Here is a 277,984-nt window from a genome sequence, read left to right as displayed (position 1 = left end):
CAACACAACCTTTTCTTTTCAAAGCCATCTTGGAAGCAAGTGTTACTTGCTGGGCTGGGCAGGGAAGCAGCTGCCGGAGGGAGGCTGGGAAGCAGGGGAGAGGAGAGCTAGCTGGGAAAGGCAGCGTGGAGGGTGTCTGCGAGCAGAGGTGAGAGCCAGAGCAGCCAGCAAAGACCTTGGAGACATGGAGAGAGCGCAGCAATGGGAGCACTGCAACTGTTCCTTGCCCGGTGCTTGCTGAGGGCAATGCAAGCCACCACCGCCTCCTCCCTGAAATCCAGTCCTGCCCAGCAGAGACAAGACCCCTGGGAGCCGTGGGACTGGCAGGAGGGACGGCACAGTGGCGGTGGCTGCGCAGGGTGACTGGGTCCCAGCCTGGCTGTTTGTGAGGACAAGGTGATATTTTGCCGCGGGCAATGAGAACTAAAGGAAACAATTAGAACTAAATAGGCTGGAACTGAGCAATTTTTCAGCTTTCCACTGAGAAGGTGTGTTGGCAAAAGAGCTCCTTTGTGAAATGTGAAATCCTTCTGGCAAGCTGTAGACTCCCACCTGCTGAAGCGAAAGCAGCACAACAATAATGCAGAAGAAGGGACGCAAATTCCCAACCCTCCAGCGGAAAACCCGCGGGGGTGGCAGCCCTTGCTGCCATTTGAAAACAGGCCACGGGCACAAGGGAGCCCGTGCCCTTGGCGGGGAGAGGCCGGTGGTGCTTTGGGGCCCCAACTGGTGCTGTCCTACCAGTTACCAACCCGCTGGGCTGTGCTGAGGTGAATGCCTCTTTCCAAACCAAGCGACAGCATCCGGAGGAGCCAGGTCCACCCCATAGCTTGCAGGGGACACCGGAGCAATGGCACCCTCTGGAGATGCAAAACCTGAGCCCCTCAGAACCTTCCTGTAAGGCTGGTCCCGAAGGGCAGCAAATTGTTCCAGTCCTCACAGCCACAGATGATCTGCGAGCGCTCCCCGGGCAGCAGGGATGGGCTGGACTGAACCTATCCACTTCCCAAGCGATAGAGAACTGCAAAACAGGAGCTCACAAGTAAGCGGAGCAAAGCAAGATGTACCAGGCTGTTGCAAAGCATTGAGCCCAGACAAATCCATCTGTGTCCTGTCCCCCTGCCAAACATTTGGATGAAGAGGGAGCAACAGGCTTGTGCTGCTCCATGCCTGACACCATCTGTGAGAAGAGCATGGACCCAACTCTTCCTGGCTGTCCCAACAGCCTCGTGGTACCCGCAGTACCTCCACCCTTCTTGCTGCCTCAGGCTGAATCACCAGATATTTTACCCTCCTGGGAGCTCGCATCCAGCACTCAGCAGCACGAGCACCTTGCTGCTGCATTCACCTGTGTGCCGGTGTGCTCCACAGCCGAGGGCACCGGGAAGGCGAGTGGGGCGTGAGCTGTAGCTTTTCTTTCCTGGGGTCCTGGCAGCTCTCACGTGTCCTGCTTGTTCTCTGATGCTCTCCTTTTGGCAGGTGAAAATATCTGATGCTGCGACCCCTGTGCAAGGCTGGGAGGAGCGTGGCTGGCATCAGGCACCAAGCCGAAAGCGCTCTGCGGTCCTGCAGCCAGATTCTCCACGTAAGCACGGCACTGGTGTCTTTGCAGGGTCTGAAAGTGCTTGGGAGGGCTCGGGAGAAGACACCCACCGGGGCAATGCAGCACAAGGATGGCCCTGCGGTCAGGCCAGCTCCCTGCAGTGCGAGACTTTGCAAACCATATGCCAAGAGCAGGGTGCCTGGAGCCAGGCTGCTCTCCCAGCCCAGCATCTACTCCTTTTTCCTGAGGTTTAATTACTGCCCCCACCCTGGTACTTCCCAGAGCACAGGCTCTCTCACAGCCTCGGTGCACGGCTGGCACAGCAAGCCCCAGGCCCAGCCAAACACCCGCTGCTGCTTTGCGGGTACCTGAGAGCATCACCTCCTAAAATAACCCCGGGAAGGTGCAGGGGGCAGAAGCTGCCTGCGCTGCAGGGAAGCTGTGGCGGGGTGTGGGGAGATCCTGTCCTGCAGGCAGCAGAGCAGCGGGATGCTTTGCCTCCTAACCTGCACTGCTCTGATTTCTTCCTCAAGCGCACCATGTGCTTGTGTGCACAGCCTTGCTGCAGCAGGCACCGCACCAAGCAGTGGGGAGGGCTTGAGGCTGTCAGGTTATATTTAACTGGGCAGGGCAAAAAGGCTCTCCATTCCCTCCCTTGTCAAACCCATATGCCCTCCCCGTGGGGTGCCATGCATCCTGGTGCCACCCAGTGCAGCCCCATGCACCGTCACCTCAGGCCATATGCAAATAAGTAATTTTTTTTTTCTTTTGTTCAATCTGGGTTAATTTGTTGAGCGGAGGGAGACTGAACATTTGTGCCAATAACTGTTTTCCTCCTGCCTGCCCCAGATTTGCTGCACTTTTTTAGCTCAGGCCAATGCTGCAATAAAAAACAAAGGGCAGGTGTCCAGAGCGCTGTAACGGCAATTGCCGTCCTCCTAAATTCCTCCTGCCCAGGCTCTGTGGCAAAAGTTTGAGTTTCTCATTAACTTAATTCTAACTTTGTATGCCCTGGATTTTTCAGCTGTGTCTGGTTTTTAGGTCTGGCATCCTTGAAGGATAATATCCATTTAAGTTACTGATTCGGGCTTGCTCATTTAATTTCACCTTAATAAAGATTTTATGTGGTTTTGACATGTTCAGTGTCTCAAATGTATTGACACAGCAGCCTGAAGAAGCATTATGACCATAATGGCTCAGGAAGCATTAAAAAGACCCTGGCAAGGTATATTGATTGCCCTCTTTTACAGTTATTTGAAGACAAAGACCAGTCAAAGGGAAGAGCGAATACCATAGTTTGTTTTTATGTGAGCTTCCCTGATGTTACAGCATTTCATGTGCGCAAAAGGCATTTGCAAGCATATCTCTACAAGTTCTTAATCAGGATGTGAAGAAGTGGTGGTCCCGTTGCTGAGATGCTGTCAGGAGGGGGGTTTTGAAGGAAAAACGCTGCAGATCGCAGAAAAGTCACCTCCAAGAAAGGGGCATCAAAGTGTAAATAAATAAATAAGTGAAGAAGATGCCCAGATTCTCCACACTGGTGTATCCTGGAGGAGAAGCCCACAGGTTGACCATGGCTCACTGGGGACTCGCTGTAACACGTTGAGGGAAATGGTAAATCATCTTCCAAAATCTGTCCTTACAGCTGTGAGTTTCCCCATCGAATATTCCCAGCTAACGTACCCTCAATATCAACGCATTAGGGGCATGGTACACTAAGTGCCACAGAGATAAAAATTAGTAGACAGATTGATTGGCAGGGGTTGGAATGTGCTTGAGATGGCAGAGGAGCATAATTAGTGCCTCATGGCCAATATTTGCATACAAAGATACATCCCAGAGGCTGCTGTGCAGCCACCTGCCCAATTACTAATGGAAGGATTTTTTTAAAAGACAATTTACGAATTGCAACCAATTTCCTCCAACCCAAGCAAGGGTGAATTCTGTTCAAACGAGCCATGCACCAAAGAAGAAAACCAGCTGCAGCAAACCAGCAGCATCTCTAACTGTATGGCCACTCATTATTTTGCCGGGCGATGCTGGTGCGGGCTCTGCCCTCTGCACCAGCCCAGTGTGTGGGTGCAGGAGCCAGTGCTGGGCTCCTGCTTGGCTTTTGGGTAGGGCAGAGGGAAGGAGGTTGTCCCAAGAAGCAGGTCAACAAGCTACATGCAATGAGGGGACTGGCCCAGGTTGGGGTCCAAGGAAGGACCTTCCTTCTTCACCCTTAAAGCATAATGTGGCAGAACAGATATTGCTACGACACCAAATCAATGTTTCAGGCCATAAGGCTAGCAGACATGAGGTCTGCAGGGTGCCGTAGCCACAAACCCATTTCCTAGTGCCTTTACATTGCTGTAGCTGAGTGATCACCCTTGCGTTGGCCTCCAGGGCTCCCCTGCTTCTCCAAATCTGCCGTGAAATAATAACCCATCGCTCACGGGAACTCATGAGGCTGAGGGTGCTGAGAAGCAGAGCGTGGTGCCTTGAGCATGCCAGGCACATCCTCCCGCACCCCAGGTGGGCCATGCCGGCAGGCATCTAATAACCCAGCATCTCAGCTCCCAGGGCTTTGCACATGAAGCCTGCTCTGCCCAGCAGAATAAATACCTCGAGCAGAAAAAGGCACTGTTTCCCTTTTTTGCGCTAGTGCCAGCGAGAACTTAGTATTCAAAAACTGTTTTCAGATGTTTCACTTCACAGCTGGTGAATGAACTCGGAGAACTCAATAAACCTCTTTGTAAGAAATTATCTCTCATTAATCTCTCCGGTGAGGCTGGCACCTGGAATAGCATAAATCTTTACCTGCACATACTAGGAGACAGGGGAATGGGCCATAGGCAGTAAGCGTGTTATACTGGGAGAGTCCCAAACGCCAAATAAAGAATAAATCCTCATAAAATTTTCCTTCTGATCTCCTCCTGGGAAGAGGACATCAGCGCTTGGAGGAGATGGATCCTTGCTAGAAGAGCTTATAGCAGGAGATAGGGCAGCACAAGGGCCTCGAGCAGTCTGCAGGCGTTTTGGGGGAAACCTCTCCTCCTTTCCATCAGACGTTTCAGGAAATGTCCAAAAGCTTTAAATGGTGCTGCCCACTCAGGAACAAACTGCTCCACAAGGACTGCCAGCTCCCTGCCTCATCCCGACTAGCTGCTTTGGAGACCGCATAGTTTCTGCCTCGTGCTTATCCGCAGCAATAAGCTGGGCTGGCTGGGCTGGAGCACGCCGTGTACCTCCAGCATGTACAACCAGACTCCTACAAGACTCACAGCTACCAAACCCATCTCCCCGAGGCAGGACATCTCTGAAAAAAGCTATGTTTGGAAGGGAGAAAGATAGTTTGAGCAAGGCTTGAACAGCTTGCCATAGAAATAGCATCCAGAGTTTTCTCCCTCACAGGGGATTTTGAAGTTTATTTCGGTGTCCTTTGCTTTGGTGCAACAGATGGCAGGGAGACGTGGTGGCTCAGAATATTAATGCTTCCCTCCAGCATCTGTGTCCTCAGAGCAACTGGCGTCTCCATGCTCTTGCTGAGCATCATGCAGCCTCGTCTTCTGTCTCAGGGCCGTGCTTTTCCCATGTCAGCTAGGAATTAAAATGTGGGGCCCTGTCCACAGTGGCCCCCTCAGGGACGGGGTATTTTGTATCAGGAAAGCTGCAGGGCAAAGGCTGGGGCTGGGAAGCACGGATGTGGTTATGGCAGAGGTATGAGCCACCTTGCCTGAATGGGAAACAAATGTAAAAATAAAAATGCAGTGAAGCAAATCTGTTCTGCGACCATAACCACCACACTGCACTGGAAAGTGTATTCAGCCCATATTTTAAGAGTCGTCTTTTATTGATGCCTAATGTCCCATGACCAGTGTCCAATGAGGAGCAATTAAGCATTTGGTTAGATAAAATGTATGTCTTCAAGCGATAACTGGGCAAAGGATCTTCCACTATAATGTCAATGTATGATTTTGTACCATGGAAATAAACGTGTCATAAAAATCCTGCTGCTCCCATGTAATGGCTACCCTCTCCCTGTTCCCAGCATGTCACACTGGCTCTCTATATGCCGGGGCTACCGGGGCTGTGAGCATTGCATGGCTCGACTTCTCAGCTTGCTGATAACCAGAGCTGAGCTCAGCCTGCCGTGGTCCTTCAGCCACCTCCGGCTGACAGGCTGTGGCAAAGGACTGTGAGCCATTCAGAAAGGATAAAATTACACAGCTCCAAAGTTTAATAATAAAGCCCCGGCAATCACACAGATAAATTTAATGGTGACCACTTAGAGACCTGCTGGCTGAACCGTAATATTTGACGAGGTTGCTGAATAATATGCCAGTCTTTCTCAGACCCAGAGAGGCCTATAAAAGCCAGCAGGATGGAGACCAGAATTTCTGCCCTCTCCAGCTTGGCGTAGGAAGGAGCTGGCACTACGCTGCCCATGAAGCATGGATGGCCATGAGTCTTACACCTCCCAAGCACAATGCTGTCAACGGGCCAGGCTTTTTCTGCTGGGAATGCGATGCTACCAGCCCAGTGGTACCCTGCAGCCTGTGCCACTCCTGCTTCGGGCTGTTGGGACTTCTGAGCATTGCTTGCCATGGCTGGCTGTGCCCTGCAAGATTTCCTCTCTTCTGCCTCACTCCTCTGCCGGGCACTTTCCAGGGCCTCTGCCTGATGGAGTTCTTCCTTTACTCATTTTTCTTAAAAGTAGACAATTACATCCAAACTATTATGTCCAAAGAACACAAATGCTGCAGGGTTCAGGATTTAAAAGGCGGCGAGTGCTCATAGCAGCTGTGCCTGTGCCATCCTAACACAAGCACTGTAAATGCCCTTTAATTTTAGTTTTAACAAGAGCAATGGCAGGTTCAGGACACACAGACTTGCAAGGGAAGGGATATGCTTTAACAGCTGGTTCTGTTCTTCTTCCATGGGTTCATGTGGGATGCTGGAAAGGTTGCCAATGCCCGCAGTCAGCTAATATCTGGGGGCCTTGTGGAGAGATCAGCGGTGGTGCTGGGAATGCCCTGGCTGCAGCAGGTCCCCTTGCTTACAAACCCAACCTTTCCAAAGCACCCTGGGCATTTGCTTTTGTCAGGATCAAGCTTACAACAGGTTTCTGCTTCTTTCTCTTTTTCCCAAACATCCCTCTGCAAACCACCCAATGGCCCATACCAGATTTCCAGTCTGTCCCTGGAAGAAATCCTGCCCCCGTCCTGCTTAAGCCTTGCCACAGTGCCCGTTTAATCACGGTGCCTCCTTTGCTGGGCTGAGCAGCTTGCTACACTCATGTCCTCCAGCCTGGGCCTTTGCAGGGCATGTTCCCAGCAGCATGCTGGCTCCAGGATGGGTGAGATGCACCTAGCATGGTTCTCAGGAGCACGGCATTTTGTCTGCTGCAGCGCCAAGTGGGATTTAGCAAAGGATCTACCTGTAATCGTCAGTGCCTAAAGGACTTTTAAATATGTCCTTTAACTCACTCCTGAAGGACTCGTACTATTTTAGTAAGCATCTCAGGAAAGAAAACTCTCTGTGGAGCATTAGCTTTAAGAACTGAAAGCAATCTCACCAATACACAATATCAAGTTTGATTGACAAGGCCAATACCCATAAACCATGCTGATTGACATTAATTAGTCTGCCAGCCTTTAATTGCTTCTGATCATGTCCTACATCACTCTGATTAAAAAATTAGTCCCATGCAAAAAAAATCAGTGCAGCAGGGGGTGGTTTGAGAAGATCTAAACTGGGGCCTGGGATTTCACGCTCAATGCCTTTGCTCACAGCGTGTGGACAGATCTTTTCAAAGGGACATCATGGAGCAGGGTCAGGCAGGCAGGGAAGAAGCCTTTCAGCCTAACAATTATAACAAGCCTCTCCCGCTCAAGGTATTTTTTCTTTAGAGGAATGCAAATCCTAGAAGAAGAAGAGAGCGGCTAGCCAGGCAAGGCAAGGCCATGCCAGCAGCCAGAGCTGCAGCGTTGTGGGGATGCAGGCAGGACCCAGCTGAGCAGCCAGTGGGATGCAGGCAAGGCTGCCTCTTGTCCCCCAGGTCACCCATGGCCATGTGTCACGGTCCACTCGGTGGACTCGTGATGGTTCGTTTGCTACGATCTCGAAAGTGCAAAATTAAGGTGACCAACACCAAAGGGGATAGCAATAATCACACAGTAAAACTTTATTGTATTGCCTGTGAAGAGGCACGCGATAGTTAGAGATGGGTGAAAGAAAGGAGAAAAGAGTAAAGTTAAGTTTAGAGAGAGGAGAAAGAGAAGTTATAGCTACCACCGCTGATCTCAAGACGTCCTAATGGTCCCGGGTCCAGCTAATGCTGCGTCGTCGATCGTCATGGTCCTTGGTGGGGAAGCTCCCAATTTCCGTTGTTCAGAAGTCATCTTTTATGCTTAGTAACACACCTTGCTCCACCTCTGCCTCAGGAGTCTCCGCCCTTCTCGAGCGAGGCTATTACGCAGGCACAGGGTCAGTGTCCGAGGCATGGTAAGTCTTGGAGGTGTGTTTTGGTATTATAATGAAGCAAAGTTCGTCTAAAGTTCATGATTTCTTCATCGATGTTATGGTAACAATTGCAATCCATCCTTTTTGGACAGTAGCTGTGCGGTTATCTTTAACAGAGCCTTGTACCGCGCGTTCTGTTGTTGGGATCGGCCACTGCACTCCCAAACAGGCCGTTGTCAGATAACGTACTGTTCATGTTCCTGATGACGATGTTGAGACAATGCTGATTTTCTGTCCGTACTGTTCATGTTCCTGATGACGATGTTGAGACAATGCTGATTTTCTGTCCGTACTGTTCATGTTCCTGATGACGATATTGAGACAATGCTGATTTTCTGACCGACTCCTACACCATGCACCATCACAGCCCCTGCTTGGAGGCTGGATAGGGTCTCTTGCCACAGAAGGACAGCCACACACTTGGCAGAGAAGCTTTCCTTTCGCCCAGGTCCCATCTGATCCCTGCAGGACCCCATGTCCCTGCAGTTGCCCCCCATGCCCAGCCCAGCAGATGCACACCCACCATGCCACGTTCTGACCTTCGGAAGCGCTGATGAGCTGGGGAGAGGCTGAGGAGGCACAGAGGAAGATAATTGCTGCTCCCTGTGGTGCAGAGGGTGCAGGAGGTCGAGCTGGGGGTCAACTCACCTGGGCTCAGTTTAATAGCCAGCTTTTTGAGCTGGAGCCAGCTAGCTGGAGGGACCCAGCCAAGTTGTGCTCTAGCCCAGGACAGCATGGGTGCACCTGGAGCCTGCAACCTCCTGCCAAGCTTGAAACACTTAACGGTAGCCGGGACCAAGTCATCTTTCTCTCTTTCCATCTCTTCTTCCTTTGCATTTGATTGCATTTGCAAATCCATGCTACAGAGCACCCTCTCTGCTGCACACAGGCAGGCTGAGGGAGGTGCAGGCTGCAGCTCCCACTCTTGCCTCCCCTCCCACCACTGCCCGCTTCGCCACCCGGCATTTCAGGAACGTGGTGGCTGCGGGATGCGGGGAATGCCTCCCCCGTCCTACTTCTCTCACTCCCCTTGGATAACTTTCAGGAAGCCTCTGTTTTTCACGTCCCACAGAGGCACATTGCAGCACGGTCGGGGACAGAGGGGGTTTGTTCCCGGGGACAGCCCCAGCGTGGGGCAAACACTGCTCCATTCAGCACTCACACACAGGCTGTGCGGCTCAGCAGGAGAGTCCTCCCTTCTCTCTCTGCTTCCCTTCTCCGTCACTCTTGGTTTCGCCCAGCCCAGCCCCAGCAAGGGGGTTGGCGAGCAGCGGGGCGGGAGGGTGGGAGGCAGCAGCCTGCCAGGAGATGAAGGGCAATGCTGAAGAGCAGCCTTGGCCAAGAAAGAGGGAATGAAAGAGTCCCCATGGATGAGTCTCTGGAAAGAACAACTCATCAGTTCTTTGGAAAGCAAGGACGTTCGGGAGGTTCATCACCTCTTCCCTTCCCTTCTTTTGATGCCTGCGAACCAGATCTGAGGAGCTGTGTGAAATATGCAGTTCCCATGGCAGCCAGCAGCAGCTCCCAGACCAATAAAAGCCAGGATACGATCACACTCTATTAGTTTGATAATATCATTTATAGTTGACTTAGAACTGCGTCCCATCTAATTAAAAGTGAGCTGCTTGTGAAAAGCGCAAGAGCAGAAAAAGGCAGAGAGGATCGTTGCCCTGAGCCCCGTGCTTGTGCAGCTGTCTTGTCAGTGAATGGCTTTTTATTTCCCGTTTCACATTGGAGCTAATTTCATCCATCACCAGAACCAATGTGACTCATGCCCCCAGCAAGAGACCCATGCAATGAGAAAGCACCGAGAGGGAGGAAAAAGCAGCGTTCTCTAGAGCCAGTGTCATCTGGAGCTCCTCTTTTCCTTAATTACTCTGTTCTGTCTCCTGGGTTTTTCAGGGGCTCGTGTTTCTGCAAAGCCAGGGGCAAGCAGGCAGCGGAAACACAGAATCCAGCCCAAATCCTCCTCCTCTTCCTCATTGCAAGCAGGCAAGCGGAGGGAAGCAGGGACGGCACAGGGCTGGCTCAAGAGCACTGGTTAAAAGGGTTCAGGCTGGAGACATAGGAGAGGACAGGGATTCCTCAGAGATACATGTCTTCTTGGCAAACTATCAGTTTTTGTGGAAAACAAAATGCTGAGTTTTCACTTACAGCCAAAATGCCAGAATTCCCCCAAATGCCCCCAAATCAGGAGAGCAAAGGGAGCAGTTGCGTATGCAAAGGAGTAAGAGCTGACCAGATCCTATTTTCCGCCTGGGCGGCTGTGTTCCCGAGGCAGCTCTCAGCCGCTGGAGCAGTCTGGATGCTGCATGTGCTCCCTGAGCCGCGCAGGTGCCGGCCGACAGACTGCGGCAGGCCTATGATGCCCCGATACCGGATCAGCCCATGGGCTGGTAAATAGTCTCCCACTCCCCAGGGTTGCGGTGGGTGTCCTCCCGTGTCCTCCTGGAGGTGGCAAGGAGCTAAAACACACCTGGGAGTTCTCTGGAGCCCACCTTTGTTGGGCAGATGATGATCTCCTGTGTTTCACAGCAGGGCTCTGCAAAGCTTTGCCGGCGTGGAGCAATCCAGCTTCTCTACTAAGAAAGTCATCCTGGGCAGGAGCGTTGCTTCTTTCACAGGCAACTAATTGCCAGAGCTGGAGAGGTGCTGGAAAACATTTGGAGGATGTAGGTCGTGCTGATGAAGAAAATGCAGCCAGACAGGACCCTGGCATCTCAGGGCCCAATGGAGCTGCTGCCGCCACGGTGGCCGCTGCCTTGCCTTCCTCGCGAGGGGAAGGAGGAACAGCAGGCTCTGGAGCCTGCTCGGGTCCCTGGGCCCATCACCGGCACTGTGGGCTGTTTGTACAACTGTGGGCGTCACGAGGACTGCCAAAGGCATGCAGGCTCCTAAGCTATTTAGGTGCTTTTGAAAGATGTGTCCTCTGTCCCTGAGCAAAGGCCCCAAAAGATGTAGCAGCCTGGAGGATTCCAGAGATGCCACAGCAGCACTCACCCCTGGCGATCTCCTGATGCTGTAGCACCCACAAGGAGCTCCTCTCCTTGCTCCCACCAGCCAGCCAACCCGAAAATCCTCCTGGCCCTGCTACAGCCGTCAGCATTTCCAGCACAAGCTGCTTTCCCAACCTGCCCCAGCGGGTTTGCGAAGGCCCTAGTAGCACTAATCGCAGCTCTTCAAGATCAAGGGGGTATGAGCTGTTGCTTTCCTTAAAGACTCGTTAAGTGGAGCACTGTCCAAGGACAAAGCTGTGTGGCATGCTGAGCAGGGAGCATGGGCGGAGGGGCAGCTTTCACAGGGCTCAGGCTCAGGGGTGCACAGGAGAGGGCTGTTCACGCTGCGGGGAGACAGCAGAAGCCTTCATCTAATATCCACCCTGTGCAGGGACCCACACAGGACATGGCCCCTGCGGACTGGGCACAGGCTCTTCCTTGCTCACCCCCAGGCTGCCTCCCAGGGAGGCTTTTCTCTGGGCAGGGCTTTCCCCTGGTAAATTATGGAGTGCAGCAACCTGCTGTCCGTCCTTCCAGGTGATCACCAGCACCTCGTGGCATCACTGCCCGGCTGCTCCTGCTGCACCTACACTTACAGGTGAGATTTTCTGGGCCATCAAAGAGTGTAGGGCTGACCAGCAGTTCTCATTCAGAGAGCGGAGACCTGCTTGCCTTTCAGAGTGTGATAATAGAGCTGTGAAATTTCAGCTGCTTTATTCTGCAGGCAGCCTCCAGAACACTGGTGTTCTCAGAGAGATTGCCAAGTTGTCTGATCGCACACCACATTAGCTGTGCTCGTCGCAGGCTCTCACCTCTCCTTGTGAGCGCCAGCATCTCCCTGATGGATGCGAGGTCTGCTCCTCAGAAGTCCAGCTGCAAGCCCGGGGTGCTCAGCCTCCAAGCTTCACAAAGTGCCTTTTTTCTAGGTGCTAAGTCTTAATCTTGCGTACTTTACATCTTTCTGAAATTCATGGCCCGATGTACATCTCCCTGTCGGAAAGATGCTACCGACAGCCTCTGGCTTGTCCTCCACCAGGGAGCTTGGGCACCAGCTCCCAGCAGCGCTGCACAGCCATGGGGACAGAGGCATGGGGACGCTGCCACGGGAACCTTCCCTGCTACCTGGGCTGGTGCTTCTCCCCTTAAACTGATAACCTCTCTGTTGCATTAAACTTCTTAATTTAACATTCCATCTAATCCACGTATATATTGAGATCCAGGGCCATCTGTCCTTTTCATCTGAGGCCATCACCAGACTTCATCTCACAGCTTCCAAACGCAGCCATTTATTCCCTCTACAAAACACCCCCTCCCTGGGTTTTCAGCATCATGCTGCTGCTCTCCGGCCCAGGAAGCAGAAACATGAACAGAGAGCCACTTCGCCTCCCAAGAAGGAAGGCAGTCTCCGCAGGGCTAGCTGAACTGTCCGTGAGTCGCACCTCAGGCAGGCTGCAATTAACAGGTAGGATGTTTTCTCTAAGCCCGCCACCTTTGCAAACCACCTTTGCTAGCTTCACCGTGACACTTCGAGGGGACACGCTGAGATCCCAAGTCACACCAGGAAGCGGGTTACAAGCCCTGCAAATTATTTCACCTCTGTCCCTGACAATTCCTTTCCCTGGAGCCTGGTGGCAGCTCTGCCGATGGGGCGTGGACCACAAGCGGGGTTTTGCAGCTTGGGGCTGGTCTCTGCTGCCGCATCCTCCCGTTGGGCGCTGACATGAGGAGCACAGTCAATAATCGGAGCTGATGAGCTGTTTAAAGCAAAGACTCTGTCTCCATGTTAACACACACTGCCAGGATGCGGGAAAATTAAGCAAACTCACGAAGCAGAAGCCGAATTATCTCCAAATGGGTTTTCTTTCCAGCGTTGCCTAAGAGATGTCAGTCACTTTTCAAATTATTTTCCCTAGCTGGGGATGATGAAGGAAGACGTCTGGGATAAAGGTGCCTTCTGCTGCTGTCACGCAGAGCAGCTGTGTGACAGCCTCTCCACCTGACAGGCCTGAGGAATCAGATCATTTCTCTGTAAAATCAGTTTTCACAGCGATGTCCCCGGGAGCCGGAGATGACGAGCTGGGAAGGAGTGAGTAGCCGTGGCAGGATGAATGCCAGCAATGGGCAGAGCAGCTTGCAAAGCGTGTGAGAGCACCCCGGCCAGTGGTCTGTACACTTTAATAGAAAATTAATTCCAGTCCGTACACTTTAATGGAAAATGAATCCTGTCAAACTCTGTGTGTTGGGGGTTTTTTCCTATGTAGTTACAAGCTTGATTGATAAAACTAAATGTGTTGACATTACACATAGGCACCTGCCATGGTATCACCCATCAACCTGATTAATACACACGTGAGGTACAGATGTGTGCAGTTTATAGACTGAAAATTGGCTTATAGATCTCAAAGTACCTGGAAATGGAAAGGCATCACCTGATGGTGGTAATTCTGGTGGCACCCCGCAGACACCAGGCTTCTGTTATATTATTTTCTTATTGAGATGCCTCAAAGTGAGCAGGAATGTGATTTTAAATAATACATGGATAAGGCTGGCAGCTGCTCTGTGAAGGTCCATGCTTATTCCCCCCAGAGCCGCTGCTAGCAGCATCCATTGCTTCACAGGATGCTGCAGCAGGACAGAGAGCAGGTCGGGCCGTGCTGCGGGACACTGCTCTTCCCCTAAACCCTGCGTCCCTCCAGCCTGGAGGGCTCTGATACAGTCTCGGCAGTGCAAATCAAAGCAACTGCATCAAAGGAGACAACAGTGGCGGAGAAAGGAGCCTTCAAAGGCAGCTGGGCATGGGGCCAAAGAGAATTTATCTTTTATCACTTTCTCCTGAAAGGGAGAAAATCCTGCCCGTCGCACTGGGCTCTCCCTGCCTAAGGCACAAAGCGAGTGGGGGCAACCTCCGCTGCTGCCGGAGCGAGTGAAGCAGGAGAGCAAGAGATGTCTCCCAGGGCAAAGGACACGTGAGGAGGAGTTCAAACCCAGAAAAATAAGGGACTTTAGAGCTGCCCCCATGCCAGAAAGCGCAGGCATTGGGCAGCTGGGGCACTCCTGCCCGCTTCAGCTGTGCCCAAGGGCAGGAGGCTCCTGCCCGTGGCAGGATGCTCCCTGCAGGAGATACCTAGTGCATCACCTGGCCTTTCCAAAGCAGAGGCCGCAGCAAGATTTCCACCAGTCCCATCAGGAGGCTTTTCTGACCACAGCGTTTCCCCCTGGGGATTACTCCTGACAGCTGGCTTCATTGCTTCTGATGCTACGGACCTGCTGCTGCTCCCTGTCCTCCTGCCCTGGCTCGAGTGCCTGCAGTCTGCACCCGTCCAGCATTTGCCTACATTTATGGGCTGCTTCTGAGATGTCGTCTCCCTCTGCCATGCATATTTAAGTCCTCCAAAAAACTTGCTTGGGACAAAACTCAGATGTGAGACCAAAGACATCCAAGCCAGAAATCAAGATGCTCTCAAGCCGAACTGCCCCGAGGAGCCTTCACCTTCATCAAATGGGGTGAATAAGATGAATACATCTGCAATATTATTGGAAATGAACCCGGCTGCTTTGCCTTTTCAGTATTTATGACGCTTTTTATTTGTGAATGTTCAAGAATATCAGCTTATGCTCACAAAACATTGGTGGAAAGGAAATGCATCACATCTGTCTAAGAGCAGAAAATAGGGAAGGAATTTCCCTGCCATTTGAAATAGCTCCTTTTTTTATCTGTATAATAAATGTACAGACTTCCAGCCTGCAGATAATTTGCAGAGGACAAGGTACTCTCGGTAAGGGTAAAAACTCATTTAAAAAACCCCTCTTTTACCAGAAAAGTATTTAATTTGGATTTGGGTCAGGGTTTCAAGCTCATGCTAAGTGCCTTTGCAAATTGCACCCCATGCATATGGTACCATCTTTCTGATAAGCACAATGAATGGGCTGTGAATGTCTGTATCTTGAGGGTTCAAAGGAATTCACAGTTTTCAACAGCAAAACATTTCCTGATGATTTTTCAGCTGAAATATATGGGTTCTTTGCAAAAGCTTGATCTCTTGGAGCACAAGACCATTCTGATAAGCCCCGTGATTTCTTTCTGAATCTCCACCGTGCAAATTATGCCTGTGCCTCCATGGGCCCATACCTGAAAACACATCTGGGGACAATAATTGGCAGTGCCTTTACCAAGAAGGCAGCTCACAAGCTCCAGGTACTTTAGAAGATGGACACCACGCAGTCTGACCACGTCCACCTTGGCGCAAAGATAGCTGGAAGCTGGTCTGCATGCTAGGAGCTTGCTGGGCCAGCCTGGGCAATCCCACACTAACTGTCCTGCACATGGAGAGCGGTGGAGCATGTGGTCCTCAGTAAGCTTGGGCTGGCGGAAGGTCCCTTGGGTGCAGAGCTGGTGCCTTCTGGCTCAGAGAGACAAGCCAATGGAAATGTCCTCCGCTGCAGCCAGAAACGACCTGCATTACGTCTGCTGTAATGCAGTTGTAACATGCAGGGTCATTTCTTAACTGCTCTCTGTTTCATATATAGAGGTGTTTAAGGAGAACGTAAGCAGGAGTTCAAACAGTATCCTGACACCAGAACTGCTGTGTAAAGCAGGTACCCAGGGCGATCCTGGGCAAGGAGGGCATCCTGCTGCGGGCACGGGCATGCAGGCTGCTCCCCGCATGTGCTGCTCGCCTTGCATCCACCACCGCTCAGCTCCCACCCTCCAAACACCATCCCTGATTCCCCACGGCCCCCACCAGCTGGTGGCTGTTTCATTCCCTCTCCCACTTCCAAATTGGTGTGAAGCAGAAAGCAGTGGGAAAGATTTCCATTTGAACGCTTCGAGGCTGATTACACTGGGAAAGCAACTGGGAATAGGGCAAACATAATCACAGGTGGTGATATTAGCATCACTAAATCAGGCTCTGAAAAAGCAGCCTCTTCCAAAAAACTTCATTTCCTCTAATTCCTGCCTTTCACTGGGCTGCCGAGGTATTTATAGCACCTTGTTCAGCGCGGCATTAAAATCCCTGCTCGGTGCAAGCAGATGCTGTCCACAGAGCAGCACCCGGACTTGGTGCCGGATTGCTCACAGATTAATAGCAACCCGTCACCCACGTAATCTCTCCGGCCCTGACAAACAGGGCTCAGCCCTTGCCGCTCCACAGAGGGGACGGTGTCTAACAACTTCTCCCCAGTGATGTTGTTTTGTTTATGATTTCTCAGTTGTACAATGGGTAAGGGAAATATTGTGGAGGCAATAAGCTTTCAGGAGCACAAAGCAAAGACTTTCTTCATCACAGCACGAAGAAGACTTTACATACTGAAGTTGTCAGAAAGATAGCCTGAATTATTTAGGGGGAAGTCTGCGATGCCTTCACCCAGTGCAGCAAACCGCTGTACCTACAAGCTGTATGGAAAGCAGCTGCACTGGCATCTGACACCTAACGTCACGAGAGGGCCCATCCTGGCAGCATCGTTTTTACAGCATTAATTATGGATGCTGCTCCAAGCATGCCCTGGCAGATACCCTCTGCTTGGAGCTTCACTGCTCCATGAGCTACACTACAGCATCAGCTTGCTCCTGGGAAAGACAAAGCCCCCTGAGCAGGTGGAGGGTTGCAGGGGCAGCACGAGATGTCTTTGGATGAGGCTGGGGGGCTCAGCTGTTACATGCATTTATTTTTCAGCTGCGAGCAGGCTTGCCCTCACGTAGGGCTGCACTAGCACAGCAGGGTAACAGGACCGCCTGCACTCCCAGGTTTTGGTGGGCTTAATTTCCTTGAGTATTTCAGACCATTCTTTTCTTTTTTAAATGTACACTAAGCCCTCAGCAGATAGGATCTCTCCTACTTCAGCATTTTCTTGTAAGCTTAATTCTTGATTTTACTAGAAACTGGTGTTCTCTCCAGAGTTGCCATAGTTACTGATGCATGTGTTTCTGATTTCACACGCTAATGACTGTCCCAACCTCTTGTTTGTGGAATAAACTCTGTAACCCTGAAAGCAACATAAAATGAAATACTAAAGCACTTATGGTTTAGAAAGCAGACATCATGAATCAGCGATCAGAATTAATCGCATTATCAAGCCTGGATGAAAATAGTCCAAACCTCTAGGCCAAGCAAGAGAGCAGGACTGCCCCCAAACCAGATTTGTGGGGGATGCTTCAAATCCAAGGGGCAGCGTGGTGTTTTGGGGAGTATCACACCACTCCTGCACACCAGGACTAGCCAGGCAGCTGCTCCGGCTTTGCTGCTCCATGAAACGATGGTGGGAGAGACCTGCCAACCCAGCACCGGAGGGGCAGGCGCAGAAGCCGTGCTCTGGAGCAGCTCAGCCTGAAGAGCAGCATCCCTACGTGAGATACCACCCCCACTTGCAATGTTTTTTTCCCAAAGCAAAGGAAGAAGTAGATATCTTCTGGATAGCATTCAGAGTGGCACTGGCCCTGGGGAGCGATGCACCGGCAAGGAGAGAGCGCTGATGTTGCAGCAAACCCAAGGCTCTCACCTCCCTCTCCCTGTGTGTTTGCTGGCTTCCCAGGACTGGGCTGTGAAGACACTTCTGGAGCATGCCATTGCCTTGGGACAGCAGCAGCCTGCTCTGAAAGACTGGCTCTGCCCTTGGGATCCCCACGAGGGCCTGTCCAGAGGCTCTCAGTGCCCTCCAGCATTTGACAGGGCACGCGAGAGCCCCGAAGGGCCATCACGACTCTGAAGGCTCTGTTTGGGGTTCGGAGTTTGAAGAGGAGGGCTGCAGACCCCCCAGGCGCATCCCCTGGGCACTGCAGCGTGGCTCTCGAGCATCCTGGCAGCTTCTGTAGCTCTGCTGGTCCCGTTGCTTCCTTCCTGCCTGGAAGGGTGGTTGGTGAGATCCTACCACCCCCAGAGCTCCGGTTGGTGAGATCCTACCACCCCCAGAGCTCCGGTCTCTGCCCGTTCCCACACCATGGCCATCCCCTGGGGACAGCCAGCAGTTCTCATACATCCCTGTGCTAGCCCATCCAGCCCCAGGCCTGATAGCCAATGTCCCTGTCCTTAGAGAGGTCACTGAGCAGCAAGGTGTCCCTGTCAAGGGCAGCCTCGTCAGCAGCCAGTGACAGGCAGGAGCTGCATTTCCTTATGCCCGTGCTGATACAGCTCATTACGCACTTGGCTGGCTGCAGACTAAATTATAATAAATGCATAATGAAATATTTAAATTTCCAGCAACGGGATGGAAGTGCAGCATCATTTGCCCTGCCGACACCGGGCTCTGCTAACAGCCGCCCTTTCTCCCTGGCACCGCAGGGCCCATTGCCTTGTCCTGCAGCACACCCCCGTCCCCCAGCAGCTCACGGGGACCAGACCCCCACCAGGCACAGCAGCTCTCACTGGGAACCGGCTGTGGTGGGTTGACCTTGGCTGGCTGCCAATTAAAATAGATTCGGTTAGTTGAATTTAAAACAAACACGAATTAAAACAGAGGCCAGGCTAGGGGAGCGGAAGCAGTGGCTTGCCCTCGACACTCGCGCTGGGTCTGTTTGCACGTGCCGCCTGGGAAACCAGGTCAGCGCTGCCTGCTCCATCCAACGGATGAGCACCCACGTCCCACGGCAGGAACAGAGCCTGCCAGCCCCGCATCATGGGATGAAATCTTGACCCCAGGGACCAATGATGGCAAATTCAAAAAACCTTTCCAAAACCTTGCCTGGCCTCCAGTGCACACGCTCTCCCGCTCCATCGCTTGGGAGCACAGCCATGTTTTGCCTGGGAGCAGTTTCCAGTCTCGGTCCTGCGGATGCAGGGTTATTTTTAACCCACTCTCTGCTCTGGCAGACGCTGGCTTTGGCAGGAGATTTTTGCAGTGTCACAATGCCAGGCTAAGCTTGGAAACATCCCGTCGGGACTGCTGGAGGGATGGATAAATGGCTGAGAGGCTCTCGCCGGCTGTGCTGTGGCAGGCGTGCGCAGGGCAGCGTCCCTCCGGGCAAGCAGGTCTGAGCCAGGCTGCTCCTCTTTGCTAGCGCAGTCTGGGCAGCGCAAAGGGAAAGCAGCAAGGAGTTTCCTCCCTGAAGCTTTCCTCACCCAGTTACAGGCCAGAGACCAAATGGAGATGACGCTGCACTGCTACAACTCGACCATGGGGGTCCTTGGTGCACCAGGGCGAGGGGAGCATCTCCTCCTCCCCCCACTGCTGTTGGTCCTGCCGGAGCACCTAACCCTGGTCTTGGGCCAAGACAGCAGTGAAATCAAGGGTCCTTCTGGTGGGGCTGAGACCCTCGTGGGTGCAATGGGGAGGAGGTTCATCCCGGAGCCGTGCTCTGCTCACTGCTGCAGACCTGCACAGTGCTGGCCTTGGCCCGGGGAGCTGCCGGGGTAATCTGAGGAGGCTTTATCTTTCTGTCAAGGAGTTCTCCACAGCCAGGGCCAGCAGCCTGTCACGCTCCACGATGTGCTCATCTCAGGCTATTAATTCACGATCGATACCTGCCTCGGCAGGGTGCCCTTGCTTTGTCGGTACTGTGAGAGGCACACAATAAACCCACGGCTAACCACAGTAACTGGGGCACAAAGGACCCCCAGTTACAACTGGGAAGGTTATGACTGGCAGGTCCCGGCACCCAGGAGGTTTCCAGCATGCATTTCCATGGCACTAAGTCCCTCTGACAAACAGGGTTGCAGCAGGTTGAGAAGAAGAGGAGGAGGAGGAGAGAATAGGACGGGACTGACAGACAGACAGACAAGCAATAGGCAAACAGCCCAGGTGCACGAGTGCCATTTTCTTCAGGAAGCCAGGTTAAAAGTCACTTTTGCCAAGCCATGTTCACATTGCTTTGGCTCCTGAGCCTTGCCTCCAAGGTAATTAGCTCTTTAACTGTCTTTACAGCCATGAGTGATTTAAGGAGCGCAGTCTGTTTAGCTTATTAAAGAGCTGGGTAAAGAAGAAACCTGACCACAGTCTTTAAGCACCTGTCCATGAAGTTGATGTATGATATTAACTAGGTCTTTGCAGTAGGTGATGAAGACACCACAATGCCCAGCGCTGAAAATTCAGCAAATTTCAAGCTGAAAATGCAATGAGAACTTTGTTTGTAGGAGCAGTTGGCTGTCTAGGAGATTACCGAGACACGTGGTGGGCTCAGCACCACTCGGAGTCAGGTCACCCACAAATTGTTGGTGTCCTCTGTGGATGAGCAGTGAAATTCCCTTTGTTTGGACTTATGTGGGTGCTCAAATGAGAAAACTTACACAAATCCCTCCAGCCCCCAAATCTGCATGTGAGCACAGCAGTGCACGAGAAGGGCTGTCCTGAGCAGGGAGTGGTGGATGGACAGACCCTCGGAGAAATCAAGCAGTGCATGGAGCAGGAGCGAAACCTGGGAGTGAAGATAAGAGATATAAGGGAACCAAAACTAGAAGAAGAAGTTGAGCAGAAGTCCTTTAAAGAAGGCACAGGAGAAGGTGTGCCCCAGGCAGGCTTTCACGGCGCACTCTGACATAGGTGTATTCCCTGCAAGTACGCAGAACTAATTGCTTTTCCTCATCACCTCTGTGGGCAGAAACGTACGCTTTGTCTTCTCCGATCACTGTTTCTTCGAATTCGTCAGCTTCCCTCTGAATCACAGCTTTACTTTATCTCTGTAAGTACGATAGAGGGAAGAAATTGTACATGGAGGAAAGCAATTAAAAATGTTCACTTTTTGTTAAGTTGTTGAAAAGACAAAGCTGACATAATTTCTTAGCACAGCATGTGCTCAGGAAAGACACAGTTCAGAGCAAGGATGTGGAAATACATGATGGCTACCTCACCTTCAGGAGCAGTAGCATGGAGCTGGCCATGACTTGCAGCTCCTGGCTCCTAGCTTTGTAGAAACCCAGAGGGCCACGACACCGAAGGACCCTGAAGGAGATGTAAAGCAGCTCATGGACAAGATGTGTTTTGTGAGACAGCCCAAGCCATGCCAGGCACTCGGTGCTCCTGCCAGCTCCTGCAGGTCACAGGGAGCTTGCAAGTCTCTGAGCTGGTCTGGCAGGGCCCTGCAGACGGTGGTGAGCACCAAAAGCATCCGGACACATTTTCTGCTCCGTGGCCCGTGAGCCTGCACGCCTGGCTAGCCACCCGGTCGGCGACTCGGTCCAGAGATTTCTCAGTAATTCTTGGAGGTGTTTACTTTACTGTCTCATGCTATGTATTTGCATACATCCAATTTACAGTTCTCGTCATCTAACTGCCTTGGTAATTGGGCAGCTGGTCTCAGAAATGCTGATTTACCGCTCTGCTGATGACATAATGTGTGTTTGCACTTGCAAGAGGCAGCCGTGAAATCCCTCCCTCCTGAACTGAATTCCACTATTGATTTTGCTTTATTGGATTAATATTACCATGACCTGCTGTTTTATTCAGTGCATTTAATACACTGGCAAGAACGTACCCGTGCTGCTCTTTTGCCACAAACTGCATTTCCCGCATGGGGCACGTGCATCTCCCGTGCCTTGGCACTCTTGCAAGGGAATAATAATCCCTGCCTGCTGGGAACGGCAATGAGACTGCAGCCGGGAGCGCAAACAGTAAATGCCACCTCGAAATATTTCTGATTGGGTTGTGTTTTGCTCTGCCAACACCTGCCCAGGCTAGGAGCAACTTTGCTGCTGCCTCCCCACATCTCCCCGTGCCCACTGCCGGCTGCAGGATCCAGCACGGCGGCCACGCGAAGGGCTTTGCATGGTTCAGGTGGCTGCGTGCATCCCTGCTGAGCTCCATGCACCGGCCATCGCCGGCGCTGGCAGCGGCAGAGCTGCCCGAGCTGCACAACTCACATTAGTACAGCTGACTCAAGGAGGACAACGTGCAGGACAAGGGAAAATGGTAATGAAGTGTTCCCGTCGCAGAGCGAGAGCGCTCAGAGCCAGCTTCCCACACGGCCAGCTGTCTCCTGTGCTTTTTACGTTTGGTTTCCGTCCAACCTGAAATAAGAGCAGTCTCCGATGAAGGCATTTGTCACTGCCCAAAAGGACTTGCAAGCAAGGTCAGCCTGGACGGCCGCAGCGCAGCTTGCCGGTGCCTTGTGCTGAAGAAGGGCATGAACATGCTGTCCCCAAACCTCCGTCCACATCCCCCCTCAGCTTCCAGGTGTGCAGCAAAGGAAACAGCTACAGCACAGGCTCGGTACAAATAAAAAGAGCAAGAAAGTAATTTTGCTTATAGGCATCCTTATTCTTGCAGTCCAGCAAACCTGATTATTTTTTTCAGGTAGCTGATAATTCTTGTATTTGTTTATTTCCTAAAGGAAAGCTTTCTCTCTGAAACCAGAAATGACAAATGGCGGTGTTACATTCATACGGTGCTTCAGAGGCTTGCACATCCCTGCGCAGCCTGCCACAGCAGAGAGCTGGTACCTGGGGGACACGGTTTCACTTTGCACCACCGACTGGCTCAGGATGTCCAGCGACAGAGGGCAAGCAGCTTTTAAAATTTCTGTGCAGACTTTATGGACTGGGACTTACAGCGAGACCCTTTTTTTCCAGCACTGCACGACACGATTGACTCATACATCTCCCTTAACATGCAATTTTGGGTAGCAGAAAACAGGCTCCAGAAGCATAATTTCAAGAGACCAAATGATGAGGAGAACGTCACAAAAATGAAAGGCACTGGAAGGAAAAATACTTTCAAAAAGCAAATTGAGGCTGCCTGGAGGGGACTGGGCAGCGGATCTCCAGTTTTGTGATGGATAATATAAACTTCTTTACTAGTTCTGGAGTTGCTTTTATTTCCATGGAGCAGCAGGAACAAGCTTGGACCATGCCCCCTACCTGTGCCCAGCTCCCTTTTCCCCGAGCTCTCTGTTTCCCATGCCGGGAGTCCCGCAGGAGGCAGCGGCAGCCGGGGGCTCAGGGGGGCCGGGAGCAGCCCCGCGCTGATGAGTCCCAATCACAAACTCCATGCAGCAAGTGGGCTTGAGTGTATTAATATGCCAGTCTTCCAGCTTTGCCCATACTAATTTTCTCCTGTCTCTTAGTAACTGGCTGGTACAGGTTATGTTAATATGGATTTAAATTCTCCAAAGAGCAGAAAATTAAAGGAAATTATGAATCAATTTACGTTTCATCTGATTCATAAACCTACACACTCTACAAAATGAGTTGATTTGAAATAATTAAGGTTAAGAATGTCCTCATCACCTCTTCAATAACCCTACTAGATGCGCTGCATTTTCTCTGTCTTTATTCTTGCTCTCTTTAGCATTTCAAATTACACATCCTCCTTTGTTTTTTTTCAAGCTATCACAAATTTACCAGGCAATTAAGAAGTGATATGTAATAATAATAACAGCAATAACAATAATAACAGCAATAGGCTGTGTTTGCAGCAGGAGCAGAATGCCGAAGGAAGGGAGATGAGCGGGAAATTCCTGCTTAGCTATAGCCCTTTGCAGAGCAACCTCAGCTCATGCTATTTGTCAAGTGTTAGGAGTCAGATTATTTATAAGCCCTTTCACATGTGAAAGGGGGGCATGGCAGCAGGACTCCTCCTCTGCAAGCAGGCTCTACCTGCAACTTCAAAACCCTCCCTGGTGCAGCAGCCCTCGACTTCAGCAAACATCTTCCTTTGCCTAGCAGATGCCCATGGTCCCCTACAAGAGTTTCTTCTGCAGAGCTGCGAGGACAATCATTCCAACCCTTCTGAGGATTTCTTATTAAGGTAATTTTTTTACCAGCAGGTTTTATTGTCAGGATGATACATTTAAATCAGCTCAACCACAGCTGACTCACATGTGAATAGCCCCTAATGAGGAGCAGAACCCACTCGTCACGCGGAAATTTTACAGGGAAATAGAGAAGGGATTTTTCCATTGCCTCAGACCTGGCATGACATGCTCCCCAGGCCATTTGGATGGTAAGATGACCCAGCTGGGTCTGAGACCCCACAGTACAAATGCATGGCAATTTTCTTTACCTATTGAAGGTAAAGGAGGGAGAATGGCTGTTTTCATGGATGTATTTCACAACAATGGGAGGCATTGCTCCAGTATGTGGTTGCTTCCATTGCTGCTTTTTCTTGGAGATTATAGATTTGTCAGTGGTTACAGTAATGTTCATCATTGGGAAATAAACATTAGCTATATACAACTACGTGAAGGCAGCGGTATTTTTCTCCACCAGACAACTGCTGTCTGTCCAGATTACTCCAGTGATAAAGCAGAAGGAAAATGTCATGCATGCCCAATACCGCTTCCGAAGGTCTCCAGGGAGCGAGGATGTGTCCTTCCCCACCCGACCTCAGACAAGCATTACAGTGGGGATTTGTGAGCAGGAATTGTCACAGTCCTCTGCTTGGAGTCAGGACACAGCAGGCAGAAAAGTACCCAAGGAGCAGGGCCTGTTGCCACTAGAAGGCAGTGCCTGGTGCCAGCTGAAGGGCTCTGAGACTTTTCCAATGCAGCAGAAGGGCTCTGCAGGCACTGATGTGTGCTGTTAAATAGAAGTAAATCGTGTTGTTCCTCAGCTTGGCTTGCTGAACCCTTCAGTGCTTTGCACAGGAGAGGGTGTTTGATTTGATCGGGGTGACGCAGAAGCTCAGTTTCCTCCTTCACACGTTGATCTGGCTCCATCCACTGCGAGCCCGAGCATTTGCTCCATGGTGGGTGACTCTGTGGTCAGTGGCCAGCTCTCTGTCATCTCAGGGAGGAGATGGATTTGCGTTGTCCTCCTCAGAAACAGGCCCACAGGCATGCCGGTCTGCAGACACACTGCAGGACAAGGCAACCGCATCCTGGGCTACTTTAGAAGGAGCAAGGCCAAGAGATGGAGCGGAGTTATTACCCCCCTCTGCTTGGTGTTGGCAAGGCTGCACCTGAAATAGAGCCCAGTTTGGGTCCCTGCCCCCAGTTCGGGAGAGACAAGGAGAAACCAAAGATGGTCAGGGCCAGATCTAGCACTGGCAATGCTCCTGCCCTGAGCCAGGGGCTGGGCTAGGGACCAAACAGCAAACTTTGGTGTTTCTGGGGTTTGACATGCAAAGCCTTCCCTGCAAGGGAAGACAAGCATGTCACTTCTTGGCACGCTTGCAGAAACAAGCTGAAGATACTGAACCCCCGTGAACCATAGTCTGAATTTCCGCTCTGCCAGACAGACTCAGCCACATTTGAACGCGAGAGAAATGCCCAGGGGCGATGTCAGACCCTGGGAGATGCAGAGCAATTACAGCAACACCCGACTAGGCAAACCTGTGGCTTAGGAGAGTAGCTGCGCTTTTCTCTTCAAGCCTTCCAGTTCGTACTGCGTCTCAGGAGCTATTCCCCCTCTTCTTCCCCACGGTGTGGACCAGCAGCTTGGATCCCACTCGTTGACACAGTTGTAAATCACTCTTGACAAATTTAACAATGACTCAAGGGCAGCAAAGAAACAGCAAAGAATGAATGTCATTCCTGCCAAAAACTGGTGCGTGGCCCGGTGCCTCCTTCCCCCAACCACCTGCGCCTGCCTCCGAGGGGCAGGGAACACGTGCCGACCACAGCCAGAAAGGTCACTCACCCTCTCTTACAGATAAAATGCCAAATCACAGCTGACATTTAACTTAAACTCCCCTCGCCGAGTGTGCTGCAACAGGCACGGGAGCTGCTCCAGGCAGGCTTGTGGCAGCGAAGGCAAGAGAAGACCCCAGCACCTTTGCAGGTGGGCTCACCGCTGCAGCTGATGCTCGAGGCTGGAAGCGCTAAAGACCGCGGGCAGCACAGCTCCCTCTGCAACCTTCCCTGCGTGCTGCATCCCCTGCTTAGGCTTGGATGTTGCTGGTTGGGGCTTTTACCCATGCACAATCCCATGCATCCTGCAGAAGAGCTTATCACCCATTTCATGTTGCCAGAGAAGTGAAGGGCTGGGTTTTCTCCCTAGCAAAGGGGCTGGAATTGGAGTCACAGCTCACAGTGCCGGTAGCTAATTCTCCTGCAGGGCTGCAGGCCAGTACTTTCCTAAATAAAGCCATGGGGCATGGTCAAGAGCCCAACCCCTCAGCCTGGCAGCCAGGATAGCCCATGCCCTTTTTCTCCCTGCTCCAGTCCTCACCAGTGCACACAGAGAGCACAGTGAGCACCCAAGGGTGCATCCCGGAGACCCACAGCCAGGTGGGTCTGTGACATCCCACTCCAGCAGCACCAAAGCTTGGCAGACAAGTGCTGGCTCTAATTGCCCGTGCCCAGTAGCCACCCTTCCCTGCTGGCCCCGGTGCAGGGGTTTTCGGGCAGTGCATGAGGTTGTGGAGGGCTCTTGTCACTGACATGTCTCGCCTTGATTTGTGTCTCAGCTCTTCTGCTCTCCAGACTTCTGGGGCTTGGGTGCTCTGTCTGCTCCCAGCAGGACCGCGTCAGCCAGAGAAGCAGGCAGGGGTGGGAGAAGACTGACATCCTATTTGCATTGATAGCAGGAGATATGATGGGAGTGAATATCAAACTGTCATCTCCGTCATCTTGTGGCCAAGGTAACGGTGGGAAGTGGGTTCGCCTTGTTGAATCCCTCTTCAGATGAAAAATAGCTAGCATCAAGCTGCTCTCGTTCACAGATTCCTCCTGTTCGGTTTCTAATATAACGATCCAATTTGCTCAACACAGCTGCAGTTTTTGGGCTCTTTCCAGCTTCCGTGTCTGATACAGAAATTCTGCCTCCTGCGCAGAAACGAGCTGTCCATCTGTACACAGGATCCGTCCCCTTCCCCCTGCAATGGTCCCCGAACATGCTGTCCCCTATGCCGCAGGGTGCAGGACAGGAATCGGCACACATAGGAGCCTTTCCTGCACTTTTAAGGTTTTATTGCCCATGGCAAAGAGTTTGAAGAGTGCAGACCTGAGAGGGGATGCCCAAGCCCACAGTGTGCAGTCACATCATCCCCTTCCCCTACCCACAGCTCTTTCCCAAAGGTACTGGAGGCTCTGCCTTTAACTGGGCTCTCCCTTTAACACAGGTAGTTTGCTCCCTGAATTCTTTTGTTGCAAGATTAAGGTGTATGGCAAAGAAGCAGAGCTGCCCAAATGGCATGGCTCTTGCTTGCTGGAAGTCTTCTGGGACCTGCTTGCCTGGATGCAGGGGCAGCCAAGAGATCCCTATTTCTCAGCTGAATGTGGGAAGCAAACATTCCCTGGCCTGCTCCGCTTCTCTGAATTACCCTAATCTGGCAGGAGAGGAGAATAACGTGGAAGGGGGTGCCCCCATCATCCCTGCACAGCTCTGTGCAGCTAGGGCAGAGCTTATTATTCTTAATTCTTGCTTATTCTTAACCTGAGCAGCGTGGTTCCCCCCGTGCTGGGGGTCAGCAGACCCCCACCCCCTGCCATACAGCCTGAAGGTAGAACCGCTTTTCTGTCCCCCGTTTAGAGCCATAATCTGACACCTCTCCCGTGGAGAAGCCAGCATGCTTGCAAATCTGACCATCTTCCCTCTGCTTAAACTAAAACCATCCTAAATATAACCTTGCCCTGGGCAATGGCTCGCCAAGCCTCCCACGCGCTGCGGGAGCCGTGCAGCTGTGAATGCAGCGGTGTCTCCGAGGGAGGGCTGCCGGTCCCTCGACCTGCACGCAGGGCTCAGCACCCATGGCCGGGCAGGGACTGCTCTGACAGACAGACCCCTCAAACTTTCCCCATTTTGCAAAGCGGCCCTGGGAGAGGGACCAGACCTCAGCATCCCCCCACAGAAGGACAGTAACCTCTGCATCGTCTCGTCCCCTGTCTGTGCCAGGCACCAGGAGTGATGCACGGGGAGCTCTGACCTTTTAAAAGGGGATATGCAGGTGGCAAAACAAGCCCCACACCTCTGCTGCCAGGGGACAGGCCGGCACAGGGCACTGCCGCTGCTCAGGGGAATGGCTGATGCCATCAAAGGCTCATTTCTGCTTCACTGAAGGTGAGAGGAGAGCCATGCAGCAGGGCAAAAATCAGAGCAGGCAGAGGCACGGCGCAGCTCTGGCCAGGCAGTTTGCTCGTGCAGCTCCAATTCAACTTCTTGAAAATGTTGTCCTACTTATTTAATCTTTCAGAAAGATGCCTGATGGGTTTTATAAAGTGTCTGAGTGCAGTTTATGCTCTTGGGTTGCAGGAAATTAAATGCCTTTTGGTTGTCTCTGAGGGTAGTAAAGAAAGAGTTCAGGAGCCTTATTAGACTTCATTTCCATTTCTCTCCATGTTGAAGGCATACTAAATAACTCCATCTGGGTGGATTTGGAGTATCCGTCATTTGCTTATCTGCAGGACAAGCAACAGTATAGATTATTACAAGTTCAAAATTGAAGAAAAATCTTCCTCATTCTCTCATTTACTTTATTTTTTCACTTTTTTCCATTCCTATCACCTCACAATTGTGAACAGCTCAGGCAGCTGAACTATTGCTTCTCCCCAGTTTCACTGCCCCAATCCCAGACCTTAAGACTTTAAAGGCATGCTGAAATCCAGACAAGAAACTGCTCCCACACGTTCTTAAGCTAGGGTCACGTTTCTGCAACTCTAAGTCTCCAGGAATGAGTGCATCATATTTCTTCTTCATTCTGGGCTCTGAAGAGTTTTTCTCCCGTGTGTTTTGGATCTGTTTCTCTGAATGGAGCAGCCTGAGGAGGGCCAAGCACAACGCAAGTGTAGGATGAGGCTCCCCAGTCATCAAACCTGCCTTTAGTTTGTCCCCTTAAACTCCTCCATTGAGTCGTCACACCCAAGAAGGCTGCAAGCCATCTGGACTCTAGAAACTGGGCACAAAGGGATTAATCGACTTTCAGTGAGGAAAGGCAGCTTTCCTTTAGACCGCTACCTGATGCTACACCCCTGCTTGTACTGTCACTTCTCACCACACACCTGGCTACTGAGCAGGTTGCAAGGTGTAGGGTTAGTGGAGAGGTGGATGTAATTTGGGTCAGGGAATGAGGCTCCTGGGAACCCGGAGAGGGAGAGGGTTTTTTTCTCATTTTCCTAAAAACAGCACTTCCATCATGAAAAGCCACTTGGTTTGTTGCAAGTGGCGGAATTGATGCTCTTTGACATTTCTGTTTCCCTGGGACATTTCTCTTTTACATTCTGTATATTAAAATATATTTTAAATGATTGTTATGTCACAGGGAAATGGCATAGCTATTTTAGTAATTATCTGGTTTATAGATTCATAAGCTTTAGGGCCAGAAGGGACCATTATGAACTGCAGAGCTGCGGCCAGAAAAGCTCGCCTGATGATTCCTCCCTCAAGCCCAGCATTTCTGGCCAAGCGACAATCCATCTTCACACAGAGAGAAACCCAGTCATAACTAGAAAGCATCAAATGCTGGAGAATTTACACCACCTGCGGGTGCCCTGTACCTGTGCGGGGTGCTTGCCAGTTTTCCTTTCCAGCCATCCCAAAAGCATTAAGGGGGCAGCCCACGCTCTGCGGCGGCCAGCTCCCAGCTCCCTCTCGTTAAGACAGAGCTTTGTTTATACCAGAAAAAACCCCCTCTCTGCTTCAACCATTTCCTTCCAAATGTCTGGAGCAATTGCAGAGGAAGGATGAGCTCAGGCTGGGCTGGGGGCACCAATCCAGACGGCTGCTGCCATCTACGGCAGGAGCGCACATCGGTTAGGGTTAGGGTCGTGCCAGCCCCAGAGAGCGCAGCCAGGTGCGGTGCCTGGGTACCCACCTCCTTGCCCCATCCATCGCCTCCCTTCTCCCTACGGGCGCCAGCGTCTGTAACATCCAGGAATTAAGTGGACTCTAATTTTATCGTCAGGGTTCATTAGGTTAATTAAATACTGTGGACACACTCTGTTAATCAGCTTTGCAATGGGAGAGTGGTTTCGGCAGGAGTCAAGGAGCTGCTCAGAAGCCGCTCGGCTAATGGTGCTAAATCCAATTTCATGCAACGGCACAGCGCCGGGGAGATGATTAACGGGTTTCGTGTTTCCCCATCTGCGGGGGCTGTCCCCAGCTCCCCCCAGAGCCGGAGGGATCGGGCACTGGGCCAGCCCGCAGGCAGCTCGCTGCTGGCTCCAGTGCGGCAGAGCACAGCAAAGCTCCTTGCTCCTTGAAACAATCTTGGGATCTGGGCAAGGGAGAGAAGTTTTTCAGGGCTCGTATCAGCATCCCGATGCCAGGCAGGGCCAGCCCAAGCACCCTGGCAGTGCCAGCCTCCCGTGCCCAATGAGGTTTTGGTCGGTGGGGAGATCCCGATTCGGAGCTGTCGCAGCAGAGAGCACTCCAGTGCTGCACTGAGGCAGAGCAATGATTTCAGGGACCGATAATAAATTGGCCATACAAATATATTGCTGGATTCAATGATCTCATGCCATTTGGAATAGATTTGCATTTTCATGTGTCTGAGAGGAAGATTAGAGACACCACCTTCAAAAAAGCTCTCACAGGCTATTCCCTCCTCTTTCCTCAGTACACAAGAAGTGACTTTGAAATATGAAATGGCGTTGACTGCAAATTAGTTGAAATAAAAGTTCTCATTATGTGACCCAAAGGTTTTCCTGGTGGAGAAAATCATCACCTGAACAAGTAGGAAGACGTGACTGGTGGTGGCTTGAGGTCTGGGCTCCACGCAGAGCGGTGACACAGGTGTCCCCATGCCAGCGGGTTGCCCCAGGCTGCTGAGCACAAGCAGGAGAGGGGTGATCAGAAATAAGTATATTTGCCCACATTGCATGAGGGGGAGGAGAGAAGAGGTGGGCATCAGAACGGGCTGCAGCTAGGCATGTTAACTGAAGGACCGTAAAGGAGTTGGTGGAGGGCTGGACTGAACCAGTGCTGGGGACGGCATCCCTCATAACTTCACAGCAGCAAATAAAGAGCAAGTTTACTGGGATTCAGTGATTTTAGAGCGGGCGATAGGAAGAAAATCCATCCCCATCCTCTGGCTTTTAAGGGGACTCTGTGCTCATCAGATAATTCTAATTTTGCTCTTTGATGAGATTATGACTTTGGATGGTAAAGGTAATGGCACAGATGTGACATACTTGGGCTTTGCTGGCATTAGAGTCTGGACAGCGCGACAGCCTGATTTTAAAAGTTATCAGGAAAAGACACATTAGGTGAATTAAAGCGTAGCTGACAAGCTCATTTTAAGAAGTCAGCGTGAGTCAGAAACCCTCAGCCGGTGCGCATCGCTGGGGTCTGTGGGGATCAGCGTTTGGCATTTCTGCCAGTAGCATCGCTGCCGGCAGCGTTTGCCACTTGGCCAGGACAAGCCGAGCGGCCCTGACGGTGAACACCTTTGCAGCCTGTGCCAAATGGGGAGCACAGGGGAGGAGGCTTTTCGGATGGCTCCCCTTCCCTGGGCTGAGCCAACGTAGCTCTCGGCTTCTTCTCGCACAGCCTGTGCTCCGGCCCCGGCCACTGTGGTGGCCTCACCGGACTCGCTCCAGGATGTCACTGTCCTCGCTCTAGGATGTCACCATCCTTGTGTCGGGGACCCCAAGCCAGTCCAAGCTCTGCACCTGCAAACAGGCATTTTTTCCCCATCATCACACAAACTCTGGCGATGCTATTTTAAAAGCATAAATACATCCGTGTGCGCTTTTCTTACGGACAGCAATTTCAGCATCTGTTCGGGCTGCTGAAGCACCTTGTAGCACTGGAATCATGTGCTCCAATATTTGTTAAAGGACAGGATTATTTTCCATTGATTTCAGGCTAATCACACAAAGAAAAGCAACATCTGCTGAGTGAATGGGCTCCCAAGGAGAATTAACCACTCTCACAAAGAAAAGAATGGGAAAGAGTCGAACCAGCAAGATTCTCTTTAGGAAGAACATTTATTTTTAGACCCTCGTGTGGCCCCATCCACCCCTCCCTCTTTTCTGCCAGCACCGTCAGAAGCAGGCAAATACCGCCGGCATTGGCTTTTCTCCTTCCTCCCCATCATCCCCATCCCCACATCTTGACCTCTCACTGACTGAGCCCCTCAGAAAAAAATACAATTTCTAGCGTGCCATCCGTCTACGGTGCACATGAACTTATTTGCCAGCGAAATGAGTGCAACAGAGATTATCTGAATCCATGCCAAGGTTACCCATAAAACACAAGTCAGCTGCACAAAGGTGGAGTGTGGAGCCAGGCAATAAGATGGAAGCAATATAGGAAACTATCCTAACAAGAGTGCGGTAATTAGAATTGGGCTGTTTGTTTCCCATCGTATGAAGAGGCAAGCCATAAATCAGGAAGGCATCTGCCGTGCAGGATCCAAGGGCTCTCAAAGCAGTAGGAGAAAGCCATCCATCACCGTTAGCAGAAGGAGGATTTGAGTTTAAATTACAGATTCTCAAACTATGCATTTGCAATTGTTTGGAAACAAGTCCTCTTTAATTTCTCCCTTGGCGCTGGGAGGGGGCTGAGCCAGCTACAGCAGGGTTCAGCTGATGCCTAATCAGGCCCCAAAAGGAGCAGAAAGGAAAAACTGAGAGGGGACCCAAGGGCTCTGGTGCATAACTGCTGCCCTCTGGCTTGAACCCTCGCACCCACCCTCTTACCCACCTTGCCTTTTTTCCTTTGTGAGCATTTTTCCACTTACAGCGTGTTTCCAAAATAACCCGCTCCTTGAAACAGAGATAAGGCAAGAAAGGGACAATCTCAAGAGCTTTCTTCTTCCTGAACGCTCCCACTGGCAGGTTGCCCTTCCCGCTGACCTCTCTGTGCTTCCACCAGCACCAAAGCCTCCTGCAGGGAAGCAGATCCCGGGTGCCCGGGGGATACAGGATTGCCTGTGGAGCCAGCAGCTTTGCACAGCTTCTAACAGACTCATTAGTTCATGTTTTGTTATTTTTTTAATTTTTAATTCTCATTTTCAAAGTCTTTTCTGTTTCAGAATCTCTGAATTTTAAAATTCTGAATAATGTCAGCATTTCTGCTCACTCAGAATTTAACGTCTGAGTTTTAAATACCCCTCTGTGCAGGATCCCGCATGGGCACTGGGTCTCGGCACGAGCAGCATGGCCCCTTCTCTGTGGACCAGTTCCCTGCAGGTTGTGTCACCACAGCCCTGTTTCTGCAGGAGATTTCCAGGCAGGGCCTGATGCTGGTGCTGATGCTGGCATGTTCCCCTGCATCTGGCTGGGTGAAACCCCAGGCACTCGCTTACAGCCCAGGGCAAACCCCATGCCCCGCATTTTTGGACAGATGACCCTTCCCTGGGTGCCACCTTCAGCTGAGGCTGTGGAAATGTTTCCCTCTGGATCCCAACTCCCAGCTCCTCCTGCGAGGCATGGTCACCCCCCTGTCTCCATCAGGCAGCCTGCAGCCACATCCCCATGTCCCCCTCTGGCCCATTTGCTGTCACCCCGCTGGCCGGGGGGCTCTGAGCATCCCCCACCCCTCTCCCCAGCACCCCACCAAGGAGCCAGCTGGGGCTCAGGGCACGCCGCTCCCCACACCTCCTTCCATCCATCCGTCTGTCTGTCTGTCCTAGCAGCAGCAAGCAGCTGAGCACCCAGGCACCCACCTGAGCTGCTCGTCCCTCCTTTCACCAGTGTCCGGCCACAGTGAAATTATATAAATTCCGTAATGATGGCAGCCTGGGCTATTAACTGTGCTGTTTTAATTCTCCCCCAGCATTTGCAGCCACTGAGATTTGGGGGCTGATACATATTATTTTTTCATATGAATACATCTCCAGGCAAGAAAGTAGAGCAGCAAACACAGAAATGTTCATTGCCCAGATATGAGAGGTCCCTTAGGAGAATATATCAAAGTTACGGCATTAGCATGTGAAATATGCGGGAGAGAGAGTGAAATATGCGGGAGCGAGAGTGAAATATGCGGGAGTGAGAGTGAAATATTGCCTTCGCAGGCCACCGCCTATCGACAGGCTGTGGGAAGATGGCTGTGGGAGAGGGGCAGAGCTGGGGGAGGTTTTCCAGGTGAGGGTAGGGACGGGTACGTGTCCCCAAGGGTGTACTTGAGCACCACGGAAGGTGTTTGCCATGGATTTTGCCCTGGCAGGGCAGGATGCAGGGAGTGTTTCTGGGAACGCCGCACCCATCAGCAGGCACCAGCCCGTGGGCACAGCTACTGCACAGACACAGCTGTGGTCTGGGCACCCGCGGGATTTCCATGTCCCCTTGCAGGGGGAAAGGTGGGCACCCTCTCACGTTTATCAAGGGTGAAGGATCAACCGTTTGCACCTCACGGGAGAGATGATCCCCCAACCTGGTGGGGTGGACGGGGGTGTCCCAGCCCTCGCCTCGCCACCCTTGTAAGTCACCACATGTCAATCCCCAGATAAATGCAGGCTTGTGTCAGAATTAATCATTCTGGCAGTTTACAAGGCAATTAAAGGAAGGGGCCATGTGTCTGATTATACATCAAATAAGCCTTGGCAAATTACAAACATATCAAAGGTAGTTCCAATTAGCTGCAGTGATACGCGGGGGAGAGCACCCAGGATACCAGCTCGTCCTCAGTTTGGTGTCTTGCACTGGGAACCGAGCAATAACACGTCTGAAGATCATAAGCTGCATTCCCAAATGAGGAATGCCAAGTATTGTATTTATTTATCAGCTGCAAGTGAGGGATTGCTACAAGAAGCTTGACAGCTAGATGGGGCAATTAACATATCATTTGAATATGGCTACTTGCTTGTCACACAAATGAAGAAGATGCTCTTCTTCCTTGCTCCTTGGTATAGAAGCTGAGAAAGGCCATATTTCTTCAGATTCCTTCCTGTCTCTGGTGCAACATAAAAGCTATGGCCAAAATCGTGCCCTCTGGACTGGGAGCATACGGACAAGGCTTGTCTGGAGTCCTGGGTGCCCTGGGCTCTACCTGCAGAAAGGGGAGGTCTTGCTGTGTAAATCCCCTCGCATCTGGACAAAACCAGCCTCAAGACCTTTCCTTCTGCAGTGATTCTACCTTGGGAACAGCATCATGATAAACCATGAATGAATCTCAGACCGATGTCTTGCAGAGCCAGTGTGGCACACGCAGAGTGGCTGCTTGCTGCCGCAGCCCTTCCCTGCCACCCCACCGTGGGATCGCCAGCACAGCTCCCTCTCGCTTCGGGTCCTCACCCTCCTTCTCTTGGGCATCTGCCCTCAGCAGTTTCCCATCCCCATTGCTGTGGGCAGCCCAAGCCTCGCGTGAGCAGGGGAACCTGCCAGCCACCCAGGAACAAGGCTGCTTGTTAGCTTCTTCCACTTTAGCATTATTTTTTCCGCCCTCCATGGTCTGGCAGGCAACCTGGGGCAGCTTGTTTCACTCCTTGGGAGCATCTGGAGAAGTGGTGATCTAAGGAGATGTGACTCACCTTGCAGTGAGGTGGGCTGGGTAGGGCAGAGGGGATGGTAGGAGCTTTTGGGTGGGTGAGGGGGAAAAAAAAGGGGGGGGGGCAAGCAAAAAAAAAGCAAGCGCTGTGCTCTGTGTGCAGCCCTTAGCAGCTTGCTGCAGATGTTTTCCAGCTGTGTCTAGATACAGCCTAAAGGTTCCAGGAGCTGGGGAAGGACCTGAGCCCTGGGGCTGTATGCTATGCTTGCTGTGGGGATGGGAAACACTGTATGTTGAGGAGGTAAGTAATGATTTTTATAATGAGCAGCTGTTAATACATTTATTGGTAAGTTTACTGACAACTGTTACAACTGGTCGTGCTGAGGATGGTTAAGAATGATTATGCAATGTGTGTTTCTTACAATACCATTCAGGCATGTTTATCATTAATGGGCCAGTGAGAATTAGAACAAGGTGAATATTGTACGGGATGGCTCCTGCATGGCTGTGAAACGTTCAGTGGATGTGGGCATTGCTTCAGCCAGCTGTGGGAGTACTCCTGGTCCTGGGTAGCTCCCACATGTGGAGCCCTGTGGGAGGCTCTTAGGGATGGGGTCCCACCGCCACCAGCTCCCTGCCATGGCAATGGGACCCTGGGTACCCCAAACCTTCCAGGCTCTCACAGCTTACTTGCAGACTATGGTGAGGCTGGCAGGGAAGAATGTTAATTTTAGCCGGCACCTGCTCCGCTCCAGGGAGTGTATTTATTTCAGAAGCACCATGTGTTTGTCTTTCTGAAACAAAAATGTTTCAAGACTTGGGGTTTGTGGAGAGCTTCCAAAAACCTGGGATAATTGCAAATTGAAAGGAAATTGTGGTGCAAAGAATTAAAATGTCTATGAAGACAAAATCTGAGTTTTCAGGTGGTTCCATTAACAGTCTGTCTGCACCCCAGCGGATATCAGATGCGTCTGTGTTTTTAAAAACAGCACTGAAATTGTTCCCAGTCCCACCTCTAAAATAAATAAATGCATACATAAGCGTGCGCCTGATGAGAATGAGCTCTGCCAGCTCATCAGAATAAAATGTCAGCAAATGCCAGCAAGTTCCTGACCTTAATTCCAGCAGACGTGCCTTCCTCCCCTTTCTGAAGTTTTTTGCTTCCTTCCCAGCCCTTGTTATTTAGATGTTAATCGCCAGGTTTTATTAGGCAGAAAAGGCATTTACTTGCTGTGCTGACCTGTATGCAAGCCTTGCTTAGCGCTTCTTTCACCTGGGACTGTGCAGGTAACTGGAGGGACGAAGTGACTCCCTGCCCAAGCCCACTTGGATTCACAAGTAGCGAGCTTTGGGATGCTCTGCTGTCACATAGGTGTATGCTCTAGTGCACTCTTTAACTGCAGGACCGTGACCCTAAAAGAATTTGCTGCTATAGGATTTTGTGGAAGGACCTTAAAGCAATCTGGAGCACCCAACTATGAGCTGGATCCTACCTTTCCTGTCTGAATGCTTGCCTAAGGGCCAATTTGCTTTATAATTTATTGCTTGGAGCTGCAAAATCTGCCATCTGCTCACTTCCTCTCATAGCCATGCTCTGCGACGTTTCTCATTCCCACCCACATCCAGCACAATAAAAAATATTTGCATACCTGGCCAAAAGCCCTTTTATTATTGCCCTCCGGAGGCAGGGCCTCCCAAGCACAAACAGCGCACAGTGGATTTTCCCCAAAACCACTGTGCTGCACTGTTGCTGTGGAAGCAACATGTGCAATGATGGCTGTGGGTACATTGAATCTCTCATTTTGGGAGCACTAGCAGCAAGAGGAGGGGGGTGCTGGCCTGCTGGGCTGTGGTGTGTGCTCACTGCTGCCTTGTTTGCAGGTGGTTGTCCGCTCCTCCCACAATGGTGTGGCACAAGAGTTGTGGGGAAAGTCACAGCTTTGCCATGCTGGCAGAAACAGCGTTTGGGGTGCAAAGTGCCCTGCAAACATTACATTTCCCCATGTCTCCCAGACTAGATGAAGGATTGCAGGTGGTTTCTGTTATAGGCTGTGGACGTTACAGTAACAAATACATCTTTCTGCTGGAAATACTGCAGTATTTTCATAGTGGTGGCTTTTTAAGGGTGAGACTAGACAATGCATGCTGATGCTGGCAGGCCAGACAGCCTTTATAAAATATTTGCACAATATCAGCTCTTTTCTCGTCTTAAAACCTACCAAAGCTTTGTGATGCTTTGAAAACCACCATGGGCAAACTTGGAACACTCCTGACCAACTCTTTCGGGCCCTTCGCTTTTGGGTACGTTGCTCAGTGCAGACCAATGCACGAGTGTGCTGCCAGCTGGGGTGACAGCCGGCTCACCCCACTGCTCCCCGGGGCACCCCAGCAGCCGCTGCCGGAGGACGTGGCGGAGCTGCGGGGCTCTGCTGCCGGCCCTGTCTGGAGGGGTCTCTGCAGCGGGCACACGGTGACGTGCTTTTTTGTCCGGCTTTCATGTAAGCGTGGCAAGAACATCGTCTCAACTTCACAGGACGTAAAAAGGAAGCCTGTGAATCGCAGGTGGGGCGTGGAGCAGGTTTCCCTGGGGTGCTGGGGCAGGAGCAAGGGCAGAAGCCCCCGAAAGCCCTGGGCTGCAGCACGGGGAACTGGGGCAAGGCTGGAGAAGGCGACGGCCCCCTCCGGTCCGGTCTGGGCTTTCTGTGCTGCATTTCACCGCCTTCCCGGGAGATGGCAGGCCAGCTTTATAAATCCCCAACCCGCGGCTGGCGGCGAGCCGGCAGCCGCAACCTGCGCCGGGGGAAGGCTGGGCGAGAGCCCCGGGCGCCCGGGGAGGAGCGGGGACCCGACCCGCAGCGCTGCTCCCCTCCTCCGGCCGCCTCGGCGGCTGTTCGAAACTCTCCTGTTAGACGGATGAGTCCTTCCCAACGTCCTTGCCGTTGGCTCAAGATTGCACGGCCCGCGTCCCCGACAGGAGGAATCCCTGGCTTCGGGGAGGTCCCCCTCCTGCCCGGGTGGCACACGGGACCTTTGTCCCGGGCCGCTGCGCAAACGCGGGCGAGCCACCCCGGCCTGGCACCGGGTGGAAATGGACGGGACTGCCAAACCAAGCAAACCGGTCGCACGACTTCAACGTGTAATTCCAGAGCTTCTAATTATTGATTTTGAAAGGGAGGAAACGGGTTCTGGACTTGCAGGACGGACACGAGGGTGAGAGTTTAATCCTCTCCCCGTTCTTCTGGGATCTCCTGTACCTCCTGGTTGTGGTGGTGGTGGACTACTCCCGGGATCAAAAGCCCAGAAAGGCTCTCCCAGGTGCAAGGGCAGGGGAGTTGGTCGCTGATCCCAGAGAAAAAAAAAAAAAGGACAGTTAATTTTTGTACCATCACAGGAAGGCGGAATCATGTGAAATGCCGCAGGTATCCTAAACTCCCTGCAGCCCCTTTGTGACTTTGTCTGGAGCGCTGCCCAGTGCTGCAAGTACCACCCAAATTGCACTTGGGGCAACAGGCGGGGGTGGGTTGGGACAAACCAGTTGGAGGAAGAGCTGCTGCCCCTCCAAGCTGCTGTTTCCATGCTGCAGCAGTACTGAGCCGCTGATAGGAGTGCCATGAGCTGAGAGTCCAGAAGCAACTGTAGAGTAAAGCTTGTCTCCAGTATTTGAAGAGCTGTCCCCAGGCTGGCCCTAGGCGCTGCAGCAGTCAGTGAGAACAGCCACTGCGACTGTGGAGGAGGCCAGAGAAGCAGGCTATGGACTGCCCTGGGCATCCATTACCCACCAGGGTCTGCGAGCAGCCCCAGCACTGCCAGGCAAACCCACTGGGACCAGCTGGTTTGTTCACCAGGCTCTGAAGGCTTTCCATCAAACACCCATGTCTGTGCCGGGGGGAAAACCTCCCCGAAGGCACCATTCACTGAGGAGATGCTCGCCAGCCCTCCCACACAGGAATTCAGTTCTTTGCCAAATCCACAGGGCTTTGCTAGTTGTGGAAAGCCAGCAGTCAGCAAGACTGTATGTCTTTAATCAAATTTAGCACAGGAACAGGGCTCCAGAGAAGCTGTGAGATCTCTGTCCCTGGGGTTACTTGCAACCCACCTAGACGCAGCCCTGAGCTGCTGCTCTCGTCTTGAAGCTTGCCCTGCTTGGGTCAGGCATTGGACTGGAGACCTCCAGGGGACTTCTCCACTGGCTGTATCATTCCCAGCACCTGGGACTTCAATGCTGTCTGCTAAACCTTTGCTAGAGGTAAACAGAAACCTTCAGCAAGAACCCAGAGCATCAACCACCACGGAGCAGATCCAGGCCCCAGACTGTCCCACCACTGGCTTCTGCCTGTCCTGGACTTAAGTGAGCTCAAGTGCCTTGTGGGTGTTCAGTTCTCCGCACCCTTTTTGCCCAGGGATCTCTGCAAGTGCAGTCCCCAAGCTGCTGCAACACATGGCACTGATCCTCTGCCCCCTTCCAAAAGGAGGAGTAAAGGTTTTCAAGAGCCCAGGGCTTGCTGGCATCCCATTTCAGTGGGAAATCATCCCTCGATTTGCTTGTCCAAGTGCTGACAGCTCTGTGTGATCCCACTGTGAGCCCGGTGCAGGGAAGCTGGCAGCACAGTGGCTATTCCTATACACCTCTCGTGGGCATGACTGAACACAGGGATTTCTCAGCTGATGTCCTGTAATTGTCTGTGCCCAGCCTGTCATTATTTGAGCCTCTGGGGATGGTGGAAAGCCCATTCCACTTTGAGGAGAAACAATAATTTTTCAGATGCAGCTGAAGCACTGTGGCTGTGGCTGGCTCTGAACTATGTTATAAACTCAAAGGAAGTTTCACCACATCGATTCAGTCTGAAAAAATCAATGACCCTGCATCTGTTATGCCCAGGGAAGGGTCAACAGCTAGCACCGCTGTTTGCATTGCAGTCATTTAGAAACCTGAAGCACGTGAGGGATATATGCTCTGGCGTGTAGAACCATGGAAGCAGAGCAAGGCAAGGGCTTTGGGAATTGTGGGTCTCCTGTGGAGCAGGGGGACATGTCTGCCCTGGGAAAGGCTTGTCCCAAGCAGTGCCTCCGACATGTGTGAAGGCCTGTGTGAGCTCTTCAGCCATGCTGCAGCGAGATGAGCTTCGCAGCTGCTATGCAGCATCTGTGGGTGTTAAAGCACCGAGGGGTGGAGCCCTACCTGAGGGTGCACTATGTGTGTGAGGGTAAGGGGTGAAACAGCCTGGACCTGCAGTCAGAGCTACGTGAGTGGATCCCTGCACATCTGGAAAGCGACTCTGGGGTGCTTTGGGTGGGCGGGGGAGCACAGTCACAGCCTTCAGGGCTTTCGTAAGGTAGGGCACAGCAGGGTCTGGTCTGGTCACAAGGACTGGCCTTTCATTAAGCACAAGATGGAGATTTTTTTCACCTCCAGCTCACTTGATTTGCATCATGCCTGGTGTTGATATAAAGGGTTGGATACAGAGTTCGTTGACCTGAGCGTTTGCAGCAGCCCAGGCTCTCCCACCGAGGAGGGATGCGTTTCTCGGGCCCCACTCCCAGACCCCCGGCGTTCCCCCACCGCTCAGCGCACCCCCGGTTGTAAGCTGCCCCCCCTCACCGCGACCACTTGCAAAGCTTTATTTTCCTTTTTTTTTTTTTTCTTAAACTTCGGCGGGGCTGGGCTGCAGACCCGGCCCGGCGCACTAGATGTCAGCGGTGCCTTCCCCAGCGCCCCTTTCGGGTCCTCCTCATTTATTAACGCTTCCCTGCCCCTCCCCGCTGGATGCAGGCGGGGGGAGCGGTGCGGAGACCCGCGCTCGCAGACAGCCCCCGCCTCTCCCCGCCCTTCCTCCGCGCTCCGCGGCGGCGCGTCCCCGCCCCGGGGCCGGCGGGGGGCGGAGGTTCGGCGGCGGCGGGGTCGGGGCCGGGGCCGGGGCCGGGCGCGCTGCAGGGGCAGCCCGGCCGCCGCGGGGCCGCCATGCCCGCCAAGTCCAAGTATAACCTGGTGGACGACCGGCACGACCTCCGCATCCCCCTGCACAACGAGGACGCCTTCCAGCACGGCATCTGCTTCGAGGCCAAGGTGGGCAGCGGGCGCGGAGGGGGTCCGAGGGGGGGAGCCCTGCGCCGGCGCTCGTACCCCAACGCCCCGGGGTTCCCTGTTTTCCGGCTCTCTTTTCGCCTAGCCGTGGGTTTTCTCCCCTTTCCCCGGGAGTCCTTCCCGTTGGCGTTGCCTGCTCTCCCCCAAACTCAGCTGCAAAGAGTTGGGTGAGGCTTCCCACCCGTCCCGTAAGGATGTCCAACCTGGTGGGATGGGGCCGGCTGGAGTGGGGTCACCCTGCTGCTTCACCCGAGCATCCCTCCTTGGTCCTGCATCCCTCCTTGGTCCTGCGCGGTGTCGCTTGGGGACGTTGGCCCTGGAGAGCCAGGGACTGTGTGCGTTTTCCTGGGAAAGAGAGGAGGGCTTGGGTTTTGCTCCGCGTTTCCAGTGCTGTGGGTAATGCTGGAGTGCCGGTGTGATGGGGGCACGGTTGGTGTCTGCAGGATGCCTTGTACCCTGGTGCTGCTGTAGTGGGATAAATTCAGGGTGTGAGCGGACGGAGGAACTGTGTGCTGTTTGTGGTGCGGTGCAAGAGGTCAGGGCCGCCTGCCTGAAATAAAAGCTTGCTATTTCTCCTTACAGATATAAACCATTCTTAGTAGTGGATTTGGCAGGAAGTGCTCTTTTTTTTTCCGTTGGGACCTCTTAGTCTCTTACTCTGTTTAGGCTGTGGCTTCCCACAGGCTGAGTGCTTGCGATCTTGCAGCAGGCTGGGAAAAAGCCAAGCTACCCATCCGCGTTGCCCAGCCCCGAGCAGGTAGCGCTGGTTGGCAGCGCACTGGGAAGTAGCTGGCCATGAAACTTGAAAAGGGGAAACCTAAAATCCTGCCTCCTTTGCTGTTCCTGAAGATACAGTTACCACGCTGACGAGACGCTCAGGTGAGGTCGACTTGGAAAAAAACCTGGTGTAAAACAGTTCTGAGTGGCAGGGAGGCAGGCATGTGTCGCGCGCCGTTGTCCTCGGAGCGCGTGTGCTGGCAGGGGAAAAAAAAAATCACGGATTTGGCATCTAATTGTGTGCAGTGCCCTGGGGGCAAGGCTGCTGCTCGTTGGAGGGTGTCAAAGTGTTATTTTCCCCCTTTTCTCAGGGCTGGGAGGGTTCCTCTGCAGAGGCCATTGCTGCCCAATGGCAGGCATCGTGCTGCAGAGAGCAAAACAGCAGAGGAGTTGTTTATGGAGCAAACTTAAACCTGCTTTGCAACTGTTTCCTGGGAAAGACTGTTCAAATTCAGCTTTGCAGCCTTTTACTCCTGGATTATTGGAGCCGACTGCTGTTTTACTGCCAGCACCTGCTCACCCCTCACCTGCGGGGAGGCTACAAAGCATCTCCCCTTCTAAATCCCATGTGCCTCTTCCATGCCAGGTTTGGGTGGCCTGGCTTGGGGGGTGAGGAGTGGGATAGGGCTTCAGTTTTCCCTCGGTCTGCTCACGGCTCATCTCTTTTCCATGCTGCTGGTCTGGCTGCATTAATGGGCTGGTCCATATTAGTCTTTTTTAGCTCCTCTTTCTCTTATTTTGTATCCTGTAGGACGTGTTAATGCCAAGCAGAATCTGTACGAAACCCAGCTTCCAAATTTGTGGGTTTCTCCAGCAGCCCCTGATGCCAGATGCAGAATGCAGATGGCTTAGGCAATTACTCCATCCTTTTATTAGATTGCTGGAGATTAATTAAATGCTTACACTCCTTCAGTTCCTTTTATCCCCAAGAATCCCGAGAGCTTAAACCCGCACAGCTCTTGTTTTGGCCAGGCACCCAGTGCGAGTCACAAAAATGAGGAACTCTGATTTAGAGCGGAACTTTGGGGGAAGATTAAAGAAGAAAAATGCTCATCTGGGGCGCCGGGACTCGCGTGCCTGTCTCCTAAAAGCCTCCTGGGATTGCTGATAGCGCACGCGGTGGGGATCCCGGTGTTACAGTCCTCGGCAGCTGGATCAGTGCTCTTTGCTCCAGCAGCCTGGGATTCCTGACGAGCTTGCTTGGGGCTCACTGCAGGGGGGTAATGTGAACCTGGGTCGGTATGTGCTGATGTATTCTTTTAATTTTTAATTTTATTTTTACACTCAGACCTACGCTGTCTGCTGCTGTCTTTAAATGGCACGTGTAGCGGATGTAGCGTGTGTTTTGGTTCATCAGTAGCTGCTGGCATCTGTGCTGTTGTTCCCCTTGTCTCTTTCCCCAGGGAGTCCTGGCATCCCAGGGTGGGTGGCCATGGGCAGTCAGGATTTGCGCCCTTTTCAAGCACAGAGCGATAGACTCGCTCTGAAGCAAGTGGTGCTGTCACATGCGATGCCGTCAGGAGACTTGTGTTGTTCATCCCCGCTGAAGCCACTTGCAGCCATATGCTCTGGCACGGGGGACACCGAGTCTGAGCAAAGTGTCCTCTAAGGATTATGTTAATCCATTTTCTGGAGATAAATCCAATAGTTGGAAAATGCCACTCCATCTTCTTAGGAATAGTAATACATTTCACACTTTTGGATCTGTTTTCATTGGCCACTCTCTTGGCACCAAACCCCTCTGTGTCCCAGAGGCACCTCAGCCAGGCTGCTGGGAATCGGAGGAGCTGGCTCCGAGGGGAGGCAGGGCATTTGTTTTCTTCTGCATCTTGTGGTCTGAATTGTTGAATAAAATCAAAAGCCTGGCCTCTCGGGTTAGCTGAAGCATTCGGATGAAAGAGCTGGGAGCTGCAGCATGGCACAGGGGAGCGGCCAGAAGTTCCCCCTTGTGCAGTGGTTTTCTGATTAAATAAATGGGTATGTAGAGAGTAAAGACGCCTCCTGTCCTCCTCCACCTCTCCATCCAGTGCAGCTCCTCCAGTCGGGATGAGGAGGAGGGGATGCAAGCTTAATCCTTATCTTCCCAAAAGCCTTGGTGCTGCAGGACAAAACCCAAGGGCCACCTTGTGCAACACCAGCAATTCTGCGCAATCAGAAATCATGACTCAGGCTACTCCAACGCCTCCAGAGAGGTCAGCATGTAGAGGGAATTAAACGGGGTGGTGGAGCCTGCATTGGAGTGCCAGACCCCCCATCTGTTCAAGTGCAGGGGTGCTGCTGGGTTCGCACAGGGAAGCCCGTTCTGGGCCCCTGTCGTTAAAGCCTCTCTCGGGAGCTCGCTGACCTGGGCTCTCCTCCTGCCCTGGAGGTCTTGTGGTCCAGAGCAAGGTCCCACCTACCAAATACCCATTATTTGGAAACAGCTGTTAATGCTTCAGTCCCGAGACTCGTTAATCCATTCGCGGTGCCCTAATGTACGTGGTTCCTAATGAAGGGGCAGATGGGTGCAAGGACCCTTTCTGCTGCTCCCCCATCTGCAGGTGAGGGGAGAAGGGGCTGTCCGAGCAAACCTTGGTCCTTAGGCAGACCCACTGCCTGCGGTCCGGGACTGCCGTGGGCTGGGACAAGATGTGCTGAAACCTGGTGTTCCTCATACTGGACCCGTTCGCAGATAAATGTGGGACTGGAGGTTTGGGAGGATTGCTGTTCTTCTGGGCAGCAGGTGGTTTTTTTGGGTTTGGGTGGTGGGTTTGTTTTTTTTTTTCCCTTAAGGGATCTTGGCAAGCAGGCATTTTTTTTCAAGTTTCTCAGTACTTTTCTCTGCTTTTGTGCGTGGGAAACTGAAGTTGAACCGAGCATCTGCTGCTGTCTATGTTTGGAGATGGGACATGAAGGAGACTTTAGTCTGATCCAGTACGTCCTTTCCTGTGAACCCCTCCAGCTCACCTGCCTGCCACCCTTCCAAGGCTGTGAGCACTGGCAGAGCCTGCTGGTTGCTGCAATGATAAATCCTTTATCAGAAAAATGATTATAGCCTCAGGTGAACACTAAGCAGCGAATGCATGTGTGTTTCCACTCTTGTGTATATTTTTATGTATTTAGGGGCCGTACATAAAAGCATTTGAGGTGAGTTGAGTTGCAGGCAGCTCCGATCGAGGTCTTCAGTTTCCCCTCCTCTGCTTCAGGCTCCCTTCCCAGCAAGGTTCCCTTTCCTGGAGGGCTGCAAAGCCAGAGACAGGTTGTGTGAAGCTCTGCACCTCTTTAGCTGGCTGGGAGAGACTTGGCAGCTTTATTTGGGGGCTGTTTGTACTGGCAGCTCTCGAGTACGGTGTGCTTTGTCAGGGCTGCTCAGACCGGAGCAAAGCTGCAGTGTGATGTAGCCCAGGATTGCTTGCTCAAGGCTATAAATAACCTTCCCAAGTGCCACAGAAGTTCTCGTCTGAAACGGTGGCATATTTCTGCCATGCTTGTGAAGTCAGTTCACAGGCTGCCTAGCGAAGCTCTTAGCAAAAAAAACTCTACCGGGATTTGGCAAAGCTGTGTGTGCCCAGACTGTGGGTACCGGGAAGGCAGCTCGCAGGCTCGGCAGATGCCAGAAGGTCCCGAGGAAGAAGCGACAGGGGTGGGATGCTCCCAGCCCTGCTTTCTGCCTGCTGAAACGCTCCGGTCTCGCACGTCCCATACACGAACACCTGTTAAGGCTGTAAGTGCAGGAAGCTCAGCCCCTGCATGGGGGGCAGCTGCAGGCAGCGTGGCTGGGTGGGGTATGGAAACAGGGCGAGTGGACAGCCCTGCTTCATTGGCATGGGAAAATTTCAGCTCTCCTGCTGCACCCGCTTGCTCTGCGTCCCAGTGGCCCCGCTGCAGGATCGTGTCCTGCTGCAAAGGTGTCTCCCCTTATTGCACGAGTCCCATTTTGGCCGGTGAGAGGGGAGGGTAGGTGTGGTGCACGTGGCTCTGGTGGGTGCTGGGGTCTTGTCTTGGGACCCCCAGAGCTGTGTGCTGTAGGCACTCGAGTCCCCACGTAGCTCATAGGCAACGCAAGCATTTCTAGGATCAGCAGGCAGGTAAGCAGTAATATCCTTAGGGCATCAGCTTGACCGGTGCTGCCTGGTGTGAGGTGCCCCTGTATTGATGCCCACTGTCTGGTTATGGAGCTCTGGACAGGTCTGACATGCTGCCTTAAACTACCTGGCTCCCAGGGCTGGATGCACCCTGGTGTCCTCAGGGTGCAGAGCCCCGCTAAGGGAGGACTGGGCAGGGCTGGAGCCCTCCAGCTCAGCAGAGAGCCCGCTGCACCCGCCTGCCGGGCTCAGGCTGGAAAGCCAAGACTTTTTTCCATGGAAGTGAGCTGGCATCTTGACTTTTCCGTCCCTTTTGGCCTCTGAGCCCACACCACCGCAGTCTGAGTAAACTTCCCCCCTTTCCTTCCAGCAAGGCTGGGTGTTCCTGGGGTGCAGGGCAGATCTGGGGCCGTGCCAGCCCAGCCCCGTGGCTCCCTGGGTGAAGGCTGTGCGTGGGAGAGTGGGAGCACTGGGACAGCAAAAGTCCCAGGAATTGGATTTCTCCTTGCTTTCCCTGACCACAGCAGCCCTGGGAGGAGCCCTTATCAGCCAGGCTGCAGAGAGGCTGGGTGTTGCCCCAGGCACTGGGGAAATAAGAGATTTCAAATCTCTGGGCTCAGGGTGCCTGGCTGGGTGCTGGTGCCCAAGCACTTTGGCCCTTGCTTCGTAGCACAGCTGTGTGCCATGGGGCTGATGTCCCAGTACCCGGTGTGGCCTCATGCCACCCTGGACTCTTCAGAAATCTCAGGACCCTCACGCCCCATATCTGATGCCTTCCACACGGCTGCCAGTACCTCCGGTAACCCCTCCCCAGCCTGGGCGCAGGATCCCCTGTTCCAACGAGGCTCTCCTGGCCCCGAGGACGGCTGCGTAGCCCATGGTGCGATGCCCCAGCCTGGGGTTGGTGCCAGCGTGTGTCTTCTCCCTGCGCTGCCCTGCTGCCTGCCTGCCTGTAGCTCCTCTGCAGAAGCAGCGGCTCTTCATCCGTGGCAAGCTCTCTAACTCAGGGCAGCTTTCGAAGCTGGAAACCCGGCAGCCAGCCAATCTAGGCTCCACTGTAAGTTGGGTATGATTCAGCCCTGACCTTTGCACGCAGCATCAGGCTGGCAGAGCAGCAGCGTGCCTCCCTGGGGAAGGCGGCAGCTCCTCTCTGGGAAGGCTTTCGCTGCCCACCGCTGCCCGCCACCCACAAGGGATCTCATCAACACCCCTTGGAAGGTGTCTCCCTGTCAGGGATGCGATCGGCCTTCGGTTTTCTGAAAATATCTGCCACCTGCTGCCACAGAAAAAGCACCTTCTCCAGAAAATTCATTTCTGACAGAGCAGAAAATGAGCAATATTAAACAACCTCAAGGAAAAATGAGAAACGGAGTGACTTGTGCAAACATTGCTTTGGCAAAATGCTCTCCTTTGTTTTCTTGGTTTTTTTTCCTCTGGCCTGGGGAGGACTGGTATTTCCCTGAATTGGACAAGTCTTTCGTAAGCCATGGGCAGAGGGTGCGTGGTGTGGGCTGTGTCTGGAGGCCCCTTCCAGCCATGCCTGGGACGGACAGGGGAGCCTGTTTGCATGGCAGGGGGACAGTAAGCCACCTCCCTTCGGGTGCCAAGAAGCCTGATGGGTGACGGCCACCAAGTCTGTGCCGTGGCAGGGAGAGGGGCTGCCCTTTCCAGGGGCCCGGGATGGACCGATGGAAGACCGGGTCCCACACGTGGGGATGAGGAGCAGCAGGGCGTGCGGGGGACCGAAAGCACCCTGCAAAACAGGTGCTTCGTGCCTGCCTGCCCGTGCTGCCGGGCGACGCAGCCCCAAGCGGCACTGGCCGTTTGCAATGCGAGGGCTGCCTCTGTGGGGCTGCCAGAGTGCCTCATTACAGGAGGGACCCCCTCGGCTGCCCATTCACTGGCGCTCCAAGCGGGTGGCCTTTCTCCTCCTAATTGGGCTGAGGAGGAGGGGGCTGCCTGGGACTGCCCTCCCCACTGAGCCAAGCGTGTTCCCCACCTTCAGAGCGCAGGGATCGGTGACCCCCTAATCCTGCCTGGCTCTTGGGTGCAGGTGGGGGGCTCCCCCTCTGCCCCCCCGTCTGCTTGCAGGGTGGTGGGGCTACGGATCTGGAGGCAATTATTTGGGAAAGCTGCGTCCTGCATATGTGCATATGGTTTCCTCCTCCTCCTCCTCGGTTCCCGGGGGCTTGGAGAGGGTGGGTTCTTTCATGGGTTTATTTTCTTTGTCAGCTCTCTTTCACACAGCTTTATTTTCCTTCCTTTTGTCTCAGGCGCCTTCCTTTCTCCTCCCCGGGCTGAGCCCCGGCCCCACTGCCTCCTTTTCCTGTGGGGTCGACCTGCTGGCACGGATGCTGGCACAGATGCTGGTCCAAGCCCTGGGAGCTGGGACTTCGGCCACTGCGGGGACCAGGGCCACTGCCACACCTGGCACGTCGCTTGGGGCACGTGGATTTTAAAGGAAGGCAAAAGTCTATGCCTGGGCTCTGAGAGCCCCCATGCTCGGGGGTCCCTGGGGCTCCTGCCCTGGGAGGAGGGAGCTGGGTCTCAGCGTTGGGGTGGGATGATGGGGGAGCCCTGCACCCTGCAGGCTCCAGCTGCTTTGCTGATCCTCGCCTCTGCCTTGCCTGCTTTTTCCCCACACCTCTTCCCAAAATGAAAGTTGGTGCTGTGAGTAGGAGGGCTGGAGGAGAGCGGAGAAGGAGTGGCCCTCAGTGCGCTTATTGCCTGCAAATCACTAGTAAATACGGGTGGTTTCTCAGGCCATCCCCACTCCTTGCCTGGGAAATAGTAGTTTAGCTGAAAGGCTGACCTCCAAGTCCACATTTTTGGGGGATGCTAATCACATTGTGAAGGGCTCCTCCTCTGCAGTGCAGTTCCCACATGTGATTTTTGCCCTGAAGACAAAAATAATCTGGGGAGACTTTGTCCATCTGTTGAGTTTTATGAAACGTGCAAAAAATACCTGCCTCCAGAGCAGAGGGAGAGGTGGGTGTTACTGGAGCTGTGAGCACAGTAATTGTGTGAAGTGAGCCCACGTCAGGGCTGGAGGTGCCATGGGCTCTGGTGGGGGTATGCTCCCACGGGATGGGGGATGCCAGCAGGATGCCATGGAGCCTGGGTTTGGGAGCAGAGGTGAATCCTGCATGGTTTGTGACCTGGACCCCTTGGTTCGGGTGCTCACAAGCATGGGCTGGAGGGGAATAGCTGAATAAAGGGGCATAGACAGGGCAGCATCAAGACACTTCCTATTGCTGGTGCAGTTTTCCAGGAGGGCCATCCAAAGAGGTCCAAGGCGGTGCCTGGTTTCTGCTCCATCGCTTGCTTACGGGGCAGCCCAGCCCTGACAGTCTCGCACACGCAATTACAGGCATGACTGAGCATTGCTGCTGGCCGAGGTTGTGGTCATCAGCCAGAAGGTTGGCATTGCTCGGATTCATGTGGCTGTGGGAGCCAGCTGTGGACGGGGCTGTCTCCTGCCCAACTGATAGCTGCCACTGCTTGCCCTGTCCTTGCACGTGGCTGTACTCTGCTCTCGCTTGTGCAAGGAAAATGCAGGGAGAAGGACAGCAATTACCCCTCCGGTGGCAGTGACCTCATGCTGTTGGGAATAACTGGAAGAAGATAGGCATCCTCTGGCTGTCCCCTTTGCTAGCAGAAGTCTGTCCCTCTTACAGTTGAAGCTAAAAAGTCTCCCTTGCAGGTGAGTGGGAAGCAGTGCTGGGGGTCCCCGGCAGAAGAGCAGCGTGGGGAGGCTTGGTGGGAGAGGTGCTGGGCAGCTGAGACGTTTGCCTGGCGGGGGAAGATGGAGAAAGGTTTCTTCCTTATGTGCTGCACGGTGACCATGTGCCCAGGGCTCTGGCTGCCTCAGCCCTCCTCCTTGTCTCCTCCTTTTTACTGATGGTTTCCATACTTTATATAAGAAAAGGGAATCGATTCATGTCAAAGGTGCCTCTATTAATAGGACCTGAACCTTTGAAGGGAGTGGGAAGGCTGTGTTTAGGGGATGCGACTGAAAACTTATCAAGACCTGTGCTTTTACAGTTGGGCATTCAGTGGTTGGGGTCTGGGCAGTTAATGCCGCCTTTGCCGGTGGCATTCATCATGGGCTTTAATTCCCAGTTACATAAAGCTGCCCTGCACCATGGCAGCCTGCTCAGCACGTGACGATCACGCCAGCTGTTTGGTGTTTATTTTTATATCCTCTCTCTTCACATCTACTCTCAGCACCGACTGCCCGGTGCCGGTCGCTGGACGCCTGCCTTCGTCTGCGCCCAGGGCAGGAGCCGTGCCGCTGGGGACGGCCTCGCCGAGCGGGTGGGCTTGTGGAGTTTGGGGTGCGGGCACAGAGGGCTAGCAAGGAGGGCTCTCTGGGACAGCATGCCCACACAGAGCCCAGGTGTGGTCATGCAGCCCCCGTGCTGTGCCCTCGATAGAGGTGGCAGCAGCGTCCCAGCGGAGAGGAGCCGGGAGTCCTGCAGCGGTGCTGGGTGAGAAATAACCCCTCTCCGTGGCCTCTGCCTGTACGGTGACCCTTAGCACATGCTCAGCCGTTCAAGCACCCGTCTCGGTGCTGGTGCTTGAAACCAGTGACCTGGGTTTTCATGTTGTTGGCGAAGGTTATGGCCGAATTCACAGGAACACGTAGCCCTGCCGAGTTCGGTGCCTGCGCTGCGCTGCAGAGGGTTACGTCAGCGCTCATGTTGAGATGAAGCGTGGGAGCACAGGGGGCTAGTAAATAGACTCAAAATGCTTTTCTTCTAACTACATGTTTTTAGTGCTCAGCATTGACTCTTCGTTGCTTGTCTGTTTTCTGATCCTTCTTCTGAATCTGCCCTCTTCCATTTTATTTTTAAAAAGGTTTTTGTTCGGCATCTCTCCGTGCTGGGTCGCAGTGGCGCTGCCTTTGGTCCCCTTTGAATAGCAAAGCGGCTCCTTTATTCTGGAGGCTTGGCCTGGAGGCTCAGCATCACTGCAAAAACAGCCGAGGGTTTGGCAGGGCTGTAATTAAGCAGTGAAGGGCCTGTCACAGGACAGGTTGCCCAAGCTATTTTAGGGATATTCCAATATCTAGGTCTATAATAGATGACTCAGTGCAGCCGAGGGGATATTGGCTTATACCTACGTACTTTGATCATGGCATAGATGAATGAGGCCAGCAAATAAGGGCTGCTGAATCCTTGAAACATTGTGGTGAGGGAACAGCTTCATGGTGGGAGGCGTGCAAGGCTTCAGGTGCAGTGGGCAAAACGCCGCCTGTTCCCCAGAAGTGACCCTGGGTTCCCTCCAGCAATGCCATCGAGGCCGTGGTGGGACCATGAGGTTTCCAGTGCGGTGGAAACTCGACTAATCTGCTCTTTCTTTCCCTCCAGTACATCGGGAGCCTGGATGTGCCACGGCCAAACAGCCGGGTGGAGATCGTGACGGCCATGCGGCGGATCAGGGTGAGCACGGCGAGGATGCTCCTTCTTCTGCATCGGGGTGGTGGGGGCAGCACTCCTCCATCTCCGCTTACAGCCTTCTCTTGCATAAGTCTTGTCCTCCAGGTTATTCATAACTCTGTATTTTTCACCATCCCTCTCTCCACTGAGATCTCCGCGTAACCCAGGCGCGATGCCTGCAAACTTCGTGTGCCACACCGTCACGTTTGCAGCATCCCCAGTGCTGGCTGTCCCCCGTGGTACCCAGGCATCCCGTGTGCGGTGGCTGGGGTTAGCTGCAGCCCGAGTGGTAGCAGGGCTGTCTCTGTGCTCACGGTGCTGCGTCCTGTGCAGGAGCATGGGGTGGAAGGTGGGTGCGGGACATGGGGCTGCCGGTGCTGGATGGAAACTGTAGCATGTCTGCGATTCAGAGGATGTCCTTGTGTGTCAGTTCCGATTCAAAAGTAACAGCAAACTACTTGTGGAAGAGGCATGTTTGTGTTTTACTGCTTGCATAAGCACTACAGCTGTGTGAAAATTTGGGTGCTGCCTGGATATGCCAGCGGATTAGTGCCCGGTAAATGGCAATGTGCAAATTAAAGTGTTGAGTAACGAGCTCTGGGGCCGGCCAGCAGCGAGCTTGTTTAACAGTGAGTAGGTCAGGGAATGTCAGCTGGTAATGAAGTCATCTGGCTTCCCAAACTACTTATAGTCAGGATACGGGGTGCTCTCACCATATAATGCTTGGCCGATAGCCAGGAGAGGAGCTTTTCTTCTGCTCCCTGGCCTCTCGCCTGTGCAACTGGAAGGTGTTCAAGGGCAGGCTGGGACGTGAGCAAACCGCACACCCGGCGAGCTCGCTGCCCCCCGGCTGAAAACAGCAGGAGCCGGACTGCTCTTCAGTGCACACGACAGCCCTTTGGGCAGTGGTTGGACCTTGGTCTGACGTACGTGGCCGGCATGGCCACCGGCGCAGGTAATTTGGTCTGCTCGGTGGGTCACAGCGAGGGGTCTGCCCTGTCTTCCAGGGATGGCGCCCTCCTGGAAATAACACTCTTAACTGGAAGGAGCTGAGGATGCTGGCAGGGACGTTGAGTAATGGATGAGCTGTCATTCTGGTGGCCTCGTGGGATCCCGTAAGCACCGGACCTGCTCGTGTGGCTGAGCAGCCCTGCCTGGGCTTGGCTGTTGCCCTGCTCCTCTCTCAGCCCCTCCTGCGGACTCTTGCTATAATCTCGTTTTCTCTTTTCTCATTGCCAGAGGAGGAGAGGAGTATCATAGCCCAAGGACACAGACTGCAAAGCTCTTCTGTTTCAAACTTTCAGGGTGTAAATAGTTTGTGGGCTTTTCTCAACAGCTTGCCTACCCGCTGCCCTGTCCTCTTGGTGGTGGTTAATGTTGTGGCTGGTGCACAAGTTGAGAAGTCCTTTATGGCATTAGGTTTGCTCACCTTGGTTCCCAACAAAGTTTGGGACAGAACAACTGTTATGCTGTCAAGAGCTCTTATAAACAGCTGTTTCCTCTCCTGCCTTTCAAGATAAGACTTTTGAAAGCAAGCAGCTCCAGCCCCAGAATCACGTAACTCCACATCAGTGTGGGAGGACTGGCACAACTCTGAGGGCTTAAATAAACCCTAGGGAAAAAACAACACTAAAACTTCCTTGTTGACCAATATAAATAAATTTTCTAGACTACACTTAAGTTTACAAAGCTCCGAATGGTGGGGAAAGGACACAAATTAGGGTAAAATAATGATTTCTCATGGTGAATGATGTGCTTGAAACATGTGCTCAGGCTTCCATGATCTAGTGTAAGACAGGAGAGATGCAAGTCATGAAAAGGCTATGATTTTGCAGATCAGATCTGCCAGAGAGACTTTTACTGTCTCTTTATTTGTTGCGGGGTGCTGTTTGTGAAGATGATGCCAGGATGGTTTGTTTGGTTAGTTTACATGTATAGCCCTTCCCTGGTTTCCCATGTTTTGCGCTGGCCTTGCACCCGGCAGCAAGTCATTACCGCGGCATTGCAAGGGCATTTGCTGGCTGGGCTGGGTGCTGGAGGCTGGTTTCAGTTTGGCTGGAGGTCAAGGAATGTGTGACCTTCTTAAAGCAGAGGAGAATTTGTGTTCTTTAAGGAATAAAGTAATCCCAAAATATTGGCGTGGGGAAACCAGAGGAAGAAAAAGCTTATTTGGGCACAGAAAGCAAGCGATGGGAGATCTTCAAGTGCAAGCTGCAGCGGTTCTGCCTGTGGTGTGTGAAGCAGCTGCTGACCCTGAGGTTTGTGTGGTTTTTATTGCAGTCCCTCATTTAGGGGGAAAGTGTTGTGTCCCAGTTTGTTCTGAATTAGTCGCTGCTGGTGAGGGAGGGGGACCCTTGCTGTCCCCTTGCCACTACAACTCCCCTTTCTCAGTGCTGCCTTCGCCCTAGCTGCTCACCGGGCTTTGCCTCTATTTACTAAATGATAAAAAAAATGATCCTGCAAAGAAGTGAGGAAGCACCCTGCCCGACAGTGGGGGTCCCAAGGGGGAGAGCGTCCTGGAAGCCCCCCGTAACTGCCTGCGCTGGGCTGGGAGCGGGGAGGGACAGGGCTATGAGCAGCGGCAGCTCCTGCAGCGCTGTCTCCCCTCTCCTCCCCGGCAGTTGGGGCTTGGAGGGCGAGTGCTGTGGGCCTGGCTGATCCCGGGTTTCTGTTTTGATGGAGACCTGACCTTTTGGGGGCAAAGAAGAGGACACGGCATAGCTGGCATTGCTGGGATTCCTGCCCTGGCTGGGCTCTGCCACCCTGGTGCTGCTCTCCTGAGAGCAAAGCAGAGCAACAGCTGTGGGCAGAACGGCTCCACCAGACCAAGATGTATATATTAAGCCCAAATCTGGTCCCTTTTGTGGATCTAGGTTGAGAGGGACTTTATACAGGGAGTCGGTGTTGCAGGGCAGGGATGCCATCCCCTTCCTCCCGTCCTGCTGAAGGGCTGGCGGTGGCATGGCCATCCTCATGGTGCTGGCCGGAGGGAGGGTTTCTGTCCAAAAGCAGGAGGATGTTGGAGAATTCCCAGGATTCTCACAGCTCAGGGCGAGGAGGGAAGGGGAGGTGCTCAGCCGGCTGCCTCTGCCTTCCTGCTTTTCCTGCCTGTGTCGGCTGGGCTTGCTGGGGACACAGCCCCGTCTTGCTCTGCGTCTTAGTGCAGATCCCTGGCCCTGAAAGGACTTGGTGGAACAGGACATTAGCCATGCCAAGGATGCACTTGGACAGCAATTTTATGAGGTTTGCTGCAGCTTTCCTCCAAAGCCTACGTCTTCTGGCTTTCCTGCAGAGCACCAATGGCCGCATCAGTACTAACAAATGCAATAGGCCAGGGCTTGTTTTCCTGGCAAGTGGCTGGGCTTGCGTTCGTACAACTGAACCCCTTTTCCTCCTCATCCCAAAACAGGGTGACCCAGTCTGTGTTGCTTCGTGCCTTAAACTGCTGGGGTAGGTTAGCCTTCAAAATGTTCCTTGGCTCATCTGGATGCAAGGTGTGAGAAACCAATCCGTAAGTCCAGAGAGTTACCCGTGGGCACCTGAACATCAAAAAGTCCCAAGCTCAACAGTAATTAAATGGTTGTTAAAGCTGCAGCCAGCCTGTCCTGTTGGTGGGAGTGCAGGGGATGTTCCTTGCCCAGGCTCTCCTGGGAAGCAGCAGCCCAGAGGCCACAGTGCTCTTTCTGCTCTGCGCCGGCCATGGGCAAAGCTTGAGAAATTCAGATGGGACCTTGTGAGAGTGGTCCGGGATGGATCATACATCTGTCAGTTACCAAGGAGGGTGTTATGGTACTGGAGAGCAAGAGCCCAACTGATGCATCTTCCCAACCGTAAGGACTATGAGTTGTTGAAGATTTGGGTTTAAAGTGCCTGAGCTAGCTGCAGAGCATCCTTTCTTCTCTTCCCCCCCCCCCCCCGGAATGGCTGAGCACATGGGGCCCTAAATGACAACGATAACTATGTTTTTTATGTTGTCATGATGTAAATATATGCAAATAATTTCCTCTCTGTGCTCCTGGCATATCTCCAGTGCAGCCAGCGCTACCGGGCTGGGGCTTGGTGCGTTCTAGAGAATTTGGAATTATCCTTATTTTGCTACTTGGATTGCTGAGTGCAGCTTTAATCCAGGTTTTCTTTGGTGCCAGAAGGGATGAAATCCTATATAGGCACTTCTTAAAAGCTGCTTCTGTGGAAGTCTTCTGCCAGCCTGTTTCTGGGAAGTGTCCAGCTGAGTTTTGCAGGCTCAAAACAAGGAGGCATTTCAAGCACTTTAAAATCTAGCTCCTCTACACCTCCTACTCTGTCAGGTACATCTGATTTTGTGGGACTTCTGCTGCTTTGCATAGCTGAGCTCTATTTTAGCAAATTGGCAAAATTGCTGAATTTCAACAAGCTAGTTTAAAGCTAGATTTTGCATCCTCTGCAAACCACATGCACAGTTGGACCGGTGTGAAAATTGATGCATTTGGCCAGTTATTTGTGTAGAGTGCCTGGTGTAATTTTGAGCTCATTTAATTAAAATATTTCTGAGATACCCCTGTTCCTGCCATGGCAAGTTTTAAAAAGTGTTAGGCCATTTACAATGATGCCTTTTTTTTTTTTTTTTTTTTTTTTTCCCCTCCATCACACAAGAAGCATCATGGCTGTCTCTGCCATAAAACGGAGCAGGATTTGAAAGCAAGCTGGCTCTGCATGCATAAGCCCTGCCTGGGGGCAGCCCAGCCCCGGCTGCCCACAGGGGACCTGCGTGGCAGGCAGCGGGCTGGCCAGGAGATGCTCAGGCTTTGGCCACCTGAAGAGCGCAGCCTGCTCTTTGCCAAGTCACGGCACTCGGCGCGAGGTGAATTATTGGTGAGCTAATGACTTGACGTGATTATCTGAGATGAACGAGATTACGTTGCATTAGATCTGGGAGGGATATCTGTAATAATTTCAATTGCTCTTTCAGTGCTCTGACAATCGCAGTACAAAGGGTGAAGGCTTCTGGGCAAGTTCATTGTATTTCTCCTGGCACCACCGATGTCATTTAACTTTGTAATAAAAAAACGGCTAGTCCCGTAGTGCTACCAACACACCGCCTACTTGATTGCATGAAATAGGTCAGGATCTCATCCTGTAGTTAGTGTTTAATCAATAAACTGGTTAGATTAGTACCCAGATTCACCGGAGCAGCCTTTTGACCAAGACTGCCTGTAGAGGAGGGATGGTTCCCGGGAGAATTGGCCAAAGCGTGGTGGCCCTGGCTTTGCTGTCTGTTTTAATACCATGGCCAGGATGCAGCGAGTGCTTTCCAGCGAAGCTTTGAAGGTTACTGGCAGCGTTAAGTCGCGTGAGTTGTACATGTACTCTGTCGAATGCACATGTAGTAAAATTACAAGTTTAAGGAGGTAAATAACTCCATGTGGCAGAGGGCAGGCATCTGAACTGGTAAGAAGGTGTAAAGTATGAGCCATTAACGCTGGAAAGCGAGGTCTGAGCCTTGGAGGAAGCAGGGTAGGGATGGGGCTTTGGGCAGCGCTTGCCAGAGGGACTTTGGGAAGGCGCTCCCGGGCAGACGTGAGCAAGTACTGCCTGTGCCAGCTGTCTGCCGGGCTTGCTGGGTCACGCGGTGGCAGGAATGACTGGGCTCAGCCAGACGTGCAACCTGATGGGTCTCGAGGAGACGAGGAACGGGCATGCTCCTCGTCCCTCGGTACCTGGCCTCTTAAATAAGTCATGACAAGCTCGTTGCCTTTCGGCTTCCAGCAATGCCCTAGCTAAGAGTTCTCTGCCAGGCAGAGCTGGGGCAGCAGCATGTCCCTTGTGGCCAGGCTCCAAACCATGGTGGGGCAGAGGGCTTGGTGGGGGGGGGTTCCCAGCTGGACGGAGAGCTTGGTTGTGGAGCCACCGAGGATGAAGGAAACCATAACCCAGATGGGGGGAGCGTGCTTTGGGAAAGCTAATGAGCCAGGAGGTGCATGCCGGTGCATGGTCTTCCCCATACCTCCCTTCTCTCTGAGGAGCTCAGCACTTCTGCTCTGGGCAAGTGTCCCACGGGCAGGCGGTGCTCAGGGCTCTGGCAGGAACACATCAACTGATGCTGGGCATGCCAGCGCGAGCAGCAACGTCCCTGGTGGGTGATGCTGGCCTGTAGCCAGGCAAATGCCTTTGAGAGGGCTGGGAGCCACATAGGCACTGAGCCCGGGGCAGGCCTGGAGCTGCTGGCAAAAGGCTGGGAGGCAGCAGTGCCTCGTGTCCCCTACGTCCCCATCGCGCACCCTCATCCTGTGTTTGCTTGGGTTGGCCTTTCCTTGGTTGGGCTTTCTTCCTTCTCTGGGAGCCGACGGCGTCTCCCCGTGACTCATCTCGCTCCCTGGCTGGGGGCTTTCCCCGCCGGCGCTCGCGGTGAGTCACGTTACCGGCTCGCCGATGCCGTCGTCTGAGCCATCGGCAAATATCTGCTGGGAGCTCAAGGGAGAGGAGGGGGAATAACGTCTGCCAGGCTCCCTGAACTTGGGGGAGAGGGCAGACCTTCAGCATTGCTCCTTCCCACCCCGGGAGTGCTCTGCCGGCTCCCACCCCCTCTCTAAATTCATGGAGAGCCTGTCAAGTCATTTCATAAATGTCTGTCCCCTTTTGTGCCCTTGTGCTTCCCTCCTCTTCCTCCTGCTCTACCTTTGTTCTTCCTCGGCAATGTTTCTTCAAGCAGGCTTTAAGCGTTGCGCTGATGGGTTGCGTTATCCGTTGGGCTCAGCAGAGCGCGTGCAGGGGTGTTGGTGCACGCTGGAGAGGTTTCCCTGCCTTTCCGTGGCTGCTTCCTTTGAGGCTCCCCGTGTTGCACGTGTGGTTTTGGTAGCGCAGCAGGCCAAGTTCGGTGCCAGGGCTCAGCTGCGCTAGAAGCAGGGGAATCCGGCGCTGCAAACCTGGCTTTCCGCAGGAACGTGGCACAGCTGGAGCACTGACACGCGTAACGTCTGCGGTACTGCAAATGCCACGGAAGCTGCCGGTGGTGCTGAGGTGGCTCTCCTGCTCTCCGTGCGCCTGCTCTGGCTTTCCCTCCTGCCCAGAAAGGAGTGATTTGTTGCACGCTCTGGCTCACGGGCATGGATGGATTTAGCCTGGCTGTCGAGGCGAAGGTCTGCACCTTGTTCTGGGATATTTGAGGTCGTGAGAGCACTGGTAATTGCTGTTTGTGAGAATTTGAAGAGTCCTTACAGAAACCATCGTCCTTTGATAGCTCTGTGCTCCTTCTGCAAGGTGATAGAGCTGCCTTTGATTGCCTGACCTTCTAACTTGCATAAACCTCTGCAGAAAGTATTGTTCTTGAGGGAAAGGGCTGTGTTCAGCGTCACCAGCCATAACACACCCAGCTCGGTGCTCTCCAGCCCCACCGCTGTCACAAAGAGCTGACAGTCTCTGCTGCTGCTAGAAACTTGCTAGCAAAGATAACCATCTCCACTTACCTGAATTTTAGAGTAAATTCCTAATGGTGCATAGGAATAAGCTCCTGGCAGAGCTGAGAGGTTGTTGAGAGGAGAAAATGGGTTTGAGAGGGGTATGCTGAGGTGTGGCTGATTTCAGGGTCAGCAACCCATCCTGGCATCTCCCAGCACTTTCCTGGTCAGCACAGTGGAGAGCTGGACCAGTCCCCCTTTTCCAATCCCCTTGAGTTTGTGTCTCCTCACACCCTTGGCATTGTGTTTATTTGGAGGTTTTTTCTTCTGGTTTACTGCAACATGGAGTTTTCTCGTGTTTTTTAATAAATTGGGGCTTTCATCAGTTTGCTGTCATCATGGCAGCATTTTACTCTTGGGATGGAGTGGGCTCCAGCTGCTCCCTTGTGCTGACCGCTGAAGCTGATGTTGCATGGACCTGAGCAGGAGAGACACGGGTGGCTGTGTCCGGGGCAGCTGCCTCTTCCAGCCAGGCACGAGCGTGTCCAGAGATGATACCTGGCTCTTGCTCTGTGATTCAGGGGAGAAATAGCTTAGGAAAAGGAGAGCAAAGAGTAAAAAAACCTCAAAAGCAGGGGGTCAGGGGTCAAGCAATGTTTAATATCTGTTTTATGGATGAGAAACTGAGACACAGGGAAACTAAGTGACTTGTCAGACTCCTCCCGAGGGAGACATCCCTGTGCAGGGAACCAGACCGAATTAAAATCAAACCAAGCTGAAGTCAGCACTTTAAATGCTACCCTTGTGTATGATCTTTTCTGCTCTTGTGCTTCTCCGCTGGTCCTCGAAGGCCAAGGACCCCTTGATTTAATTTCTTGAAGTGTTCTCCTCTGCTGCATCACCTCAGAAAAGAGGCATGGCGCGGAGCTGCAGCCTCGCAAAAAAATGCCACATGCCCTAGTTTCTTCACTGCTAAAATTAATTCTTGGTGGTTTTGGCTTGGTGCAGCAGGAGGATGTTCCAGGGGATGCTGTACACCAAATGGCCAAGGGGGAAGAGCAGCGTCAGAGCCTGCCTCGCAGCCTGTGGCAAGGTGAGCAGGATTTTGGCGCGGGGTTTTGTGGCTGTGAGAGCTGTAAGGGTGGGTGTGTTACGGCGTGTTCCTGCGATGCGCGGGAGCAGAGGAAAGGATCACATCTGTTTAAGAGGAGAGGCTGCAAAAACTATTGTGTGAGCTGGTCTGTGGAATGTGTCTCATTTAATTAGGGAGCTGGAGGAGAGGATGCATCTATTGTAGGACAGCAGAACAACAAGCACAGCCAAGAACAAGATAAAGGAGCCGAGCGCTCTCCCAGTCCCAGCGGAGAAGGGCCATAGCGTGCAGAGCACGATGAAAGCCCTGGAGGTCCCCTGCCTCCTCCTGCCTGTACCTCCTCGCCCCGCGGGCAGGCTGCTGCTTCTCGGCGTGGGCTGCGGCCACAGACGCCGTCCCTGGCTGCTCCAGTGTCCCTGTAGACAATAGTCGGTGCGTGATGTGCTTCAAATGGGATTTTTGGAGGCATTGGACTTTCCCAGGCTGGAGTGAAGTCTACACAGGGCAAGGACTCTAGAGGAAGAATGTAGCCCAATCTGGATGAATTTTCAGAGAAGGAATTGTTTCCTTCTCGGGCCAGGCTTGCCTGATGGAGAGTCCTAGTTTTTCTTAATCTGTCTCTTGGTTTTTACCAGCATGAGTTTAACATGGTGGGAAAAAACCCCCAGCCAAACCAGTTCTCCTTGTCATATGCTTGCCTATGGAAACTGCTGATCCGCTTCAGCGGAAGCTGCAAAAATCGGCCTGAAGTGGGTATTCACCACAGGAAACTTCAGCAAAGATGGTTAAATTTCAGCTTAACTCTTTAACTGAACGCAGCCCCGCCTGTTGATGTTTTACAGTGTTGTTCTTGGATTGCAATAGTGATATGCGTTATAGAGAGCCATCTCTTTCTTTTTCCCTCCAAGGCCTCCAGTTTTGTTTTGGCATTTTGCTCCAATGACATTCTCTTACTCCCTCTTAACATGATGGATGGGACTGGTCTGGACTCCTTCAAACACTCCCTGATCCCCAGGAATTTCAGGGATATGTGTGTATTTCTCCAGTACTGGAAACACAAAGAGCACATTTCTGCTGACCTCTCCATACATGCTAAGAAATCCTTAATATCTAAAAAAGAGAAATCTGGAGTAATTGGCCCAAAGCTGGTGGAGAGTGTGATTTGGGGTGCAGGTCCCATTGAGCTTTCTGTGAAAAAAGACATGTCTTTCCGTGGTTTAAATGGATCCAACTTCAACTCCCAGCTAACTGATCTTCTGCATTTGCCTAAAGTCAAAGAGCCTTCGACGTGAGGAAGCTCTCCCTGAGCTTTATTTGGGGCTCCACTGGTGAGGTGGATTTCAGCCCCTTAATCTGGGCTGTGTCATCACTTTAGGTAACATTTTTGTCAAAATGCATGTAAAGGGGGAAACGGCAATGTATTCTCTAAGTTTCTTAGCCAGCCTAATAGCTTTGTGAAGTACACTTTTAATTTCATTGAGATAGTTTAGGATTTCAGCTTGCATAGAATTAGTGCTGTGCCGAGTTGTACTGCAATCCTTTTGCTTGATATCAAGTCCTATATTGGCTGTTTTCTAACTCCATCTGAAATCTTGGAACTTTATTAGCTTGGAATTTTTTCTGTAATTCTTTCTAAAGCTCTCTAAAGGACATGATTCTGACTTGTTGACTTTAACATGTAGAATTTAGTGATTTTTAATACCTGCATTAGTTATTGCTGAAATAGGAACCATGAAACAAGTGTGATATGAATAATTACCTCTTTTTTCCAGTTACAACCTAGAAACATTGTTGAGCACTGCCAGCATCTAATGAGCCCCACAGGGCTGGCTTGTTTCTGATGCACTAAGCGTTTAATGCTGCTGCTCATTCATTCTTTATTAATTGTCTGAATTTCATAATTGCTGATTTAGTTACAGTATTACCAGCTTGCCTTCCTTCAGTTTGTCACTGCTTTTCTGCCTGGCTATTCTCATCAGCCTTCTCAACTGGTCTTACTCAAGCTTTTTATGCAACTGTGGGAGAGCAGCTCTTTGGTGAGCGGTAAAAAATTACCGAAATAAATCCTGTATTTCACAACTTGGGGCGTAAATCTTGCTGTGTTCTGATTCAGCTCGTTTTGCTGAGCTGACCCCTTTCTGAAGCGCTGCATGGGTATGTTCTTATGGTGCCCCTCTCTTTGTCACCTGCCCTTGGGGTAGGTTTGGGGTGACTCTGCGCTCTTCTGCGGTGTGTCAGCCCTGCCTGCGGCCCCCTCCATGCAGGGGGGGGTGATCTCAGCTGCCTTGAGGCAGGGTCTGTCTTAGAGAGAAAGCATTTGGGGAAGAAAGCTAATCTTGAATACAGAACTTTTGTTTTCCTGCTGGGGCGGAGGAGGGTGGCTGGCTGGGCACTACCTGCACTGCTCAGCACCCGGCACTCCCCGGGTCCCCCAAGGCATCAGGTCTTGCCAGTGCCAGAAAGAAGCAGGAGGTTAGTTAGGGATTAGAGTAAATGGGCATGACTAAACTGCTGCAAATGGCAGTGCTTTTGTTTAAGCCAAGCTCATTCTAGCACATGGGTTCAAACCCACTGTAGCCTGGATGAATAGAGGCCATTTCTAGGCTCTTGTAGCTTTTTACCTTCTTCAAAGGGCGATTGCAAGGAGCCATCACCAAACAGCTTGTGCACTCGCTGCCTTTGCCTGCCTAGGTCGAGCCAATGCATATCTAATTAAAAATACCACAAATTCCAGTCAGATGTGGGGTTTCCAAGGAATGTGCTTCTGCTTATTTTAGCAACAGGTGGTAAGTATTAAAACGTGTACAGTTCATCTCTAGTTTTCTATCTCCAGGGCTGTGAAAAGCAGTGTGAAAGCGGTGCCTGCAGATGCGCGCAGAGCCCGCTCCTTGTTTTCATTAACCGAAGGGAGCAGCTCAAAGCCTGCTTATTTTGCAACCAGTTCGACCAGTATCCCATACGCGCCCACGCACCGATTAATTTGCACGTGCTATGCTTGGTCATCGGAGATGACAGCATGTGAAGGCAGGTGGGAGCTTGCTATCTCCCACACAGGTCCGGTCCGTGCTGTTATCACTTCCTTGGATTTCTGAAAGGGGTTTAGAGATGTTTTTGAGGCTGGGGGCTAGCCTGTGGCACGGTCTGCACTGACCTTCACGCCTGGCTGAGAAGCGCTGCTTTTCCCAGCCCAGGAGCAGTCGCTCCCACTCGGAGCCGTCACTGCGTGTGCCCAAGCTGGGGGAGAAATGATATGGCTGTGCTGGGATGGGGTCCCCAGCTTTCTCTTCTAAGCTCGGTATTAGTTAAGCCCCCATGAAGTAAGTGAACAATGACACGTGCGCAGGGACCTGCTGGTGGCTTTGATGAGCTGCTGGGTGGAGCTGCGGGATGTTGCTGGGAAGTGTGCTCCTGCACCGCCGGCCGCATGGCTGCATCCCTCGTGTGCACCCTGCTGCTGCATCCCCCTGCCCAGCGCCAGGCTTCCACGGCATGCAGAGCACCTGCAAGCTGCCTTGGCAGGGGGAGATACACTGATGTGCCTCAGGTCTCCTTTGAATCTCTGATTTTAAGGGTTTAAAAAAAACCCAAAAAACAAACCTTAAGATTGGGACGGGGAAGTGTGGATCCCCTAAGGGTTTCTTGTAAGGGAGGTAAATAATCTTGTAAATGGAAGTCTGCAAAAGAGAGGGTGAGAATAAGCTGTTACCTAGAGGAACTTTCTCCATTTTAACCCTATGATTGATATTGATTTAATTTTTACCAGTTCTGATTTCTCTGAGATTCCTGTGAAACTGCTTAGACTGAAGACAGCTTGTGTACGTGTCCCAGTTTGCCACCTCAACTCATGAAACTTGGAGGTAGTGAGAGGAGGTTGGAGGAAGTGGATCAAGGCAGCTATCTGATATCTGGTAGGAAATAGCAAACTGAGCAGAAGGAATTTATTGTGAAGTATTCAGTGTTATTGGAAAATATATTTTGCATGATAAACGGGTATGCTCTGATCCAGGGATTGTTTCAAAGCAGCAACCTTAACTCTGCTCTGCTGCTCTCACAACATGGGTATTTTTAGACTGGTTCCCATTTATACCCATCAGTACTCGCGACCATCACAGACGGTTACCAAAATTAAACCTGAAGTTGGATGGGAAAATAGGCACTGACCTTGTCAGTACAAACCAAAATCATATCTTATTTCAGACAAACACATGCACCTCAGAGCCACATTTTCCCATATGTGCAAATGCAAACTCTGAGGAACCGTGGGAGAGTTTTAAAAAGCATCGTTAAGCCCAAGAACGAGCATCCAATACTTCATTACTCCTCCCCTCCTTCCAAATTACTGTGCCCTTTAATCAAAGTCTAGCTACTGGCAAAACCACCAGCACTGGGGTGTAGACAGAGTGAAATTTAAGCCTGAGGCGCAGCTCAAACCTGAGCTGGCAGGATGGCAGAGGTGTCCAGCACGTTTGCCCGTGCCGTGCCGGCGGTTTGCCGATGGAGCCAGTGGGAACCTCAGTCTAGCCCCCAAATGTCTCAGTGACTCCGTGCCCTGCAATGGGAGCCATCCCCACTGCAGTTGCGAGCACTGCAGGCTGGTTTATCCCAGGTTTTGTGACAGGAGAAGGGAGCACAAGCAAAGCGACCACACGGAGGGGATCCCCAAATCTCCTTGCTGTCCTTGCCTCTTTGTCTCCCAGCCCCGGGAGGGAGCAGGGAGGTGCTGCTGGCATCCCATGGGCGAGCGCCCTGCTGGTGCGTGGGGCATGGGCATGGGCAGGTACTTTACAGCTGCACGTGGGAATTGGGGTGGTAAGACATCCTCGCCGAAGCCGCAATGGGACTGCATGCCCATGGCGAAGGGTCGGGGGAGTCTTCAACAGACACAGGCAGCAGCCCAGCACTTTGGTAGGGTGGCTTAAGGTAGTCTTCTAAAAATGGTGTTTACTCCATTTATTGCTGATCGGATTAGTAGGCTAAGCAGGTATTCCAGTGTACTCCCCTCCAGCAAGCTTGAGGAGTCCCCTGTGGGCTTAAAGCACAGCCAGAATAGTGGACTGTCAGGTATTTTGAAGCCTTGTTCAGAAATGCCTCTTGGATGAAGCTGACCACCCTCCTGGGAGGTATTGTGCTTTCCAGACGCTTTATCCCCCGACGTCTGCTGCTGCCCCAGTAGAGCTGGGGCAATGCACGAGGGAGACATGGGCCAGGGCAGGCTGGCAGGTGCCTTTCTGCTTTCGGGGCAGCAACCACAGCGGAAGGGAGTGATGCTCCACGCCTGGGTACCCCGCTGGCAGGACCCCTGGCTCTCTGCTGCCCTAGCCGTCTGACAGCCGGGCTCTCGGGAGAGGCAGTGCTGCCTCTGCTCCCTGCCGTGGGGCAGACCATGCCCAGCTGTCTGCTGGACACCATCCCGCTATTCCCAGACCCATGTGTGGCTGGGATGGTCGGGGACTTTTCTGATCTGCGAGGCTACTCCTGGCCGGGTTGCATCTGTTTGCTACTGTGTCAAAGCCGTATTTTAAATAATTCCCTTTTCCTCTCCAGTGCTCTTTTCTTTCTGCCACTGTGTTTAGAGATCCTGGTCGTGTTCTCTTGTTCAGCAGAAATGGTTAGGGTCCTCCTGGATGGCCAGTGCTCCCTGCTGAAACTCATCGGGAAGCCTTTCACTGTGCCTCTTCCTTGCCCACATAAGTGTGCCTGGGCTTGTGCTGCGTTATTCTAACAAGATCTCCACCTCAACCCGCACAGTGGCGTTGCAGCTTGCTCGTCCTTATCAGGCACGGTTGCATTTGATGCATCCCTTATGCATGCAGCCAGTCCCAGCACACAGCACCTCTGCACCTGGCAAGGTGGGTGCAGTGTGTGCCTTACCGACGCGTGGGCTTTCCCAGCCTTTTGGCCCAAGAAACTGTTGGTTCACAGGACACACGGGCACGTCGCGGTCCTGTGCTCACCATGCTGCCCGCCTTGGTGTGGTGCAGCCCCTCCAACGCTGCACATCATGCTCCTCCTCCAGTTAACAAAGCACCAGAAGGAAAAAAAGAAGAGATGAGATGTTCCTGCCTGCGATCGGTTCCTAGCACTTCAGCAGGACCCTGGTGCTGAGCTCTGGGTGTCATTTACCCCACGAAGGGCTAGCGGGCAGCAGGTGCTGCCTTCCTGCTCCTTCTGCTTTCCGCACCCATCCCCGGAGCAGCTTGGCAGCCCAGCCAGGAAAGGGCCGTGTCCCTCCCAGGTTCCCATTCCCGCACAGCCCACGGGTGGCTGTGAGTCATCCGAGGGCACCGGTGTTGGTGCCATTTCCTTGTGTGGTTCAGTAAAGCGAAATCTTTGTCCCCTGCACGGTGCTGTTGTTTGCCGTTCCTCCCAATTACTGCTATTAGGGTCTCAGCAAGGTTTCTCAGGCTTCCCTCCTGTGGGTTACGCCTGATGTCCTATACATTTCTGAGATTTACTTTCATTCCCTGTGTTTTCAGCAGCAGAAATTGCAAGGTATGTGGTTTTCCCCCCCGAGTTGTTAATTCTTGGAGCTGTGGAGCCTGTGCCGATTGAACTCAAGCTCAGCTGTCATTTTGTAGTAAGTTAATTCTTCATCATGAGAACAGTACTGCTCCTCCCCCCAAAGTGCTGGGAAAGCCTTCGCTAGTCTGCCACGTCTTTCATTAGCGTGAGCTGACCTTGGGTTAAAGTCTAACTCTAAAGGTATTTTATTAGCTGCCGTACCAGCCAGCTGCGAGGAGGAGCTGCCGCGGGGTGCCAAGGGAGGTGGGCACCGGCTTCCAGCCCCCTGCCCCGCTCCCCTGCCAGCTCTGCACTTGCGGTTTCATTCCCGTGATGAAGTGGGCTGCAGGAGCCGTGGGAGAGCTGCCCGGGCATCACCACGGGCAGAGGTCAGAGCTCGGGCTGCTCACGTCGCAGGGTCCTTGCCAGCCAGCCCTTCGCGTTCAGCCAAGGTGGCTCTGTGGGATCCGGCTTTGCTCAGAGTTTCATGTCCTTTCTGTATAAACACAAAGAAATACAGTTTTCTGGCAAAAAATACATCTTCTTCTATGCTTTTTCTTATAGCAGATTTTTTTTTCTCCTGCTTCCCAGGCTAGCAGAGTAGCAATGAGTTTTGTGGAAATTGCTTTTTTCCCTATTAACTGAATTCTCAGACCACTGCTCTTTCCCCAGTACAAGCTTGTAAACCTTTTTTTTTTTTTTTTTTTTTTTTTGAGGAGGGGGATAAAGCATGGAAGGGAACAGGGACAGCTTGATGCATTTAGGGGAACTTTCATTAAAAAATTTTCTGTTTATTTGTATTCTGCTAGCACAATCTGACCATACAGCATTCCTGGTACCTTCCCTTACTGATGGAGAGTGCTAGTGGGCAGACTTAAATCTGTACCTGCTGCAGTTTAGATGGGCTGGAATGAAATGAGGGCACTTTTATTCAGGTTAACCTTTTTCAGATGCTTGTGAATGTGGGGGGATGATGATGAATCTAGAAAGATATCATCTCTCCTCTTTAGTGTCTGATCTGCCTAATCTCACATGCAGTGCGTGGTTGCAAGTTTTCTTACACTTTTACTGTGTAGAAACAGTGCGACAGGGATAGATAACGTGTTTCTAACGACGCTGAGTTTTCCATGCTTTTCACACATACCCATCACACTCGGATTCATACATAATTTTACTCTAAGCTGACAAGGTTACATGCGCTCTCTATTAAGCAACATATGTTACTCCGTTCTCCAGAAAGGGCAATGTTAATACTCTGCCAGTCAGAATGTGTTGCGCAATGGTGCATACACCAGCTGGCATTATTTTCCATCTGAAGTTATTTAGGTAGTGAACCCCGCAGAAAAGACAGATGTTGAAAATAGACTCCCACTAACCTGAGGTCAATGGTAAGGCCCTCGTGCTCTGACAAAATAGATGTTTCTTTTCTAATTGGGATGATGAACATGTTTTTTTGTGGGCAGTGTAAAATTAAGGGAGAACCTTTATTCACTAATTAGCTAGAGTTTACAAGTGATCTAATACTTCTTTTTCATTAGTAAGACCATCTTTACTTTTTTTTTCTTGAATACTTTTAAACTTTGGCATATCTGAAATGTTCATTTTCAATCTTTGCTTAAAATTTTTAATAGAGTGCTTAGAGCTTCAGTTGGAGACCGACTGTGGAGCTGTGCAAGTCCAGGAACAGGCGGGTTTCTCTGTTGCTCTTTCCATTTTCTGTTTCCCTTTCCCTGAAATAATTTCTTATCTATCTTCTGGGATTGCCACATTTCTATAGCCAATAATTAATATAATTAACCCAGACTTGGAGTATTATTACAGATATTTAAATATCCAGAATCATGCCCAAGGTGGGCAGATTATCTGGGTTGAAGGCCAAGAAATCTCTTCTGACCATCACACCATTTAGTTAGTTACAAGTAATACAGTGAAACGCTACGTGGTGTGAAACAAAGGGGATCGTGGGGAAATTGCAGAAATCCTCCTTCCTTCCTTGATCCCAAGCTGGATGATTATTTCTGTATCATTTCTTTATTAAACAGTAGGCTGGGATTCAGCAGTCCAAGCTGGAGCCATCGATAGCTGAGCTTATCATCCTGGTTCCCTCCATGGAAGGAGATGTGTTTTTTCTCCTGAAGTAGTCACCGAATATCAGAGTGTGGCATCTGGAGAGCGTGGGGTGAATTGCCGTCACCCAGCTCCCTGCACCCGGTTACAGAGGCATTCCTATGCTCCTGTTGCAATGCGTAGCAAAGCATCCCCTGAGCATCCCTGTCCCCTCCTGGCAGCAGAGTGGGTCCCACACTGGTGGCTTTGAGAAACCCCACTTTTGCTTTGGTTTTTTGTTTTGCAGTTTTGTATTGGCTCGGTGAGAAGCTTGTTAGCAGCGATGATGTGATTTTTAGTGCACCTTTGGGGATGCAGAATGTATTCCCAGCAAGGGTTATATGGCATTGGTCCAACGTCCGTGGAAACGTGCAGGTTTTCCTCTCCTCTGGGTCAGCTGGTGCCCACGGGCTTCGGATGCAGCGGCAGTTGCTCTGGCTGTGCAGACAGTCTCAGAGTCCCTTTGGTGGCATTTCCCACCCCACCATCACCTCTGCTCTCCTCCCAGCAACAGGGAAAGCTAAAACCCTAATGCTTTGCATCTCTCTTAAGCTTTCTCTCTCCGTTCCACAGCAGAAGGAGGGATGTTGACAAGTGTGGTCAGACCCAGCAGATCTCCATGCCCAGGGCTGACAGAGCTGTGGTCAAGAGTAGCTCCAAGCCAGGGAGGTCCCAGTTGGTCACATGGAGAGAGGGTTCCCATTGCCCAGTTAGTAAACAGGCTTGCAGGGCAGGTATTTGCAAGGGCAGGTCCTGTCGACATGCAGCACATCAGCGAGACCACCTGAGATGTCCAGCAGACTTTGGGAACAAAAAGCCCATACTGGCATCTGTAGTCTGCTAATGGAAAGGATTGGCCATTGCCTGGGAGAGGTCCAAGGAGGCAGTGGAAGGTCAGCTACCCCTCCCAGGCTGGGGAGAGCTAGGGTGGACGCAGGGCACCCAGTCCAGCCCCGAGTACTGCTCCTGGGCTGGTGCCTTGGGCAGACGGCGACCATCAGCCACTGCCTTCCCAGGAGCTGCAGGGACTTGCTGGGGGAGTGCAAGGACTTGTGATGAGACATGCCTTTCTCCTGCCGTAGCCAGTGAGCAGCATCCCGGCACGCAGGGCACTGAGCGTGGCTGGTCATGGCAGCTGCTGTCACTGCTAATGTGAACTGCTGCACCGTGAGCCGGCAGGTCTGAGCACAGATTCTGCCCTGCACGTTTTTGGGTTCATCCCTTACAGTCTCTGTGGGTCAAATCTTACTTAGAGGAACTGCGCAAACCTCATGTTCCTTTTGACCCTAGCCAGACCTGCTGCTTGGGTTGAAATCCCTCTGGTTTGCTGAATTAGCCTTGTGAACAAGGCAGAGCAAATTGCACGCTGTGGCTGTAAGCAGGGGGGTAGCAGCACATGAGTGGTGTGCTGGGCTCTGCAGAGCAGTACGTGCTCCCTCTCGGTTTGGTCTGCTGCCGCCTTCTCCTGGGTGCTTTTCCTCCCTTCTTGCACCTATTTGCCCAAACTCAAATTTGAAAGTCTGGGAAAATCAGCAATGCATCTTCTGGCCTGGGGGACTCGGCATGTCTGCCCCACGTAGCCCAGGGATGCAAGAAGCGGCTCGACTGAATTGCCATTTTATTGAATCCTCTTCCTCGCTAATTTGTTATTAAATTATGGTTAGTGTTTCATTAAAGCCCCAGTGGGCATGAGTTCATTAGCGTTTTATTGGCTAGAGCTGCGCTTTGTTGCACGGGAAATGTATCCCAAAGAGCGTCTGCACTCGTTGGAGTGATTGTGCTAATGAGCTCTGGTTGGGGCAGGGTGTGTAACAGCTCTCTAAGCGCATGGCTCGGACTTGCAAAGGAGCTTGGCTCTCACCTCAGCGTCAGGATAAAGGCCTGGATTTATGCAAGAGCTTAACAAATATGGCTGGTTGGCCTTTCTGAGAATTTGACTTCTTTACTCCCGTTGGCTCCTGCTGGAGTTTTGCCGTGAGCCATCAGCACAAGGGGACTTTGGCTTCAGCGTGGCAGAGGCAAACAGCTTTCCCCATGGCACTCCCCTCTGCCAGTCTCGGGGCGAGCCCGGGCAGAATCCCTTGGCTCCAGCCGGGGACTGCGGAAGCCTCTCCGAGGAGCTCTGCATTGATTCTGTCCCTGAAACATATGCCGGGGCTGGGTAGCATCTTTGCTGAAACAGCCTGGCCTGTCTGCATTACTGTCCTGGGGCTGTTACTCACCCAAAAACCAGGCTAAAAATAGTCTCTCTAACCCTGAGATATTTTTCAGGGTTGCTGTCTCTTCCAAGCCCACATTAATTAGCACTTGGGATGGCCCAGAATAGAAACCCCACGGCTCCAGCAGCTCAGAATTGCAACCTGATGTTTATAATCAATGATTGTTAGGACCAATAAATCAGGCTGCAGCTCCACAAGGTGCCGTGCAGTCGCTCTGGGCGCTGAGAGCATCCAGCTCAGCCCGCAGCTCCTGGAAAAATCGCATGCAGAGCTTCAGAAGGTGCTGCATTAATTACTCCAAGGTAGCCAGGCTGGTGCTCACCTTTTCAGGGCTAAATCAAGATGTTTCTTTAGTGTTAGGTACCAGACACACTGCTGTCATCTCGGTACTGGTCTGGTGTCTTAGCAAGGCACAGAGAAGGGGCTCTCGGATGCAGTTTCACCTCTGCTTGTAATGATGGGGAAGGGGAATATGAGAGATGGGACTTGGAAACCCACACTGGTGGGCTCTTTGGTGAGGGACTCTGGTGAGACCCTTCTCCACAAGGAATAAGCCCTGTAAGCAGCATATGGGTATGTGCTGGGGATTTTGAGGCTGACTGTAGCCATGATGGGAGCCTGAGCTCTGCTTCCTTCAGCCCATCACCATGGCTTCAGCCCTGGAGCAGGTGGGCTTGCACAGCTTGCCTGGTCTGTGTACTGGGGAGGGCAGAGCTATGTTCCACCCCCACTGTTTTCCGAGTCATCTGTATCTCCCATCCCTGTTGGCAACTTTAAAATGGCTTTGAGGAATTTTATTTTCAGGTCTTTTATCATGCGATCACAGGTCAGGGCCAGCAGCTTTTCCTGCCTGCTGGCTCCGGCTGCCAAAGTTAATACATCATGCAGTGCTGGAAATGTCACACCAAGGCTTGGCGCGGACTGGAGGCAGGGATTTGCATCGGGGTGCCTGCCCTGTGTTCCCTCTGCAGAGAGACTGGCGAAATAACGAGAGGATAAATTAAATTCCTCTTCCTCAAGCATGTGAGATGCAGGATGCAGGGTTTTTCTGCCGCTGGGCAGGCGCAGAGGATCTGTCCCCACTGCTGTGTGCAGCACCCTGCGTGTGGGACCAGCACACAGGGTACCTGATGTGGGTGCACCCGTGGTAGACTGGTTATGGGACTCCCCAAAAGTCCCACAGCAGGAGGTTGCTCAGCCTAAATGGCCTGTTCCACTGCCAGCCCCCTCCCCGCTTGTAAGACTTTAGATGCAAAAGTGGCTGGATTTTAGGGGATCTTATTCTTTCCCCGGGCCAGACCAGAGCTTTGTGTTTAGTCACTGATCTTTGGAAGTTCCTGTTGGGTTTTTTTCCTGTCCAGTGACTTCTAATTGAAGTGGGTAATTGCATTATCCCATCCCCCCTGGAGAGGTTCACAGAGTCCTCGGTAATCATCTTCAGTTTTATACTGAGCCCCCCAAAAAACCCACTTGAAATACCATTTTCCTTACCAAAGCTCAGCAATGGCCACAAGCCAGTGGGGCAAACCCGGCTGGGCTGTGGAGCCCTAGGGGCTGGCAGGGCTGGGGAGGTGGTGGTCCTTCTCTGGGGAGGTACAGCCCTTCGGAGGGGCAGAGCAAGTGCCTTTGAAACACAGGTTAACATTTCCAGCAGCATCCTGGGCTGAGCAAAGCATTATCCAGAGCTGGGGGCTGGATTGCTTTGGGGCGTGCTCCTCCAGATGCTGGGCACAGGGACACTGCAGGGTAAAAAGGCCCCCTGTCCTGTCCTAGCATGGATGCGCAGGCTGATGTGGGCATGTGCTCAGGGAGGTACGTGGGGTCGAGGAAACCTTTCCCTGTCCCTCTCGTCCCTTCCCTTTGGAGCCTGTTCAGCCCTCCCTGGGGCTTTCCCCGTGCAGGAAGGCTAATTCAGGTGTTTTCTTCCATCCCCTGCAGTATGAATTTAAAGCCAAGAATATCAAGAAGAAGAAAGTGAGTCTCATCGTGTCAGTGGATGGTGTGAAGGTCATTCTGAAGAAGAAGAAGAAGGTAGGCAGCCCTGGTCCCTGGGGCAGCGGTGCCTCGGCAGCAGGAGCCCTCCCCTTGCGGTGCAGGGACCTGCAGCATCCTTGAATTTCTGGGGAACTCTGGTGGGCTGGGAGAGGGAGGATGGGCTGGGATCAGCTGTGTTCCAGATGAAGCCATGTTCCCACAGGGTGGCTGAGCCAGTCCTGATGCAGGTATAGAAAGGGCCCGGAGGGTCCCGTGGGAGGTGATGTGGGACATCGCTGGTGCCCAGCAGGATCCGGCCCTCAGTGAAGGGTTGCAGGGGAGCAGCAGCAGAGCTGTGACAAGAGCTTCCCAGGTCTGTCCGTGGACTGCCTCTGCCCTGTCCTTGATCTCAAGAGCAGCATCTGACGTACTCATTTTCAGCTTCTTTCGTTGCAGAAAAAAGAATGGGCCTGGGATGAGAACAAAATGCTCGTCATGCACGATCCCATCTACAGGTAAGCCTGCTTGGTGGGGGGATGGAGGCCTGGGTGGCTCTGTCATGCCGTTTACCCCACGCCACACTGGCACCATGCTGGGGACTGGCCATGGAGAGCCGTCACCGTCCTGGTGGAGGGCAGCTCCCCTCCCTTGCTGTGCTCTCCTAAAGTCCCCAGCTCTCTTCCTCTATCTTGTTGGCAAAAGCTAACAGCATGGGCCATCTGTGTCCCAGGGAAGCCGAATGGGAGTGAGGAACAGCCCCAGCCATGCTGGGGAGGGGGCAGCAGGCACCTGAGCGAGGAGGCCAGCTCTCCGAGCAGGCAAGGAGGAAGATTGAGGTTTGCATTCCTTGGTCCCTGGAGGGCTCCTGGACCGCTAGCTCTGTCCCTGGGGGCTGATCAGAGAAAGCGCCGTGCTGCCTTCGCAAAATGCTTGCTGCTGCTGAGTCAGCAGGCTAATTTTCCCAGCCGAGGCAAAACCACTGCCAAAAAAATTTCTGATGGGCTTTAGCAGGGGCGTGCTGCAGAGGCTGGGCATCTGCCAGCACCCCAGGACATGCCCTGGGAAGCACTGGCTGTGGCCTTGCCTGTCTCCTGGGCACCATGGGTAATATGTGTGTTGTAGATGATATCCTCCCCTCCCTTCTGCCTTTGCAGGATATTCTACGTGTCTCATGACTCCCAGGACCTAAAGATATTCAGCTACATTGCCAGGGATGGGTCTAGCAATGTCTTCAGGTGCAATGTCTTCAAATCCAAGAAGAAGGTAAAGATGCTGGGAGGTGCACCCCACTATCACAGGGTCTTAATGGGGCGGCTGGGGCAGGACCCCGTGGCACTGCGCTGCAGCTGGTGGCCCGGAGCATCCTGGTGATCTGAGCTCTGGTGCCTCAGTCCCTGTAGGAGCACACAGAGACACCCAAGAGCTGCACAAGGCTGGGGAGGTCACCAGGCAGAGGCAGCCCAGCTGAGGTTACGGTCCCCCTCTCCCTCTGCAGAGCCAAGCCATGCGCATCGTCCGGACGGTGGGGCAGGCATTTGAGGTCTGCCACAAGCTGAGCCTCCAGCACACCCAGCAAAACGCAGACGGGCAGGAGGACGGAGACAGTGAGAGGAACGGGGACGACCTGGATGTCCCAGGTACTCTGCAAGGGCAGAGGCAGGGGTGGCGTGGGGGTCCTGGAGCCTGGCAGACACCGTCTGCAGAGTCACCGTCTTCCCATACCGCTCCTTGCTGCCTGACACCTGCGGGGAATGGATTTGCACAGCAATCTGGCCTGCCGTGTCTTGGGCTCAAGCTGGGATCTTGCCCAGCAAGGAGCCTTCGCTAGGTGTTAGCCATCATCCTCGCAGACATCCCCCTTGCTGGGAGCCTATTAGCAGCGCCCGGGACTCTGCTGGGCGCCTAAGTACTCTCCGTGCTCTGCTGCACACGCTGCAAACATTTCCTCGCTGCTTCCACAGAAGAGGCCCTAAGCACAGACCTTCTCTGCATCCCAAGGTGCTCGCAGGGCTGGGTTCGGCTCTCTGCCGTGGACCCAGCTTGTGGTCCATCGCCACCTCCGCAATTCCCTGCGTGTGCAAAGCCATGCTCGGGATCTTGCATCGCGCTCCCAGGGCTGCAGGCAGCCTGTGGACCCTCCGCTCCCTTCTCAGCCCCGTGGGCGGAGGGTGCAGGGCTGCATGCTCCTGGCTGAGGGGCTGCTGGTCCAGCCCCATCACCACAGGCTCTGTGGGGCCCCGGGGAGCTGCCGTGCTCCTTGGTGCCAGTGGCTGTGCTGGAGGGGAGACGGATGTTTTGCAGGAGGTTGGTCAAATATCTCCGGTGCCTGTCAGGATGCTGGCAGATCCTGCTGCCCATCTGTGTGTGGGCTGCCTGCCCTGCCCTGCCGCCCCGTGCTGGGCGCTAGGTCCCCCTCATCCCAACAGGAGCAGCCTGGGCTGTGCTGTGGTTTCCTGCCTGCCTCTGCCACCAGCGCTGTCGTGATGACCTAATCATTGGGCTGTCCTGGACCGCACATTGTTTGGTTTTCCTCCGCACAATATCCCGGCCACGATATGCAGTTCCCTGGGGATTTCTGGGCATCCGTTTTTTGGGTTGTTTTTTTTCCCCATAATCTCTTGTTTACCTTTCTTTAGCTTTCCCTGTGTCTTCTGAGGCCCATTTGTCCCATATCAGGGGTTTTGGCCGCTGTTCCCCAGGTTTGATGTGCCGGGGCTGGGTGTGTTTTTGGCTGCAAGCCCCATCCCGAGCAGCAGCAGGAAGCACAGCCCTGTCGCTCCGTACCTGCTTCCCCCCAGAGCTGGAGGGTGGGTGACAAGGGGCAGTGAGAACCAACCGGTGGGCATCACTCGCCATACCATGGGCACACCGTAGCAAGCTCCTGCTCCAACTGGGCTGTGCTCTGCTCTGACGCTGCTCCCTCAGCCTGCCGCCTCACCAGTGCGGAGAGGGCGGCCGCCTCAGCGGAGGAGACGGACATCGATGCCGTGGAGCTGCCGCTGCCCGGAGCTGACATCCTCGACTTCAGCCGCGGCGTGACCGACCTCGATGCCGTGGGCAAGGAGGCGAGCGCCTACACCGATGCCAAGGTGCGTGGGTCCCTGCGCTCCACTCTTGGGGCATGGTGCGGCCCTGGCCCCGCGGCTCTAATGTGCATCCGGGGGGCCCGGGGATCAGGAGGGATTGTGCAGCATTCCCTGGCTCCCGGATCAAAGCCATCTGCCGCTGCAGGGCTGCCCTTTGGCTCGGGGCCCGGGGCGCTCCTGGAGAGCGCTGTGCTGAGGCTCAGCTATGTGCAGCCACACGGAAAGCATCTGGGGCAGAGCTGATAGGGATTTTTTTCCACCAAAAAAAAAAAAACCCCAACTTTGATACAGGGGAAATTCCCATGGGAAGCATCAGCCTTTTCGGGAATTTTCTACAAAAGTATTTGGGCTGTTGTCAAAACTGAAAAAATACTGTCTTCAAAGTTTTCAGCACCCCCAGCAAAGTGTGCATTTGCTTTGAATGCAGTAGCTTCTTTCCTGGGTATTTTGGGGGGCTGCTCTGTGCCGCAGCCTGTGTGTGCCTGGCGGCTCTCCGTGGTGAGGGGCACAAGATCACACTTTCAACATTGGTGTTTTGCAGGGCTGCCTCCACCCTGAAGATATCCTGACAGCGTCGCCCAAGATGCTGCTGCCCTCGTCTGCCCAGCTGCCTGACCTGGGAACACCCCTCTCTGCCCACCACCAAATGCAGCTTCTCCAGCAGCTCCTGCAGCAGCAGCAGCAGCAGACGCAAGTGGCCGTGGCACAGGTTCTCCCCTCTGCTCTTTTCTGGGGGTAGCGGCAGGGCTGGGGCACGCTACCGAGCCCCTCGGTACCACCGGAGTATCCCCTGCCTGGAGGCAGTGTTGAAGGCAGGCAGCAACATGGGGAGGGCATGGTGGTTGTGGGAGAAGCTGGGGCACAGGGGATGAGGATGGACCATCTCCTGGGCTGTGCAGCAAGGGGAGAGGAGTGGCAATTTGCCCTGGTCCCATCACAGAAGATGAGGTGCTTATGTCCACTTGCCACCCAATTTTTTGGTCCTTTGGCCCCTGTCTGCTTGCCAATGCCTGGCCTCAGCGTTAGCCCCGGCTGACTGCTGCCTGGGCTGTGCAGCTGGCACCTCGTTCTCCATGCAGGTATTTCTCATTTAAGCAGCTCTGGCTGTTTTATCCAAGTCATTACCTTAGCTTTACTTGTTCCCTGACCCCTGGCAGAGCTCTCTGCAATTGCTCAACTTTCTTCCTGGCTTAAACGATCAGCTCCAGCAGCCTTTCTGTGCTTTCCCGTGGCTTTGCTCTTCTCACATCAGAAAATCAGCATTGGTCCTTCTGGCTGAGCTGCTGCCCTGAGAGCCCGCATGCCTTGTGGGGTCACGGGTTCAGGAAGTTGCTTTCCCCTCTGGAAGAGGGACCTGCATCCTCAGGAGATGCTTTATGTCTGCCCAAGTATAGTGTTGCTACAGGCAAAACTTACTAGGCAAAGCTGGGTCCTTCTGTGGTAGGGACTGTTCACCTTTGGTAGTTCCCAGTCTTTGTGTACCTGCAGAGCCTTGCAGTGGCAATTTCTTTGTCCTTCTACTTCCAGATAAAAAAATCTAAAATAGTGTAATGCCATTTCTTGGCTGGCTCCTGGGATGGCAGCCAGTAGCCTCATCCTCCTCTCTCCAAAGGGCTGACGCCCTGCTCTGGACCTCTGCCCACCCCAGGGCGGTTCATGTCCCAGGAGCTGTCACTTAGCTGCTCTCTAATGCGTGCCGTGGTGATTTTGTATCGTTGTAATTTATTAATGAAAAAGTTGGGCCCTGTCATGTCAAATGCCTTTCAGATGACTGCATGCATTACATCCATACCTCTATCAATGGCACTTGTTATCTTCTCTCAGAAAGTAGTGAATCAATTTGTCTCTGAACACGTGGTGATGGGCACAGACTTAATTCTTTACTAACAAAGCCGGGAGATCCACTGTGTTGACCAGGATCTGTGCTTGGTCTGTAGCTACGGGGACCATCCTGTAATTATCTCGGCCTCTAATTACTTGGCTGAGGATGAAATGCCATTTAGTTCCCTCGTTGATCAGAGGCTTGCTTTTGCAAGCCGTTTCCCGATACCTGTGAAAGTTCCTTCTCTTGAATTAAGGTCAGGAGTCCTTCCTGGGTCTTGTCCCCAGGGGGCTGGTGGCACGAGCCACTGCCCCTCTGCAAGACGTGACATTTGGGCTCTGCTCGCATCTTCTCGTGGCATCACCTGAGCATCTACCTGGCCCCAGCTGCAAATGCCTGTGATGGAGACAGATGCTGACTGCAAGGAAGGATGAATTCCAGGCTGATGCTGCCAACACTGAGCTTTGGCACCCACTTAGCATTTAAACATGATTCCACCTCTGCCAGCTCAGCTCAGGGTTTCTGCTTCACCCACCAGCACTTGGCAGAGGGTCCCTGTCCCACCGTGCTGCTGTGTCCCACTGTCCCACCGCTGGCAGGAGGAAGAGGTGACTGTGGCTCCTGCAGCTGTGGTGTGGGGTGTCTCACTTGGCTGGGGGCCCGCAGGCAAACCAAAAGGGCTCTGTGCTGCCTGCTCTGAGAATAAGGTATTGCACCCCCTTGCCCTTGGTCTGGCTTAACATGGACAGTTCCAAGTCTCAGCCCCTTGCCTGGCCTCCTGCCACCCCCCGAGCTCCCTGGACTTCAACTCTGCTCTGCCAAGGGCACTGCCCTGCCGCCTTGCTGGCTGCATTTGGGCAGCTCAGGTACCCATCCAGGAGGGCAGGTGGCCCCCAGCTGTGCTGCTTTTGGGGCCCTGCAGCCGCAGCAGCAGCTCACAGCTTTAGCAGGTACAGAGAGCTCCCCCGGCTTCCCCAAGGTCGCTTTCTAGGCCAGGATAAAATTGGGGGGGTTTGTGTGTTTTGGTTTTTTGTTTGTTTGTTTTTAAACCCGTGCTTTCCTGGTTCCACACGAGCCTGGCTGGCTCAGTCCTTGCTGGAGAGAGGAGCGCTTGTAGAGCCCTGGGTGGGTGGCAGGAAGGGGTGCTGAGCCGGTGTGACCCCCGGGTGGCTCTGCACTGCCGTCCCCTTGTCCGGAGTACGCTCCTGGGGCTCTCCTTGCTCGAGCTCAGATCAGAGAGCTGCCCCCACTGCCCCTGGGCAGGGGCTCCTGGCTGATCTCACCCAGCAGCGTCGCACCCTCCCTGGAACGCGGTGCTGGTGGTACAGATGCTTGCATATGGGTAGTTATGCTGAAATCAATGGGCTCCTTGCCCGCGGACTCCCCGCGGTCTAACGTCCAGGCATTGCTTCCCAGGGCCAGAATGAGCAGCCAGCTCGTGTCCCCAGAGCCACCATGTCTCAGCAGCGCTCTGCCATCTGCGTTGCTCCAGGCATGTCGTGCCTGTCACAGCCGGAGCCGCCTGCAGCTCCAGGGCAGCTCTGATGCCAAAGCCCCTGCTAGCGACAGACGCCGCTGGCAGGACCCTGTCTCTGGGAAACCTGCCCAGAAAGACAGCTCTGCCAGGGCCGGCTCGCAGCGCATGGCTGCGCCTTCATGCACCCGCAGCCCCGTCCAGTCGGTTGAGCGTGTCTTCTCTTCCGTATCCATCTGGCTTCCTCCTGAGCTGCCCTTTCGTCATGCATTCGCGATGCGCGCGCGTGACTGATGGTTCAGTCAGTGCCGCCTCCCTTTGCCTCGGGCTTTTCCATCGGAGAGGCCAGGTGACCGTGCGCTGGATTTGCTGAGCGTGGCCTGGTGTGACACTGCCGTCTGCCCCTGCTCTCCCCACCACATCTGCGGGTACCCACAGGGAATGGCTTCTTCATCGAATCATTTGGTGGGATGCTGGTGAGCCCTGGTAGACGAGCAGGGGTGGCTGAAGTCGAAGTTTTCAGTCCTTGAGCAGTACCTCCCGCACGCTCACCCACTCTCTCCTGTCACACAGGTCCACTTGCTGAAGGACCAGCTGGCCGCGGAGGCGGCGGCACGGCTGGAGGCCCAGGCTCGCGTGCACCAGCTCCTGCTCCAGAACAAGGACTTGCTGCAGCACATCTCGCTCCTGGTCAAGCAGGTGCAGGAGCTGGAGCTGAAGCTGGCAGGGAACACCACCAGTAAGCGCTCCTGCCCCTTCCTCTCCCCTCGCAGCTAGCCGGGTCTGTGGAGGACATGAGTGTGGGTGTTTCTCTTGGGGGTTTTGTGCATTTCCAGTGGTTTTGTGTAGGGGAATATTAGCGCCCTTCTGGCCTGGCTTGTGCGTGTGCAGCAGGGTGCTTGCATGCAGTGTGGGAAGGGGCATGGGGAGGGCTGTATAGACAGGTAGTCACATACGTCCATCAGCTAGCTGTATGTCCGCTTTCCCCAGTGGCTGCATGCTCTAGGCCAGCTCCTTACCTGCCCAAGAGCCCTTCCTTGACCTTCCTCTCCAGCAGACGTGGCCATCAGCTCCCTGCAGGAGCTGGGGTAGGAGACAGATAACTTTTTATCCTACAAAACTGGCTCTTTGTTGGCCAGCAGCAGCTCCTGGCACCAGTGACACCAAATGAGCCCCCCCAGACGGTGGCAGTGGGGAGGTTGACACCCGAACGGCCCCAGACTGTCCTCCTCTGGCCAGTCTGCAGCCCGCTGTGGTGGTCGGGGGATGCCCAGGCAAGCCGGGGTGGCACTGCCTGTCTCTCAGCCGTGCCCTTCTCTTGCAGCAGGCTCCCAGGACAGTCTGCTGGAGATCACCTTCCGCTCCAACGTCCTCCCCGTCCTCTGCGACCCAACCACCCCGCAGCCCGAGGACACCCACCCGCCGCCACTGGGCCCCGGCTCGGGCTTCCCCAGCTCCGTGGGCAGCCCCATAGGTAGGAACGACTGTCTGGTGAAGCTGGAGTGCTACCGCTTTCTGCCGGGCTCAGGGCCACCCGCTCCGGAGCCAGCGCTGGGCAGCCTGGAGCTCATCAAGTTCCGCGAGTCGGGCATTGCCTCCGAGTACGAGTCCAACACGGACGAGAGCGAGGAGCGCGACTCCTGGTCCCAGGAGGAACCGCTGCGCCTGCTCCACGTCCAGCCCAGGCAGGACCTGGGCGACAGCCTGGAGGACGAGATTGCGGTATAGGGGTCGTCAGGAGGTGGTGCGGAGCTGCTGGGACCTGCCGGAGCTGGGGCGGACCCTGGCTGTAGCCCCCTGGCCCTGGCAGGGACGGGATGGCCCGGAGGGAGAGGGGGGCGGAGGAGGGAGCGCGAGGCTTCCAGAACATGTCCGGGAGGCGTGCGGAGGTGAGGACGGAGCCGTGCCGAGGGGCTGCGGTGCGCCAGGCGTGCTGTGCTCCAGCGTGCATGGGCTTGTGTGCTGAGCTGGAGCGTCCCCGCTTTGCATCCGGACAGCGAGCTGACAGCTACCCCCTGGTCCCCATCCCCGTGCAAGCTGCGTTTCAAGGTCAGGCAGACGCAAAGGACTCCCTCCCGGATTAGCCACTGCTGGTGGTGGGGAAGCAGTAAAGCAGATGAAGGTTTTTGCTGGGGGAATGAGAGAGCAGGCACAGGGCAGTGCGTGGGGACAAGAGGGAGCAAGGAGGCAGCGCCGGGGCGGTGAGCAGGGACAGAGCCACTGGCAGGGGGTCTGGCCCTCTGCGTGGTGGAGAGGGTCGGAGATAGGTCCAGGGCCGTGCTAGCAGGGTGGTTAGGGTCGGCGATGGTGTACTGTCGGTGTGGGTGTGCGAGTGAGAGGTGAGGCAGAGGGAGACAGTGGGGACGAGCCTGGGAAGGAGCTGAAGGGGTGAGATGAGGTTGTGCAGGGTGGCTGGGTGCAGGCAGCTCCTGGCAGGGTGATGGTGTTTGTGGCACTTCCAGGACAGGGTTTGTCCCTGCCTGAGGCAGGTGGAGGGCGTGCGGGCACTGCCTGCTCCTCTCCTGGGCTGTGGGGCGGAGAGGAAGGCATGGCTCGGCACGGAGCAGGGACCCAGGGCACACAGCGCGGGGCTGTGGAGTGTCCTTCACCTCATTGTCCAGTCCTTGGGCTCCTTGGCATGGCTGCCAGGTTTCAAAGCCTTTCTGGTGCTCTCAAGTCATGTTTTCAAGCACTTCCCCGCACCCCTCATCACCACAAACTCCCTGCTTTGCTTTATAGACAAGCCCTCCCATTTCCACGCAGTCGTTTGCCTCCGGACCAGGGCTGGGGGATGCAGTGCTGGCATCAGCCGTGTGCAGGGATGGGCATGCTTGCTGCCCCTCGATGGGGAGTGAAATGCTGGTGTCTGCAGGGGGGGTCCTTCACATCTCTGGTTTGCACCCTCCAGAAAAGTGAATCCAAGATCTCAGGATCCCCCACCAGACCCCAAGACAGCCATGGCTGAGAGCCGTCTGGGGGCCTCCAAGGGATCCAGAGCTTGTTTCTTTTCTGCAAGCACATTTATCAGCTGCCTGTTGCTGCAGCCTCTAAGAGGCCATGGCTGAAGGGGTATGAACCAGAGTCCTGATGTCCCCCCTGCTCCTTGAGGAAACACTCAGCGAGGTGGGGATTGGCACAGTTGTCTTCCTCCCCATCCACCCTCCTGTCCTGCTTCTGCTTCGCTTTGTTGCTTCCCTGCTGCTCTCGCCTTCGCCAGCTCTGTCTCTGCTAGATCTGCCTGCAACTAACCCCTAGCTGAGCATCTCCCAGACATGAGCTCTTGCCCTCCTCCAGGGCTTAGCTCAGCTTCTGAGGAAGGTCCATCACCTCTTTCTGCCCCAGTCCCTTTGGGACTGAAGGCTGCTGATGAGTGAGGTGTGGGTGAGACCCCTGGGGTCAGTACGAGCTGTGCTATGCACTCTCCACTGCAGGAGGAGGCTCGACACTGTGAGGAGCTAAAGAGTCCTAGTGGGAAGCAAGGACATGTTTCAGTGTCCCCAGCAGTGGCCTGGTGTCCAGGGGAGCCCCTGCACCAGCCACAGAGGGGCCAGAGTGGGAGCCATTTGGGACACGGGTGCTCCTGTCCTCTGGCCACCAATACCTCCGTATGCCCTGTCCCGCACTGCTGTGGGCACAGCTGTGTGCCAGCCCCTCTGCTGGGGACGCCGACATCCCACTGTCAGCTTGAAGCAGTTGGAAGTTAAAGCATGGGGTGGGAGGCTGGTCCTGCCAGGAGGGAGAGGTGGAGATGGCAGCAGGCACAGGACGTGGCGCAGGCAGGGTAGGGATGCGAGGGTGAGCTCAGAGAGGGATTTCCATGTGGGCAGAGAGATCGTGCAGGAGAGGGGACAGCAGGAGCTTGGCCATACACACAGGGAAGATGAAGAGAGAGCCTGGGAGGAGCAGCAGCAGGCAGGAGGTCTCTTCCAGGCTGGGCTGCCTCAGAAAGCAGGCAGGGCTGAGCCATCTCCCCACGCCACCGTTCCTGCCCGTCCCTGCTGCACACGCGCAGCCGAGGCAGTGCCCCATGAGTTGCTCTTGGGACCAGCTGTGGGCTTGGGCTCCTGCCCGGCACTCTGCCTACAGGGGCGGTGGGGGGTGCCCCGTGGGCTGGGGGGTGCTGCTGGAGCTGGGTCAGAACCTGCCAGTGTCCTGCCACACCATGGGTGTACATGTGTAAATGATCCTCCTCTTAACTCAGTGCTGCCTCCAAGACGCCTCTCTAGCCTCTTACTTTTGTTATGGACCTTGACCGGGGATTTATAGCTATATTTTTTGTCCTTTCTTTTCCTACAACTGTCGTGTTACTAACTGTTGATTCAATCTATCTGGGAAACCAATCTGTCAATGTAAGTGCACTTAACCCTTGGGTGTTGTCATTAGTCGACTGGCTTTTGCTAAATAAATCTTTCTATTTCTCAAGGCTTTCTGTAGTCTATTCCTTCTCGCTGACTCTCTCTCTTTCTGTACTTCTCTCCTCCTCCACGCTGGGAGCCAGCACCAGCGGTGGCATCCCTTGGCCTTGCACAGACCCCCCTCAACCTAAGCCTCCTCCCCTGCGGGACCCTTGCTGGTGGTGCCAGCCACAGGCTGCTCATGGGAGCGAGGTGCCCCAAACATTGCTGGGAGTAGAGGGGTTTCAGTCTTCCCCTTCAGCCACCGCACAGCGCAGGCTCGTCTCAGGGCTGACCCAACAGCTCGAGGGTGCCGAGGGGTTCCCGGCATCTGCAGAGCTCCCCACAGAGATGCAAAGCAGCCCTTTCAGGGGCTCGGGAGATTTTTGGCTGCTGGGGAAGGAAAAGTCGGGAAGAGCCTCTCTTAAAGGATGGCAGAAGTGTTGCGTAGGCAAGAGTAGCAGGCAGACGGGGCCGGCTGCTCCTAAACCAATTTATTCTGCCGCTGGCAGGAGCGATGGAGCAGTGCCCTCCCGCGGTGGCTGTCCGGCTGGCGGGGCTACACGGGCACCCTGGGGGCTGCAGCCTCCTGCTCCTTGTGCTCCTTCTGCCACAGGGCCTTGAGCCTGCGGTAGTACACCTTGCAGCTGTAGCCCTCCTGGGAGCTGTGCTGGATGTGGGCCTTGACCGACCACAGCGTGGGGAAGACGCGGCAGCACGACACGCACTGGTAGCCGTGCTGGGGCACCGGCTGCCACTGGGAAGCGGCGAGGATGTCCCGGAATGTGATACTGGCTCTGCTCCTGGCTGGTCTGTCCCTCTCAGTGGGCTGGAGCTCATCTGAGGAGCCAGAGGAGGAGCAGATGATCTCTGAGAGGTCATCAGGCTCCTCATGCTCCTGGGTGCTGGAGGCCAGGCTGGAGGAGAGGCTGCCCAGGTGCTGCTGGGCGGCTCCTTTGGTGCACATGAAGTAGCTGTAGGGTGAGAACCAGGGCCGGTAGATGGTGCAGGTGCGGGCAGGCAGCTCGCTGTCCGGCGGGGCTGCGGGGCCACAAGCTGCAGAAGAAAGAGCCTGCAGTGAGTCAGGCATCCCTGTAAGAGCCCAGCCCGCCATGGGGTTGGGAGCAGTGCTGGGGACCCTTCCTCTCTGTCTCTGTGGGATGCAGAGGTGGCTGGCTCTGTCCCAGTACATCCCCCCGGCATGGAGGGTACCATCCCTCCCCCCACGGGACGCAGGGGTAGAGATGGGCACAGGATGCTGGTGGGCACTGAGGCATCAGCACAGCACAAAGCTCACACAGCAGCCCGCTGGAGCCTTCCCACGGAGAGCTGCACTGGCACAGGGGCAGCGATGGGGGGGGCGAGCTGGTGCTCCTGGGGGCAGCACCCACAGCTTTGAGGATTCCCGCTGGGAAGACTTGGGGGAGAAACTGGTGTAGCTCAGAGGTGGGGTGTGACCGCAGAACCCTGCCAGGTCCCCAGAAAGCGCCTGCTGCCACAGACCTACCCGGTCCCCTTTCCCCACCCATGCAGGAGGACATGCCCTGCCAAATCCCTCCACGAACTGTCTGCCCGCAGGCCCTTGCTGTGCCGTGGGAGGCTGAGTGGTGCCGTGGCCGGGCCCAGGAGGTGCAAGAGGGATCCCTCCCCACAGGCAGTGCCGGCTGCTTGCAGCCCCTGCCTGGCTGCAGCTGGTGGGCACCAGGCTCACCGGGCAGGCTGGCAGGGACACAGGGACACAGGGTCTCTGGGCTTCTTGTCCTGGTGCTGCAGGGCACAGCCCCGATGGAAGCGGTGGGCAGGATGAAGCTCTCCATCACCCTTGTGTAGCCGGTGTCTGGCTCCTGTGCCATGGTACCCATGCTGTCATCAGCTGATGTCACAAAGGGATGATGTCACATGTGTACGGTGCACAGCCGGGATGCTCCTGGGCAGTGGGCTCAGCCCCCGGGATCTCTGGGGAGCTTGGCCAGCACAATGGGACAGCCAGCCTGGGCTGGAGGGGGTGCCTTGGTGGCGTGGGCAGCGCAGAGCCCAGGCTGTGGGTGCCCCCAGAGAACCCCCTGCTGCTTTGCGGGTGCCTGGCTGATAAGGGCCCCACATGAGTCCCATCTTTGCAGGCAGCATGGCAGGTCCGGGCAGGGGGTCAGCAGCACACCTCACCCAGCAACGTGGAAGGGACAGGCCCGCTGTCCCCTTGCTGTTCCCTTGGTAAATCCTCTTTCTCTCTCTTTCTTTCCACAACCTGCTTCCCAAGTCACTCGGTATCAGGTAAGAGATGCTCTCGGTGTGTCGGCAGTGCCAGCATGGAGCCCTGGGCTCACTGCTACCCCATCTCACCCCATGCTGTCCCCAGTGCATGCACTGCCCTGTGCAGTCCTGGCATGGCCCGGCTGCCCACAGCCTCCGCGGGGCTGCAGGAGCAGCCTCCCTGTCCCCCAAATTGTGTTGCCATGCTGCTGGGTTGGGAGCTGACGGGCGGATCTGGGATGTGCCGTCCCTGCCGGGGTCCCCCCTCCAGCCCGGCTCACATCCCCTCTCTGTCCCTTTTCCCCCTCCAGTGGACCAGAGCATGTTTGAGAACGCCAGCGCGGCACCCACCCCGCGGCCGCGGCACGTCCCCACCACGGCAGGCACCCTGCCACAGCCCTCCCGCCCTGCCGGCAGCCAGCACCTCCGCAACCTGGGCAAGGCCGTGGGGGCCAAGGTGAATGACCTCCTGCGCCGCAAGGAGCCGGCCGGCCTCCCCAGCGTGGGAGTGATGGAGGTGAACGCCAGTGCTGGGGCCATGCTGGGCACGGGACAGCCGGCTAGCGAGGACGGGTGAGTGTCCCCACGGTGTGCACCCTGCGGCAGGGCCGTTGGGACAGGCTGGAGAGGCCTGAGCATGGGGCTGTATGTGACTTCTCCTCTGTGCTTCAAGGGCTGTGGGGCTGGATGCCTTTCCCCGGCTGGACCCCCCGCCCCCCGTTACCAAGAAGCGGACGCCACGCGCCCTGAAGACCCCGCAGGACATGCTTATCGCGCCGCAGCCGGCGGGGACCAGCCTGAGGAGCAGCACGGAGGAGCTCCCCGAACCGCCTGCAGCCCACCCTGACCCTGCAGAGGAGCAGCCAGGGATGAGGGACCTGTCCCCTCCAGAATGCCCTGGGGTCCCCAGCATGACCAGCATCCCAGAGCCCAGTGGGGACCAGCCCACCGGTGCCCTCCCTGTGCCTGACCTCATCCATAAGGGCAGCCTAGAGAGCCAGTGGCGAGCGGGCGAGAGGGCTACCGAGACCTCACCCCTCATGGAGAAGCCCCCCCGGAGACCAGGGCTGGAGCACGAGCCACCGGGGATCATGGCGCAGCCAGACCCACGTACGCCCAGCTGGGAGGTGGAGGGGCCCCATCCTGACCTACTGTCCTTTGAGTAGCAACCGGGGAGCAGCGACAGGGGCACCGTGGGGGCTGGCTCTCCCAAACATGTCTCTCACTGCTACTTGCCGGTTTTGGGGTCATTATTTTGGAGATGGAGCCCTGGGGTGGCAGGAGCCATTGCTGTCCCAGCGTGGTATGTGGGGATCCATGACACCCCACTTCTCCCCAAATTCCCAGGGGGAATTAGCCTGTCCTGCCATGGCTTCTGCAGCCCCATCCCGGGCCTATTCACCCTGGTCAGTGCAAAGCTCCCGTCCCACCATGGTGCCACCATTCTGTACACAGCCTGGGGCCATGCTGAGCTGGGGACCAAGGGCGGGCTCGCTCAGCAGCCCAGGTCCTTGTGTGTGGGTGCAGAAGCACCAGCCTGCCCCCAACCCCATCAGCTCTGCCAGGGCAAGGGTCCCACGAGCGTCCCACACTGTTCCCCACATTTGCCCTGGCTGCCCTGGTCCAGAGGATTTCCCAGCTTATGCCATGTGCTTGCTGAGACGCCCCATGCTGGGGTGCCCGCAGCCTCACCCAGCCCTAGTGCCTAGTGCCAAGGAGCTGGGATGGCAGATGTGCCTAGGACCTTCTCCAGGTGCCAACCCCTTGGTGTTAGTCTGCCCAGTGCCATCTCTTTGCAGTGGAGCCCCAGCTACGGGAGACCCGCTCGTGGCACAGGCTCTGGTGGGGAGCAGGGCTGGATGCCTGAGGCCACACAGCTGCTGGCCAGTGGGCTCTGGCAGGGAGCCGAGCTCCCCATCAGACCTCCCTCCAGCTCCCGCTTGTTTCCTGGTCTCGCCCCAGCCACCACGGACCAGACCGACCTGCCCAGGCAGGCAGCCAACTCCGTGTGGGCCAGCATCACCGCTCCTTTATTTCCTGGGACGGTGACGTCTTTGCGAGACTGGGACACAAGAAGCCACGTGGTCCTTTTATACTGCTCTATGATTGTTTCTCCATGAATTACAGGAGAGGTTAGCCAGCCTGTGGACCCCTGGGCCGGTGCAAGGAAGCAGCTGCAAGATGGCACTTTTTGCTTAGAGCTTTTTGCTTAGTGCATCCTCACCACAAAGGTGTTTTTGCGAGGAAGAGCTCCAAAGACCAAATTTGGTCTGGAGGAGGCTAGGGGCTCATGGATGGGGCTGCTCCTGGGCCACACAGGGTGGTTGGGCTGAAGAAATGTCTTCCACCACCCAAAGCCATGTTGTGGTCCTGCTGAAGGAAGGAGGCCGTGAGCGTGGATCCCTTTGCCCTGGGAGCAGCCACCGTGCCTCCTTGCCCGTCGGCGTGGTGGGTGCCATGGCGGCACCGGGGCTCTGCAGCGCTCAGCCCTGGGAAGGCTCCGCTGAAGAGCGAAGGAGATGCCAGAGATGCACAGAGCCTGCGGGCAGCTGGCGGTCGGTGCTGAGGTATAACACACCCTGCGTATAATGTGATTAGGCCGTGCATGGCCAATGCGACCCCACAAACAGAAATCTATATGAGTATGTATATGTGTATGCTGCCTAGACCTACGTTGCGTTGTATATTTTGATGGAAACAAGGGCTTGTAGCCCTGCTTTGAGGAACCAGCATCTTCCAACCCTGTCGATCACAAGGGAACCTCACTGCTGGTCCAGTCCCTCTATTTATGTTGTCTAGGGTGTGTGTGTAGTTTGGGACAAAAGATGCAGATTGCACAATAAATTTTTTTTCTTTTTTACCCACTGACACGTAGCAGTCCTTTGATGGGAAGGGACCGCCTGCACCAGCTCGGTGTAGCCCCGAAGCCCCCCGATGAGGCCGGGGACCTGCCGGATGCTCCTGCATGGGGGCTGCAGAGCAGAGGAGGGAGGCAGCAGTCCCGGCAGCCCCGTGGAGCTGAGGGGTGCCGGGGAAAGCCGCCTTCCAATGCCAGGCTTGCTGGGGTGATGGCATGAGATGATGGGGTCTGCCGTGTTAAAGCCACGGGGTTAAGGGAAATAGCCCCAAAAAGCGCTGCCGGGGGTCCTGACACCTGCAAAGGGCAGTCCCACCCCGGGAGCCAGGCCCAGTGGAGCCGGGGGACGTCGGGGGCGTTTGGCGGTGCCCAGGCTGAGGGGGTGACATGGTTGCCCCGCTGTGCTTGGCGCTGAGGGGATGGGACCCCCGGCTGGTGCCCGGCCTGAGGAGCCGGGACCACCGGGGGTGCTGAGGGGACGGGACCCGGTCGGTGCCTGGGCTGAAGGGATGGGACTCCCCCGGTCGGCGCCCGGGCTGAGGGGACGGGACCCGGGGGGCTGAGGGGACGGGACTCCCCCGGGCTGAGGGGACGGGAGCCGGGGGGCTGAGCGGACGAGACCCGGCGGTGCTGAGGGGACGGGGCCCCGCCCGCCCCGGGGCCGAGGGGACCGCAGCCCCGCGCGACGCCCGCCCCGCTGCCGGCTCCGCCCCGCGCCGCGGGAGGGGAGGGGCCGCCGGGCGGGGCCGCGGCCGCCGCCCCGCCCCGTTTCCGGTGTCATGGCGGCCGGAGCGCCGCGGCGGCCGGCGCCGGGGTCGGTGCCGATCGCTCGGCGGCGGCGGGGCAGCGGGAGCGGCGGGGGGGAGATGTGAGGCGGGACGGCGCCATGTCGGGGTGCGTGTGGGGCGCGGCGCCGCTGCTGGAGGCGCTGGGCCGGCTGTGGGAGGTGCAGGCGCCGCTGGGCAGCGGCTCCTCGGCCTCCGTCTACCGGGTGCGCTGCTGCGGCGACCCGCGGGCCCCCCCCGGCGCCGTCAAGGAGTTCGTGCCGCCCCCGCCGCGGCCTGGCCCCGCGCGCCGCCCCGGCGCCCGCCCGCCCGCCGCCGACTGCGCTGAGTACGGCTTCCGCAAGGAGCGCGCCGCGCTCGAGCAGCTCCGCGGGCACCGCAACATCGGTAACGGCACCCCGGCACCCCCCACCCCGCCTCGTCCTCCAGCCTCGGCACCCCCGTAACCCCCCCCCCCCTGCTCCCCAACCACCCCCCCCTTCTCGGGGGGGCCCCCGCGGACACCCCACGGAGCGGGGCATCCACGGAGGGCCCCACACCCCCCAAGACAGTCTCCCTCGGGGCAAACCGGTGTCTCCAAACCACCCCCCCTCCAAGCAGGGAGGGGAACCCCCAACCCCTTTGGGAATGTGGGTTCCTTCGCCCCCAGACTGACCCCCGCAGGCAGGGCTAGGGACCCCCAGACCAATGTGCCCCTTGGATTGGCACCCCTGGGTGGGCAGGTTTGAGGGCCCCTAGCCTGGACACCCCAAAACAGCGTCCCTGCGGTGGGTGCTTCCTGGTACCCCCTTGGGGCAGGTTCCTGGGTACCCCACCCCTTCCCTGGGCGGGGGGCCTGCAGGTCATCTCTCCCCCCCCCACCCAGGGTGGGCAGGAGCAGGCAGGAGGTGGGCATCGCCCTTTGGGTAGGTAGAGTAGGTTGCCGCAGGCAGGGCACCCCTAAGTCCTCTGTTGGGCAGGGCTGCCCCAGCCGCCCCGGCAAAAGCCCCGCTGCCTACGGGGCAGCAGTGGGGCCGTGTCTGCCTGCCCGGCTCTGGCATGAGCCCCTGGGCTGCCTGCGTGGGTGGGAATGAGCCTGGGAAGGGAGGAAGCCTGCAAATTGGAGGCGGCTGCTGGAAGCCCCTAGGTTCTCCCAACACTAATTTTTTTGTCTGTGTGAAGCACTTTTTAATGCTGTAATATGCCTTGACACACAGGAAAAGATTGGCAGGTGTCCCAAAAAGAGCAGTATTACCTCCATTTTACCCACTGGGACCTGCATATCCGTGTCCCAGAGATTCTCCTCCTGAGCAGTACTGCCCGGCCTGATCACTTTAGCAGATCCTGGTGGGGTCTTGTGAGACCGGCCTGTCCTCCGAAGCCCGCAGGGGTGGCGTGGCTGGTTTTCCCTTGCTGCTTCCCTCTGAAGTCTGGTTCGCCATCTCTCTGAACATCATGCTCTGTAAAACAGAGGAGCTGCCTCCTGCAGCTTTTGTGGTCTTCTGGGCAGTAGTGGAGAGCGGTGGAAGGTGATGACCGTGTAATTGCTCATTACCAATGCCTGTCAATGCGTCTCACCGTAGTGACGCTGTACGGCGTGTTCACCAACCACTACTCTGCGAATGGCCCATCTCGCTGTCTGCTGCTGGAGCTGCTGGACATCAGCGTGTCCGAGCTGCTGCTGCACTCCAGCAACCAGGGCTGCTCCATGTGGATGATCCAGCACTGCGCCCGAGACGTTCTCGAAGCCCTGGCTTTCCTGCACCACAAAGGCTACGTGCACGCAGACCTCAAGCCGCGCAACATCCTGTGGAGCGCAGAGGAGGAGTGCTTTAAGCTCATTGACTTTGGACTTAGCTTCAAAGAGGGGAATCAGGTTTGGAACGTGCTGCTCTTGAAGCAGTTGGCTCTGTGTTGAGTTGTGTGGGTCTGTGATGCTTTTGGCTCATGCGTGTAGAAGTCGACGTGACCTGATCAGAGTAGTAGCTGAGCTGGTGCTGAGGGTTTCCTGGAAAAGGCTGAAATGTTGTCTGGCCCTAGAAACAGAAGCTCCTGTTCCCGTTCTCCTTGCATGTCTCTGGTTTCTGTTGATGTCTTAGCCTTTGTGCTACATATGACCACGAATTCCAAAGTTAATGATGCACTGAAAAAAGTGGTGTCTCAGCTTCCTCGGAAATTTGCTAGTTTTCATGTGGTCAGATGAGTGGGAGCACCCAGATCTGTAGAATTTCCTTTTATCATCCCTTATCGTATGTAGTAGTAATCCAGGCTTCACCATCAGCCTCCCCAGTCAGTCACATTATCTCTGGCAGTGTCCTTGTGCTTGTCTTTACTTTCATCCTATCTTCAGCAGCTTCCCTTTTTCAGGAAGTCCGGATGTTTTTTTCCCGTGTCGTTGTGTTGACAAAAGCCCATAGTCTGGCTGTGGGTAGGCAGTGTCCATTCTTTACTGACACGGACAGATATCTGCCTGTTCTGCTCTGCTTTTCCCATTTGCTGGGCTTTCACTCCCTCTTCATGCTGTCACTTTTTTGTTTTGGTGATGCTGGATTTTGCAAGTTTGTCCTTGCCCTTTTTATTCTCTTCCATGGCCTCTGATGAAAGCAGAGCGCCTCAGGAGGTTCTGCGGTTTTGTTCCATAGAGCTTCCTTTTACCCCTCCCTCTCTCAGTAACTGCCTATGAGGGGTATCAGTAAAGCTTTTTCATCAGATAGCCTCTTAGCAAATTTGCCTTTAATCACTGCGTGATGGGCAGTAATGTAGTAAATGAGGTGTGATTTTTCCGTGCAGACATTGTCCTGGCTTGTCCCTGCTCCATGCGCTCTACTCATTTATAGTTTTTAAATTCATAAACTTTTTTTACTGGTTTACCTGGTATTGACGGTACAGCCCGCTGATCTGTGAATATCAGAGGATTGTGTGGGTGACCTGCCTCTGAATTCTTTGGTACAGGAGCTGTTTTTAATGTTTGTACTTCTTAACTCCTCCATGTTGTTCTTCAGTTCTCCCACGTTCTTGGCTGAACGCTGGTTTATGCTGGTAATCTGTTGCTGTCTATCAGCAAAAAACATTCTCCTGGTGTCCTATGTCCAATGCAGATTTTTTTTTTTTCTTCAGGTCAGTGTTTCGCTGCTTGCTCTGTGAGTTGTCTTGTAATAGTTGATCAGGTGTTTTATTTGCTTCTATGGTTCCTTCCAATCTTTGGGCTGAGTTTCTTTTGCCCATTCTCAGAAATATGCTGGCTGTATGGGTGAACCTTCTGACCCTGCTTTGAATGTGCACCGGGTGTCACCTTCCCCTCACCACCCCTGCTTTGGGCAGCAGCATATGTGCATGATTTCCTTATCTGAGTCAAGAGTACACTACTTTTATTTGTGACAACTCTGCCGAGCTTATCCTTGCATAACTTTCCCTGCTGTTACTGTTTAACAGAGAATGGCTGTACATAGAGCAAGGTCTCAGCGACTTACATCTCTCAAAATGCTTTAGATGGTAGGAGTGAAATTCCATCTTGCAATTTTTGCTGGTGGCATTGACCACGGTGTTTTCTTTATCTCTAAGTGTTGTTTGGTGGGGCTGCTAAGCTTCTGCTTTTGCCATGCTAGAGGTTCTGCTCTTTGCTGATAGGAGGAGGAACGCTGATAAGCAATTTGTGTATCAATTTTTTTTTTTAAGTTCATAAAATGCTTTTGAGCTCTGTTGCCTGAAAATGTCTTCTGTGAACTTTATTTTCAGTCAGGGAACCAGATAATTTTGGTTTGAAAATATTCCCCTGGTAAGAATTCCCAGTCCTGTGCCTTATCCAGGAAGTAGGCTTGCATATTCTTCTGTCATTCCTTGAGTCGCATCAGTGTGTCTAAAACAAGCCCTCCCATGTTAAAAAGATGTAGCATGCAGTTTGTCTTTGGACACTTACGAGACTTGGCTAGACAAAGCCACAGCTGACTGATTGGGTATTGGCTGTGTGCAGGAGGCTGGACTAAAGACCTTCAGAGCAGCCCCTCCAGCCAGCACTTGTGTGATTCTATAATTTCCTGTTTTCTTTTAAGCAGGCAGTGTGTGGGCATTTTATTTTACTCTGCCAGTCATGGCAGCTGGGCAGGTATTGATTGCTGCAGCGCTTCTGGCTGCAAAAGGGAGAAGGAAGAGGTGTGTGGGAAGTGCCTTTGATAATTCCCTTGTCTGAGCATTAGGTGCCTGCTTCGTTCTTTTGATGTTTTGTTCCAGAGGACATCACTACTTGAATAATGGCAGCTGTTACTGATCCTCACTGTTCAGACTGGGCTGTTTGTGCTCTCATGCAGCTGACGTGGGAACATGTTGTGGGTGTTTGACCCTTATCCCGAAACTTATAGTGTCTTCTGCGCTTATGAGGGGTTAATGGGCCAGTCCGCAGTGACATCCAGCCTCTTCCTCCAAGCAATGCTGTCTTTCAGAGAGATCAGATGTTAGTGGGATGCCTGCTGTTTTGCTGGGAGATGTTTTCTCTTCCAGACAGTCTTGGTTTTTTCCTCATCAACACAGCAGTATAGCGAGTAGAACTGCCTGCCTAATGTGACTGGCTGTACAATGCTTTCTGTCAATTTAGCAATAGTATTTCGGTGACCCATTTTGAAGGGCCTCTGTGAACTGATTTAAGGGTAGAGTGGAGAACCTCAATCTGGAAAATTAACTTTTTGTGTGTGTTTGATCTTCCGTAGGATGTGAAATATATTCAAACAGACGGGTATCGGGCTCCAGAGGCAGAACTGCAGAACTGCCTGGCGCAGGCAGGGCTCCAGAGTGAGACGGAGTGTACCTCTGCTGTGGATCTGTGGAGTCTGGGAATCGTTTTACTGGAAATGTTCTCAGGAATGAAACTGAAACATACAGTCCAATCTCAGGAATGGAAGGTGAGTGAGAGCTGCTGCAGGCATTTTTGCTTGCACCAAATGAGTCCTCCTGCTTCTTGTTCATAACCTGGATTTGTGAGGTAGCATCCGGCAATTAGAGAGTGTTTCCAGGATGTTTCTCTAATCCTATTGCCTTGAGAATTAAGGTTCCATAGCCTTACATACCCGCCTGCCCTGTGGGACTGGCATATCTGAATGCTGCCTGTGTTCAGGTTACTGAAGGCTGAGGGTTCCAGGAGTCTGTGCTCGGAGCCTGTGTCTTGCCAAGATTTGAGAGTGAGTTGTGCTGGCTGTAGTGTGGCACAGAAGGAAGAACGAAATGGATGGCTGATGGCTGCCAGCTAGTTCAGCAGCACAATGACAGAGGAATTATTTGCTGGGTTTAGTCTAATGTTAGCTCTAGTTTGGGGATATTCTTGTAAGTCTATGTGCTGAGAAACAAGAGGAAAGCTCTGTGTTGTGAGCCTGGAGCCTCACTCTGTCCTCTGTTCTGTATGAAATAATTTTGGTTTGTGTTCCCCTTCCCGGTAAGAGTATCCTTTCAGCATCATAACATCCACAGTAACAGCAAATTTGCCTGCATGTGGAAATTTCCACCTTTCACACAGGCAAATGAGAAAAACTTCATCTGATGTGGGCCTGCTGGTTTAACGTGTGAGGCTGGAGCATTGGGGATCTTTCACAAAATGCCACAGTACCAGAGCCCTCTGCATCTAGGTCAAGAAATGATGGGATATTGTAAGCTTTGTGCTGGTCTTTTTTTTGCTTCCCTAACCACCGTTTCTTTTTCTTTCCAGACAAACAGTTCTGCCATCATTGATCGCATATTTGCCAGTGAAGGGGTGGTCAATTCAGCCATTCCAGCTTATCACCTCAGAGACCTTATCAAAAGGTATCTTATCATATTTACTAACTGTGGCTTAAAGATGTGCTCTGTAAAGTCTCGTGCCTTGTTCTTGGTAACTTACAGTTGACACCTAAGACTTTTTTTTACAGGTTGGTTTGTTTGTTTGTTTGTTTAAATCTCCCTGCCACTGTGCTGGTAACAAGTGCAAGCATTAGCAGAGATGCTTCAGCTCCTCTGATTTTGGCACAGTTTGGAGTAAGCACATAAAGAATATCAGTCATGATGTTCACCATTTGCTGCTTCAGTGCTTTGCACTTCCTGCCAATGAGGTTATATTTGGGGAAAACTGGAGACTTTGCTGCTTTAGGGGAGTATTGTCAGAAACGAGGGAGGGGGGCAGACAGTGCTGCTTCTCTGCTGCTGTCAAGATTCAAATGCACTTGCACAGTGCTCTACTGAGAGGTCTGCCGAGGGGATTGTTTTTGCTGTCCTGTGATTCTGCGCTGAGGCTACAGAGTGAATGAGGACACAACTTGGCCACTGGTAAAGCTGAGTAGGGGATGTTCTCAGGCAAGCCCTGGGCTATTAGCTGCTTTGAATCCCATTTGTGGAAAGATGTGGGAGCTCCCTGGAGTGTGATCACTTTCATGAGACTGCTTGTGTGCCTGAGAGGTGGGCTGAATGGCCTGGGGAGGTGGAGCTGGAACGTGTTGTGTTCCTTGTGAACTTGTAAGTGAGCAACTTCCATCATTTGGTGCTGAGAGACATCGAGATGTCTGTACCAAGTACCCAAAATGCTTTTAGGGGATCATTCTGGTGTGCTTCAGCTGTGAATTGGAAGATGTGCTTCTCTTCTCTTTGTACCATAAGCACCCCAAAGATAGGGTATTCCTCTGTACTGGCTTCCAGCCTGAGTTGAATTTGTTGATGCAGAATGTTACATGCAATAGCATAAGGGTGTCTTCTCTTCCAGCATGCTTCATTGTGACCAAGGAAAGCGAGCGTCTGCTGAGAAGGCTTTATGCAGCCCATTCTTCAGCATTCCCTTTGGTAAGCTGTGCGCATCAGCCCTGCTTGCGGCTTTCTCGGCAAGTACTGGAAGCAGCACAGAGTGCAGTTAAATTGTGTTGTTTCTGGTTCTGGCCTTGTTGCTGCTCCTTTGCTCTTTGTGGTTCTCGCCAGCCTTCTGTGGTACCACGGCAGGCAGGTCGGAGCGATGCCTGTGCTCTCAGTGCTGCCCTGCCCCTCTAGCCTTGTGGGCTGTTGCTTTTCCCTGGTTGGACTCCCATTAAATTCTGCCCAGATCAAACTGACCAAGAGTGTATTGGCAGCAGCATTCATCTGAGGGGACAGAAGTAACCGAGGTATTTACCCAATATTGTGACTGTTAAGGTGCTTTTGAAGAGTGCAGTGCTATTTATGGTGAGTGGATGGTTTTTCTTATGCCAAGTGTTTCCCAGTTCAGAAGCCAGGAATGTGAGTGACTAGGGCAGTGGCTGGTGGTAGCATCTGCTGCTGCCTCCTCTGCACAGGTCGAATAGTCCCAATGTGTGTTCTCATGGTGCGAGTCTATTTTTGCAGTGACTGGCCTGCCTCTTCTGGTGCCTGTGTGGCAGGTCAGGGACAGATGTTACTGTTGCTTTCATCTGGCACTTTCTCTTCAATTTAATAAAATGGTGGTGTTTCCCCAGGACCCACCCCATGTGGGTTGCAGGCTGTCAGCAAAAGATGGGTTGAGACTGCCCTGTTTAGGCTGGTATCCCTCCCTGTTTTCTGTTCCAAAAGCAACACAGTAGCATTCTCCAGAGCCTGTCTGCTTTCAAGAACACCAGTGAAGAGCTCTGCATGCAGCTTTTCTGCAGCATAAATTAATGCTTCAGGCATCCAGCTTCTGGCTGGGCTAGCATTTTCCCTTGAATCTTAGCCCTGCTTTTCTTAAGCTGCTTGGTGTACCTTGCAGTGAAGGTTGTTAAGTATTGCCTCTTGAGGTCACGTCAAGATACTGGCATTCCTGTGTATTAGGCAAAGGTAACAATCTCGTTCCTGTTTTCAAACTTCTCTTGCATCTCAGAAACTGGGACTGTTGTAATCAAAGCCACCTTCCGTGGCTGAACCTTGCAGCCAGTATTGCTTTAGAGCAGAGGGAGCAGTATATTGGCAGTGCTTTTTGGTCTAGTTTTGAACACACAGGCCTCTAACTGTACCTAGGAAGGTGCTTCTGCGGTTAGTGCTACAAGTTTACATAACAGCTTCAATTTTTCTTAGTTCTCTTTGCTGGTTCTCTTCTTTGCCAAACTTGTACATACGCTTGTCTGCACAAAGAAGCATTTACTGTTGCTTTCCTAGGAAGTCAGAAAATGATCTGTCATTGCCTTTCACTTGGACACGGTTTTTCTGTTTAGAGCAAAGACAGCTGAGAATGGCTTTCCTTGTCATTTACAGCCAAATCTTGACTTTCCAGTTCATCAACTTCTTTCCTGAGCTGCTTGCAGGCTCTGTGTTGTCAGTGTGGTTGGTATCACCTGGCACTTTGAAGAGGAGTGGAGGGACTGGGCAGAATGTACCTCCTAGGGCAGAAGGGTATTGCAAGAAGTGCATTTGTCAGTTGATTACAGGAAGACCAGATGACTCTGAGTCTTAGGGGTTGGTTTGTCTCCCTCTGAAAAAAGGCATGTGAAATGAAGGACAAACTTACTTGAATAAAAGGGGCAGCGTATAAGACCAAGGCAACACTTAAATGTTCTTTCAGTCCCCCTTTCATCTGATGTTGTCTCTTGGTTGCTAACAGTCCTGTGGAAGAATGATCCCAGAGGTTTGCTTGGAGCTGGAACATGCCTGGTTATCTGAATGCAGCACCTTTCTTCGAAGGGCTGTCCCTGAGCACCGTCTGGGCATCATCTAGACTGATAAGGCCTTTTATACTCTAAGCTTTTCATAAGGACTCTTCCATGTCAGGCAGGAGGAGATTTATAGTGTGTGTGCTTGTCTATCATTTCCTCTTGCACTATGAAATCAAGACCTTCTGTCTGCACCTGGTAGAGATGTCAGCTCCCTCATACGTGTTGCGTGCTTAGCTTAGAAAAGTAAGTATTTCCAAGGAAGTAATAGCCCGCTACCCTTGCAAATGTAGTGAGAAGGCTCAGACTGGAGAATTGGAGCCATTTCTTCCCTTTTCTCTCCCCTCTCTCACTGTCAAGTGGGAGAACTGTGAGGTACTGCTATTGTGTTTGGCTCCTGTAGCTACCAATACAAATAAAAACACTAACACTCTCCAAATACTGCAGGTTGGGCTCCCAGATCTTAAATTCATGACTGGCCTGCCAGTCCCTTTCAGGAATGTGAAATCAAGCTTTTGTCCGTGGAGAAGTGACACTGTCCCTGCTGCTTTGAGTTTCTAGAGGACTGGGTGTCCTCTCGGATGTGACTCTCAGTTTGGTGTTAGTCTGTCCACCTTGGCTGTTTCCTTCTTCCACAGTATCTATGGTACACTGTTCCAGGCCATCGTGGAGCTGCCTGTTTTCTAGAGCCAAGAGTCCCATGGCAGTGGGCTTTATTTCTGCTCCTGTAAAGTTGTTCACAGGATCGCTGCTCACCTACCTTTTGGCCACCTTCTTGTGGCCATGCCTTATTCTATAGCACTGCATTGTTCAAGTAACTAAATAGTTTTCCCCATTTCTGTTGCAAGATTGTATGACGGTCTTCAAAACAGTGCATTGCAGTTGGATTTTGAAGGGGGGAAGGTTTACATGGTGTTTAGGGAAGAACTGAAAGATATCTTAGAGAGAGCTGAGGCTGGTACATTAGTATAGCTTAAGAATTGGAGTTACAGAAGCTGACTGGCTTGTTTTCAGCTTGTCTGGTGGCAGTAACAGGAGACGCAGGTTGCAGGGTAGTTCTTTCATCTTCTCACATCTCCATATATATGGGGCAGTTTGCTCAGCTAGCATAGGTCTTGAGGTCACATCAGTTTCTGAATCTGAGCTAAGTAGACAATAATTCTAGTCTTAATTTCTGCTAGCTTTGTAATTTTAAAAGCAATTTCAGGTGCTGGCCTTAGTATAATTGCAGAGTGCACTGAACCCTTTGGAAGAGTGTCTCAGTGCACAGGTGAAGATAAGTTGGAAACAGGGAGAATACAGGCTGTAAATGCAGGTAATAGTGGAGAGAAGCAAAACTGTACTGCAAAGAGCAGTAAGTGCTTGTGTATGATAGTGCATGTTGAGTCAACTTCCTGTTTTCTTGCTCCTTTGGACTTTGATTTCTTTTCTTTTATCTAATTCTGTGGGTATCAAACAGCTCCCCATATCGAAGATTTGGTGATGCTCCCCACGCCTGTGCTGAGGCTGCTAAATGTTCTAAGCGATGCTTCTCTGCAGTGCGAAGAAGAATATGAAGGTTGGTGCAAGCCATGCAATTTCCATATAGCAATGTCATCTTACAGACTCTATTTTGTTTGGCTTTGGGGATGCGAGAGCAAGCAGAAGAGCAATTAATAGGCGCAAGAGCAGCAAACAAAGAGCTGCGCAGCTGAGATTTGGTACCAAGTGGGTCAACTGCACCAGTGGAGGATAGACTAAAAGATTGAGACAGAAAGCAGAGCTTGTAGCGAGTTCTTGAAGGATCCCAGATTTGAAAAAAAAAAGAAAAAGTTTATTTTTATTTTCTTCTTTGGTTAAATGCCCACAGACCTCATAATGTGTTCGTGGCTCTGAGCTTCTGCTGGACATGCGCAGGACTCTCGAGCCCAGTAGGAGAGATCCTTAAAAGTTTGCTAATGAACTTATCCAAGATCTCAGCAGAGAACTGAAATACTTTGTTGGAGTTCTTAAACTGTAGCAAAAACTATACGTGGTAGGTGGCAAGGCATGCTGGTGGAATTTGCATTTCTGCTTGCTCTCAAATCCACGTGAGGGGCAAAAGTTAGAGAGCTCTAGGGATGAGAGTTTAAAAAGCTGGCTTCTGCTCACACAAAGAAGGGTTTGTGGCAGCTACTTTAGTTCCCCTCCTCCAAGTGCCATAACAAAAAAAAAAAAAAAAAAAATAAGGCACTCACAAATCCCAAATGTTTTAGCTGCTGGAAGACCAGGCTTTGTGTGCAAGGAAAGGCACTGTCCATGTGCTCCAAACCCTGCTGTTGGGGATTCACTGCCTGCAGGTCTGTGTTCCTGAGCCTCAGTTCAGACACTTCATCTTGTTATGTGGCCATTAAAGTGTCAGCTTCTGCCATGGCACCTCTCGATTGTTTATTTTAAATTGAGAGGAAAAGGCTATATGTTGACTTAGTGTTCTTGATGTGTTCATCTGGCCTTCATTTGTTTCTTGGCTCATCCTAGTTTGCAAAGTGAAAGACAACCAGCTCTTTCCTTTCTCAGATATCCTGGAAGACATAAGGGAGGAGTGTCAGAAATACGGACCGGTGGTTTCCTTGCTTATTCCAAAGGAGAATCCTGGTAAAGGCCAAGTAAGTGAACGGAGGGAAGAGGCTGTGTATTCCCACATACACTGCCTGTGCTGCAGGACTGCTGCTCAGCTCCTGCCAATCTCCTGGCTGATGACAGTACTATAAATAGCTGGTTATCTTGAAGGACAGCACAGGTTCCTTCCTGGTTATGTAAGGCTGCCTAACCTGGGAGGTGCCCAAACAGCTTTAGCAGGGGAGCTGGGATATGGGAGGGAAGGGGAGAAGCCAATGGGAGAGGAAGCATTGAGGATGTAGAGCATCAGCATACTTTCTCCCACCTTACCAAACACTCTCCCCTTAGAAATGAGGAGCAAGAGTTGAAATTCCAGTTCAGAGGTACAGCCCCTTCCTTTTTAGCTCCACTGCTCTGAGCTCAACCAAGGATAGAGGGGAAAAATTCATTCAGGAACTGTTTCCCTGGTTGCAGGGGTGAGAGGGGGCAAGTGGCATGCTGCACTGGAAGTCCTATTTCTCCTCTGTCTCTTTCAGGTCTTTGTTGAATATGCAAATGCTGGTGATTCCAAAGCTGCCCAAAAAATGCTGACTGGAAAGATTTTTGATGGCAAGTTTGTTGTGGCTACGTTTTACCCACTGAGTGCCTATAAGAGAGGATATCTGTACCAAAACTTGCTGTAGGCAGTAGCAACAATCAGGAGAGTTGTCTTGTTCCTCTTCCTCACATGTTTTACAGTCGAATGTACAAAAGAGCTTCCTAGCCCTGCTTTTGAGTCATCTGTGAAGGAGAGATGCAAAGGACTTAACTGGGCTTTGAAACCTTTACTGCTGCTTTGTGATGTGCAGAGGAGGCCGGGATGGCTTTCAGCGTGTGCTTGTGTGTGTGTTGTGCTTGCTCGTTTACATTGGGTGTGTGGCTTTGCCCCGGCGGACACTTGGGTGGCAGGAGTGATGACTGTGGGAGCCTGGGAGGCTGAGCAGATCTTGGCAAGCACTTTTAAGTCATTTGAAGTGAGACCGTTTAAAGTCTTGGCCTTAGCACTTTGCTCTAGGGAGAGGATTTCTTTGGTGAGCTTTCCTATAACACATGTGCTCTTCTCCAGTGTGGGGGAGGAGGAGGAAGGCTTGCCTGCTTTTTGTTGATACCTGTAACAAATAAAGAAGCAGAAGCACCATCCTCTCTAAACCGGACCAGGAGGAGTTTTGAGTCTTCACGTCATGTAGAGCAGAGGGAGGCAGTGAAATCAGATCTGCTGAGCCTAAGGCGTTACCCTGTCACCGCTTCGCGACCCAAGAAGAGCTGTCCGTCTGGCCTGACACAGACGGCATGCTGGGCTTAGGCAGCGAGGTGTGGGTGATGCTGCCTGCGGTGAGCTGAACTTGCTTGTATACCTGGGGTGGGCAGGGACTGATGGTGGTTACATGTCATCAGAGCAGTACCAGTCTCAGTCCCGACACAACCTGAAAGCACTTTGTAGCCTGAGGTGATGTGAAAACCCTGTTGTGTGGAGTCATCTTTCTAGCATATACCCTGTGCTGGCACTGATGCTCCCTAGCTCTGATGCCAAATCATCTCTAATACGTAAGCGTCTTTAGGTGATATTTTTGGAAAGGAGTGCTACAGCACGCCGTATTCTTTGTGTCTCAGCAGGACTCCTGCCCTGTGAGTCTTATAAGAAAGAACAAATATTTGTCTGTTGTAGGTCCCACGCTTGGCTTTTCTGTGTTGTGCATTTTGGTTTTGCATTAACCCGTTAGACTTGTAGATTAGAAGCACTGACACTTTTGGTCCTTCATAGGTTACACAAAGGGCCTGAGGCTATCTGAGATCCTGTATGGAAAGGGCTCAGTCAGTCATCAGACTTGACTGGCCAAGAGAAGGTCTTTTCCAGTGTCAGGGATAACAGCCACGTGCTTTTGGGGAAAAAAAATACCTGGGCGAGCAGCATCGCTGTTCCCCCAGAGCATGCTCTCTGCTCACTTGGCTTCAGTGCACAGGCAGAAGCTCGCTCATGCAGCTGCTGGCATGGGGTGGGCGCTGGCTGTTTCCCAGGGGTGTGCAAACCCATACAGCCAGCGGAGCCTCTCTCTGCAGGGGTGGGCACTTTGCTCCTGGTGAGCACAGCGTGAAACAGCCCTACTGAGAGGGCGACCAGCGTATTCTGGCTTGTGGCCCTGGTACCAGCTTTAGTGAGGAGGATAACCCTCGTGAATTCTTATTCCAGCTGAAATACTTGTGGGCAGCTGCCTGAACCATCTCTGACCTTCCCTGGAATAATACCTGAATTACCTTGCAGTTTACTTTTTGCATCTTGCTGATGCTGGACTTGCTGGAATCCTGCACTTAAAAGTTCCTCTTGATTATCGCCCTGTGCGTGCGTGTGCGGTGTGTCAGGAGATCAATGTCTGTAGCATTTCACAAGTCTGCGTTCCTCTCTGTGCTGGTGTAGAGTCCTGTCTACTGTGGCCCTTCCCAAACTCCCCCCGAAAGGACCAATCTCTTTGAATTTTTCTGTTGCCTTTGAGGTGGTAGGTTTTCCAGGAGGAAAAAAAAAAAAAAAAATCCCACAATGAGTTTTAAGGTATGATTTGCTGATCAGACTTTTTCTGGGAATGATGCTACTTTGGTGTACATAGCTGTAAAGCAGATTTGCATAGATGGGGTGTGTGATTCATTGCTTTTAATTTAACTGTCTTGCAGTGAAGCACCTTTAGTGTCTGGGAGGAATTGGATGATTAACTGGGTGAGGGGTTTTCCTATGTGAAGACCAGTGCTTAAAGTACTCTTAAGTGTTGGTAGGTGTTGACTGACGTCCTCAGCTCCGAGTTGTTGCTGTCCGTGGTGGACTGAGCCAGGCATGAGAGCACTTTGGCCCAGAAATTCACGTGTTGAATGCCATCATGTCAGCAGCATTAAGCTGGCTCTGTGTGTGTGCTTGTCAGCTGGCACCCGAGAGCCCTTGCCCCGCTGAGTGCCAACCTGCATGGGGACGCAGGGAGCTCCCCGGGGTGTGGGGCGTGAGGTCTGTTACCTATAGCAGTATCGGGACAGGGAGATGCCAGGGTGCAGGTGCAGAGCTTAAATGCATTTAAGTTCTCACATGCATTTTTCTAGGACTGTGAGCTGCTCTGTTATCTTTCAAGCATATCTCTATTTCAGTCAGAATTATGCTTTGGATTTGCAACTGAAGATAAAGAGTGGTGCCAGGATAAATCTTTAGAGAGGAGCTACAACCTGTTCCTGCAGCATAGTAGAGCTGTGCCACCAGAGTTTGGCTGGGGTTTTTTTGTTCAGCTGCTTTAATAGGAGCTAAATAAATCTTCAGGATGCAAACTCCTGCTACCAGATTTTCTCTCCAGATGCTTATTGATGAGGCTTGAGCACTGAGCTGGGCAAAAACCCCAAAGCTGCTGCTTTTTTATTTTCCTCCTGGCAAGAGTTGAAGATGCTGATCTCTGTCCTGTCACTGGATCCAGCCCCTTGCTTCCCTTTGCAGGCTGTGGGGTACAGGGAGGTTTAGAAGCTCCTCGGAGCAGAAGCATTTTATCATTATCCCTCACCCTCTGCCTTCAAAGCCTTTTTCTATCAAGCTGAGCTCACTCTGGTGTCTTGGTGATCTGTTGGTGGCTTGGCATAAGTTTCAGACCTGCTAAAACCTGTGAATTTCTTAACTCTAGATTGTATCTGAAGTGTGCATGGTGATTGAATCCAAGACATCTGTCCTGGTGTGTGCCTGGATGAGCCTGGCTTTCCTCATCTCCAAATTACTGCCTGCTTGAGTTACAGAAGTGTTGAGGTTTCCCACTCAGATGCTCGCTGGGTTTCTTGGTCTGTGCTGCTGACACAGCTCCCTCCCAATAGCCTGCAGTGTAGCACCGACCTACGTAGTCCTAGCTAGGTGACAGCTAGACGTGAAAACCCACAGGCTGTCTTTGAGGGAGAGATCTGCTTTGGGGGGAAAGAGATGAAAGACGAAGCCTCTGGAGACAGCCAGGGAAGGCTGGCACTGCTCCAGCGGGGTGCCAGGGCAGGCACCTGTCCCTTCTCCCCGGGAGGAGGCTGTCCAAGGGGCTGCGTCCCCTTGGAGCGTGTGTGTGAACAGGAAACGCTGACGCTCCGCTGTTCCTTGGTGGTGTTTGGGTTTTGTAGCTGATCTGACACACAATGTCATTGCCAATCGAAGAATAGCTGTCCTTCCTCTGCCACCGATGTCTGTGTGGGACCAATGAGGGAGAGAGGAAGTTCTTTGCACTTCCACCTGTTTATTATATGCAAGGAGGGTAACTGGTTTTGAAATCACTGGCCGAAGCACAAGTCAGCTCCGATCTTAGAGGTATTCCTAATTTTATTCCCACTGGTCTCCAGCCTCCTAACAACATAGCCTGAGCTCTGTGTTGCACCCGGGTTGTCTTTCCAGAGCGTTCAGTACGCTTCCTCCCGCTGCGCCGGATCCTGTAACCACGTGCCTCCTGTCGGGTTAGATGTCAAACGTTGTATCCCGTCATGCACCGTTGCTGAGCAGATGTGTGCTTGATACAGATGATTAATAAATGATGCTTCAAGTACGAAGCAGTTGTCCAGCATGATTTTCTTGTGAGACCGCTGGTAAAATGCCACGTAGCTGAGCAACTTCTCTGTCACCCTGTGCCGGGGTGTCCGCCTGGGGGGGGGGACAGGGCTGTGACCCAGCCACAGCAGCGCTGGCGTCTTGTGCTTGGCACCCACAGCCGTGGGGGCTCAGTCGCCCCGCACACCAGCACGGCTGAAAATCCCAGTGGGAGCACTGGGATGACCTTCGCCCAGCCAGAGCCTGCCGTGTCCCCTCCTGCAGCAGCACCCCTTACTCATGCCACGCATGGGCGTTTTCCACGCTCCCTCTGATGTAACGGTTTCCGAAGTGATGTCATCCGGAGGGAAAATCTCCTCGGCTGACGCGGGCCGCTCCCTCGGGAGATGCTGCGAGTTGCACAACGTTCTGCAGGCATCGGCGGTGCGCGGCTCCGCAGCCAGGAGGGGATGCGCGGGCTGAGGACCAGGTTTTTGGCTGCAGCCCGCGCGGGTGTTACCACACGCTCCCCTAATGACGAGGCCAGGGGGTTCTGCAGCGGGCTCCCGGGGCACGGCCGGCTGAGAGGGCTGATCTCTGGGGGGGTCCTCCTCCGCAGGGAGCTCGCCTGCCCTTTTTGGGGTGGGTTTCGGCTGGGTTTGGCTTTGGTTTTTTTTTTCCCTGCACGCCTCTCCCCTCTTGCTGCAGGAGGGGGACCGCTGCCCCACGCCCCTGCCCGGGGGCTCCCCGGAGGGCCCACCCTTCCCCTGCCCGGTTCACGCGTGGGCCGGGCGCAGGGAGGAACAGCTGGAAGGGGTGGGGGTCTTACAGGAGAACCCGCTCCCCGCCCTGCCCGGAGGGGACCGGGACCGGGACTGGGGCGGAGGCCGCCCCGCCGCCGCTGAGGGACGGGGACCGGTTCCCGCCTCTCCCGCTGGCGGGGTCGCGCGCTGACGTGGCGGGCGTTGCCATGGGAGTCGCCGGCGCGCGCGCCTCCGCCGCCGCAGCGGCCGCTCCCATTGGCGGCGCCGCGGGTGGGGAGGGCGGAAGGGGGGGGGGGGTTTTGGGGATGGGCTGCCACGCGCCCCCTCAGCGCCCATTGGGCGGGCGGCGGGCCCCACGTGGCGCGGGGCGCAGCCGCCGCGATGACGCCGCGCCTCGCAGCCAGTGAGGGCGCGGGACGTGCCGCCGCCGCCTGCCATTGGCGGCTCCGCGGCGGCGGGGGGCTATAAAGGGGCTGGCGGGGGGGGCGGGGGGAGGCGCGGCGGCGGGCGGGATGGAGGCGGCGGAGGGGGAGCCGGCGCCGGCGGCGCTGGGGCAGCGGCTGGCGGCGGGCGGGCAGGGCCACGTGCTGCGCTTCTGGCCCGAGCTGGGCGGCGCGGCCCGCCGGGCGCTGGCGGCGGAGCTGCGCGACATGGACGTGGCCGAGATCAACCGCTTCTTCCGCCGCGCCCGCGGGGACGGCGGCGGTGGGGCGGCGGCGGGTCTGGACGCGCGGATGGAGCCGGTGCCGCGGGACGTGCTGGGCAGCGCCTCCCGCGACCGCGGGCTGCTGCCGCGCTGGGAGAGCCGCGGTAGGTGCGGGGGGGGCGGCGGGGCCCGGCCCGGCGCGGCGCGGTGCCGTGCCGGCGCGGCGGGCCCCACGCCTGTGTGCTCTCCCCGGGCGCAGGGCTGGCGGAGATCGCGGGGAGCCGCGTGGCCGCGCTGCTGCTGGCCGGCGGGCAGGGCACCCGCCTCGGCGTCCCCTACCCCAAGGGCATGTGCGACGTGGGGCTGCCCTCCCGCAAGACCCTCTTCCACCTCCAGGCCGAGCGCCTGCGGCGGCTGCAGCAGCTGGCGGAGGAGCAGCACGGCACCCCCTGCCACATCCCCTGGTGAGCCCCGGGCCTCGGTGGGTCAGTGTGTCCGTCCGTCCCCCGGGGGTAGACTTGGCGGGACAAGGCTCGTGGGGTGCTGTCGGCATCGCCCCAACTGCCGGTGGAGGGCTGAGGGCCCGTGGGTTGGTGTCGTTCCATCGGCGTCGGCTGGGTCAAAGCCCCGTTGCGCGGCCTTGGTGGGTCAAGGTCTCGCGGGTCGGTGCGGGCCCCGTTGGCGTCAGCAGGCCGAGGATCTGTGGGTTGGTGTGGACCCCCTTGGCAGCCCCAGGGCCCACGGCTTGGTGCAGACCCTCTTGACGCCAGCGCTATTGCTATGGGTGTACGTAGCCTGTTGGAGTCAGTCGGTCGAGGCCCAGAGGGTGGTACTGGCAGGTTCCACGTTGTCAAGCTCAACCCCACGGCCCTTGGGAACATGTGTCACGTCACCTGTGGCCAGCTCGCTGCGTGGGACAGCAGCCACGCAAGGCAGTGGTCTGGGAGGCGAGGGGCTGCGGTGAGCAGGAGGTTGGTGTCGTGGCGGGAGCTGGCTGCTGCAGCTGGGTGTACCCCCCCGCTGCACGGGGTGTGGTAGGGTTTTGGAGATGTGTGTCTCGAGGAGGGGTGAAGCTCTTCATTGGCTTGCCAAAGAGGTGGGACCGCAGAGGGTCAGATCCTTCCAAATGTTTGTGGGGCGGAAGAAGCCTGTCCTGGATGTTACAGGCTGAAGCGGTTCCCCACGTTTGGGATGAGGGGTCTGAGACCCTGCCTCTCCTCCCTGCTCATCGGGTCTCTTCTGCACTGCGACAGGTACATCATGACAAGTGGCCGGACTATGGAGTCCACCAAGGAGTTCTTCCTGAAGCATCACTATTTTGGTTTGAAGAAGGAAGATGTCATCTTCTTCCAGCAGGGCATGCTGCCCGCCCTGGGCTTTGATGGGAAGATCCTGCTGGAGGAGAAGGGCAAGATTGCTATGGCCCCAGGTTGGTGGCCAGGAGCTGGCGGGAGGGCTGCGCGGGGGCGAGACGCGGTGCTGAGGACAAGCTTTTGGAGCTGGAGCCTGCGCAGGGCAGTCTCGCAGCGTGACGTGGCCTGTGGGTGACGCAGGCTGGGAGGTGTCTGTCTTGGCGAGGAGGACGAGGGTGGGGTATGGCCAGGCTGGTGACCCTCCAGCCTCGCTCTGTGGGGAGGGAGGATGAGTGTGGGTGGCTGACAGGACGGCCAGGTGTTGCTGCGGCCCCAATGGTTTGTTCCCTCCGCAGATGGCAACGGGGGCCTGTACCGGGCCCTGGGGGTGCACGGCATCGTGGACGACATGGAGCGGAGGGGCGTGCAGAGTGTCCACGTCTACTGCGTGGACAACATCCTGGTGAAGGTGGCCGACCCAAGGTTCATCGGCTTCTGCTTGGAGAAGGGAGCGGACTGCGGGGCCAAGGTATGGTTTCAGGGCCAGACAGGCACTGCTTTCCTGCAGCAGGGTGGGGTCTGTCCTGCTCCTTGCCTGCTTCCCTGACTCCTCGCCCTTCCTTCGCCGGCTTGCTGCAGCCGGGAGGGATAGCTAAGCACCGGGAACTTGCTGGCGGAGTCACACGTGCTGCCAGAGTCCCACCTGTCCCTCGGATCTGGCATCCTGGAGTATGCGGCGTGTCACTGACCCCTGCCTGGTGCTGCTCTCTTCCTGCCTTGCATGGGGACATGGCACTGACAGCCCCAGGGCTCTCAGGTCTCCTAGTCCCTGGGGCCAAGAGCTGCCGGGGAGTCCTGTGGGGCTGCCCGGTCCCCACCCAGATGCTGAGCGGCTGTTGTCCAGGCAGCTGCAGGGAGCACAGGCAGCCAGGATCCCTGCTGCAGCCTGCCAGCTGTCCCCGGCCGTGACATCCTGGGTACCAAACCAGGACATGGTGGGTGCAGCTGACTGCTGACGCTGAGCCCAGCCCCGTGTCTCACGGGTAGGATGTTGCACACCAAAAGGTTTACTTAAAGGCTGGATTAACAGCCAAAGGGGCTGTGTGATTGTGTTTGCATTGGACTTGGCTCTGGCAAACAGGTGAGAGGGCTTGCTGGCCTTGAAGCTTTCAGAGAGTGAGCTGGGAAAGGGAAAGCAGTTCCGCCTTCTGGCCGGAGCAAGAGGAGGAAGTAAACCCTAGCATGCAGAAAGGAGAAAGCCCTGTGTACGTGCACACTGCCCTGCGTATATGCACACTGCCCTGCTGTGGTGGCAGTGATGGGTGGGGATTTGCTGGGGGGTCCCATGCCCAGAGGGAGGTGTGTGGGGTGTGAGGAAGAGGAGGGAGGTCAGGTGTAGGGGGATGGCTCTGCTGAGCCAGCAGCCTCCTGCTTGTGTGTGGCAAGCTGGCTGTTCATGTGTGGGCTGGGTGCTAAAAATATTTGTGCCCTCTGCCAGCCACACACGGGGTTGGTGCCAGATCCTGCCCTTGCCCTCTGGGTGTGCCTGTCACCCAGCCCTGCCATCTTGCCCTCTTCCAGTCACCGTCACTAGAAGCTCCTGGCAGGGGAGGGCTCCAGCATCCCTGTCCCTGCACTATCCCTGCTGTCCTGCACAGGAAGATGCCTACATGAGGGCTGCTAGATACAAGGGAGTATATTTGAAGCGCAGAGCTTTGGGGGTCTTTCCCTGACAGTGCTTCCCTTGGGCAGGTGGTGGAGAAGACTAACCCCACGGAGCCGGTCGGCGTGGTGTGCCGAGTGGATGGTGTCTATCAGGTGGTAGAGTACAGCGAGATCTCCCTGGCCACTGCCCAGAAACGGGGCCCGGACGGGCGGCTGCTCTTCAATGCGGGCAACATCGCCAATCACTACTTCACCACCGCCTTCCTGAAAGATGTAGTCAAGTAAGGGCCTGCTGGGGTGCTGCCGGTGTGCTGGAGGAGGAGCACCGGCACCGAGCGGAGCCGGCTGCCCGACCGCCTGTGCATTGTTTTCTGCTGGTTGAGCTCCAGCTGTTTGCAGGCGTGCTGGGATGAGGCCGGCGGGGTCTGGTCCCTGGCCCCTGCACACGTGGCCTGACCCCTGCCTCTCTGCACGGTCCCTTTCTGGAGATAAGGTTTCCTCCGGCCATCGCTGGCTGGTGATGCCAGAGCGCAGATGTGCAGGGCCGTCCTCTCCTGGCTGTTGTGGGAATGAGCAGCCCGTGCCTCAGGGCGGCTGGGGGTCAGGGCAGAGCGGCCGTCCTGCCGCAGCAGTGTCTGAGCTGGGGGGCTGGAGACGTGCCTTGCTCAGGCGAGTGACAGCTCTTTCTTGGCCTGTTGCAGCACTTATGAACCACGGCTGCAGCACCATGTAGCTGAGAAGAAGATCCCGCACGTGGACATCGCTACAGGGCAGCTGATCCAACCCGAGAAGCCTAACGGTATCAAGATGGAAAAGTTCGTCTTTGACATCTTCCAGTTTTCCAAGTATGCCTTTTTCTCTCTGTGGGGACTATGCTGCTGGCTCTCCCTCGGGTAGCTCTGAGAGCCTCTGGGGGGGTGCCAGGGCTGTGCCCACTGGTGATGCCCCAGGGTCAGGACAGGATGCCAGCTCCTGCGCTGTTCAGCAGCAGTGGGCGATTGTGCCCTGAGATGAGCAGGGATGTGAGCAGCAGGAGGGACAGGTGCTGCTTGCCTCTTGCTTGGCTGAGCCCTGCTCCTGGGCCAGAGGAGCATCTGCTGACCCTACAGCCGAGGTCCTCCCCTCCCTCCTTTGTGGCTGTGAGTACAGCCCGTGGGTGTGGGCTGCGGGGGGGCCGTGGCCCCAGCTCAGCCACCCTGGCAGGAGAGAAGCCAAAGCAACAGGGAGCAGCTACGTTTCCCAAACCTGACCCTCCTGCACCCTGTTTGCCTCCAGGAAATTCGTGGTGTACGAGGTGCTGCGTGAGGACGAGTTTTCTCCCCTGAAGAATGCGGACAGCCAGAACGGCAAGGACAACCCCACCACTGCCCGACACGCCTTGATGTCCCTGCACCACTGCTGGGTTCTCAATGCGGGAGGGCACTTTGTGGACGAAAACGGCACGCGCATCCCCGCCATCCCTCGGTGAGTTGCTGCTCCCGGTGCTCCCGTGTCCTTTTTGGGCTGGGTATAAAGCACCGGGCAGTCCCCAGCCTTTCTCCATTTCAGCGCTCCTGAAAGCAGTGTTGCTGGAGTGACCAGCCGTGGGTCCCTTCTCCCGGGTGGTCCGTAGGGCAGAGCTGGGTGCGGGCAGGGTGGTGGCTGCAGGAGGGTCACTCGCTCGGTCAGCAGGAACTTCCTCCTTGATTCAACGCCTGTGAACCAAATCCTGCCGGTCTCCATTGCACAGCCAAGGCTGCCCGTGCAGGGCTGGGGTCGCGGCTTCCCTCGACCGAGAGACCTCCCGCCACCCGTTTGGAGAACAGCAAACCCCAGACTCGTTCTGCTCTGTTTTTTCCCCACCCTTGCTAACCCTTGTTTATTCCCACGTAGTGTCACAAACGGAAGGTCAGATGCCACCCCAGCAGATGTCAATGACAAGTAACTATACCGTGCAGCGTGCATGGTGGCGGGGCTGTGCTTAGGTACTAACGGGCTGTAGGCAAAGCAGTGTGCCAGGCTGCGGTCGGCGCGATGGGTGCGTGCTGGTGAGCCGGTACCTGTAGTGACTAACGGGGGCTGGGGGGCTTGGTGCTGCATGCTGGGAGCGGGGCATGTCTCACTACAGGACCCCACAGACACTGCTTCTCAGGGTGGCGGGCGGTAGGCAGCGTCTGCTCCCTCCTGGGCTCCTTTCCGCAGAGGCAGGGATAACTGGAAGGGGCTTGTGCCGTTGGTACGGGTGCGGGGCAGCAGGCAGCCTGCCGCTGACTGCACGCAGCCCCCACAGGTCACCCTGCAGGTGGGATGCTGTTGGGAAACACGCTGGTGTGTCCTTTCGATGACACTCCCCTCTTTGTCACGCCACGGCGTAGCACAGCCTGGACTGATCCCGGCTGGTCCCGTAGCTGGAGACGGCTGCTGTCTCCTGGTGTCCGCCAGGCATGCAGGCGGATTGAAATGGGATTAAAAACATTAAGTAAACATCAAGCAGGCTTTGATGTAGCATGTGCAAATCTCAGCGTAGGCGGCCAGCTGTGCTTTGTGTGACTTCAGCTCTTGAGTTTTGAAGATGCAGACTGTGACACCAGGGAAAGCCACTGGCTCAGTGCTTAAAAGTTTACAGAAGTAAACAGGGAAGTTGACAGAAATGTTAAAGCAACTTCTGTAATAGCAGCGTGTTCTTCTGTAGGCACTGGGCACATCTGTACAGCTGGGACTTAGAGCTGGTGTGTGTAGATGACTTGAAGACTAAGCAAGCTTGTTACATTTCCTCCCCTTCAGGAGAAGTTATATCTTCTGGTACTTTCCGGTGGGATGCGCCTACGGTCTCTGTTTTTAATTCAAGACTCCTTCAGGCTTTTAACTAGGCCACCACAGTAGTTATAATGTAGGCTAAAGGATAAGGATGCACTTTATCCTACGTATATCCTTCATTGCCAGTTAATGGCAATTCTTTTTTTTTTTTTTTTTTTAAACTATTATCTTGAAATGAATCTGACTCTAAGGCAAACACAGGTGCAGGGGCTGGGTAAGTTTTATTTGCTCACAGCTGGGACAGGAGGGGGCTGAGCAAGTGCACGGCAGCAGGGACAAGTTTCGACCTGAGCAAAGGGAATGTTGTCACGGATGACGTCCTGCCATGTCTGTCTGGCTGCGGTGGCGAGCGGGTGTGGAGGGGCACCCTGGGGTGCTGCCATGGTTCCTCATTGGCTCTGCATGGCTGCCCCCTCCCTGGCCAGGCTTACACGCCGGCGGGATCCAGGGAGCATCTGGGGGGTCCTACAAAGGCTGGTGGCAGCAGAAGCAGGGTCAGGGACCCCATGCGGACCCCTGCTCAGCAGTGCTGCTGCGGCTGTTCTCGGGGCCAGGCTGTGGCTGAGCTGGCCTCACCAGCTCAGGCGCGTGTCCAGAACAGAGAAGCCGAGGTAGTTGATTTAAGAGGCAAAGGCAGGAGGAGCAGGCAGTGCTGCAGGGAGTATTTCTGAGCGAGCAGACAAGCTTACCCTGCGTCCTCTGGTTGCACTTTAAACAAGGAATGTGTTTAAAAAAAAAAAGACCTGTTGTGACCAGCCAAACAGAAAGGTGTTGTGAGCACATCTCTCATCACCCCAAGGATGCAGGAGGAGGAGGAGGAAGGAGTGACTAGCTTGCATGCAGCATCAAATATAGCGAGGCTGTGATCCAGGCCGGGGGCATACGCACTGCTGTAGTTGCACACGTGGAAAGGCACGTAGATCCTCGTTAAAGCTGCATCTGAAGCTCTCTTCCCTTTCAGTAGCTGCTGGTATCTAAACTTTAGCTCGCACCTCTGTGGAGAGCACGCAAGGCTTGACTAACCGAGGGCAGCTCTGTGGTGGCAGGGTCTGCGTGGGCCGGCAGCCACCGGTGCCCTGGACAGCTGCTGACCCCCCACGCTGGCATCTGCAAGATCTCTGGATCCCATCTGCATCCCCTGGCACGATGTAGCTAACCCTCCTGACTTTTTTTTTTTTCTGCAGCTTGAAGGATGCAAACGACCTTCCAATCCAGTGTGAAATTTCTCCCCTCATCTCCTACGGAGGAGAAGTGAGTACTGGCTCTCCAGAGCTCGGGTGCCCTTGCAGATTAACTAGGTGGGCGGGGAGGCTGGCAGGGCATGTGTGTGAGCCCTGGCCAGGGAGGGGGTAAGCCACAAAAGCATGACTTGAGTTCACAGCAGAGCTTTTCGAGGCAGCGTCCCTCAAGCCGCTAGCACAGGAGGGGACCAGAGCCATCTGTGAGCAGCTCAGCAGGTCAACAGAGCAGATGACACGTGGTGCGTTCCTAATGAGCTGCTTCGTCCTCCCTTAGGGTCTGGAAAAGTACGTGAAGGACCGAGAGTTTCGCACACCTTTGATTATCGACGAGGATGGGATCCACGAGCTGGTGAAGAACGGGATGTAGCGGCGGCACGGTGCCCAAGCCGGGCTGCCTATCCCACCTGGCGGGCTGGGAATTCGGACACATGAAGGTTTATAGCTGTAACTGGTAGGGGCTGATCCTGCTCGCTCTGGCCCTGTGCAGAGGAGGATGTAACCCACTCAGTTCTTGGCATGTTGTACGCTTCTATTTATATTTTAATTTAAAAACCAAACACTTTATGGATTCCCTTGCCACGAAGCACAGCTATGGCGCTGCTCTTTGCACTCCAGGCTGTGGGCATTTATTTTTAAACATGTATATAGTAATAGTCATTGTACATGCAGAGGATTTTTATGGTACGGGGCTGGGGTTAATCTTGAATTTTTATTTTTCTCAAATCTACATGACTATTTTTTTTAATAAGGTCCTTGTCATTGCCCATGTCCTCCCTATTGGTCATCCTTTACGTTGCACAACTGGAAGCATCCGATTAAACTCTGAGTCCCTCCTGTCTGTCCTTTGGTGGTGTTTTAGTGACGGTGGCTTTCCACAGATGCTCTGCTCATAGAGCAGAGGTCCGACTGCATCGCACCAAGTGCCCTGCTCTGCCCAGCGCAGCAGGGGTTGCTCTTGGGGGGGCGGGGGGCGCAGACAGATCCTCTGGCCTGCGACGCTCATTTGGGGTGTTTCTGGAGGAAGCAGAGGGCTGCACTTTCCTCTTGAATTTCTGCAAACAGTGGCAAGCCTTGAGCAGGTAGGAACAGGCAGGTGTGCTGCGCTGCTGGAGTGCTCAGGGTGAAACCAGTGCAGCACAGTGCCTTCCAGCAGCCCTCCCTTTTCTGGGGTGGGCTCTTTGACTCCTGCCAGAACCCACCGCCCTGGAGTATGGTGTCCTGATGCCCTTGGGCAGAGCGGCTCTGCTGCTTCCCCTCCTGTTTGGAAGGGGAGATGGTGCTTGGCCAGCTGCTCTCCTGCTCCCAAGTCCCCCCACAGCCCCTGCTGTGGGGGGGCACAGCTGCCCACTGCCCCACAGCTGCCTGGGGAGGCATTTTTCCCTTGCAGAGCTGGGCATGGGGTCCAAACTGCTCCCCCCAGAGGAAGTCGTCAGGTCCCGAGTGCCAAGGTGGCTGTTGGGCACCCTGGGCTCAGCTGAGCACTCGGCTCCCTAGGCTGCATGCCTGGGGAGCCGGGGCTGTGCGGGGGGTCCCAGCCGGTGCTGTGGCTGCCGGTGGCTCGCCGCTGGCCAGCCGAGCTGCGTGTGGCCAAGGCAGGCTGGCGGCCGCGGGTCCCGGGGGAGACAGCCTGGGATGGGGGCCAGAGCGGGTGCGAGGAGCTGGTGCGGAGTGCTGCGGGTGGTCTGCACCACCACCTCCCCCTGCCTGCCGGCTCCGCCGGGCCCTGGGAACAGCTGCCCCGAGGAAGGGACATCTCTGCTCCGCAGGGAGCAGGCGGGCACCCCTGAAGCTGCTCCTCCTTGGCATGGGGTGGGCAGCAGCCAGAGCATAGTGTGGCCCATCTCGGGGACACACGTGGCCCCAGGACCAGTGCCCAGCAGGAGCGAGAGGCTGCATGGTGAGCCAGGGGGGACCGCTGCTCCAGCTGGCTCCCCGGGCGCTGGGAGGGGTGGAGGGGAGGTGTTTGCTTTGGCTTTTTGGCTCTGTTTGCACACCAACACCTTTGCGTTAGGTCCTGGGACAGAGCGACGCGGCGCTGGCTGCTGCCAAGTTATTTGAGTGCCAGTTCCAGGTAGCAGGAGGGCAGCGGGGCGGAGTGGAACCGGCCGGCATTTGTGCCGACGTGCACGTAGGGCAGCCTGTGCTCCGGCGAGGGCTTTCCCGCTGCCATCTGATCTGGGGTGGCACGCCGGGGCATGGTGCAGAGCCCTGCAGCAGGCACAGCACTAACCTGCTCCCTGCCTGCTCCTGCCAGCCCAGAGGTAGCTGTGGCACTCTGCCTTGCCTGCATCACCTCTTGCTGCACCCCTGGCTGGGCTGGCACCGCAGCCCCTGCCCGCTGCCAGCGGGCGAGGGTCCCCGGCATGTCACCGGCATCCTGCCAGGTGGTGGACGGTTTTCCCTGCGTGGGACTCGGTTTGTTTGTCTGGAGAGCAGCCGGGCTGGGAGTCTGATGAGGAGGGTGATTTGGGGGTTTGGGAGCACGGCTGCATCCCTGGGGCAGGTGCCTTCTCCGGCGCGGGGTGCCCCGTGGGGTAGGAGTGCTTTTTGGGAGCTGCTGGCCTGCTTCCAGGGGTGCTGCTTCCCTCCTGTGGCAGTGTGGGTGCTGGCATAAAATACAACCAAAACTCTAGTCTGAAAGAATATTGGGGTTTGGGGTTTTTTTAATTGCATTTGTAGCTTTTGCACAAAAATTAATGAGAGACGATTATTATTATTTTCTCCCTGTCGTGTTGCATAGTTGGTGGCCGCGGTGCCAAGCTAGTGCCTGGAAATGATGTAAAACCACGAGCTCAGCGTGCAGCCTGGGGAGCCGGAGCACTGCTTCCACACCACGTGCCAGGGCAGGTTGGCTCTCCAGCCGGTGTCCCGGCCGTGCATGCCCGCGCAGGAGCCCAGCACCCTTCCCACCAGGGGCCTCGAGTGGGGCAGACCTCGTGGGACCCTCCGGGCCAGCGATGGGGCCTCGTGGAGCACCTCCATCACCTGCATTTTGGGGGTGTCCTGCCTGGCCCCTGCACCCCATGTTGCAGGAGGAGGGTCCCAGACACACGTGCCATCCCACAGCTGTGGGGGCGAGCGCCGGAAAGCAAAATGCTGCCTATTGCTTTAAGTTCCCTCACCGGCCACAGGGATTTTTTTTTTTTTTTTTTCTCGCGCGCTATGAATGGGTTTTGCTGTAAATTATAGCTTTGCACACATTCCCTCGGGCCGAGGAAAATAACCTCTGCCGAAAAGCCAGCCTGGATTGGTGACTGGCTCCCCCTCTCCGCTCCCTAATTGAAACCAAATGTGCAAGATGTAGGATTGTGGGATTTCTGGCCGGCTCCCAGGAATCCGCAGAATGCGAACGCGCTCCCAGAGGCATCTTGCATCAGCCCAGGGAAGTTCGCTCCTCGCCTGGCTCCCCTGGCCCAGGCGAGGGGCGAGGAGCCCGCCCGCCTGCCGCCACATCCCCGCTCCGGTGAGTCGCTCTTGGGTGCGTGGGGAGGCGTTTGCCCCCCCAAGGTTTGTGATTTTGGGGGGGACGTGGGGTCAGCCGTGCTCTGCGGCAGAGCCTGGGCAGAGGGGCTGGGGTGAGGGTCTGCCTGGGAAGGGGCTGGGGCAGCAGCGGGGCAGCAGCAGGGCAGCGTCCCCACCTGGGGAGGTGACATTTGGCCCCTTCTCTCTAGTTTTCCCTCCACTGCCAGCGTTTCCCCTCATGCCAGGCCAGCGTTTCCTGGTGTCCCCCCTCGGCTCCTGCCTGTGTGTCTGTTGGCAGAGCCGGTGGCAGTGCTGGCCAGCTCGAGAAGCTCCGCTGTCCCCAGGGTCCTCCAGCCAGGCACCAAGTCACACTGGGGAGGGGACACGGGGGCCACCAGCCTGGTGCTCCTGAGCATCCTGCCCCCCATCCTGGTGCTGGGGACCCACTCGTGGCTTCCCAGCCCTGCGCCGTGGCGGAGCGATGCCATGCAGCCCTGCGCCGTGGCAGGGTGACGCCGTGCGCCGTGGCACGGAGCAGGGAGCAGGGCTGCAAGTTTTCAGCTGGCGGAGAGCGCTTGCCGGGTGCAGCACCCACAGGACCGTGTCCCCAGGCCCCACGGCCGTGGGCTGTGCTGCTGACAGGTCTCTCCAGGGCAGCCGGCAGCCGCGGTGAGGTGCTGGCTGCCCTTCGCACCCTGTACGGCTGCGATGCCCCTGGCTGAGCTGGCCAGCCCGCGGCTGGGGAGGCACTTGCCGCTGCAGAAAATGGGGCTGCATCCAGCCCAGAGAAGGTCTAAAATGGCATTTTTGGAGGGGAGAAGGACTACGGGTCCCGGCATGCTGCACTGCGCTCCCGCCGAGGCTGCGCCGATGGCACAGCATGCTGGGGGCTGTAGTGCCAGCTCGACCGGGGGTCCCGCACCCCCTTACTAAACTACCACATGCCTTGGGTCATGGTCCAAGGTCACAGGGAGCCTCTCGCCACTCGGGGACGTTCCCTCCAGCGTGGCCTCGGCATGTCCCGCCTGCCCGCTATCCCAGCAGGAGGGGAGCCCCTGGCCCTGTGCGAGGACGGGGGCTCTGCAATGGGACCCCTGCGAGACCCGCGTCCAGGACCTGGCATGCACAGGGGGTGCGGGCTGCTGCCATCCAGCCCCCTCCCCACAAATGATGCTCCTCCGGTGCCGGTGAGGACAGCAGCACCCACCTGGGAAGCGAGCTAGGGACTTCACCAGCCAGCACGGGCTGGGGGCGAGAGGGATTGTGGCTTGGGTGGGTTTGTCTCTAAACAAATGTGGATTTCATTTTTCTTCCCTGCTAATTTTCCCTGGCGATTTCAGTAGAATAAGAAGGGGGGAGAATAAAAAGGAAAAAAAAAAAAAAAAAAGCAGCGGCCGAGGGAAGCTCCCAAGCCCAAGTGACGCCAGGGAGGAGCTCCAAAAACTCTCAGCACTAAAACTTTCCAGTGATTGAAAATTTTCAGCAAACATTTTCAGACAAAACGTTGCAAAGCCATCCCTTTTGCAGGGCTGGTGGAACAAAAATGATTTCCAGCTGGGTTGCCAATACTGCTCGGCCGCTTTGACCGCGTGTCCCTTAGCCCCCAGCCTCGGCGCCTGAGTCACTGTCTCCCCACTGTCCCCCAGCCCCGCTCCCCTGAGGAGCGACGAGCACTTCACAAGGGCTGTGTGGGGATAATTTCCCTGTATTAGACTAAATGTAAATGCATTCCCTGTGGGAGATTACGGCATCTGGTATCCTGATGCTTAAAGAGTTTACTCAGCCTGAAAGAATAGTGGGAAAAAATATCCCTGGATGTTTTTTGGAATGCAGAAGGAAATTGAGATATTAATGTTGGGGGAACCGGCCGTCATCAAACACAGGGGCTTCGTGCGTGCCTCTCAGCAAAGCAGTTGAAATTCCCAGTTGCAGCTAAGTTAGTTGCAACTAACTAAACTTTCCCAGCTGGGAATAGAAAAAAAAAGGCAACCCCATAGGTGATTTTCCAAAAAAAAAAAATTAGAAAAAAAAGGGGGAAAAAAATCACTCTAAGTCCAGGTGTTTATTTGTACCTCCTGCAGAGCTCGTGGTGTTTACCAGAGACCCCCGGGGAATCCAGCAGCGCACTGCTGGGTGCAGAGAGCCTCTAGCAGGGTGCGGGTGGCAGCTCCCAGGGCTTTGCGCTCCCCTTGGGTGCTGGCATGTTCGCCGCAAGCCTGCCTCGCTCCTGCCGTGCCAAGCCCTGGCTTTGCTAGCAAGCAGGGCCGTATCCAGCACCTCCCAGCCGGGCTCCGCGGGATGGGGGCATCTGCTGTGTGGCACCTGGTTCAGGGTGGGGTGGGTGCAGGGACACAACCAGGCACCCACCTGCGGGGTCACTGGTGTTGGGCCAGCTGGGGGACCTGCCAGCCCAGCCTAGACATCCCTGGTAAGGTGGGTCTTGGCTGGGATTTACCCCAGCGCTCGTGTGCAGCCAGGTCCCATTTGGCCAGGAGCTATGGTCTCTTTAACCCCCAGGTTAGTAAATCGTTCTGCAAAGGTTAATGTGCATGTAAACTAGATTAAAATAGCCTTTTTTAATAAAAAGAGGACTAATCTGCATCCAGTGCTTGTGTGAAGGGTTGTCCCAGGAGGACAATTGTCCCCTTGGCAAATACGGGGATGGGAAGCCCAGGGAGCCTGGAGCTGGTGACACTTCGGGGTGTCCCTGGTGCACCTCCCGGCATGGTGCCGTGCCCCGCGGTGGTTCCCCAGAGGTGCGTGGGTGCAGCAGGAGCTGCTCGGGCTCTGGGGGTTGCCGGCAGCCGAGGGTTAGCCCGAGCCAGGGTGACGGCCGCTGCCCTGCAAAGTGGCTGTGGCAGCAGCGCTGATCAGAGGGCAGGCACATCCCGGGGCTGGGGGGGGAATCCCCTTGTGCCACAGGCTGCACCCTGCTCCAAGGAGCCCCGCCAGCACTGGCCCTTTTTCTCCCCTTACTGCAGCCCAAGCCCTGTTGCCAGGACCTCCAGGTCCCCTCCAGCCCCATCCCACACTCCCCAGGAGGCAGTGGGTGCAAGCTGGCCCCCATGCCCTCTGTCACACCTTTCTGTGTCACCCACGTCCCTGAGATCCGTTCCACCATAGAGAACTGTCACAATAAATACGCTGTAAATCTCGGGCGATTATCTGCTATTATCTCTCCCCAGCCAGAAGGCAGGGAAACCACGTGTTGCAACGTGCTATTATTTTGTTATATGACGGGGTTGTGCAACGCCTTGCTTTCAACGCCATCCAAGGGCGGGCGGCCCAGCCGGAGCCTTTCTGCCCGTCGGTGGAGCCGGACGGCGCCGGCCCCGAGCGCAGCCCTGGGAGTTTTGTGTGGGTCCCGTGGCCATTTCACACGGCTGGCTCCAGGGTCACGGCAGGGCCACATTACTTGCCCGTGCCAGGGCTGTGTCGGCGTGGCTCCATGATGCCGTGGCTCCCGGGGGGGTGGTGGTGGAGGGGATGGGACACCGGGACCTCTTTGACCACCATCACAGATGTGAGGCTTGGGGCTCTGCTCCTCCTCCGAGGCTGAGCTGGGGACACAGGGTCTCGTGCAGGGGAAGCCCTCCTGTCCTTGGCTGGCCGACCCAAGCAGGACCGGCATTTCCATGCCTCAGCATGACGAGCCCTGGCTCTGTCTCCGCAGGTCTGCCGACATGCCGGCCGCCCCCAGACCAGCCCTGCTGCTGCTGCTGCTGCTTCTGCCGCTGCTGCTGCGCATCCCGCGGGCTGTGAGAGCCCAGGTGAACCCGGGTAAGTGAGACGGGGACCAGGCGGCGGCAAGAGCCGTGAGGTGTGTTTCCCTGGGCTGCGCTCCTGCCAGGGTGCCTGAGTTTGGGCTCACGTCATCTTCGCCATCTCCGGGACTTTCCCAGCTCTGGGAGCAGTGTGTAATGGCCGCCCAAGCCGGCGCCTGCCTGGGCACTCTGCTGTCCTGTGTGCGGCTCAGCCACCGCCAGCGACCCAGAAAACATCCTGCGTGTGCCATGGGCGCCCGTCCTGGCACCGACAGGCTGGCGGGGCATTGGGGTACAGGCAAAGTGCTGCAGCCGGAGCGCCGGGCTCTGAGTGGGGGCTCTTCTCCGTCGGGGGCTCATCGAGCCTGCTCAGTTTTGAAGCTGTGGCATGCAGAAGGCAAGGTGCCGGGGTATTGTTTGCTGCCGCTGGGACGTGCTTTCTTTGGCGGTTTTGCAGCAAACCAAGGTTGGCTTTAGTAAAGTGGCTTGACTAGGTGCCTGGCTTCTGCTCAGAAACCACAACACTGCGCTGGACATCAGTGAGGGAAGTGTGTTTAAATGGTTGTTTCTGCAGGGCACAGCCCCCTCCCGTACTCCGGGATGTCCAGGCTCCTTCAGCACGTCAGGGTTTCCCCAGGGCATCCCTGTAATGAGTCCCTTCAAAGGCTTCTTCCATCCGTGGGAAGAGTTTGCTGTGTCTTCCCCGGAGGTCGCATGGTGCTTAGGGAAGCAATCCTGTTTCTTCTGCAGCCACCCAGGGCTGGAAGTGCCAGCTTTGCCTGGCCAGGCTGGTTACTACCCAGGGCAAAGGAGCTGGGCTGGCTCTAGGTTCGGCAAGAATTAAATGGGAATTCAGTGGGAGCTGTGCTCTGCAGAGCATCACAAGTGGAAGAGCTGGAGACAAGAAGAGATGCTCCCCATTGTACCAATGCTCATGCTGAAGATGCGCCCATCCCTCTGTCAGATGCAGGAGATGGTCCCTGTGGTGTGGGGACCGGAGGACAGGAGCTGGCTGCCGGGCTGCACCACGCACTGGGACGCGGGCTCCTCGCCGGCACAGTACCGGGCGAGCCGGAGGCCGTGGGGGCAGGAGGTGGCACCGGCACCGGCACCTCATCCTCGCTGGGGCCCTGCCGCCTCGGTGCGGGTGTTTGCTCGGGGCGGCGTGCGGAGGGAGCGCTGTGGGCTGGAGCCGGAGGCCAGACAGTAAACACGGCCAAACAAGCCAGCCTTTGAGCAGCTCTCTTGGCAGCCAGGCGTGAAAAAAATAACTCCTGGGAAGCGGCATGGATGCGGTGCCGGGGGAGCCGGCTGCCACTCGGGGACACAGCCCGCCTGCCACCCCGGGTACTTTTCCACTCGCAGCCGGGGCGGGAGCGGGGCTGGCGATGGGAGCCGTGGGGTCAGCGGGGAGGGCGAGCGCCCGCCTTTCTCACTTGTTCCCCCAGGCAGGTGGGGGGAGCGGCGGGGCGGCACGGCCGAGAACAGGTTGCTGTGGGTGGGTTTTTTGGGCGAGCGGCCTCTGGAACGAGCCCTCTGAGTGCCCCCAGAATGAGGAGCATGGGGACAGCAGTGCCAGCGTGGGGACAGCAGTGCCAGTCCCCAGGCTCTCCCTCCACCGCAGCTGAAATGCTTGCCAGCAAGACGGAGGGGATCTCTGGGGACGGGGACCGGGTACATCCAGCAGCATTTGGAGTGCTGCCTCCCCTTGCTCCCGGCTTTGCTTCAAGCTGGGCTGGCATCTGCTTCTGGCCAGTGGCTCTGTTTGCCCGGGGAAGGTGTCTGCCTGTGCAGGACCGTCCCATCGTGCTTCATCCCCGCTCTGTAAGCCAGAGGGATGGAGAGTGCTGCGCCGGAGCTGCCCGGGCTGCAGTCCCTGCGGCGCTGTGGATATACCCCAGCCCTGGCAGTGCCATGCCGTATTTCAGCACATAGCTTGGCCGGGGAGGTGAGGAGGGATGCCCGCTCAGCGCCCTGCCGGTCTCGTTGCAGCGGTGTGCCGGTACCCCTTGGGAATGTCGGGCGGGCACATCCCCGACGAGGACATCTCGGCCTCCAGCCAGTGGTCCGAGTCCACAGCCGCCAAGTACGGACGGTGAGTGCGGGGACCCTCCTGTGACAGCCACGGCAGGGTCTGGGCTGCCACGGAGGGGTGGAAGGCGGGGGGCACGGGGCCAGCTTTGGCCGCCTGCGAACGGCTCCTCCGCTCTGGGTTCGCAGGCTGGACTCGGAGGACGGCGATGGCGCCTGGTGCCCCGAGATCCCGGTGGAGCCCGACGACCTGAAGGAGTTCCTGCAGATCGACCTGCGCGCCCTCCACTTCATCACGCTGGTGGGCACCCAGGGGCGACACGCCGGGGGCCACGGCAACGAGTTTGCCCCCATGTATAAGATCAACTACAGCCGGGACGGCACCCGTTGGATCTCCTGGAGGAACCGGCACGGGAAGCAGGTGAGGAGGCGGGTGGGGGGCTGCACCGGGTGGCGGGTGGGGGGCTGCGCCTGCCCGTCCCCACCGCGCTTCTCTCTCCCCAGGTGCTGGATGGAAACACCAACCCCTACGACATCGTCCTCAAGGACCTGGAGCCGCCCCTCATCGCCCGCTTCGTCCGCTTCATCCCCGTCACTGACCACTCCATGAACGTCTGCCTGCGCGTGGAGCTGTACGGCTGCGTCTGGCTGGGTGGGTGGTGCGGTCCTGTGCCCTTCCCCGTGTCCCCAGAGCCCGGTTGGGGGGCTGTCCATCCCGCGGGGGGCTGGCAGCACCCCGGGGCTGGCCGGGGCTCACCAGCAGCGGGGTGTCTGGCGTGGGTGGCCGCTCACCCTTCCCTCCCCGCAGACGGGCTGGTGTCCTACAATGCGCCGGCTGGGCAGCAGCTTGTCCTTCCTGGGGGCACCGTCATCTACCTGAACGACTCGGTGTACGACGGGGCGTTTGGGTACAGGTGAGGACCAGGCAGGCTCACGCACGTCGTGGGCACCGCACCGGGCAGGAGGGGATGGGGATGTTTCTTCCCTGCGTCTGCAGGCTGATGTGCTGAACCTCAGCAGAGCAAATACGTGGGGTCTCCCTGAAGTGGGGGACATGGCCAGTTCTGGGAGGCTGCACATCGTGATGGGGACAGCATGATGGGGAAAGCACCCCCAGCCCTTCTCTTGGATTTACGCTAACTGCACTGCATCTTCAGCATCCCACAGCCTTTTCTAAAGAGAACATCAAGAACAAAAACCCCTCCTGAATTTCCCAGGAGCTGCTGGCGGGTGGGTGCTGGGTGGTGGCAGGTTTGCGGGGTTGGCAAGAGTCACGGTCCCTTTTCCCCCCTCGCACACGCCAGCATGACGGAGGGTCTGGGCCAGCTGACGGACGGGGTGTCGGGGCTGGATGACTTCACGCAGACCCACGAGTACCACGTCTGGCCGGGCTACGACTACGTCGGCTGGCGCAACGAGAGCACTGCCGGCGGCTACGTGGAGATCACCTTCGAGTTCGACCGCATCAGGAACTTCACCGCCATGAAGGTCCGCGCGCCCCCCGCCCTGTCCCCCGTCCCCGTCCCCCGCCGTGGCCGCGCTGACGGGCTGCCCCACAGGTCCACTGCAACAACATGTTCGCCAAAGGGGTGAAGATCTTCAAGGAGGTGCAGTGCTACTTCCGCGCCGACGCCAGCGAGTGGGAGCCCAGCGCCGTCTCCTCGGTGCTGGTGCTGGACGACGTGAACCCCAGCGCCCGCTTCGTCACCGTGCCCCTGCTCCACCGCATGGCCAGTGCCATCAAGTGCCAGTACTACTTCGCCGATGCCTGGATGATGTTCAGCGAGATCACCTTCCAGTCGGGTACCCGCTGCCACGAGCCCCGTGGGGACTGGACGCTGCTGGGGGGGTGGTTCAAGGAGGGAGTGGGGCTGTGGGGCACCCACGCCCCCCACCTTCATGCTCTCCTCTTCTCCCTTGCCAGACGCAGCCATGTACAACAACTCAGTGGCCCCTCCCGAGGTACCGGTGGTCCCCACCACTTATGGTAAGGCATCGAGAAGCACATCACCCTGAGCTGCGTGGGGAGATGCTCTGGGGGGGCTCTGCCCCATCTGATGGCAGGGGCTCTCCCCACGTCCCAGTGTGACCGGCTCTTGCTGTCCCCTTCTCCTGCCAGACCCCACGCTCAAGGTAGACGACAGCAACACGCGTATCCTGATCGGGTGCCTGGTGGCGATCATCTTCATCCTGGTGGCCATCATTGTCATCATACTGTGGCGGCAGTTCTGGCAGAAGATGCTGGAGAAGGTAGGCAAGCGTGGGGTGGCTGGCGAGGTGCCCTGGGGCGGTGGGCTCATCCTGGGCAGGTTCTTCTGGAAGGTCAGCACGGGGAAAGCAGACTCCATGCGGGGGCTGATGCTCCCTTCCCCTCCTCAGGAAGGTTGTGATTTGCACCCATCTCCCAAGCAAGGGAATTTAGCTGAGCAGGGCGGTGACTTTGGGACCTGCCTGCCTGTCTATCCCTCTGTCCTGAAAAGGGGCTGGGGAAGAGGAGCCTGAGGGTGTCTCACTGCAACCCCCGGCTAACCAAGGGTAGTCACAGAGGTGATGGAGCCAAACTCTTCTCCATGGAGGCAGACAAGAGAAGCAGGGGGGGTACCTGAGGAAAAACATCTTCCCCAGGTGGGACAGGGCACGAGAGAAGGGGGGCTCAGGGCTGGGCATGGCCACGGTGCCATGGAGCATAGGACACCCTGTCCCACCAGTGCTGCGGGGACCCCCTGTCCCAGCTCTCTCCTCCCTTGCCCCCCTCTCACAGGCATCGCGGAGGATGCTGGATGACGAAATGACTGTCAGCCTCTCCCTGCCCAGCGAATCCAGCATGTTCAACCACAACCGCTCCTCCTCCTCCAGCGAGCAGGAGTCCAGCTCCACCTACGACCGCATATTCCCCCTGGGACCTGACTACCAGGAGCCCTCCCGCCTGATCCGCAAGCTGCCCGAGTTCACCCCGGGGGAGGAGGACACAGGTGAGATTCGGGACACCCTGCGTGCTTAGAGCCAGCTACCACGCATGGAGCCTGCTGCAGCCCCCTCTCCCCAGCCCCAGCTTTTGGCCAATCTCCAAACATTTTGGCATGGGGTGGGGGGAGGTCGCACAAGCTCCCACGCATCCCGCTCGGAGGTCACACAAAGCCTGTGGCCCAGAGCCGTCACTGGTGTCCACCGCCAGGCTGAGCTGTGTCCCCACCACTGACCTTGGGATGCTCTGGCATCTCTTCCTTGGTGATCCGGAGGTTGGGCACTGATCCCTGCTCATCTGGTGCTTGGGGCTGGGTTGGTGCGTTTGTCGGTGATGGGGAAGGAGCGGAGCAGCCTGCGATGTCTGCAGGAGCGCAGCCATGCCAGGGGCTCTGGGGAGGACGGGGACGGAGGAGCCGGTGGCCAGAGTGTGAGCGGGTGCCGGGAGCAGAGGGTGCAGGGCAGAACACCCACAGCAGGGCTGTCCCCGCTGTCCCCCCCCAGGTTGCGGCGGTGCCGTGAAGCCATCCCAGGCCAGCGTCCCCGAGGGCGTCCCCCACTACGCTGAGGCCGACATCGTGAACCTGCAGGGCGTGACGGGCGGCAACACCTACTCAGTGCCAGCCCTCACCATGGACCTGCTCTCCGGCAAGGACGTGGCCGTCGAGGAGTTCCCCAGGAAGCTGCTGACCTTCAAGGAGAAGCTGGGGGAAGGCCAGTTTGGGGAGGTGAGTGGGAGCTGGATCTGCTCTGAGCCGGGCTCGGGCAAGGCTCTTCCCAGGTTGCGGGGGCCAGGGGAGGCTGTCAGTAGCCGGAGGTAATGGCTGCCCCTTGCCCTCCTCCAGGTTCATCTCTGCGAAGTGGAGGGGATGGAGAAGTTCACAGGCAAGGACTTTGCCCTGGAGGGCTTGGACGCCAGCTCCAACAGCCCCGTGCTGGTGGCTGTGAAGATGCTGCGAGCGGATGCCAACAAGAATGCCAGGTACGGGGCCGGGGGGTGCATAACGCCCTGGCATTGCCCCCCATGTATTGTCCCCCCAGGAGAGCCGGGACGCTCGGAAAGCATCCCCTGCCTCCAGTGGCCAGGTGCTTGGCGCACCTGCGAGGACTATACGTCTGAGCTGTCTGGGGACGCTGGGCTGCCAGGATTCAGGACTTTTGGTCCTTGCTGGTCCTAACCAGCTCCCCATCTACCCACCGAGTCCACTCCACAGCTGTGTACGGATCAGCCCTAAGCTCCCTCTCATGGCCCCCAGTCCCAGGGGATGGGACCCGCGGGTCCCCCACAATGCTTGGGCGGGTGGGTGGCACGCTCAGCCAGTCCGTGTGCACCTCTGTGCCCCTCTGGGTCTGTCTATCCGATCCGTGTGGTTTCTGTTCCGGAAAGGAATGATTTTCTGAAGGAAATCAAGATCATGTCGCGGCTGAAAGACCCCAACATCATCCGGCTGCTGGCGGTGTGCATCACGGATGACCCGCTGTGCATGATCACCGAGTACATGGAGAACGGAGACCTCAACCAGTTCCTGTCCCGCCAGCAGGCAGGCAGCCCCCCCGCCGGCCACACGCCCACCGTCAGGTAGAGCCACCCAGGACAGGCAGGGACGGGCAGGGCTGCCTGCTCTAGGCACCCTGACCGGCTGTGGGGCACCCCGCTCGGGGCCGTGTACCCCCCGGCTGCCATCCTTTCTGGCACCTCAGTCCTCCCTTGTCCCCACTCCGGCAGCTACAGCGACCTGCGGTTCATGGCCACCCAGATCGCCTCCGGCATGAAGTACCTCTCCTCCCTCAACTTCGTGCACCGAGACCTGGCCACGCGCAACTGCCTGGTGGGGAAGCAGTACACCATCAAGATAGCCGACTTCGGCATGAGCAGGAATCTCTACAGCGGGGACTACTACCGCATCCAGGGGCGGGCAGTGCTCCCCATCCGCTGGATGTCCTGGGAGAGCATCCTGCTGGTACGCGGGGGCTGGGGTCCTCTGATGGACACTGACACGGCCCTGGGGCTGCTCACAGCCTCTTTGCCTTGGGCTGGGGGGTGCAGAAGGGACGGGGAAGTCTGTCCTCCCTGGAGCCCAGCTTTGGGGTGAAGCATGCAGAAAGCAGGAGTGATAGCAGCTTTTCAAGGCAGGATAGGGGGACTGTGGTGATCTTTGGTGGCCCGGTGTCCAGCCTTTGAGCGGGATGCTTGACATTTTCTCCTGGCCGTGGTCAGCCCTGGAAGAGGGAGCAGGGTTACTTTTTATCTTTGCAGGGAGCTGGGTCCTTACCAAGCCCCAGCTCTCGGAGCAGTTGCTGCAAGCTGAACCCGGAGCTCACCAGGCTCTGGCCCTGGGCAGAGAGCAGGTCTGTGGGTCCAAGCCCCACTCTGGGCCCAGATCTGGAAGCTGAAGCATCCAGGAAGAGGTTTTGAACCCTGGCACATAGGGCTTATGGAGCAGGATGGGGTAATGCCCATGCCCGACCCTGCTCTGCTCCCTCCGGCCAGGGCAAGTTCACAACGGCCAGTGACGTGTGGGCGTTCGGCGTGACACTGTGGGAGACCTTCACACTCTGCCGGGAGCAGCCCTACTCCCAGCTGTCTGATGAGCAGGTCATCGAAAACACCGGCGAGTTTTTCCGGGACCAGGGCCGGCAGGTAGGGATGGGATGGGATGGGATGGGATGGGATGGGATGGGATGGGATGGGATGGGATGGGATGGGGCGGGACAGGCAGTAGTGCACCTGGGACACTGTGGACCCGGGTAAAGACTTTAAGGTGGCCAGATAGGGAGCTTGGCTATGGGGGAGCTGTGGGACAGGAACTCCTCTGGGAAGGAGTCCTGGTGAAGGGCCCGGCATGGCAAACCCTGCACTTTACACAGCCTGAGGCACCGCTTGCCTCCTAACCCCGCTCTGGCGTTTAGCCAGGCTGGGAGACATGAGCAGGTGGCCCCAGCCCCCCCACTGTACCATCCGGGGGTCCCCTTGTCCCCCTCCCCCCTGGTGCACAGAGAAATGGGGGTCCCCAGGAGCATTTTGCTTTTTGGTTTCCGTGGCAGTAACTCTCTCCCTTTCTCATCTTTGCCTTTTGTTTCGAAGACCTACCTTCCCCAGCCTGCACTTTGCCCTGACTCAGTCTATAAGCTAATGCTCAGCTGCTGGAGACGGGACACTAAAGATCGTCCCTCCTTCCAGGACATCCATCGCCTTCTCCAAGAGTCAGCCAATGAAGAATGACCCTTTGCTCCCCCCAGCCCGGTCCCCATCCCTCCCCGTCCCCAGAGGAGCCCCATACGCAAACCGAAGCCACTTCACTCGGACTTAGCAATAAAACCCGGGCAGCTGGTCTTGTTCTCATTGTACAGTGAAGCCTCAGAGGAAAACCCCAAGGGTAGCAAGGAGAGCCACGGTGTGGGACGACTCGGATCTCCCGCTCGCTTGCTGACCCGAGCCCAGGAGCGACGCGGGCTGAGACGAGGGTTATTTATTGACGCAGCGTGTTCTTGGTGACGATGACCGGAACAGAGCGGCTTCTCTCCCCGGGTCAGAGGGGAGGAACGTCAGCTGGACTTTCTCCACGAGGAAGCTCCCGGCCCGTGCGTGGGGCAGGCGCCTGGGGAAGGGATGTGCGTGGGTACATGCCCGCTGGAGCAGGGACCATCCGGCAGCCACTACCTGCTCGAGGAGGAGCTGGGAGTTGCCACTAGCTCACAGCGGGCTGTGCAATTACGGGGCGAAAACAAAAACTCTCCGGACATTTTGGGCTTTGGACATGCCTCATGGAGGAGCAGGAAGCCCCGTCCCTGCCGGCCAGACCCCAGCTGCACAGGGAGAAGCCTGATGGCACTCCTGGCTCCTCGCCCCGCTGCTGGAGTGGGCAGCGTGCTCAGCCATGGCTCCTCTATGTCAGCCGGGGAGGAGCGGGCATGCCAGCCCCGGTGAGAGGCATGCCGAGGGGACCTCCTCTCACCGACCACAGCCACTCCAGAGCTGCTCAACTGCCCACAAAATGCATTTTGGATGCCCCGCAGGTGCTGCATGGCAGCCGGCGGCGGGATGTTAGCACCTTTTACCTCCACGGGGAAACCTCCAGGTCCTCCTCTCCAAGGGTTAACCCACATCTTCACCTGCCATGAGAGGAATGCACATAGAGCTTTCGCTGGCTGCTGCCCAATGCCCAAGCCTGCAGCAGCCCGTGGGCATGGAGCAGTGGGCACCCCGGCTCTCCCTGGCTCTCGGCCTGGGTCTCGCAGCTCGGCTGAAGCACCTGGGCTGGACTCTGCTGCCCCAAGCATCCCATGGCAGTCTGGCACCAGTCCGTCCTCCCGGATCCGGCAGTTCTGTGAGCAAACTGGGCGGGTGCCAAAGCCACGTGCCCCCCAGGAGCCCTGGCAGGTTGCCCGTCGTGCCCCAAAATCGGATCCTCCTGTGGCTGGACAGGAGGAACTTTGTACTTAGAGGGTACATGGACCCCTCCATACTTTTGTATGCATTAGTTCAGCACCATCAAGTCACGCGTGGCACAGTTTCCAGTATACTATTGCTAAGACATATATATATTCAGTAGATGCACCTATATGTAGGGGCAAACCCGCTGAAGAGACACTTGCTACGTGAATCTGGTTGCATGGTTTTCTTGCGGCACTTCAGAAGGCATCTCCCCTCCTCCATGGGCACCCTTGGGATCCTGGCCGGTACCTGCCTGCTGGGGGCTCTGGGGCTGCACTGTGTGCCCCAAGATGCTGTGTGGGGAGATCTCGGGGGGGTGCACACAGGTAACAACATAAGAGATGGGGGAAGGATGATCAAGAGACCTGCTGCTTGACCCACACCAGTTGCCTGTCTCCTTGGGTGACAGGGAGGGTGCTCTGAGGCTCAGCATCCACGTCAGGAGATGTCCATCAGCAGGGACCAAGGTGGGATAGCAGGCCTGGGAGAGGGGAGGGCAGGGATAGGGGGCTGTGCTCTGTGGAGGGGCCGGCTGGTCTCCCCACACGTGGTCCTGCTGGCTGCAGCAGAGGAGGTCTCATCCCTGCTGAGTGCGTAGCCTGCGGCAGCAGGGCTCTCTGTGGCTGAACCAGGAGCGAGGACAGGTTTTGCTCCGTAACTGGTACCCGTCTGCCTCTGCCCTCGGATGCCCTCTCCCTGCTCAGGGTGTGTCGTGGCCTCTCCCAGCCCTGCCTCAGCAAGCCAGGAGCTGGGAGCACCGGGTCGGGTAGGGGCATGTCTGCCCCATGGGCACCGTGGCTCCTGCTGACCCGAGCCCCTGGGCGCCTGGGTGCCCTGCATGGGGTATGCACGGCCACGGGTTAAATAGCGTTTTAGGGCACCTGGGGGGCATCCCCACTGCCCGGGGAGGTGCAGGGGGTCTGGTGTGCCCGTCCCCTGCTCCAGCTGTGACACCGGCCCTGCCGGGAGCAGGGCTGCACCCGAGATCTCCAGCGGGACCCGCATGCCCAGACCTCTCCGCCACTCCAGCACCGGGAAACAGTGACCTGGTGGCACTTCTGTTTGGCTGCAAAAGGTCTCCCTGCGGCAAAGGGTGGGAGGGCACGGCTGCCTGCGGAAAGCCTGCCTGCTGCAGCTGCGGAGTGCAAGGGGCTTGCCTTTGCCAGGCTGGCAAGGCAAAGCAAGGCAAGGCAAGGCAAGGCAAGGCAAGGCAAAGCAAAGCAAGGCAAGGCAAGGCAAGGCAAGGCAAGGCAAGGCAAGGCAAGGCAAAGCAAGGCAAGGCAAGGCAAGGCAAGGCAAGGCAAGGCAAAGCAAAGCAAGGCAAGGCAAGGCAAGGCAAGGCAAAGCAAGGCAAGGCAAGGCAAGGCAAGGCAAGGCAAAGCAAAGCAAGGCAAGGCAAGGCAAAGCAAGGCAAGGCAAGGCAAGGCAACGCCGGCAGGGGGGACCCGCGCAGCTTGGCGGAGTAGGCGGGGCCTGCACTACAGGGGCGTGACCCGCACCACAGGGGCGTGGCCTGCACACCAGGGGGGCGGGTCCGAGGGGGGCGGGTCCCAGCGCGCCCCGCCCCCTCCGCTCGGCTCACCATCACGCCACCGGCGGCGGCGTCCCCGCCCCCTTCGCGCGTCCCGGTTGACGGGGCGGCGGGGCGGGGCGTCACGTGCGGGCAGCGCTTATAGTGCGCGGGGGGGGCGGGGGCTGGCGGCGGCCGCCACGGGAGTGCGGGATGGAGCGAGTGGTGCTGGTGACCGGTGCCAGCAGGTGAGCGGCGGGGACCGGGCGGGCGAGGAGGAACGATAACGGAGCGGGCTGGGGCGGGCCGGGCCGGGGCAAGCCCGGCCCGGCCCGCCCCGGCTCGCCCCAGCCCGCCAGCGTTGTATCTGACACCGTACCGTTGCAGCGGCGTGGGGCTGGCCCTGTGCCGGCGGCTGCTGGAGGAGGATGGCCGCATCCATCTCTGTATCGCCTGCCGCAACGTCCAGAAGAGCGAGGCCACGCGAGACCTCATCCTGGCCACCCACCCCGCCGCCCGGGTCTCGACCGTGGAAGTGGACCTGGGTAACCTGGTTTCCGTCCTGCGTGTCGCCCGTGAGCTCCGCTGCAGGTATCGGATCTCCGTCCTCCGCCTCACCGGATCCCCCCTTGTCCACCCCCGTGCCCCTCACCCACCCCTGTGCTCTTACCCCACGCAGGTTTCAGCGCCTGGACTTCGTCTACCTCAACGCCGGGATCATGCCCAACCCACACGTGAACTTCAAGGCGCTCTGGCACGGTCTCCTCACCGGGTAGGAGATGGGGGGGGCGGGGGGCTGGTCCACGGCTCGCAGGGAGCGTGGGGTGCTGGCAGCATCACCGCGGCCGAGGCATGCCCTTGTGTCCGGGGCTGAAGACCCTATCCCCGTTCCCCAGGCTGACATGGAGCACATCCCCGTGGGATGCGTGGCCTCAAGTGGGGCGGGCTTGGCAGCCGGGCAAAGCGCTGAGGTGCTCCGAGGCACCCTGTGCCGCTTCTGATCCCTGCTGCGGGGCCCACCGCCTGCCGGGGTAGGGCGACGGTTCACCCAAGGGCTGCGGTGCCTGGCACTGGGGGCTGAGTGGAAAGCACTGGTGTGGTGGTGGGGAGGTGGTTTGCTCTTACTGGGTCTCCTTCCTGTTGTTTTGGCTCCGCTGTAGGTTTTTGTAGTCGCTCTCGGCTGCGGGTCGTGGTATTTTGTGAAGCTAATAGTTGATGCTTGTTCTATAAGCACCATGGGGGATAAGCATCACTATTCTGTAAGCAACATGGGGAAGCTGCGCTAGGGAGCAAAGTGACTTGCATTGAGTCTGATACAGTTGTCAGGGTGTTGAATGTAGATGCTAGACTGCTTGCCTTATCTGAATTAGGCATGACCCTAGGGCTTAGTTCCATGCTGGAGCTTGATTTTGTTATCTGAACGTGAAATGGAAGAGCAAGATTTTTTTTTTTTTTTTTTTTAATGGTACTTTACTGTGGTGAAGTGAAGGAAGGGACAAGTCTTCTCTGGTCTAGTCAGTATTGAGACACTTGCAAATAAAGGGGCTTGGGTACTCTGTGAACTTTTTCCAGCCTTTTTTTCATGAATTAATGGAGCCCCTGAAGGTGAAACAAGAGAGTCTGTCTGGAGCCTGTGAGATGGGGGTTACTTCTGAAGGACTGAAGTGGGGGAGCTGTAGAGGCCTCCTGGCACTGTTCTTCTCTAACTCCTGTCCTTGGCTTCCAGGAAGGTGCTTCACATGCTGACCACTGCAGAAGGCATAATGACCCAGACGGACAGGCTTAATGGAGATGGACTGCAGGAGGTGTTTGCTACCAACCTCTTCGGACACTTTATCCTGGTGAGACTGCATATGAAGATTGAGCCCTTGGTCTGGCGGCTGACATGGGTAGGGATGGGTGCAGGTGGTACAGATGAATCAGTTCTGTCTTACAGGTTCGGACGCTGATGCAGGCTGTAGCCTGACAGATAAGGAATGGTGGGACAGAGATCTTGGGCTTTGTTAAAATAGCAATAAATGGTGATAGTTGTTGTTGCAAGGGTTAATATAATCTTGAGGTTACTCTAGTTAGTCAGTGGATGGAGGTATGCCGTATGTAGTTCCCTCTGTCCAGGGTGAATACCAAGAGTTGGCTATACTAAATTCTGAGGTGCTCAATGGAGCTATGTAAGAGAATGGTGGCTGCTTGTAAATGCTCCTGGTGGACCTTGGGCTAGAAGTTATACCTGAGCAGCGGCTGCTTCTGGCTAGTCTAGTGAAGATTGGCCAAGACTAGGAAAGCTGAGATAAGCTCGTGGCTTTCAAGAACTGCAAAGCTATACTGCAAGACTTTAAAATTACTGCGTCAAATAAGTTAACAATTATTTTGCAGGTTCGTCAACTTGAGTGTCTACTCTGCGGTAACGAAAAGCCCTCACGACTCATCTGGACCTCTTCCAGCAATGCCAGGGAGTCTGCCTTCAGCCTTTCTGACTATCAGCATGCCAAGGGACGGGAATCATACAGTTCCTCCAAATATGCTACTGACCTGACAAGTGTGGTTCTGAACAGGAAATTTAATAAGCAGGTGATGATGGGGTTTGCATGTCTGAAGAAACCTAATGAGCTCCTACTATTTATAATTATCATTACATTGTTGTTACCTAGTTGCATTCATTCATAGCAATATGATAAGTTCCTTAATACCCATGTAAGAACTAAACATGGCTGAGTTTCAACTGGTGCTGTGCGTGGTGGAGAATCTGCCAGAGATTGCTTCTGGGGTTCTTGTCAGAAAAACTTCTGAAAGCAGAAGATTTTAAGAGCGGTCCCTACCTTGCAAGCTCTAGCTGTCTCTTTAGACCAAAGAACTGACCTTAAAGAGCAAAGAGCTGCTGCTCTTTTCAGGCGTACCTGCTTATCAGAACAAGGCTGCTCAGGCTGCTTTGCCTGCAAGCACTTGAGGTGCAGGCTCTGCTGTCTCTCCTGATGGCTCTATGCTGCTATTCAAGTTTGTCACACTAAGATGTATGAGCAACCTGCCTCCCCTGTCACGGGGGATTGCCAGATTTTGTTGGCAAGCTGCGGCCCTAGTCCAGCGATAGCAATTGCACTCTTTTGAAATAATTCAGGAGAAAATGCTTTAGTCCTAGAAGGCTGAATTTGTCTCTTTTAAAGGTGAGGTAGCCTTTGATCTGAGCGGGCTGTAATTTGTGGGATGACTGCTGTTGCTGCTGAGCTGCATGTGGACTGCAACATGAGGTTGTGATGCGTTGGGAGGCTGCGCCTTCTGTCTCATGGGCTTGCAAAGGGCACAGATTTAGCATGAACATCTCCAATTTAGACCTCTCGGAAATTGCTACATCTAATCACTCTCTGGCTCTGGTAACTTTGGAGAGGAGAGCATCTAATATTAACTGGTCCCTATACTCACCTTCATTTTCTTCCTGAGAAGCACTAGGAGGGAAGGAGTACAATCCATTCTTTAACTGTTGTGTCTTTGCTCACTGACTTGGTTTCTTCTCTGTAGGGTCTGTATTCCAGTGTTGTTTGTCCTGGTCTCGTTATGTCTAACATGACCTACAGAATTTTGCCAGTTTTTCTCTGGAAGCTGCTAATGCCCATCATGTGGTTGGTAAGTGGATCTCCTGGCTGGTTTGGGGTCGAGGTAGCCCTGCTGTGATATACTTCACTGCAAGTCATGTGCAGTGTGCTTCTGGCTCCTTGCTACCCATGCTGCTATACAGCTCTTCATTCTGTTGGATTGGGCAGGTTGGCCCCTCTGCAAACCTTCCCTTCGGCACCCTGGGGGCCCAATTTCCAAGCTGAGTTTGGAGCTTTGGTGCTGGACAGCACTGTCCATACGGCTGAAGGGCTGAACCCTGGCTCTAGCAGCGCTTGTCAAGGCTCCCCTCAGAAGGTTTGCCAGCCTGCTGTGGGCTCGTGAAACCCTATCATTTTGGTGGCAGCAGAGCTCAGGACAGAACTTGGCCTCTATGCTTTGAAATGCTGTTCATTTCGAGAACAGACTCTATTTTTCAGTGTTCTTCTTTCCATCCCTCTGGAAGGCAGCATCTCCTGCTCTCTTCTTTCCATCCTTCTGGAAAGCAAAGCCTCCTGCTCTCTATTGCCTCTTCCCCTGCTTCCCCAAAACTTCCCTTGCCTTTCTTCCTGTGGGCTTCAGCTTTTCAGGTTCACTACAGTTCTGTCCCTGAAGGCTGCCTGCTCTGAGCCTCGGTGCTCTTGCTGCGAGATTGGCCTTTCTGCTTAAGCTGCCCTAGCTGACAGCAGCTGGTCCTGACGGATCGCGTTTCTCCTGGCAGTGGAGAGACACTGCCTTCTCAGTTGTCCTCAACGCTGGCAGTACTGCAGATCCTCTCTGTCTCCTGCCGTGCGTGTTCTTGAGACCATTCAAGAAGAGGTGCCCGCAAGGCATATGTGTGGCCTGTTGCCTCTTGCTTTAGGGGTGAGCTCTGTGTGGGAGCATGGAGTGAGGCTTGCTGCTCTGGTGGGTGGCTCCAGAAAATAGTTTGTGGTGATAAAGGGATGCTTTAGTCGTAAGGGTGCAGTGTTACCTGTAGTCAACTTTGAGAAGCATTTCTACCTCTGGTAGATAGATTATCTGGTGTGGCTGGGCTCCAGAGGGCTTGCCAAAGAAACCTTGGGCCACAATAAAGATTCTGTCATGTACTTCTTTTCCCCTCAGATCCGTTTTTTTGCCAAAACTTACACTCTGACACCGTATAATGGAGCAGAAGCTCATGTAAGTAGTTCACAACTTGATTTTAATATTCCTTCCTTCTGGGTAGCTCTTCCAGAGTCTGCTGGCTTGAACAAAGAGCCTCTCAGCAAGGCTGGTGGGTGGGTGCTGTATTTCACCCCTAAGTAGCATACAGCAGTGAGTGCTGGGGGGCCAGCTGTGACCGGGGCTGATCTGCCAGGTGATGCTTTATGACCTTCATCAGGTACCCATAAAATAAACGATTTTGGAAAAACACTATTCCTTCCGTCTCACTCAGTGGTCTTCCCCTGCTTGGTGAAAGCACCTGTGGTGTGTTTTCCTGTGTCCATGGCAGCTGGGTCCTTGACCGCAGGCTCGGTTGGGACGGCGTGTACTAGACTCATACACATTTGTGCTGTTCTTCCTAGGTGTGGCTGTTCAAACAGAAGCCTGAGCACCTGGATGCACTTGTCAAATACCACAGCTGTACTTCTGGACTGGGGAAGAGCTACGTGGAGCCCAGAAAGGTAAATGGAGCAGCAGCCTCCTGCTGCAGGGGACTTGGCTAGGGTTCTGCCATCTGCCTTGCACTAAAGGGTTGGTGCCAAGGGTGTCCTGTGGCTGGAATGGAAACAAGATGCGTATTGAATGCTGAGCAGCAAGGAGGGATGTGGGGTTATCTGCGAGGTTTCCTAGAGTAACTCCTGGCTCAGGCTGGAGTATGGAAGACTGTGGAGACGATGGTTAGAACAGGATGAGTATGTAATGATGCTTCCCCAAAATACGTTCTGGCTTGTGCCCTGGTGATAGGTGTCTTCAGTTGCCTCTCTGTAAATGTAGAAGCTCTGGAGATGCACCTTGCCTATACCCAGAGCTGCCCTCAGCATCTGTGCTGGTTGCCACCAAGGTGATGGTCTCACAGTGCTGTTCTTCTTGTCTTCCAGCTTGATGTGGATGAAGAAACCGCTGAGAAGTTTTACCAAAAGCTGTTGGAACTGGAGAAGGAGACTCTAGAGAGATACAGTGATCTCCTAGATTAAGGAAAGCCAGTCTCAGTGGGAAAACAGTCTCATATCAGTAACATGGGCTTTCTTCATTCAGGTGCTACTTGTGTTGCCTGCTGTTCTGCAGGCACATGGCTTCAGACCCTATCTTCCTTCTTGACAGAAGGTGACCAGTTCCTGAAAATGGAAATGTAAAAACTGAAGAGAAATACTTTTAGTCTTTTTGGCATGGGATTTTTTTTCTGGCATAAAACTGGAGGCCTAGGGTAGGTGGAGACTGCCTTAACACAGTTGCAAAGCAGTGTCTTCCAAAAGCATGACTGAACTGTGCACAGTTCAGGAACAGCCTCAAAACGTGTGGTTTAAGTCTGGCTTAGTGCAGGAAAGGCAACAGTCTGGGGTGCTGCCCTGCGTCTTGGCTCTACCAGTCTTTCTAGATGGCTCGAATGCATTACCTGTGGCTGATCCTGAAATACTTGAAGGTTCATCTTCGGAAAGGCTGCTCTTAACACTTGTACACCAAAGCTGGGACCAGCTTTCCAGATGTGCTCAACAAGATCGAACCTTACTGGAAGTCAGGTTCCGCACAGTGTCTGAAGCCCAGTTCCTGAAGAGCTGGCCTGAGAAGCGCACCCCTTGCCTCAACTGTGAGGAGAGATGCCTTGCTGTCCCTTGGGTGTAGGACCACAAAGGTTGTAACCACGACTGCCTGGAAAGACTGAAGCTGTTGATGTTAACCTGGGCTCAAGGCTAGTCTGCTCTGCTTGTGGCAAGAGTGAGAGGTTACCATGTTATTTTATCTATTTAACTCTCTTTTTATATAAATCCACTGTACCAAGTATACTTCCTGTTGTCTGTCTGGGGACCTTCACCAAATACCTGGTGTACTTCAAATGCTGCAATGAATAAATGACTGGAACTGACTTGTCCTTGCTGCGGTGGTGTTTTTACTCCGACAGCTGGCTGCTTTTGACTCGGAGGGCTGGAAGGGAGGTTGGTTTCTTGCCTTGCACAATAAGCCTGTGCCTACCTGGGAAGCGCAGGGTCTCTTCTCTCCTGCCACAGGAGAGCTGTTTGTTAACCGTGAATGAAAGACATGAGTGACTTCTGAAGACTTCAGTGTGGTTTCGTGTGTTGAGCACCTGTGGGGTGTCTGAGACTATTTCCCAGCCTTCGGCACTTGGGAAACGTAGATGTCTCCGGTGCTTGCTCACCCCGATGTGTCACATAATTACTGATTTAATGCTCCCTAGTAAGGGAGTATTACAGTGTGCCCAGGCGCTTCCCTGGGGCCTGGCAGGAGCCAGGTGAGGTTAGGAGGGAGGCTGTGCTGCTCAGCCCTGCACCACCCCGGCTGCGGCGGAGACTCCCTGAGCTCTGGAGGTGCGGCTGCGCTGCCCGGGCTGCTGCGTCCTGCTGGGGCAGGCTGGAGTGCCCCACAAGGAGGGTTGGCTCAGGGGTCTGTGTAGGAAAATGCAGAAGCGCGGAGCTGGCACCTGGGAGAATCCAGGCTCTGCAGAGGCTCTTCGTTGAGTTGGCTTGTAGCAACAGATTTAGAGTCTTGCTTTTATTTTTTCCTTCTTTCTTCCCACCCTCTGTTGTTTTTGAGCACCTCTGCAAAGTAGAGGGGTACTGCTAGCCTGGTGGTGTCTGCGGCAGAAATAGCTCAGTCCTGAGTTTGGGCTGAGCAGCACCTCTCAGCTCAGCCCTCATGTGAATACCTGAGCTACCAGCGCTGGTGTGGATGGGGATGTACTGTACTCTCTTTTGGCCTCGACTTTGGGACAGAGTGAGAAGTTGGCCATTCAGGAGTGGTGCTTCCCTTGGCTAGAGCTGGGGCTGTTCGGGGGTTTGAAGTAGATCAGGGTGTGCTTACGAGGACCTTTATTTAAATGCAATGAAGTCTGTCCCAGCACCAGATCTGGGTGCTGTGGCTTTGTCAGCTGCGTCCTGAACACCCCTGGGGCCAGACACCCCAGCCCACCCCCCCTTTCTTGAGCTGTTTCTTCTCCACAGGGAAGGAGTCAGTGGCTGGCTGTCTCCAACTTGGTGTACTTGATCCCCACAGCATCCTATAGAGGTATTTGGCTCCTTGTTCTGGAGAGTAATTAAGCATGTCATCTTGATTGGGTTTAGATGAGCATCTTGAACTTTGCTGTGCTTCTGCCGTGGGCTGTAGTAGGTATCATTCACCCTCTCTGCCTTTAGGATTCCCCACCTACCCCAAAGCCAGAGGCACTCAGTCATTCCTTATCCCTGCTCTGACTGCTCTCTGCTACTACCCCTGCCTCATTTTATCTCTGGGGAGAGAGAAATGAAATAGCAAATGCTACTCAAAACAGAGTGTGACACAACACTTCATGAAATGAGTGCAACTCTATGGGAGGTGGGAAGGACAGGGCTCTTACACCAAGCTGATCACCTGTATTGTCCTGTATCAGCTGCATTCTGGCACTGTAGATGTGACAGTCCAAGGACTTGAATGCAGTAAGGTCTGGAGGTGCTAGAGGAGGTAGCTTTGAATTAGCTAGTACAGTTAGGAAAAATAAATGCTTTCTGATACACAAGAGTTTTTTTAAAGCCTGGAATAAAGTGGCAAATATCTAGGCTGGGCAGAGATTGGTGACCATAGGTAGGACCATAGGGTTTTTTTCTTCAAGTGTGCACTTGTGGGCTGAATTTGCCCCGTTATCAGGGGATGTTGTGCCTGATGAGATGGGGCGAGTGCTTTTAGCCTGTGGAACATGCAGAGGCTGGTGAGGGGAGAGGAGGCATGATATACCACCACCAGTCATTGAGTTATCCATGGCACTGGTGTCAAGTAGAGCTATGAATGGGTTTCTGGGCTCATCTAAAAAGCACTTTGTAGCTCTCCCTTAAGGATTTGGGGCTCAGGGTTAGAGAAAATCTTTCTAGCCTGTTGTGTCTGAGTTCAGCCTGCTGCATGGTTTAGCTTCACCTGCTTAGTTGCTGTGAAGGCAGCTGGTGCACTGCAAAGTATGTTACATCCTGGGAGATGCAAACGTGGGATTCAGGAGTTGTGGGGGATCTGCCGCAGCATGTGGTTGTGGTTGGCGAGGCAAAGTGGCCTCCAGAGATCTCTAGCTCAGCTTTCTGCTCGAACAGAGTTCCATGAAGGAGGAACAAAAGGCACTAAAGCACAATCTGAGCCCTGGAGAGATGGGACAACCTGGAAAGATGGGATAAAACTAGTGGTTTCCCATGAGTTTGGTGGTGCATGGAGCTGGAGATGCACAATAAGCCCAGCTGCCTCCAGAAGACTGCTCTTCACTTGGAGGAGGTTCTCTAGTGTCCTACAGCACTTGTCACAGGGCCCCACTGCTCTATAAGGATTTCTGCCTGCTTTTGTGACCCCAGGCGTCATTGTCCATGCCCTTCCGTAGAAGGAAACTTGGCTCAACCTCACCTTCTGCTCCTCGCCTCCATGTTGTGAGAAGTTGGACGTCTCTGCCTCCAAAGGATGGGACTGTTCTGTGGGATGGGAACCATAACCACCTCTCAGGTTTTGTCCTTCATCCTGAAAGACAGGTAGGACCTGGTGCCTTGAAATGGAGACTGCCCAAAGGGCGGGGGGTGGCTCAGTTGTTTGTTGCCCTCTGTGAACTTTGCCTGGTGAATCCGGCCCAAGGGGTTTGGCTACCCACCACCCAGGTGACTGTGAGCAGAGCTGGCCGATGCTCTGGAGCTGCCGGTCTGCAGGGAGGGATGGCTCCTCGTGCCCCGCTCTTGGCTAACAGATGCCTATGCATGGAGCTTAATCCCCTAGCTAATCCCTTTTGGCCAGCAGGCGCATCCAGGCATGAAAGCAGTAGTGGAGAAATGGCAACTAGGTCAAGGAGAGCAGGCAGGTACGTGCATCTGTCAACCTCTTCCCAATGCGCTCCCGTCCCCTCGTCTTCACTTGCTAAGGTAGCGGAGACACCGCTGATGCCATTGCATGAGTCAGGTGCCTCCATTGAGGTCGTGCACGTGGAGCTGTCGAGCCCTTTGTGCAATGAAAACAGGTCCTGCCCAGAGCGTGGGGCCCCATGTCAGAGCTGGGGGTGACGCAGGGCAGTGAGAAATGCCAGGCATGGGATGGGGGAAGAGCCGGCAGTGGCAACTGTGAGTCAGTGCAAAGACAGGAGTTTTCTGTTTGCGATCCTCGGGTACGGAGCTTTCCAGAGACGTTCCAGGGCAGGTCCTGAGTGTGAAAACTCATCGCGGTTGCTCTATGACGTCCTGTGCAGTCAGGCTGTGCAACCTAATATCTAATCATCATGCATCGTCCCAAGTCACCGGTTTCTTATCTTCATGGGCCAATGCCTTGCCTTGCTCCAAACGCAGTCCGAGTTCTGCATTGCTTTACAGCTCAGTCTGCTTTCAGCTATGTAGGGTACAGATAACAGGAGCGTGGGTGGGAACTCCAGCGCAAGCCGTGGCCAAGGTTGGAGAAAGCTTGAAATCAGTGTGGCAGGGCTGAAATCCCCGCAGCTGGGTGACCTTTTCCCCTCCAGGAGGAGTAGGCAATGGGATTGAAGGAAACAAGAAGGACCAGCGTGTGCCCCTGTAAACAGGGGTAGATGTGATACAGCCAGCTTGTGTTGAAACATCCATGGTTAACCTTTGAATGGCAACTTTGATGTTGAAAGCGCTTGGAGGGGAGCTGCCCAGAGGGGCTGGAGGGGAGAGGAGAGATGTAGCTCTGAAGAGCTGGGTGAGAAACAGGGAACAGAAACTCCTCTGGGAGTGTTGCAGGAGCGTGATGAGTCTGGCAGGGAAAAGCCAAGGGAGGCATGGATCCAGGTGGGTTTTGCCGAGCATGGGCAAATTGTGGAGCCCCAGGAAGTTTTTGGCTAGGAGGGAGCTCTCACACTTCCAGCCAGCTCTGCTCTGAGCAGCAATGGCCTCACAGCTGGACCAGGCAGCTCAAGGATGTGTCCAGGTGAGTTCTGAAGTCTCCAGGGATAAAGACCCCCACAGCCCTCCCAGGCCCTGTCCAGGGGCTGCTTCCACATACCACCCTGCTTTGCAGCTTCCCAGGGGAGGGTAAGGCTGAGTCACTTGAAGGACGAGATGCCGGAGGCTCGGGGCAGATGTGTGCCACATGGCCAAGGAAATGGGAAAGCCCAAAGAGAGCCAAGACCGCCTGCAGGGTTAGGGAGGCTTTTCAGTGTTGCTTTGCAAAACACGGAGCTGTGCCCAAAGCAGAAACCTCGAAGGGGAACTGGTGGAGTTAAGGAACAGCTTGTGAGAAGAATCCGAATGAGTAGTAAATCATTTATCTAGCTCATCAATAGATGCTCCTGTGTAAGAGCAGAGCTTGAAGAGGCTGCGGTGCTGTAATTAACATTTTTGGCATTGGTGCTCAGTGAGAGGAGCCTGGGAAGGCTGCCCTGCCAGAAACCCTCTTGCAGATGCAAGGATTTGTATCAAACCAAAGTGCTAGCAGGAGAGACTACAGGGCAGGCAGATGAATGACCAGGGCTGGCTGACGTTCATATTGAGGCAAAGTAGCTGAACTGATCGCTGTGCATTCATTTCTCCCCTAAAACTGCCTCAAGCAAAGCAAACAGGAGGAGGTGGCTGGATCCCCAGCCTGGGGTCAAGCTGTGCAAGGTCTTGCTGCAAGGCAGTGCAGATGCTGAACGCTTATGTAGGATCCGCTTTCTTGAAAGAGAAGCTACTAAAGACAAAGATGGCCTCAGGGTGCACGGGGGAGGCACTGCTCCAGCCTTGCCCTGCTCTTTGTTTCCATCTGTCTCAGCAGAAGCTTTGGTCGGTTCAGTTTGGTTCAGCATCCCCTGGAAGAACCTACGTCTGCTCCTCCAGGGCAGTGACAGTGGGAGGAATGTGGGAGTCAAGCAGAGAGGAGGTGGCAGGATGTTCAGGGCCCCCTCCAGGGCTGGCTGCATGGAGAGAGCCCCCATAACCCTACTTGGGTACCACAGCAGCGAGACAGCACGTCGTGCCACCTCCAGCTGAGCATCGCAGGCTGAACACAGTCTCACCCTCAAGGGACAGCAGTGGCCTCGGGGGTGGGGGGGATCTAGCCGGTCTCTACAAGTGGCTGTGTGGGACAGGGCTGAGGGGACAGCCACGCTTTTGAGCATCATATTCAGCTCTGGAGACCTAGGCATGCTCGCACCTCCTGAGATTCACCTCTGAAGTAGCTCCATGAGTCACTGTGGCCTGCACCTCTCTGGGAAACACAAGGCAGGTGCAGCAATATCTCATGTCCTTGTCATCTGAATAGATGGTGGCTCATCCATGGTAAGCCAGCAAAAGCCAGACCTGCTGAGACGGTTTGGATAAGTCATTTCCAAGCAGCGGCTCATGGAGGCTGCAGGGATGCTGCTCTGCACCTGCCAGCCCTGCAGAGCCCAGGAACACGTGCTGCATGGCCTCCAGGCACCAGTGATTTATTAATGGCCTTAAAATGCAGTAACACCACTCAGGAGTGGAGCAGATCCTCACACTACCTACCCATGCTCTGTCTGTCAGCAGCTGCCACAGCTTAGGGGTCAGGAGACCTGCATCACATCCCTGCCTTGAATTCCCTGGATACCTTTCAGCAGGTCATGGCTTCCTTGGCCTTGGGCAGCTCTTGAGTTGACTCAGGCTATTCATGCTGTGCCCAGCAGCTCCCCAGACAGATCATGATAGGCATTCTTGTCTGAAGAGGGACATGTTGTCACCTGGGTCTGGGCTGTGTGGACGGGAGTGGACAGAACACGCTGCAGGGGGACCACTTGGGTCCATGTGATAGCAGAGTTGTTGGTGAACAGAAAGGGTTGGAGGCCAGCTGTGAGGATGTGTCCATCTCTGGGCTAGCGGCCAGGCAATGGCAGACATTGGGGTCAGTGAAGTTATAGAGAGGAGGCCGTAGCACACACATTGCCTCATGTTTAGGCTGGAAGGGAACACCAGACCTAAGGTGAGAGAAGTTGGACTGGCGGGGGCAATGGGCAGTTTGGGCATTTCTCTGTATACAGGCAGTAGGTTGTGTCTCCAGATGTTTTGTTATAGACTCACTGGAGTGTTGATGACATGGGCTTCTGGAGGTCCCTTGCTGGGGATGTCCCTCTTGGAGCAGGACTGGCACCAGCACTAATAATGCACCTCTCTGTTCCCTGCAGGGCCCCACAGTGCTGGTCACGTCCTTGGGCTCTCCTGCTCTCCTTTCGCACCCTGAGCCATGAGGCTTTTGTATCCAGGGGTCTTATGTGCTGGCCTTGCAGTTCACACCTGAGATAAGAGGTCCATCCTCATGCCCAAACATCTCCTGTAGGGCGAGCTCTCTCCAAGGGGGAAGATGTGCCAGGGTAGCATAGCCCCTGGGATGGTTGGCCATGGGGACATCTGCGGTGGAACTCCCTGCTGTGCATGGGGTGGGTGCTTTGGCAGCTTCCCTCTTGCATAGTGGGCCTTTCGGGGACCCCTCTGCCATTTGCAGTGGGACCAGAAGTCAACAGAGGTCCCCTGGCTGTGGGGGGACCCAGCCACTCACACGAGCAGTGCCTAGTTTGGCTCCCACAGCAGACATTGGGACAGAACTTTTGCCTTTCTGAAATCCAGCCCTTGGGCTGGTGAACCACCTGGCAGCGTGCCGACCTGGCAGGAAGCTCTCGCTGGATGCCAGAGAGCTGCCTCAGTCCCGTGGGCACCAGCGGCTTCCTCCCAACCACGTGGTGATGGCCCTCGGCACTTCCTTCATCAACAAAGCCCTTGGCAGGTTTGGTGGCTCCTGCCAGGGCAGCTGAGGTCCCAGGCACAGCATTTAGTGAGAAGGGACCATGAGGGTGGGATGTATCCTGCAGGAGATGTCACTCCTCGGTATGCACGGTCGTTCTCTGACCGTGGAGACTGAGAGCTGGGTCTCTCTTCCCAGACTCGAGGACAACGCTGTTGGGGTGTAGAGCAGTAGTGTTGGTGAGGATATAGGGGAGAAGGGTGAGCATGCAGTCAGGGTGGTGGAGTGAGAAGCTGGTGGGATGGAGGTGTCTTCCCAAATGTCCCTTACGTCCTCCATGAGCCCGCAGGATCCTCAGTGAGGCGTGGGCACTGACTGTGGTGGAGTGAGCTCCTTTTGTTATTCCAGGACAAACAGGGAGCGTGTCAGGACAGGTTTGGTGATGCTGGGGCTGGTTTGGTGATGCTGGGGCTGGTTCCATCTCCAGACATCCTGCCAGGGAGACCTCACCGGCAGGTGCTGCTGGCACGTAGTGGCTAGAGAGACTTGCCCCAGCACATCCACCCTACCATTTCAATCACCTTCCCTGAATGCTGCAGATAGGGCTGATGCTCACTGCTCGCTGCTTGACGAGTTGAGCTTTGTAATTAGTTGCAACAGGACCTGCCAACACTCCTTGTGACCCAGACCTCTGCCAGGGAGAAGGGCATACCTTTATCAGCCCTTGCTAATCCCTATTTTCTCCTCACCTTTTCCTCTTGACTGTGCCCACATCTCTCTGACACGTGATGTGTGACTCTCAGCAGTGACATGATTGCTGCAAGACAAAGGTCGGCCTTTGCGGTGTTTAGCAGAGCGCCGGTATGTGAGCTGTGGGTCCAACCACAGTGTCCTGGACAACACGAAAGCGCTGCTCGGAGCAGGACAGGCAGTCCATCCCGGACCTTAACCCACGCTCGCTTTGCCGGCATTGCCAAATGCGGACCACCAGCAGCTTCTGCAGGAGCTGGCCAGGGTGTGAAACCTCTGCCCAGGTTTCCCTGCACAGCCCAGGTCCCCTGACCACTCAGGTACATGGTTCAGCTCAGGAGAGAGCAGAGCAGGGTATTAACAAGAGGGACATCCCAAGGCGGGTGCCAGAACAGCTGGGAGTTGCGCAGGAGAGCCAGGCTCGTTTCCCTGGAGCCAAAACAACTGAAGCCAACCAGTCCTCAGAGACTCACTTTTGTCCGAGTTGGAGGCTTCCCCAGGAAATTCTAGTGGGGTTTTCTGTCTGGGAGATTGAAACAGAAGGTTTTGCCTCCTTGCTTCGCCCAGGTGTGAGCAGTACCATACCCTCCCCAAGCCCCTCCTTCCCCTGTGGGCCCCGCTTGTCCCCGGCCCCTGTCTTTGCAGGGTGCAGCTGGGTCAGCGTGGAGGCAGGGCAGCTGGGGAGGAGGTCCGGGGGAGGTGAGAAGGTGCGAGTGCAAGGTGCTACAGTTAGGGCTGCGTGGAGAGATTGCCGACCTTCTGCACCAGCTTGTTAAATGATGGGTTTTGTCTGAAAACACCTATTTTGTGTTTTCAGCTGGAAGTTCATCTCTAGAGGGGCTGCTTTTTGTGACCATGCCAGGTTTTCGGTGACAGCTTGTGCGATACGTGCGGGCGCAGACGGGTCCTCATGGAGTCTCTGTGTGAAGGGTGGTGTGAGTACATGCGTGTGGCACCTGGGGATGCTGCTGCTGCGGTGAACCCACTGCACATCCCTTCCCGTCACAGCCTCCCACCAAAGGATGGGATGTGCAGACATGAGAGGGGCAAGGGGGACATGCTCATCCTCCTGAAATGGCCCAGAAGCCAAGGGGCGGCTCATATCCGTGTGTGTCTGGGTACTGACGGAGCGGCCACGGCAGTGTGTGGGTGTGCTGGAAGCATGCCGATGCGGCAGGGCATTGGCATTGGCTAAGTGGCCTCAAAACCCAGGGATTGTCTTGTGCAGCCCCATGCAGCAGAGAGGGCATGTTGTGCTGTGATGTGCATGCTCAAGGGGATTTATATTTTGAAACACAGCAAGGTGGAACCTCTCCTTGATCACAGGGGCTCAGCCAGGTTTAATTACCATGTGTGGTGGGGACGGGTACAAACAGCTGGCATCTCAGGAAGGCAGGATGTGTATAGCTGCATCCCCGCGCTGGGGAAGAAGGCACTGGGTATGAGCTGGGGGTCAGGGGGATGGACACTCCCGTCTGTTAGCCTCTGGCTTTTTTTGTCACCTTTTGTGTTGCTCAAAGCTGGGTTCCTAGCCAGACCTGTTTTCCCAGCCGTGCCACGCATGGGGTAACCACAGGGCAGGGGGTTCCCATGGATGAAGAGCAGGGCTGCAGGGTCTCCGAGGCTGCCGTGGCAGCCGTGCTGCCTGCGCCCCCACAGGCACCAATGCCAAAACAGGACAGGCACCCACAGTGTGCAGAAAACCCTAGACAGGTCCAAAAAGTCTCTGACACTGATGGGAAACTACCAGGCCCCAAGGTCTGGCACTGCATGGTGAATGGGAATAGGAAGCCATGAATTTCGGCATAATATAAGGCAAAACTTGCATGAAGTCCCACTTTTCTTGCACTACAGTAACCTGTCCTGAACTTTGTACTTAGTGCCTGTGCAGCTCAGCTTGGCACAAGTTCTCCTAAACCCAGCTTTAAGCTGCTCTCATAAGCCCTTACCAGGTTGAACAGGCCTGCCTAGGAAGCCTGGGGCTTATCCCAGCCAGCTAACCCATCTGACATAGCACAACTCTCCTGGCCTGCTCCAGGTTTTAAAAAACACCCTTTTAAAGTTTTATTGTTATTATTTTTAAGACATATTTTTAAATTTGTCTCCTATTCTGGCTGGGACAGACCTCCTCTGTCTGCCTGGGGCTTTCTGAAGGAGGGATGCTGAAAGGTCAGGCTTGATGCAGGCGTGCCTCTCGCAGGTGACATGGGTTGGACGGCCTCAGAAAAACATGGTTTCCAAGGTATGTGCCTGTTCACCCACGTCTCGTTTGACTCACAGGCGTAAACACAAGTGTCACTGTTGAGGTAAGTAGGGAAATCTCTCAAATTGCTGTGCTACTCAGCGTCACGTCATGAGCTTTCCCGTCTAGCCAATTTGCTCCATGAGACGGATTTCCTCCTTCAGCGAATGGAGGTAGGAGGGAGCTCCCCTTGCCCTGGGCACCTGCAGCAAACCTGTGTGGTGGAGCTGATGCATGAGGGACTGTCACCGCTTGCTGCGGCCCCTCGCCAGGCTGTGTGGCCTCCAGCCGTCCAACCATGAGCTCTCCCCAGATCAGTGGCATCTGTTGAGTCCACCTCTCACTTCAAATGCTCAAATATCTCTCTGCTGGCCCTTGGCAGGTACAGAAGCATTGCCTTCATGAGCCCTTGGCTGCTGTTGGCAGCAGACACAGAGATGTAGAGCCCAGGGACATGATGGCATCCTCCACCAGCCTCTTTCTGTGTATGACCTCTAGAAGGCACAGCTGGACTAGCTTATAGTGCCTTGGAAAATTCAGCATGGGAATGCTAATAAGGAGACCTGCCTCTTGCAGCTTTGGTCTCTCTCAACAGGATGTGGTGCTGGCACCCAAGGCCAGGGGACAAAAGCCACAGGAGCTGGGTGCTGGGAAGAACTACAGCACGTACCAGGAGTGTGCAAGGATCAACCACAGCCTCTAGCTCACCTTGCTCACCTCCGGGCCAGACAACAAGGAAGATGACGTGTCCCACTGGGGATGCTAGGTATCCCTCAGCTTTTGGCCCTAAGTTAGCTGGGGTGTGTCCTGCACAGGTGTGTGTCCTTGCCACCCTCACCACTGATACAAGAATGGCAGGAGTGGCTGACATGCCAGAGGGTCGTGCTGCCATCCAGAGACAGGCTGGAGAAATGGGCTGGTAGGGGCCTCATGCAGTTCAACACAGGGGACTGCAAAGTCCTGCACCTGGGGAGGAACAACCCCCCCCACCCCAGTACATGCTGGGGGCCACCCAGCTGGAAAGCAGCTTGGCAGAAAATGCCCTGAGAGGGCTGGTGGACACCAAGTTGAACGTGAGCCGGCAACGCGCCCTTGCAGCAAAGGCGGCTGACGGTGTCCTGGCCTGCATTAGGGGGAGTGCTGCCAGCAGGTTGATGGAGCTGATCCTTCCCCTCTGCTCAGCACTGGTGAGGCCCCACCTGGAGTGCTGTGTCCAGTTCGGGGCTGCCCAGTACAAGAGAGACATGGACATACTGGAGAGAGTCCAGCGCAGGACCACCGCCATGGTGAAGGGACCGCAGCACCTCTCCCGCAAGGAAAGGCTGGGCGAGCTGGGACTCTTCGGCCTGGAGAGGGCCCGGCGAGGGTCTCGGGCAGGCTCAGCGCTGGCTCTCCGCCCCCAGTATGAAGCATTTTAATTGCAAAGAATTTTAACGAGCGGCAGCGGGGCCGTGCGCGGGGCTGCGGTGCCACGCGGTGGTGCTGCGCCCCCGCCGAGCGGGGCTGCGGCCGCCGGCGGGCACAGACCGGCGGCGGCGGCGGCGGCCGGGACCACCCGCCCGGCGTCACCCCCCACCCGCCCTTGGGCACGGAGCATCATCCCCCGGGGAGCGGTGCCCGGGCGAGGGGAGCCCCCCGCCGCCCCAGAGCTGGGGGTGGCGGCGGTTGTCCTCAAAGGGCACGATGCGTGCGCTGCCTCCCTCCGTCCTGCCGAGCTCGGCATCCCCCAAAACCGAGACGAAGGACTCCCTAGACCTAGCATGGGGGCAGCCCAGACCGTAAGCCTCCCACCGCCCTATCCGTGGCCTGACTTGACCCATCATGCAACCCTCTCCCCGCTGCTAGTGCCTGGCACAAGGCGCTGCCCAGACCTCACGGAGGCTCGGATCAGCACAGGGAGGTGGACGGCACACAAGGGCATGATTTCCAGGGGGGCTGGGGGGGGGCAGGTTTTTTGCACCCACAGCTCCAGGTGCAGAGATGCTCCGTTGCCTGTCATGGGGCTGTTAGATTCCCTTTTTCCCAGACACGGTGATGTTTTCACTTGGGGCACTTGAAGAAAGCACCGTTGACCTGCTTCCTTGGGCAGCCCCGGCTTTGCACAAGACCAGTCACACAGCATGGGGTCAGGCGTGAAGACACTGGGGCCTCATGCTGGAGCCAGGGTCTGGGCCAGCCTGCTTCAGCAAGACAGAAAAAACAGGGCCACACTTGCTTGCTCCGCTGTCCTCCTCTGTCTGTGGGTTTGTCTTGTTTTTTTCTTGGAGGGGGAATGTTGAGACTTCAGAGATGACCACAGTGAACCCAAAGTGCCCGTTGCTGTCTCCTCTTGCCCCCAAAGGACAGGCTTAAACTTGTCTTTAACCCAAGCTAAACACCACCAGAAAGGCTTTACTTCCCCTTATAAAGAAAAGAAATCAACACAGGATGACAGTAATATGTGAAACCCTTTCTTATCATTTTGAAATACTGTGGTCGATTTGTTTTCCTTCTTTTTCCAGCCTTTGAAAGCGACCGTTAGGAAAAGGCTTAAAAAGGTTTAGGTGCTGCTTGCCGCAGGACCTCTCGGGGCTGCTCTCAGCTGCTAGCCCTGACAGTGACACTCCTGCTTGGGGGTCCAGCTCTCTGAGCCAGCTGAGATCTCCCAGAGGCCCCGCAGGACGTGAGCTGGGCGATGAGAAGCCCCAGTGTTTCAGCCTCAGGGCAGTCTGTGCCTGACTCCAGACAGATGGAGTAGCGGCCCCCCCCCCCATGCCCCGGGGAGGCTCAGCTGTTGTCAGCACTGAGTGGTGGAAATGGAAGTGAAGAAGCTGGTCCCCGAGGGACATTTTATCCTTGAGAGAGGCTGGTGGGGGGAGGCTTTTAAAAATGCCTTTCCCATTCTACTGCTCTCCAGTTGCCCGAAGGTTGGCTGTCCTTGTCCTCCCATCCTCCCTGGCTGCTTTCCCTTTGCTCAGCCTTGCTGCAGGGACCCGTGCATCCCTGCCCCCTTCTCCACAAGCTTTGCTTCCCAGGGAGGCCGGAGGAGCGGGGGGGGGCACGGTGCCATGCCGCACGAAGCCTGCGGTCCTGGCCCTGGAGTCAGCAGTTTCTGCCATCCCCCGTGCCACAGCCACTTCCTCTCTCACAGAAGATGTTTTCTTTGTGTCTGGCAGCTCCATCCCTGCAGTCTGTCTCTGGGAGAGAGCAATGGGACGGGAGAGCCGGACCCCCCCCCTAGGCTGCAGGCACCAGGTTTGGGGTGGTTTTGGGACACATGCGTGTTAAAGGACTAGGGGTGCTTCTCTGGTGCAAAGCCTTGCTTCAGCAAGAGCTTCGAGCGGCCTGTTGTGCCACCCACTGTGCATGTGGCTTCTCCCTCTGACCCGGGGGCAGGTTTTGAGGCAAATGGGAGCCTATGCCGTACCTGGGGCGTGGTGCTGGTGTGTGTTGGATTGCTATCGGTACGTTACAAGGGAATCTTAGGCTTCATCATGAATTAGCGAGGCCCAAACAACATCACCGCAGCTCAGACACCTACGCAGCAGAGGATGCTGCGCCTGTGCTTTCTCCAGGAACAGCGCGTCCAGGACGTTTCCGTTTGGCAGGAGGCGCAGAAGGATGCAGGACTGCCAGAGCACGGCCGCTTCCCCATGGCGTCAGCCTAAATTTCAGTAAGCGCACGGGAATCGGCAGCTGTGGCTAGGAGCCCGTCTTCGAAACACGAACTGCTTGCGTGACCCCAGCGCACGCAGCGTTACTGGAGAGCCGCAGGCGTGGCGGGCTGTGCCGTGCCATCAGGACGGCTTCCACGTGGAGGATGAGAGCCAGGCCACTGCCGGAGGTGGAAAAGGAGCCAAGCAGGCTCTAAGGATGGCCTTCGTCCCCCACCAGCTCCCTGGCAAACCGCAGGGGTGGGATGCTCAGGTTTACTTGGTGCAGGCAGGCAGTGTGGGTATTTGGGGGAAGATGGGTTGCACCCCTCCAGGCAAGCCCCACGTGCGGGACCTCACCACAACCTGCTTCGGGCGGACGATGCCCAAGTCCCCGTGTCGTTCCCCCCCCCCCCGGCCCCCGCCTTCCCCCCCGGGACGGGGCTCTCTCTCCCTTTTCCACGGAGGCAGCTTGAGCACCGGCCCCACGCCGGGCTGGGGGCGGGCTGCGGGGAGCCTCCGCCGCAGGTGGGAAGCGCCGCCCGGGTCGGCCCCGGTCGGGTCCCGCCCCGCTCCGCCCGCCCCGCTCGGCCCCGCCCGGGGGCCCGTCCCGCCGCGGAGGGAGGGAGAGACGACCGGGGCGGGAGCCCGGCCCGGCCCCTCCCGCGCCCGCCGCGCCGCACCTGAGCGAGCAGCGGCGGCTCCGCGCCGGCCCCGCTCCCGGCCCCGCTCCCGGTCCCGCTCCCGGTCCCGCTCCCCTCCGCCGCCCGCCCATGGCTCGGCCGCTGCCGCTGCTGCTCTGCCTGGCCGCGCTGGGCGCCGGCTGCCGGGCAGGGTCCCCCCCCAACCCCGCCGGCACGGCCGGGCCCTCCGCCGAGCCGCTGCAGGACGAGGCGGATAACCAGGAGAACATCCTCTCCCAGGTACCTGCTGGGGAGCGGGGGGGGGCCTGGGCACCTTGGGGTGGGTGCTGAGTACCCGCGGCGTGGGGCTGGGCAGTGCCGGGGGGACGCTGGGCGCAGGATGCTGGGCGCAGCCTGGGGGATGCTGGACGTACGCGCTCGGCGGTGCTGGGTGATGCTGTGCGCTCGCCCAGCGCTCATCGCGGTGCTGGGTGAGTGCGGCTGCAGGGAGTTTTGTCGCCCGCGGTGCGGTGAGCTAACTCCCCGAAGTCCCACGGGGAGCAGTTCCCAGCCTCCGTCCTCTCATTTCCCCGGGGGGACTGGGAAATCGGGGAGCTCCTTGGGAGGGGAATTGGTGGAGCCTCTTTGTGTGCAGAGGGGAGGGATCCAGGCTCTTTCCCCGCCAGTGGGATGCGGTGGAGGTTTCTGTTAGATTTGGCCGATCAGACCGTGTGCTATTATCTGCCCTCGGAAATGGCTAACGCGGAGACTATTGGAAACATACCGTCAAAGTTATTTTCGTGCTTGCGCTTTCAGAAGTGCTGTCTGCAAATCTCCGTAAAGGAAATTCCTGGCGTTGTATGGGGCTAATCAGAAATACTGCTTCACCACCAGGTTACGCTGCTTATAGGGTGGCTTTCGGTCGCCCTTCCATCGCCTTTCCTCACCCTGTTTGCCCACATAAAAATACCTTGCTCAGGGTAGCAGGTGACTTATTGGGTCTACCGGGCATGGAGCATTAAAAGACAGCAGGATGGGGTTCGTATTTAAAATACTTGTATTTAAAATTCAAAGCGGCTAGGTCCATTTTATGCAAAGTGGAATAAAAAATACCCTGTTGGAAGAAGCCAGCTTTTATTCCCCTTGTAGGTAGGGATCAGAAAGCTCTGCGCTCTCTAGAAAGCTTCTTGGTCAGCAGATTTCAGAAGAGCCGGCCAGTTTCCTCGAGGTTCAGGGTGTCCAAAGTGTCCTTGTTTGGATCTTGAGGTCCAGGGTGTCCTTGTCACTTGCCGGGCAAGCAGAGGACGAGAAGTTTGCTAACTGCCGGTGACCTGTGCTCAGCTGTTAGGTGACTACGACAAGGTGAAGGCGGTGTCCGAAGGCTCCGACTGTCGGTGCAAATGCCTGGTCAGACCCCTTGGCCGCGGTGCCTGCCAAAGGATTAATGAAGGCGCTTTCAAAGCAGAGGATTTTTACACGGTGGAAACCATCACGTCGGGACCCAGCTGCAAGTGTGCGTGCGTGGCCCCCCCCTCGGCGCTCAATCCTTGCGAGGGGGACTTCAGGCTGAAGAAGCTGCGGGAGGCGGAGAGCAGCGACCTGAAGGTAGGAGAGCAGCTTGAGTTCGGGACTCTCTTGGGAAGGGCAGATCTTCTGAAGCCTTTTGTTTCGGAGCTTCTCCCAAAAAACTTTTTGCCTAAACTTTTTTGCTAAAACATCTCCTAGTTACTTTTACATCTGCATGTGTGATACAAAAATCAAGCTCAGCTTAAGGGATTGATTCGAGTAGCTGCAGTCGATGATTCACTCGATTCATCCCGTGCTGCCTGGAGTCCACCATGGCTGCCTGCACTGGAAGGCCAGGAGGGACTGGGCTGCTCCCTGCCCTTTGTCCAGCTCTAAGTGTCCCCGGGAGGCAGCTCTTGCTCCACTCAGCAGCTGCCAGGTCTTTTCCCATCACTGAGAAGGGCTGCCGAGGACCCACGCAAAAAGCTGTTTTGGCTTCCATGGGCCAAAAGCTGCTGATGCGTCAGTGTGAGGGTGTGTTACACAGCTGGCTGATGGCAGGATGCGTTTTGTTGTTTTAAATGCTGACGCTTCTGTACTATTTAGTATTTTATCTCTTTAGTAGTACATACCTGTTTTCCAAATGTGACAGCGTTTGTTCTGAGTACTCCTGACTTTTACTGGATGCTTACTCCAGCAGCTGGCAGCACACCCTGCTGAGTTTCCCAGTTTGTTACCTGCGTCGGGCAGCAGAAATCCTCCCCAAAGGGCCACTGGCTTGGTCCAGCCCTGGGAAGTCCCCAGAGCAGAAGGTTGAGTGCTAGTGGCACTCGTGTGGGTGGTGATGGGATGTACCCTGGGGCAGCACTGCTAGTCCCAGCTCAGGTGGGAAGGCAGGCGGTGCGCAGGCTGCTGCGGGGCAGCCGGCCACCAGGGCCACCGTGATGGGTTTGTTCTAATTAATTTGGAGCTCAAGGATGTGTTTCATCTTGTCCGACTGCAGACAGTTAGCAGCTTCTTGTCCAAGCTCCCTTGCAGCTAGGGAAGATAAACAGGCACAGGCAGACAATCCATCATTGCAGGGAAGGAGGAGTCCCGGTCTGGAGTAGTTTGGTGGTCCCTCGTCTGCAGGACGAGCCAGGATGTCCAACTTGGCCTTAGATGAGGAGCTGTGAGCTCTCTGCGGTTAGGGGAGAGGACACCCCCCGAGGTGACAGAGCCACCTCTGTAGTCCCTTGCCTGGAGGCAGGCAGAAGTCCTCCACCAGCAGCTCACACCTCTCTCCCTGTCCTCTCCAGAGCCGGTCAGCCTCCAGGAGGAGCAGAGCGACATGGCTAGCTGCGCCCTTGGCTCCGGCTGCCTCTTCCCACCGGGGAGCTGCTCGCAGCCAGCTGTGGTGTGAAAGCTTGTCCTCTAGGAACTGGCCGAGGCTCCCCCGCTCATTTCGCAAGGATCCGCGGCCAAATGATTTCACAAGGTTTATCCAAATATACACACGTGGGGTTTTTCTTTGCTGTGAAAGTCAAACCCCAGGAGCTGTGAAAACAGGCTTGCTTTCTCGCCGAGTGCAGAGCCCCTTCTGGGGTCAGGCTAGCTGGGGACAGCCACCTCTCATAGGAGAAGCTGGGAGGCAGGAGAGGACACAGCTCCAGTTCTTCTGTGACTCATGGGGAGCAGCTCCCACGCTCATCAGCTGGGGGGGGCCGGGAGGGACGGGCCAGGCCACTTCATTGCTCCTAACAGCCCCAGGGGTTTTACTCTCCTTGTTGGTCTGAGGAGCATCGTTCTTGCCCGGTCCAGCAGCAGGAAGCATGTAGAGTCGTGCTCTATGTCTCTTGTGTTTTACTAGGCTTTCTTATGCTCTGACTCAAAAGCCCTAGGTACTCCACATGTGTGAGAGCTGTGGGAAGTTCCCCAAAATGAGAGCCCTCCCTTATGACGGGCGGGCTGGAGGATGTGTCCCCGAGGGAATGGCGAGCAAGGGAGTAGATAAGCCCAGGCAGCAGGAATGTACTCCCCTGGGGCACCCCCACTCGGTTGAATGGCTGCACTGGGCATCCCAGCTGAAGGTTTCAGTCCCATCTGTGCCTTTAATAAGGTCCCATGGGAATTCATGGACCATCAGACCAGTGAAAAAGCCAAAGTCGGCAGTGGGTGAAGGGAAGGAAACAGCGAGTTGGCACGTGCATCAGTATGGTCTTTCGGGGAGGGTCAGCTTGGTTCTGGCAGGGGGTAGCTAAATCTAAGATCTATTTTTGTGAAATCACAGCATGCTGCTCTTCTGCTTGTAGGCACAGCGTACGTTTTGGGGGTCTCGGGTGCAGAGTCTGTGCAAGGAGTCTGTGCAAGGAGTCTGTGTTCAGGAAGATTTGGAAGGTGGTTAATAAAGTCTGCAACCTTTGTGCATTGATGGAAATTATCCAGCCTGGAGGGAAAGCGCATGTCTCCAGTGGCTGTCTGGCAGGTTGTGTGCATTGTATCGGTCGTCTCCGTCCAGTTCTTGGTGGAAAGTGGATGCATAGCCATAAAACAGTCCTTGTCTCTTAATGCTGCCATTTTATCTGGCCCAAAAAATCTTTCCTTTGCCGTCAGCTCCGCAGGGAGACTGCAGAGGCTGGGGTGGAAACTCAGAGTGCTGCCAGCGGTGCTGCCTGCACTTCTCCCATGTTTATGGAGCTCTGTTGACCAGTTTGTAGCTGCTGGGAGAAAATGTCACCACCTTGTAGTAATTCCCATGCATTGAAAATACTTCTCAGCCATCGGGGCTGTAAGGTCTGCAGCACCACGCTGGACACATGGGGACACGTGGGACTGGAGGGAGCAGGCGCGTGTGGGAGCCGAGGCAGGGAATGGCCCGGGAGCCCTTCTCACCAGTCCGTGCCTTGCTCAGCGCTGTCCTCTGCAGAGTGAGCACCAGGAACCGTACGAAATGCAGAACGAGGGTATGGCTGTCTGGCTTCCCAGGATCGGTGAGCAAGGGCTGGTGCTGCGCAGGATGCGGGGACGCGATCCTTCCCGCTGCGGGAAAGGGGGTGAGTTAAATACAGGGTGTCTCTGAAATGGGTGGTTGAAGGAGAAGGCAGCATCCCTCTGATAAGGTTGTTCTCCAAGGAAGCAAACTCTTACCAGGCTGGCACTGAATTTCAGTTGCTTCACTCTTGCATTTGTGAGCATTTTACAATTTTTTAACAAGTTTCTTCTTGTTCCAGGAAAAAAAGCACAGGATGGCGTGAACTCAGAGTCTGATCTCAAACTCACTTTTATTTGAGCTGCCGTTCTCTTGTTGCCTCTTTTGCTGCCAGTCACGTCACTGGTGGAGTAGCTAAGCCTCTGGGCTTGTGAGCCTAGAGCTGACAAGGAAGGCAGTGCTTCTCCTTGCTCTGCTTACTAATCCCCAGAACCCAAAACAGGCTCCTGAACCCCTGAAGCTCTGCACGCTGTGCTCCTGACTGCAGCAGCAATGTGGCAGGGCTGTGTAAGGAAAAACTTGCTTTTTAATAAACTTCTTGCACTCAGAAGCGTGCATTGCCCTTGACTTTTTGGCTGTAGAAACCACGCAGGGTCCTTTACAGTAAGTGCCTCTGACTGATGGTGTGCTCCCTTTGCCTTGCAGCTGTCCTCCATCGTCGAGATGCTGGAAAGTGCCTTTTATGGCTTAGACCTTCTGAAGCTGCACTCGGTCACAACCAAGCTGGTGGGTCGGGTGGAAAAGCTCGAGGAGGTAAGATGAGTCCTGCTCTCCTTTGAGGTTGTTGTCTTCGGTGGGACTTGCCTCGAGTCAAGTTCTTGGTGCCTTTGGTGCATTCAGAGCCTTGTTCCTTTCGGAAGAAATGTTAATTAACTATTATTTGGCTGAAACTAAACTAGACCAGACTAGACTGTCCAAACTAGACCAGACTAGACTCTTCACCATTCCTCATGGGCAGAGCCCACCGCATCACCACCCCGCCAGCCTCCCCTGACCCTCTCCAGTTCCCCCCATCCCTTGTGGCCCAAACTGGCTGCGGGATCCCAGCTGTGGCCTCACCAGGACCAGCATCTCCTTGGGGTCAGAAGGGCCTGCTGTTAAGTTTTTCCTCTTCTCAGTTCTACGTCTGTGCTGGTGTGAGAGTTGCTCTCAACTGGATGCTTTTGTGCTGTTTGATGTGGGGGTGAGATGTTCAGGGCTGGTGCTGGGGTACACTCACCACGACTGCTGGTAGCCAAGGAGGTCAGATTCCTTAAGGACCGAGTTACATCTTGGCCTGCATTAAAAAAGAGCTGAACCCTCAGCACTGCTAAAAAGGTAGATAAAGTACCTTCCATTTTTTTGAGAGCAGACTTCCAGTGAAATCATTTTCACTTCCATACAGTTTAATATCGCTTTGGCTAGCACAACGTAGGGTTTGCAGTTTGTTAAGCTGCGCTCAGCTATGTAGCAACAGGTTGCCAGATCAAATACTGGAGTTTTCTCCTGTGGTCCATATCTGGGACAGTAATTCCACATTCTTGTCAGAGTGGAGCAGTACCATTTGTCTGCAGCCAGGAGCCGAGAGGCGATGATTTATAAAGCCAAAATTCCACTTGCAAAGTGTTTCGGGAAGGCACGGCATGCTCCGTCCCGGGGTCAGGAAGGAGACAGCCGAGAGGAACACACTTGCCTGGGGGGCTCTGGCTTTCCAAGCACGGTGTTTGACCCAAAAGGGGGATAAGGGGTTTTGAGGTCTAAAAATAACAAAGAACCAGTATTTTTGTTTGTAATCCCACCCTCCTCCTGTGGTTTAGTGTATTCTCCAAGTTGTTACTTGGGTTTGCTGCTGAGTCTTTGCTAATTAGGGGAGAGGAGCGAGGGAAGTGGGAGCTGTGCCGCCAGCCCTGTGCTGTGCGTCCCCGTTGGGGACCTTTGCCGCTGCGCCACTGGTAGCCACAGGTCTAGTGGCGGGGTGAGCCCTGTCCCACGGCACGGTGAGCTGGGCTTGCCCAGAGCAGGGGATGCTGCAGTGAATACAAAGGGCCCCATTGGGACCGATCGAAGATCTACTGCTATTTAACATCCACAGTTGCTGGATTAGGGATGATGGAGGGGACAACCCTTTTTTGGTATCATTTATGGATCTGTGGTCCATGAATTTGTCTCACCCTGAAACTAGTTGACTGAAAATGATGCTGTTGGACATTGTCACCTTTAAACGGATCAGGCCAGAGTGACACAGCCCATCAGGTCAGTGAGTGGGGAGCGCAGGTTCCTCAAAGACCTTGCTGATGGTTGAGTCGGAGGCTAAGGTAAGGTGAGCGTTAGGAGTTTGGGTATTGACAAATGACACAGGTGATTACTTCATGTGTGGCTATTGCTGCACTCTTCTTCGGTACCAAAGTGGCCCTGTCTACCAGCCTGCTCCTGCACAGGGGTTTCAGTGTGAGCGGTGCTGGTGGCATTTGTCTGTCTGGGCACGTCGGGGTGACCTTGCAGCGTGGCTGCTCTGCTCGCAGCCCGTCGCAGTGAGGCAGATGGGCAGAAGTAGTCTGGTCTGGCTGAAGTGGTTTGGCCAGAGATGGAGCAGTGAAGGTGAAGGAGGGGGGAATTCACAGATTTGGGTCTTTAATTTCCCAGAAGTGGGGCTGTAGGATCATGTAACAAGCAGCTGAAGCTGCCCGCAGGCACTCGGCCGGGATGAAGGACAGGAGGGGTCTGGGTTAGATGGAGATTCCCCAGTGCCGCTGGGGAAGGGCAGGGCAGAGCTGGTGCAGGCAGCGCAGGCAGCAGGTGTGAAACGCTTCCTGCTGCTGGCTTAGCACGTAAATGCCTGTTGAGAGGAGGATCACACCCTGTGTCGGCCGCGGGATCTGATACAACAGACAGCTGAGATGCTGAACAAGAGCCTGGCGTGGCTTCAAAGCATCGGCCTCCCAGGCCGGTGTGCTTTTGGCAGCTGCTCCCCAGTGAAGCAGCTGAGCGGCCTCAAGCAGCATCACAGGCCAGGCTTTGGTGGTGCCTCCCCACTCAAGGGGAGGCAGATTTTATCCCTAAGCATGTCATAAGCCAAACATTACACACAATAAGTGATAAGGGCACAAGGCTGTCGGAATCAGTCATCCTCCCAAAAGGAGGATTGTGTCGAAGCTGCTTCTGCTCCTGCGCTGCTTCTAGGAGAGCATCACGAGATCTTCTGTTCCTTTTCTTACTACAGCAAAATGCTTGCTGGGAAGTCCCTGCGTTACTGGACTCAGCCTCAAAATTGCATGAGAAATCTGTAACTCACAGTTCCTGGGAAAAGACTGGGAATTCAGTTGCGCATGGAGTGGGTTGGGGGTTAACCGAGCTCAGGATGATATTTTTGCAGAGATGAGAAGGTATTGTGAGTTGTTTCCAGTATAACGAGGTATTTGACGCAAACGGTGCCGGTAAGGGGAAGGAACCCCTGAATACTTGGTCCTCCTCTAAGCGAGGCAGCTTCTCTGCTTTGTCTTTAGCTTGCAGCTGTTGCATCAGCTGGTGATTTTCAGGTCGCAGATGGAGGTCACGGTGGGTTTTAGGAGAAATTAATGGCAGGACAGATTGAAAATGAAGGATCAGGGGGAACCGCCCCCAGTCTCTCTGCAAAAACGCTTTAGTTGATGTGGCACCTATTCAAAGCAGTTGCCATTGAAGATGAGAAAGACCAAGGAGTGATAAGCAGAGACTGCAACAACCCCTTGGATACAAGGTGTGCCTATGGTTCTGGGGGCTGAGAAGGGCAAAGGAGTTTGCCTGCCCTGGGCTGCCCAGTGAGTCGCAGCCAGCCCCAGCTCCCTCCCACTCCCAGGACAGCTCTCTGAGGGTCACTGGCTCTCTTCCTCTCCCCAAATTCTCCCTCTCTTCTGTGGGAGCAGAGGGTGGTGGGGAGGAGCAGTCCTCGAGTGCCGGCGCTGCGTGGCCGGGCAGTGGGGCAGGACGGGGAGAACAGAAACCAGACAAGTGGGATGCCGGCCTCGAGGACTTGCCTCGGGGGTCAGGCAGGCAGCGGCCAGCCAGGACGGGTCCCTGCTAGGAAAGGGGGATTAATAAATGTGAGATGAACTCGCTGCCATAAGCAAAGGACGCGAGGCTGGGACTTTAGGTGGTTTAGCTTGTCTTTTCCTCTTCCTTCTACGAACCGGTGGGCATGGCTGAAGATGGGTGTTGAAGAACCTCAGGGCCACTCTCCCCCTCCATGGGGCCCTGTGCAAAGAGTGGATCTGGGATGTGCGCACCAGGGATGGGGTTTCTTGATCTCACTGTGGTCAGGGGCACCTTCTTAGCAGCTGAAGTGCCAGCTCCATGGAGAAGCCCAGCTGTGAGCCCAGGATGGGAGCACAGAGCTCGCTGGCTCCTGGGCTGTGGTGTGGGGGCCATGGAGCATCCCTTGTCTTCACGTGGGGTAAAGCCTCCTCTCTTACTTTTCTAGGGCATGTCCGGGAACTTCATGCAGGAAGGCCACGAGACAGGCGCCAATGCGGAGGAAGGTCTGCAGGATCCCCACCGCAGGGACAGGGAGAACTGTTCCAGCCTCATCACCAACAGCCTTGCCGACATTGAGAGCTCACTGCAGCGGGATGCCGAGGCTGCCTACACACATGCAGAGGTATGACCGCCCAAGCGGGTTGCACGGCTCGAGCTCGCTGCTGCTGCGCAAGCCAGCCCAGAGGGTGTCTCCTGGATGTGGCCCCCGGCAGGCCACCGGCCCAGGGTTATTTTCTTCTCAGCTTGGCCGACCCCATTTCCGTGCCTCCAGCTCCAGCCTGCTTCTCTCGGCGCAGACCAGCTGCCGCCGGGATGTAGGAGGGAACAGGAGCAGGCGGCTGCTCCCTGGGCCTCCCCCCTTCCCGTGGGGTTGTTGGTTTTCGAGGTCAGCGGCGGCCGTGCTGCTCGGAAAGAGTGATGTCATTGCGGGGCCGGCTGGGAAACGCTGGGAAACTCGGAGCCTTTGATTAGCAGGACTTGGGGGCTCAGTGGAGGGACAGTCTGTCGCCCTCCCTCCCAGGCAATTTCCCCTCCCCAGTCAGCCCTTGCACCGGGTGGGCTCCAGGCAGGGGCTTGGGCATCCCACTGGCTCCGGTACTGCGGGGGTCTCTGCGGGGTCTGCCCGGCATGGGGACGTCCTCTGCCTGGGGCAGCGGTTTCTGTGGAGCCCCAGAGAGGGGTGCTTTGGGAAAAAGCCTGCCCAGGGTGTCCTGACCCCCTTGCTGCTTCGGTGATGCAATCTCAGGTGGCCTCGTGCTGCTCTGATCCATGCTGGCTGGCTCCTGGAGCATCCTGCCTTCACCGCAGGGTCCCCTCTACAGGGCAAAAGGAGGTGTCGGGGAGGGGGAGAGCAGTTGCCGCATCATTTCCAGCTCCAAACAAAGGTGCTCAGCTCCTGGGGGTGAGGACAGCCTGCGCATGGCCCCCCCGACACGGAGAGCAGGCGCTGGCAGGTCCTGCGCAGGGGTGGGAGCCCTGGTGGGGAGAAGGGTGGGCTTCCACGCATGCACTGTGGGTCGGCGGGTGGGCAAATGGCACCAACCGTGACGTGCCAGCGCGCTGTGCTCCAGGGAGAGCTGTGCCGCGGGACAGAAGGTGTCCGGCAGTGTTCCCAGCCCCTCTGCCCCTGCTCCCCGGGCCGTAACCTGAGCAGGGGCTCCGCTGCCCGCTGGAGAGGAGCCAGCCCCGGCCAGGCAGGAGAGCGAAGTGCAGGGCTTTTATTACCCTGAGTGACCTCATTTCCCAATGTTCCCCTTTTCTCGCCGTTAATTGCGGCAGGGCTGCGAAGGAACCCTGGGCCTGTCTTCTCAGCCAAATGGGCACCGCTTCAACCTTCGGGCTGTCTTTCCGATTTCCTTTAATGAGATGAAATCCTTCAGGCATGAGCTGCGGCAGCTGGTGGCTGCCTCAGCACGGGGTTCCCGGTCCCTGCCCCTGCCCTGGGGGGGTTCCCGGTCCTGCTGGGAATATGCCTTCAGCCTCTCTGCTCTACCAAAGCTTGATGCACGTTGCGTGCTCTTTACAGATCAGCTGCCGGCAGCCGTCCCTGGCATGCAAGGGGTTGTCTGGTGAGTGGATGTGAGAGCGGTTGCAGTGAGGGGTGTGCCCTGCTCATGCCACCCTGGGGTCCCCCCACTCTGCCCACTCGTCCTGCATCCCTCAGCCTGTGCCTTATTGAGCACCGAGTCCTGGGTCTGCAGGGTGGCACCAAGGTCAGGCAGAGGCAACGCTGCTCTGCCACCCCCGCTGTCTCCTGGAGTGTTTCCCACAGCAGAAGGGACGGAGAGTGACCCTGAGAAAGGAGGGAGGACAGAGTCTCCTACCCAACACTTGGCTGGCCAGCCTGACCTGCGCGGTCCCCCAAAATGCGGCTGCCCTGACTCATCCCCTAACAACCTCCTGTGTCTCTTCCAGGGCAAATACGAAGAAAGATTCCTGAAAGATGAAACCATCTCCCAGCAGATCAACTCCGTCGAGTCCCTCCCGGAGCTGCACCTCTCTCCGGAGGATGAGAAGCCCAAGCAGCTCTTGCAAAGGAAGCTGCACGTGAGGAGCCGGCCGCCTTCCAAGCCCACCATCGTCCGAGGGGTCACCTACTACAAAGCCCAGTCCACCGAGTCGGAGAACGACATCGACGAGCAGCGTGAGTTGGGTTTGCAGCCGTGTCCGGCTGGATGGCTGGCTGCATCCCTTAGCAAAGCCAGCGCCTGCCCCTGAGTCCTGCCTTGCCCCCCGGGAACCTGTGGGCAAAGCTTGTGGGGTCACCGTGGAGAGGAGGGCTTGGAGGCAGGAGGCGGTGGGACGATTGGTACCACACCACTGGAAGCAGCGAGGCGGCATCCAGCCTTTGAGCCCTGCGCAGGGGAGCAGGGCGGCGGTGTTATTCCATGGAAAAAACCCTGGTAGCTGAGGAAATAGGTCACTGCTACAGTTTAAAACACGCAGCACCAACACCTTTCCAGAAAGTAAATGCAAGTTTATTAATTACATACGTTAGTCCTGCAGATCCGCCTGCCCGGTGGCATCCCGGGAGGTTTGTGCAGTGGTCGGGGTGGCGGGAGGCAGCTCAGGGCTGTTGCTGGCTGCCCTACAGCTCAGCAGGGTGCTGCTCATGGCTCCAGCCCCCAGGGACCGGCAGCGCCTGGCAGCGCGGGCAAACAAGGCAAGCGCCCTTTCTCTGCAAAGCCGGCTCAGTGGCCAGGTTGGCCAGCACAACCGTGCGTGGGCTCGTGACATCCCGGAGGTGAGGAGGAGCAAAGGGCACCCGTGGTGGCCGGGGAGCCCACGTGGTCCCTGTGCCCTGGGTGAGGCACCCACTTTGGCAGCCTGGGTTAGGTGGGTGGGATCTGGCTGGGCGCTGCAGCGGTGTCCCCATCCTGCCCCATCTCTGGGAGCCGGCAGGACTGAATTGCTCTGCGTCACCTCCCCCTCTGCCCGGCCTGGGGTGGTGGACGTGGCTGTGATGGGGTCTCGCTGACCTCTTAACGTGGGCACCGTCAGCCCCTGCAGTTCACACAGCGCATCTCCAGCTGGAAATTAAGAGGGAAACCAGGTGGATTTAGTACAAGGCAGCCTGGAGAAGTGGGCAGCGGAGCCAGAGCGGTGGGGCAAGCGCAGAAGGGCCGCAGGGGACCTGCTGCCGCTCGCTGTGGGGCTGACGCCCGTGCCTGTGCGTTTGGCAGCAGACGAGCTGTTCAGCGGGGACAACACGGTGGACCTGCTGATCGAGGACCAGCTCCTGAGACCCAGCAGCAGGGTGGGGGACGGCGTGAGGAAGCCCTCCCCGGTGGGATGGCCGCCCTCCCCGGTGGGATGGCCGCCCACCCCCGGGAGCGACCCCACCACCCCGCCGGCCGCCGACACTGCCGCGACGGCCACGGTGCCCTTGTCCCCTGCCACGTCCACGGGGCCCACGCCAGATCCCACTGCTGTGAGCCGGCTGACCCCCACCCCGGAGACCACGACTGCCCCGGCGGGGCTGGCAGAGGAGGAGACCCCGCAGCTACCGGCAGCCTTGGCCAGCACAGTGGTGGCCACGGCCATGGAGACCCTGCCCACAGCCGCCACCACTGTCCCCAGCCCTGCCGTGGCCACCACCGCCGGGGCCCCGAGGGATGTGGGGACGAGCCCTGCCCTGGAGACCAGCCCAGGAGCTTGGGGACAGGTGAGCACCCCCGCAACGCCAGTCAGCCCCACCATCCCTGCCACCCCGAAGCAGGCCCTGGAGGAGGAGGACATCAGGAACATCATTGGTGAGTACCTGCAGGTCCTGCACCGATCCAGTTGTGTGCGTGGGGGCTGGCTCATGCCTACGGTGTGTCTTGCTAAGCGCAGCACACCTGGATTTGGTCACAGGCGGGAGGTGTCATGGAGATGGTGGCTGGACAGCACTTTACTGGGGTGCCAGGTTTACTTGCTTGTTAACTCTGGAACCTACTGTAGTCTCCTCCCAGTTTGAGGGGCTGGGCAGGGCAGAAAGAGGCCTCCCTGGAGATGGATCTGAGACAGGCAGCAGCCTCAGCTGGGGCATGGACATAGCTGAGGCTGTGGGGAGCTGTTTGCAGAATCTGGCCGGCACTGGTGGGCCTCGTGAGGCTGAGCCCAGGCTCAGGCGGCGGGGGTACCTGCTGGGTGGGCAAGGGGCTGGAGGACGGGGGGCGTGAGGCCCGTAGACCCCCAGCAGGAGCAGGGAGAGCGTGGCCACCTTGCCTCAAGCCTTGTGAGCCTTTCTCTGCCCACGCAGGGCGCTGCAAGGACACGCTGTCCACCATCTCGGGGCCCACCACCCAGAACACCTATGGGCGCAACGAGGGGGCCTGGATGAAGGACCCCCTGGCCCGGGAGGAGCGGATCTACGTCACCAACTACTACTACGGGAACACGCTGGTGGAGTTCAGGAACCTCGACAACTTCAAGCAAGGTGGGCTTGCACCATCCCTGATACTGTGCTGGCCACCGCTCGGCTGGTCCAAGTAGCATCCCTGTTCCCTGGGATGCTGCACCATGGGGGGATGCTCTGCCTGGGGACCCTCCCCTCTCGGGCGCCGGTACCTGGCGTGTGGGGTTCAGAGCACGGGGCAGGTCCGGTTGCCTGTGGTGGCTCTGGACTTGCTTGTCACCATGCCAGGCTGCGGCTGGTGGCTGGGGAGGGAGCGCAGGCAGGGCTGGGGGCAGAGGGTGCTGGGGGCTGCTGCAGCAGGGCCACCAACCCCAAAGCAATGGAGGGTCCGCTAGCAAAGCGTCTCTGCCCCGTAGGTCGCTGGAGCAACTCCTACAAGCTCCCGTACAGCTGGATTGGGACAGGGCACGTTGTCTACAACGGCTCCTTCTACTACAACCGGGCCTTCACGCGCAACATCATCAAATACGACCTGAAGCAGCGGTACGTGGCCGCATGGGCCATGCTGCATGACGTGGCTTATGAAGAGTCCACCCCGTGGCGGTGGCGAGGCCACTCGGATGTGGACTTCGCTGTGGATGAGAACGGCCTGTGGGTCATCTACCCGGCCATCAGCTATGAGGGCTTCAACCAAGAGGTAATCGTGCTGAGCAAGCTGAACGCGGCCGACCTCAGCACCCAGAAGGAGACTACATGGCGGACGGGACTGCGGAAGAACTTCTATGGGAACTGCTTTGTCATCTGTGGGGTGCTGTACGCGGTCGACAGCTACAACAAGAGGAACGCCAACATCTCCTATGCCTTTGACACGCACACCAACACGCAGATCATCCCCCGACTGCTCTTTGAGAACGAGTATGCCTACACCACGCAGATAGACTATAACCCCAAGGACCGCCTGCTCTACGCCTGGGACAATGGGCACCAAGTCACCTACCACGTCATCTTTGCCTACTGAGACCCCCCCGCCACAGTGGGGCACTGCGAGCCAGGGGCCACCAGCACCTTTTTATTATTATTTTTATTGTTATTATTGTTATTTTGTACAAATCAAAGAGTAAATGATGGTTTTTGTTTCAAGCTGTTTTTTTTATGGTGGATTGTAGATCGATCCCCAGGCCAGAACTACCCCGTTTGTCTTTGTTGTAACCTTGCTTCTGCTTTTCCTTCCCATGGTGAGGAGCTCTCCCTTTTGGGAGGGCAGACCCAGCTCTCCTGCCCGGGGAGGAGGAGGTGGCCCAGACGTGGTCCTCCTGATGAGGGTTGTTTTTCTTTTTTTTAGCTAAAGATGATTAGCAAGAGACACAGAGCCAGTGCAAAGCTGGCCTTTTTGCTGCAGGCACCAGGTCCCAGCGGGATGCTGATGTCTGCTTGTCCTGGTGGAGGACACGCATGTCCTGTGGGAACGTCCCATCTCTCGGGCTCATCTTCCCAGCTGACGGCCAGCAGGCCCTTTGGAGATCCTGCTGTACAACGGGGCTGTGAGTACAGCTCCAGCAGCCCCTGGTGCTGGCACTTACGCCAAGGACTGTCCCCTCCGCCCGGGGCTCTGCCCTTTGCAACTCACTCTGGGGAGCCGGGTGCACCCCAAGCCCTGACTGCTGTCTGGAGCGAGCTGGCGGCGGGAGGGGGATGCTGTAAATATGTGTAGATGGCTTTTGTTTGTTCATTTTGTAACCCAAAATAGTCCCCTTTTTAGCATTTGCTGGGTGAAGGCTCCACTTGGCTGTGCGCTGGGCTGCCAGGGCTGGGGGAGTCCTCGGGGCAGGGGGAGCCCTCAGGGCTGGGGGAGACCTGGGTCCCCATCCCGCTGCCGCTCCATCTCCCGTGGGGTCTCAGCCCCTGTGCCCTCTCACTGCTGCACTCGCCCTGGTCCTGGCTGTTGGCCAGCGGGAGCCCCTTGCAGAGGCACAGCCCCTGCCCTTCTGCCCGGCAGCATCTTGTATTTACCTGCTGTCAGTAATAAAAGATCAAGTACCTTTGCAGCTGTTTGGGGCTTTCTTTGGGTCTACTTCACCCTCTGGGTGCATTGAAATGCACAGGGGGTTTTGGCTGGTTCAGTGAGTGCCAGTTTACACACCAAGTGGCACCAAGGCATGCTGGCTGGAGGGGGGGCTCTGGGCTGCTTGGGCCTGGCACCAGGGCAGGGTGGCATGGCCACATCCAGCCCTGAGAAGAGCTTGGCTCTGTCATGCCTGCAGTTGCCCTCAGGTCACCAAGGGCTGCGGTGAGACACCCCCCCCATGGTCTCCTCTTCCCCAGGCTCTGGGGGAGCAGCTCGTACAGGTTGCCCCCTCCCCAAGAGGAGGAGACAGGGGAGGCTGGGTGCATGTGTCTTGGGCAGTGCCAATGCTGGGCCGAGCAGAGCCACACTGCAGCCTGCAAGATGATAATCTGCTTAAGTAAAATAGTATAAACAAGCAAAAGAATAATAATTAATAATAATAATGATAATAAATAAAAGAACCATTTTATTGCCTTCAGTGCTAGGGACACAGAGAACAGAACCACACCGGACGAGAGGTGCTCTCCATCAGCAGAGCCCAGAGGTGCTGGCTGAGGACGCGGTGCCGCAGCGGTGCCACAGCAGTCCCCGAGCCCCCGGCCCCCAGCAGCAGCCCTTTCCAATGTGCTGGGCTGTGCCAAGCTCAGCCACCACCGCCGGGTCCCCTCCCCAGCAGCAAACATCCCCGAGAGCAGCTGGCTGCCCCTGCCTCTGGCTGGGGCACCGCTGGGGTTTTTTATTTTTGACTATTGTGTGAGCTGGCCCACAGTCAGGTGGGGCCGGGGCCAGGAAAACGAACTGGTGCAAGGAGCGCAGCCAAACCCCTTGCCGAGCCCGGCTGCTTCCCAGCAGCGCGAGCGCCGAGGGGATGGGGGGCCTGTGCAGCTCGCGCTGACTACGTGGCAAAGGGCAAAGCTTTTCCATAGTGTTGCAAGGCACATACTTTACAGGGGTGTATTGCTCCTCACCCTCCTCCTTGCCTCCCCCCAAGCTGTTTGTCTTGCTGCAGGATCAACCTTTATTTCCTAATGGCCACACACAAAAATAATAATAATAATAATGATAATAAAAAAACCACATCAGTCGGTCAGCGGTTCAGACAATGAAGGAAAGGCAGTTGGCTGGCAAACTGAAGCCCACCATCTTCTGTGCTAACTGCAAAGGGGAAAAAAAAATAATGTAACATGCTGAAGTCATTACGAAAGGCCGATGCTCTGCTGGTGTCTCATCCCAGCTGAGCACCGCAGTGCACCACGCGCTGGAGCCCCTCGGCCCACCTCTGGCCCAGGGCTTGGCTGACAAACTTGGGACCAGTTAACAGAGCTCTGCAGTGGGCTTCGTAATGTTGACTGCAGCAAGAGCCATGTCTAGCAGCTCAGTGCTTTGGGGCAAATGGCACGCTCCCCTGCTGCGTGATGGGTGGCTGTCAGTGCTGGCAAGGCAGAGAAGGGGGGTGTGGGGGTGAGACTGTGTGTGTGTATGCGTGCGTGTCTCTGTGTGGGTCTGTGGTTCAGGAGGAAGGTGCTGTGGCTGTGTGCCACTGAATTGAAGCAGCTCTTCCACCCCGGCACGGCCAGCGCTGCTCCGTAGGCTGTTAGCAGTGAAAAGCATTAAATATCATCCCCCCCCCCAAAAACCCCCAACAAACCACCAAACAAAAAACAGAGGGAAAAAAAAAACACAAAACAAAAAGAACAGCAGTACAATCTTTAGAAATGCATGTGCTGCACCAAATCACCACCCTTGGGCCAAGCCCCAGCCTTTTGCCACGCAGCCATGTGGGCTGAGGAAGACAGCAGCAGTGTGCGGGAGAGCGCACGCAGGTTGAGGGGGGGATGTGTGGTGTGTGTGCATGCGTGTGTGTGTGTGTACACTGTCTCAGAGGGCAGCCCAGGCCCCGTACCACCGTGGCAATGCGGGTTGTTCTGCTTGTAGTGCTTTGGCTCTAAGTGCTGGTTCCCACCACCCGGCTGGGTGGCTGGGGCTGGGCTGCCCCATGGCACTGCCGCAACCCTGGGCAGCAGCCCAAGGCTTCCCGGCAAGGGAAGCTACACAGGCAGGGATTTGGGCAGGCATGTGGGGTTGACGAGGAGTGGGGCTGTCTGGCCAAGGCCAGCACAGCCACTCTGGAAGAGGAGGGATGCTCTTGCTCCTAGGGCGCAGGGCCAGGGCTAGGGTGGCAGGCCTGGCGTGGGCTGTGCGGCTGTGGCTCTGCCTGCACCCGCAGCTGGGAGCCGGACACGGCTTCCTCCTGCTGCCCGAGTGCACTGCAGGGATGGAAGCCTGATCTCAAGCACGGGCCTCTGCAGCTGTGTCTCTGGGCAGGACCCCAGTGCTCAGCACGCCACCTCAGGAGGCAGTTTAACAGGAACAAAAAGTAAAAAAAACCAACCAAAACCCAAAACCCAACCAACCCACAATTTTGGACAGTGCGTAAGTAGCAAGGACGTCCCGTGTCCCCTCCTGCACCAGCCCCAGGCACCAGCTGCTGATGCTGATACCAGAACTGCAGCAGCGTGCCTCACCCGCACCTTCGGCACCAGGCATCGCACACTGCCTGGGTCCCCCCAGGTCTGTCCCTGGCAAGCGGCCAGCTGAGCTGTATATTCCCTGGGCAGGATGCGGCCATTGGGTAGGGTCAGGCACAGGAATGGGCTAAGCGGGGTCTGTCCTTGCTGTGCCGATGTGCCAGAAGTCCCAGGGACCTGCTAGCGAAGGGGCTCCGTCTGGCAGCAGGACCTGCTGCATGCCGGGCGCACAGGCCGTGCTGCTACACCACAGGAGCGAGCTACTGCAGGGATTTGACAATAGCCCTCAGGGTATGGGGTGTCTCCGAGACAGAGGGAGACGCGCTGTAGAAGGTGTCAGTGTGATTTCTGCGCTGCTCTCGGAGGTACGGAGGGACAGATGAACTTTTGATGTGGAGGATCCTGGTGTCCATCACTTCGCAGTCAATCTGCATCATCACCTCGTAGTCCTGCCCGTTGATCACATTCTCTGCAAAAGTAGGAAAAAAAAAAAAAATTAGAGTTAGCCCTGCAAGCTAGTGACCCAACAACACCAAAAGCAGAGCTTTCTGGACCTTTTTTTGTCTGGAGCAGGAGCTGGAGAGGGGGGGACCCCCTTCCTTTTTGCAGCTCCACACACGAAGCTCCATCTCACACAGCGCAGCCCCAGCCTGCTCGTGACACCTCAAAGGGCCCAGGCCATGCTTAGCATGTGCAGTCACACCTAGAAATTAATATAAGTCTTTTCTTTTCCCCTTCTTCACCTGCACATAATTACCGATGGAGTTTGCGCTGTATAACATTTATTACCGAACTGTTGTTCTTGAGCCACTGAAGTGTAAGGGTGATTGAAGATAGGGCTTATTTAAGCAAGCTGAATGTTTCACTTTCTTTTTATTGGTTTAAGAATACTGTAACCCCCTTGACACTGAGGATCCAGAGGAATTTCTGCACCAGATTATTAATAAAAAAAGTTAAAATGCGATCTCTCGCAAGAATTAACTGTGCCTCATTACTGTGCTGACCTGGCTGTTGTACTTGCATGACGTTGTGGTGTGACATTGGAGAAGGCCATTAGCCTTGAGAGGCCTCCGGACACAGGGAGAACCAGGCCAGCACGTGGGACCCTGGCGCAAGGGCATGCCGGGCTGCATCGCCCCAGTGCGGCCCCAGGCTGGGCATGTCTGCTGCCACAGAAGCTCCTGGGCTTACAGGCAAAGGCTGTGCACATGGCCAGCATCTGCTGCCTGGATTTAAAGGTGGGAGGCTATTCCCTGCATAGACAGTGTGTCCAGGAATGTGAGAGCCGAGATCAGATTTCCAGGCACGACCAATCCTTGCCTTTCAGAGTCAGAAACGCTGACTGCCATCGGCAGGGTTTTCTTTCTCTGCTAAAGAGGATGGAAGATCACCTAATGGAAAGCGTATGGATTGGAGGAATGCAATATACATTACTAATTTTTACTGTTTTCCTGGATTAACTCTGACTCTGGATGACAGCTGACAACCATGGCCGGACCCTCTTGTACCCCACGCCACCTGTAGAAGCCATTAGATCAAATATGTCTGGTATAGTAATGAAAAGCAGGAGCAAACCCTTGCTAAGGGGGCTGAGAGCCTGTGAGGGAAATCAAAGCTCCCACCTGCAGAAATGAAATGGAAAAAGCTCTGTATGTGCCACCAAGCGACTGAGGCCAGGAGCAGCTGTGCATGTCTCTGTGTCACTGACCCAAACACCCCGACAAGCGCCTTGTCCCTCCCGGCCACGGTACTGCTGATAAAGCCCTGCCATAACTTTGGGTGCTGTGTCCCCAGCTGGGACCCTTTTTGAGGCCATCCTGCCAGGTGACCCCTTCTCTCATGCTTTGGATGTGCTCTTGGTTCCCACCTGGCAGGCTCAGGACCAGACGGCGGAGAGGGCTGTGCTGGTGGTGCTGCTCAGGACAGGGGGCTGCACGGGGCAGCAGAGGGGCACGAGGGGAACCTCGGGGGGCGGGGGGGCAAAAAGCCTGGAGACAGCAAATGGGAACAGATTAGCTCCCTGTGACACAGCAAGCTGAAAACACAGCTCCTCAGCTCTCACGTTGCAGACGACAGCTCGATAGGACCCCGGCTATGTGAGAAAATGTGCTCCGAAGCCACAAGTGGGTGAGGTGGGATGGGATGGCAGCCAGGGCCAGGAAAACCTCTCGGTAAGGCAGTAAGACTTTCCCGTGCCTGCCCGCAGCAGCCAGCACCGTGGGCTATCGTTAGGTTCCTTGGCACTGCACAACATGGAGGAGAACAGCAATCCCAGAGAGCAGCCCGTGCGAGGGAGGGAGCTGCACTGTGTGGGTGGCAGCGGGGAGCATGGGAAGCGGATCAGCCCAACTCAGCCAGCTGGGATCCTGCTTCTCCCAGTGCTGACACAGGCTCCTTCTGTGACTACGTGGACCACGATTAAGCAAGCCACAGCTCTGCTACCCTGTGCAAGAGGTGCTGTGTCTTGAAGCAGCCACAGCTGAGATAGCTGGGAGGAACCACGCTCACAATGAGCCTCTCTGGGCCAGCAGGCATGGAGGGGGTCTCACACACCCAACTCAGACATTTGCAAAGTGCCCGAATCCTGCCCTGTGTCTATGAATTAGCCCAGGAGTGACACTCGGGTTTAGACAGCTATCCGATTCTTTCCCCTTTTGGGTTGAAGGTATTGTCGATGAAGAACTGTTGCAGGGAGCCTCTGCAAAGGGTCTCGTCTCACAGGGATGAGGACAGTAGCGGGAATGGCTCAATTCCCACTACAGACATTTCCAGCAGCCTTTCTCATTACCATTAGCACCAAACTGACTTAGGACAGGAAGTGGGATTTTCCGCAAAGACAGCAGTTACTGCTTGGTGATGCTGCTGGGCGCCTGGATGAGCTGCATTGAAAGGAGCAGCCCGAAAGCCATGCCAGCCCCAGGACGCCTGGCCACCATCGGAGAGCCCTGCCCGGCCCACCCCAGCCCAGAGGGTGGAAGGGCTGATGCTCTGTGTAAACCCACGTGATGCTCCCAGCAAAACAACAGGCAAACGTGACCTGAATGCAGTCGGCGCAATCTGATGTTTGGAAAGACTAGCTCACTGTCAAAGGGGCAGGCATTGCAAAAATGATTCCACATGGCTCCGTCCTGAGCTTGATACCATTAAACTGTTTCACGATCTGGATGAGGAATAGAGAGCATACTCATAAGATTTCTGGAAGATGCTAAACTGGAGAGATTTCAGCCACCTTGGAGTATTGGATTAGATTGCAGTTTCAATAAAACAGAGAAGCTGTCCAAAATCTTCAGGATGCATTTCAACCAAGGCCAGAGTGAAGTACTACGCTCAGGAGAACTGGAAAACACGAGTATAAAATGGGGCTGGGCAGAAGCGCTGCAGAAAAGGCTCGAGGACTGCAGAGGATCACTGCGGATAAGCCAACAGCATGACAGGACTAGAAATAGAACCATAGAATCATAGAATCATTTAGGTTGGACAAGACCTTCAAGATCGAGTCCAACCATCAACCATGCCCACTAAACCACGTCCTGAAGTACCCCATCGACTTGCTTTTTGAATACCTCCAGGGATGGTGAATCAACCACTTCCCTGGGCAGCCCATTCCAATGTCTGACAACCCTCTCAGTAAAAAAATTTTTCCTAATATCTAACCTAAATCTCCCTTGCCTCAACTTGAGGCCATTTCCTCTTGTCCTATCTCCAGCCACCTGACAGAAGAGACCAGCACCCACCTCACTACAACCCCCTTTCAGGTAGTTGTAGAGAGCGATAAGGTCTCCCCTCAGCCTCTTCTTCTCCAGACTAAACAGCCCCAGATCCCTCAGCCGCTCCTCATAAGACTTGTGCTCCAGGCCCCTCACCAACTTGGTTGCCCTTCTCTGGACACGCTCCAGCACCTCCATGTCTTTCCTGTAGTGAGGGGCCCAAAACTGAACACAGGACTCGAGGTGCGGCCTCACCAGTGCCCAGTACAGGGGAACAATCACCTCCCTGCTCCTGCTGGCTGCACGATTTCTGATACAAGCCAGGATGCCGTTGGCCTTCTTGGCCACCTGGGCACACTGCTGGCTCATATTCAGCCGGCTGTCGACCAGCACCCCCAGGTCTTTCTCTGCCAGGCAGCTTTCCAGCCACTCTTCCCCAAGCCTGTAGCGCTGCATGGGGTTGCCGTGACCGAAGTGCAGGACCCGGCACTTGGCCTTGTTGAACCTCATACGATTGGCCTCAGCCCATTGATCCAGCCTGTCCAGATCCCTCTGTAGAGCCTCCCTACCCTCAAGCAGATGGACCCTGCCTCCCAACTTGGTGTCGTCTGCAAACTTGCTGAGGGTGCACTCAATCCCCTCATCCAAATCATCAATAAAGATATTAAACAGAACAGGGCCCAACACCGAGCCCTGGGGAACACCACTCGTGACCCACCGCCAACTGGATTTCACCCCATTCACCACGACCCTCTGGGCTCGGCCATCCAGCCAGTTTTTCACCCAGTGAATAGTGCACTTATCCAGGCCACGAGACGCCAGTTTCTCAAGGAGTATGCCATGAGAGACAGTGTCAAAGGCCTTGCTGAAGTCAAGGAAAATAACATCCACAGCCTTTCCCTCATCCACTAGGCGGGTCACCTGGTCATAGAAGGAGATCAGGTTGGTCAAGCAGGACCTGCCTTTCGTAAACCCATGCTGACTGGGCCTGATCCCCTTCTTATCCTGGAGTTGCCATGTGAGTGCTCTCAAGACAAACCGTTCCAAAATCTTCCCCAGTACCGAGGGGAGGCTGACAGGCCTGTAGTTCCCCAGATCCTCTCTCCGACCTTTCTTATAAATGGGAGTCACATTGGCAAGCCTCCAGTCCTCTGGGACCTCCCCTGTTGACCAGGATCGCTGATAGATGATAGAGAGTGGCTTGGCAAGGACCTCTGCCAGTTCCCTCAATCAACTTGATTTGATTTGATACCAACATCTGGGACACACCAGTGGAGCACAAGGTGGGTTTTCCAGAGAGGCCCCGACGAGCGCTGAGCTCACCAGTTGCGTATGGCTGATCTCTGGAGTGGTCAGTGTACGTAACCAGTGCCTTCTCTCAGTGCTCAGGTCAGCGTGTACTGCACTGCCTGAGCACGTACCCATCACACCTCACAGGGAGGCAAATGCAGGCAGAGGTGTCTGTGAAGGCAGGACTGACAGCCCAAAGTTGCTGCCTGTTGCCGCTGCTCATTTGCTCGCTGGAAGGTCAGCACTGCCAACGTGCATTACACAGGGCTGCTTAATAGCCCAGAGCAACACCAACACTGAATTATTTCTAAAGTTTATTGTGTTGAATTACCTATGACTGATGTTTTGTGGGATTACATAAGTGAAAACACAGGAACGGATGTCCTGTAGAGGTGTCTGGATTTATAAATAGATTTATTGCTCCTCTTTGAAGTTCCGAACATACAGCCTCTCACACGGTACAGCCTCAGGCTTAAGAAGCTATCCTTCCCAGGCCAAAAGGCTGTGTTGCAGTTAATTATTTGTTAACAGGTTTAAAAGCTGTGCTTCAGATGATGGACTATTTCAAATTAACAGCAAAGGTAATTGTGCCAAGCGTTGCTGTTCTCTGACGGCACCTTCTCAAAGAGGCTCACTGGCTCTCGCGGGCTGTACCAAACTCCCAGCATGAGCTTGGTCTAGGGAACAGAAATCTAATTCCCCACTGCTGCTCTCTAGGGTTTATGGCAGCTTCTCTTAAAAGCAAACATGTTGCAAGATCCAACTGACGAAAGCTGAAGTCTGCAGTCCAAACCAAAAATGTTTAGCAAATAAGGCTGAGGGTAGTAACTACTGTTACAAATTACTGAAGATGATGGAAGATTGTCTTCATAATTGAAGCACTAAATTTTCAAAACTGGCTTATTAGAAAGACCATTAAACCAAAGTCCTCCTTCTCCCCTTAGTAGTACTGACACGTATCAATCAGTTGAATGTTCAAATGTCCACCTTTGAGATCAGACATCTACTTCTATAAAAGATGCTGTCTTAGAGAAAGGCAGAAGACAGGTGGAGGGCTTGAGAGGCAGGCAATGAAAATCTTAGTGTCTGTTCTGCAGTAAGTCAGAACAAATGGTGATGTCAATTGTGTCTCTAGACTTAAACTCTATACATGTCAGTGGGCTGTTTGGCTCCATGGATGCAGTCATAGGGCAGGAACACGTTATTCTGGTAATTTACCCTTTCCCACTTACATGTACCCTCCCGAAAAAGCTTTGCTGCAGGAAAATGCTTGTCTTGAACACTGCACAGTTCACAGAGGGGCTGAAACAGAGCTCCCCTGAAATGCCACCTGACCTCGCTGAAGTGTTTCAAGGCTGTAACCAAACACCATGGAAGAGCTTTGCAGCTTTCTGAAGGTGTGCTCACACCTTAGATACATTGATAGAGCCTTGTTCTACCAAATCAACTATGAATTTTACTTTACTCTGGGCAGTCCCACAGCGGACTACCCAGAAAATACTCTGAGACCAATACTGTATAATTCAAGGCCTGGGCCACTGATTTGATATCCCCAATCCTCAGACTCTTTTCTAAGGCCCCAATTTCCTTTGCAGTAGATAACCCACGTACCTACTGGCTGATTTCTTAGTAAGTGACTTGTTAAAATGGTCAGAACCTGCCTGGCTCTACTCGCACTGTGCTCACTAAATACACAGTTAAGCAAGTGTCAACCACGTAGATCTGGACTACACGTCCTCACTTCTTCTGGTAAGATACAGGAAGGGAAATCGCTTGCCCCACCTTTACTTTAACTACCTGTCTTTGACAGTAAGGCTAAAGAATCATTCCCTTCTCGTGGACAATAGTGTAGAGTGAATTTGCTATCCATGGAATTAGTTTAGTTGATGTCAAAGTAGGTGCCAGGGAATTATCTCTGCGCAAGGTAATACAAAACCACCAACTCTTTTAAAACCATCTTTGCTGAACAGCTACTCATGCCCTTTATACTTTCCACATTTCCTTCCAATGAGAAAGTTTGCTTTGCCACACCAGATTCCAAAGACAGTCTGTGTCAGTGTTAATTTACACTTGGAGCCCCTTCTGTAACCCCATGTATTACACCAGCAGGAACCAAAGCAGCTTGCAAAGAGCCACCAGATGTGTTCCAGTACCTGGTTGCTTTGTGTTAGCTGTGCCAAGCTGACGATGCTAAAGTTCGATTTAAAGAATTATTTAGCACCAGACTACCCAAATAATTTATATTGCAACCTGCCCTAGCCCAAAACAGAGCTTATGTTTAGAGCAGCACAGAGTTCAGAAAGCGCAAGCTTCAGAAGAAGATGAGGGCACCAGCTGCACGCAGCTCTGGGGCTGGCCTGTTGAAGGGCTGCAGCTGTCCTCAGACATAATTCAGGGGGCTTTCTCTGCACTGTCACTTCTGCAATCTTCCATCTCATCTCTGCTGAGCAGCCCTGACTGTCCTACCCAGCACATCTGCACAATGTTTCCATCTGAAGGGTTGGTATACACTACCAAATAAGTATATAAATGAAGCAGTGTTACTCTAACAGCTACACAGACTAAAAATACACTCACTGCAACAACGCAGCAGGGTTCCTAAAACATTTACAGATTTGCTTGTTAGACAGGATTATTTGAGGCAAGGGAGAAAGTTATATTGTGACCCAAATAACTTCTCTTTTTGAAAGTAAATTCCTGCTTGGAACTACTTCCAAACAAACCAGTTGCAATGGTCTCGCCTCTGTGGACTCAGCCATCCTCAGTCCCTGACCCAGGCTAAGTGAGATCCTGGGCACTTCAGTTCTCCAGGTCTCCGAGCACCTCTCAAACAGTGAGCCAGGCTGCTGTCTCTATATGCATACAGGAACAGGGGCCATGGTCAGAAACACTGGATCCACATAATCAAAGAAGTCACTTTGACAAGCCATGAGCTGACAGCAAGGAGACAGGGTCTCTCCCCATGTCTAAGCTGTTGGAGCATTGGTGCCAGGGGCTATCCAAGGGCGATATATACAGGCATGAGGGGTAAGCAGGAAAACTGGAGGAAACAAGCTCTCTGTGCCTTCCTAGGTAAATAATGGAGCCACAGGAGAGATCGGCACTGGCTGCGGATGAGGAGCACAACATGCCCTTAGCTTACACCACTACGTGATTTTTGGAAAAGGCCAGCGCCTGTGGGCAACACGGTCAGTGGCAGATCTGTGCCAGATGGTGCTTTGCAGTACCTGGTCCAGACTGGGAGGTCTCAGGGAGAGGGAAGATTGGCTCTTCCCAGGGACCATTTCCCACCTGATCTCCCACCTCTCCTTCCAATCTTCTTTCCTGCTGCACAGCCACTTCCCTCTAAGAGAAAGAGCATGAGCTACAGAGGAGAGGGCCCAGTGTGGATCTACTGTGATTGCTCTTGTTTTGGAGAGGGAACCAATGGCCATCTCAAGAAGAGAAGATCAGAATCACCAGTGTTGACCCTCCCAGGCACATCATTTAAAGATCCCTCAGGTAGAGTATTTCTTGGAAATACTGAGACATTTTTGACAGCACTGGCTGTGCATATGCATGTTGTTGGCAGGGTATCATTGCTGCAGGATGGCCATATTTGAAACCTAACCAGCTGTGGCAATGCTAATGACAAGGGAAAAAAAAAGAAGAGAAAACAAAGACAAGGGGCAAAGCTGTTCTGCTGCACAGAAAACTCTCTTGGGAGTGAAGGAAAAAGACTGGAGAAAGAGCAACTCTGTCAAGCAGAACCATCCCATGCCTGCTTGGGAGGCACAAAAAGTATAAACAAACTCCCCACACAGCCTGCAAATCCAGACATACCCACTTACAAGACAAATAACTGTACACAGGAGAGCAGCCTAGAAAGGCATTCCAGTAAAGGCTTCTTTCAAGAACAAGGGCTGGAGGGCTTGTCCCAGGACAGCACATAGGGGAATGCTCCCTCTGAGCACAGCAGGGAGGGACTGGGAGGCATGGGCATGGTCCCTTCGGTCCCTACCATGGGCCTAGCATCTTACAGATGCTGTTATTGCTGAAAAACCTTTCTGGCCCAATGCTACCTTTGGTTTTAAATGCCAGCAACTCCTCCTCTTCCTGCTGCGCTGGCAGACTGGCTGGTCTCCTTTTCTAGCCTTGGTACTGCCTGAGGACATCTGTTCTGCACAGGCAGGAAAGCAAAGTCCTGGCAGCAAAGTCCCATCCAACCTGTACTTCGGCTTCTAACAGTGACCAGTAGCACAAGCAAAGGTCAGGGCAAGCCTGTACTTTTGGTGATATGTGAAATAGTAAATAACTGCTTCCTAGCTACCTTATCTACACCATTCATGGTTCTTCAGGTTCTGTTATAACCCTTCCCTCAGCCATTGCTGTCAAATTCAGTAGTCGCTGTGGTAGGGAAGCTGTTACCCTTAATGTTCATTTGCGTTGCTTTTTTCCTGCCTCTTTTGTTGTTTTATATATAAACACCTATGACCAAAAATGTATAGTATTGAAGATGGGGATTCAGCAGGGCTGTAAAGATGGTTCATGTTTTGTTTTCTACTCCCTCTCTAATAAATTATAGTGCTCTTCTTCCTCAGCTAAGCCAACACTTCAGGGAAGGATGCGCAGTGGCTCCTCTGAGCAGTAACAGCTTGGTTAGAACCTGCCATTGTGTGTTTGGTCAGGAACGTTTTTCCCATGCAAATTCTTCTGCATTTTTTTCACACCAAGTTTCACCTGCTGAACTTGAACCTGTTGCACTCCCTTCCAAGACCTTCCAGTCTGTGCCTGGAGATGCACAGGCATCTCCCCAGCACAGACCGTGTGGGAGTCTACTCGTAATAACCCCTTCATTGCAAAATTTGACCATCTGTTTCCACCTTTTATTTACACCTTTTAGAGATATACTAATCCACAAGTGAGCCTTCCCTCCTGTCTCACAAAAGCTTGCTTTCTTTTAGCAGTTCTGAAGAACTACCTTTTTCCAAGTTTTTTGAAAACTCAGGTATGTTACTGTGCTGAAGAGACCACCCTTATCCTCACACTCGCTATTCGTCCGAGGCGTCCGACGGAGCACTAAGGTAGCACTTTCCTCTGCAGAAGCTGTGCTATCTCTTCCCAATCTATCATATGTACCATGGCATGCTCAACTCTCACAGATTCAGCCAGCTTGTGCAAAAGTGAGACTTGATTTTTTACAGTTCCTGAGGCCATTTTAAAAAAGTTTGCCTTATTTGTCACTTGCCATTCTCCTGATATTTATACAGCCTCAGTGGTTAACACCAGCACAAGAAGTTTTTGCTCTTTCCTTCAACAGTGCTGACTTCAACTTTAAGTGCTCTTTGACACCTTGGTTCTCTACAGGCACTAGAGATTCCCTGGCAGGCTTCCTCTGAAAAATGTTTTTATTATTTTTTTTATGCCTCAGGCATGCTGTTCCTCAATATCTTTTCCTGGCTTGACTTCTTATGGTTTGACATTTAGTCTGCCAGAAATTGTCCTCTTTTTTCTATTCCCTCATTTGGCTACAATGTCTATTGTTTAAAAGGTATCTTCTTACTTCTATGAATTGACTTTAATGTGTTACTTAAGCCCTTTGGATTTTTTAGGGTCCTTTTAAAGACTTTTGCACTGAGCTTTTAATCTTTAATCAATCTTCATAACATTTGCCAGCATTTTACCCTATAGGTTTTTCTTTTAATATGTTTTCCTGTTCTTATTTAGCCCTTACCTTTGAACTGTAGTATGTACTTCACCATTTCAGTTTACAAATTGGCCCTTACTGATAAAATTAATTTAAGTATTTGACTTAGTTTTTTTTCAAGAGGCAGCATCACTTCTTCATTGACATGGACCTTCTCTATCACTCAGTATCACTTGCATCCTAGTGTTAAAGTGCCTCACTGATTTAAGAGTGAAGGCTGATGAGAGCCTGTATTCACTTACAGTTGAAATGTCTTTAAAGGTTGGATGGTATCCAAAGAGTGAGCTGAATTTTCCACCTGTCTCACTTGGATACATAAAATTACCTCATTTATTTAGATACTGTGATCAGCTCTTGCTCGTAGAAGAGTATTTTTAACACCATCTCTGTGAAGCTTCTATCTGTGTGGGGCAAGCACTTTCCTCCACATGAGCTTCTCTGATTCAATGCATTTGCCAGTTAATTAAAAAAAGTCATACACACATGCTGCAGAGTGCCTATCTGAATGCGGCACGCTAATAAAAGTGAGACGTCTGTTTCAAACATTTCTGTCTCCCAGCTACAGCAACAGGAGATTTACAGCTGTAATGTACGAGTCCTGCTCCGACACAGAGGTGCCTCCTTTCTCACGGTGAGGAGCAGCTCGGGCTGGCAATCATTTCTTCATCCACATTCACCCAGAAGGCATTTGTGCTGTACAGGGATATGCCACCGTCCCTTCACCTGGGGCTACTACAGAATAAGACAGGATGGAGGCAGATGATGTACAATGAAGTGGTGGATGACCAAAAATGTTCTTCAGATGCTCAGGACGTACTTTTCAAATGCTTTCCTACAGCAACCCTGCTACAAAGGATCAAGTCTGGAGGACACCCAGCAAGCACCAGATGTAAGGTGGACTGTATGAAGAGGGAGAAAAAAGCTGCAGCGTGGAGGACTGACCTGGGATATGAGAAGAAGGCAAAGGCCTCCCGGCCCCGCTGGCGGCAGTCTCCTTAGAGACTGCAATCCGAACACTGAAAAAGACCGTCTTGGACTGCTGTGTTTTTACTAATCTCTAGGTTTACTCCAGTGATGTTCTCAAGGCAGAACTCATAAATGTGAACCTACTCTACCAGCTCTGCTGCAGTTTTTTATGTTTTTACAGGGTGAGCTCATTACGGATAATTATGTTTCAGATCACTGCAGAAATAAAGAGCTACCAGAGTTGGCCTATGTATCACAAACATAAAACTGTGTTTGCCACCTATAATTTAACACTAAGAGGAATTATGTAATCTTGAATTTACAACATTTGAAAATGTATTAAGGCAGATCAGCTGGGCTTGAGGCTAGAATTACGATGTGCTGCACAAACACAGTTCAATGTAGCCAAGATGGCGACGGTAATCTCACAGATCGGGATGAAAATTTTTTCTTTGCTTTGCAGCACAGCTCTCAGCACAGTGCACTCTGTGAAGCTTTGTGGGAGAGCGTACCTACATGGCAGTATCAGCATCCAGGGTTAATGAACATCTACAAAATAGGGTCTCTGCAGCGAGACGCATACACGGTCAGTTCTAAATGGAATTTGGCTCCTTCTGCAACTCCATACTGGCATCTATACTGGCAGCTAATGTCACGGGTTTCTTTTTTCTTCTGCTTTGTGAACTTTATAGAAGTATGTCTTTTACATGGAAAAAAACAATCTGGTGTAATAACTCAACATTGGCATTGGAAATACTAAGTACAAAGTCCAATTAACTTATGACTCATTCTCTACCCCCCTCATGAACAGCATGTTCCCAAGAAAATGCCATCTGTAGCATTTATCCTGTCTATACAGGGAAGACCAGTCACACTGGGGCTCCGTCTGCTCTATCACACAAAACCCAAGAGATATTCTTTTTTGTATTAACGAAGGGGCAAAAAGGCACAGAAGATCCTCTGAAATCATCATTCTGTTCTTTTGAATACATAAAAATAGGTTACTCATTTAGCAATTTAGGTAAACAGCTCGTTATGAAAAGTCGTTGGGGAATAAGCCTTTATGATTTCATTTCTTGATCGTTTCCTGTCTAACTAAATAAACATGAACTCAAGTGACACAGATTCCATTAGTTTTGTGCACAGATTCTTGAATGATTTCTTTCATACTTTTTTGAATAATTTAATCTTCTCCTTCCTGTCAAAGACAACATATGTTAACAGGCAATGGTTGGGGAGAGCAGAGTCTCTCAAAGACAACAAAATCTGTTGAAAAGTTCTATTTAAGGTTGAATCTAGGCAATGATCAATTCCGATGTTCAAAGAAATGTAGGAAAGTTTTGGGGGGGTAGTCTGTTTTGGTAGACTGCATTTTTACATCACTTTGAAAAGAGAACTGAAGTGAGAATAGCAGCATCTTACAATATAACTAAAATCTGTCGTTAAAATTCCGTGACAAAATATGTTCTGCCGTGATTTCAATCCTGACCTCTACAGCATAGCTTTACATGAGCACGAGAGCTGAAGTACATCTGTGACACTAGCAAACCGTCCTAATTACAGCAGAACCACAGTAACCTGACAAGCTGCTTGTCCATGACTGCACACAGGAGACAGCAGACTCTCCTGGTTTCTCAGTCCAGGCTCAGTAATCAGCTGTTGCAGTGAGGTCTAACCGAGAGCTATATTCCTCAACTGGCAGCTCAAGAAGCAGAAGGGTGGCATTTTCAAAATGGCCTGTAGACTTACAGCATGGAGACATTCTCAGATATATTTTCCTATATCCTGGTTTAGAGGTTTTGATGCTTTGAAGGATTCTCAGTGACCTTCTTAAAAAACCTTAGCAGCCATGCTTCTTTCATCTCACAGATAGGTTGCAATCCTACATATGCAACTTCCAGAGCCTTCTGCTCATACACTATAGCTTGTAAGGTTGTGCTGAATTTTCAGCACTTTCTGCTAAATCCAGATATAAAAGCAGAAACAATGATCTCTACAGATCATGCTTGTGTGGCCAAGAGACATGTCCTCTGTACCTACCAGAGTGGCATGAGCTTCTCAGTCTGGGACCAAGAACAGCAGCTGTGAGAGGGAGTCACAGAGACTAAGACTTGGCTTCTAAACATGAAGAGAAGAAGGAACCAACAACAGCTAGAGACAGCTGGGGCCATTAGCTTCCTGGAAACCATTCTGAAGCTATTCAAAGTGAGAGAGAAGGCTACCCAAAATGTTAAGCAGCAACCTTCAGTGAAGTCAGCTGCCGTTAAGTGGTATGTATTGTTTTAGACCTTCCTCATTCAATGACTGACTGGGAATATTGCTTCTTGCTCTGAAAGACGGAAATGGCATCTTTTGTTTGCTTGACCCTGAAAGGCAGAGGAAGTTGGAGACTTTATTTATTCAACCCAAGACATGGGAACTTACAGAACATTGTCACTTTCCAAAGCGCTTTTGTTTTTATTTTCCTTCTCAGCCTGTGTGGGTTCTATTTGCCTTATGGATTTTTCACAGCCAGTTTTCTACCAGCCTTGGACATCTGTGAGTGGCTTGCACATGACTGTCAGTTGAAAGAAGGTTCTTTGTAGCTGCATGCAAATAATCATGCTGCTTGATGGCAGAAATCGCTCCCATTTTGATCAAAAAGCCTCATCACTAGATTTGTTATTGACCTTTTTAATTAGAACATGTATTATTTCAGAGCACTTTTGAAGTCTGTTACATCAGTATGATGATGGATGCTAGGAAGGAAGGCTGAGGGAAGTGGTCACAATCAGAAGCTGGCCAACACAATGGAGCATATGGACTTTGCAAAACTCGCCATCGCGTTCACAGTAAATTTCTGCCTTTAGGAGACTATTTTGCTGTTGTTTCATGACAAAAAGCAACTCTTAAGAGAACAAGGCTCCTTAAGAACCCAGGAACGTATATGTTACAGAGGGTCAGGCACACAAGCAGCTATCTCAAAGGAAGACTGAAGACAAGTGCCGTTGTGTGCCGTTAGACTAAGGACCTATTCAGAATATTTGTAAAAAATTCAAAACTCCCTTTGTCATGGCTGCCAATTTCCCGAAAATGAGCCTCGGATCTCACCAGGGGCTTTCCCATCAGGTCTCTCACTTTTGTTTGTCTGAGAGCGCAGACACCAACCCTCAATTTGGAGAGAGCAAATGATGGAAGGACTTCTACGCATGGGGAACTGTTTTGCACAGGGATCCTAAGAATAAAAAAGGCGTTTTTTGGTCTTTGTGCTGCTGCTAAGGCCACCAGTACTCATGACGACTACACACCTGTACAGATGTTTACAGCTGCTCCTACCAAATGGAAGTGCAAGCTGTGAGAGTACCTAACCTAATCCTAGGGAGAAACGTATTAATGAAAGTGGCTTCTTGGGCTAAATGTTGAATGCTACCTCCTACACTGAATAACTGTATGTATGTTCTCACTTTTGTATCCTGCAAGGAGAGGACTACCGGTGGTGTGTGCTGTGCTACAAAGCTGCAGGCATCCTGTAGAGACAAAAGGTTTGTGCTTGGGGTAGGAAGAGTGGCTTAGCTATGCTGTACTCTATAGATTATTTTGATCCAAAGATCAATGTTATAACCCACTGCATTTTTTACAGCAGTTAAGTAAATAGAAGGCTAATGGCAGATGTTTTCATTTAAACTTCAAGAAAGGCACTGCCTATATGTCAATTTGGAATTGGTGTAATGAGCCAACAAGACTCTGAATTACAATAAAAGCAAATTTAGGAATCAAATCTACTGGAGACTTAACTGGTCTCAAGTGCATAGTTAGATTTCTAAAATAATAGCTGCAATCCAGCATAACAAACATGACTTGCTTAAAAACAAAAGTTGGAGTTTAACTGTAAATTGCAGTTGGCTTTCATTCCCATGAGAAACTGCAAGATACTTCTTGGAACAACTTCTCAGTAAAGGCACACTAATGGTGCCCTCAAAACCATGTACAGTGGGACTAGGACTACCCAGTTCTGCCTTTTTCCCTCCAGGCTTACCAACCCTAAGGTCCTTAGGTACCATCAGGGAAATTTTCTGTGAGTACTACTTGTGCCCACAAATGCTGGGGCTTTGCTGTTGGGCAGAAGCAGGTCAACATGTGGGCATGGCTGGCTGCAGAGGCCAAGGGGAGAGCTGTACTGAGGGACAGCAGGCAGCAGGGAAATGGGAGAAGGGTAAAGGGCTGCAAGAGCATCTGGGGAGGCAGAAATGGAGGAGATGACAGCAAGTATTGGCTGTGAACTGTGGGGGTGGCCCAGTGAGCTTGGAAAGGGGCTTGGAATAGGGTGGGGAAGAAGGAAAAGAGGGTAAGAAGGGGAGGATTAACATGTACCAATATGTAACAAGTTACTATACTTTCTTAAAAAATGTAATACTTAAAACATATTTAACATATGTTAACATATTAAATATATTTAAATATTTAAACATATTTCTGTGCACCTGCACAGAAGCCCTCAGTGGGGATTTTGCTGGCTTATCCTCATGCTGAGAGAGAGGCATGGGTGATTCAGGCTGACCAGAAGAAGGAGCACATAGGAGAAAGTTACAAGGTAATGGCCATTTTTACTCTTTTCCAACATGCAACAACTGAATAATTTTTACCAAGTTTTTATCTTGCAAATGAATAACATACCGTTATTGCTTTGTACAATATTGTTCTCTGAAACTTCCATCTTACATGCACACACACATGCACACGTCTACTACAAAATTTTCTGTTGAGATTTGCCATTAGTTGCAAAGCACTAGGACTGCCCCTGGCCGGACTTACCCCAACTCCTCACTCCAAGAAAAACTCTTCAAACTGTAAACTTGATTCTGCTTTGTACGCTGGTGAAAACTACCAGACCAATCTCACAGAACCATGTTGTTAACCTCCATGCAGAGTCATGTAGGACAGCGACTGACAACTCATTTTACTTCCTAATCTTTGTCCATACCTGTTCTCTGTCCCTGCAGCCGGTAATGAGAATGGCACAAGCCAGCTAAAGGTAGTCTCTAGCAGAGCTCAGAAGGCACTCAAGCAATCAAAGTGCAATCAGAAAAAGATGACAGTCCTGCTGGGAAAAGACTGCCCAAGCAGTTCAAAGGGTTCTCGACTGAACTGTAAGCTGTTTCACGTTTGGAAACAGTGTCACGGGTAAACTTTAGTATACAGACAAATAAAGATCCTGCAGAAGAAAGCAAGTGATGAAGTTCCGAAAAAGTTTCAAAGCCAAAGCCACTTCACTTGCATTCCCTTCATCTCCTCTGCCAGGGTTGTGGCAGCAAAAAGGGCGGGCAAGTTAAGTGGCAGTGGAAAAGGTTTCCCTTCTTCCACAGAGATCTGGCTGAGGCATGAGAAAAGGCAGGAGGGGACAAGTTCTTTCACTGCAAGTTTTGCCAATTCTTCCCAGGGAGACCCGTCCTCTTCTAGCAGCCAAGTCTCTGCAGGTGGACAAAGAATTAAGGTGGGCTTAAAAGAACAGCAGACAGCTGGGAGGAAAGCTTTGTTGTCAGCTAACTTCCAGATGCTTGTTCAGGACGTACTCAGTCCCTGCGGAGGCAGAATAGGGTGGAGGAGCAATGTTCTCAAAGGAAAGAAATGGGTTCTTTCCCAGGCAGCACTTTTTAGGGAATTGTCTCCTCCAAGTAATCTACTAATAATCAAATTAAAAAGCAAGCCAAGTTACCTACTGGGTCTTGTGTATCTTGTAATTTTTTTCCTAATACCTGGCTGAGTGTCACAGAGGAAGCAGTGTTTGATGCTGCTGTTTACTTAATGCTATCCTTGTGTCTCATCTGTTTCAACATCTCTGCCCAAATCCCTGGACGTTTTTTTATTTCCTGGATTATGCTGATGCTCTGAAGAAAAAGCCCAAAGAACTCAAGTAATTTCACAATGTTTCACTATTAATGAAGGATAAGATTTGTCACTGGATTCTGATGTGTATTTTCCAAATTATATTTACTCCAACAACTGAGAAGTTATTTCAAGTAAAACAAGACTCAGTAACATGTTAAGAAGAAATACTTTGTAATTTAGAAATAGTGTTTGTTCTTCAAGTGATAAAGTGCCCATTTGCACACGTGATAATTCAGGTCAGCCAGAAAAGGATTTTGGTAATGGAGATGAAAAGGGAGTTTCAGGCAGATAAATGCCAAAAAAAATTCTGATGCATCTAATAAAAATTCCCCTAAGATAGCTGGTTATAGATTATCGCACTCAACTTACTGTACTGCATGGGAAAATGTAATTATCAAAATGCTGAAAGCCTGAGCTGATTTTTTTTTTCTTAGTTTATGGAAATTTGCATCATCAGATAATGTTTTCGGCATGCTTGAATTTAACAAAAACATTTGGGTTTATGATTCACTTGTACTGTAAAACATAAGTTTTTAAAAAGGATTACGTGCACAGATACTCAGAAAGTAAAGTTTACACTGTTACAGGGTTCACGATGCGTTTGATGACTGTAACAGTGACCCTGTGCCCAAACATGTCCTAACTCGGCAGTTACTCACTGTATGAATTAATGATATATTTATACAGTTCATGTCCTGTCTCTCATGTGGGACTAAAATGCAGATCAAGAACATTTCTGTTTGCTAATAAGCCTGTGCCCCTAGTGCAAAGCTGTTTTCTCTCCCGTCCTGCAGCACTGTAACATGATTATTATTAATCCTGACCATGCAGTGCTGAGAAGTCCCACTCACACTGAGTGTTGTATAACAGCGTGGTAAACAGCTGAGCAAGCCAATGGAAGGCAGTCAGCATCCTAACAAACCAGTAAGGCCAAGGAATTTGCCCTGCTAAGCAGGCATAGGAGGAACCCAAATGAGAGGATGAGGACAGTCTCCACACTCGATGGGATCTTTGTAGCCACCAAGTTAGAGAAGCTAGATCACACTCAAGTAACCCTTAATCAGCCGTGTACGAATCACCAGGACTGGATGGCAACCACCCCTGTCCTTGAAGGAGCTAGAATGAGATACTGCACAACTGCAAGCCAGGTCAGGCAGCCTCTCGTTACAGTCTTGGTGACCAGGCACCGGTGATTTGCCAGCACCCCAGCTCCAGCAGGGACCCGGCGACTAAGGCCCAGTAATGACCAGCCTGACTTCTTCTCAAAGCTATAGCGACAGACATTTGATCTAAGTTTGGTTTCCACATGCAAGTCAGGCACATCTCTTTGCAATTATTCTCCTATCATTTCCTTTCATGTTTTGGACTTACCATTGATGTTGACAGCTGGTAACACTATAGACATCTTTGGTCTTCTGGTCTTGTTATGTGTGGTGGCTGGCAATAACAGGTGGTCCTGGAAAATAGGGGAAAAGATGTGTTAAATCTACCCTGGAAGTACAGAGCTGGGAAAATTCCTTTCCATTCTGTCTTACAGGCATTCCACATAAAACTATTTACGACAGCTTAGCAAATTGAAATTGTTGAGGGAGTCTTCCAAAAGTCACAGCAATTGTTCATGCTGTGTAACCGAGAAGAAATCCCTATCGCACGCAGGAGAATATGAAAAAGCCTTGATCATGTGGAAAGAGATGGAAACTACTATTAGGCCCTCGTTCAACAGAATACTTATGTATATGATTAAAGTAATTTAACTTGACTTCAATGATATTTAAACATGTGGTTAAGGGCTTTGCTGAATCGGAGCCTTTACTTGCAGTGCTGTCTGCTTCATATATAAATGTCATCTTGCTATATCTATGTCAAGCTCTACACCACATGCCTCGTGCAATAGGACTGTATCAGTCAGGGTTGTGACGGGGTGTGAAATATGAGCTCTGCTGACAAAACCTACCAGGGAAGTTTGACGGCAAAGCTGTGCTTTAGTAGCTTATCTCAGCTGTGAGGTGGCTGGGTGCTGCTGCAAGACAGCAGTGTTCAAACTAATGACCCTGGGTTTTAGCAGTGGAAGCTGCATCTGCAGGAGGTACTCTGGATATGGACCTGACCTGCAAGAAAAAATGCAGCCTTTCTTCAGTTTTTTTTTTCCTGTTGCTGAACTCAAATTGCTCAACTTGCAGCCTGGGAACATATGGTTCTTCCCTTATCAACAGAAGTAACAGAACATAAAGCGCCAGTCCAGGCATCTCCCATATTATTGTGCTATGCTGATCTAGAAAGACCACAGGACTACTAAGGGCAAGGGAAGCTTCCCATGCCTTTCAAAGCTTAGCTTCCCTGACAGAAGATTGCTTCACTGCACCATCTCAGTACGCAGTGGGCATTGTGAGGGAAGTATATTTGCTCTCTCTTAGTAATTAGGAACAAAAAACTGTGTTTATACAATTGACAAATTGAGTTTAGATTTCTAATTCAGGCTCTAAGTGAAACAAAAACCTGCCAATCACTAAGTATCTTTTCCAGGTCCCAAAGAATTAATGGAAAGCTTTATTTTCCCAGCCCCTGTGTTTGTCCCTCTCCCAATCCCAGCAATGCCAAATTCACTCCCAGCGTCTCTGAGAAGAGCGAAAGCCAGCAGGTGCCACCATGTCAAACATGTGAAGACCAACTCATTAAGAAGTTTTTGAAACTGTAATAAAACCAGATCTGAACATCTGCCTTTCACTTTTCAAGAGCCAGCATCTATCTCACATGGTTAAAAGGCAGAAGCAAGTTTGATGCTCTCATCTCATTTCATGCCTTCCCTTTTGTAGAACTCCCACGGTATTTTACAAACCCGGCACTCAGAAACTTTACATGCAGCTTTTCGGCTCCCTGCTTAAGGGTAAGAACAGGCACACAAACATCTCATGCTTTTGGCCAAGGTTATCTTTTTGGCAGACTGAATTAGTCTTCCTTCAGGACACAGTTGTTAACTCCTTAATGTCAGGGTAACTGTATTTTCCCCATTTTAATATCTAAACACTACACTGTTAGGTCTAAGATTCAGGGAACTGAGTTACATGCAAAGTTAGGTGTTAAATATATCAAGAAATTCTGTAGATACATTGCAGAAATATCACTCTCTTTTCTTCCCACTGAAAAATCCCCCTCAAAACCAAATGACTGACCACGAGAAGAAAACATTACTTCAATAAATGACTGTAATTAAAAACATCTTGGTGCCAAAATTATAAAACCACTCTGGTATAATTCTCAGACTACATATGTAATTCCCATTTCATTTTTGAACCACTGAGATTAAGACAACACTCAGTAACACAATGAACTTTACAGAAAAACTGTTCTTGAAATTCAGTGTTCCCAAGGGAACAGGCCAAAGATTAAGACGTCCATTAAAACTATATTTTGTAACAATGTCCTTGTCATGATTTGATGACTATTTTTAACATCGCTTAAAAATGCTTATCCTGTTTTTTTTTCTTTTTCAATACTTCTCAGAGTCCACAACATCCTTACCTAGCAAAACACAAGTACTGCATAGATGATCACCTGTGAATCATTACAAGTTGACTACTATTTTTTGCTAACATATCTGAAGATTGGTACATTAATTGACCCTGGCTTAGTTTTGCTTATAATGGCATGTTTATTTACTGTATTTATAAAATGTATTAAGAATTATCACAAAGACTTTACAATTGGAGTACCTCTACAGAAATAAACAGCAGTGTGATGGCAGAAAAGGCAAATTTCTGGATAGCAACAAAATAAGGAAAATTCCTCAGGTACCTCCTGTACTATTAGCTTTCTTGGCTGCACCACAGGAGGTTCAGGTTGGACATTCAGAAACAGTTTTTCACCCAGCGTGTGGTGCAATCCTGGAACAGGTCAGCAGAGAGCTAGGGGATCCTGGAGGTTTCCAAGACCCAGCTATACAAAGCCATGGCTGCCTTTATCTATTGTCGGCAACAGTTCCACTTCAAGGAGAAAGTTGGGCTAGGCACCACCAGAGGTTTTCTCTACCCATTTCGATGATTCTATGACTCTTTTTTTGCAGTCCATAGGTCAGACACTGGCAGTACCAACTTCTCGTAAGAGTCCTACGGTAACTATGGAGGCAGTGCAAACACCTCAGACTTGGCCTTTACAACTCTGCATCTCCTCCATCATGGTTAAATTCAAAGACTTGGCTCAGACTGACTCTGCAGTTAACAAATTGTGTTTCCATGACTACCACACAGCCAAACTATGCACTAATACTGCTGGGCAGATTCAGATTTCACCAAACTGATGTGCTGGAAAACAATACTTTATTCTAAACCTTGCATTGAAAATGAGGTATAAAATTCACCTTTCTTAGTTCTGCCTCACCTAGAAGCCACTTTTTTTTTTTAAATATCAGGAGTTAGATTCAATCTCAACTAATTTCAGACTTCTGTGAATGATGTTTCAAGAGCTGTGAAGAAGAAACAAGCAGTTCACCACTATCTGCTCTCCTTCCTCATAATTCTGGCTTAAAAGAAAAACACCAAGTAATTTTCTGCTAGATCAGTCAACTGAAGTGGGCAACTCCAGCAGGTATTTCACTCTACACTAAGACAGCATTGCAGATGACTGAAGCTCCAGAGAAGTCTGCTGCTCTCCAGTGACTCTCATGAGAATGAGGTCTAGTTCAGACTGGTCAAACAATGTCCAAACACCTGAAGCTGTATTAAATGATTCCTACACAGACAGTCTTCTTTCCCTGCCTCAGAGAAACAAAAAGGAGCATTGTTTTCTAGACCACAATTACAGATACTCAAAACCAAAGGAACACAAGAAGGACGACAGATACATAAAATGCAAATATTATAATTCAGTCTAACCTAGCGAAGTGAATTTATTTTACACAAATCATGGCAGGGCCAACACATCCTGCTCAGCTACACAAAATCCTGTTAGAGACAGAAACTGATAAGATAAAAACATTGATACCTATTATCTGTGCACTGTTACTAGTAATCCCTCCACACACAACCCGACAAGATCAACTCACTGGATCTGAAACAAGGTGCATAGGGAACCGTTTTTGATGAAGCTGCTCTGCTGCCCAAGACATTAACTTCCCATTAGTTTCCAGACTCTGAAATGTCTCCTAAAACTACACAGCAAAGTGGTACGTATGTTCATGTTATCAATTCACCTGCTACTCCTCTGTTTTACTGGAGCAGTTTGAAGAGTGTGGGAGGGAAGACCCAGAGCCTTCTGCTCCCACAGCAGATAGTGAGACAATGAAGTCATTTCCACTCGCGTTTCTGTATCCAAACGTGCTTTGGAGTTGCTGCACAACTCCTCAGTGTTTCAACACCAACTTTGAAGAAGACAGACATATAAAAAGCCAGTCAGCTGTAAGTCCAAACTGCTATCAGGAGCTAATGTGAAAGATGCACAGATTGTCTGGAAGTTGGATGCTGCCCATCTCTACTACAAAGAGACATCTTTTAAAATCTGGAATTAGGCAAATGTATCCATCTCCTGAATAATCTTTATCTTTTATATGCAGGAGTGTCCCTCTGACAATCAGTCCTAACTTGCAAAGTTTCATAACTACCCTCATTCTACATTGAAGGCAAAGGTAGCAGGGGGTATGCTGCAGAGTATCATAAATATTTTGCCTACAGTTTAGCTACCTACAACATTCTCGAGTCTTCAAATAGTCCACAACTTTTATTTGAAAGCAATACCTAATTTTTTATATGCAACATAAATAAGTGTAGGGATTAGTGATTAGAAAGAAATTAGACATTTAGAAACAGTGTTTGAATGTATTTCTAACATGTAAAATATCTCCTCCTGTCCTATCCTGTTCTGAAGTATGCTGAATTGCATCCCAGAGGGGTGTGTGATGCTATTACTCATTCCTAATTTTAAACACTAGACAAAAATATCTAAAATTAAAATGCTGTTTGTGATATTAACACATGGTATAAAACTGAGAATGAATAAAAGCAAATCTTACAAGTCAGCATCTGGCCCATGAGCACGAATGTCAACGAGAGGCAGAATAAATCACAACTATTACCCAACAACAGATGGCCTTGGCCTGGGCCAAGATTTGCACTTAGATGAGATGAAAATTTAAATAGACGATGCAGACCTGAGACTGCTGGCAGAATGACTGGAAAAATATCGGCCTGGAAAGACAGTATTTCAAATGAGACCCTAGCTTTACCGTTCTCATTTTGCTTTTGATCATCTCTACAGTTCAGTGATATTGAAGCCAGATGAGATGGACAGATAGATAAATATAGATACTAAAAATCCAGCCACAAATGCATTACCTTAATTTAATAAGTTGGGATACAGAAACACATTTTTTCCTGCGGATGAAATCTGAAGCTGTTACTTGTTAAAACTTCTGATTAATAATCACATTTATTAAGTCCTCCCCACCACAAAATATTCAGGGCACTACATAATTAGAATATAATTAACCAGAGTTGTAAACATTTAGAAATTAGGTGCCCCTATAGAATGAAATTCCTCACTGAATCTTTTTACTCTGCTGGCTATTTCAGTGCCTGCTGATCTGCTTCTGGACTCAACAACACATGGAACTGCAATAAAGATTTTAAGGCTTCTTACATAAGATGAGTGTTGTCAGGGCTCTAACAGGGATTAAGCTTTGGAGCCTCATGTATCTCTAACCCTCAGTCAACTGGCAATGGAAATGCTGTTCCACTGTGCTAGAATATTCCAAAACTGGCTGCTCCTGCAGGTTCAGCCTGAGTCTCATGACATGTGGTTTGCTTCTGAAAGACCCTACTACCTAGATGCATGAAAACTTGCAGGCATCTTAGCTTTCATTTTAAAAAAATAAAATAATTGTTTGTAACTCTCATAGTTAAAGGACACCATCACTGCATACCATGAAGTTCCATCGAACAGACAGAAAAAACATGCTACTCAAGAGTCTTTGTGATCTTTTTTTTTTTAAACTATCATAATTTCATAAGCCTGACTCTTGGCTTTTAGATTATTAGAATTGGCAATGTTGCTTGTTTTGGCTTCTGCAATGCATGCCCCATCAGCAACGCTGCAGCCAGCACCAGACGCTTTCCCGGGGAGCAGTATGCCACCTTGCCACAGGCAATCTGCGGAGCTCCTCCTCCATTTCTGCATGTTTGAAAGAAACATGAAGGAATTAATCCTTGGAGCATGCCTGTGATGGTGGAAACTATTACCAGTGCTATGGGGAATGTTTAGAGGAGATGGGCATGCATTTGAGGGATACCTGACTGACACGAGACACAAAGGAATGCATTTCCAAACCCGTCAAGGCTCTGCACTCTCAGCATGAGCTGTCTTTCCTCTTATCCCTGAGGTTACTTATCTGTCAAATCAATTCCCCTAGATTTTTCTTACCTTCTTAGCTGCTGTGCTTAGGTATGGGCAAGTATTTTTCAAAAGCCTTTTCTAGTGTCTTGAGCAAAAGCATTACCTACTAGAAAATAATTAACGTAATTTGATTTAAATGTGCTTTGTTACAGTGTATTTAGCACATCTGCCTATGTAAACACTGTTTGTCATGCTATTGAAGGGCCAGCCATGCCTCTGACCCTTCCCACTGGTTTGGAGCATGTACCCTGCAAAGTACAGACGTGATCCATATGGGAGCCGTGACTCCACTCCTGCAAGACAGGCCCTATCTCACTTCTCACAAAGACTTTGTCAAGATGTCTGAATGAGTCCCGCTCTTCATTGAGAGATCCATCTCTGACAAACTAAGGATAATCTTTTCAAAAACAAGTGACATTTGTTACTTTACAGGAATAAAAGCTCCAAGGACGCTGGATTAAAATACCAAAGGAAAACCTTAATTTGCTGTTCTCGTAATTTGCCTTGATGAGGAGACTTGATCTTTACCATTGCCTTGGAGACCAGCTACGTGCTAGAATATTGCAACTAACAAAGACAGTTGCCAGAGCAGAGTGGGCAAATAGAGCCAGGCGCCTCAGCATGCCAAAGGGTACTCTGTCCAGGCAGCTTCAGAAGACTTCTTACAGTAAACAAACACTGTAGCTGGGCATTTTTTAATCTCTGTTTATGACTAAGAGGTCTCCCAGGGAACCGTGCCTCAATCTCTTCCAGCCTGAATCTTCACGCTGTGATTCTAGGACCACATTACAACCACTGCCAATACAGGCTGAGGAGCTTCCCACACCCCACTGAAGTGCTGGCAGCTTCCCAAAGCTGCCGGGGGTACCATTTTTCTTTAACAGCACTACTTTTGGTAGTGTTCAGCATGTCCCGACAGTTTAAAACCTTATCTATTAACTATCCAACCACACCTAGTGATCTCAGGATGAAGCAGATAGAAAACAAGTGGGGTTTTGACCATAAAAAATTGCACATCAAATCCATGTATTATCTTTCAGACCTATTTTTTCTGAACATCTTCAGGGATTTCAGGTCAATGAGATGACACTGGACCTTCTTTAGAGGTATGCTTTTGGCCATACAAAGAGTGTGAAACAAAAATGTGCTTTCACAGGCTCAAAAAGCTGCATGCAACTTCAGAGACTGCCCTGTACAGGTCCTCTGAGGAGCTGTACTTTTTAAAACGCAGAGCTGACAGAGCCAATGAGCCAGCTTTTCTTCCATAAACCACGGATTTCACACTTTTCGAAAATTTCAAAATAATTGTTTCAGGCTGTCTGGCTGTTGCCAGAGATGTGATGTTTCTGTCCTGATCTCCTACATAGGCCACCGAACCTGCACTTAGCAGCATTGCAGCCTTTGGCATGCGACTCCTAACCGGGAAACAGTACCTGTGAAGCTGGAACTTCATTCTCCGGACACCCAGGGCAGAACTTCAGCAGCTCTCTGGACACAAAAGGAGGCTGCTCTCCAGGGAAGAGAACTTCCTGCAATGCACTCGTGGCCTAGGGGCTGATTCTCATTTACCCCAGCAGTTCCCAACACTGCAAAGCACATAGCACACACAGATCATGGTGTAAATGAGAATCAGGTCTTGGCATATCTGTTTCTGGTTTCCTCTGTCAGTTCGAAAAGGATGTGTATGAAAGTTTACAAATTTGTAGAGGAAATGGCTGTATAATTTCACTATTGAGTTGGTTGGGTGATGGCAACCATATGGTGTCCTGAGGATACATCACACTGGATACAGCACTGGTCCATCTGAAAATGCCAGAAGCTCCTGCAACATTGCTTTCGCTGTCAGTGGACGTTAAACAGGGCAGTGACTGTAGAGGGGAGGGTGCCTCTGAAACTTCCGCTATCCTACCATTTCAGTCTGACTCTTGTATCTGAAAAGCATGGGGATGGTTTTAAGAGCAGAAAAAAAGAGAGGAAACCAGTTAAAACCTCTACACAACCTGTGACTCAGCCACAATACTTGCTCATTATACCATGAACTGTAAAGCTGCCTTGTTTTTAAAGTTGATGTGACTTTTTTTATTCTTTTTTTTTTTTTTTTTTTAAAGGGAGACCTTATAAATCCAAGCGGATTTACTCAGCCTGTCATGGATCCTTACAGGGAATCCATGACATGCAAAGATGAGTATGGGAGTGAGTGAAAGATGGGATAATGACTGCAAGGAATCCACAGAAAACCCGCAATAAAAATTCACAAGGTCTCAGACTCTCTGCACCGGCTCTTGACAGCCCACCCTGGGAGGCCCCAGTAGCTTTACTACTTTGGGTTTAACAATAACCATTTAACTTAATTTGAAAGAGTACCAGTTCTGCATATATTAAACTTGAGGTTAGCTAGCATATATTAACACAGCTTGATTTTGCAGCATACTTAAAGAGAGTTGGTAATCGAGAATTCAACTGCCAACCCCTAATCATAAAATTTAACTACTTTTCTAAGTTTTAAGCCTATTTTGAGGGGGGAGGGGAGACTGTCCCATAACAGGAAAGCACCCAGAAGTGGTGGGAACAGAACTTCTTTTTCTGCTTTTATTTCTGCCAGAAGTGCTCCTGTGCACACTGATGCTGTTGCAAACCCAGTGTTTCTGTGCACAGGTGGTTTTTACTGCCTATACTTTGCACACAACAATGAAGAGATGAGATATGCTTTTTAATTAAGCATTTTACCAGAAATAGCTCAATCCCGCAGTCAATAAAATGTCCTGTAGCATAAGATTACACCTTTCTGACATTCCCAGACAAATTTTTACAAATCACACCTAACTGCATTCTGGAACACTTTCTGGTCACTGTCCCTGGAGAAGAAGGAGTTGCTATCCAGTTTAGTTCCCACATGAGAGACCTTTTAGTGAAGAAGTCTTTAGTGCCTTTTATTGTCAACTGTGCTACTGCCAGATGTGATATGGCCTGGGCTCCAAAACTAAACTAACTGGAAAGCACCTCGCTGTGAGTCAGAGTGCCTTGTGAAAATCCCAGAGACCTCAGAGGAATGGAAAATTCACTCTGTCACAAACCTCCTTTGGAGGATTTCCTCCCTTCCCTTCAATGGCAGCACTGCTGCTTGTCTATGAGCAGGGCTCAGCACTGTGTTTTCTCAGTGTAAAGGAGAACCAGTAGCAAAGGACCTCTTCTGGATTAAGAACTAAAAAGGTTATGGAGACTACTAAGGATATGGTGACCTGCTGTGAACTGTGTCCTTCTCTGCAGTTCACAGAGACAGCAAACATCAGTAAAGCAAGAACTACTTTTTGTCCCTTCTCCTTTTGGATTGAATTTATGTTACATTGCCTTAAAGACCAAAAGGAACCTAAAAAACAGAGGCCAAATTAAAGTGACTTAGTTAAGATTTTTAAATGCACTGCAAGTGTCTCAGGCTTAGACATTTATTCAGATCATCTCTCCAGTAGCTCTTGACTCCCAAAAGATCCAAGACACAACAGCAGTCACCATATGATTCTATTTTCAAATAAAAAAAATTGTATTGGCTTTGTGTGGCAAGATTGGGGGGGGGGGGGGGGCGGTTACAGGGGTGGCTTCTGTAAGAAGCTGCTGGAAGCTTCCCCTGTGTCCGACAGAGCCAATGCCAGCCGGCTCTAAGACGGACCCACTGCCGGCCAAGACCGAGCCAATCAGCAATAGTGGTAGCCCCTCTGTGATAACATATTTAAGAAGGAAAAAAAAGTTGCTGGGACAGACAGAAATGGCAGCTGGAGAGAGGAGTGAGAACATGTAAGAGAAACAACCCTGCGGACACCAAGGTCAGTGCAGAAGGAGGGGGAGGAGATGCTCCAGGCGCCGGAGCAGAGATTCCCCTGCAGCCCCTGGTGAAGACCATGGTGAGGCAGGCTGTCCCCCTGCAGCCCAGGGAGGTCCACGGTGGAGCAGATATCCACCTGCAGCCCGTGGAGGACCCCACGCCGGAGCAGGTGGGTGCCCAAAGGAGGCTGTGACCCTGTGGGAAGCCCATGCTGGAGCAGGGGAAGAGTGTGATGAGTCCTGCCCCTGAGGAGGATGAAGCGGCAGAAATAACGTGTGATGAACTGACCGTAAACCCCATTCCCCGTCCTCCTGTGCCACTGGGGGGATAGGTAGAGAATCCGGGAGTAAAGTTGTGCCTGGGAATAAGGGAGGGGTGGAGGGGAGGTGTTTTGAGATTTGGTTTTATTTCTCATTACCCTACTCTGGTTGATTGGTAATAAATTGAGTTAATTTTCCCCAAGCTGAGTCTGTTTTGCCTGTGAGTGAGTGAGTGTTCTCTCCTGTCCTTATCTTGACCCGTGAGCCCTTTGTTATATTTTCTTTCCCCTGTCCAGCTGAGGAGGGGGGAGTGATAGAACAGCTTTGGTGGGCACCTGGCATCCAGCCAGGGTGAACCCACCACAAAAATATCTCCAGGTGTAAAAGCAGAGGACCCAGTTTCACAATGACTTGAGACAAGTTAAACTTTCCTGCTGCTGAAGCTGTTCCTGATTTCCTCTTCCTGTCTGTCCCAGGCTGGGCATTCCTGCTGCTGTCCAAGAGCTGATGCTGTCCTCCTCTGACTCCAAGGACAGCCAACTCATCTTGCTAAGATGGAAACAAGCAGCGTGTACAGACAAACACTTCCCCCTACCTATCTTCCAGCCACCAACCATTTTCAATTAACTGTTTTAGAGATTTTTCTAACAAAGATGTGACTTCTATATATTTAGTAGCTATTAATAGATTTCTCTTCCACGAACTTTCCCAGTCCTCCCCTGAACACATGTAAACTTATAGCATCTATAAGGCATTTTGGCAAGAAGTACCACAAGTCCACTTCTACTGTACGAATCGCTTCTTTCCCTTGGTTTGAACCTGCGTCCTTCTAGCCTAATTTGCTGCCCTTTGTTTCATTTGATATCCTACTCAGCTCCCTCTAGGTAGAAGATCAAGGTTACAACTGAGAAAGCAGGAATAAAAATGCAAGAGAATCTCACTACTCCATCAAGGTTGGAGAAGACCAACACAACAACTTTCTAATACACAACAGACTATAATGCAAAGTATTACTTAGATGCACCAAAGGCAGCTGTAAAGCACATGTCATATAAAGGTGGAAAAAATTGATATACTATTCAGTTTTTCTAATTTCATGGTTTACAATCCCTTTATTAAACTTCCAAGGCCAAAGAGGAGGAATTATGTTTTAAGATAACACTGAAATACGCTGGTAATTAGGTATCTATTAGTCAAACAGTAGAATCTACCCAGTGGCCTCAGAGAAGGAATTCTGTCTCCCTTCAGGAATCAGAATATAAATACGCTTCCAGAAGACAGGCCCACTAACCTTCCATCCTATTGAAACATCTATCTTCATCCTGTTAACAAAGTGACACCAGCTGCAAAATGACCGGCTATTCTCAAGCTCCCCGTTCCTCTGCAAATCCCTCAATCTGGAATTACCCAAGATGAACCTGGCTCATTTCCATCCAAGCTTTCTGAATCTCACTTTTGACTTGTAACACATCCTAAATAAGAGGCACGAAATACCATCAGCCTTCCCCTGTGAATAGGGAATACTCCAGGAAATCACAGTTAGCAGAAGCTTGCGTGTACATATGTTAATTAGGCACACCATGAGGCACAGCAAAGCCAATCCAACTGCAATGGTGAGTGAGGTGAAGGCACCCCATTTGGACTTTATTTCTGTCATAAATGTACTCTTCCTTGTAGTTTTGTCTTTTTTCCTTTGTATAGGAAAGAAAAAGAAAGGCCATGTGAACAAGGAGGGCACAGGACAGAGACTGGACAGAAATCCAGCCAATTAAACTTGTCTGCAGAACTGCTTTGCAAGGCCCGAAAGTAAAGAACAATGCATGCATTTGCTATGATGTAATTTTGGTTTGGCAGCAGATTAAAAAAAAAATTCCTAAACGCAAAGTAAGAGGATGTGAAGAACAGAATTCTATGTTTAAGTAAACAGTTTTGGTTAAAATTGTATAGAAAGGTTTTTAAGGACTTGAAAATGCTTTGATAATTTGTGCGCGTGTTATTTTGGAAATTAGTCGAGTTTCAAGATAAACTGGAAAAGTTATGTCTATATGAATAGTTGACTCAGTTCTGGGCTTCTGTGAAGAAAAAAAAAAAATCCCAGCTTGTACTGGTGGAAAAGTTCCTCCTATTATGTTTGACAAGGATCAGATTTTCTTCTAAAGGCTCTCTCAATCAAACTAGCATCATAAAATTTAAAAAAGTTTGCTCCAAATTATTTGAAAATTATGTTTCTCTGCCATTTTCCGTCCTTCCCATGGGCTATATAAGCACAGAAATGCAGTTCATCTGTAACTCCCAGTTGAGTCTGTCAATTATCTTTGTAGATTTTACAAAGTTGTAAGACCAAAAAGGAATTAATTGTTTTATTACTACTACCCATAAAAAGAAATTCCCCTTCTTCTCTAATTCACTGCAGCAGAGCTCTGCTTTTGCATAGCATCTGCAGGCTATTAGTTTTGCAACTGCAATCTGTAATTGCAAAAACATGTAATTTAGGTAGGGCATGTGAATAAGGTCCAGTAAAACCAAAAAGGATATAATCCAGATTCTTTGCTTCTCTGACAAAACGTTAACCCGAAGTTTCTATATTTGCTTGCAAGACCTCGGGTCTTCTACATAAGACAAATTCTAGATTCCCAGAATTACTGCCCAGCTGGAGACTCTGCCCCAAAAGAGCACACACAACACAAACTGGAGTGGGGAATGTTATTACCAACAAACACCTTTTTTTCCAGTGTTCTGCCTTTGCAGCTGTGCCACATGAGCAGAGAGCATAATGCACAATGGACAAAAATGATGTGGTTTCATGGGCACGCTCCTTGGATCCAGTATCATGAGATGCACTAGACTGTAAATCCTGATTTCTCTCTAGATCAGATTCCCCATGAAACAGAAGCTGGATGGGTAAAAAGAACTTTATGTCAGGCTTTCTCCAAATGCTGGATCAACATAACACTGCGGTTCAAAATCCATTTGCTAATACAGCTGTCCTCTGCTTTCTCTTCCGACTGAGTTCAAAGGACAGTGAAGTACTAGAACACTTTGGTCTCATTCTGTGGTGAGATCTCCATCCTTAGAGGTCTTCAGAGCCCACTTGACAATGCCACGGCCAACCTCACGCAGTGTTGGCAAAAGCCTTCCTTCACACAGGAGGCTGGACCAGAGGGCTCTTCTAACCAGCGTTTCTAAAATCCACGAGGACCTTGTCTCAAATTTGGAAAAGTCTGTCAAGATTATGCTTCTACCTTGCCCTTTCCCTGTCTTACTAACTTGCAGGCCAGTCATGAAAAGATGGTATGAGAAAGACGTTGATAGCAATCAGGGCTACATACACACAAGAAATGTTTAGAAATAGCTACAGAAGTCCACCAAAGGCCACACAGTCTGTGACTGAACACTCTTCTGACAAAACAATTTTCTTTCTTACAGAGCAAAAATGCCCACACATGCAGGTAATCAGGAACGCAAGAGAACTTTAAAATCCTAACCAGAAATAACTGTCAAGTAGAGTCCAGACTTCAACATTTTTAAATCAAGGCAATAAATTTGATCACAGTGTGTTCAATCCTACAACATATATGGTACAAGATCCAGCCCTGGTTTGAAATTACTGTCTTCTTGCCTTCTGCAGCAACAGAAATAATTTATTTACATCTCCCAATGAATCTCCACACTATGGAAGATAGCTGCAAGGCAAGAGGTAGATCACCTGCAGTTGTCAGTGCAGCAGACTCATCATCTTGGACAGCTCAGCCAAAGAGCCAAACAGCCAGAATTTGAACACAGATGCAGGATTCAGTCTGAAGGACAACTTTTATAACATTAATCCAAAAGATGTTCCCATGAAAAAAACAATTATATTTATCACTAGTGCACAGCGGAATATACATTTAAAGTTTTGGATAAAAATACTGCCAGACTGCAAAACTCCATTTTACACAAGCTGCTAATTATTCTAAAAAGTACGCGCCCAGTCTGTCATACTGTACAAAAGGACCAAACTGTTCATTAGCCCAAATACTGAATGTGTGCAGATGCATTCTTGAGCTGAACACCTAGCATGGGATTTATCTTAAAACATATTTCAGTGTCTGCAAAAAGAACATACATGTCCTTTGGAGCCAAGGATATCAGGTACTGGATTCAAATCCGGTTTGAGAGAGTAAAATGACATTTGACCAACAGCAACTTACATCTTACAATCACTTGTGACCTTCTCCCTTTCCTGATCTATCCGCTGATCTGTGATTGTTGCTAACTTGCTGGCAATGTATTCACTGGGAAGGATAATGCATATGGAGGAGGAAACAAAAAAATTGAAAGCAATGAGTGGCAAAGCCCAGGAATAGCTTTCAAGGCTAATGACAGGAGAGAATAAAGTAACAGTCTGAATTAAATTCTAGGCCAAAATCAGTGAAAGCCAAAGCTCAGTAGCAGAGGGCGCTCCTCTCTATTCTCCTGCTGGGACAGTCGCAACTTGCCGCTGTTTGCCTTTGCCCAAGAGCAGACAGTGGGAGCCTGATTCTGATCTGCAGCCAGAGAGATGCTGCTTCTGAGAGCGCAGTAGATGTACAGGAAATTAGCAACAAATCTTTCCTAATTGTGGAAGTTGAATCAGCTACACAGACATACATCAGAAGGACTGGAAAGTCTCTGTTAGAAATATTTGCTATCTCGCAACTTTCTGAAAAAAGCAACTGACCATGAGTTAAGCCTTTGGGGACCTCCTCCTGCCCCCCATCCTTTAGCCTTATACGCTCAAGGTATCTGAATATACCTCTTAACCTCTCCAAGGGTAATTTCTCTTCACTGACATGGAGGTATCACCTCCCAGCAGTGGCAAGAAATGATGTTTTAGGTCACAGGCAGAAAGGTGTTTTATAAATACAGGCAGTACTTTCAGTAAACTGCCTTTGACTTGGTTTTAAAAATTTAGGTCTCATTTGCATTGTCAGTACCTGCTGGGTAAAGTGGCTTTAGGTGCATCTCTGTAAGGAACCTAAAGAAATTGGTGCTCTTCCTTCTCTACTGATCCATCATTTTCCCTCCTCTGATTTCACTACAGAAAATGGTTTACCCCTCCTTCCACATTCTGCCAAAGTTGAATAAAAGCATGCCTTTATATAAATATAATTTCCCACAATGCAAATGCCACTGTCAAAGCCACAAGAATAAAGCAACATGAGAGATACAGAAACACAATCAGATAACAAGGAAAGAAACACTTAGCAGCGAGACTGCATTTTTGCCTGAATCCCCTAGATTTACCCAGAGCTCTGCAATGACTTCAGCTCAGACTTGGGTGGGTCTCTGTACGTCTTGGCAGCAGGGACAGGCAAAGTTCCTAGGCCGCCGATGGCTGGATGGTGGTCTGGCACACTCAGGCCAGGGCTGGTGCTCCAAATCCAAGCCGCCTTTTGTTTTTCCCAAAATGTCGGTTCAGAGACAACAAGGTTTTAATATCAAGATGCAGTGGGCTGAATCCAAATTTGACGGCAGCGTTTTAATCTCTGCAATGTGTATTGCATTACAGATGCTTGTTGGAAAGATGTTTCTCATTCTGCAGATCCCAGGACATCTGTATCGCTAAGGATTCATCAACTATTCATAGTTTCTTCTAATTAAAGAGATATTCACTATAATAATGTTAAAGAAGTTGTCACTTCTGTTACTAATAATCTCAGTTAAAACAGGAGACTATGAAGATGAAGTTTCCTTTCATTTTTTTTGCCTGTTGGTTTGCATAACTCATATTTACCCCAGCCTGATGAGCTTCCTTCTCTTCATATTTGTAGCTAAGTTTCACTTCTAAATCTCAGTTCTGAGTCCAGTTTTGCTGCCAAGTGCCTGCTCTGTTTGAATTTCTAGTGTTGCTGAGGAAGACGTAAATCAGTTCTAGAAAGACTTCATTTCATAAGGGGAAAAAGGTCTATAAACATTTAACGTTTTTTCCCCAAAAAAGAAAACCTCAAACCTAAACAAGAAAACAGCCTGATGGAAAATAGTCTTAAAAGGCATAAGTAAGTTATATGATTAACGGACACTTGGTGGCAAAAAGGATCTTGGATGCCTAATGCTGAGGATTCTTCCTTAATCACCCCCAACCTACCTTACAAAAGTGCACTTCAGAATTGCTGGGCATATCCTACAGGTGGCTGAGCAATCTGACCCCCATGGCCACCAGAAACAGGAGGGTTCCTTCTCCCCTCCTCAGCCCTTGCACCTTCCCTGCCAACCTCTGGCAATTGTCAGACTCTTCTGCAAGTTCCCTGAACTCTTCAGGCTGTTCTTCTGCCAACACAGTAAAATGCTCAAGGATGGATCTGACAAGAGCATGCACAACCAAGGAAACATTGACAACAGGAACTCTCCTTTCTGGTGGTGGTAAACTGTTTAATTGGCTCATTGGTCTTTACGCTAAAAAAATCCTGGAAGCTGCTCATGTAGCTAGGGAAGAAAAGAAATCATCCAATTTTGAACAGTGTGAGAGCACAGCATTATTTTTTTTTTTACTACAGTGCTGTGGGAAGTCATACAAACCATCAAAACTTACAGCACTGTGATGGAGGCAAAGCACTATGCACTTTTCATGACCAAACAGCAGTTTCCTTAGAAAAAGCTTTCTCTTTTGACAACAATAGTTTACTTGAATCCTGGTCTGAAGCCTGACTGATAAAGGATAAATGGGTGTAAACTGGTGCAGGAACATCACACTCCTTGTCCATCTTGTGACTGTGCGTGTGAGTAACTGCCTGTCTGCCACAGGAATTGCATTAGCAAGATCACAGGCACCAGATTAGATTAAAGAGAGTGAAAGGTCAGCTTCGGGAAGATAAAAATGTAGAGATGCTTGCTTGCATGCTACTCAAAAGACACATCAGGCTATAGCTTTCAGGCTGGGCCTGTCTCTCTTCCTGGAGAGTAATATGTTTTCTTCTATCAGTACTTGCCAACTCTCAACCACATTTAAAACATAATGGCTCGAGCAAATAGAAGCCTTTCATCTCCCCACTTCGGGTGAGATTAATTTTTTCCAGCTTTAGCTGTCTGACAGAGTTGTCTAGGTTCCCTTTAAGATCTACAGAAGGAGAGAGGCACCTCCGGAAGGAAATTCAGTCCATGCAGTGGTAGGTGTTTGGGATAGGTGGGAAAAAATTAAGAGGAGCTTTTCTGCCTCCATTAAGTGGAGAAGGAGCCTCGCGCAGTGCTTGAGAATTTGTGGTGCCTGGTAGTCCATAAAGCAGCAACAGCAGTCTGTGAAATGATTTAAGAAAAAACCCAGACGCAAAGAAGCTAAGGAAGAAAAACAGAAGTATTAGAGGAACACTGCAAATGAAGCAAACCTAAGCCAAATTTGGGGAGTGTGGCCAGTGCATTGAGGGAAGTTTTGTCACCTTCCGTTCAGCATTGGTGAGACCATAGCTGGAATACCGTGTAAAGTTTTGGGTCCCCTTCTCCTGTCCCAGGCAAAGATGGATGTGGGGAAACTGGAGAGGGGCCAGCAGAGGCTATCAAGATGGTCAGGGCCTGGGACACACGGTCTGTGAAGAGAGATGAAGGGAGCTGGGCTGGTTCAGTCTGCTGAAGAGGAGACGAGGGGGCCAACCTAGGAGCAACCTACAACTACCCAAAGGGAGTTACAGAGACAACAGAGTAAACTCTGTAGTGCCAGATGACACACCAAGGTGCCACAGCCACGTGCGGTGGTTTGGGACATTCAGATTCTTCCCCTGCCAGGCAGTGCAGCCCTGCAATGGGTCACCACAAAGGTGGAGGATCTCCCTATCCTTGGAAGGTCCTGAGACTCGGCTAAACCAAGCCACAGCTGATCTGATCTAGTGCTGACAATAGTCCCGCTTCAGACTAGAGACCTGCGGAGGTCCCTCCAGCAAACACTCCTATGATTTTGTGAACATTCATAGTTTGAGTGCAATTGTTAGCAAGTGAAAAACAAAATTACAATACTGCACAAGACTGTTAGTGGATTTTTACAAAATCCTTTCCATTAAGGTTTATTTAGAAACTCTGGTGTACAGGGAGATGGTGCCAGTGATACCAAACAGAAATGAATGGGTGCAGTTCTCTGCCTTTATCTCACTCGACATGTGCCACTAACTTAAACATCTAGGACTACAATAAATGCTTTTGCCTTCAAGTATTCTAATTATGTACATTTTGCATGTGAAACAAGAAGTCTCAAGCTAATTTCAACGTTTTCTGCCAATATCCTGCAAAGTATGATGCAACCATATCAGAGAACCGCAGAAGCCATGTTTTCATAAATGTGGGGTTTAAAAATGAAAAGCTCCATTGACAACATTTCACCAAGCCACTAGAGTTTCCAGCTTTTCTAACTATTTCAAAATACTGGGGACTTTCAGGTCAAAGAAAGGCTCTACTGGAATTCTAATCTCAGAATAAAGATGTGTGTCGTGGTTTAACCCCAGCCAGCAACTAAACACCACGCAGCCGCTCACTCACTCCCCCCCACCCAGTGGGATGGGGGAGAAAATCGGGAGAAGAAGCAAAACCCGTGGGTTGAGATAAGAACGGTTTAATAGAACAGAAAAGAAGAAACTAATAATGATAATGATAACACTCATAAAATGACAACAGCAATAATGAAAGGATTGGAATGTACAAATGATACGCAGTGCAATTGCTCACCACCCGCCGACCGACACCCAGCCAGTCCCCCGAGCGGCGAATCCCTGCCCCCCACTTCCCCGTTTCTGTACTGGATGGGACGTCACATGGTATGGAATACACCGTTGGCCAGTTTGGGTCAGGTGCCCTGGCTGTGTCCTGTGCCAACTTCTTGTGCCCCTCCAGCTTTCTCACTGGCTGGGCATGAGAAGCTGAAAAATCCTTGACATTAGTCTAAACACTACTGAGCAACAACTGAAAACATCAGTGTTATCAACATTCTTCGCTCTGAACTCAAAACATAGCACTGTACCAGCTACTAGGAAGACAGTTAACTCTATCCCAGCTGAAACCAGGACAATGTGAAGAATGACACATGAAGGTTTTTAGACAAGTAAGTACATCCGTGTACCCTTACACACTGAGGCTACAAATACTATGGCAAAATAACTGATTTTATATGGATAGCATCAATGCATGGGCACTTTTCTAATCATCTGAACTATGCTCCCGTATGAACCCTCTCCTCTTTTTCTTACTACTGTAGTGGTTTTAATTCTACACAAAAAGACTGAACATCTTGGACTCACCACAATTTCTGCAAAATATCAGAGAGGTACTGAGCTCCCTGAAGGCACTAACTCCTAATCCTCTCCTCCAACACAGCTGGAGGGCCACTCAGCTTGTCATTAACCAATTTAATATGTGTAGTCTCTATTCTCTCTATTACCCCAACTCATCAATGAAAATACCTAATCAGGCCCTCAACACAAGGGTATACAGAGGAGCAAGAGCCTGAGGCTACTTCATCCTGGTGGATGTGCTCCCTTTCATTTCCATTCCCTCTCGCCCTCTGAACCTCTCCTGGCTCTGCAGAGCTACCCCAGACATGCACAAAGGCAACATGAACTCCAGAAAGTCCCCAAGCTGCAGATCATTTCCCTCTCTCCCTCTGATCACACAGAAATCTGTTTATAAGCATATGTCCTGGTTTCAGCATACCAAAAGCACACACAGCCCTGTAACAACTGCACATGCCGTTACTGGGAGGGAAACGGAGACAAGAAGGAAGCAATGCATTGTTTGATGGGTCAGATTCAATACTGTAATTTCATACAAGCCAAAGCAGCTGCATCAAGGCTTTGTCAGGACGTTTTCAAACAGAAAAAGCACTGCAAGCAGATAAAGGTGATTTGTAACAGAATAGGACAAAAGGTGTCATAGCCGAGGTACAGGGTTCTGGGTTTATTTTCCTTCATTTAATCCAGACCAGTCTTGTTCTTAGGCATCTACTTCCTATGAGAATTAAGTTACTGGAAGTGACTTTTATAAGAAAACAGGTAAATTCTTAAATCAACTATCGAGATTTGGAGAGACTATGTAACTCATAAGGGCTGTCAGTTTTGATCCGTGTGAAAAGGTCCTAATCTGCAGGGGGATAATGGACGATGATGGTTATAACTCCCAGGAGAGCACAGGAAGGATAGGAGCGCTGTAGAGAATTAAATGGTAATTATTCAAGAACATACAAGACATCAGGCTGTTCTCCCTGACAAGGTCTGCAGCCATACTCTCCTGTTTACAGACACAGCTGTGCAAGATAATGAGACTGAAGTACATACACACTTTTTTACATGCACTTGTTACATCCTCTTGACAAGTCACATGTTGCTGGTAAAATCCTCATCCTGGACTGCCATACCAAACCGACCCTTACCAACTCTACACTGAAATGGAAATATCTTGTCATGACATTGCAACAGTTTACCCAGCTGGCTTAACACTCTTTTATTAGTATTTGTCGTATCACCTCTTGTGTTTAGCCTGAACCTAAAAAGTTCCTTTCTCCTTGTGTAAATGTGGTTCTTTACAATTTCTCTTATTCTCCTAGAGCCACAATTAACTGCTTTTTTCAAAATTTTACACCAAGAAAACTGCTGCATCTGTCCTTTTTCTCCAAATGACAGCATGTTTATGTCCCATTTCATTTTTGTACACATTTCTCTATGTTGGCACTTTGGAAACCAAGCTTGAGAAGTTAGGAAACTTCTTGCCTAGTTTGTACGCGGCACCTTGGTTGCCTGCTGGAGAGTTACAGCTTACAGCTGGTAAGCAAATACCAAACAGATGGTTTAGCAAAAGCAAAGAGAAACCCACAGTGTATTTCTCTGATGTCAAGGAGATACCCTTATGGAGATGTTGGCCCCAGACTACCTGAGACAGCAAAATAGTTCCTTTTCAATCTCATTTTCCTGTAGTCACCTGCGCAGTGATTACCTAGTGAGTTCCTGATCCTGATGAAAAACTCCAGGTCCAAGTGCTCAGGACTGTTCTTAGAAAGGAGCAGAGCTCCATGCCAGTTTCCTGGAAAGGAGATTAAACAAGGGTCTCCCAGATGCTAACAAGTGACTCAACCCAGGAACGCCCACACTGGGCAAGGCTTCAGGGAAGGAACCATCAATGAGGAACAGCTTGGGAATGTCCACTTCTAGAGTCCCAGAGGAGAGTATTGTTTAAAACACAGGAGCCTGGCTGGACTTGGATCAAGCGAAGAAGGTCTATGTACCTTCCTTGCACAGAGTGAGCTCTCAGTCTGAGCACAGCTTAGACTGTTTTCCTCATATTGGTTATCACCTCTGTTTGAGATGGCTGACACTTCAAACCTTATTTTGGATAGTCATAAAACCAAGGAACAATAATAATCACTTATGCAATGCAATGCTTAGTGGAACTTTGCTAACCAAACTCCAAGGGCAGTGGCCCATGGGATTTAACAGATAGGCCACTTCTGCCTAGGACTCTCGCGGTGCACATGCTGTTCGAATTGTTCACGTGCCCCTCCCGCATAGCTTTGCCTTCTCTTGATGAGAAGTATTTTCTAGTGCCAGAATTATTCACAGGCACATTTTAGCGTTTGTGATGCCAGCACAAAGAGGATTTCCTGAGCAGTGGTTTCCAGCATGAAAGATCTCTGAGCTTAGCCCAAGATATTCCAAATTCTTAATGGGTGATCCAAAGCCGGACAGTTTCTGTCAGCTATGCTGGCAAAACTGGAGTTTATCCAACCACACGGTGAGGAGCAAGCCATACCAGGCATGAAGCAAAATGATCTCATTCTCAGACCCATCCCTCCACTTTAACTATCAGAAACAAAAGTCCACCCTACAGGGAACTGGTACGGAAGTATATTTTAAAAGAATTAAGTAGTGAGATGCTGCTATGGACACAGGTAGAACACCCCTATATAGGACTCCCTGAAAGAGCGTTTAGCCATAAAGCATACACTTCTGCACAGACCCATCCCAATACTGTGATAAAACACAGTGAAGAAAAAAAGACTGCATTCTGGGGAAAAGGCCCTACTGCTTTCTAGGATTCCTAGAGAGGAGATTTAGGTGCCAAAGAGTCTCCGAACATTTCTTAGCCCTTTATGAGAAGCAAGTGAATTTCTGCAGCTACTATGCTGCCTTTCCATTAGCAAACCTGGTAGATAGACCACAAGCAACCATGAGTCCCAGAAGTAGAAAATAAGTTTTATGTTCCACTCTCAAACAGTTTTAAAGCCAGTTACAAGTTTCAAAGCCAGTTTAAAGATAAAACTGTACAGTTAATTTTATCACACGCCTTGTCCTAGGAGTGTAAGTGATTTAAAAATAAAACCTGGAAGCCAGAAGTGTTCTCTTTGGTCCAGTGGGAGGTGATGATAATCTGCACACACTCATAATAGCACCTGGGCTCTTACTTCATAAAATAAGTTTTGTGTGCTGTCCAGCTAAAAATCTGGCAAAAGGATTAATTCAAACTGGAAGCAAATAACTTAATCTGACCAGAATTAACTCTAAAAGCATGCCTAAGATTTTAAATAATGCTCTCAAATGTAATATTATAATGATTAACACTAGCTAAAAGGTAGGATTTCTACTGTGGACACAAACACTACCTAATGAAACCAAGAACATCTCAATTCTGCACATTTTACTTTTATAAAGACTCTCTCTAGGGCTGTCAGATATAAAAACTGAAAATGAACAGAAAAAAATCAGTAGTCTGAAGCTGTGAAAGTGTTAAGTCCAACTGAGAAAACAGGCATGGTTATTTCAAAGTGTACTATCATCCATACTCTCTGCGTATACTATCATTCAAGGCAAATAAAATATCAAGGTCATTTTTTCATGCAGAAGCTCATTCCCACCAAACACAAGTCAATGCCTTACTGGCTACTGCAGCTCCAGAGTTGAAGGCATCATTTATGTCTTTATACAGTCAGGGCTCGGTCAGCATCAATTCCATAATTAAATACTGCTACAGATCATAAGCAAGAGCCCATCATTCCCTTCTGGGAACTGTTCAGAATAATCTGAGCCAAATTTTCTTACATGAATACCATGCTATCACTAAAGAAAAAAACATTATTATCTGGCATTATTAAAGTATTATTAATGCATTACTAAGCTTGGGTTATTTCCTGAAGGAAAGGAACTGCTTCAGAGCTGCATTTCCACTGTCTGCTCTACTTGAATGCACATTACTTGTTTGTGGATAAACTTGTGTTCTGCTCATTTTGTTGTCAGCAATTATCTGTTCTCTGTTCTTAATGAGTGAGATACTGCTGTCACTTCCTTTACTGAGACAATTCCCACTTTATACTCACATCTTCCTCCCACACTTCCCAATTATACTTCTCTAGCCTATGTCCACACCAATTTCATAAGCAGTGGGTCTTTTAAGAGGCTTTCCAAAACCAACAATCTTCCTCTATTTCTTGCCCACAACTCTTTGTCTGTCAAGCATGCAGCGCATTTTAAATACATGTATACTATTACTGGTCACGTCTGTCTGCAACCAGTTTGGGTTTTGGAGACATTTTTTGCAGTATGTTTTATTTTCACTATAATTATCTACAGCGTATGTTGTCCTTCCAACTACTAGTTTAAAAATAACAAAGTATTAGTTAGGCCTGGGACATATAAGGCTGAAAGAAGTTCAGTGACGGCATTAATACGATTCATGAAGTTCCAGCAACCATACAGAAGACAAACAAATCAAGACTACACACACAAAATTCAAGAGTATCTTGTACTCCATGCCAGACATATTCAAGAGACTTTTCTGTCTCTGCTTATACATCTGTCCTCAACACCACATTCATTCTCAATTGCATTCGGAGGACAGTGAGGTTTGAAGGGATCCAAGGAGATAAAAATCAGAGTGACTAAGACTTTGCTTCCAAAATGTCTCAGAGAGCTAGGAACAGAACAGACATTTCCAAAGGAAACAAAACCCCACTTGATGTGACAGGCATTACCTCCCTTCTCAGAAACGCGTTTTGCATTCTTGTTCCGGTCCCTCCTAACCACTGTTTGCATCTGGCTGAGCCAAGCAGCTGCTGCCCGGAAGAGGCCACACTGCAGCTGGCACTTGCTGGCTGCTCCTCTTTGGCTTCCACTCACTACACATCCAAGGTGTCTCATTGCCTGGCTCCTTCTCTTCCTTCTTTGCCCAGCCTGCTTGTCTGGATGCTGCCCCTCTGAAGCACACACATAGCCCTCTGCTTCTTTGGTCTTGAAAGTATGTTCTCACACAGGAACAAAACTTCTAGGCATTGCAGAGTAACAGAAATAACGAAGCAATCAGAGGCTTTGCTGGAAAACACTATAAAGGTGTTGATAGAAATGCTTTTTAAAGAATTGCTGGCCTTCAGCTGCAAACCTAAAAAAACCTTTGATTTTCCTATTACTTGGAGCTGTGTTGTTCTCGTATGCATGTATTTTGATAATCCCAGGATTAAAGTAAGACCATTTGTGCTCTATAGACCAACATACATTTTTAGACTTAATTTTAGATTATTAAATTTCTCTCTGGAGGTTTTTAGACTAAGCAAGAACAGCTCTAAGATGCTACCAAAAGCAACACCTTCCCCAGCTTAGTATCCAGAAGACCACAGAGAACCCTTCTCCCCACCATGTCCCAGTCCCTTTGATAGTCAGTTTGCCCCTGCTCCCCACCTGCTTCCACACCAGGAAGGATGACAGTTCTGAGAAAGACCAAAAAGAAAGCCTGCTTCACTGTTTTTATAGGGACACGAGGGCTTTGGGAGGAGAAAATTCTCACTGACATGGAGAAAATCCACAGTTTAGCCAGGGAAGAAGGAATTTGTAACAAAGAATGCAGCAGGCCAGACTTTGTTTTCACTAGCGACACTTAGATGGAAACAGGAGGTTTTCATAATGGATTTTCAAATTTGAAAGTCAAATGCAGCCATAATTTGACAGAGGCTGGCTCGCTGAGCTTCAGGGCATGCTGAAGTACAATCACACACACTGATTGCTTTCTCAAGTTTTCCCAGGGAGGCAAAGGTTAGCCTCACAGAGAAGACAGGCTAAAGGGTGACCTCTGCTTTGAGAAGGACAGGCAATTTTATCATGGATACTATGTCCTTACCCTCAATTATTCTCAGCATCTGTATACAATATAGGACAAGATCTTAAAATCCTAGGATCTTGGGATAAAGCAATTTTTTCCTCTCAATAGCTAAGGTCAGGTTTCCCAAAGAGAAAGGGGAGTTTGTAAAATCTTACGTAAATCTGCATGTTAAGTTGCAGCAGTTGCAAACCCACAGGACTCAAACATATAAATTAGCTACCATGTCTTTAGGAGCAGCAAGATTATGTGAGCCTAATCGTTGCATTTTATCTGAATGGAAGACCAAATTGTACATCCCAGCCCACGGAAACCCACAAACAAAGTCAACTCCAGAAAACTTCATGTTCAGTAAAAACCACCCTTTGTCAAGTGTAACAAAACAGGAGAAAAGTATACGTTAGCACTTAATATCTGGCTATGAAACATCATCTGAAGCCGACTTCTTATAGTGCAGTTTTGCCTGCAGGATGCAGATGGCATCAAGAGTGCAGTGAATTGGAACCTGCCTCACTCATGTCTCTGAATGAATTCAAACTATTGCCAGAACTGTGTGTGCAGCACAGCAAACTACTGCTATACAAGAATGTCAAAGCCAGGCACTATAATCTTTTGCTGCCTGAAAGTAATATATCATCCCAAATACAATTAACACGGCACAGGCTTATTACCAACAAAAGCAAAACACAACTTAAGATATTTTTATTCCTAGCACATTGAGCGTTCACACAAAGAAAGAACAGAAGTTCTGATTTAAATTTGGCTCAATCACTTCAGTGAAAATTTGTTTGCAGAACTTGAGAAATCCTTAAATGTTTGTTGCAGATGTTGGCTTGTAGGATCAGAAATTCACATCTATAATAATACGCTTCCCTGAAGCCTTATGGTTTAAGTGTCACGGCAATGAAGCAGAAATTTACAAAGTGAAATTCTGGTCCTACTGAAGTTGGTCAAGGCTTTGCCATTGATTTCCATAGGGTGAGCATCAGTCTTGCTCTAACAAATAAGAACCAGAATCACGTTTTATTATATATTTTTTTTACTGCAATATACTGTAAGATATTGTATGCACGCTGCATTAAATGTAATTGGCAAACTTTGATATTAGGAGACATCTGTGCTTTGAAACAAATAGAGGAAGTAGTATGAGGAAATGCTAGTGGCCTTCTAAATTTCCCAAGCGAATCAAACTTTAAACCATGCTTCCAGTATTTATATTCTTACCCTAAAAAATGTCACTGTCCTTAATAAGCCTGCAGAGATGTCATCAAAGGGTCACTGACAGAATCTTCCAGGATGGGGCAATCTACTGCTTAATCACTGCAAGTTGTGGGGACTCTGATCCTAACCACAAAGGAATGGAACGATCTGGAGTGGCATTTACAGGCCAAAGTAAATTGGAACGGATTTGGTTTCTCCAATGATTTACTTAATTACCTTTCAAATTAAGCTAGCTATTCAAGTAATTCTAGAAACAATCTCAAGGTCTGAAGACTCCATGGCAAAACAGATGTGAGCTCTGAGAGAGAACTGTTTGGGTGCCAGGCTTACAGGAGAACTGCAGCGGCAGCCAGGTGTCTATCGCCCTGCTGACATAGCATGTTATGTCAACTAACTTGAATTTTGCAGCCACGCTCCACTGGGGTTTTAGAACAGATCAAACAGACTTGGTATGGCAGGCATTAAAGGGCAGAAATCAAAGGTGTTGGCAGAGCCTTTCAATTCTGCCTCTTAGACCTGGGAAAAATGGAAGGAAGGTTCAACAACTGGAGACTCCAGCGTGCTTCAGCAGAGCTCAAACTGCTGTACCCTTCCCAAAGAAGCATGGCAACTTGTTCTCACTACCCGCTGCACAGACCTCTCAGCTCTGAACGGGCTCCCAAAACCAACCCAAAACAGCGCAACTTGGAGGCAGGCTGCAAAGACGTAGCTTCTGAGTGCTGAAGCATTTGGGGACAGCAGAGGGGCCAGGTGTGAATATAGACTACTGGGAATGTGTATCTTGTTACATTGCCAGGTGTCAGTTTCTGCAACGCTAAATGACCACTGAAAACAATGGCTTCCTAAGAGTTAAGCAGCAAGAAAAAATAAAATTAACAAGTTAACATCTCCAGAAATAAATGGTGATAAGCCCTGCCTATGAGGGATGTTGGCTGCTGAGGCCTGGCAGAGCTGGGAAACAATGCTGCCTCTGTTCAAGAATTCTTTACTCATTGTCAATTACATATTTCTTCTTGTTTAAAAATGACATTACAGATTCCCCTGGCAATAGCAGAGAATTAATTTCTCTAGATTCCCAGAGTGAAAGCCCAGCTTCTTGTATGGACTCAGCTGATCCAAATACTACTTTATTTATGTCTCTCCTCCTTAAAAAAAAAAACAAAACTCCAGCTGTAAATATGCAGACATGCAAGCCTTCCAAGGCAAGGTAAGAAAATAAAATTGATGAGATCATGAGAAATTCAGTCTTACAGGTACCAAGCATCACCAGAGGATGACATAGTGCATATGAGCTTTGCTCCCCTACCTTCCAGCTTCAGAAGCTCTGGCCGAGTCCTACTATATGAGAGGCATGGGCAGCCCCAGCAAATGCCATTTTCTAGAAAACGCAAGGAACTCGGGGCACAGCTCCTGTAGTGCAAGTGAGAACATGCAGAAAACACACAAAAAATGTGTTACATTTCAGCACATGCACCCAGGAGAGATACTGCATTATGTGACACTGCACACAGAGCAGAAAGCATGTGGAAAGAGGATCCCAGAGAGATCAGGTGGAAGGGAACCCTGGAGACCCATAGTCCATCTCTCACTTGGAGCAGGACCATCACCAATACCAGAACCATCCACTCCCTGGAACTCTTAACTGCTCTTTTGTATATGGCTGTATCTTCCTGTTCTTTTGTACATGGCTGTTAACAGCTTATTAAGTGCTTGGGAGTGTCTGCATGGCAAACAGCCAGAGAGGAGAACCAACCTATCATCTCCAGGCCTTGCCTTCTAACTTGGACAAGAGAGCAAGCAACATGAGTGAACTGTCCCGTAACACTGAGGAGGAAATCCGTCCCCTCTCAGCTCCTAATCATCATGAAGAGGGAAGTCTGGTCCAAAGAAAATGAAGTCAGCAGTCCTCAGGAGAAGGTGAAAGGGCACCTCCCTGACTGGGGCCCTGCTGACAGCACCCCTCGGGCTGTGCAGGAGTCCTTTCTTCTGCACTCACAAAAGAATCCAAGCAAGTCATTTAAAAGTGCCTCAGGGCAGAGCTTGTCACTAGATCAGGTCTGCCCTGGTAAAATAATAAATGAGGTAATGCATAAAACTGCCTTCAATATGAGGACGTTTCATTCATAAAACAGAAATACCAACAGCTTTGCTACCAAATAAACTTCAGAGATGGTTTAAAAAAATCCTCACACCTCTCCTTGCAGTAGAGCAGAGCCAACCAGTAGGGATTCTGTAGCACAAGACACACTCTGTTTCCAAGGACAGCTCTGCAAGTTGAAATGAGAGCTGACAACTTCCAGGTCATTAATCTGACAGCGTAAACAGAACCTATGTACCAGTTCATGCATTCAGGTGGACTACAGCAACGGCTGCAACTGAAGAACTAGACAAACACTATTCTGCTTTTTGTTTGGAGTTTCCAGAAAAACTTTTATAATCAGTTCTCCACTCCCTTCTACTCATCCCCAGGATATGTGGAGCCTGGTGTCGGCTATATTTGTGTTGCTAGCTGAAAGAACAGCAGAACATGCCAAGTGTTTAATAACAAAATTCCAGCCTTGTGACACAACCCAGTAATCCTAAGACTGGAAACTAACCTCATATTTCTACTCAGCATAAAACTCTAATCCTAACAAGAGCGCCGCCATTTTTATTTTGCCTGAACCTTTCCTAAAGACATGTATCTCACCAATTAAGAAAGTTACTGTAGAACAGGTCAAACAGGGATGTGTTACCTATGTACATATGGCGTCTACAGATTGGTAGAATTATGACAACACAGAAACTGCTAAAACTAGTTACACTCATCTGTGTGCTCTTGCACAGAATTGGTTGTAGCTGGATGAGCTGTTGTAGTTGCAACTACTGGTCTCCCATCACCCTGGGACACCTCTCAGGACGCTCCTATGGTGAGGAAACACACGCAGAGTTGCAGGTTCCTAGGAAAACTGTGGCTGGGAGTGAACATGCATAGAACAATCTAATATCATGACTGCAAAATAGCAAGGCAGGAGGCTTAGCAAGTGAAGACCCCATGTTCAGGCCAGGGCCAAATATGCCTTACAGACATGTCGAAAGGACTTATCAAGACCTCTGCAAAAGAGAGGAAATAAACTCTTCCACCCCTAGTTGCTGTTTCAACCACTGTTTCTCTTGATCATTTCCACCATCAAATCCCAAGCAGCTTCTCACTACTGCAGCTGTCCTGGCTTCAACACCACTCAGGCTTGCAGTACAGAAAGTGCCATCAAACACCTGGAATTCCATTTTAAAACAGCTTTTACTGTCACTAACTGTGCTGCAGATGTGAGGATGTGCCTGACAAAGCTGTAGCACAAGTCTATGTTTTATCCCAGCACAGACAGCAGAATTTCTCATCTGTCTCGACTTACAAGTCACAAAACAACAGAAAAATTATGCCATGGCACACGGTCCTGTACAGCTGCAATGTATGACACATAAAACTGCAAATGCAAGTGTTTTAGGGGAAGATAGAAATAATATTATGTTAAGCTTGCAGAAATAATTTGTGCACAGGGTACATTTATTCCTATACCCAGAAGCACAAAAAGTTTATACACCTACTAAATAAATATCCAGTTAACTATTCCGATTATTGGCCTTCTACCATGCATAAGTGTTTAACCACAGGGTTCATGCAATTCTGTGCTGTCTTGCCGTGGCTCTACAATGTTTTCTGCAAAGCTCTCTTTCCATTCCTAACTGTGATGGGCATATTTTGCAAAGACCATGGTCTGGCCATATTACTGTACAGGATATACAGAAGCATCACTTATGAAGAAACAAATTTAGCTTCAACCTTGACTAGGTCATCTTTTGTATTACAAGGAAAGACGTTCAGTGTTAGAAACAGTCTTATGGATACACATAAAAGGCCAGTATTGAACAAGTACTACACTTACTCTGCGAAATGACACCACGTAGAATGTATCTTCCCTTCTGCGAATAGCTTCAAAAAAATCTTGATAGCTCCTTGGAGAGGCATAATACACTTGCAGCTCATTCCCTGAGTTCCTGCTGAAATAAGGAAGGGGAGAATGTAATTATTTTAGACAAGAAAGTTAACTTCAGTGAGACAATGACTTTAAAGATCTGCTTTTCAAAAGAACAGAAGCTCTTCATCCATTTAGAGAGGCATGAGGAACGTTAAACACAAGTGAAGACAGTGAAACTACTGGTTATTTTTTGAAAGTTCAAGGTGCTTTAAAGGTCTTGCTGCAGGAAACTTTTCCAGGCTTGATTTTATTCATGCTTTTGAGGCTGGCAAAAACCTGTTGCTAGCTCAACAGAAAAAAAAGTTTCAAGTCAACCTGAAGTGTCTGAAAAATTGTGATGACTTCTGGAAATAGATTTTAGCAAATTTTAGAATGAAATGTCATTCTGAAATAAAAAATCAAAACATTTAATAATTCTTTAATTTTTTTTACTGCTAAGGATCCAAACCACTCAAATTGAAAAAAGTACAAAGAGTAAAGCATAAACAGAGCTTTTCATTTACTGTCAAGTGACAACCCCACCTTCTCTCTCACTCACCTTTTTTTTTTTTTTTTTTTAATCTCTGGTCAACTCAAAGATTTGCTCTTGATTTTCAATTTAGACAGTGGAGCAAAAATAAGATATTCACATAATTCTGGCTTATCTTTTTCACAATTCTCATCTTACATATATCAGACATGAGGAAAAGACACTCTGTCTAAACTATTCTAAGCAAAAACACTGGCAAGTTGTACAATCACAGTACTTATCCACTGTTTATCTTGGAAAGGTGAGAAATTCCCAGCACATATTGCTATCATGTATACTTGCCCTAATCCCATTCAAAAATAACATATTTAATCAAATTGGAAAGCTGTACTTACACAAACCATTAGCTGGACCTTCAACCAGTCATTTTAATTCTTTCCCACTTTAATAGCATAGTGTCTGTTTGCAGTATTTGTGGCAAAAACTCTGATCAGGCTATCCCTCCCAAGCTATCTTCTGCTGACCCAGATTTTAAACTATGGTGGCTGACTTAGATTATTTTGGTATGTTTCTAAAATATACATAACTATGCACCCAAAACAAGGCATAAATCTATCATCAAGTGATTTTCTTGAGCAGCAGTAATAGTAGACCATCATTATCTCCTCTCTTACTGCTAATATAGTCCTGTTGCAACCAAAGGACTGTAGCTGCCAAGCCAGTTGCCCTTTAACAGGATTGGGGGTGTAAGTCCTGTGGGATCAGGAGCAGGCAGCTCTACCCTATATATCCTCTTTAGCAAAACTCTGCAAGTGAGGAATCAGATCACATCCTTCACACACAGGAAACAAAGATTGGAGCTAATGTGAGCTTGATTACTTATTCATAAAAACATGTAGGCCCACCAAACCACCCCTGAGATTCAGCATTGAAGTTTTACTGGGATAGAAGGCATCACGCCCACACATTGCTCAGTAAAACACATCCTGAAAACTGAAACAGGTCCCACAGATCCGTTTGCTCGCCCACACTCAAGAAGATACAGCTAGACCTAAAAAGCAGCCTTTTATAATTCTAAATCCAGCCATGGGAGAAAGTTGTTCCAAAGCACTTGGAAACCACTGGGCCTTTACAAAGCTCTCCTGGGTCCGTGGAACAAGTCTATCACCAGTCCCAAATTCCAAGTAATACCAGTAATCCACTGGTATTACACCATACTTACCTTTGGGCATTTAAGAGTACCCACTATGGACTCCTCCATGAAAGGAAGGGAGGAACTTAAGATCTGAAGACAGGTGCAAAGCTACCATTTGTTTTAGTCATATGTTACCATATTACAAGAAAGCATCATATTAAATTGTGTGTATTAAAAGTTCAAAGGGCACTCTCATGCATCACAAAGCACTACGATGTTGCACCTATGATTGTTTTAAGAAGGAATAAGGTTGTGGACTCAGTGCATTATGCACCAAGAACCACTGTTTTAATAGGGCAAAATTTAGAAACGAAAATAATTGGAAAGTCCCAGTTTGATATCTGGAGCCCTAAATACACACTTGTAGAAACCCTCATCAAAATTACCTCTGAAGAAAGCTAAAAAGACTGAAGAGAGCTGGAGTGGGGGCTAGTGGGGGTTTAATGGTTTTCTTTGAAATCATCTTGATTTTGACCTTTTTCCTCTGCTTTGACTTCACTGCAATACTTTTCAATTGATCAATTTTCTTTTGGAATTCAGGACCAACATGACAATCTTGGTATCATCAGTGCTACAGAGGTGAATCTAGATCCTTCTAACGTCCTCCTGTTCATGGACTCAGGTCACTAACAAGGGAGTTCTAGAACGTAACGGTCACTCAATTTCCAGTCATAGCACTAGTATTAAAAATTAAAAGCCTCGACTGTATACTCCACAAAAAGGCACTTGAATCATTAGTAAAAGCTTCAGGGCCATCTACAAACATTTACATTACGTATCAGGAAACCTAAAAGTGGTTTAGTTTTTGGTTTTACACATTTGCAGAGACAATGCTAGTTCATTAACAGTTCTCCATAGGCAGTGCCTCAGGAGTAGCATCAATGACAAAACTGAATAAACAGCATCTTTCCTGTCTTCCCAATCAATGAGGCACGAGCACTGCAGAAAGCACCTGGGGTGCTGGCAGGTAAGCTGAACACAAGCCAGGAGGGCATCTTGGGGGCAATTGCATACTGGGTTGCATTACAGGCAGGGCCTGGAGTACAGGGTGTACAAGGAGAGACAGGAGACAGAGGGAACTGGGCTTGTTCAGCCTGGAGAAGAGGAGGCTGAGGGGGCTCTCATTGCAATCCTCAGCTTCCTAATAGAGGTTAACAAAAGGAGATGGAGACAGGCTTTTCTGACAGAGAGTAAACCTGAAGTTAAGCCTACTTTGAGTAGGAGGTTGGACTAGAGAGCTCCAGAGGTCCTTTACAACCTAAACTACCCTGCGATTCTATGATTTCATGGAGCATCTAATAGCTCATGGCTCTGGGAGGAACTGGAAGTCTGTTCTATGTTCTTAGCAGTTCCAGGACAGTCAAAGCACACAGCTGCCATGACTCACTGGTCCTGTTCATCCAAAAAAAAAAAAAATCTTACTTCCTTCTGAGCACAGCAGATTATTCCATACAGAGCTGCATGATGTTGCAGACTGTTTCTAATAATCCAGATTTTTTTATTTTTTTTTTTAAGAGTAATGCAGGCATGTATATTATACTGCCTTATGCCACGAGGCTTGTCTGTCCAGTCTTCAGTTAAAACAGACATCCTCCATCTCCCAGTAGAACTAAAAAACCTTTTTCTTTTTTTCTTACTAGTCAAGACATATCAAATTTTGGCAGCCTAGTTTCCGTTACATTTGCCTGCAGCTTGCTATTTTCTCCCAGGCTGATCCTGCTTTAAAAGCAGCAATGCAAACGGAAGGGCCACAGCTGTCTTACTTTCAGTGGCAACATTTCAGGTGTTCTTCTCAACAAAAAGTCCACTTTATACTCCATTCTGCTTACTCCTCTTTGTCACTTAAAAGCAGAGAACCTTTTAAACACTGTCACAGCAAATTCAGGAGAGAGAATCATAGAATCATAGAATCATTTAGGTTGGAAAAGACCTTCAAGATCATCGAGTCCAACCATTAACCATGCCACCTAAACCATGCCCTGGAGTACCCTGTCCACTTGCTTTTTGAATACCTCCAGGGATGGTGAATCAACCACTTCCCTGGGCAGCCCATTCCAATGTCTGACAACCCTCTCAGTAAAAAAATTTTTCCTAATATCTAACCTAAATCTCCCTTGCCTCAACTTGAGGCCATTTCCTCTTGTCCTATCTCCAGCCACCTGACAGAAGAGACCAACACCCACCTCACTACAACCCCCCTTTCAGGTAGTTGTAGAGAGCGATAAGGTCTCCCCTCAGCCTCTTCTTCTCCAGACTAAACAGCCCCAGCTCCCTCAGCCGCTCCTCATAAGACTTGTGCTCCAGGCCCCTCACCAACTTGGTTGCCCTTCTCTGGACACACTCCAGCACCTCCATGTCTTTCCTGTAGTGAGGGGCCCAAAACTGAACACAGGACTCGAGGTGCGGCCTCACCAGTGCCCAGTACAGGGGAACAATCACCTCCCTGCTCCTGCTGGCCACACTGTTCCTGATACAGGCTGTTTCGTTAAGCTTTTCTTTCCAGTTCTTCCTGTCCCCAAGAAAGAGGGACAGGATAGGTATATGGCATGGGGTGGGGGCAGGGGGAATCAGGAAACTCTGGGTTATTATATTCTAATCATCAGGGAAAATCAGGAGATGAAGACAAACCATGCAAATAAGATGTAATGATACTTTGTCAAAATAATTTGGTAATAGCTATAATGGCTCAACTCTTGAAGATAGTGAGAGAAACCTTTCTCCTACCAGACTCTCTGAAACCTTCTTATGAACTACTGGAGTTCCTCCAGATATTCCCAAGACAATCCCCCTTTTTTTATTCCCTAAAGATTCAAATCTCTTTAGGAAGGGACTCTGCAGAGTGAAGTAAAGGTTTTCTTAGGACTCATTGGTAGAAACACCCCAGAAGAGCGGAGCTGTAATACAGGGGTTTCTTTAAATGTAGTTTGAATCATCAAAAGCAGTTATTTGCTAAGGGACAGAAATTAAGCCAATATGTAGCTAGCACCTGACTTAAGAATCCTGACAACAAGGTGAAAACTGGCATTTTCTATCAGCTGTTGGTAAAAACTAGATTATTAAGTAGAAAGCAGTAACAAAGCAGTTGTTTTGCCTTACCTGAGGCTGGTGTCTGTGTAAGGCATGGCCATTAGCTGGGAATCTGCCTTCTCACTGAGGGAGCTCTGAAAAAGGGGGAAAACAGAAAGATGACACAAAGTGAAAACAACAAGCATTTCCTTGGTTTGGCACTACATAAAACACGATGCACATCTGTAGCAGGGAGTAAATATACAAAGGGGGTACAGAGGTTAATCAGTGCCCTGAACAATAAATGTATGTTTTCCCACTGGTGAAACACGAACAACTGAAATGGCCAGCAATCAAGCTGGAAACACAAAAGCAGCAACTGTTTTAATACAGCCAAGTTTGAAGTCACACATTCAGAGTCAAAGAAGGGAGGCTGGCATCATACACAGTATTGGCACATATTGTGTCATCCAAGTGCAAAATTTGCTATCAGTGATGTCAGATTTGCAGAATTCTTACAAGGTCACCTCCACTTTGTACCACTGACAAAACAGACTACCCACAACACACTTCTGGCGTTTGAAACACTAGAAGCACTGACCTTGCCCTGCTTAAATGTTCTACCATTCTCCTTTGGACACCAGTGAGAAGAATCTGAAGTTTAGTATTCAACAATTTTTCTCTAGAAAAATGTGGTATTGCCCAAATTGTTAAGTGCCTTTCCTTTTAAGGCTGTTACTAGCTCTTAATCAAATGAAACACTGAAAATTCATGGTCTTAATTTCATCCTCATTATTGGTATGCCATGTAGATGACAGGGATTTTAAAAAATGGGAAATATGAGCACAAATCTCATAATTATGTAGTCTTACCAAAAACATATCCCTCTAGCAAAAATCTGAAAAAATGAAATAGAAATATTTCAACAAAACCAATCAGCTGTGCCCCTTAACCATGAGCCAGATGAATGTGCTGTAGGTTGTATTTCTCTCCATTAATCAACTGTTTATCATTATCCTTACACAGCCTTACAGAGAATTCATAAAAGTCATTTTAGAAAACAATGAACATATTTTGATGACTGCCAAAAAAATTGAAAACCTTTAGCCTGAATCCAAGAGCAGGAATAGAAGAACTTTGACAACATAATAATCAACCAAACCCAGCAATTTAAAATGGGAAGTGTTGGGTACCCTAATTACAGGCACCATTGCTACTTTTGTCTATAATGACAAGCACAGACAAGTAAGAGAGAATATTTTGTTGTGTTGTCTGAAATTATCTTGTCATTCTGTTGACACACCAGTATAAACCTGCCTACCTGCATAACCCGTGCTTTCTGCTGTTGGTTATTTGACAATCTTCTAGATCTTGTTCGTTCCACTTCATGTCTATGAACCCATCCCCGAAGTTCATGATTCAGCCTAGAAAAACCCACAGCATTAACAGATGTTTCAAAGAATAGTGGCAGAATTTTTTTCATTTTAGAAAACAGTTTAACTAGCCACTATAAAGACACTGCAGATTACTACTCTTTTACCTTATGATAACTTATTTTTAATATCAGAGTAAGAAAATATAATTGCAAGATTAAATTTATGAGGGAATTCATAAGGAAATAGCTATAAATTACTGGGATCATGGATGTTTCAATATAAAGCATATACAGTACTTTCTTTTGCCCAATGAACAGTAATTCTGAAATTACTGGAAGGACTACTGAAATTTAAAATCAGAAGTTGATCAGTCCAAGACAAAATACTCGTTAAGAAGGCTAAAATATGGCAGATGAATTTGAGAGAAAGAATGGACAAAGCAGAATGGAGATAAGGTTAGTGAGGCACTCATATCTTTGGAAAAAGTGGAGCTAGGTGTTTTCTAACAGTGAATAAAGCACATCTGCAATGTCAGGTTAAGTCTGTTTGTATCGGAAGCTGAAGAGTAGGAGACCACCTTTTATATACTTCAGATGGAACAGGCTTTTAGCTGGACTTGATTTCCATATTATGAACATTGCTACATATGAAGTGATTTCTCTTTCGAGTCATGAAAAACCTCCAGGCAATCAAAAAATTGTTATTTGGTTATTGCTAAATGACCAGTGTGAAAACTGAGTGAAAATCGTTACTGAAAACATCAAAAGATGACAAAGATCCAGATCAATCTCCTGTCTCCATGGTAGTAGACGCTGGACAGTGCAGACACGTACAGAGGCACTGGTCACATACTGAATGAACACTATGAATGGACAATAACATCATCCAGAGCTGACTATCCAGTAGCGTTCACTCCACACACAATTTATATCTAAACTCCTAATAAAAGCTTAAATGCTCAGAAAAGGTTGTTTGCTCACCTGAGCGACTCTGTCCGGTTGATCAGGGGCTGACAGGGGGGTGGTGGTGGTGAAATATATAACAGTGGTTCTTCTGAGACTATCATCAGTGCTTTGTTATCAGATACAGAATGATCATACCTGGGAAAAAAAGAAAACAGGAAATCCCTTAAAATAGTTTTTCATGAACCTTTGACCAAATCCAGAGAATAAGCACTATCATCAGCAAACCCACAAAGGTTACAGCTGCTCCTATGGGACCTTCGATACAGGTGAATAACAACTTCTATCAATCATCCAATGGTCTCAGTCAATTCCCCAAAGGGGTCTGATAGCACTCAACAGACAGTTGAGCATTAGCAGATGTTGGATTTCTTCCCAAACAGGCCAGATATTGAAAGAAAATGTAGCCTGTAAAATATTCCTCATAATATGTAAACTATGAGATCTCTGCAGAGGCAACTTTCTCTTTCATTCCAGAGCCATGCAAGATTTGCTACAGAAATACTAAATTTATTAGTCACTAAAACCATGCAGATGTAAAGACTGTGAGCTATATGACAATGGAGCAGCCACAAACTACATTACCACTGAGTGGAGGGGATTTACATCTCTAACAGTCTCTGGAAGCTAGCTTGGCTTTGATAAAAAAAGTGGGAAAGAGCATGTATTTCAATACAAAAATCCACAGCATTCTCAGCAACAAAGCAAAGACCAATATTCCTTTCTCCTGGTTACCCGTACCTCCTGAGGGGTTAACTGCTATCACCAAATACGTATTATAAGTTCCTTTTTTGATAGGGTATCAATATAACAGCGTTAGTCCTCTTGGTTTTGACAAGACTTGTAGCTCCTAAATCTCAAATTCTTTCTGAAAGATCAGGTATAAAAGCTTATGAAAGCCTTATTCACATTCCCCCTCCCTTTCCCAGCTTTCTCTTCATCTTCATGTCTGCTTCTCCTGTTTACTGCATCTAGAACTCATAAAGGAGAATATGCAGCAAAGAGCCCACAGCTTGCCAAAAAACAAGGTGAAAGAGTGAAAGACAAGGAGGAGGTATAGGCACTAGCATAACCTCCTAAGAGAACCACTCTACTACTACGTCGCGTAAGTCATGGTCTGAAACATGCCACATAGGACACAAAGCCCTCACCATGGCTACAGCCTTAAAATGCTCTTAATTTATTGCCTTCTTTCTGCATGGCAAAATATATTAGGGCTTTCTGCACATCTGTGCCTGGCTTTGTTCAACCTGCCAAAACACTCTACTGGAAAGGGACAATCTGATAGGATAAATCTTGTAAGGGCAAAACATGAGCTGGATTAGCCAGACTTCAGTCTGGAGACAATTATATCTTCATTTATGCACCGAATGCTAGAGATCTAGGAAGCTTGAAAGCAACTATATAATTAAGTAATGGGTAAGCATAAGGATGGACTCAGAGGTTTCTAAAGAAGTACAGTGCTAAGTTCAGAGTATGTTCTTAATCATGAACTTCCCCAGTCTTCTCTTGAGCAACTGAGAAAATAAGTACTCCAGCTTGAAAAGTAAGAAGAGATAGATAATATGACAAATACCATAACTATGCAAGCTAAAATAAAGATCAGGGAAAAAAGCAGACAGATGAAGAACTGAAGGAGGTCATGAAAATCTCCATGACATACACTTGTTTGTATGCTCTCTTCCACCACACTGTCCCTAACACTATATAGCATAGCCATGTGTACACTTCTGAAGCTCTACGTATTGGGTAATCTCGGAGATAAAACATCATATTCATTTGAAAAGCAACCTGGTAAACTTTGTTAAATAATAAAAAAAAAAAAAAGAGATCAGCTTTCAAAACACTGTGTTTGCAAACTCAGTTGCTCTATAAGAGCAGCAATGACACTGGCCAAAAAGGTTAGCAAATGCAAGGGCAGCGAGGTCTAAAAGCACCATTGCCCTCTGCCACTTAAAACAAGTCAAAGGTTTTCATCTTACCTATTACTCTTCTCAGGAATGATGTCTCCAGGTATTTTCTGAGCTGTGCTGGACTCCTGGCTAGCTGAGAACTCCAGAAGATTTCTAGTCCGGTGGCTGGAACTCGCAGTGGAATCAACTCCATTGGGATCCTTTTCAAATACACTGGAAAACATAATAACCATAGCAAATCGTATCACATATATGAAGGGTCTGCAAGACACTTTACTGTAATGTGTTAAATACTCAGGTGGATACATTTCTGGCTGCTACTATGTTACATGGATAAGGTTCACGTCATATCTAACATAAAAACATGATGTCTTGTGTCATTATATTACTGCCATTCAAAGCATTAGTAGACAGAAAAGCAATTCTTTTCTCTTCTTCAGTTTTAATTGTTCGAAAGATTTTGATGCTCTGGTTTTCATGTCACCCCATAAGCTTCACCTGATGAAACTGAGATCAATCTGTTTGTAACCTAGTTCTGCAGGCATAAGAAAATTACCTATATTCAAATCAAAGTACCCCTGAACTTTAACTTTCATCAGCCTCAAAGCACAATTGACACAGTTTATATTACTACAATATGTAAGGAAAATATAGCTACCAAATTCTGTGCAGCTGCAAGCCTGGAATATTATGCCAGACATCTAACAAAACCGTACGCAAACTTATATGTGTTCAGTTCTGCTTGGATTTAGAAACACTGGCAGGGCTGACAACCCCATCTACATAGGGCAGTAGGCCATGGTCCCAGATACCCTGTTGTCCTGGTCTGTGCTTGCACTGATTTAAGGATCTTCCCCTGGGGGCTGCTCAGCCAGCCAGCCAGCCATGCAGCATAGGAACATCTGTGCTGCTCTCCATGCAAAGCAACATAGCAGCATTTCACGTGTGAGCTGGAAATATGACCAGACAACTGCTATAAAAGATCGATTGCATCCTAGTTCGGAAGAGTGATTTACAAGTGAGAAATCTTGAAAGCACAAACGCAATAGTTTAAGATATCTTCTCCAGAGGCTAGCTTTACTCTTTCGTAAACGAGGTTGCTTCCTGAAATATGTATATTTACAAAATCAAGTCCTAACCTTCTTAGCTGACAACAGCAGAGCATCACCAGCAGCAACACAGTGAAAATACAAAAATCCAACAAGACCCCAGCATGCCAATGAGATCTTTGCCATGCATGTTGATCACTGCCTACAGAGTACATTTTAATTCATGCTCCACCTCTCCCGTGTAGCAGAGCATAAACTCTGCAGAGGAAGATCTCATTTTCCTATTTGTTACATGGCATTACTTTGCAACAGGCAATGAATAAAAAAGGTAATAACAGAGAAAGGCAAGAATTCGCAAGGAGGGCAGATTAAATACTCCACAACTAAGCAGAAGGCACACGTAGTTGCCTAGCAATCCTCTCTCTTTTGCCAACACATTTGCACTCCTGTTAACAGTAACCCAGGTCTCCCTGTGTAATTGTGTCACGTTCTGCAGAACCGCTGGAGCCAGGGCAATCCCAGATCCAGGCTGACGTCGCTTGGACTGCCTCCTCTTCTTCAGGTTTCCAGGCAGCAGCACAGAACCAGGGCAGCAGAAGTGCTACAGGCTCTGTTTTCACTAGTGACAGTGAGCAGAAAAATACTTACAGTTTCCTTACTCTATATGTACGCTAGCATCCAAATGTCTCATTGCTTCTACTGCATAGCATGGAAAGCTAGATGGTTTATTCACAGCCTCATAGATCAAGCAACACCAGGATATCCAATTTTACAGACACAATCTCCACTATCTATTGTAGTTTATTTCTCTTCCAGTGAAAGCACTGGCACAGCTGGCAGCATCTCAAGCCCAGAACCAGAGCTCAAAACTAAGGCTGATTCTTAAAGGTATACCACATGTTCCTGCTGGAAGTCACTCATCTGTATAATGTCCCTACTCTACCTAATTTGGAGCCATGACAGCTAAAAGTATGTGGAAGTTTATTCATGAAACCAAGAATATCCATCAGAAGACCTGAAAGTTGCAATTCTCCCACAAACCGTTTCTCCACAGCCTGAAGTGTATCAGCCATCCAGTGTGTTGATGGACCTACTGGGTCTGGGATTTTATCCTATCCTACTTCTCCCCTTTCCCGTTCAAAATGACACATTGAACCAGAGAAACTTTCCATGTAATTATCTAGTTAAAGCTGACAAAACCCTAATCAGTAGAATTGTAACAAATCTGCATTTTTCCATGATGGCTCTTCCTTCCTATTTGCCTCACTCTGCAAAGGCAATTCTTGTTATTTCAGGTTCCAGCTTGGCAAGGTGACTAGTTCGAAGTGAAGTGCCACATGCAACACGTTGCTACTCCAGTTCCCCCTGAACTCTGAACAAAAGTAGAGAAACCCAAACCAAGTCCATCAAGGATAAAGATAAGCACCGCTCTGCAATCACAGCTAATGTTCAGTTTTTGTAATTTAGTTGTTTTAGCTGTATAGCCACTCAAAACCACACACACCTCATTTTATTATATCAGCTTTAGTAGAGAGGAAATATTTATTTTTACTCTTCTCATGCTTAAAACACCTTAATCTTTTCATGAAAATTAGAATTTCACTTTTGGCAGCAACTAAGTATGGGACGTTTCAACCTGAAAGAAGATATCTTCAGCAGCAAAAGACAAAGAAGGAGGAGAACAGAGTACATTTTGCCATCCTTACAGGCATAAACCATGGCTCCCACTTCTGAGAACATGAGCACCAACTTGAGGACAAAATATGGTATTATTATGGTATTTATTCCAGTGTCCTTTCCTTTATCGGGATTGTTATTTTTTAACAAAATGCTTCTTTTGAAGCAGGGCTAGCAGCAATTTCTGCCTTAAGCTACATGGGCTACATTTGCCTCCCCTTCCCCATTCATTTTTTAGGACCTTGAAGATGATCAGAAGCTGCCTTCTCAAAGTTTCAAATATGTCTGGGAAAAAAAAAATATTGCCCTTCCTTGCTTCTTTGGTTTGTGGCAATGACCCAAAACTAAAAGAACTTTCATTTTGGATAAGGAAAAATCCCGCAACTTGAAATGTTGCCCTGCTTCCACCTTCTAGTTACTTGGAGAGTTTTGTTATTTTTTTCCCCATCTGAATAGATGTTGTTGTTCTGTTGTATCATTTCTTCCCCCTCCTTTCTCCCATGAGAGGTCACTTGCAGAGTTTGTCTGTAAATAGGGCTCCATCTTCAGGTAATAGATAGGAGAGGACATGCAGGTAATGGTCTATATCCTCTGACTTCTCATTCTCAAAGACCTTTCCTGGCCAAGTGGGACCATGAGGGTATGACACAGGATATCAGAAATATTCCTCCTTTGACATCTTAAATTGGCATGGGGGAAAAACATGACTTAGGACCAAGGAATCCCTTTAGCAGCTGGGATGAAAGATGGACCTCTCCTACAGAGCTACATGTGGAAGCACCTGCCCACCTGAGGCATCCTGAGCTTTATAAGTGCTAAGCAGAACAGCAACAATACAAGCTGGAACAGGAATGGCCTACAGAGCAGATCCTGACACCATGACACTGAAGGTGAAGTCAATATTGAGCATTTAAAAATATCAGGTAGAAGAGGCTAAAACAGTGAAAAAGAAAGGTAGATGATCCCATTCAGAGGGATAAAAAGCTTCCGAAAACCAGTATTTTCAGCTAAGATATCAATAGTTGCTTAAAAAAAATGTTTTAATGTGACAGATGGTAAAAGCATGGACAATTTTTTCATTCTGTTGGGCTACAAGATGAGAATTTGGAAAAGAAAGAGCACTTTGGCCTATATACCCTGAGCAAGTCCTACTACTTGCAGGAATTGAGTTACTGCCCCACATTAAAAGTCAAGAAAGACTGAAGCCGAGAAATGGCTTTACTGGACAAGACAACAATTTAGAAGCTGGAACCTTTTCTGTTTGGCCACACTTACACACCTGGGGTGCCTACCAAGGCTTTGCAGCCTGCATTTGGATATCCCAGATACCCTGAGCATTAAAGGGTTTTCACACAGCCACGAAAACCCTGTCTAAGCTGGCTGAGCGATCAGCTTGTTTAAGATGCAAAACCAGATCCAAGGGAAAAAAGAAAGAACCACTAAATACTTCATGCAGATGTTTGTTCAGAAGTGTAGATAAATTTGATTATAGGAGAGAAAGAAAAGCAACACTCCTGTCATGGTTTCTCCAGGCATTCAATAGCACCTGATATTTTAGCTGTATTTTTACTTCTTTGGTTTGAATGTCAGTTTGATAAATGTGAAAGCAAGTCTTGCCAGGAGCCCAAACTAAATTTCATTTGTACTTCTGGCTGAACAAACCCTGTGCACTTCAAGTTTTGAATACTGACATTTAAGTTGTACAGTAATTTGTAGACAAAAGCCAATAGTGATATCATAACAAAGAGTGTTCTGGGGACAGAACCATCTCTGAATACGAGCTGGGATGTTTCCAATGGGCTAAAGTTGACATTGCAAGGAGACACCAACTGAGGACCTTGTCCTCTTCCTAACTGATTCCAGACAAGGCTGCCACAGTGCCAAACGTTCTCTGGAAAGTACTTCTCATTTCTTAGTCCCGATGAGGGCACCATCTGCTGACAGCAAGGCACTACCTTCTCCTGCCAGGCTGCTCCAGAGCTACCTTCTGCGAGTGCTGGGCTGGTAAGAGGAATCCAGCCTCTTTCCTCTGCTGGGGAGGATGAGAAAGCAACCCAAACTGGAGTGATGATCTCTGTGTTTTTCTTGTGTTGTGCTTTCTTTAAAAAGCAATTTGTTTTTAATAAAGCTGGTAGAAAAGAAAGGAAGAAAGCAAGTATCGACACCCAGAGCATTTATTTTTGCTTAGAAAACTATGTCAGTTATTTGGAAGAGGGCTAGCCTTTATTGCCAAAGCTTGGGCAGGCCTGATGCAAGCAGTCTTAACAACAATGTTCATTCAGGGCAAAAACTTTCTGTATTTCACTCCCAGCCCAGCAGATGAACACATGGAGAAAAGGATAAGTTATCAGCAAGCGCATCTGGCATTCTGCGCAGGCTCTGCAGCAGCAGCAGCAGGACAATGCAAGCGAGCACAGCCAGGCCAAGGCACAACTCTGCCAGGATGAACATGTGGCTGTGATCAGTAAAGGAAAGAGGAAGGAATCACTTCCTGCTCCTGCAGTTGTAGTTTGTAAGAAAATCAAGGGTATTCAATTTTATTCAAGCACCAACCCATCAAGAGAGGTTCTGAAAGGTCTGGAAACTGAACCCAAGTCCAAATTACTCAACCTGTCCTTTTCCTCCCAATTTCTCTCTCTCTCTTCAAGGAGAAACTACAACACAAGACCAAAGGTGTGCTATAGAAGCAGTCTTCTAGCTTTGGGCCATCTCCAACACAAATGTACACTCAACTCAGCATTAAAACGTATTCTTTCAGTGTCACAAACATTAAAGTAAGTTTCCCATATTAGAAGAGTTAAGAGCCACAAATGTCTTCCGGAGCTTCTGCTGGTTTTGCTAAAACACTCAGAGGGCTCTGTATTTCCTTGGCAGCCAGAAGGAGCTGGCTAACATGGCACTGTTGCATGCCTCTTGCACTCATCTAGTAGTTTTCTTTCCACATCGCGCCAGTTCCTCTCTACTAGTGTGTAAAAAATTAATAGCCCTTTGACTGTCATCATTTGTATGTATATTTGTTAGCATACTTCAGGTATGCATCACATTTAAGTCTATTAACCTCCTGAAAATCTATGGAAGGCTATTGGGGCTTGCAAAAAGCAGAGAAACAATCCTTTTCTATCCTTCACTGAGTGCAAAAAAGCCCAGGATTGGATGAACTAAGAGTAGGAACTCACCCTGTTGTACAGTCCACAATTCCTGGTTCTCTGTTCTCAGAACATCTTTTAGAGATGCTTCAAGCAGTCAGCACAAGTTTAGACAACACTATACAACTTGCAGCTGAAGGAAATCATGGGCCACAGTTTAATGCTCACAGTTCAGCACCACTCCCAGATCAGGCTCAGCTGGAAGGTGGCAATGGCCAAGCAAGGAACCTGGCTGGGGAGTTCCTCCTCCATTATACTGCAAGCCATCGGTGGTTTCAACTAACCTGCCCGACTTCATGCTGTAATGGAGTGAGGAAGAAGCACACACACACAATCAGGAAGAATCGTTAAGGCAACAAGAAAAAAAAAAATACTGTGTTTCAGTTGCTTATCATTGCTCTTCATTTTAGGCAAGTGCCAGGCATACAGCTTTAGTCTGCTTACCACATATTATTCAAGAGGACATTTGGGGTGTTTTCAAACATGCCACGACACTGCTTGATCTTGCAACTGAGCTCACCTGCTAGGGCAGCACAGTGGTGAGACCCAGACCATACCGAGACCTTGGCCCAGGACTGGCTTCTGTGGGTTGGATCTGCACTGACAAACCTGAGCACACAACATACAGCTCAAACACCTCTGCAGCAACACAACACTTGCTGCATGTGATACTATGGTAACGAGATTAGCTCCTTTGCCCACACAGCTAATGCTCCCTTTAAGGGAACTACAAAACTATTTCTCTAACTTTCTGACATCCCACCACCAAGGTATCCCTAGGTTCCTGCTTGCCGTAAGATGAGCCTGTTTCTTTAATCAAGGAGTCCAGCATTAAGGCTCAAACAACAGCAAACTTGCCCAAAAACACTGCTGAATGCACCAAACCTCAGAATAATCCTGCTCTCCCACATGCCAACTCAAGATTGCTCAGCTTGAGTAAGGGCTCTAAACCATACTGACACAAATACAGGTGTGCTCAATGGATGGTGCTTTCAGCAGCCCAAATCACACATGCTCCAAAAGCTCAGCAGGCTACATTAGTACTGACTAGCAGCCTGCAGACTAGGTGGGCTGCTAATCTGGGTGCTGGTGAAAGACCTGTGTTTTGCTTACTTCATCCTTACAAGCAGCAGGTCATGGTAGCATGCAGCTGAACAACCCTTGGATGATTTCCTCATTTTCAGTAAAGATGATTAATCCTACCACTTCTGGCTTTTTTTTTTTTCTTCCTAATGGTTGTGTTACCAATTTAAGAAATGAGACACACTCCTAAGCCTTTCAGGAGTCAAAAATCACTGCTTCTTCATTTGTTGCAGTCTACGAAAATAGCACACAAATCACACTTCTAAGCTACCCAGGCTGGTGTCTTTATTGCTCATTGGATCTAAATTTTTAATATATTATTCAGTTTCCAGGATAGTCCTGGAAAGTAGAGGAAAACCCATCAGGACACTCTAGAGAGGAGCTGCAATGAAGTCTCTACAAAAGGCCAACAATTCTAGCACAGCTGCTGTAGGTCGACAGGACACAAGAGATTTCAAAGCAGCAGCTTTACTTAGCTCCATCAATCACCACCTCAGTCATCCTCCACCACAAATACAGCTTAAGAATTTTTGGTTACATCATCAAGTCTGTTTTCCAGTTTGAAAGGGGTTCCAGCCATACACAGCTGGCCAACTTGTAAGAAAAAACAAAATTAATAAAAAAATCACACCACCTTCTCAAACCCCCTGTTCCAATCTCTTTGCAGATCTGCCTTTCCTCTCTCCAACTTCGTATTTTTCTTTGTTTTTTGTCCACTGAATATCTGAAATGGTAGTTAGGACACATTCTGGCTGGCTGACATATTTATAAATGGTCTAAGACTGTTCTTGGATGATAAGCCCCACATAAGCTTGAGCAGACTGATTAGGGGGAAAAAATAACTAGTTGAACATTTGTCATAGCTAAGAAAATAATGCTAGGGCTACTAGCAAGTACCTGGCTTACATGCTTTGCTGCTACTGCCCCAAGCAGCAGAGATGCAGAAAAAACGCCTTTTGCATCTTCTGTGATTGTTCTCCCTTCCCTACTTCTTATACATCAGTTGGGTTGGTTTCAGGCAAATATTTCACTATCACATGTAAGACTTGCATGAAAAAAACCAAACACACAAGACAATTTATAGTCGAATGGGAACAGGGAAGAGAAACAAAAGAAAAATATTCCCCAAATAAATATGTGGATTGTTTAGACTAGAACACCTGCTTGGTTTCCATTTGTTTCAGCATTGTTTGTGCTTATTTAACACACTTTCAGATCTGGTTACTACCCAGGCACAGTCTAACACAAATGTGGAAATTAAACAAGAAAAAAAAAAAGGACATCTAGGAATGTTAATAGTTCGAAAATTTTCAGATTTCATGTTGTAAGCAATAAAAAAAATGCACAGCTAATTAGATGTTTCTTAATGCCAGAAGTCAGCAATCTTTCAGGGGTGCCATGCCAGCTGAGAACGCAGCCGTGCTGACCGACACTGGCTCTCACAGAAGGAAAGTGCGAAGGCAGGAGACACTGCCTCCCACAGATACCTGCCTCCAGATGTTGTGGTTCCAGCTCCCAACCCTGCTGCATGCCAAGGTTTGTGGGCTTTCTGCCTTTTGTGCAAATACTGTGGGTTGCCAATTCCTGTCTTGCTCCTCATGGTATGCAAGACTGGGGCAAAGGGGTGACCTCTGCAAGGAATTGAATCAAAATGTACCCTTTTCCCTTCATACACCTCACCAATCATTCTTAAATAATAATAAAAGGAAGTTTTTATAGATGTTAAATCCAAACCCAAATAATTCACAAAGATTAGAGAATCGTTCATTGACACACAGATGGGAAATTCCTGGGCGCCTTTCTTCTAGTATGAAGCAAATAGATAAAATAGAAACTTACACTAATAGAATTCCTGCTAAATTACTTCTGCTTTTAATAACTGAAAGTCTTGGTTTTCTATACAAAATATCAACAAACCCAAAAGAGTTTAGTAACACAGTACAATACAATGCAGAGTTACTACTAACTCTATACAAGCCACTTTCATGAGCAGAAAGTATTCAATTCACATTTATATTCAATTTATATTTAATTCAACTTACATTCTTTTCTCAGAGATAACATGGTGCCACATCCAAGATTGAAGAGTGTTCTGAAAAGCTTGTTGGCAATTAAGCAGACTGGACTAGACTCTCCCTTTGATATGTTCAGATTTCTTGGGTCGATACACCAGCTTCCCTACCAGACTTTCAGCCCCATTCCCATATTCCCAAATTCAATGTTACAGATTACCCATACACACAATATATTTGTCAGCATGAAAAAAATGTGTCAGCAGGGTAATTTTATCTGCTAAACAAGTGAAATGATTTCCTACACAGAAGAAATGGCAACACTGTCACAAAGTTTCAAATTATATTTATCTCCAGTTGACTACTGCATAGAAATTGGGTATTCCACAGTTAGCTAACTCGGGGGGGGGGGGGGGAAGTACTTTTGCTGAACTATAAGCTAGCATAAAATTTCTTATTTCTGTAAGAAGCTGCAGGGACTGAAAAACATCACATGTATTGGAAGCTTCTGTTGTTAAGGTCTAAGCAGAACAGCAATCATGAATATCACATTCATGGGGCTACCACTCAGTGACACCTCTAAAAAAGGAAGAAAATGCGTATGGGAGGAGTGAAATCTTAAGTAATGGTTTGTATATCCCACATTCTGAACCTTCCAAAGGGTACTGCACAATCAACATTCACACCACCTTGATACAGTCTGGTATTTTAATTGCAGTGCAAGCATTTATCCTGCTAGGAAAAAAAAAACCAAACCACCAAACAAACAGAAAGGTAAGAGTAATTCCTTGCAAATTCGAGATTACGTTTCTCTCCACTGCCTAAATCCAGTACTGATGCAGACCACCTCATTCAGGCACACCAATTACACTGACATTCTCGGCTACCACACTGGCCAGGAACGGCCAGACACCCAAGAATTTCTTTTTGCTTTATCTACTTATTAAACATCAAACAGGTCAAGAAATTAACCCTGTCACATTTCTATAAGTACTGATTGTTACAAAGATATGAACACAAACTGACTTTTCAGTCTACTTTGACAGCAGTTTCTTGCAATCAAGCTCAACACCTTACTCATTCCTGGGGGTAGAGAAGCTGACACAGGAACTTTAGAGCACTGTGGTAAGACTTCCCACCCATCTTCTGTATGCTTCCAAGCTTCTCAAAACTAACAAGAGCTTCATGCATTCCAACTCCTCACTGTAATGTGGAGGCAACTAAAATTTCTCCCAGCTTCAGGATTACTGGTTCTATTAGTTCTCACCAAATGCCTCTCAAGTGAGGGGTAATGTTTGCAAATGCAGATGGAATGACGAATCAATTGCTTAGTATCCAGAAGCTGATTTTTCTGCCCAATAGTCAAAAATCCCAATACAAACCCTAAATACACTAAGAAATGGTCTACCTTAAAATCATCCATACCAAAGTAAAATTATCAGCTGTATTTCACTGCCCAAGATAAACAGTATTTGCAGTAAGTGCAAATACTTCAAAAGTAATTTCAGCTTTAGCACGTTTTCTAATATTACTAAAAATACAAACACCAACATTGCAAAAGTTTGTCATAGTCAGAAACAGAGTCTTCCTCCAGATTTATCCCATTCCTTTAGTTTGACTGGGGTTTGGAGCACAAATGGAGACACTGCTGACTGGGAATCTACTGAAATATCCTCCTCCTTTTGAAAAAGTGAACAGCTTCATATAAAAGGTCTTTATGTTCCAAAGCCAGGTTAAAGAGACAGATACATGCAAGAAGTATCCCTTTTTAGTCTCCTCTCTTCCACAGATTTCTTTATAAATTGTCTGGGAAGTAATGCAGCATTTCCTTCCTGCTCTCTGGTTCCTATGACTCACTGATAACAGTTCAAAGAAGAGAGGTTTTTGATCACCACTTCAACTAATTAAGGAGAGGGAACCTCTTCACCAGATCTAGAAAACAAGTAATACAGGGCTTACACTATAATGAGGAAGATTGCAGCTAGACACATCTAATGGTCAGGATTGCAAAGCCCTGGAACAAAGTGGGATTTCCTGCACTGGGTACTAGAAGAAGCTTAAACTCATAGCTATTGTGATTAGCACAGGTATAAACAAGCAGATGAGCTCTCAAAGTCTGTGACTTTTTTTCTAAAAGGATCCTGAACACATCTCTAATCTCTTCAGGTATAAATGGAGCAGACAAACTGCTGTACGCTGCATTGAATAACAAAATGCCAAGCTGTCCTGGTTTCAGCTGGAATAAAGTTAATTTTCTTCTTAGTAGCTGGTATAGTGCTGCGTTTTGGATTTAGGATGAGAATAATGTTGATAACACACCGATATTTTAGTTGTTGCTAAACAGTGTTTGTACCAAGTCAAGGATTTCTCAGCTTTTCATACTGCCCTGCCAGTGGAGGCTGGGAGTGCACAAGAAGCTGGGAGGGGACACAGCAAGGATGACTGACCCAAATGAGCCAAAAGGGTATTCCATACCATATGACATCATGCCCAATATATAAACTAGGGTGAGTTGGCCGAGGGACACCACAGCTCGGGGATTGGCGGGGCATCAGTCAGCGGGTGGTGAGCGATTGTATTGTGCATCACTTGTTTTGTATATTCTCTTATATTAGCAGTATTATTTTCCCTTCCTTTTCTGTCCTATTAAACTGTCTTTATCTCAACCCACAAGTTTTACTTTCCCGCCTGCCAATTCTCTCCTCCATCCCCCCGGGGGGGGTGCACAGGGGACTGAGCAAGAGAGGCTGCCTGTTGCTTTGTTGCCGGCTGGGGTTCAACCACCACACAAGCCAAGAGAAATTCAAAAGTACAAGATCTAGCTCTTGTTGCCAGAAGGATTCCAAAAAAGGAACCATTATACAGATGAGTCTTCCCCTATGCAGGGGGAGAGTAAAGTACAAAAGTTATGTTTCAAGCTCAAGGCTTTAAAACACAACACTGCCTGTATTAAAGATTCCAACAAAAATCACAGGACAGCAAAGTTGCTATGCAAAGAGGAATTCCTAGGCAGCTTACCTCAATGGACCATAATTCAACATTATGAAAGCCAGTATCACCATCACACACAGGGTCCTTCTCTTTGGAGACGATACTTTGAGCTTCTGATTCTAGACAAAAAAAACAGAGAAGACATGCAATAAAAAAGGGGCACAGACATGCAAAGGTATGTCAGAAGCTAAATACACTAAATTAGGTTGCTTTTTAGATTTATATTTGCCTAATTATGTATGAATACACATCAGGACTACCTAAAAATAAAAGTCTTTTGTTTGTAAGTTATATTCAGCTTCTATCCAGTCTATCTTCTAAGTGAAATCTTCAGAAGCACCATGAAATAAAGAATTAAGAGTCAGCTAGATAATGCGACAGCTGTCCTGACCTAGAGTTGGTGAAAGTCCTGCTCGGAGTGGGAGGCTGGGCTAGAAACCCCAAAGGTCTTCCAGTCAACATTTCCATGACTCTGTTCAAGTGCCTTCCACCTAAGCAACTGTCTTTATATAAAGTCAGATCTTCATCACAATCTCTTACCTCTAACACTACTTCATCCAGCTGCCTCTTCAGTGTGCTGTTTTCTTTCTTGAGTTTCTCATTCTCCAATAAGGCTGCCTCCAGCCTCGCCTCCAGTCCCAACATGTATTCTTTCTTTTTCTTCCGAGACTGAAAGGCTGACTCCCGGTTTTTGATCATGCGCTGCTGCCTTCTCAAGACATTGACCTGGACAGACAATACAGAGGCCTGTTAATGATCCGCAAGTTAAAAGTGCCTCTATTTCATGCATAATTTCTGCTTCTCTACTTTGTCAAAAGTCTGCATAGATAGCTTCCTGCACTCTGCTTCAAATGAGCTGATATGTTCAGCACAGAGGCAACTAGGAATCACAGTACACCTCCAACAGTTATAGCTCATGTATAATTTAAAAACAGACCCTGCATTGTCTCTGTTTTCGTCTGCATTCTCAACCTTCTGTGTGTAGGGGACACAAAATGTATACTCGAGCAGCAGTTTGATTTGATCAATCAAATCACAAAGACAGAAAATACATATCTACAGGTCTGCAAGGTAGCAAGAATGTCTTTCATCTTCACTTTACCATACACCATTTCATAGGCTACAATCAGTCATCTGTTTTCTTAACTGGAAAGTCCTACAGATTTTTAGTCTGTCCTGTATGGAAGCCATTTCCACACTGATTACAACTGTTTCTGTACCTTTTCCAGCTCTGCTATATAGTTTTTGAGATTTTGAATACTGTTCCTGACCTCAGATTGCACATTCTATGTGTATCAAGCACTTCCATGGCAGTTTAAATGCAGTCTCTGGATGCATCTATACTAGCATTTTAATTCAGATTGGGAGTATGGCTTTGATGCACATTTCCTGACTGTCCTACTTAATATGCTTTGCTTCACATCACAGAACAGCCTCTGATACGGCACACAAACTGGGTTCCTTCTGGATGAAGCTAAACCAGCAAATATACTCCAGGAGGGCACATAATTCACTCCAACCACTAGCAAGCATTCAGTCTGCAAGACTAGACCAGGACAGTTCAAAGTAACCCCTCCCCATCCCCAAACAGTCTATCATCTTTTACCACTTACTCATTTTGTGGTTTGCACTGAGTAGGACGACCTAGACTGAAAGCATCTTGCTGCTGACAAGGATAACAATGATCGATATTACAGAGCTATACAAAACTACTTGAAATCCTAAATTTAAACACTACTCTGTTGATTTCCTTTCCCTCACAGATTAGCAACAGCAACTCTGTTTTTATTAAAACCAGAAGACTTCCATCACATTATTAAGCTACAACAGGATGTGCCTTAATGATGTTTACATCAAAAGAGAACTGAACTCTGTACCTTACAAAGACCTGAATACCCTCCAGTAGCTACCAACGCATGCACTGGAGTAACCTGTATCTATTAGAGCATGAAAGCTAAAGAAAAAAGATGAGAAGTATTCTAGAAGTATCAGTTTACGAAAAAAACAAGTCACAGAATAGTAACATCAATGAACTCAGATAGCGTGCTCCGGTTAAAGTCTGGCTGCTTAAAGAACCTTAACCATAGCCTTCCAACCCTCACCCTGTATATACCCACACACACAGACAATATATTGCTCTAGGGCTTTGGTGTCTGCAAGAAAAATTGGCTACAGGCTGTTTGAAGAAGTCATTCTTCTTCATGATACTGCAGTCTGGTGACAAAGACTAAGAAAACACGTCACAGTGCATTAACATTTTGGGCTCTCTCCATGTTGATCTAATTGCTTTCTGTAAAGATCATTTATTATATGTCTAGTCTGCTGCCACCGACAAAAGTCTGTGAAAGTGAAGCTGTTTGTACTTACTCTGGTTTTTCTCTTTAGCAGAGAGTGGAGAAGGAAAAGATTTTAACATATTTTCATTAATGCTAAGCTTTGTCTTGAATTTTTTAAGTACGACAATACTTAACAGAAGAAAACTTCTGCAGACATAAAAACTTTGGAAAAAAAACCAGATTGAGGCTAGCCAAGGACTGCAGTGTATAGAACACACCAATCTAGGGCCAGGATCACTTCAACTGTCCAGAGATGAAATAATAAGGAATGAGTTCATGCAGCAGCTTTGGCCTGAGTTGTGTGATATTCCAAACAAGTAGTTACATTCCTCTTTTTAAAGAGGTTTGCATCATGAAGTCAAACAGAGAAGACCAAATTGTTTACATCCATTCTTGTTTGCAGACCTGCTCAGGATTATTCACTACTGAATAGCTTTTGACTAAGTATCTGGAACGTCTGGCAAATCTACCTGCTTCCCTGGAGAAAACATAGAGTTCAAGCACCAGTAGAGTGTTTGTACACTAAAAGTACATCCTAAGGTATGTCTATATTGCTGTTTCAGACACTACCAGCTACGTTTCAGATGGTATTTATCTAGACTGCCCTCCTTTACTCAGTGTTCTCCAAACACTGTCAGGAACAGCAGCTCTCCCCAGTCTGATTCAAGGTACTCTGTGCAGTAACAGCATTTCAGTCTATGCCACACCAGTTTCACTTCCACTGATTTCTTGAGCTTGCTTAAATGAAACCAAACTGTGTCCTTGAGTTATTTTAACTGACAATCCCTAGAACAGTTTAAGATCCTTGGTCAACCCTCTAGCACTTGCCTGGCTTTTCTTGGGGAATAAGCCACAACTGCACACCTGATCTTACCTAAATCTGATTCAGGAAACAGAAAGAGTTGTGTGTGTGAAACAGTGCAACAATGCTTGAACCTGGAAGCAGTATGGCACTAAGCATTACATAGCTGACTTGGCATCAAGATAAACATGCCCCTTGCTTGAGCATTTTGATAATCAGAAGAGAGACAGGAACTAATTTATAATGTCAGACTGCTTAAGCAACAAGTGCTGAACAAAGATTAAACATAGCAAACACCTCTGCTAACTTCTTTTGCAGGTTGTAGGTTGTATTGTATTAATTTACCACTCAAGATAGTAACTTCTGGTTCTCAGAAAACACAGACCATAAAGGGAAAATATAGGCATTAAAATCAAACATTAATCAGTGATGCAACTTTTGCTTCCTAGCTTTAAAAACTACACCACCACTAACACGCATGCAAAAAAGATGGTGTAAATATGGAGAAGTGAAAGCTTCATTGCAAAACCCTGCTTCAAACAGTACTAACTAGATTCAGATTGTCCTGTATCTTCAGAGTCTTTACAAATAACCACTGCTACCTCAATTTGGTCTTTCAAAGAAAACTCAGTTCTGAGCAAAATTTAGTCTCCATCCCAACACAAGCTGTATTTCTAGCATAAGGCAGTAAGAATGTCTCTCACATTCCACAGTTTTTGGTACACTCACTGGGAAAGTTAACAAAGAGCTGAAAGTACAAACCGTTTGAACTTTACATTGGCTGGCTTCTTACCTCAGCCTATAACAGCTGCTGGCTTTGAAGATGCATCTTAAATGCAGAAATACAAAACCTATGCAAGTGTTTTCTCTGTTCTTATGAAAGATCTGGGATTTCTTGTCTCTAAAGTCAACAGAACACAACTTGACTAATGAGTTTATTTCATATGAAAATTACCCAATGTACAGCACAGAAAACAGGATTCTTTAATAGAAATCCACACTTATGTTGAAGTAATTTTGCGTAATCTCATTTTTTCTAAATTTTCAATTTTTTTTTTTATCAACAGAACTGGGAGGCAGAATTAAATCCTTTCTCACTACAGAGTGGAAACATGAGAGAAAGGCCCTGTAAGGACACAACTAAACTGGATTCTCTCACACACCTACCATTTATGTCACCATATCATTTAATTGCAACAGGAAAGGCAATTTGCTTTTTCAGTTAAGAGCCTCTTTGCTTCAACCAGAAGAGTGGCTTGCTTAGGCAGCGTTTTTGTCCAATTTCCTAGTGGAAAGTTCTTCACCTGTTTCCTAGTGAAGAGTGACCACCTTGAAAGCCTGGCACTTGCCCGCAGCTGGCAAGCTGCATAAACGTGTGCCATCAGGACAAGCACAACATAGGGCTTCATGTGTACAGCTTGCTATCAGCCGATCTCAGTCTAATCCATTGGAAGGGCTGAGTGTTAAGCTGTTTATCCCTCCTAAGTGCAAAAGAAAGTTCTGCAGTGTTTCTTTTTATCCTGCAACATCTGCTTAGATTAGCAAACAAAAACACATGTTACAGAGCTCAAATGACAGCTACATCTGTGCAGCTCTGAGCGCCACATATGGCGTCTACAGCAGTCGCAAGATGTTTTAACCCTGCTGGCGCCAGCTGTATCCTGAAACATTTGTTCTTTTTCAAAGTGCTATTTCATAGTATGTGCCAAAGAGCAGTTGCAACTGTTTTTTCATGTTTCAATAAAGACAGGTTAAGATGTGCAGCATTTAGGCTGATAGCAAGTCTTAAAACTGCTTCCATAAAACAGCTTCAGGTGGAAATATCCACACAACCATCGTTTAAAATAAACAGTTATTCATTACCCCAGCAACACATTTGACTACCGAGTGTCACAGATGTGTATATGAAGTATGATGACAATAAGGGCATTTTGTCAATTAAACGTTATATTCAGACAATGGCAAGGTGCCATGCTACTCCTGATTACAGGGAGTCACAAATCTAATGACTGCTGACAGGTCTCTTCAGGTTGGCTTTGCATGGCAGGCAATTATCATTTAAAAATGCAGTGCTCTTAACTGGTCTGTCTACTGACAGACCTTTGTTAGCATAGCTTCTTGCAAATTCAAGATTAGGTTTCCATTGCACCTAATGGTCTGGCTGCTGAATTATTTGTAGCAAATAATTTTTTATTTAAAAATGCAGCCCACACACAAACACAAACAGTGAGGAAAATTTAACATCAAGCATGAGTGGCGATTCTCAGACACCAGGAAACTGTACAACATCCCTCCAAAGACGCCAGAAGGTACATGCCTTTGAGAAAGTGTCCTGTGCTGCTAATAAGCAGGTGACAATACTGCAAAATTTCATGTGAATGGACACCAGTGTTTTCTCCCTCACATGGAGAGATGCGATAGGACCCTCAGCTCACGACAACTGTGGTTGGAATACCACACTGGAGAACACCACCCTTAGAGTTCAAAAGCCACAAACAAGAAGGTTTGGTACTTTCCACAATGATGCCTTCCTTTGGACAACAAAATGCAACCAAAGCAGCTTCAAATTACTAGGAACTAAACCAAGTTAACGCCCAGCTTGCTAGCTAGTTAAGATGTCAAAGCTGAAGGGGGAAAAAAACCCCACACATCTCAAAAGCTATTTCTGTTTACACCTACCGCTTACTGTGAGCTACTGTGGAAAGACTTATTTATTTGTGCAGTGACTGTTGAGAGCTTACCCTGTGGGAGCCTGAAGAGATTAGGATCATATGAAACCCAATACCTGAAGTTTCTAAAAATCATGAGTAAAATCTGGGGAGATAAAGGGGATGGAAAAAGAATCAGACCTACTGCTGACATTTCCAATTCATCTACTGTTCCTTGCCATTCTTTGCCAAACTGCCGAATTCCCTGTTCACTGTTAGAAATCCTATTAGACAAGCCCAACTACAGCTCAGTCTTCCTGAGACTCTAAAGCGACCTGGTTCTCCCATTATATCCCACATGCAGGTAACTGAAAACTGTTTCCAAGCTTTGGTTATTAGCTATCATCACACAGTCAGAACTTACATCCAGCCCCATTGCTGGTGTGGTCCTTTGAAGCAAGGGCTTAGTCACTGGTATTTTGCCGCTTGCTGAGCCATTTCCAGCAGCTGGAGACAATGAATTCACCGTATGATTGTGAAGTGGTGTGGTCCCTCCAGTGACGGCAATGACTGGCTGGGAGGCAGGAAGCACTCCAGAAGCCTGGAGCTGTACCACAGCGGGCTGGGGGAGCACCACTGATTGACCTAGAACACAAGAACAAACAGGAGTGCTCAGTGTATGATATGAAATGCATTTGTACGTGACCAGTTTGTAGGGGAATACTGATATAGGAGGTAGAAAGCCTTGCTTCCACTCCTGCCCCACACAACTTATCTCAAGTACAATTCTACAGCATTAGTATATTCCACAGAATAGGAATGAAAAGAAGAAAAAGAAAAAAAAAAAGCTCAAAAGTTTGCAGGGCTCTTAATCCATCCTGCAAACCAAAACTACACATATTAAAGGGATCTAATAAATCCATCCCTCTTCCAAAAGCTCTTCAAAGTTAATAAAAATCAACACTTGTTAGAAACATTACTCATTTCAGAATTGCTAACACTTGATGCACTTTAAGCAACTTTTTCAAAGAACTTAGCCAGCTTACCTCAATCCTCCTCCTTTTGTCCATCCCTACTTTACTGCTGTATTCAGTGGAAAACTTACTACACGGAAGTGACTCAGACTATACAAACCAATTCAGAAATAGCATAGAAAAAGATGAACAAGAACAATGCAAGTTACACTTTCAAAACATAAGTTAAAGCCTCAATTCACACCAAGAGCTTTTTTTTTTTAAATGTCTTATATAAGAAATTTTATGCACAAGCTGAAGAGAGCTTAAAGAAAAGCAAGCAGAAAAAATGAAGTAATTTTGACAGAGTTTGAAATGGAATTAAAAAGTCACTTCCAAGAAATGTCAGTCCAACAACTACATTTAACTCAAGCAGGTGCCTGAGTAATATTTTGTTGTCTGAAAACACATGAATGTCTCTCTAATCCTTTGTAACAGGATGACCTCGCCAGCTTTCAGAAACAGCATGTTGCAGCTCAGCATTCCAAGCAAAATGCACAACGATGTATTACAGCATTTACCCAACCTTCTGGAAGGTGAAAAATGAAGTAATTTACCTAGCGCTAAGATCTTTTATGTATGAGGTGTAGGATTAGATCTCCTTTTTTACAGAGATAATCTTGAAGACATCAGAAGTTAGTACTACCCTATTTAAGAACTCAGACAGTGAACTGGAGATTATTTCAACAATTTTTTTATGTATAAACTATGTGATGCTCTACTATCATGCTTTCTTCTTTAAGCTTTTATGAAAGGGACTGTAAAAATATCATTCCTCCTGCTCCTTTGAAAATAATAGCATATTTTAAAGTGGTAGCTCTAACTTGTCATGTGCAGGGGATTCTGATTAATGAAAAAGATCTTTATGGTTTTTATTATGGAAGTGGCACAACAGAATTTTTAAACACACCATCAGTTAAAGTAAATACATGGCATGGAAATACTTTCCCAAAAGTATTTCCTCTATACCACCTCACAGAAATTACTCTCCTGACTTTTTTTCAGGGAAAAGGAGAAGCTGATCTTCACAATACTATACTTATATTCAAAAAATCCATATCCCCAACATTCCTTATTCCAGATGGTATTTTATCAGCTGGAACATCAGAAGGAATAAGAATTAGGTCACACTGACTGTGCTGACCTCTGTTTGAAGCGGTCTAACAATCTTAGGCATGTTGTAACAAATGTCAGTGTCTCCAGCTTTGGCTTAACTCCTGATGGAAGAGCACTTAGTAATAGAGACAAATTTTTCACTATTGCAATGATCTCTAGACACATGCCCTTAAGCATTTGTCTCCTTTTCCTTCCACGCCTCAGTGCCTGTGCAGTCAACCGCAAGAGACTGCAGCCATCAGCTGGTGAAAGCGAGCAACTGCATCTGACAATTTCAGCAATGCAAGTTATGTCCTTATTGTCTTAGCTGAAGAGTAAAATAATGCTTTGGATTCAGAAATGAAGGCTCGAGCTACTTCAAAAATCCATTACAGGGCAACAGGAGGAATGAAGAATTATCAGGGGACAGGAAATCACTTGCCTGTTGTTAACATCACCCTGCAGCTGTATGCAACTTTTCTAACCTCTGACATGGTTTTCTTAATTTCACAACATCCTATTTAATGCTGTTTAGTGAGATAAAAAGCCATAAATTCACATTCCCACCATCCTGTGGCCAAGTTTCATGTGGGTGAAAAAAAGCTTTTATCGCTCCTCCCAAGTTTTCAAGCTTCATTTGAGCCGTCCTAACTGATTCTGCTGGAATCTTCCTTTGGTTACGACAGAATAGCACTGTTATTACCTTATGCACCAATTGCCATCACAAGTGGAGCAGAGCAAGGGGCCCTAGAGATCCTCCCAAATCAGCAGTTTTACCTCCACAACTGCCAGCGCTCAGCATAGTCTCTTTTGCTACACTGTCTTCCATTCCACATAACGCCCCGGTGAGTGCTGTTTCTCATAGGACTATATGAGAGAGGAATATGGCCATCTTCTCAGCCTAAAGCTTTTTCAGCAAAGAATGTAGCACCCCTCTTTTTTCTCCTACCCTTCCCATTTCACTTGCCAAAGCTAACTTCATTCTAGTGACCATCCCAAACAGACATAGTGTTTACCCCCAAGACCTGGCTCAGTCAAGACAATTCACCTACCTTTAGGAGGCGCTGGCTGGATGTTAACAACTGGCTGATGCTTTGGCAGTGGCACAAGTGTGGGAAGAGTCTGAATAATGATGGTTTTAGCTGGGATGCCAATGTTAGCCTGAGCTTCAGGTACAGCAGGCAAAAGAGGTTTGGGTTGTATCAAAGGCCTGGACACTGTCTGACCACACCTCTTCAGGGTCCTCACAGAATTATTTGCTAGGAAAGGAAAAAGAGTCAGAGTTGGACCAGAAGATAAAGAATTCAAGCAGTAATAACACGGGGTTTGGTATGGGGTTTTTTTACCCATCTATAATATTTGTTAAAAACAAACATATCTGATCACAAATTCAAGTCAGAAATGAGAGGATATACTAGTGTCTGTTAGTTAAACATTCATATGCAAGACGCATACTATCTGCGGAATCAAAGTAACTCGATCTCTCATACCAGACCGAGAAGTGATGCTGACAGCAGGCTTCTTCCCTCCATCTCCTTCGGGGGATGCAGGACTTCTGCAACTCTTGCTGTAGAGAGAGATGGGAGACATCTGGGAGCTACAGCTGAAGTCCACATCATCCTGCAGACAGAAAGTACATGAGATTAATGCTTCAGAAACACATGAAAGTGCCTACTAGCAGTTCAGAGTGTAACTGCCTTTCATCACATCTGTGTTGCTGCTGCAGCAAACAGGAAAAAGGTTTTATTCCACAGTTTTATTCCGGTCAATGCTAAGTACCACTGAAAACCAAAAAAGTACTTCTCCCCATCAGCAGAGCGACAGGAGGCAGAAGCCAGCAACTGCTAGACTCAGAAGCCTTTAAAAGGCGTTTTTTTGGCAACCAGGCTAATAAACACAACTGAGGAAACAGAACGGAACATGCTCTTTTTAGAATGGGTCACAGCAGGGGAGGAAACAAAACATCACTGAAGGGAAGTTGTTTTTGCAAGGGTTCGAAAAATAAGCTGCTTCCTCTTATGCCATGAAGTTGGTCAGAGAAGTAAATCACTGGGCATTTTGTTTGTCACAGCTGGTTCTGAATGACTGCTGCTATCTGTGTTACATGGAGGTTTCTGCATACAGGCACATTCTGCACTGGAGAGTCCACAGACGATGGAGAAGGGACTGAACAATTTGAAGTGGCTGGTGATAAGGGTTCTGTCTTCACGCTTGCATCTGCAAGAGGCAGATAAAAAAATTTTACCATACAAGTTTTTAGCAACGGGAGATCAGTAAAGAACACACCGCCCTACACCAGCTATTTAATTCCTGAAGCAAGGCACAGCAGAAAACATAGCGAGATTAAAGATACTACACAGCTTAGCTTGTGGGGCAGTCCTCGCCAGCTGTACCCATGCTACAGAAACACAGCATGACTTCTCATCGCAGACTTAAATGCTGCAGGGCATCAAATAGTTTTACGTAAGTTACCACTATCCTTAAGTTGTAACAGCTCACCCTTTGGGGAGGGAGGGCGGGGGGAGGAATAGTCACACCTGCAAAATACTGAAGGTTAATTACCTGTATAAGCATGGCCTGTAATATTCCAAAGGTCGGAGTCCCAAGACATCAAATCCAAATCAAAATGAAAGTTATAGAGATCATTTTCCTGAAATGACAGTTCAGAAAAAGAAACAATACAAAAATACAATATACATTGAAACCACCAGCCATTATGTTCACATTCTTATGGCTCTGGAAAACAAAACAAAACAACACAACTATCACTTCAGTTGCCTTAAGGCACACAGAAATAAAAGCCCTTAAGGGGACAATTCTCAACTGGAATACACAAGACAAGGCTTCTTCTAAAGCTTAGACCTGTAGGAAAGGAGTATGTCAGTTTAAGACCATCACTAATTATTGTACCATTATCAGTAATTTGTAAAGCAAGAGTTTTAAGTCCAGTCATTGAACCGTCTCATATAAAGCACAAGTTGTAGCAACTTGTTGCCATCCCCCCCCCCCATCTGCACTGAGATATTTACTTAATGCCTTTCCATCACCACATCTCAAAGCACTTTATAAGCAAAAGCAGCATCAGCGGCAGTTTACCAGCAGGAAAAGAGACACAAGGACTGATTTGCTGAGTATGTATTAGGTCTCCCTATACTTGAATAAAGTGACACCATCATCTTCTAAAGCCAGGCACACCAGTTTCCTTCTCCAACAGAAAAAAAAAAATAGACTAAAATCACTTCACACATATTATTTATTATAAGACCTTTAAAACAATGATCAGGTTTTTTGCTCCATTTTTTCTGATGATAAATCTGTCAGTCTCAGTTCCCTACTCAAATGTGGCATTTTTATAAGCACTTGCATAAAAAATATAAATATCACATACCGAACTTAGAAAAAATACACAGCAAAAATTTTCTTGCTAAAAACTATCCTGCAAATGTACCTTTCCTTACATTCTCAACCTGCCTCATAAAGGGAGGCTCAGAAAGTCTGCAGACTGCATAGATGTTAATATTTGCAGGCTAGGATGAAGAGAAAGCTCATCAGAGTACACTTATAGGAAGAATGACAAAAAACCACAGCCTGAGCCGTGCAGTAAGAGCTGCTGCACAGGTAACTAACGCTGACCTGCCAATGGGCAATACCTTTCCCTTGTACAATCAAGCAGTTCCCACATTAATGCTCTTAATACCTCAGGTTTACATTGGATAACCCAGGGGTTGTGCTGGAGGTGGGTTAGGACACAGTGAGCAGAGAGAAGACAGGGGGAAGAACACAGAGTGGAGAATCCATAAGGCAAATGCCCTGGGACAGAAAAAACAGTATGTATGATCAGACAGTGAAAAACACGGGGATTAATGCATAAGGTTACAAGCAAAGGTTTTAGGAGAAAATCCTACAATAGACAAGAAAACAAGAAGCCATCTTACAGGCAAAGTGATAAAGCACAGCAGATGTAACGTACCCACACTTCTTCACGCTTCTCCTTCCACGCAACCCAGACACGTACTCCCCATCAGCACTGCCTCGCAGGGGGAGTTTACCTTCCTTAGGCCAGTGACAGCACAGCTTTTCCTGGACGCGGCACCTCAAACCTTGCCCTTAAACCCTCTCCTTTTAAACCTCTAGTTGTGATCCCCACAGTTTATTACGAGATCGATAACTCCGCGTCTCAACAGCTAACGCGGGGGAGAACGCGTGAAGGCCTGTAAGCCACCGGCGCTCCAGCCGGGGAGCTCCGGTGTCTCCTGCCAGACGGCCGCCATGAAACCTACAGCGCTGCTCCTCGGGGGATCCCCCGCCGCCCCCTCCACCCCCCGAGCCGGGCCGTGGGGGCACACCGGCCTCCCGCCGCCCCCCGTCCCCGCCCGGTACTCACGTCGGGCTCGTCCCTCGGGGCCCGCCGCGGCTCCGCGGCGCCCAGCAGCTCGCTCAGCTCCTCGCCCAGCACCGCCTCTGCGGGAGAGACAGCGGCCTTAGCGCCGGCCCGGTCCCGGCGAGAAGCTCCCCACCGACCGGCCCCGGCCCCCCCCGCTGCCGCGCTCACCCCAGTCAAGGCCGCCCCCCGGGGCCGGCAGCAGCCCCGCCGGCTCCCACTCGGCCTCCGCCGCCGCCATCGCTTCCGCCTTCCTCCCGAAACCCACGTCTCCTTCCCGGCAGCGCCCCGCCCCGCCTACGGCGGCCGCCGGCGGACAGACAAGGGGGCCGCTGCCCGCCGCGGGGCTTCGCTTCCAGAGCCCCAGGGTCGGGGGCGGCGGCCGTCCCCACCCGCACCCAGGCACACAGAGGCGGCTCGTTAGACACAGGCGTTTATTCAGGTCCCGCTGACACAAGCCCGTCGCCAGAAGCGCGAATGGGGGGAGCCGCGGGGGCACGTCCGAAGGCAGGGAGGCAGCTCCGTGAGGGGAAGGGCCGGGCGGCAGGCCCGTCCCCAGAGCGCGGTGAAGGCGGCCCAGGGCCCCAGGTGGGTCTTCAGAGGTCTTCACAGGTCTTCACGCGTGGGTGGTGCAGGAAGGCAGCTCCGCTCCCCGCGGGGGGGTGGGGGGGGTGTACACGCAGCGTGGGGGCGGTTTCCACCCGGCGCCAGCAGTCCGGACTGCTGCCCGGGGCGTGAAGTCCCTCTGGGCCCTGGCAGTAGCTCCCGCTGGGTCTGCGGCACTGGGGGACGTGGTGGGTTTTGGTCACGGCCAGGCTGGAAGCACAGGAGAGCCGGAGCTGGTGTTATCCCCTTCGGTGCAGCACAGAAAGCAGCATGTCCCCCCTTCCCCTCCCAAGGGGTACCCCCACCTGGGAGCACCCCAGCCAGGAGGATAGCTGCCCAGGTGAATTTTCCACGCGTGACTCCCAGCAGAAGCATGGGGGAATGTCTCCAGCACGCTGCGGGAGCGCAGAGTGCCGCGAGCATCTCGCCGGCGCTCACCTTACAGGTTGGCGTTGTACGCTGCGTTGGTGAAGATGCCCGGCGATCCTAGGTCACTGGAAAAAAGACACAAGGGTGTCACCTTGGGGGAGAGGGCAGGAGCATGAAGGGCATGGGTTAAGCACAGCCCCGTCAGCCCCGAAGATGCTCCCACTGCATATAAAGGCAGCCTCACGCAGGCAGATCAGGGTGACGGGGGTGACCACAGGGTTGTGACAGGCACAGGGCAGAGCCACCCTCCTGCAGAGCACAGCTCTCACCTGGTGGGGTTCAGGAGCTTCTTCTTCTCCTCTGATAACAGTGTTAAAATGTCCACATGGGTAGTGCAGATAGAAAAGAAATAACCACATCTGTTTAGTGAAGGACTTGAGAAGCTGCAGCAGCAGCGTCTGAAATTGAACCAAGTTTGACAAGCACGGGATGGAGCATGGAGGGGGAGCTGAAACAACTGCCTTCTTCCCCTTCGCAATTAAGGTGTTTTTCTGGCTCTGCCCTCCAAACCTGGCTGCTGACACGTCCACCTGGACAAACTGCCAAGGAGGTGTGGCCAGACCAAAGCAACTCACAGCAAATAAAACACATGGATTGAGGCAATCACACTGCTAAACTCTTCTCACCATCACTCCCCTCCCCTGGACCTCTAACCCCCTGGGCTGAGAGCCCCCAGCCAAAGCAACGGTGGGCTGCAGGAGGTGTTTCTGTACCTCTGTTGCTGAGCCGCTTGGCAAGGAGAGCAATGAGTGTCCCCGAGAGCACGATACCAGCTATTGCCAGAGCTGTGCCGCTGCTGTAAGCCAGGACTTGCTTTAAGAAGGGGGCACTGTCCTCTGAAACAGATCCGCAGACCCACAGGTTAGAAAGTTGTCAGGACTTCAGAGCACCCAAGCTACTGGGGTGCCCCCCACCACATTCAAGATGTGCTGCAGGAAGCTGGACACACACACACACCCCACAGTGCTAGAGGAGCAGGGGGTCCCACCATACCTGCACAGACAGGGGGATGCCTGGTCCAGTTCCCTGTGGCCGCACACCAGAGCACCTCTGCTCCCATCCGAACAAACCCCTCCTCGCAGGAAAAGGTGCATGTGGAGTTGTAGGTGAAGTTCCCATACACATGAGAGCAGCTCAACTGGCCTCTGCTGGGGGGGTCCAGCATCGGGCAGCTGACGGCTGGAGATAAAGCACAGCAGTAGTGTCAATAAGACAGGACCAATGGTGCTGGGACTGGGGACATGTGGGCTGGGGAGCCAGAGGATGAGCTGCCATGGACTGGGGGTGCTGAGAGGAAGGGGATGCTGGGGAACACAGTCTGCTACGACAGAGCACTTTGACACACGTGTGTGACCACAAAATCTACCTTTGCATTGTGGGGCATCCCCCGTCCAGGTTCCTGTGGCCGTGCACTCACGGCTCTCCGACCCCATCAGCACAAACCCCGTCTGGCAGGAGAAGGCACATGTGGAGCCAAAGGCGAAGTCCCCATAGAGGTGGGAGCAGTTCAGCTCTCCCCGGTCTGGAGCACTGAGCACTGGGCAGGCGATGGCTGCAGGGATAGAGATACATTTCAAGCAGGAGCCTGGGGATTACAAGGCTACACTGTTGGGACGAGAGAGGACCAAGAGAGGTCCAAGACACCTGAGAACATCCTAGGGTCAACCCAAGGCCTGTGACACCTTGAGCAGCAGCTCTACCTTCACATCGTGGGGCATCCCCAGTCCAGGTCCCCATGGCTGTGCACTCACGGCCCTCCGACCCCATCAGTGCAAACCCCATCAGGCAGGAGAAGGCACATGTGGAGCCAAAGGCGAAGTCCCCATGGAGGTGGGAGCAGTTCAGCTCTCCCCGGTCTGGAGCACTGAGCACTGGGCAGGCGATGGCTGGAGGGATAGAGATACATTTCAAGCAAGGAGCCTGGGGACTACAAGGCTAAACTGTTGGGACAAGAGGACCAAGACACCTGAGAACATCCTAGGGTCCACCCAAGGCCTGTGACACCTTGAGGAGCAACTCTACCTTCACAGTGTGGGGCATCCCCTGTCCAGGTCCCTGTGACTGTGCACTCACGACTCCCTGACCCCATCAGTGCAAACCCCATCTGGCAGGAGAAGGCACACGTGGAGCCAAAGGCAAAGTCCCCGTGGAGATGTGAGCAGTTCAGCTCTCCTCGGTCTGGAGCACTGAGCACTGGGCAGGTGATAGCTGCAGAGGTAAAGACACACTCCAAGCAGGAGCCTGGGGACTGAGAGGCTAAACTGCTGGGACCAAGAAGCTGGGGTGACACTAGGATGTTCCCCAAGATCAGTGACACCCTGAGCTCTACCAGTAGCTCTACCTTCACAGCGTGGGGCATCTCCAGTCCATGTCCCCATGGCCGTGCACTCGCGGCTCCCTGGCCCTGTCAGTGCAAACCCCGTCTGGCAGGAGAAGGTGCATGTGGAGCCAAAGGTGAAGTCCCCATGGACGTGGGAGCAGTTCAGCTCTCCTCGGTGTGGAGCACTGAGCACTGGGCAGGTGATGGCTGCAGGGATAGAGATACACTTCAAGTAGGAGCCTGGGGACTACAAGGCCAAACTGTTGGGTCCAAGAGGCTGGGGAAAATCCTACTGTCACCCCAAGGCCAGTGACACCCTGAGGTCTAGCAGCAGCTCTACCTTCACAGTGTGGGGAGTCCCCAGTCCAGGTCCCCATGGCTGTGCACTCCCGGCTCCCTGGCCCTGACAGCGCAAACCCCGTCTGGCAGGAGAAGGCGCACGTGGAACCAAAGACGAAGTCCCCGTGGAGGTGGGAACAGTTCAGCTCTCCCCGGTCTGGTGCGCTGAGAACTGGGCAGGTGATGGCTGCAGGAATAGAGATACATTTCAAGCAGGAGCCTGGGGACTACAAGGCTAAACTGTTGGGATGAGAGGACTGAGACACCCGAGAACATCCTAGGATCAACCCAAGGCCTGTGACACCTTGAGGAGCAACTCTACCTTCACAGTGTGGGGAGTCCCCAGTCCAGGTCCTCATGGCTGTGCACTCACGGCTCTCTGACCCCATCAGTGCAAACCCTGTCTGGCAGGAGAAGGCACACGTGGAGCCAAAGACGAAGTCCCCGTGGAGGTGGGAACAGTTCAGCTCTCCCCGGTCTGGTGCGCTGAGAACCGGGCAGGTGATGGCTGCAGGGCAAAGGGCACACTTCAGGCAGAAGCTTGGGGACTGGGAGTCTAAACCGGGACCAAGAGGCTGGGGAACATCCTAGTGTCACCCCAAGGTCAATGACACCCTGAGCTCTAGCAGCAGCTCTACCTTCACATCGTGGGGCATCCCCCGTCCAGGTCCCCGTGGCTGTGCACTCACGGCTCTCTGACCCCATCAGTGCAAACCCCGTCTGGCAGGAGAAGACACATGTGGAGCCAAAGGCAAAGTCCCCGTGGAGGTGGGAACAGTTCAGCTCTCCCTGGTCTGGTGCGCTGAGAACCGGGCAGGCGATGGCTGCAGGGTAAAGGGCACACTTCAGGCCGGAGCTTGGGGACTGGGAGACTAAACTGCTGGGACCAAGAGGCTGGGGAACATCCTAGTGTCACCCCAAGGTCAATGACACCCTGAGCTCTAGCAGCAGCTCTACCTTCACATCGTGGGGCATCCCCAGTCCAGGTCCCCATGGCTGTGCACTCACGGCTCTCTGACCCCATCAGTGCAAACCCCATCTGGCAGGAGAAGGCACACGTGGAGCCAAAGGCGAAGTCCCCATGGAGGTGGGAACAGTTCAGCTCTCCCCGGTCTGGAGCACTGAGCACTGGGCAGGTGATGGCTGCAATGAGAGAGCAGGTCTTACAGACAGGATAGATGATCCTGTTAAAAACTAGGGATTAGGACTGAATCCCCATCACACAAACCCAAATCTATGGTGACATGTCTTTGATTTACCTTTCTCACCCAGACAAGTCTCGCCTCTTCAAAAACAGTAGTAATGTAGTTGGTACAATAATTTTTCTGCCATACAAATGATTTCCTGGGGGGGGGCAGTTGCTGCTCTGCCAGAGCCCTGCTTATCCCCTGCACTACCCCAGGTCACAGCCCCCAGGATGAAGGACCACAGCTGCTGCAGTCCTACTCGCCTCCCTCCCTGGAGGGGGAGCAGATCCCTGCCTCCATCCTTGTCACAGCAGCAGGTGGAAGGACACCCAGATGGCTTTGGGACTGTAGCGGACCAGGATTTGATGACTGTGATGGCCTCCCCAGGCTGTTCCCAGGGTGTGCTTCACTGCATGCCAGGGCAGCACCCAATGTTTGCTGGGGTGAGCAGCTCCACTGCCTGCAGGACCACTGCAGGTTAGTGCCAGGAGGACATCTACCACCACCAGCACGCAGCCTGGGTGAGACAGTCTCCATTCCCTGTACCTTCTGCTTTCAGACTGACACCAAACACTTTCCTTGGTAGACTTTTCCTTTCACAGCTATTTTATGGGCAAGCCTGGTTTCCCGCAGAATCCCCAGAGGTGTCTATTGAGGCCTCAAAACCCAGCATTGAGGCACCCCCCAGCAGGCAGCCCAGGCTCTACCTTTGCAGCGCAGTGGGGGGGCACCCTGTCCAGACCCCGCCAACTGTGCACTGCATCCTCCACGCTCCTGTCACCTCAAACCCCTCCTGGCAGGAGAAGGCATTGGAATTGAAGGCAAACATGCCCGTGCGGGTGGGAGCAATCAACCCGGCCCCTCTTGGGGGCAGCCAGCTGGGGGCACAAAACGGCTGCAGGCAGACACAGGGCAGGGCATGTGAGGTCAGGACAGGAAGCCTTGTCCTTCATGGTGCCCGCAGCACCGTCAGCTTCACCGCAGCAGGAGCCTCTGCTCATTTTTTGGAGTAAACCCAACTGGCAATGCTTGCTAACACAGCTTCATTATCAGCAAAGGCGACTGACTGACTCATCTGATTCTTTACAAAAAAAGAAAAATCAATCATATGTACAGCCAGCAGGAAAAAACAGTATGCTGGGAAAGCAAGCCTTTGGGAACTTGGAAAGCCTGGAGCGGGCAGGCTCAGCCCAGCTTGCCTGGGGGGACTTCCACAAAATTGGGACCCAGCTCCTGACCCTGCCATCGCTGGCCACAGGACAGTCACATCACATCTCTGTTCCCCTTAACCACAGAAAGCTTTGCTGGTCTCAGCTGCCTAAAGCAAGCTCCGGGTTGGACCACAGGCCCACCCAGCACAGGCATCATCGTCAGCACTAACTTCAAGGCAGGCTTTTTTTTTTTTAAAACATATATACAGAGACCCTGTCCGCCCCCTGACCCCTCCTGCTGGGTCTCCCAATACAGAGGGTCCCCAGTTCTGTCCTATGTCTGCTCCAATCCTCAACTTGTCCCATCCTCATGCAAGGCTGCAGATGCACCATACAGTGGCTCAGGGAAGGTGGAGCAGGGCTCTTACACCCCCAGAAAAGCCCAGCACCTCTCTGGGGTGCCTGGCACCTAGTTGCAAACCCTCAAGTTGCTGACAAGAAGACTTTCCCTGCCCCTGCAGCATAACATACCACAGCTTTCTCTCCTTTGCGGTTTCCTGCCCCGCTCTGTCCCTCCCAGCTTGTATCTAACCTCATCTCATGGGTCCTCACCCGTACTCAAGGTGGCCCAGCCCTGCCAGGATACACCCTTTCCCTGGCTGCGGGATGGCAGCCCCACTTCACTTTTCTCTGCGGACCCCTGAGATGCCGAGCACCTTCCCAAGGCAGATTGGGGTGGGCTTGGAGAGTTGGAGACTGTGCCACCCAGGGTGATGGAGGTGCTAAGACACCGTTCTGCCCCCGCGCTTGGTGCATGCAGGGTGCTGGCACCTGCATTGGATTCAGGACAGCGAGCAAGAGCACTGGGACAGCCAGGGAGAGCAGGGGGCTTATCCAGAGCTCACAGCCACTCTGCCCATCGCAGCCGCATCGGGAAACCACTCCCCGCATGCAGCACCAGGAGCTGCTTCCCCAAAGGGCAGGAGCACAGCAAGCCCAGCCCATTGCTTGCCTGAGCAGCATTGGGCATGCAGGGCTGACCCCCCCCCCCCAAAGCATCGATGCCGCATCCCTGAGACGCCCAGCCCCTGGCAGGCCCTACCTGTGCATGTGGGGGTGTCTGCTGACCACTGCTGCGAAGGCAGGCACTGCAACATGCCCACCCCTCGCCGCTCGAACCCCTCCTGGCACCCAAACACGCAGGTGGAGTTGTAGCTGAAGTCTCCGTAGGGATGGCTGCAGTTCATGCTCACTCCCTTGGGCTCGAGCTTGGTGCACTGCACAACTGGGAGAGATGCGGCACCGCCAGCCCGTTAGGAGCACAACGAACTTGCTCGCTTTGCCGCCAGGGCTCAGGCTCTCCAGCAGGGAAGGAGGGAGGGATGGGGATGGGTGGCTTACCGTCCTCGCACTCAGGGCCATGGAAGCCGGGGTAGCACTCGCAGCGGTAGCTCCCAATGGTCTCCACGCACTCGCCACGCTGGCTGCATGGGAACGGCTGGCAGGAGGCTGCGCACACAGAGGATGGTCATCAGGAGCTGCTAGCCACCCTGCCGAGGTCCCCAGCCCACCTGATCCAGGTCTGTGCCGTGGTCCCCCTGCTCACCCCGGTAGCACAGCGCCTTTTTCTTCCGGTTGCAGGGCTCGTCATTCCACTTGCCCGACTCCCACTGCCGCTTGATGTAGATCTCCACGCAGTCCTGGTTGGAGCGGCGGTTGTTGGGCTCCCCGTCTGCCCAGTTCTCCGCCTCCTTCGTCAGCGCCTTCCTGGTGCCCACCCAGGTCCAGGTGCCACCCAGCTTGCGGATGCCGATCCAGTAGTAGCGCCCATGGAAGGGCAGGCTCTCGTTGAGGTACTCGATCTCCTGCTTGTTCTGGATTGCCACCAGGTCGGTGAAGAAGGTCTGGCAGTAGTTCCTCGCCTGCTCCCACGTATAGTCCCCTTGGTCACTGTAGTGGTATGTCCAGGCACCCACCTCCACACGCGTCACCGCGCCTGTGAGAGAGGTGGATGTCTGGGATCGACGCAGAAAGGATGGGAGCCAGGTCGGGGATGGGGTCCCCTGGGACATGAGGGTGGGCTAGGGCTGGCATCAGGGGCAGCTGGGTGAGGGGACAGGACGAAGGGCCAAGTGTGGATGAGAATGGGGCTCTAAGGGTACATGGAGACCTGGGTGGATCAGGCATGGCAGAAGGAGCTGAGGTGGGACAGAGGGAGACAGCACAGGGATGAGGAAGGTGGGCGAGATAGGGTGAAGGCTGAGACAAAGGGCAGCATGGGATGGGGCGGGCAGAGCGCAGGTGGCAGAAGAACCCCAAGCAGTAATGCCAACTCCTCCTCTAGCACAAGGAGTGAAAGCCCAGCCCCACAGCCCTGCTCCCTTGCCCACAAAGGTTTCCCAAAGGGGAAAACCCAACATTGAGATGGTTCCTTAAACATGGTTCCTTCCTCAAACGCAGAAGTGTACCACTTTGGTTTTCTTGCTTTACATTTCTACAGGAGAGTCAGCTTGGAGCAAGGCAGAGCAACGAGCTTGCCCTGACCCCGAAAAGCATTTGGATCCCAAGCTGCTCATTTGAGGCCGAGATGATCTGAAGAGTCTTGTAAAACAAGTATTGCAAAACAACATCTTGCAAAAGTCAAGTTCACATCCTGGTCATGCCCACCAGGCAGGGCAAAGCCAGAAATTAACTGGAACCCACACCCAGAAGTGAAGGGCACTTTGCTGAAACCCTGCTCTTATTTACAGCATTTCATACCACAACTTGATGCAATCAAAGGGGGTAAGCCACAAAAAAAAGCTTCCTCCCTCCTCCCCAGAAGCAGGTATCTCCACAACTGCAGAAAGTGATACGGGGATCATATCTCCATCTGTGCAGAAAGTGAGATGGGGATCAAAGTTTGCTCCAAACAACCAGCCTAGGGTACCCTGTGTCTCAGGAGAGCATATCACACTGTGGTCATGCAGGCAAAGGTCTGGGCATCACAGATTAGATGCAAATCTAGGGCTTCCCAACTCTAATTAGGGCTCTAGTTTGGTCAATAATTACGCATTTTTCTAAGAAAAATTCCTATAATTTGTCTGTTTTTCCTTGTGAAGGAGCAAGCTATCCACTTTGTTCAACAAAACCGAAGCCGACGAAAACGTGGGCTTCAACAACAGCCCCTTGGGAGTTTGGGGCTGCAGAACAGAAGCTCAGGGCACCTCCTGGGAGCCTGCCCCATCCTCAGCTCCCACCACCCACCTCCTGGCCCTCGCTACCTCCGCAGCACGGCTCAGGGCAGCCACCCTGCTACCCTCACACACCCCATCCCCAAACCGAGAAGGACCAAGGGAGCCCATCTTCTACCTGCCCATCCTCCATGTGTTTTCCTGCCTCTTTCTTCCAGTTCTACCAGTAACACCATCTCCATAGCACAGCTCCTCCCCACTACTTCCCCTCAGCCTTATGTTACCTCTCCCTGGAAGCTGAACCCCCAGGTGGGTGCTGTTTGCCTGCGTTTCAACCTCTCGGCTCTCCTGGCAGCCCCTGACACCTTCCCCCAGGATGCTGCTCAGCACCCGCCACACTTGGGGTGCCTTTTCATTTTTGCTTTCCCCTCAGAGATAAATCTCAGCCTCCTCCTGACACTTCTGCATTTGCCTCTGTTCCTTAGCTCAATCACGAAAGGTTCTTTGGAAAATAACTCAGCTCATGGAGAATCTCTAAGGACAGAGCAGGCACCGGCAATTTTTGCTCTATGCAATGCCAACATGTGAAGGAAATATCCTACAGGCAGCAAAGCCAAATTAGTTTCTACTCTGATTTCTTCTCCTGATGTCAATTAGCAGCTTTAACTCTGTGTGGTGCTGCCCCAGCTGTGCTCCCCACCCTTGCACCTGTGGGTCCTGTGGCTTCGGCTATGCCCAGCTCCGCAGCATGGGCATGGGCGTAGGCAGGTGGTGGAGCTGCTGCTGGCTTTCTCTAGTTCATGGTACAATGCACCGGCTGCCATGCTGCTTTTGGGGAACCAGACACCCTGTGGGGACCCTGCGCATGGCCTGGCCCTCCCCAGGGGAGCACGGTCCTGCGACAGGTCTGGCTGGAGGGACCTGGCCTGGGCAGACGCAGCCCCCTCCCGGCCCAGAAGGATCCAGCCCTGGGACTGGCAGCCATGGGGAGTGTGACGGATGAGCCCCCAAAATAACATTGCTGCCCTTCTCCAGTTTCCCGGACCTGCAGGCTCCTTAGCAGCAGGGTCACGCTGGGCTTAACGAGCGGGTGGCGGGCGGCTTACCCCATGTGATGGCAGCGATGCCCAGGTAGCAGATGCCACGAGAGCCCAGAGCCCACGTCCTCCCAGCAGACCGCAGTCCCGCAGCAGTGCCCTGCATGCCAGGGAAGAAGGCGTGAACATGCACGTCCCACAGAGGCTCACGCACCCCGCCACGCACCCACACAGCTGCCAGGTGGTCCTGGTAGCCACAAGGGCATGTTGCTTGTGCCAGCTTGCATGCAGGCACGTGCGGTGCCACTGGCCAGGCTCTGCTGCTGAAAGTGCCCCTCCAGTGAGGCGCTTTGGGGGGGCTGTGCCCACAGCACAGCTGGGCAGTGGGAGAGGCCATGCCAGCAGTGCAGTTCACTCCTGGGGAGCCCCTAAATCCAGGGCATGCCCTGTGCCCTCCACCCCTCCCCACCCACGCCAGGGGTGGCATCTGCCTCTGCAGTGGCAGTGCCCTGAGCGGCTGGCACAGCCTCGCTGCCCGGGGCAGGGTCTCTCCAGGGCAGCCCGAGTCCATCCTGCAGGTCCTCGGCAGCGGCACCGGTTCCGGGCAGCGCCTGCCCGCAGCCCTGCCCTCCCCTAACCCCCTTTTCCAGGCAGACCCCAACTCATCCCCAAGGAAAGGAGCAAGACCTACCATGTCGGCGCCGCAGACGCACCTTGCCCAGCTGCCAGCAGCACCAGGCGCGTCTGGCCCTTGGCAGGCAGCAGCGCTCACACTTCCTCCGAGTGTGCAGAGCATCGCTCCCTGCCCTTGGCCTCTTCCCCTCCCACCCCAGCCTGCTGCCAGCCCGCATCCTGCCCTGCACCCCCGCCTACCCCGCTGCGGGGCTCTCCCACCCCCAGAGACCCCGCTCCCAGCCCGGGGCTGGAGGGGAACAGCGGGGTCAACCCTGGCCGCGGCCCTGGGGGGACTCAGCTCGGCATCTGCCCCGTGGCACGGGAGCTGGGCGCATCCCCACGCTGCCACGGGAGCCAACCCGCAATGAGCCGGACCTGCCCGAGCCCCCCAGGAGGTGCAGAAGGGTCCAGCCCCGGCCCATGCTGCCCAGGGCACCGAGACCTCTCCGACCCACCAGGTCCATGTCGCAGTGCCCACACTGGCGGTCAGGGGACGGAGGAGGGACGAGGTATGATGAGCTCCCACACGGGCTGAGCAGGAACGTGGCTCACAGCCTGCCGGCTCCTGCGGCGGATGCTCTCCTCGCTCGCAGGCTTTTTGCTTTGGCTGTGAATCTTCATATACTGTTTATAAATGTTACTTACACAATGTATTTTCCTGTGTTTGCTTTTAAATCTTTATGAGAAAGATCCAAGAACATGCCAGAGGAACTTCCCGAGTTTTAAATGTCCTTTATGAACTTCACTGATGCTTCAGGAACATGCCTCATTGTTCCACCTCCCCTTGGACCATTCTTGAATCACCACAAATCTTTCCTTACCCTGTTCTGCTTCTAATTAATTAATTGCCTTGGCAGGGTTTTCTGCAGGAATTACCCCGCTCACTTCCAGCTAGACCAAAGCGAGAGCCGTGCAGGTCACATGCAATTTCCAGTTCCAGAGAAATTGATGCTGCTCCAGCGGGACTCATGCTAGACAAAAGGAGGAACCCATCCCACAAAAGCCATAATGCACTACAATGAGTTTATATTTGGCCAATGTAAATGAAACTCAGTTCCTGTCTCTGGATATCTTTCTTGCAAAATGTTTTACTGTAATTGTCTATTTCTGTGGAATTGCTGAGGATGAGCCTGTATGTCCAGTAATTCCGGAGCGCTTGCTTTCTAGCAGCTCACGTGCAGACGGTGCACAAGGGAAGAAGCAGCTGGGCAGGCAGAGAGGCTGAGGGGCAGCTGCTGGGGCAGGAGAGCATCTCCAAATGCTGAGGGTCACCTGGGCAGGGTGGGAGCTGCCTCTCCCACATGGTGGGAGACCCGCGGGGAGTCAGAGGGGTGCTTGCAGGTGCACAGCCCCGGGGGTGAGCAGGCTGTGCCCCTGCCAGTTTCACTTCTTCTGCGACCCGACACGGTAGGGCAGAGCAGTAGAAAAAAAATATTCCCACCTTTATTTTTGTAACTACAAATAGTTTCTGGTATTGTTTAAAAAACAGAAACAAGGTGGCTGAGACCCAGAGGCTGCCACTGCGAAGGGCAGAACGTGGCCAAGTTCAAAGCTGCTTGTAGGGACAGGTACCCTGTGCCTGTGGGTACCTGGGCTTGGAAAGGGGGTCCTGCATGCCAGGACTGGTACCGAGGGTTGCTTTGCAGGTGGTGGAAAAAGGTACACATGGTGGGAGGGAAAGAAGACCTGAATCAGCTCTGCTGGGAGCTGGTTAATCACCAGGTTAATCACCCTTTCACATCTTGGGTGGTTTCCAAGGCTGGCTCCCCAGGAAGGATTCAGGATGCTGCTGCCCCACTTACCAAGGAAGGGCCCGTCCCTGCCTTACGGGCTAAGCAGCACAGGGATTTCCCAGGCAGCGGGATGGCGCATCCCGTCCCCCCAGCTGCCCTCTGAGGGCACAGCACAAGCTGCAAGCCAGGGCTTCGCTCAGCAGGAGCTTAAGGGAGCAGGTACAAAGACGCTTTCCCATGTCACATCCTCACCATCCCTCAGCCCTGCAGGGATCTGGAATAGAAATGTGCCTCCTTTGCTGTGTCCCGGTCCTGAGCCACAGATGGAGGCGATGCTCTTTCTCGCGAGAGCCCTGCCGCGGGCTGTATCTGTGAGGAAGGGGCACGGTTGCCCCACGCATGCCTCGGCATCACTGCCGAGGGTGCCATGCAGCCAGTGGAGTTGGGCAACCCATGCACAGGCTGTGACCGCAGGACTCGCTGGGAGGAAGCAGCTTGGCCACTGCAGCTGTCACTGCCTGCCCAGGCTGATGCTCTGCTCCCTCTCGGCACGCTCGGCCGTGCCGCGGGCAGGGTGTCACACACAGGGCGAGGTGCAATGCCTGCACAACTATCCTGATGGTGCTGGGACTGCCCCAGTGCTGATGGGATCCGTGGTGACAGGGGCTGTAGGTGCTGCATGGGGAGGTGGGTGCTGGCAGAGGTGGACAGATGCCCCAGGGCCAAGTCCAAGCTGCGCCCTGCACTGTGTCCCCAGGGAGTCCCCAGGACCTGGTGGACTGAGACCCTGGGGGCAGGGGGTCCAAGAGGCACCCCCGTCATCAGCACGCCGCAACCCCCCCGCAAAGAGGCACGCTTGTGTTGTTTTCAGCAGAGGCTCCTGCCCCACGACGGCACGGCCTGTTCCCCTCCTTATGCAATGTCCCCCGGCAAACCGCAGAGGAACCAAGTCACCCTGACACAGCCCGCTTGGCTCGGCTGCCGCCAGCGATACAGCGGGCGCCTTCCTGGGGAGCCCGCTGCTCCCCTCGCCCCTGCTGCCGGGCAGGGCTCAGCAGCCCACCAGATTGAGGAGGCCCCCGGTGGCACCCCTGCGGGAGCGTGGCGTGGTGCTGGTGAGGACCCACGCCCCGCCGAGGTGCAGCCCCGCTTCCGCCGTCCCCCCACTCCACCGTGGGGATGGGGGCAGCTCTCCCCAGGTCCTGCAATGCCCTCGTGAGCAGAGGCTTTGGAGGCACCTGCTGAGCGCGGGCAGGGGACAGGTGTCCCCCCCCACAGGTCCTCACTGGGTGTTTGACCCAAAGGGTGTCCCTGAGCTGCTGGCCCCGGCAGCCAGACCTTCCTCCGATGGCCCTGGAGGAGAGCAGCGCCTGATAAAATCTTTCGCACAATTTGAAAGTGTCTGGCCGCAGGAAGACTTGTTATCCAAGTGTCGCCCTGGCTTGAAGGGAATGAGAGATTTGCAAGGATTAGCTGGGGCCAGGACAGGGATGCCTCCGAGACAGCCCACGTGCCATGGCACTCTGCACCCCCCACCCACAGGGACCTCACAGCGGGATGCAGGCATAGTTTTGGGCAAATCACTCCTGCCCACCCCACCTGGTCCCTCTCGGAGGCATTTCTTTGATCTCAGCTGTAGGACAGCTTTCTGCCTCATGCCTTTCCCCTGCCATGCCGGTGATGGAGAGCCTTTTCATCGGGCACCGCTGCCAGCTGGGTACCCCTGCCCGCACTGCCTGCCGGCTCCCTGGCGCCTGGCAGCAGCAACATGTGCGTGGCACAGATAAGGGTTTGCCAAGCAGGATGCCAGGGGCGCAGATAACGCTGAAGTTATCTCACCGCTTGTGTGGTAGGCAGTAAACAAGCGGCTCTGCCCTCCCGTGGAATCCCAAGCAGTACCTCTGCCCTGCCAGCGAGCCAGGGCACAAGGTGCGTATGGGGTGCTGGGGTGCAGCTCCAGGGATGTGCTGCATCCAGGGACAGCCCCATAGCCATCCCTTACCCTAAGCAAGAGCAGAACCACCCAGCCTGCAGGGCTGCTCCTGGGAACGGCTATTGCTCTGCCTGCACCCTGCCCGGCTCCCCACAGCACTGTGCATCCCTGGAAGGCTGGGACAGGCCACCGACCCACCTAGGCTGCCCCCCAAAGGCACCCGTCTTCCCAGCACAAGAATGATGCCTAGAGCTGTCACGCTGGCTTGGCGTGGGGGGCAGCCCAGGTGGTGGAGGCGTTGGCAGCCGATGGAGCAGGCCACCGGCACCCTGGACATCACCAGTGCTTCTGTCACATGTCTGGTTTAATGCAGAGATTTCAATCTTCTCCCGTTTCACAAAGCAAGCCCAGAGACAGATTCCTCTCTTCGTCACCTCCATCACCCCCTGTGGGCTATTGCCTGTTCCCCTCCCGTCTGGCTCTTTGCAGCATGGGCTCCGTCCTCCTCTGCTCCCCAAGCAGAGCCGCCGCAGCCTGCCCGGAGCCAGCGCATGAACAAACTCAGCCCCGAGAGCGGTGCCTCCAGCCAGGGCCAGCTCCCGTGGAGCAAACAATGTCTCTCCTCCAGCCAGGAAATCCTGCGGCATCCCCTCCGGCAGGCACTGAGCCCAGCTGCATTTTCCCTTGAGACAGAGGCATCCTTGAGGACGCTCTTCACCTTTTGGCAGGCGAGGGCTGAGCTTTCCTCTTCTCTTTCTCACATCTCTGCTTCAGTGCAGCCAGCAGTTTGATGCTTTCTCCTCTGGGGTCTCGGTTATCTCTCTGCTCCGAAGAGCTACTGTGCACTGCAACTATTTAAATTGCTGATTTATTTATCACAGGTAGAGCAGGCTCTGGCACAGCGTACGTTTTAAGGTCTTTCTTACGTCTCAACCACTTTGCTTTTGTGGATCTACAAACTGCCACGTCCATGCTGCCCGCGCTCTTGCAAACCACTGGGCTTTGCCCTGTGCAGCATCCCCTGGGTGTGCAACCCTGGGGACGGGGTAGCCCCATCTGAATTGCCGCTGCCTTGGCCATCCAACTCTCCGTGCACAGGGTCAGCGGCGCCTGCTGAAGCTGCCTCTCTCTAACAGTCCTGACTTTTGGGGCAAGCCCCTGCAAGAAAAAAAACAAAAGCTAAAATAACGCAGGGAAGGATGTTCCTAACCGTTTGTTGTCGCCTTTGAAATTAATTTCTCCTCCTCTGACCTCTCGCAGCTCTGCTTCAAGAGCAAGATGGCTACAAACACCAATTTAACTGTGCTTTGGCAATGGGGCACAGGCTCTTTCACAGCTGAGCAGCAAAAGCAAGAGGTTGTTTCTGCTAGGATATGGCAAGGCAACATAGGGAGTGCTTTCCCAGCTGCTTTTTATTTTTATTTACCCTTGAAAGGAAAAGGACTGTTTTGCAGAGAGGCATTTCGGGTGGACTCACTGGCCCGAGAGGAGGCAAGGCAGGACCTTCTCCCTCCACCTGTCCCTGATGCTCTGCTGGGAACTCAGCTGGCCCAGCCCCACGCCAGGACCCTACCTGGCTCCTCAGGGGAGAGCAGCAGGCAGCAGGCAGCTGCCCGGGCTGCCTGGCTCCAACTGCAGCCGCCAATCCTCCTCTGCTGCCTCCGCTGCTGTCACACCGTTGTCACGCGAAGGCTTCCTGGTGCCCAGCAAGAGCTAGAAACCCGCTTTCGCTCTACGGGAGCTGACGTCCTTCGGCAGAGGCGTGGAGCCGGGAGCAGCGTCCGTCCCGATGGACACCGGCGCGGGCAGTGAGCGGAGCTGTGCCGGCTGCGACGCCCATCCCCTCTGCCGCGGGGGTGCTGTGGGGATGCCGTGGGGGTGCCAGGGGCCACCGTCGAGTGCCCGACGGCCCGTGGGGCGTTGCTTTCCACAATGAGCCGCAGGAGCCCTGCCCCGGGGAAGTCCATGATGACCACCCCCCAGCGCACCGGCTGCCCCCCCCGGCGCCGCAGGTGCTGGTAGCAGCGGGGGTTCACAAAGCGGGCCACCTCCTCGGGGCAGGTGAAGAGCCCGTTACCAGAGCAGAAGGTGAGGTGCATGGTGGCGGGGTCCCCGCCGGCCGCCCTCTCCAGGTGCCGCCGCGCCCGGACCCACTTGCGCTCCAGCGAGAGCACGTTCCAGGCGTCACTGATGCTCAGCTGCTCGTAGGGGATGCCCAGCACCTCCCGCGCCAGCGCCTCCAGCACCACGATCTTCCCCCGCACCTGGCCCAGCGTCGGCACCTCCTCCCGGCACCACACGTGGCCCCGTCCCTCCTCCAGCAAGCAGCGGTGGAGCCGGGTGGCGAAGCCGGGCCGGGGGAAGATGGGCAGCTCCTCCTTGATGCGCATGAGCACGGCCTCGCCGGGGTGGGCGCGGAGGAAGCGCAGGGTGCGGCGCAGGACCCCCCGCAGGCTGGCCCGCTGGAAGGTGCAGAGGTGGTAGACGTGGAGCTCGCCCCGCGCCAGCTTGCAGCGCACGTCCAGGAAGCGGATGCCGGCTGCCAGCTGGGCCTCCAGGCCCCAGCTCTGGCACCGCAGGCGCCGGCCGCCGAACAGGCTGAGGGAGTCGTGGGTGCCAGGGATGGAGAGGCGGGAGAGAGGCAGGGCGTCGGGGAGTCTCGCCATCCAGTCGGGGCAGCAGGCTGCCGGCTGGGGCGTGCAGTCGAACGCTGCGCTGCGCCGGCACCGCGCCTCCATACTGCCAGCACAGCGGGCGCCCCGGCGCCTGGCCGGCCCCACCAAGCCCTGCTGCAGAGGAGAAGCAGCACCATGAGCGGTGGGAGCGCTGCATGGCCCCCATGCATCTCGATCCCACCCCTCCCCAGAGGTATCCCCACCATCCCACGCACCCCTTAGCAAGTCGCGTGTCCTGCGCCCCATATACATTGATGCCAATACCCCGTGCTGTTGTACTGTATGGTTCCCCTCCCTCCCTCAAGCACTCCCCATGCTCCTCGCCCAGCCCGGGGCTGTGCCATCCCACCGCCCCCAAACTCTGGCATGTCCCAGCCTCCTCCTCTTGCACCCACCTGGGTTTGCCTGCGGCAGTGGAGCGCAGCCCACCGGACAGGGCGCACAGCCGTGGGTGCCGGCGGCACACTGGCAGGCGGAGCGGGATGCCTGCCATTAACCCGGTGACGGTCATGACGCGCGTCCTGCCTTGCACGTGGCACGTGCGCCGGGGATTCATCCTCAGCCAAGGAGAACACTTGGCGGACATGCTGGGCTGGAAAATCACCTGGCTGATCCCGAAAGCAGCCATTCAGGCCTCTACACCTCCCTTCCCAGGAATCAGGACAGACGGGATCAGGGTGCCCCAGGGCCCCTTGACGCTGCCTGTGGGAGCGGCTGTGCAGAGCCCCCGGGTGCCCACGTGCCTGCTCCAGAGCCATGGCCCGGCTTGGCTCCCGGTGGGACCTGGTCCCCCCCCAGAGCGATGACTGCCATTGGCCCTGTCAGAGGGACAACGGCCAGGCAGGGACCTGGAGCAGGGGGTCTGTGCTTGCCAGCATGCCCCAGCACCTGCCCGGTGAGGGTCCCCCAGGAAGCGGGCTCTGTCCCCTTGCTCCTCGGGCACCGGCAGCTGCTTCACGCCAGAGTCACCGCAAGGCTGCTCCGGGCAGCCTGGGCTGCCATCACCACTGGGGTGCGAGCCCCGCGGCCACGGCCGGGTCAGGAGCTGGTGCCTGGGGAGGGGTGACTCACCTCCTGTCCGGGGGACATGGCTGCGGGGCACCCCGATCAGCAGCGCACACCGAGCCCGGGGGTTTTTGGGGAAGAGCCGCCCGGCAGGTCACAGACCCCTCTGAGCATCCCTCCCAGGACACATCCCCTCCACTCGAGCCGGGAGAGCACAGCGATCCTCCGGGGATTGCTTTCTGCCGCGGGCTCTCCCACCGCAAGGACACCAGGAGGGAGGACACCAGCAGCCGTCTTTCCAAGGCCGAGGGGTGTCCCCTGCGGCAGCCCCCCTGCTCGGGGAGGGGGGGACACACGACACAGAGACCCTGCAGCCTCCGCGGGCAGCCTCCCCCAGCCCCTGAAAAAGGCCTTATGTTTAACTGCGGCTTGTGCCCATCGCCTCGGCACCGCCGGGCAGAGCCCGGCTCTCCCGCCGGTAAACCCCGGGCAGCCGGAAGACGGGCCGCCGGCTGCGCAGCCGCTCCCCGCCCGGGCCCGCCCCACCGCCGCGCCGCCTCCGGCCGGGCCGCCGCTCCCTCGGCATGGCGGCGGCGGCGGGCGACGGCGGCAGGGCCTGCTTCGTCCTGGGTGCCTCGGGGGAGACGGGCCGGGCGCTGCTACGGGAGCTGCTGGCCCGGCGGCTCTTCGCCAGGGTGACGCTGGTCGGGCGGCGCCGGCTGAGCCTGGGCGAGGAGACGGAGGCGGCCGTGGTGCGCAGGGCCGGGGGCCGGGGGGGGGGGGGTCCCGAGGAGCGGCCGGGGTGGGCGCGCTGACCCTCGGCCTCCCCGCAGGAGCAGGCGGTGGTGGACTTCGAGCGGCTGAGCGAGCACGCCGCTGCCTTCCAGGGACACGACGTCGGCTTCTGCTGCCTGGGCACCACCAGGGCCAAGGCTGGCGTGGTGAGTGGGACCCCCCCACCCCACCTCACCTCACCCCGGAGGATGGGGCAGGGGTCCTGCCTGCCTTCTCCCTGCCATGCTGACCCTCCTCTCCGCTTTCCCCACAGGACGGCTTCGTGCGCGTGGATCGGGACTACGTCGCGCAGGCAGCAGAGCTGGCGCGGGCGGGGGGCTGCAAACACTTTGTCCTGCAGTCCTCCCGGGGGGCAAACCGGCACAGCCGCTTCCTCTACCTCTGCGTGAAGGTGAGGGGGCAGCTGGGGTGGGCTCCCGGCGCTCCTGCAGGAGTCACAAAATGCCGGGATGCTCGGGAGCGAAGCAGGAGCTGAGGTCTCGAGAGATGCAAATAGCTCCGGGGGTCCTCCCGGTGCTGGGGGACAAGGGAAGGGGGCTGGCCGGACAGGTGTGCAACTGGCTTCGTCCAAAGCAGCGCAACACCTGCACGCAGCATCCGCCTCCCTCTTCAAACCACAGAAAGACCCGCTGGGGTCTCCAGCCCGGCCCCAGCTGCGCAACCCCAAGCTGGGATGGATGGTGTCACAGCTAGGTGGGGAGGCTCAGGGCTGTGTCCAGCTGAGATGTGAACTGTCCAGAGGGGGAGAGCCCACAGGCTCCCCAGGTGGGACCATACCCATCGCGAAAGTTTTCCCAGTATGTTGTGTGCTGCAGCTCCCAACATCTGCTGGTTTTGCTGCTGTCTGCCAGTGTCCTGTGCCGGGATCCCCAGGCTGGACACTGTGTCCAGTTGCCGTCTCAGGAGTGTCCAGTTGCAGTTAGCATGATGGTTGCAAGGGTGCGCTGCTGACTAACGGTCAACGTGTCCACCGAGGACACTCGCCCCACGCTGCCTTTTCCCGGATCGGATCGCTGCTCGCTGCCCAGGCAGTGCCTGGCCTGCCCCAACTTTGCACTGGCATTGGTGCCGTCCTGCACACAGCTCGGCGACTCTCCCCCCGATTCACGGGGCGGCAGGGATGGTGCTTGCAGTCATCCTTGTCTCCTTTCATCCTGCCCGACTGCTCTGACAGGGAGAAGTGGAGAACCTGGTCCAGGCCGTTGGTTTTGATCGCTGTACCATTCTCCGGCCAGCGTGAGTAGCGGTGGAGGAGGGAGGGCACAGGACTCAGGTGGAGGGTTGCCAGGGCAGTGGGCTGGGAGATGGAGAAAGAGAGAAAGGATGTATAAGTGGAGGGCTGGGGAGGGAAGTGGAGAAAGCCACCAGGTGCAAATGCAGCTCCCGGACAAGCACACCGCTTCCCAGCGCTGCAGGGAGCAAGCGCAGCAGTCTCCCAGGGCCCATCCCAATGCTAGTGTCACGTGCCATGCAAGGAGAAGAGGCTTGAGTTGAAAGCAGAGGTTGGGGGACATAGGTCAAAGCTTGTCTCTGCACAGACCTTGACCTTACATGGAAGGGGGATACTCACCTGTATCCTTGCAGCTGTACTGTGCTCTTGCTGCCTGGGAGAACTGGCATCCTGGTTTTGGCAGCACTGCAGGGAAAGGAGTTTAGTGTCCCAGGGCTCAGCTCAGTCACTTTTTGGGACCCTGCCAAAGCCCCATGGCCCCCATGTGGGTTTAGCAAGCTGGGCTGGGCCACCGGCGCAGCGGGAGAACCCAGTTGCTAGCTTTGCCCCAGGGGATGGTTTCAGCCTGACCCACCTTACCTCCTCGCTCTGCAGGGTGCTGCTGTGCAAGCGCCAGGAGTCCCGGCCCACGGAGTGGATGGCCCAGCAGTTTCTGGGTGTTGTGGCTCGGGTCTTCCCCACTGCTTACTCAGTGCCTGTGGAAACGGTGGCCAGGGCTATGGTGGCCAGTGTGCTGCAGCCAGGTGAGGGGAAGGTGGAGGTGCTGGAGAACAGGGCCATCCACGAGCTGGGAAGGGCAGTGCCACAGCAGGGCACGTAGAGCAAAAGGGATGGGCAGGAAAGAGCTTTGATTCCTTGGCCCGTTCAGATGCTCTTCAGGGCCGAGGATGAATGCATATGTGGGAGAGGAGCGGGCTGCTTGCATGGCTAACGTGGAGATAGAGGTACACTTCTTTGCATGGCAGCTGATTCTGTCAAGTGATCAAAAATGCAGCTGCTGGCTGGTGGGTGAGGAGGAACAATGTGCTCTGCTGCCTGGATCCAGCATGCAGATCTGGCTAAAAATGGTGTAATCCAGGCCGTAAATAAAGTCCTATGAGTGGTCTGTTTGTGCCAACTTTGTGTTGAAATTGTGTTTGCCTGCTGCACGTTGCCAACCCAACTACATCTGTTCACAGATTGTGTGTTTTGGTGACACTTCGAGGAAAGCACATGGGCAAGTGGCCATGCTGTAGGCAGCCACAGGACAGCAGAGATGGTGAGCAGCTGCCTGTGCTGAGGCTGCACCCCGCAGAGCACACGGTGGATAGCAGAGCTCCTGCAAGCTGCGCAGCAGTTTCTTCTGTGCCTGGGGTGCTGGCTCTGCCCGCAGTAGGTCTCTGCAGACATGCAGCATGTGCCTCGTCCTCATCGATCTGCTCTGGGTGCAGAGGGACTGCTACAGGGATGCTGGTGTTCAGATCCAGGCTGTCACTTTAGTACCTATAGTAGCATAAACACCGTGCAAATACTTGCATTGACTTGAAGACGCCTGTCACTGCTGGCTCCTCTGGGCTTTCCTTATGGACACAAGTGAACCAGAGCTCAGCCCTGTTCCCAAGGGTGCTCTGCGTGTGCAAAAGAGGCCAGCCTCATGCACATCTTGGGGTGGGCTTGCCCCTGCCCCACGCTGCCCGGGTGCTGGAAGGGGAGCAGGTCCCTGCTGCAGGCACAGAGCAGGCTCGAGGAGCAGCACTGTGTCCCAGCTGCGGCCCTGGCTGTTCTCAGGCTTCATGCTTGGGGTCGAGGAACTTGGCGGCTCAGCAGCTGGGATGCAGGACTTACGTGACTCCCGAATTCCCAGCTGGCCAGAGTCCTAGTGCTCCGGGTAATGCTGCTTTCTAGGGTTTTCTCCTCTTCGACCTCACCCGTGGCTCCTGTGTCAGTGACTTGGATGCAACAAGCAGAGGGAGCTGGGATCCCCCGGCTCCTTCCTTCTGCACAAGTGTTTTAATACCAGGCTGGACCTCAGAGGCTTGGTGGAGGCAGTGGGATGGTGTAACCCCACACTCTGTGTCACCCGAGTGACTCCTGAACTATGCACAGGGCTTAGCTCAAAGGTAACAAATGAAGGGCCACAGAGCCATAATTACTGATAAGACTGTCCTGGTGAGAGCAAAAGCAGTAACTTTAATGTCAAAAAGGAAATGAGAGGTAGACTAGCCTTAAAAAAGGTGATGTGCTTATACAGGGGAGTGGAAATGAATATGTGAAGCGGCAAGACCTTAGAGGAAGTGAAAGTTGCATACAGATGAGAGAGTAAAAAAAGAATACAAGCTCTGGAAAGTTACAGGTGAAAGGCAGGCCGCAGAAGATTTGAGGAAAACATCCTAAAGGCATAAAAATTAGTCATGACTATGTGAGAAGCAGAAAGCTCTCCAGAGAGCCCTGGGGACACGACGTGATCAGGCTCTATGAGAAGGAAAGAGCCATCATGGAAAAGCTTGGTGAGTTCCTTGCATTGACCTTTGCTGTAAAGGAGCTCACGCTAGATTCATTCCTTAGGGGACACACATTTGCATGACTGTCCCAAGGCACTGAGGGGGGGAAAAAAAAAAAAAACTTAAAAAAAGCGCTAAGCCCATTTTTAGAACACGTGGTTAAAAATCTGCCAGAAGGAGCACTCAGATGAACTGCCAAATACTCGCCTGGGTGAGAATTACAGTGATCCCTCTACCAAAAAGCCAATGTTGTTAAATATGATGCTAATTTTTAAAAAGTTCCAGTGGGAACCAGGAAACTGCAAAGCAGCGAGGCTACCTTCTATAAAAGGCAAGTTGTTAGAAAGGATAATGAAGTCTTGAAATAACAGAGCCCAGGATAAATCTGGTGTAATGCAAGATTCCACGTGGCTTTTGAGGGGGCAGTTGCAAGGCACAAACCTAGAGTGCTCTTGGAGGAAACGGGCCATTGCGTACACAAGACAATCTGGTCCTTGGAGTGTACTTGGATCTCCAAGAAACTCTCCCAGAAGGGCTCTTAAAGAAATTAAGCTGTCGTGGGAAGAAAAGGAAGGTCTGGGTAGTTTCTTATTGGAAATATTTTCTTAGCACTCTAAAGCCTCGAAATGCACAAAGCAAACATTTCTTACTGGACAAAGGTCTGCGGAAAATACAAGCTGTTTCTGTGTAACCCTTGTTGCTGCTCAATGGTATAGGGTTTCTTTCTCAATGCTTCAGATAAGTCTCTGCTAAAATGCACAACTGCAGTCCCAGCGCACAGTATCGCTTCCTTATCACCTTCTCACATGAAGCTTTGTCACTCATGCTGGACCTCAGTTTCCCCAACTTACCCTGTGCATTCATTAAACCCCCACCCTGGGGCTGTGGAAGAGATTATAGAGTATTGGTCACGGAACTACGGCAGAGCCACAGGAGCAGGATATTTGCCCACCGAGGACTGGAAGAAGTAAAGTAGTTAAAAGTCTTTAGGGGAGAGACCCAATTCCTCCCTGGGGTCTCACAGGGCAAAGCTCCAGGCTCCTCCGAGCAGCAGGAGCTCTGCAGAGCTGGAGCCGTGCCCCTGGCATGCCTGGAGAGGCTGGCTGCTTCCAGGGGCACGCAGCCCCAGCCCCAGCCCCAGCTGAAAGGAGAGCATGTAAGGGTGCTGGGTGTCTCCTGGACAGCACTCGCACAAACCACCTGATCCCACAGATCTGAGCTCCCCCGGGATTTCCGTCGCTGACTTCATTATTGAAGATTAATGAGAAAAAACAACCGCATTCCCAACAGCTCGGCAGCCGAGCGCGAGGCTGCAGGGGCTTCCCATGTGGTCCCATGGCCCCGCCGCCCTTCCCAGCCCGCCAGCTGTGAGAACCGCCGGCACCTCTCGCCCACCCCTCGCTGCCACCCACTCCCCTCCGTGCCAGGAGGTGCCCAGCTGGCTGGCAAAGCACCCTGCAAAAACAGCACCTCGGCCTCTAAGGAGCTTTTCAAAGCAGCCACCGAGCTGGCAGGCGCTGACCTGGCATTTGGGGTACCCTGGTGACATCCCTTCTGGCAAACAAATGGCCCCGACGCGCTCTTTAGCCCCGAGGGCAACTGGCACAGCCCAGCAAACCTGCTGAGCTTGCAAGGCTGCAGTCCCTTGGAGAGCAGGGGGGCTGCACCCCAGCTGCTGGGAAACGGGGCAACTGGACTCTGGGCTATCCCCAAATTGGGGCGAGGCACCTCCATGCTAGTAACAGAGCCTCCCCCCAACTCTATGAAAAGGGCAAAATGATAGCAGCCTGCAAATGAGTGAAGTACCTCCATCATCTGTGTCTGCCGTTGTTTCCTTTCCCCCCTCTGCAAGGCAGAAGAGGGGCTGGTGGGCACATCAATGCTTGGCAGCACAAAGGGGCAGCCCCCCCCCGCCCCAGGCCCTAGGTCTGGCACCCCTACTTGGGTGCATCTGGGGGGGTCTCTAATCAGCCCAAGCCCAGGCAAATGCCATTTGAGCATCTCATCCTCTGAAATTTTAGGCTGTACTTTTTTCATTCGATTCCCACTACAAACCAGTAAAAAGCTAGCCCAAGCTCTCCAGGGAGGCACAGTTTCCAGCAGACTTCTAGCTTTCGGTTACTGCACTCACATGCTGAAACGCAGCCGCCAGCTTGCTGCGTAATCCCAGAACAGCAGGAGACAGGATTGCAATGCAGGTCCAAAGTCCACCCAGGATCCAGAGCCAGGCATACCTCTGATACCACTTAGGGTGGGAAAGAGGTCCCAGGGCTGGGCTTAAATGTAGCCCTGGTCTGAGGGGGCAGGTGGGGCTGATCAGGGCAATTGAGGCCGTTAGTGCCCTTGGAGTGTGGACAGCCAGGTTGGGAGCAAGGTCTCCTATTCCCAGCTCCGAGTGTTAAACAAGGCACTCAGATGCG

At 52.0% G+C, this 277,984-nt stretch overlaps 12 protein-coding genes across 22 annotated transcripts; 8 read left to right on the top strand and 4 right to left on the bottom strand.

Moving 5' to 3' along the window:
- The first annotated feature begins 41,095 nt into the window (after positions 1–41,095).
- NOS1AP (nitric oxide synthase 1 adaptor protein) lies at positions 41,096–83,653 on the top strand. 2 transcript variants are annotated; one of them, XM_052801670.1, is made up of 10 exons: positions 41,096–41,283; positions 51,515–51,586; positions 72,814–72,906; positions 73,306–73,364; positions 74,004–74,112; positions 74,345–74,486; positions 75,775–75,938; positions 76,477–76,644; positions 79,805–79,970; positions 80,556–83,653. In XM_052801670.1, exons 1-10 carry the CDS (start codon positions 41,179–41,181, stop codon positions 80,957–80,959), a joined length of 1,482 nt encoding a protein of 493 aa, XP_052657630.1. In that variant the 5' UTR covers positions 41,096–41,178; the 3' UTR covers positions 80,960–83,653. The 2 variants fall into 2 exon arrangements, with proteins under 2 accessions (XP_052657630.1, XP_052657629.1); XM_052801669.1 differs by having other exon boundaries at positions 73,291–73,364.
- Positions 83,654–83,778: 125 nt separating this feature from the next.
- On the top strand, positions 83,779–88,735 carry C11H1orf226 (chromosome 11 C1orf226 homolog). The gene is given in 7 exon segments (XM_052801671.1): positions 83,779–85,545; positions 85,547–85,624; positions 85,626–85,682; positions 85,684–85,757; positions 85,883–85,896; positions 86,187–86,448; positions 86,549–88,735. Coding segments are annotated over 7 exon segments (999 nt in total). The 5' UTR covers positions 83,779–85,524; the 3' UTR covers positions 87,042–88,735.
- SPATA46 (spermatogenesis associated 46) lies at positions 84,185–85,442 on the bottom strand. Its single transcript, XM_052800360.1, has 2 exons — positions 85,337–85,442; positions 84,185–84,681 (listed from the first exon to the last, which is right to left on the bottom strand). Exons 1-2 carry the CDS (start codon positions 85,440–85,442, stop codon positions 84,185–84,187), a joined length of 603 nt encoding a protein of 200 aa, XP_052656320.1.
- A 774-nt stretch (positions 88,736–89,509) lies between the features above and the next one.
- UHMK1 (U2AF homology motif kinase 1) lies at positions 89,510–105,221 on the top strand. The gene is made up of 8 exons (XM_052801245.1): positions 89,510–89,904; positions 91,080–91,372; positions 94,197–94,388; positions 95,186–95,280; positions 96,209–96,285; positions 99,532–99,630; positions 100,608–100,696; positions 101,186–105,221. The coding sequence occupies exons 1-8, from the start codon at positions 89,619–89,621 to the stop codon at positions 101,330–101,332; spliced, it is 1,278 nt and encodes a 425-aa protein (XP_052657205.1). The 5' UTR covers positions 89,510–89,618; the 3' UTR covers positions 101,333–105,221.
- Positions 105,222–106,465: 1,244 nt separating this feature from the next.
- UAP1 (UDP-N-acetylglucosamine pyrophosphorylase 1) lies at positions 106,466–114,504 on the top strand. 2 transcript variants are annotated; one of them, XM_052801821.1, is made up of 10 exons: positions 106,466–106,772; positions 106,868–107,072; positions 107,862–108,037; positions 108,317–108,489; positions 109,713–109,906; positions 110,327–110,470; positions 110,901–111,089; positions 111,498–111,545; positions 113,606–113,672; positions 113,937–114,504. In XM_052801821.1, the coding sequence occupies exons 1-10, from the start codon at positions 106,475–106,477 to the stop codon at positions 114,027–114,029; spliced, it is 1,587 nt and encodes a 528-aa protein (XP_052657781.1). In that variant the 5' UTR covers positions 106,466–106,474; the 3' UTR covers positions 114,030–114,504. The 2 variants fall into 2 exon arrangements, with proteins under 2 accessions (XP_052657781.1, XP_052657782.1); XM_052801822.1 differs by lacking the exon at positions 111,498–111,545.
- A 2,471-nt stretch (positions 114,505–116,975) lies between these two features.
- DDR2 (discoidin domain receptor tyrosine kinase 2) lies at positions 116,976–130,487 on the top strand. Of its 3 annotated transcripts, none has more exons than XM_052801628.1 (17): positions 116,976–117,125; positions 120,798–120,904; positions 122,881–122,983; positions 123,109–123,340; positions 123,424–123,571; positions 123,728–123,833; positions 124,224–124,407; positions 124,479–124,722; positions 124,844–124,906; positions 125,039–125,169; positions 125,681–125,891; positions 126,388–126,611; positions 126,729–126,865; positions 127,271–127,462; positions 127,616–127,844; positions 128,375–128,524; positions 128,969–130,487. In XM_052801628.1, the coding sequence occupies exons 2-17, from the start codon at positions 120,808–120,810 to the stop codon at positions 129,104–129,106; spliced, it is 2,589 nt and encodes an 862-aa protein (XP_052657588.1). In that variant the 5' UTR covers positions 116,976–117,125; positions 120,798–120,807; the 3' UTR covers positions 129,107–130,487. The 3 variants fall into 3 exon arrangements, with proteins under 3 accessions (XP_052657588.1, XP_052657589.1, XP_052657587.1); XM_052801629.1 differs by having other exon boundaries at positions 116,977–117,125; positions 127,610–127,844; positions 129,065–130,487; XM_052801627.1 differs by having other exon boundaries at positions 116,992–117,125; positions 127,610–127,844.
- A 1,472-nt stretch (positions 130,488–131,959) lies between these two features.
- Positions 131,960–138,456, top strand: HSD17B7 (hydroxysteroid 17-beta dehydrogenase 7). Its single transcript, XM_052801630.1, has 9 exons — positions 131,960–132,076; positions 132,216–132,419; positions 132,508–132,600; positions 133,555–133,669; positions 134,202–134,396; positions 135,339–135,443; positions 136,515–136,571; positions 136,958–137,056; positions 137,474–138,456. Exons 1-9 carry the CDS (start codon positions 132,042–132,044, stop codon positions 137,567–137,569), a joined length of 999 nt encoding a protein of 332 aa, XP_052657590.1. The 5' UTR covers positions 131,960–132,041; the 3' UTR covers positions 137,570–138,456.
- Positions 138,457–152,476: 14,020 nt separating this feature from the next.
- OLFML2B (olfactomedin like 2B) lies at positions 152,477–166,917 on the top strand. Of its 2 annotated transcripts, none has more exons than XM_052801904.1 (8): positions 152,477–152,773; positions 153,815–154,078; positions 157,593–157,700; positions 161,383–161,559; positions 163,353–163,581; positions 164,624–165,190; positions 165,682–165,858; positions 166,194–166,917. In XM_052801904.1, exons 1-8 carry the CDS (start codon positions 152,624–152,626, stop codon positions 166,793–166,795), a joined length of 2,274 nt encoding a protein of 757 aa, XP_052657864.1. In that variant the 5' UTR covers positions 152,477–152,623; the 3' UTR covers positions 166,796–166,917. The 2 variants fall into 2 exon arrangements, with proteins under 2 accessions (XP_052657864.1, XP_052657863.1); XM_052801903.1 differs by having other exon boundaries at positions 164,621–165,190.
- Positions 166,918–168,554: 1,637 nt separating this feature from the next.
- On the bottom strand, positions 168,555–253,127 carry ATF6 (activating transcription factor 6). Of its 6 annotated transcripts, none has more exons than XM_052801905.1 (16): positions 252,967–253,127; positions 252,799–252,875; positions 250,977–251,064; positions 250,537–250,631; positions 249,905–250,034; positions 249,467–249,673; positions 246,731–246,951; positions 241,061–241,246; positions 240,548–240,639; positions 228,632–228,775; positions 226,668–226,787; positions 225,633–225,735; positions 224,402–224,466; positions 219,549–219,663; positions 189,256–189,340; positions 168,555–170,839 (listed from the first exon to the last, which is right to left on the bottom strand). In XM_052801905.1, the coding sequence occupies exons 1-16, from the start codon at positions 253,034–253,036 to the stop codon at positions 170,631–170,633; spliced, it is 2,007 nt and encodes a 668-aa protein (XP_052657865.1). In that variant the 5' UTR covers positions 253,037–253,127; the 3' UTR covers positions 168,555–170,630. The 6 variants fall into 6 exon arrangements, 4 of the variants coding, with proteins under 4 accessions (XP_052657865.1, XP_052657866.1, XP_052657867.1 ...); XM_052801906.1 differs by having other exon boundaries at positions 219,549–219,660; XR_008237230.1 differs by lacking the exon at positions 168,555–170,839 and adding an exon at positions 189,839–189,992.
- An 85-nt stretch (positions 253,128–253,212) lies between these two features.
- On the bottom strand, positions 253,213–264,374 carry LOC128148265 (P-selectin-like). Its single transcript, XM_052801902.1, is given in 19 exon segments — positions 253,213–253,611; positions 253,840–253,895; positions 254,100–254,130; positions 254,544–254,666; positions 254,824–255,009; positions 255,197–255,382; positions 255,531–255,716; positions 255,853–256,038; positions 256,172–256,357; positions 256,491–256,676; positions 256,812–256,997; positions 257,128–257,313; positions 257,447–257,632; positions 259,930–260,112; positions 260,229–260,336; positions 260,434–260,823; positions 263,107–263,197; positions 264,168–264,242; positions 264,244–264,374. Coding segments are annotated over 18 exon segments (2,820 nt in total). The 5' UTR covers positions 264,334–264,374; the 3' UTR covers positions 253,213–253,611; position 253,840.
- LOC128148269 (1-phosphatidylinositol phosphodiesterase-like) lies at positions 264,366–271,548 on the bottom strand. Its single transcript, XM_052801910.1, is given in 4 exon segments — positions 264,366–268,536; positions 268,952–269,225; positions 269,228–270,167; positions 270,449–271,548. Coding segments are annotated over 3 exon segments (1,437 nt in total). The 5' UTR covers positions 270,812–271,548; the 3' UTR covers positions 264,366–268,536; positions 268,952–269,091.
- An 83-nt stretch (positions 271,549–271,631) lies between these two features.
- On the top strand, positions 271,632–274,159 carry HTATIP2 (HIV-1 Tat interactive protein 2). Its single transcript, XM_052802467.1, has 5 exons — positions 271,632–271,810; positions 271,892–271,999; positions 272,107–272,244; positions 273,028–273,089; positions 273,679–274,159. The coding sequence occupies exons 1-5, from the start codon at positions 271,643–271,645 to the stop codon at positions 273,902–273,904; spliced, it is 702 nt and encodes a 233-aa protein (XP_052658427.1). The 5' UTR covers positions 271,632–271,642; the 3' UTR covers positions 273,905–274,159.
- Positions 274,160–277,984: the final 3,825 nt, after the last annotated feature.

The sequence above is a fragment of the Harpia harpyja genome, chromosome 11 (genome assembly GCF_026419915.1).
Source record: "Harpia harpyja isolate bHarHar1 chromosome 11, bHarHar1 primary haplotype, whole genome shotgun sequence".
NCBI lineage: Eukaryota > Metazoa > Chordata > Aves > Accipitriformes > Accipitridae > Harpia > Harpia harpyja.
The sequence above is the reverse complement of the archived record's forward strand: the minus strand, read 5'-3'. Positions and strand labels throughout refer to the sequence as shown.

Excerpts from the sequence above, each read along its gene's own strand:
- UHMK1 (XM_052801245.1), top strand. The coding sequence starts at position 89,619 with ATGTCGGGGTGCGTGTGGGGCGCGGCGCCGCTGCTGGAGGCGCTGGGC. Across the intron at positions 89,905-91,079 it reads CCGCGGGCACCGCAACATCG|TGACGCTGTACGGCGTGTTC; the intron begins GTAACGGCACCC and ends GTCTCACCGTAG. Across the intron at positions 96,286-99,531 it reads ATTCTTCAGCATTCCCTTTG|CTCCCCATATCGAAGATTTG; the intron begins GTAAGCTGTGCG and ends GGTATCAAACAG.
- HTATIP2 (XM_052802467.1), top strand. The coding sequence starts at position 271,643 with ATGGCGGCGGCGGCGGGCGACGGCGGCAGGGCCTGCTTCGTCCTGGGT. Across the intron at positions 271,811-271,891 it reads AGGAGACGGAGGCGGCCGTG|GAGCAGGCGGTGGTGGACTT; the intron begins GTGCGCAGGGCC and ends GCCTCCCCGCAG. Across the intron at positions 272,245-273,027 it reads TCCTCTACCTCTGCGTGAAG|GGAGAAGTGGAGAACCTGGT; the intron begins GTGAGGGGGCAG and ends CTGCTCTGACAG.
- SPATA46 (XM_052800360.1), bottom strand. The coding sequence starts at position 85,442 with ATGGAGAGCTTCATCCTGCCCACCGCTTCCATCGGGGCTGTGCCCTGC. Across the intron at positions 84,682-85,336 it reads TGTCCCTGCCAGCCTGCCCG|CTTGTGGCCCCGCAGCCCCG; the intron begins GTGAGCCTGGTG and ends TTTCTTCTGCAG.
- OLFML2B (XM_052801903.1), top strand. The coding sequence starts at position 152,624 with ATGGCTCGGCCGCTGCCGCTGCTGCTCTGCCTGGCCGCGCTGGGCGCC. Across the intron at positions 154,079-157,592 it reads CGGAGAGCAGCGACCTGAAG|CTGTCCTCCATCGTCGAGAT; the intron begins GTAGGAGAGCAG and ends TTTGCCTTGCAG. Across the intron at positions 163,582-164,620 it reads GAACGACATCGACGAGCAGC|CAGACGAGCTGTTCAGCGGG; the intron begins GTGAGTTGGGTT and ends TGCGTTTGGCAG.
- HSD17B7 (XM_052801630.1), top strand. The coding sequence starts at position 132,042 with ATGGAGCGAGTGGTGCTGGTGACCGGTGCCAGCAG. Across the intron at positions 132,077-132,215 it reads CTGGTGACCGGTGCCAGCAG|CGGCGTGGGGCTGGCCCTGT; the intron begins GTGAGCGGCGGG and ends GTACCGTTGCAG. Across the intron at positions 132,601-133,554 it reads TGGCACGGTCTCCTCACCGG|GAAGGTGCTTCACATGCTGA; the intron begins GTAGGAGATGGG and ends CTTGGCTTCCAG.
- ATF6 (XM_052801905.1), bottom strand. The coding sequence starts at position 253,036 with ATGGCGGCGGCGGAGGCCGAGTGGGAGCCGGCGGGGCTGCTGCCGGCC. Across the intron at positions 252,876-252,966 it reads GGGGGGCGGCCTTGACTGGG|AGGCGGTGCTGGGCGAGGAG; the intron begins GTGAGCGCGGCA and ends TCTCTCCCGCAG. Across the intron at positions 225,736-226,667 it reads AACCGGACAGAGTCGCTCAG|GCTGAATCATGAACTTCGGG; the intron begins GTGAGCAAACAA and ends GGGTTTTTCTAG.
- UAP1 (XM_052801821.1), top strand. The coding sequence starts at position 106,475 with ATGGAGGCGGCGGAGGGGGAGCCGGCGCCGGCGGCGCTGGGGCAGCGG. Across the intron at positions 109,907-110,326 it reads TTCCTGAAAGATGTAGTCAA|CACTTATGAACCACGGCTGC; the intron begins GTAAGGGCCTGC and ends GGCCTGTTGCAG. Across the intron at positions 111,090-111,497 it reads CGCATCCCCGCCATCCCTCG|TGTCACAAACGGAAGGTCAG; the intron begins GTGAGTTGCTGC and ends ATTCCCACGTAG.
- NOS1AP (XM_052801669.1), top strand. The coding sequence starts at position 41,179 with ATGCCCGCCAAGTCCAAGTATAACCTGGTGGACGACCGGCACGACCTC. Across the intron at positions 76,645-79,804 it reads CGCAAGTGGCCGTGGCACAG|GTCCACTTGCTGAAGGACCA; the intron begins GTTCTCCCCTCT and ends CCTGTCACACAG. Across the intron at positions 79,971-80,555 it reads GCTGGCAGGGAACACCACCA|CAGGCTCCCAGGACAGTCTG; the intron begins GTAAGCGCTCCT and ends CTTCTCTTGCAG.
- DDR2 (XM_052801627.1), top strand. The coding sequence starts at position 120,808 with ATGCCGGCCGCCCCCAGACCAGCCCTGCTGCTGCTGCTGCTGCTTCTG. Across the intron at positions 124,408-124,478 it reads GGAACTTCACCGCCATGAAG|GTCCACTGCAACAACATGTT; the intron begins GTCCGCGCGCCC and ends GCTGCCCCACAG. Across the intron at positions 125,892-126,387 it reads CCCGGGGGAGGAGGACACAG|GTTGCGGCGGTGCCGTGAAG; the intron begins GTGAGATTCGGG and ends GTCCCCCCCCAG.